Below are 266,014 nucleotides of genomic sequence, written 5' to 3' on the forward strand. Positions count from 1 at the left end.
TCTTAGATTTTACTTATTCTAAGTCGAGTTCGTAGCAATACTTACCATAAGAAAACGGGTTTAGAAAAAGATAAAAGCCATCTCATTTTATTTTTGGAAGTGGCTATTTTTCCACACTTAATGCCATGGTTACAATCAGGTGTTGCCAGAGTTAAGATTAAAGTTAGGAAGGGTTATAAAGGTAAGGAAGGTTTATTAAGGTAAGAGTTAAGTTAGGAATAAGACTAGGGTTTTGATCTTTGCCCAGAACTAAAAGAAATTTCCAAACTACAAGTTTTTGTTTTTAAATAGCAGCTTTAAACTTTTCTCAAATTAGTGCAGAATTTCTTATCTGGCAACACTATTGAGGCTATTATTGCACTATATAGTGTAAATATAGCCACAGCCTTTATTTTTTGTCATGAACGTATATGTTACATGTATAGCCTATTTGCCAATTACATGTATTTTTTGTCATTAATGTGACAAAAAGATAGCACTAGCTTCGAATTGATACCAGCCAGCACATTTGAGTCAACATTTGATACCATACCGCCCATTTCAGCCAAGGGTTTATCTTTTTACTACCCCAGATTGATGATGTTGTCCAGGCTTTTAGAAAGGTTTAATTTGATCATATATATATATATTATGGATATGATATATTGTAAGCTTGAAGCTAGTATGATCATGAAACCCTAAGTGACAAAATGTGTACCATATATATAATGTACTACTCCAAACTAAAAGAATTTAGAAATTGCAATGTTGTGTGCAGTATATCGTAGGATTGTTAAGCTTAAGTTTAATCATTAATTTTTCAATTTATTTAGCTAGCTGAAACCGGCTGTCATAATTTTATCGATCTGTATAATTTTGGGTTAATGGCAGAGTTATATAAAATAGCTTCCCAAAAGCTTACAGAGCGTTTGCATGAGTTGAAAACTGGTTACGAGGACTTTGTTTTGAACAATCCTCAAACTGTTGATCAGGTATGTTTATCAATGCTTTTAATACCGTAGCCTATATTTTTCTTTTAGGAAATGCGTAATCTTTCCTTTTTTGATTTTACTATGTATTGTCAAAGGTGGGCAGTAACTAGTTAAAAAAGTAACTAGTTACATAACTAGTTACTTTTTGAGTAACTGTAACTGTAACTTCGTTACTTTTTTGAAAAAGTAACGATAAGCAGTAACTAGCTACTATTTTAGCGTTTTTCAACAGTTACTAGTTACAGTTACTTGATTTCCCAAACAAAATTGGTCGTTTGTTTTTCAGTTTATGGCAGTTTTTTTGTAGTGGATAATAGACAAGATAATAGTTACAGTTACTTGATTTCCCAAACAAAATTGGTCGTTTGTTTTTCAGTTTATGGCAGTTTTTTTGTAGTGGTCAAATTATTTGTTTGGAAGAGATTATAGGCATTCGAGACAAGCAGCGAGGTTGTGTACAGAAAGGAGCTGTGTAAACTGCAACATAGAATTTTGCGGTGTACGATCGACAAAAAGAAGGTCGCGTAAACTGCGAGGTAAGATTTCGCAGTGTTCTATAAGGATTGATGTCTGTGACGCCACAATCCTTTGTTTGTTCCCCCTCTAAGCTGTCTGTTTTTAGAAATTTCAGGTTCTCCTTTTTTGTAAAGCGATTCTTTTTTTGTAGATTGTGGTTATATAGCTTTGAGCACAGGTAGACGAAATAGTCAGTACTCAGTAGACGAAAGTCGAAATGGATAAGTTTCTGTCTAAAGTATCCGAGACTGAAACAAACCCCACTGGTTATGCGACTAATATGCCAATCTCTGGATATTCTGCAATCAGAAGAGAAGGCATATATGGGTATACTGCTACCAACCTTGGGCATGACGCGGAAAAGACTACAAGAAATTCGAAACTGCAACAAGGTGGCTGTTTGGCTGCCATTACTTACCCGATTGTTGGAATCTTTGCAAAACAGATTTGGCCATGTCTTTGATGATAGCGACTGCCAGTTAGCTGCTGCGTTTCACCCACAATTCCGACTGTCTTGGCTTTACAAGGGTGAAGAAATTAAGACGGCTCTACATCTCAAAATTGTTAACTTATTACAGAACCATAGCAATTTCAACATTGACGATGCAACAAGTAACCGTGACACTGATGTTGACAGGAATGAAGCAGATGACTTTTTTGCTTCGTTATTTGAAAACACAAAAAAGAAAGCGAGTGCGGCAAAAATTTTAAATGAATTTCTCGAACGTAACCCAACAAAGGCGGTTACGTCTGATGCATTTCCCAATGACGCCATGAGGCGTTTGTTATTGCGATACAATACCCCTATCCCCTCCAGTGCTGCTGTTGAAAGACTGCTCTCCCTTGGAAAGGACATTTTAAAGCCAAAGCAAGCTGGACTTAGCAATCAACATTTTGAAATACTGATGTTTGTAAAAAGAAATTGATGTTGTGCCTCTTCGTTCATTTTAGATACGTTATACGTACCCGTATAAAAATATTGACACCCCCTACTGCTTATCACGGAATGTCCAGTGCAGTGCCGGTCTTTGGAGTGTGCAAACTGTGCGATAGCACAGGGTGGCCCGCAATTTAGGTGGCCCAGCCCAATTTAGGTGGATAGCCAGCAAATTAGGTGGCCCGCAATTTAGAAAATGCAGAAAACATAGGGACTCAGCTTTATTTCCGAAAAATGCCAAAGAAAACATGATCTTATCCTTTTGCTATGCCACCGGACAGCATCATTTTACAGTAATATTCATACCCAAATTTTTGTTGAACATGCTCTCCAATTGCACCAAATTCAAAGTAACTTTTCAAAATTTTCTGCGGGAGGCCCCCAGACCCTCTGCCGCTGGGGGTCACCTTCGGCAAACACGCCGTCAGCCTTCGCACGCCGGCCGTCAACCCCCTCTCTCCTTTCAAAATACCTAGCTACGCTACAGAATTGGATGATTTGGATAAGTGTCATTGGGGCCCGCAAAGCATATTCCGCACAGGGCTCAAAATACCCTAAGACCGGCACTGGTCCTGTGCATGTTATTTTTTCAATTATTTATTGTTTCAAATTTGGTAGGCGGGCGTTTTGGAGTTAGATTATGGAATCTTAGAAGCATTACCGTATAGTAGTCTATGTGGACAGCTAGAAGAGTGGTCGCTGTTTTGTAGTTAGGCAACAGCTACGAACAAAGTATCATTTTGCCCTTTATCATGTATTTTTCAACTTGTATTATACTTCATGCAAAGAAGAGTAGTTGTAGATCAGTACTCATATGCAACCATTTTCTTTGAAAAGTAACTGTAACTAGTAACTGTAACTAGTTACTTTTTAAAAAACGGTAACTGTAACTGAAACTAGTTACTTTTTGAGCGAAGTAACTGTAACTGTAACTCAGTTACTTTGAAAGTAACTAGTGCCCACCACTGTGTATTGTGTAATGTACCAATGTATTGTCGTGATATCTTGAGAAAAAAAATAAACCTTTGATTTTGAACATAGACTGGTCAATGTTTTTCAAAATAAAAGGTTCTAGGCTATCTAAATTACAACACCATTTTCATAAATTATTTAATCTTAATTGTGTTGTAATCTGGGTTTTTTTTCGGTCATTTATTGGTCACTGACCGATTTTTTAGCAAAATGTCCTAAAAATATATAGCCAATTCGGTCAAAATGTCCGAAAAAATATGTTGTTAATTGACTATATATGACCAAAAATGACCGAAATAAATAAAATTGATCGAATTTGTTCAAGTCATTTCGGACAAATGACCGAAAAGTCTCAGCGAAAAAAAAAAACCAGGACTTGTAATGTCTACATGTGTGTTGTTACCAAGGACAATCCATTATAAAAACGAGGTTAACACTGCACCATGCATAACTGATTTTGTGCAGTGGTTTCAGGTGCTTGGCCTAAACATACCAGATTATATGACAAGGCTATATAATAAATCATATATTTGCAGATTGAAAAGTCAGTACGAACAGGATCATTCCTTGTTGAAGCTTTGACAAGAGATTATGAAACTTCAATTTTTTTGACCGAGTTTGGTAATTATTTTACATCACACTTATCAACAATTTAACGATTCAACTTTATGATCATTATACCGTACAGTTTTATACTTTTACTATTGAAATCTATGGCAGTTAAGTTACAGTATCTGATCACAAGCATGCATAGATTTGCCATTATATTCCACCACTTTGCATAATATAACTGCATTAATAAGAAACTAGTCTAATGTTAGCCTTGTTAGGGTTGAAGCTGACAGCAGAAAATTAACAGAGATTTCCTTGTAAATAGATGGAAAGAAGATATATTATATCATCTTTTTTATTGAACTCAACATAATAGTGCTTTTTCTCAGTATTGCTTTTTCATTAATACTTTTGGAAGAACACAGAGCTGTTCAACTTTTCACTTTGTTTTAGAATTTCTTAAGCTTAGACCTTAAAAATTATTTTTCACCAGTTTGGCCAATTTATTTCATCTGTGATCGATAACGCATACATAATCTGCTCATTATGATTTTGTCATTGTAACCACATGTTGTATATATAATAGTATTTAGTAATGTTGAAACTGTTTTGTGTTTAGTGTCATGTGCCAATAACTTATTCGCTCTTGTAAACTCTCATCTCCTTCTAAAATCAAGAAAAGTTTTTTCTGAAAGACAAAATTCTCAATTAGTGGACAAGATAAAGCAATTTCTATCTGTAGTGGAGTTTTCACAGGTACACTTGAATATTAATGTGAATAATATAGCTTTGGGAGAGAAGTAATTTAAAATACCATAAACAGATGACTGTCAACCATTGTCATGTGAATATTCAACATTCAACTTACAACCAATGTGAATATTCTAGAACAATAATATAGTGTTGATTGGTTGTAGTAAATTAAACTTTCAGTTTCACCTTACTGTGAAAAATTGCTCTCACTTATTTAAGGGAACATGTGGCGCAGATTTACCAGAGTAAAAAGCAGAAACATGCGGGTTATTTTTTTGCTTCATTGAATGTAGTACTTGGCACTTGCGAGTTCAACTCGACCCCTGTCACTGTCACATCCATGGTGTGGTTTTTCAACTCTGGTGCAAACCTCTGCCGTGGTTTTTAAAATGTATTTCTATCCAAACAGGCTTTTGTTGAAATAGCAGCGAGAAAAATCGGAGGTCCCGGAGCGCGATGGGCAATCATACTCCTCATATGTCTTATCAAGGTATGTAAAGCCAGGGTGGTTCAAAAAAAGAAAAGTGATTTTGTTGAAAAGAAATGATATGAATCTAACACAGTGCCAGTCTTAAGCTAGGCTGTAAGTTTCAGTTGTGCAGAAACTATCAAGAGGGTGAGATGAATAAAGAAAAATGTTCTTTCAAAGAATAAGTTATAATTTTGTTGCAGGCTGTCCTTCGTTGCCTTTTAATTTTTGTGTTTCAAACCGGAGTGCAATCCCCTTCATCTGTCAGCCTGATCAGGACATCCGCTTTTATCCCCTCAAAAGAAAACTCTGAATCATCTGGTATGATACACTTGCTAGTAATGGCGCATGCTGTAATGCTATAAGTTTTGCTTTGAAAGGTCATATTATGGAGTTTGTCATTCAATTGCATAGCAGCGATTGTTTTCCATTTTGGCTAACTACCGATCATACACAGAGCAAGTATTTTTTTTGACGGTTGTGTACCAATATAAACACTATTTCAACGTGTACGATACTGGAAATTAACTGAAATTGAAATACTCGTATAGCATAGAGACAGTGAATGTCATTGTAAAGAATTTCAATTCTGTCGGTTGGTGTTTGATTTGTAAAGGGTTCAGATTTCCATCAACTAATCATGTTTCACCAAAGAATGATTTTTAAACATTTGATTTCTATTGATTTCAAGACCAAGAGCTACAAAATGTTTACATGGGAAAACGAACTGGTCATAAGATGAGGACTTTGAATAACTCCTCTTTAGCATCAATGTCGTCTCCATCTCCTGCTGGAAGATCTGGCAACGGACTCTTTTCTGAACTTCCTCCTACGCCTCTTACAGCAACAGAGAAATTCGGAGAATGTCTTCATGCCGTTCGACCTTTATTGCACGGTAGGTTGATTTCATTTCTAATGCTTTTGATTAATTACTTGAATCAAAAATTTGTGGTATTTGTACTTGTATCTGAACCCCATTACCACTTTATGCCCTAGCTAGTGCAATAATAGAATCAACTGTGATGAATTGAGCAATAAAGAAACAGAAAATGTAGATACAGTAGAATTCGCCTATAACGGCACCTCTAGGGGATTTGCAAAAACTGACGTTATAGCCGAATTGATGTTATAGACCAGTGTTCTTCAACGGGGGCGATTTTGGCCATTGCGGGGGCGATTTGTACAATTTTTGAAATTGGGGGGCGATATTACTGTGTAGGGGGGCGATTGGTAAGGCCGAGCGCAATTATCGATCAAGATCGTTCTGGATCCTTAAACTACTTTTTGGTTTGTTCGACTCAGGTTTGAGTCGTTTGTTGCAATGCAAATGCGTGTGTGCCTGCGCGATTTTGAGTGTGCTCTGATCAAGCACGTGGTAATTTCGTTCGACAATCGGTAGCTTGCAAGTCGGACGTTTATTTGTCGTAGGGTACTGCACTTCAAAAACTAACTGATTTGTGCAGAGCAGATTGAAGCCATGACCTGAAACGAAGAATATGTCAAGTTTGCTGCTTATAGCGTTAGCGGATGGCTTATTATATATTAGGGAGGGCCGTCGGAAACAAATCGCTTAGCAACTCAAGGTTCTTAGGAGGTTTGTCGAGTAAATGACGAAATCGAAAACCATTTTGAAATTGAACGCCATGAAGACGGTGCACAATACAGTCCAACTAATCAGTAAATCACCCTATTCCACCCTATTTCTGAACCCTTCGGCGGCCACGGCCGCCGTTAATTGCGAGGCCTCGTTTGAGGGGGCGATTTGAACCCGCACTTTCAACAAAGGGGCGATTTTGTAAAAAAGGTTGAAGACCACTGTTATAGACGAACTACCGCAAACTATTCCACAACTGTCTTTTGAGTAAAGAAAGAGTTGTATAATCCAATCAGGGTTACCGTGTAGCCTACCACCAAACTGACATAAGGAACGCAGAAAATACAGTAAACAAAGAAATTGTTTAAAAAAAATAACCTACAGCAAAAGGTACAGGAAATTTGCGCAATGCAACTCGTTACATACAGTAGTGGAGAAGTTCATTGTTTATTAGCAAAAAAGGCATTGATCTTGAGCTGTTTCGGTTTTGACACAGCTGTAGAGCTGCTTTTTACACGTGATAGTTTTTCACGCGGGAAAAAAGTTAATTCAGTTAATTAAAGTCCCTGCTGAGAACGACGTAGCAAAATAAAGGGAAGACATTTCGCAAGCAGCAGCGCTAACTGGATTGAAAGACTGACCGTTCGTGGTGAAGGTGATGGCTTAAAGTAACGTTATAAACGAACAAAAGACGTCTGGGGACCAATAAAGGGTGCTGTTACATGCGAATTGACGTTATAGGCGATGCTGTTGTAGCCAAACTACAATGTACGTAAAAGATAGGAACTCTGCCGGGACCGAGCGAAATGTGACGTAATAGGCGAATTGACGTTATAAACAAAGCCGTTATAGGCGAATTCTACTGTATTTATATATAGGGCCGTTGAGAAGATAATTTGCACCAATGAGATTCTCGCGCCCAAAATCAAGTCACTTTTAAGAAAAACGTATTTTATCAAAAGAATACGTGGCGGGTTTTCAAGTTCCCGGACCTCTTAGAAAGATTACGAGCCCCTAAAATCATCTCGGGTCTAAAGTTACCCCATGGACCTCCCTATCAACGCTACCGACATACAATTAGACCTAAATATAGATGTCGTTTTCGTGATCAAAGACAGTTGTTTCTGCATCGTTTTCTATCATTTTTTATGCATGTTTTCAGTGCTGAGTTGTGGTGCTTGCGGAACAACATCTTCCCTGCCATGGCTGAGTAGTCTTGTGATTGACAGTACCTCTCACGTTCTGCTTCATCGCGCACCAACGTCATCATCAGGCACGCAGCCTCAATATAACGTGAAGGAAAAGACGGAATTGCAACGACGTTACGTCAACATGCTTCTTTACGTAATGCGCTCCCCGGTGTACGACAAATACACGAAGTAAGTTTTGTGACACAATTCTAATGTTATACTGTTTACTTTTTTTTGGGAAATAAGCGAATTTAAAAACATTTTGTATTCAAAACATTTCTAAAGTTAAAAAATGACTCGTTGATGGATGCCCATTCACGAAAATTTCATTTTTCAGTCAACTTTTGAGAAATTAATTATCAATTATGTGCTGTATTGAGAATTTTCTTCTTTCGAAATCAATTTCCCATGGCCTAGCCTGCTTCCGGTAGATTCTAGAAGCGCTTTGAAGCATAACATGTCGCCAGTGACATGATGTGCTAGTTTTATAACTTATTATAAGTCACATTTTCACTCCTTTCCGAAAAGCGTCATACGATATTTGACTAGGCCTTGGTGTGTTTGAAAACATTCAAGGTAGCAGCCTGTAGTTGTGATCGTAACTGAAATATCCGTTCAGGGCGAAGGTGATGTCGGCTTTGACTTTCCTTGCTGAAAAGTTGCCACTTGGAAGGTTTGTGTTTGAACCACTGAAGAACTACATCCCGGAGTGGCAGCGCGTTTACTTCTACACGTGGGCAGATTGAAATGAGGAATGTTCAGCATTGTACAAAAACGAACGGGCCAGTCGTTGTACAACTGTTTTGCAAGAAGTCGCACGAACATATCAATTTCTTGTGCAACTCATCTGATTTATATATTTGATGTGTACCGTTTCCTTGGTATCACATTATATTGCCGGATCATGCGGACATTGTTTATGTCCATAATACTAAATTTCTGTCGTTCCAGTCATCAAATTTTTTGACCGCAATAAGTTTAAGTTAATGAGAATAGTAATTTTTTTGTATTATCTGAAGATATGCAGTTGTTACGTCGAATGTGTATCAGCAGCGGGTCTAAGAATAAATTATGGAGAGCACCGGAGTTTCAAATAACAACATTTTTAAGAAAAAATGACAGAGGAAAAGTTGAGCTTCAAAGATCAACCAGATTGGTAGGGGTCTGGGAAGCTTGCCCCCAATAATTTTTGCTTTGTTTAATGTTTTATTCTCTTTTTGTGGCCCTATAATTTTAGGTTTTGTTCAAAACACTTTGTATTTGCGCAAATTTATCAAATTAGGCTTAAGTAAATTTTTGTAAAAGTCACAACAGTGGATAGGCTACACAGGACCGCAAAAGACACGGTGAAACATGACTTCTAATTATCCATGACATAGCAATCATCAGATCACACTACGTGATCACTCATTTCCTACGGTTTCTGCATCTGGGCATTACAAAACGCTGCCACCAATTCATTTAGGCCCAGTCACGTTATAATTCCGTAATTATTATTTTGCAATCGTGCTAATTACTTTGTGAAAATAAACTTTTAATGTCTCAATTTTTGTTTGGTATCGTTTAATATAAAAGGTGGTTCTATGCTTCATTCCAAGCTTTGGGGGATGAGAAGTGTGAAAGGTCATCAGTTATCACGCTAAGCCTTTATAACTAACGTACGGTGGCCACTTTCAGCTGCTTTTGAATCACCATGAGATAAGCGACTTTTTTAACCAGTTTAAGCCAGGATTGAATGACTGAAAGGCAAGCGCATCATAATCCATCGTCGGTTTGTTCCCCACTAGTGGGGGTGGCCGATTTTTCTCGGAACCCAGAGATTCTTCGCACCCCTTGCCCATCTAAGGGCTGCTGGGGACTAGGGGCCATTTTTAGCTTTTGCTGCATTTAAATAATATTTTGGAGCATAGATTTTCCAGCCGCATCCGCGGCGCAATTATTTGTAGAGCAGCTGTTGTATGTCACCATTTAGTTTAGTGGTTAGTGTCTTCGCCTCATGTTCTGGTAAGTCTGGGTTCGATTCCTGGCTGGATCATACAAAAGTCAGGGCAATAATGTAATCGTATCAAAAATATGATAAACTGCAATTCCTACAAAATACTTGGTCGTTTTTTAGTCCATTTTATTAGGCACGGGCATAAACCCATCGTAGACTATTCATTGAATGAACGATGAAAGAAAAATCAAGTGTAAATTTTCACCTTTTATTCGCCAAGATTTTCAATGAAATGGCACAGTGTGCATGGAATCTGGCTGTATGTTATGTCAACGACAAAACACCACAAAATTCGTACAAGTAAAGTTTCGATAAGATTGTCAAAATTCAATTGACTAATAAACTGACACAGAGAAAAACATAATAGATCAATGAAATCACTATAGCAGCGATATTAAGAAACAAACAAGCTTCTCGATCATAAAACGTTCACTCGCGGCAAACTGACTATTTCAAGAAAGGTAAAAGTCAAGCCAATGGGGCGTACTCCGTCGCGACAATTTTTGTATCGTGCGAGAAGATATTTTTTGATAGCAATTCGCTGCCCGAAACTAACGAGATGATGCAACTGAAAATGACTGTCAATTTGAGATTGCAAAAATAATATACTTTTCAGAACCAGTAAGATAAAATATAAGAAAATCTAAAAGAACTCTGAATCAAAACGTCGGTCGTCTCTCAAAGGAGGATGATAGAGTGGCAACATCATTTCCGGCTGATGGATTGATTTCTCTTAGTCCCTGCAAGCAAAATGGATTAAATGCAGCAACAGTATGGAAGTAATGTATGAGGTGGTTGACTGAGACAGACGAAGATCAGCGCAAAATAATATAATTTAACAACTCTTCAGACATCATGGGAATTAATTCTTTTATATTCATCACACACCATTGAATCCAAGCAGTTTAACTGTTGAAGAGTTAGATTAAGTGGAATGAAAGGTAAAAAGTCCATCTATATGTCCACCTACAGGCATGATATGAAGTGCCGACACATGCTCTTGGAGCGGTGTCGAACCGGCGCGCTTTCGAGCGTCGGGGGTTCTCTTCACAACTGTGTAGCTGACAGACATGTAGCACAGTATGACGGTTTAATACAATTACGTTTGTGTCCTATTGCAGGCGATAAATTAATTTAATTGAATGAATCGAGAACGTATAACAAAGAAAGAAATGTGTCAAAATCTTTACCTCTTTGGGTAAGAAGCTGGGTATGCTGCGTCTGATCCTGCCACGACTGGGGAAGCTGAAAGAAAAACGTCAATTGGTGACAGGTACACGCGTGACAGGTATCGCCTTTACGCAAAGGGTGACCCAGGTCAGGCGATTTTTGGACTAAAAAATTCGTGCCGCACTAAACCTTGCAATCAAAATTATAACAAACATTTTTACCACTCTGCCTGCATCACTTGTGCATTCTGGGTGAAAACACTAAGACTCTCAACTTATTGTAAAGAAATGATGGACTGAAGTTATTAAAAACCAAAGAATCTCCGGTTTGGTAAACACGAAAATTACTGCTGAAGGCCTGTCAGTTATCCTCGAAAAGAAACAAGTGCTGTAGAAACATACCTGGATAGGAGTACTGTGGCAATATCATCCCTTTATGGATGTGGTGATGGGTGTGGTGGTGCCTTTGGGTTGGGGGTGAAGAGGGGCGATGTTCGATGGAAGGGGGAGGCCCGGTGATTGAGTTTCGACCCGGTTGCACAGATGTTGGTATTAAAGCTTTTGGATCGGGACTTCCATTAAGTTTATGAGCAGGAAGACCTGGCCCTGTGGATCAAATACAATATGTTGATCAGGAGGGAAAGATCATTTTTCCAAAATTCCTATATAGCGTGGTCCCTTCATTGCATTCGAGGTTCGGCAACTATATCATCACATAGAATTTTTCGTCTGTGTACAGCGCCAAGAAGCAGTGATGTACGCATTTTCAAAAAATATTGACGCCATCAGCGTAAACGCAAAACGTTCGAAAAACCATACGCCGTATGCGTCAACGTAACTTGTAAAAAAAGTTAGCAGCGTCAGCGCATACACTAGCGTAAACTCAATTTGTTTGCTAGGTACCAAACATTCACACGGTATAACCCACTCGAAACAAACAAGCTTTATTTTGAATTTCCACGAAGAAACACAAGCATCTGAAAGTGTTCATCTGACATTTTGCTGGGTTTTGGTTTCAATATGTCTTTGCCCATTGAAAACATTCTTTGAACTGCAGCGCTGGAAGGTATTGGCGTGTTGTAGCGAAAAAAGACATTAAAAAGTATGCGTTGACGCTATACGCTAAAAAACCACGAAAACTTTACGGCGTAGCCTCAAGCGGCAACTATCCAAAAAAAATGTGGCCGTTAGCGTATACAAAAAGTCTACGCCGCAAGTCTAAGGCGTATACGTAGTACGTACATCTCTGCCAAGAAGTATATGTTTTTAACTGCATGCATGGCGTTTTGCTATGCACACATTAGGCTACGTTGCCACCGTTGTCCTACCAAATCTCAACATATACGAGGGTCGAAGAGAACGATCTAAAAAAACACCTATCATTTTTATATTGATTCAAAAACACTAGATTTTGCTGTCAAGGATATATTTAAGATTCACAAAACACCTTTGTCGAAAGTTTTCAACAAAACAGCATTAAATCAACGTGAAATCACCTTCTCTCGGCCTTCTATCTTTCACGCCATATTGCACGGATGTGAGCTCACGAGGCTTGACTCCCAAGCGCCCTCTGCCGGCGTCCTCTCGCAGAGGCGATCTAAGGGCAAAGCAAACTGCAATTACTTTTTTCGTTCGTTGTTGCTTTTTTGTTCTGGATGTATGCGTTGCTACCAAACCTGCTTGGATTAAGATAAACAGCGCCTACTGTACCAAGAACATATTTTTAAAAAGTAGTATATTTGAAGGCAAAAACGGTTCAAGCGCTCAAGGTTCAATTAAAGTATGTACAACAGATCTCAAAATGCTGAAACGAAGCTCGTGTGAGCAAATCTGGCAAACAAAGCCGCTGCACCAACAATTCATTTTGAGAGAGATGAAAAATTTATAAACAGTTTCATTGCAATAAAAGGAAACAAAATAATGTAAATGAGGGCCTAGCCAGTAACAGACATATGAGAATAGTCATGAACAGGATAAAAAACATCAGCTGTTAATCCTACCTTGGTCTTGCCGCAGGTTGATCTTTGGCTGGAGGACTCTGATTCTCGTTGAGGAGTTGTGATGTTGGAGGCCACCTTGTTGGGGCTTGGAGCATTGGGGGTGCCCCTGTGGCGGTGTTGGACGGGTAAACGAACCCTGAAATCAACAAAGAATAGATCAAGAGACTTTAATTTTATGAGAAAAAATTCGATATTATATATAGTTTTGTTAACGTAAAATTAATGTAAAATCATAAAAAACGCGTAAGTGATGTGTTCTCACCTGGAGGAAATCCAGGCGAAACGGGGTAAGGCTGAGGATTCCTGAAGGCAGCGGATCGATTAGGATCATACGCTTGCTGATAGGCAGGGTGGTGGTATGGACTTGCAGCCGGGGATCGGTATGCGGATGGGAGATTGGTGGTTTCTTTAACCTGTAACAACAAAAATATTATCGTGGAGTCGAAGCCTTGAAAATCGCAGGTTTGCGACCGAGGAAACCCAAAGTATCTACGTAAAATTGTAAATGTTTGTGGTAGAAGCAAGAGTTCCATCAACAATGTTAAGCTTTATGAGCACCTTAAAATATGTGAATTAAATGTTTTTCCAAGGCCTCTAAGTGCTCAAAATGGAAGTATAACCGCCCTTCAGAGCATCAGCTTCATGCGTTATGATTTGGCTGCTCTGCTTGATGGAATGATTCAATGATTGAACTACTGATGAAAATAGTAGCGGAAGAAAACATAGTCCTTGCCTTTTCTGGGCTCTTTTCCATCCTTGCTGGAGGGGTAGAAGGCTTCCGCATGGGTAATCTTCCTTCATCTTTTGTTGACGCTCTGCCGCGATCTAGTGAATCTGATCTCGAGTGCAAAGAACCGCTAAGCGACGCTGAAGGGCTGGTTGTGATAACGGATTGACATCGTGCTGGCACGGTGGTGGAAGAATTTGGTTGAGGAAATTTGTATCTGGGATGCTGCGGATGGAGAACTCCTCCCAATTGAGATTTTTCTTTTGCGTTCTGAAACAAACACCACAACGTGTGATACGTCATCGACAAGCTGGTTGCAATTAGTTTTTTTTTTATTTAACTACTTGTGCGCACACAGCGTCTGATCTATGACTTGCCGCGCACCAACGAGACAACTTTCCAGCGAGATTTGATAGTTAAAATATTGAAGAAATGAGAAAAAATAAATAAAATAATGCAAGCAAAAATAAACAAAACATTTTTTTGTAAACTTTAACCTATTACATTTCTCATGGTGGTTGCTTGTATGATTAATAATTTTACAACAAAGAAATTCAAATGAGACTAAATCTAAATGGCCGACCATTCATTCTCAAACCCAAAAAAACTTTAAAATTTTAGACGGAATTTTGAACAAAGTGTTTTATCACCTGTGATTGGAATGGTGCCGGGGACCCGGTAGACGGACGTTTAGGATGCTGACGTGCCCATGGTTGAACTTTGTCCGGCTCACCAGGAGAATGAGAAACCGGTTTAGAGGAGCACTCCTGCTTAGGACCATCCTTGGAGGAAACTTCTTGCTTGCGTGTCTTCTTGTCTCCTAGCTGTTGTTGTTGCGCCAGAAGTTGCTGCTGTTGCAAATAGGAATACTTTTGGACATCTTGCATATACTGCTCGTACTGCTGCCTGCAAAGAAGGTAAGGAAAAGTATGTTTCAAACCACTTTTCACTGGCTGAAAAATTTGTTTTTTAAATATTGCAAAAGTAACTTACTTTAGGCGCGGATCTGTGAGCCATTGGGTGGCCACCACTCGATAAGTTGGATCCATCGGATCCATCGCATGGATGTAACCGACACCGCCCATTGGAAACATTGGGTGGGATCCTGCCGCGTACATCTGTTGAAACTGTGACATATATGCGGCCTGGGGGTGGCCTGCCGGTTGGGGTTCGCTCGGTGGGGGTTTAGCTTGCGTGATGGGGCTTGCACCTCTGACTTCAATCGTTGCTTCGTGAAGAGTCCGGTTCCGGTGAAGAGGAGTGCTTGCTCTATGTTGGGGTGCCGGCTCATCGTTTGCAGCTATGTTGCGTGTTTCATTAGGTTGAAGTTGCAAACGGGAATGTGCAGATTGATTTTGATGCTGGGGATCAAGAGGAGCAGGAGTGGAGTCCTTGCCACGAGAGGCCATATCCCTATAGACGTGTGCGATGGTATTTTCCACGCTGTTTTGGATCTTAGTCATGGCGTGTTCTTGCGGGGCTTTCCATGGGCTAGAATCAGGTAATTTAGACCGGGCTGCAGAGTTTCCTTCTTGTTCCTGTAAGGGCGCGGTTTCGGCGCGGGTTGATGGTGAAATTTGAGTTACAGAAGAACGAGGTTTGAGGTTGGATTGTTCTGATTGTTGGGGCCTTCCCGTGGGGGTGTTAGCTTGGATTTCTGCCAGTTTGTTGTTGTTGTTTCTATTGCTTGACGAAGCGTTGCAAGTTGCCGGCGATAGGGCACGACCGGCCCTAATTCGGTCTTGGGCTTGCGCTGAGACCGCGGTCTGGGGCTTATGTGGGTCGGGGTGTGGGTGGAAAGTCCCGGTCACAGTTACGTTGTTGGAAAAATGATTTGGGTTTGTAGCCGCTGACAACACAACGCCTGGTAGTTTTCGACTTCCAAAATGCTGAGGCGGTAAGCGAAGATCGTTTTCTGGTTTATGCCCAGCTGCGGCTGCGGCAGCGCTGCTGGTCAACAGCACCGAGGATTCGTTTGTTTTCAACGCAATGTTTTGCGGCTTATGTGAATTTTGCAAAGAAACCGCCATGTTGTTCAAAGCAGCAGCACCACTTATAGAATTTGTGGTTGGAGTGGATGGAACCGTAGAAAATTCCGTCGTTGCTGCATGTCGTGACTGAAACTGTGACTGAGAACCTTTATAGCTATCAGCACTTTCGTCGAAGCGAGCATCGGTCTCAGCAGCTGGAGGAGTTTCGGGCTTTTCGTCACATTTTTTCTTACGTTTCTGCTTCTTGTTAAACGTAGATAAACTACTCGCGGATGCCGCACCGGCGTAAGACAGTGACAAGCCGTGATTAGGATCGACTGGGATTGGAACAGTTTTTCCTTTGACTGTTTTAACACCTTGAAGATGTGAAATAGGAGTAGACAACGAAGAGGTGCAGTTTTCTTTGATGGGCTTGATAGTGGAGGAACTTAGTTGCATAGTCTCTTGAAAACGTTCACGGCTTTGAAAAGGAGACGTGATAGGAGCCTTCGGAATATATTCTTTGCTGGAAGAGACAAGTGGTGGAGGTTGGAGGGTTTTAGAGGATGGTGGAGGTTGGAGATTCACATGGCGCTCTGAACTTGTCTTCACCTCGGATGTCGCTGGCTGAAATATGGAGTTTGTGGGGATCCCTGTAGTGAGATCATTGACAGCGTTTCCTTGTACGGATGGTTGGTCGCCTAGAGATACGAGAGACAAAGTGGGATGAGGAGAATCCTGACTGTAGGGCGCTGTTAGACCCGGCAAGAACTGGTCATCTGGCCCTTGTAACTGCAGCAATGTCTCCACGGCTTGTGCACTCTCATTGTCAGCTGCACTCACTTCGCACAACACTGGATGGTGAATGCTCTGGGTGGCACGAACTGCAACAAAATAACATTACTAAATCACAACGCAATCTATCTTTATTTGCAGTATTATTTTCCCCTTTTGTTGGTGTCACCTTACATGGCTCATGTCATTCCTATCGTACTAAATTTTTATAAATAAAAGTGTTAGGAAATGAATAAACTGAAAACATACACTTACCGGTCGAAACAGACATTTCTGAATGAACCACAGAATGAGAAGTGGTGTCAATCGACTTCATCGGATGGCCAGAGTTGTTAGAAGTGAAGCCATATGAGACGGCCGCGCTGACACTTGAAGCAACAGTTTGTGCAAGTGCCGAAGAAAGTGAAGAAAATGAATGCATGTGTGAATTATGTACGTTTGACGTGGTTGGATTGGCGTTGTTTTTACGTTGCGTTGCGTTGACTAAACTAGAATTAATTTGTTCTGAAGACGAAGAAGTGTCTGATTGAGGAAGAGTTCCGGTCATTCCTTTGCTTATTGACTTTGAGACCTCTTCGTCTGTTGAAAGCAAAGATGCTGGTTCACAATGATGCTCTTTTGCAGATTCCTCTGCGGTGGATTCTTTCCCTCTCTTTTCGGGAGAAGGAGCAATTTCCGTTTCGGAGGATCGCTCCTCTTCCGGACACAAGTGATCTTGATCCGCGCTAATTTTTTCATCTCCTTTAAGATTCCCAGATTCACTTGTTGGATCGCTCTCACAGTGAGCGTGGGATTGGTGATATTTCAATCCGTTCTGGTTCCTGAAAAAAAAAATGTCTTCGATAAAAACATTTTCGAAATAAACGTAACACTGAATAGAGAATACCCAGTGGGGTTCACATTCTTCGCTTTTTACGTAGTGTAATAATAGCAAAGTGTGCCAGCAGACATGCTTCTTGCAATGATTAGTGCAAAAAATGTACAGCGACCGGCGAAGCTTATGAAAGCAAAGGCAAGTCTCAAATCTAATTACTCACTTGTAGCGTTTGTTGCACTTTGGATGAGGACATTCGATGAACACCGGTGAAGAGCAGGGCGACGAGCTACTGCCTGTAATTTCAAGTATTAATCCGGTTGTGGTTGAAATACTTTGAAAGGTTTGCTGGCAGCAGAAGAGTGATAAACAATGGAGAAATGCATGTTGATTAAATGTAAATTCATTAAAGTTAACGGTTCAGGCTTGCTGTTGGCAGAGATGCTTTGAAACTGGAACGACAAGAGATCTGCTTGCGACTAATCGCCTTAATGTTCAATTTTAACCGTTCAAACCATGATTTCGAGCACACTGACACACTTTTACTGACCTCCATTCGACCCGCTGCCACCACGCTCGCTTTGCAATGGCTGGAGCTGTTGCGTCATATCTTTAGCAACACGAGATGGCGCTAGACGGGCTCGCTTCGAGGAACGTGGAGTCGAAGAGCCGTCATTGTCGGTAGCCGTCTCAGACTCAGAATTCTGCCGACGTCAAAGTTTAATTTATTTATCCGATCAAGCAAGCAATAAATAAATATATATTAGGTTCTTTGTTTCACAGTTGGTACAATTTTTTCTGAATTTCGTTGGCGTCAACCAAGAGATAAAACGACTTTTTAATTATTTTTGCGTTAACAGCCTCTTAGTTTTTACTTCACTTAGCTTCTGAGCTAAGAGTAAGAAGACAGAAATTAGCATTTTTTCAGCTGGTCAAGTACGTCCTTTTTTACACTGATTCAACGCCTGCATGTGTTGAATTGATGTAAAAACAAAAACAAATTTTGTTAGCTAAGTTCCTGTGAATACCATCAACAAATGACAGCAGTAGCAACTGAATAATTGATCATGAAAATACCTGGGAATATTAGCCCAGCAGCCACCAAGCCAACATGTTCCTAGCGAAATCCACAGCGGCTTCACATTTAATTAGAACTAGTGTACTTTAAGCATTAGTTTTCACCACAAAAACAGTTTTAACCACAGATATCAATAAACAAATCTTAATTTTCAGAATCACGTTGAAAATAAACGGATCGCTCTGGGACTGATAATCTCATGTTGTCTATAAATAGACGACATGTTAGTATTAATAGCACGCACTGAATAATTTGCGAATATACAGACTGGTTTATTGCTAAATAACGTAATTATGCGTGACAAGTCCTTCACGAAGAAATGCAGTTGGGGCCAAAACGGTTTTAGTGCTTTGCTTCTTGAAAGTACAGACAGGCTTTTTGCTCCATAAATAATACAAAGGAAACAATGCTAATGCAGTGCAAAAATTTTACACATGTTAATCCGGTAGCCTCTGATCTCAAATAACGATAGTCAACATGAATAAGCTCGAAAACATTTGCAAAACCATTTCTCGTTTATAGCTGATAAAGTCCAGGCCAAAAAGCTATTTTATAATTTATTCTGCACCAGACCTTGTTTCTGCGCTTCGCAGCGGCGGACGGGCTCCCTTTGATATCATCCGCAACTGGCTGAGCACCCACTCTGCTTCTTCCTTTCCTTGTCGCATCCGCAACTCCTCCACCTCCTCGGGAACGTTTGGGTCTTCCGCTTTTTCCACGCAGTTCCATCTCCAGATCGTTGTCGGAAAATCTGCAGGAAAGCTTACTTATTACCAGCATGGCAAATTGGCAATTGTGTATTGCTCACTAAGCTATTCAAACATGTCCTATATTTGGCTCTGTGATGATGGCGGCATGGGAAATGCTTTTACAAAAGAAACCCGATTACTTCCGTGTTGTCAATTCTTGTTTGGAGTTGATATTTTATGCAATATCAAACAGCACTTAAGTGCCTGTGGTCTTGCTACCTGACAGCACGTCAACGGACTATTAAATTCAAGTGGCTGGACTGCCAAGTGGTTTAACCTAATAGCACTTAATGGATAGAAGATAAGGGTCTGCGTATAAATGCAAAGGCCAAATGCATTATTAGACGCATAATTGAACTTCTAGTCAAGCAAAGACGGTCATCTCCTCAGTCCTCACGAGCAACCCAGCTATTTGCAAGGTGATTATTCAAACTGTTTTCGGTTTGTTTTTACAGCCAACAATGAGAACCTCCATCTAGCAGCTGAAGTGTGTGACGCTAGCTATCAAAAGGTTGTAATTTGAAAATACGCAAAGTACATTGCAACCTTTTTTGTTGCTTCTCTCACAAGCGAGGGGGCAATAACTAAAAGGCGGCGGCCATTGAGCACTGTGCAGCCATTTTCCAATTGAATATAATGCCACTTCATGCCAAAACACCACGATAAAATTAGCAACACGAGTAGGTGTGCCGGTGTCGGTGATTAGTCACCGTTGATCAAACATTGTTTCGCCATAGGATTACGTCACGAGTTCGATCCAGTGTACCAATCTATTTGACGCAGCACTTCTCTTTAGACTTTTAGAAGGACAAGAAAAGAATATTGAACAATCGATGCATGATGTTTGTCATGTAGATCGGAAGAAACAAAGGGACAGAAACGCCCCAGACAGCAACTCAGTCGTTTTTTATATTGACTCAACGTCTGTAAATGTTGAATCAATGCAAAAAACTACTGAGCTGCTGTCTGGAGCACTCAATAAATGTTTAGTGACAGTAATTTACGTCATCAAAACGCTAAAAATGAAAGTTAAAATGGTGTGGTAAACCCATCGGTGTAATCCGATACGCTGCCAGCACAAAGAAAAAGGCTAGATACTTGTTGAAATAACTCTTTCATGGCACTTCAAGCGGCAAGTGAGGACGAAATTGTAAAGACCACCGAAAACAAAAACCTACAAGCCACACAGAGACTTTACTGAATAGTGTATCCAGATATGAGGCTTGGCAATGTACTGTATGTACACGCATGGTCTATTATTAAAATCGAAAACGTCAAATGTGTCCAAAAAGTGACACAATAGATAACGTTTGTATTGCTTATTAATTGTGGAAAGCAAGACCGAGAAGGAGAAAATGACAACAAATACAACTGGTTTAAAACGAAAAGATAGTGGAAATTTTAATGAAGTTTTTTGTCTCACCACCGAAGTTACAAAAATTCAGCACCAGAATATCCCGTAATCCTACGATTCATCAAAAATGGCTTTTTATTTCGAAATTTACCGTGACAAGTTTTTCCGAAAAAGAGACTATGAAAGGTTTTGTAAACTTACCTAGGCGGGGCCCAGTCATGCTTGGTCGCATCAAGCAGTGTTCCAACATACGTACGATTTCTCCAGGTGACGTTGACTACAAGCATACCTGTAGTAAAGAGAAATTTAGAGGTTACTCTTGCAGATACTAATAGCCATAACTGCGTAAGTTAACAACTAAGTTTATTGCTCAGATATATTCAAGTTTCCGAAAAAATCTGCAAGGGAAAGTTTGCAAAACTTCTAAAACTCTTCTGTGTTTGAAGATAAACAGGCCTATTTGTCTTAAAATTGTCTGCAAATTAGTGGTTGTTCAAGAATTAAATGGACGAGGCTGTTCACCAGGCTTTTAGTTCAATTGTTTGTACAAAAATTGTTTAAATTTAAAGGCAAATAGAAGTTGTGGACAACAGGACAAGTGCACGCAGCACTCTATAAATGTTTTTAACCTGATGAGGTTTTGCGCGTTGGATAATATTCACAAGAGAAAAATTAGTGTCAACAAAGAATGTTTTACAAAGATTAATGCTGACAAGTTTGGCTGACAGGACATTTATCGCTATATTAATCTGCAAAAAAGGCAGTGGTTCTCTCGAGCCTCGCTCATCAGTTCTCGCTCTTCATTGCTCTTAAATTCACAGCGCTGACGACAATGACTGCCTTCAAGACCACGTTGATCCCGTAGCGATCATGCTACAAAAATGCTGCGCAGTAACTTTCAGAAAAACGCTGAGAGTAGAACTTGATTTACCAATACCAACAAAAAAGAAACGTAAAAGCGGTGAATTATCCAGACAGAAAACCAGTTGTGTTTACATTGATTCAACGTGTTTACAGACAATGAATAAATGTAAAAAAACGTCACCGGACCTTGAACCAATGTAAAAACAACATACTGTCTGAGTAATTCATCGCTTTTTACGTTTCTTTTTCGTCCAAAGACCAGATACAAAGGCAATTGTGTGTGAAAAAGAACAACATTTCCAGTTTATTGGTTTAGGGAGTTCGGTTTTTAGTCCCTTCCTTCAAATTGACAAGGGCGAGATTTTGTTAATGTCGCGCTCACGTGACCCTTGACGTCAACCAAATTACGTGAAAGCTTAAGTAGCAAACTCAGAGATAATGAAAGGGGAATTTAGAACTCAACAAACTTTCAGCCCAAGCAAAATCGATCATTATCGCAGTTTACTTTTGGCTTACCCACTTGACAACACTTTACGGTCAACCTATCGCGGTAAAAGAATATGCGCTTGGCCACAGAGATTAAACAAAAAGCGAAAAAATAAAATTCTGCTGGCCATGACTACCATCCGTTTAGATTTTAGACCAACTTATCGTATTCATTTGACAATTTAAATTAAACCAATGGCAAAATTTCTCAAGTTACTTTCACAAATCGCTAGATCGGCAAAAAAATTCAAACTGGGTTACTCAGAAAGGTTGCTTTGTTTTGTTTAACTTGTAAGTGAATAGAAACAAAATGAAGTCAATCGATCACAAACGACAATTGTCACCACAAACAATATCGTTCGATGGTTTGAATTTAGAAACCCGGTATTATTGTCAGTGTTTGAACAACAAAAACTGAAGTCAGATTAGAAAGCCAGACAAAGAAAAAAGTTTGTCACAAAAAGAACTTATTAGTGGGAGGGTGGCTCTCAGAAAGTCGCAAATTCTAACGGCAACAACTGATTCAGTCGAGACAAGGCAACGCTGACATTTCCACTCGATTAAATCTGACATAATACGCTCGCACTTTCTAACGCATCGCTTATTTTTATAGTTAGACTTTTCTTTGCGTCAAAACAAAAGAGATAAAAGAAAATGTGCTCTGATTGCTTTTTTCTTGGCAGGCAAGTTCTGACTTAGGGCTGTAGTTGATATCTCTCTCAACCATCTTTTTCAATATTGTTTACAGATGGTGAACAATCAATTCAAAACTTCAGGTGTTTTAACAAATGGATTATTGGACTGTTAAATCTTTGCAAAACCCGTGAGGCACATTTCTTGTGAAATGCTGTGCTTTGAATTTTTCAAATGTAACTTTTTTAACTTTTACATAAAAATTGTTAAAGTTTTATGTAAAAGTAAAGAAAGTGACAATTTTTCTCAAATTCAGAACACAACATTTAACAAAATAAAAATTTGATCCAGAAATCTAACAAAAAATCTTTATACATTGGATAATGGCAATTAACCATATTCGCTTAAACTAATCTCTAAGACGAAGTTTTAACTTTTCTTTGGCCGAAACTGAAAGCTGGTAACTGTAACACATTTATTGAAATGTGATTGCTAGCTTACATTACCTGTGTCAGTTTCATGCCAGACAATTCCATCCAAGTGCACGCTTGTACCCGGTTCACACGGACCCAAGGCGTCCGGTTCGGTCATAACTCCGATGTCAGACGTACTTGTGACTGTCCCCACGGAACGATGTGAATTGACTATCGGTGGTCCTGTGCTTGCGCTGGATCTCGAAATATCGGTTCTGTAATTGCTGCTGGTGCTTGACCAAACAGACGCAGTTTCCGACGATGTCACCACGCTATTAGCATATTCCCCGTGCCCAGACGCGCTATATCTGGGCATCGACTGTGCAAATATACTGGAAGGAGCGAACACCGGTGGAGGAATTGGTATTGCGCCGCAATCCGATGAGCTATTTCCCACAGAAACCTCACCAGAATCTCCGATATCGATCACTGAGCGGGGTTTTGGCGACTGCGGCTTCCTCGAAGAAACACTTTTGTTGTTTTCGACAACATTATTGCTATTACGCTGCGGGACCGACCGCAAATTGCTTTCACTGTTGGATGAAGAGATTCTTGGACTAGTAGCGGACTTTCCACTCTGAAAAAGAAACAATAATTCATTCAGTTGATTGAATTAATAAGAGCACAAATAGCGGAGATAATTTGTGGTAATGCACCAACTGACCGAAAGGATACTGCGTGAGTTATTGCAGTCAAAAAAAAAGTTTCAACAACGAACATTTTCATTACAAACTTTTCAATTGCCTGAAGTAATACCGTATCCAGTGCATCTGTATACAGTCAATAGTTTATGATGACTTGTAGCAACGCTTGTAGCCAGTTTGTAGATGCGCAAAGTCACATCAGGCGACAGTGCACCATTGATAACATCTGATAACAAAGCTTCATCGGTTCACGGTGATTATGTTGTTTCACGACTAACAAAATCCGCCCCTTTTGTTTGCAAACGTTGAATCAACATGAAGACAAATTTTTGCTGACTGGGATTGAACCCGTTCTGGACTGCCAAGCAAACAAATGCACAAGTTTGAAATTCATTAATTCAAGCCTTGCAAGCGTTGAACCAATATGTAAAAGACTATTTTGTTTGCGGGGGGGTTTCCTGTAATAAAACCATAGAACATCCAGTCCAGTGCAACAAACACTTGTCTAATTCTTTCAGCTTACAAACAGTAAGATAACATGCTTCGAAAAAACAAGGTACGGTAATTTGAAGGAAGTCATCCGTGGCTCTTTATAGACGCTGAAATGTTTCAGGCATTTTTTGTACAACGTCGTTAGTACACGTTGAAGCAATGTAAAAATAAGCTGACTAAGATGTCACTAAACACTTTTGTGAGTGTGTAGCGAATATATTAGTTAAATTGATTCCTACTAGTCCCTTGGTAACGAAGTTAAAATAAGTTGTCTAGATTACAAACTTTGTAATTTCTTATACTCAAGTACCTTAATCGTATGTCAACAACGGGCATTCATACAGTAACCAAACAAGTATTTGATGTAAAGTAGGCCTTGCAATGAAAAACGCCCTAAGCAGAAACAAGCAAAGTATTACTGAAAGAAGGCGAGGCACTCAAAATCTGATGTTAGCAATTTGAACGATTGGCTTCTAGAGACAATTTTAGGGCTTACACATAACAAAGGAAATTGTCCACAGGACCAAACACCAAAGAAAGCATCAGAAAATGTCAAAGTATTTCTATAAATAGTTTTGCAAAAGCAATGAATAAGGTTTAAGCAATATTTCGCTGTAATGGACATTGGACAAGCACACAGTTTTTCAATAAGAAAACTTCATCCAAAGAACTGAATTTACAATGAAGATATGCACACAACCTGATCCAACAAAACAAAGCCAGAATACGGCTAATCATCGGCGTCTAGTTAAAGCAACTTAACTGTCATTAGCAACGAACCATTGAACTAGGCTCTGAAAACAAGACCATGATAAAATATTCATAGTTTACCAAGAATTGTCACACAAAAAGTCACCCATTTATTCAGCCGCGCTTAAATAAAGTGAAACCGTATGACTTCAACTTGAAGTCTATGCCAAGTTCAACTCATATAGCTATTAAGTAACGCAAACCAACGCATGCATTTTAAAGGTAAGTTACTTTTAAAATTATTGTGTCCCGTTACTTATGGCATAAAAAGTTGAAAACTAACCAAGTTTTAAGTGAGTACTAAGTAACAGCAATATCGCAACTGAAGCAAGGCATGATCGAAATCAAATTGTGACAGGGAAAATTATGTGATTCTTTCCGAGTTCACGTAGCTTTGCCCGGAAAGAAATGACTGATTCCAATCCATAGATATCTGAACAAGACAGCTTCAAACAAATGCTTGGATGGTTGGTCGAACAAGCCCAGCCTGTAAAAGTTATCACTTTACATTGTTTCAACGTTGCAATAGTCAATGTTTAAGTGCTTGCACAACGAGAAGGAATCCCTTGCGGGAAAGTTAATAAGGAAAGAAAGCACAATGATCTCACGTGGTGTGTTGGTTTGCTTGTGATCAAATAGGATCACATTATGTAAATATAGACGGCGCGACTCAACGGTTGGACGCTTTGTCGTTGAATGGAAACACAATTAAGTGGTGCACAAGCTGGCAAGCATAACGACGACTAAAAGGAGTGAAAATAAATAATTAAAAATGGATATTAATGAAAATTATTTGGCGTCTTTTAGTGCAATGAAAGACGGTCGTTAAAATGCTTTTGAAGAACGCCAATTACGGCATCTCAAACACATGAGATAAAGCAGTCAAGAAATTATAGTTTTTAAAGGAAGTCGATCATTGATTACGCTGCAAAGTTCGATGAAAATCTATCAAGTTAGACTACGTGATGGAACGAAATTGATTTGCAACACGCCTTAGTGACTTCACTCGACACCAACAAATTCAGAAAATGATTCACTAAAACTATCAGTACTTGCTTTGTCATTTTACGACGAAGGCATATTTATCAAGAAAAAAGCCTCGAGATAACGAGCTCAGTGACAAGACGAAGAATTTCAATTTATTGCCATTTTCAAAAGTCCGTAAAAACTAAGTGGTCAACCACGACAGGCAACAACCCGGACAGCACATCAGTTGTTTTTTACATTGATTCAACGTTTGCAGACGTTGAATCAATGTAAAGGACGACTGATTTGCTATCTGGTAAGCAATGAAAGCACCACACCAATCAAGGCTTTTAAAGTTACCACATTTGCTGTAAATACAGACAGCGAAGAAGAATGTTTAATTAACCAAGCAACAAGTGGAAAGAGGATGTACTCAGCTTTTCCGTTCGGTGATGATACAAAGCGTTAGTCTACTCTTCAGTCTGCAAAGTCAGCATTTATTTTCCGTGACATTGCTTTGAAGCAAGGTTAGAAGACGTTAAATTAACATGTTTACAGAACATCACGTGATGCAGTTAAGCCAACAAAAACCTTGATTTATTGCACAAGTTTAGGAGTGCGTAAACGATAATGTGATAGATGTGTCAATAGCTCACAATTTCTGGGGCTGGTTTGATTGAATTGACAAAGTAAGACGGACTTACCTTTTTAGCTTGAAGAATTTTAGGCTTGAAAACGAAGAAAATTTACAAGGCAAATTAAACACGCTCTTAAAACAAAAAGCCAAAATAGACAGCTTGAACAGTAAACATTTTCAAGCACTCCCCCTAACTCAACTTCATGTGTGCCACTAAATTCACCATTCCTCTCAATTCAAAAACTGTATCAATAACCAAACGCCTTTGCCGAAGAATGTGCAATCAACTCTTGCAGATTACCTCTTGTTGAAAGACTGCAACGATTCAGCAGCAAAAACCTGGCTGCAATAACTACTTTTATGGACATTGACTGAAAAACGATTCTTCCGTTGAAGCAAATGGCTTGAAGGCTATTTCAAACTGAGAATTAATCACATTTGGCAAACAGTTTTTTCGAATGTACAATTGCGTAAGACTCTTCACGCATAAGTTTTTGTTTTTAACACAAACCATGGTGGCTGCCAGATTGGTACTGGCGTGTCAATTAAAACGAGTCTAATATAATAATGGTATTTATAATACACAGTTGGTCACGATCTATCTACCCGACATCGCCAATGATAAAGTAAACCAAATGGGCGCTAATGACCGGCAAATCACACGGATTAAATTACGTGTTTCTCCACTGGTTTTAAATTTCCATAAGGCATTACAAAACAGGTTGTGTTTTCAAAACATGAATATTCCCAGCTTACAGAACCATCCTTTTTGTACGTCTTCTTCAAAGCAGTGTTGCAGAAAAATAACGACTCTCAACTATTCTCACCGTAGTTAAAAGGGTAGACAATGTAAATTAACAATTTTTAAGAAATAAATTTAACAACTCGGTTGAAGTGCGGCAACGCAATGACAGTTTAATGAACAATTCAAAACAAAGGATATGAACCATATTGCGACGAAGTCAAATTGTTTTGAAATGCCAAGCGGTACAAAATCACAGAGAAAAAAACTCACAAAAGCGTGTACTTGGTCCAATCAAATGCAATTTAATAAGGATGTTCCGAAATGAGTCCATTGAAAACGCATCTGCACAATTGATGAGGAAAATGAGTGGAGCCAGAGGCCATTGATGTTGACAAGAGCACTTAGAAAGCGGTGCGTATTCGCACATTCAGTCCTATTTTCACCCAGCGCAAAAACAAACCGCAAAAAAAAGTGGTGAGGCCGCCAGAGCAGACGGTTGTAAAGCGTAATTCAGACAGGAATTGCTCAGAAAGAGAATAAAAGAAACAGAAAAAGGAAACGCCTGATCTACTATCGCAATTTGACAAAGAATGACTACAAACAAAACATCCTTGGTGAAGAGAGAGCTGAGAGCAATTCCCCAAGGGCGCTCGAGTTGAAAATTGCGAGTTACTCTATTCATCAAACAGGTGGTATAAATAAATACGATTGTCACATGCGAGTACCAACTCACAGCCGAAATTTGTTTCAACATCAAACAGGATTGAACGGAGCATAAACAGCTAAAAACACACCAGAAAGCGCTTCCAAAATCGAAACTTTTTAGACAAAAATACGTGATACTGTATAATAATTAATGTGCCACACTTAAACCGAAGCGTCAGATATGACCTTATTTGAGTGAGCATAATATCAAACATAATGAAGACAGGAAAATCAAGCAACGATTAGAAGATCGCATGGGTACGCGTGAGAACATGTCACATCGTTCACAACCGCTTCATAAAAACATGATTAACCAAATATAGCAACAAGCCTGCAAACTTCTGATTGCAACAATTGTTCGTGCCAAAACATTTTACTAGTGTTCTAGTCATCCGGTGTATCTTATTCACGCATGGCACAAGTCCCATCACTCAACGTGAGAAACTTTCCATAACATATCCACCTAAAGAGGACACACGAAAGAAAGAACAACGTGTACTATTACAGGAAAACATCTTCAGACATCTCCACTTATAAGCAAAGTAAAGTCAAATTTTTTAGTCAGATACGATAGCAAATTTTAATAGTGAAATTGGTTACTAGAAATGCCAAATCGTGGTGTACTATAGTTTCATGCTACCCTAGATGAATGGTTCTTATAAAAGCTAGCTAGCTGTCAGTGTAACGACTTTGTGCACTGGTTAACAGGTATTCGGAAAAAATTAAAAATATCCCTGTAACGAAAATTTTAATATTTGCTTCAACCATGCTAAAAACCTTAAAGCTAAAAAAACATGAAACAAAAATTAAAACCTATCAGTACTTAAATATTCAAAACGCAAATAGAAAGAAATACTGTAATTAAAGTACCGTAATTCACGAAATAAAAAGTTGTACCCAACATCCGGTTTAAATGCCAACAAGATCAAGAAGGTTCTCGCGCGAGAAATGATATGTATTTTCTGATATTAATTTTAAAGATCAGCAAATCGTATCGGTATTTTTTGGTATGTTAAAAATAAATGTATTCATCACAACATACACACATCGGCTAAGCTGATGGCGATTGTGAGTAACAAGAAATTTGAAAATCTTTTCCTCAAAGCGCAGCATGTCTTTAATTGGACACACAAATACATGGTGCGAGTTAGGACAGGAAAGAATGAATTAGTTTGAATGTTCGTTGAGAAAAATTGGTAAACAGACAATGGCGTCATTCCGTTCCACTACCAGCACGATTTCAGTTGCAAGAGAATGAAAGAAAAAGTCTCGTGTGATAAGAAACGCGCCCTGAAAGCCAATCTTATCCTAGCTCAGGCGTTCTGTGGTTATTAAGTGGCAGCAGAATCAGCTAATCTCTTCCACATGAAGGTTGAGCAGCGGTGACATCACTTACGCAGCATGTCACGTGCAAGAGAAATGTAATTTGCTTTGAAAGCGCCATCCAATCACTTCTTTCAGCACATTTACCTGCCAAGATTAGACCAATCTATATTGGCAACGCAGATGGAATATTTAATCGATGATAACGATGAAGAAAAGCCAACGACTTCGTCATTAAAGCTTTGCGTATGGTGATCATACCAGTAAGAGCAATTGTGGTGAAGAAATATTTTCAATGCTGAAGATGTGCAAAACAACATGCACAAAAGCTTAAATGCGTTAAACAAGCATCGTCACTTCACCGGTTATGTGCACGTGATACATGAATATTGAATATTAGAAGTGGACATCACCAAAAAACAAAACCTAGAATACGGAAATATCCAACATTCCTTAGAAAACAAAACTTTGCAAACAAATCTAACGATAAACCAATTAAGAAATTCCCAGATGTAGGCTACCACACATGACATACCGCTATATTTTCAAGACATATTATGCGTTAGTTGTCGTCTTAAAAGATGTAAAATGATTGTTACAACGAGCAAAACCATTGTGCTGCGAGATCTTTGGTAAAATCGCTTACAAACGGCAATGAAAGTAAACGATTAACTCAGGATTTAAGTCGTCACAGATTAGGTCATTGATTTGTGATCATACCACGCGCCACTCTGTAGCTAGCGTCATCAACGACTTAACCAGGGGTCAAAGGCCAAAGTAAAGCATTGTGACGCGTCCAATGCCCACACTAAGTAATTTGTCGTATTAAATTACACATCGAATTGAGCAAAAATATTGAGGGAGGCCAGCAACTGTCGCCTTTTCATAAAAACGACGGACGGCGTTATAAAAAAATGCCTTTTTAATCTCTATCGAACGTGTTCAAGCTGTTGCTTTGAGCATGCATTGGCCCGCTAATGGATTGGTTGGACCTGGGAAAAACATTGGAGACTTGAGCAGGAAGCAAATAAAAGATAAATCTCTAACAGCACATTACACTTTGCAAGTACATTACCCAGCAGTGGATCGCTGTATCAGCAGATAACATCCCAAACGATGGATAACATTGCAAATGCTTAAAACCGAACTGACAAAAGCGTAGGCTACTGCGTGGGTGTGATATGGCTACGTTTTCCAAAACATGAATAAGATATCACAAACCAAAAAAGTAAGTCTTTCAATAGGCGCATAAAACGGACCGAAGGTTTGTGTTAAACCGCCGAGATGAAATAAGTGAACAAAAAAACAATCAAACTTCGTTTGCTTCAAATATACTCCACCACATCAAAGGTTGAAGTAATATGAAGTATTATTAAGAAAATGACCAATCTCCTCACCAGAGAAACTATTTGCGAACACAAAAGCTGCGTCAGAGGACGTATTTATCTTATGATTTACAGTACAAAGGCACGGTCAGTTTACAATGTGAGGATTATGTGGTAAGCCATTCTGAAGCAATTGGGTCTGAGTCTTTTTTCTACTTTTTACATTACGACATGTCATAGCGAAAGGTTAAATACATGTGGCGCAGCAATACCTCACCAAACAAGGAAAACGTCTTTGTTTTTGGCCTGATCACCGATTGATAACAATTGATGGCGAGAGTGATATTTATTTATCACAATGAGTCTGCCGATTAGTGTTGCTTAACCAAAACTTTTACAAGCAGTTTGAACCAGGTTGTTGTACGTAGCAATAACGTATGCCGTTTCACATTTTCCAATTCACAATCAGTATGCGCTCTGTGTTTGAACAATCTTGCCTCTCCTTGCTTTATCGAAGTCTATCCATAACCTCAGCAAATTGAGATAACAGCCAGTGCCGCTATCACAATTAAAGCGTTTATAGAGATGAAAACTAGCCAACGCGAAGCTAGTTCATCACATGTTTTCCAAGTCTAAACATTGAAGGTCACATATTTCAAAAGGTTTGTAAACCACAGAAGCAACAAGTACAGGCTAACTAGCAGAAGCAAATATTTGCACTGTCAATCGGTCAACTTTCAGCTGAAGAAGGATTTACTTATTTTTTACAATCAAGAAAACGGAAATTAGTCGGTGTGGCCTTCAATAGTTTCGACTTGGTAATCAATACACCTCACACACACATTGTCGTTTGAGTTACTTCCAATAATTCAATTATGGAAAATGGGAAATAGAAGTTGTTCTCCACAATAGTGAGCACCAAGCACTTGCGACCTTTGTGTGATAGCAAGCGAGTGATAAAGCTGAAATCTATGCTATCGAAAGTATCAAAGCAAAATCAATGTTATTTTGATTAAAAAATCCTGTCAAGTCATCGCTTTTTACATGAGTTTTTACAACAACGCATTTAATTTGAAAGCTGTGCATTATCGCAGCACACACAAAGCGCGCAAGCCTGGCTTACTGGATCGATCAATAAAACTACATAGCAGCGCCATTCGCCAGCATAATGAGCACTTCGTAAATGAAATGCTTTAAACCGGAATTACTGAGAAAAAATAAAGCGATAATAATGCGAGCGCAGTAACAGAGATGATATCTTCTACTTAGTTCGATGCCTGTGTGTTGAGTAAACACCGTAGAGAGGCAGACCTTTGCGCCAACGCTGAGTGTAAACACAAGCTTTGACCCTCTAAAACGCACTCATCTGGTTTTGCTTTGGCTGGATATTTGAGTTTTTTTAACAACAATTCGACGCTTTGTCAACGTTTCAAAGTAAATCTAATGTAATTTTATCTGTGAGGGCGCTATCGTCTGTGCGTCTGATAGCTTCCTTCTGAAGCATGTGGTGTATTGTGTTCTGATAATGTGGTGATGGCGTCACAGCGCAGGATAAAGCGCGATTTTTACACACACCAATCTTTCTCTTCGAGGCTATTCAAAGTCGATGATTTACTGATGATTCAACAGATCGTGAAGATGTAGCTAAAACTTCCAAGAAAATTTTCTACGCCATTTCCCGTCTATAATTTGCACAATTACAATCCCTGGTCAGCAATCTTTATTCCATAGAAATTTTTACTAATAGAAAAAAACTAACTGTTTAGACAGCGAGGTAAAACCAGATGAGACTCACTCGTTTTTGCAACCTGCACAGTTTTGAAGTTAAATAACCACAATTTTCTGTCTTGTGCATTTGACTTCAGCAAAAAAAATCAGTCATGCTTAAAGCTGCAGTTTTTCATTTAAGGATGCGCTTGTTTGAAGATGAGACCATACGTATACTTTTTTGTAAAATTCTAACGTTTTAAAAATGTTCAAAAGCTAAAAAAGAAAAGTTTCTTACCCCGTCCAATTTGGCTCTCTTCATACCCGCAGTATCATCCACGGCAACAGTAGAAGTTGGGTTACAACTGCTGCGGTCTCGTTTCCCTCCGTTACAATGTTGAATATTGTTGGCGGTTTTCTGATGCATGTTGTCTGCTAATTCTTTATTTTTAATGGCTATACCAGCGTTCGGAGGGAGAGAAGTTGTAGATTGGCCTTTTCTATGTTTTTTCCTACCGTGATTGCTTGCAACATCGCTACTTTCGCCCGCATGAGAGTCTTTGTCGCTATACGGTTGAATAACCTTAGCCTCGCCGTCAGGGGCACTCATGGCCAAAGTTGTAGGTGTACGACCATGCTCTGTTAATTGGCTTCTTTTTTGAAGTTGTGATTGCAAGTGAGAATTCCCAAAACTGTCCACTTTGGGAGAGTCACTTCGTCGAAAACCGGATTCTAGGTTGCTAGCAACACTGAGAGAAGTGGAAGAATTCGGCACGAGAGTTGACACAACGCTTGGTCTAGAATAGGTCAACATGTTTGAAGTAAAAGCGTTCGATTGATGATGATTGTTGTGCTTCGATTTTGATCTCGATTTTTCACCGGGGTTATCAGATTTCGAACTGCCGTGAGAAGAACTATTCTTCTCGTTATGCCTATGTTTTTTGTGGTGGCTTTTGGATTTTGACGACTTAACTCTCTTTCCGACTACCTCGTCAGAAGAACTGCTCTTTCGCTCTAAGCCAGACTTGGTGTCAAAGTTAGAAAACAGCTTGGTTGATGAGTTAGCGTTTGAAGACATATGTGAGGTGCCGTTGAAAGTGACTGTAGACGTTTTTGGCCCTGGCAAATGTGATAAACCACTAACGGCAGTTTTGTTTGATTTGCTCGACTTTTTAGATTTTGACTTAGTGCTTTTACTTGAATGAACTGATCCTTCGTTCTGCGTGTAAGACGGTCCACTTTTACCTCCACCACCAGATACTTTGCTTGCTGTACTGCTGTGACCGTATTTGTTGCCACAAGAACTGTTAGCGATAGCGCTATTATTGTTATTATTATTTCTGACTGGTGTATTTCTGCCATCATTGTGGTTCTGAGTCCCCATTGATTGTATCACCATATCTTTGTTCACCTTCTCAGTGTCGTTGTCATTCTCAAGATCTATTACTAATCGACCTAACTCATCAGTTGATTCTTCATCGCATGAAGTGGAATTGCGAGAAAGTTTTTCCAAGTCTGAGTCGTTTTTCATGTCCACAGTGTTGTGTGCAGCTGCTTTGTCTCTTGGCGAGTAAATCGATTGAGAAGTTGAATTCGTTGGCTGCTGTGTCGCAATAATGGAGTCAGTCGCCATAGTTTTCGTGTGCGGCCAAATTGACGGCTTAGCGCCGAGTAACTCCAGATTTGACAAGCTTTAATTAAGTTATCAACAGTTGGTTTGGTTATGTACTTCACAGTGAATTAACAGGACTCTGGAAAATAAAGAACTGCGGTTTACACTGCTATGCACTCCACACCTTTGTAAAACCGCAAAATACGATAAAATCAAGATTTTCTAAACCTTATCTTCGAAAACAGTCTTACAGACAACAGCGTTGGCCTGCAGGGCTTGAATAGCAAAATTTAATTTGTTTAACAAATTATCGAGAAATTCACACAAAGTTACAGCCTACCTACTTTAAAAAGTAATCAGCCCAACAATTAAAAATTCAACTTTCTAGCTACAAACTTATAACTGATCGTGGCACTCAATTTAACTCAAACAAACTTATACGTATGAAAATATTTTTTTTGTGTCATCTCCGACAATTCCATAACACCTGTGAGTTACAATTACGCAGTTTACAAAACAATCATCAAAACTAGACTTCGTCAAGATCAAAATTTAGAAGCGTCTGACAAAACAACAAAATAATCTGCAGAAAAAACTTCGGCTTTATGATTGAAAATACACCGACTTGTTGGCGCCCTTTTACCGCTAAGTTCTAACACGTCATTCGATCTTTAGCTTTTACGTGTGAAGTCGCGCTAAATCACTGCAAGTCACACAATCATGAATAAAGATTAATTTTGGTATATTCACACGAAGTACAAAACATTGGCAAATATTGAAGAAATAAAACAAATAACTTGTTGAAAATCTTAATACACCATACACAATCATTGTACTGCAAACCAAACAATGTACACAATGTACAGGCCCCAATTTGCTTTCTTTACATTTTTACTAAAAGTTGCAGCATGATATCTGTTTAAAAATAAGCAAGGCTTGTGAAACTCTTATTGCGTCAAGTACATTAAAAGAATTTACAATCAACTTACTGCAAGTCGACTAACTGAGCGGTGAAGTAAAAAGATCCATTGTGCATTAAACGCTTGCTCAAACAGCACAACCTTCAGAAATGACATACAAACACCTTACAAATAAACAGGACGTCTGAAAATAAGCGTTTTCCTCATATGACGGGGAAAACCAGACATCAAATACACAAACGAGAATTGCGTACATCATGGCCACTGTTAAGGTTTTGCGGGAAATACAACAGCTCCCAACGGCAGATTTGTTTCGACATCATCGATCTACAAAACAGTCATGGCTACATGCAAAATTCATAACATGGTTAAAACTTGCCCAAACTCTTTGCTATTTGTGTTTTTAAACAAGTGAAGCCTCTTGTTCCTTTGCAACAGTTTTTTGCGTACGTTTGAATAGAAATTCAAAAAACAAATCTGTTCTGTATGGCTCACAGTTATCAACAAATTCAAGCTAACTGCCTACAAAACACTCAACTTTACAATTATTTCAAGAAAATGAAATTGTCAATCTTTTCTGTGAGGTCTGTTTAACATTGCAGCTGAAAGAAACCTTTGCACGGTAGGCAAACTCAACTAGACTTTCAAGAGTTACTAAAAGAGTAGCTTAAAATCCCCTGTTTGAAATCGAATTAAAACTGAGAATTTTTTACTTTCTGCAACATATTCTTTTATTAAAAATAAAAGCAAATGACCTGTGCCCAAAACAAGACACATCCGCAAGCCTTCCGAAAAGCCACATTCGCTGTGCCAGCTAGCCATGCCAGAGCAAGACAGAGCTAAAATCGATCGCGGAATTCTCGTTTCATTTCTTTCTTTCTCTTTCCCATTGCTCTGTTTGATTCTCTTTGTAATCTTCAGAATCTTTTATGAGATTATGCCCTATTGATTCTGCTGGCGATTTTCTGCCCTGTAGCCTTTGGCCGCCAGTTCGTTTGCGTCGAGAAGATTACAAATTATAATCATTTTCTCGACCGAACACAGTAATTTTAGATCGTTTCATCCCAGAGCTTTTATTACACACGCTCGAAGAATTGTCGTTTCAAGAGCTGAAAACTATTGTGACGTCAAACGCGCTCGTATTCTTGAAGGACTGCTCAATCAGCTGCAGAACAAATAATACAAATTCTAAAGAGAATCTAACAAAAACACAACAGCGTCCAACTGTTCTTACACAGTAACGTGTGTGTAGCCTACATTGTAACCGGCACCGCAACAATCAACTGCGTGAACAATGGCAGGATGCATTAAAACATACTTTATGTACACCAAATTAGGTTGTTCTAAACGATTTTTCGTTTGGTGGGATGGACGCAAATTTGTTTTCCTTTAACGGGAAAACAAAGACAAAACAATATACCATGAAAAAAACAATATACCATAAAAAAAAATATTTCAAAATTTTGAAATAGTTTGTTTCGAACAGCCTTAGACCAAATAACTATATGTCAAAGTGTTTTTGCCGACCTGTGCTATGATTATTGTCTGCTGTGTCAACCGCAAGGCTATTTGGAAAGTCGGTGAGTGAAAGACACTTAATTAAAATCCACTAATAAAATGTAAAAAAAAAAACAGGTTACAATGGTATAGAAGCATGAACAGTTGAACACTATTAAAAAGCATGAATAAGAGCCAAGGTTTTCGTTTTCCGACATTGAGTGAACACAGTGAGTTGAGACGCCATGTACTGTAGCCTACAAGTGAGTGTACAAACTGTACACTGTACAGTGGGACAAGCCGTTTGCTTGAATGCTTGTGCTTCACGCTGTGTCGCAATTCAAGCTGCTGTACGTTTAAGCGTTGTAGCACTCGGCGGTAATCTAAAAAAAAGCGGTATGGTCTGCCGCTTCTACTATAAATAATTAACGTGTTCTTGCAGTTCTTTACCAAAGATTAAAAACCAGTGTCGAGGAGAGTAGTGGCGCGTAAATTATTTGTTTCTGGATTGAGGATTGGAACGCAACCAAAAATACTCTCAAACTGCCCGTCTCACTATATAATTCTTGTACCAAGTTAGTCTTTAGGCATGAATATCCTTAATTAATTAGCTTTCTGAACATCAACCATTGTGCGTAGGCTACGTGGAAACCAAACGCACAGTCGTTTTGATTAATTGATGGGAAAGAATGATTGGCTTTCTGTCAGCTATCCAATCTACAAAGACGAATAATTAATCAATATAAGTTATTACATCACATATTAAGAATATTCTGTTATCACTCAATCAACTTGTAAGTAAATAAAAAAAAAAAAATAGAAAATACACTGTTGCACAAAACCCTGTCATTTTCGTTACGGTCCTTTCAAAACAAAATAACTCCATATTACGTATTTCTAAAGCACTTTCTTTTTCGTCATCAACTCAAAACAAAAAAGCACACATAGTCAAAGCTTTTCTAATTATTCAGGCTCAGGAGTGTTTGATGTAAAAATATTCTCAAACATTTAATGCATTGCCAACTACATTCATGCTTGGTGGTTTGTCGAGATAAAAATCGCTTCGTACAGTCCCACTTTTGTCGTTAGCAATGTAGTCCACTGGTAGTATCGGAACTTTGATATGGACATCAAAACACAAAACCAAAAGAATAATACCAGTGAGAACAGAAACCTGTTTGATCAGTTGCTCATGCGAAAAAAGGAAAAAAATGTTGAAGATCTCACACCAAGCTAAAGGGCTGTAGCCAACTGTTGTTTTTTCACAAAGAGTTAAATGACTCGCAGAACGGACAATTGTTGGCCGGATATCAGCACTCACTTCGTTGAACGCAATACAATAGGCTCACAGCAGATTGTGATCACTCGGTTTACAAAAGTTCATATCAAATTTTGCAACTCAAAATTTTTATTGCGTTGACTGTTTCAGGCCCGTTGTGTTGTTCTAAACCCAAATTTACCAATTTAGTTGAAAAAGGAAAATTTACCGTAAGAATCAAATTAGCAAGAGGTAAAAAAAATTAAGCTGGTGTGTAGCTGCGCCTGCAACCATATGCTGCAACCCTCTAACCATGGATTGGCTACAGCTATCTACAAAAGTCAAATTGAGTTGAAAAGTAATAAATGTATTAACTGTGACCTCGTAACAACGATTTAAGAAACATTGCCAACAATGTTCTTATGTGGCTCCGGTACTGGGGTGACAAGCTATGAAAAGATTTTGGTCACAGAATTGGCACAAACGAAAACGGCCAATCTCTCAAACTTCTTGGTAAAGTGATGGAAACAGGTGAAACGGGAACATAATCATCATACTAAGATGGGTCAGGCCATGGTTAGGCATAGCCTATTATAGAACAGGGGTTCCTAACCTGGGGGCCATGGCCCCTAGTGAGCCATGAGCCTTTTTCAAGGGGGGCCATAGAAAAATTTGAAAAATAATTATTTTTTTAATTTATCATCACTAAGTCAACTCCAACACAATATAACAAAATAAATAAATTAAAATTTAATTAAAATACTAGTACATTTTGCCCAAATCTTTAATTAAAATGATGTTTCTTAATTTTTTCAAAAGGTTGAAAAAAATAGGACTGATTTTTCAAAAATAGCCATGATTTTTCAAAATTTTCAAAGGGGGCCAATGGTGTAAAAAAGGTTGGAAACCCCTGTTATAGAAGAACTAGTTGAATTAAATACTAGAGTTGAAATTGAATAAACTTGCTTTCAACCGTGGTATTTTTAGCTTTTTTCACAGTTATGACAGTTTGTTTTCATCGTTGATCAAATAATTTGTTACGCTATTCAATTAAAAATATGATTCAGTTCTTGAGATTAATTAATAGTTTTTGAGTTTAGACAGTTACAAGTCGATAAAAAGGGCCTTTGGCCAGGTAACCCAGATAATTGGGAAAAACAGAATTTTCGGGCTGAAAAACAAAGCACAATTGAAATTTGTTTTGGTGCACACCTCCCCTTTTAAAATCACCTCAAAGCTGTTGAATTGCTTTTTATTTGCTTTTATATGTTTCAGCGATTGTAATCTAGATCTTTGATAAGATGATCCAGGAATAAAAAATTCCTTTGGATTACGTCATGTAATTACATTACGTCACATCATGTAAATATTCACGAGCTCATCGAATAACTAAAAACAATTATTAACCAGTTTATGATTTTGATCGTAGTTTCCATAAACCAGCTAGCTACATGCTTTGTTTGAAGAATTTTTTTCTGATGACTGTTTGTTTGCTTTTGACTTTACTGCAAAAAGGAACAGTCATATTTATCTCACTCAACTTGCACGTTGGGAAATTTTCAGAACGCTTTTATGCCATCTGTAGCCCACACAAAATCGTCATTGAGCTAAGGCAGCAGATCGGGCACATTATTTTCGAAGAAACAGATGTCGAGACGGAATTGATATAAATTACTGCAAGAAAACTTTCCCGACCCTTTGACGAATCAAACGGTTGTTTGCAAATCGGTGATTGTTGTCACAAGTCTTTGTCTGTTTGGATTTGGGCTCAAGCAGCAGTTTTTAGTGAGATAATCTGAATTCAAAGCAAAAAATAAAAATGCTTGATTAGTGGTATTTGAAACCGACGATAAATGGGCTGTGAGCGATTGACTGTTTACTGTGATTGAATATCTTGAACGTTACTACACCCACTGCAGTAGGCCAACTATCCCATGTAGAAAATTGAAATAATCGCTTTTAAATCACCATTTTCAGCCTGTGGTAGCCCACTGCTGAGGGAACGCCTTCCCCTTTTCTTGCCAATCCAGTCAATTGTGTGTTTGTATGTAGGCTACCAGTTTGTTGTTCCACATTCTTTGTCAATCTCGCCTCTCCATCTCATTTTTGACTTGCCTCGTTTGCGTTTGTTTTCCTAGGGTGCCCAAGGTGTTAATTTGTTAGTCCATCTGTTGTTCTGATGTCTTGCTATATGACATGCCCACAACCATTCCATATCCCGTAATTTGTTTGATTTTAAATCCATTCAGAAGTTTTTTGTCTCGCCATGTTTAACCAACGTTTAACCCATTCAAGTTTCCCCGCCTTATGTATAACCTAACAGTGAGAAGGATGCATTGGTCGTAGATTTGTTTTTTGAGAGAAAAGGCAATTTTGACTGAAATATTGAGCTTACTCTGCCGAATTCGAAACGAAATCAAATTATGTGCTTATGTTTTGAAACAAATTAGGCTATTGCATGGTTTTTTGTTTAACAGTCCTAATCAATTTAATGGTTTCATAAATTTAGATAGCATATTTTTCTATTTTAACTCAGTCACCTTACGTTGAATCATAGTATGGCCATGCTTGAATGAACTTGATTTTATACCACAGATAAATTTTATCGACATATTCTTGCACTAAAAACATTTTTCCGTTTTCGTTTGCTTTTTGCTTTTGAAAATTTACAACAATACAACTTCAAAAGCCTGAAAAATATCCTATCCTCCAGGTCAGTTGACAGCTTCCATGCAGCCAAGGAGCTGTCATGTATGAAAACGCAATTCCAATCAGCCACTTAAAATCTGTTTGGCCTGTACCTTTGCATTTTTTTACAGTAGCTTATGTGAATATGATTGCCTGGCAGGATACTAACAAAAAAATTGTCTTTTATAACAACTTTATGATTTCATATCGCCAGAAAAAGTAATCGCAGCAATTTTGAGAAACGTCTAGCACTCTAGCTACACCCAGTACATTTAAACCTTCTTTTCAAATTGATTTGCTGTTTCGTAAAATCATCGGTTTAACTGTGGTACGATGTGGCGATATGAATTGTGTAATGTGTAGTAATATCAACAACTATCAACAGGGCCGTTGAGAGAATACTTTAGAAAGGCTACTGGCCCTTAAATTAATCTCGTGCCCGTGTCCAAAAGTACCTTGAAGTTGAACCCCCCTGCCAACGCTACTGACTCTCAAGCCAAAAAAGCAAAGAGCGAACGAAGTTAATCCAACGCTTTTGGGTTTACACTTTGCAAGTTAAGCTGAGTTGAAAAGCCAAATGAAAAGATTTTATCAGCAAGACCAATATTGATTGACCGTCCTAAACTAAAGCTTCGGCGTGTCACTCGTCTGACAAAGTCTGAAAATGCTGACGTACGGTACAAGCCTTGTTGTCGGAATCAAACCTTTAGTTTGCTCGTAAAATAGTGAATGATAATAATGATAGAGTTGCAGAAAGAAGGCGTTTTTTTGGTTATCAGCAGAAAGGCTGAGCAGGGAACACTCTTTCTTTTTAAACGTTTTTGCTCACTACTTTTCAATGCTCAAGATACAATCGCATTATTACGCCAAGTTGTTTTCAATTATTCCGAAACAATGTGATTAGCACCATTTTTAAGATAAATAAAACAGGAACTGAACCAAAACTTACCTGAATCAGTAAAAAAAAAAACAACACAAAATCAGTTCATGATGAGGCTTCCAAATACAAACGACATCGTTTGTTGTACGATGCAGATTGTTCAAATTTCAGGGCAGGTAATGGAATGCCATCAGGTCAGTGTAATTACGTTCAGTGATGCTATGCAATGCATTGCGTTTGGTGATTTACAAATGAAAATCAAGAGTGACATGGTTAGCAGTTTGTTCCTCCTCGCCGCATTTGTAGGCCGATGAAGGGGCTACTTGCGCATAGCTTACTAGAATGGAAGGGGCGAGCCAACAGTATCATGGCACACATTCGGCAAAGCTCAGCAAGTTGGATGTCAATGAGGTGGTCGTGGGCACTGCTACACTAGACTGATACGCTATCAGGACCGTTGAGAGGATACTTTGAGCCCGGTACCAATGAGATCCTCGGGCTTTAATCAAGACACGTCTACGAAATACGCAATGTGTCCAAAGAACACGAGGTGGTTTCTTCACGTCCACCGTTTACGGGCCTCTTGGGAAGGTTGCGTGCCTGTAATATCATCCGGAGTCCAAACGTACTTTCTGGACCCCTCTGCCAACGGTGCTGCGGTCAACTGAACCAAAGCCAGTGTAGCACTGCGCAATCTGAGTGGTGAGAGCACTGGTACGGCACTGGAAAGGGCGCCGGTTTGATACCCCTTAAGGCTTAAGAGCATGCGACTGTATCTTTGGCAGGATAATTAAAGGCATGCCTGAAGGTGGACACTAAGATTGCCTTCCCATCCACTTCCCGTCCACTGAAGGTGGACCCGAAGATTGCAACTACCGGGCGTAAACCCTGATACGATAAATAAAATAAAAACTGCACCTCGGTTTGTGCTTGCCAGACACCCTGCGAAGGCGAAGCAAGATGTTAGCGTAGATGCTGTAGTAGTGTAAATGGTGACGACGTCGGCGTGTAAGTGACTTATCAAGGATTACCTCGAAACAAAACACATAAATAAAAAAGCAACTACAGAAAGAAATACAACATTTTATATTGATCGAATGACTGTAGAAGATATCCTTGACTTGAAATCGATAAGGTTTACTGGTGTACTCAACGGCAACTAAAATCCCATCCCAAAGGATTATAAAAAGGCGATCAATTGCGAATTTAACTATTCCACTGGGTAAGACAGGAAAACACTAAGTTGTTTCCAAATCAATTCATTTGTGTCCTAACTCACATTGCGTTTCATCAAAGTAATTTACAACGGCTCAAAAAGTAAAAAATATGTTAAGACAATAGCCTATTCTATTGACTTTTCTTTTTGCTACTAGTCAAAGTTGAGTGTGTATAGGTGCCCCATTTTGTATTTTTTAGATGCTGCAAAATGTTACTTGATGGTACATTGCTTTCTACAATATCTTCTTTTGCTTGTGTCAAGTTGATAGCCTGCCAATCAAGATTTATCTTTTTGAGACGTGTAATTTGTTTTGTCTAAGTACTGCAGTTTATGTTGAAACACGCTCTATCTCAATTACGTCAATGGAAAGATCCAAACATTCTTTATGTAACTGCAATCACTATGCGTGCAGTGCGCTGGTTGCATAATCAATATGGTATTTGCTTAACTCAAGCTGCATAGCAAAGTGATGAAAGCCCTAGTACGGCACTCGAAAAGGCGCCGGTTCGACACCGCTCAAAAGCGTGCGGCTGCGACTCTGGGAGGGCACTTGAAAGCATACCTGGAGGAGGACACAAAAATTGCCTTCTCCTCCACTTTATCTAATAATAAATCTTCAACCACCAGGTGTGAGCAACAACATAAAAAACTGGAGCTGTTCCAAACAAAAAATATTTCGAAATTGGCGAAATTTCGTTTCGACTCGAAATTCGTTGATCCTGGCTTCTTTTTGTTTTGCTTTGGTGAAGTTTCTTAGTAAAATTCTTTAAAAAAAACGTTTGCTTCACTTTGACATCCAAGCAGTTGCGAGACAGAAGCAAAGACGAAAGGCAGGAAAATTTCACAATAAAAAAAGCTTCATAAAGTTCAATATGAGTGACGATACAGAGGGTTTTTCAAGGATTTTTCAATCAATATAGCTTAAAGGACGTTAATATATAATAAAACCAAATACATAGCATTGTTACAACTTACAACTTTGCAAAACAAATTAATCTTGATGTATTGGTTTAAGATTCTGTTGTCTTAACCTAAACATAAGTTTCATCGCATAAAAATTTGTTTTGTTTCATTTCGAACGACCGTTCAAATAATAAAAGTTAATTCTACTTCGGTTCTTTGAAAGAAAATTTGTTTCAAACAATCCGTGTATTTACTGTTAACTAAAGTTTTGGGCTAGTTGGGGTGAACAAAGTTAAATTGCTCTTTCAAAGGGAAGTTTGGCCCTCTTCCTCGATTGAGTTGCACCCTTGAGTTGCAATATCGATTTTCTTGACTTTCAACTTTTACAGCCCAATCATCGCTCAGACTCTAGTTTGTTATTTTTACAGAGAATTTTTTTGTTTTCTATATTGCAAAAGTGAAAGCAAACGTACTTTCCAGGTTGAAGTTATGACGTAAGCGACAGAAAGAACTTTTCTGTGTTTCTTGTTTCTGTGGTTTTTCCTGTTTGTGCTTTGCTGAAAGCAAATTGATTGATGAGCTTATCGCAAAAATCTATTGAAGTTTAACCATAGACAAACATTAAAGAAGGAAACGTTTCACGATGCACTGACAGAGACTTGGTGCATAGGCGTAGCCAGGGGGGGGGCGAAAGGGGCCATGGCCCCCCCCCCAAATTTTCAAAGTTTAGATTCCAAAGTTGAGCCCTTTGTTGAAAATATAATAAAATTTGTAGAAACATGTAACGTTTTCCAAAAGATCTGGCTATTAACACCCCCAAGGACTTGTTTTAGACACACAGAAAGACACCAATAAATTTTGCAAATCGTAAATCGCGCAAATTTACGCGATCTACGTTTCTTTTTACTAATTTGTTGAAGCAATTTCAGAAGGGCTTACTTCGTTGGGTTTTTGTGTAGGTGAGTTTTTGGTGTTCTCTAATTTTAGCCGCAGTTTTTGCCTGTTCGTGTGTAAGAGCTACCTTTAATAAGTTAATAGCTGTTTATCTGCTAATAAATTTCATACAAATATTACCTTAAAAGTGTTTCCAGAAAGCGCTATAATCCATTATTTGAGTGTAATTTTGCAAAAATTTTCCGGGGGAGCATGCTTCCGGACCCCCCTAGAATACGCGTGCCTTCGGCACGCGCTAACCATCCACCAGCTTTATTGCTTCCCTTGCTCAACCCACCAGAATACGCCACTACACATCAGGTGGCGATGGCTCAAATCAAACACTTTGTCGTTCTCTTCAATTCATTAAATACTTGGCCCCCCCCCCAAATTTTTTTCCTGGCTACGCCACTGACTTGGTGCACGTTATTTATCATATGCCCAAGCAACTAGCTTGGCGAAGAGATATAGTTTGCGTACTGACGCAAGAAATCAAATTAGGTAATCGTTTGGCAGCACATCATTATCATCTTCTACCCAAACTTTTCTGTTTTCATGGCCTCTTTTATGAATCCTTATCTTGTCAATCTAGAGTTTCCATATCTTCACATATCTATTTAAATAAGCTGAAGATGCTATTACTATAGCGAAATCGATTCTTAACTTAATACATTACACTAAGAGGTTAGATTGTTGTGCAAAATAACAAAATGTGCAAAATGCAAAATAACAGTACCATTTTCACTTGTGCAATCCATCTATCTTTGTATAGGTCTTATTTTCTTTCCCTTCCTCACTTTTAATTGTGGAACCATCATACCTATGGTTTGCAGTAAATATTTAGTAGAAACAAATAACTAGTTTAGAAGCGACTTGGTTTAAAATACCTTCCTGTAGTTGAAGTTAAATTTTAACCAAATTTATTACCAGACTGTACTTGAAATGCTTACCTCTTGAGAATGACAGCTATTCATTGTAGTTGACTGTTCATGTAAATACTCTCACGACAGAGTCACAAATATTAAACAACTGGTGGATAAGATATCACCAAATCGCTCAACAATGTTTGTTTACGCTTTTTTGCTCTTTTACGTAAATGAAATGCTAAATTATCGTACCAAAAATATTAAAAAAGTGATGCAAAGTTACTTATATTTGAAGCTAGGCACAATATTACAGTATAAAGCATATTTGCTTTTTGCTATTTACTTGTTAAAAAAAAACACCACACAGGTTTTATTGAAATACCCGGTGTTGAAACTAAATAAACTGGTAACGTTTTAATGCACTCTGGAAGTCACTGTTAGTTGGAATCTTAACCAACTTCCTAGATAAACCATTTCTCCTGGTTTGGCTATCACCGTTTCGCTTTCTTATGCAATAAAAACTCAGTTTGTTGCAGTTGCAGAGCCACTTACTTCCATGAGTCAAACCTACCCCATATAAAATTATATCAGTGATGAATACCCTATAAACGAAATGTTGGAACTTGGGATTGAACTAAATTTATAATACAATTTGGGTAGAGAGGTAACTCTTTGAAACCATAAACAGACATAACTAAGCAACAACACTACATTTAACATTATAAAAACAAAAAACAACAAGCAAACGTTTTCGGCTAGTCATATAGCCCTTTTCAAGCCTATGAGAAAAATACATTATTGAAAGAAATGCTAAAGAATCATATAGTATCACAGCAGAAATATGGTCAAATCTAAACATTTGAGAAACTGCCTCGCTCACACAAATGAGGCATTGATCATCAAATCTTTAAACCCAGGGCTCAACAGGCAATTATTTGCTTGCGGAGCTTCTTACCTTTTAACAGTTTTTTGATTAAATTATCACGTCTTGTGCTTTTCGCATTACTTTGTTTTGTGCCACTATCTCTTGTGCTTCTGTCTTTCTTGCGTAATCTGCCTGAGTACTTGTCTGAACAATCAATTATTTTTACCTCTGAAATACTTAACCCGTTGCGCTGTGTAATTTTCAGTTATCATTTTGTGTGAGCGAGGCAGTTTCTCAAATGTTTAGATTTGACCATATTTCTGCTGTGATACTATATGATTCTTTAGCATTTCTTTCAATAATGTATTTTTCTTATAGGCTTGAAAAGGGCTATATGACTAGCCGAAAACGTTCGCTTGTTGTTTTTTGTTTTTATAATGTTAAATGTAGTGTTGTTACTTAGTTATGTCTGTTTATGAACTAAATTTCACTTAGATAAAGTATTTTTTAAATTTGAATAGATTAATCGGAAACACGAAAATTGAGCATAGAAATAAAAAAATAATACTTTCTGAGTTCTAGATCGAGCTTTTTGTTTGTGTTTAAATGGCACAGTTGGCTTCTGTTGAACAAACTTGATTCTTGCAGTGTCCAATAAATCAACAAACCAAGCTTTTGGCAAAAGCATTTCAAATTTCCCCGTGGCTTTGAGCCTTTGCAAAACTGATGTGTTGCTTCCTTTTCACTTTGTGGTTATTCTGTTATGCTTCATTGGTTTCAATAACTTTTTCTATTGTTCTTGTTGCAAAACTTGTCTCCAAAGCGAACAGGTTCACCTTTCACCCATGTTTTTCCCACTCACAGGCGTTTTCCTGAAACACGCAGCGGATAAATAGTTTTACGCAAACAATCTACATTCCTGCACTGCGCCTAGCCTCAAGGTCATTTCTGAAAGGTAAAAAGTTTTTGAGAAGTAAATCTAGTTGTGAAAGCGTTGCCAGACTGGTTATTGTATGGCCAAATGTGACTAATTTGATCATTTCTAAAATAACCTGATCAACCGTTTCCGTACGAGCGTCGAGCTTTTCCGCTCACCATGCACCAATGGGGAACGGCTTCTTTTTCTACTTTTGAATATGGTGCTGAGAAACAGACCGCAGACCACATCATTGACGATTGCACCATCTTTAAGCCACCTAACGGAGTGGAAGGTCTGCGTGTCTTTGATGATGAAACAAAAGACTGGCTGCTCTCTAGTAGCCTTCCAGCTTAGTCTTGGAACATCGGTGCATCTGAGGTGGTAAAAGGATAGACCCTCGGCCCCAGGCTCACACGACGACAACGATATAAATTGACTAGCTATTTTTTTTACATTCAGCCATAAATTTGGTAAATTTTAATTTTCAGCAGAAGTATTTTAAACAAAGTTGAAATAACCTTCGCTTCATTATATATTAGAAAATGTAGTGGAACTAATTTAAAAAAAATACCCTATCTTTAAAATGATTTCATGTTTCTTCGAATGGAACATCTAAATTGCATGGCTTTAATATTTTTACTTAGTGGCCTACTAACTACATAACATAACTATGCTTGATCTTGAAAAGAAGTTTTTAGAAACAAATAATGAATACATATAGAATAGGTTACGCATTATAGGTCTATTCTATGTGGACAAAAACATAGATTTGCGAATTTGCTCATTCATTAAACAATATATTAATTTATTGGTCAAAAGCTATAAGAAAAACTATGCTATTACCAAACAGCAACTGCGTCTTTGGCAGAATACCGGTTGGGACATGGATGGCTGCCAATGTCAAGACGATGCAGAACTGACACAAGCCTACAATGTTGCCCTTGGGCATCAAATGGAAGCAAAATCATATATATTATTTTGTGTCGTGTCTGAAGCTCCATCAAATCCCAAGTGGCAAGCTTGTGGTTCTAGCGTAAGAGCGATGGAAATCTAATTACACGCTATTGTTGATATCAATTAAAAATTTATCGGTTTTAGTTCAATGCATTCTTTGCGTTGGCAACACATGGTTGACAAAAGCGAATCTTTTCAGTCACTCATAGGATCGACGTTTTAATCGAGCGACCGTGTCATCAAACTTGTAGGCTAGCAATATTGGGTATCTATGTCTGTCAGGGGCAGGGCAAACCCGAAAAACCATTTGGTTGTGAAAAAATACTTCACTTGACCGATTAAAAATAAACGTTTTTTAGTAATGTTGAGTAAATTTAAATAGTTTTTTCATTCAGTTATGTTCCAACTGTATAACTTTTATGAAATATTTGAAGAGGGAGAAAATGCCACTCTCTTGCCGATGTCAACGCATTTATCTTTCTATTTTTGCAACTTTAATTTTAGACCTATGACAGGCTTAGAAACAGAAATACGCTCCACAGATAAGATTATCAATTTTTTAAATGTAAGCCTACCATCAAGTAGCACAAATTCTGCCTTCTTAATTCCAAACAATATCGCCAATATGTTTTTGCCTGTTGGTGGACCGTAGAAGCGGCTGTGTGTATGTGTTTTGTATTCTCGGTGATGCATCCAGTGTGTGTATTTTTTGGTGTCTTTCTGAGATGTAGGCTAGCAAGTAGCAGCCATCGATGTAGCTAAAAAGTTAGGCTATGTAGTATGTATTTGATATAGCCTACTATTTTTTTCTCGGACTTTTGTCAAATGTACCGTACCATTACTTGAAGCTACATAATGAAATAAACTTGATTGATTGACCACAGGTAGCGTTTTTGTTTTCAAAGTGCTCTGCTTGCTGCTTCATGATGTTATTGTTTCTCAGACTGTTCGATTGATTGTTCCTGTTTTCACACAAATGATTCAAGAACGATGTAGTGCATTTACAGTAAATGACTGAAATGAAACTATGTTACTCAAGACTCACGAGGATGCTTGTTTGTAAATGTTGTTGACTTTTCGAACAATCATCGCGTTGGTTTAATAAGACTCGAAAATCGAATTATTTCAGTTTAAAAAACGTCATCAAACGGCAACTTTTACTCTAGTTATTTTACTATTTTTTCACGGTTAAAAAACACAGTGTTGGAAAGTTAATGATGGAATTGGAATGATGGAAGACTGTCTTCCATCCCACCATCCTAATCTTCCATCTCATTCCATTTTTGACATTTTCCATCTTCCATTGCAAATTATGCTTTCTATTCCATCCAATTCCTTGGTTATGTTGCATCTGCGATCGCAGTATACCGGATGTTGTCGCAATGGCCGCAAAATAAAACATTGTTACTGTATGTTTATGTTACAACATTATTTAGAAGCCGTTTCTCCATCTCCAATCCTCGTGGATGATTACAGCGAATCAACGACGAGAGCAGCAAGCAACTCAGAATCTTTGCGACGTCAATGTTTGGTGACATGTTTTGCTTGCAAACAAACTGCCATAATTGACTGGTCTACTTGATGAAGAGCAAGATTCTACAACTTTGAAAGAGTCGCGTCACTTATACAGCATACTTACCGGTTATGACAATGGTAAGGTTCGCATGGCGTCTTAAGTCAGCGTGTAATAAACTTAAATTAAGTTGTAATTTCTGGCTCGTCTGGGAGAAACATCAAAACAAACAAGACGTCTTCACTTAAACAAGACTCTTTTAGCTTGGCATTATTAGATTTTGATGTATCACCGACCAGGATCGTAGATTCTGTTTATCGATCAAGCGAACCAACGATCTCGGCCATGTTTTGAGCAGTTTGCCAAACTTCGTTTGAGGTTTTTGTAAACACTGCTCTATGGTGCATTAGCCACGGATTAGACTCGTTTTTGTTTAGACTTGACTCAAATCAGTGTATAGAATATAATCTTGCTGTGGTCGTTTGCAGCTGTTGCTTTATGTCTTTTTTGTTGATAGTGTTTGACTGTTTTTCTCTATTGTTTTGAAACAAAATATCCAGCAAAATAGACCAGAGTCCAGACGGACTGCAATGGGCTCCATACAGAAGTTATTACGCTATAATGGTCGCAGTAAACAAAGAAGAGTTTGGATAAACATCTCTCTAGGCGAGGTCAAATGTTAAACTTCTTCCATTGCTTTCTTTTTTTTTGGATCAAAACCATGCACTCAAGCCCATTTTAATTAGTTTTCATTCCCATCGCAAACTTCAAGTGATGTCCCTACTTAAAAGCAGCGGCCCTTGCTTGCTGTTTTGTAGCATTGTCTTTCATGTTGAAATGTTAATACATAAATATAAACAAAATTTTAACATGGTTGGCGATAAAAATAAATCAGCAATGAGCTCATCTTTCACGGGACCATGATGTAATATAGACGTTAATTTCTACTCACTGTCGGAGGTTTCGTTTTTGTTACAGAAAAAAAACTTTTGTTTTATAGAACACTAAGTTAGTTGTTGCGGACATGTTTGATTCTTCACTGACATACATTTTATGGGGGAAGTAAATTGATTTATTAATTCGAATCGTTATTGGGAGAGTAATATAGTAATACTTTATGATTTACTTATTTTTCCGTGATATTGATACTACTGTTTCGTCCAATACCCTGTTCTTTCAGAAAAAAAAAAAAACCTTGTTCAATGAACTGTCGCAGCAGTAACACCGATTTCAGCAAGCATGTAAAGACCTACAGTGCAAGAAGCCTGCCGCTGGCTACTTTGATTTAGGCCTAATCGACATAAACAAATCGCTGGGCGAATGAAAATGAAACCAATGGCTCGGCTAGTGCGTTGAAACGTTTAAAAATTTATTCGCGAACAAGAGCCACTCAAATTAATAATGTTTATTGAAGAAATCCAAAAAGACGACAAAATTACAGCGAGCACTGCATAAATCACTTGTAGATCGAAAAAAAGGAAACCATCACAGAAGCATAATTGAAAAAATTACAATGTAATCAGTAATTTGCTTAAAAGAATGCAGCTACGCGACAAAAACATATTTGCAATATCTATTCTTGGGTTTCGGACAGTTTCGGTGCAAATCAAAGATGAAGAAATCTACATTTCAAGTCGAGTTGGATATTCAATTTCCATCCTTGGAAGAAAATGGAAAAAAGGCCGAACTGTTAGACTTAGAATAATGATGGTGATCCAAACCGAAAGTGAACCTAACAAGTCCACAGTTTATCGCTTGCCAGAAATTTAAATAAAAACATTTCATCGACAACACCTATGTTTAAAATTGACATGTTAAAAGCAGAATGGAAGTTAGTAAGTCTTAACTTACATAAGTTAAATGTATGAGGTGAAATGTCCTATGATAACATTAGGGTGACTAAATATTCGAACAAAATTACAATGATATATCCCAATGAACATGAAACATTTCAATCAACCAAAACTAGGTCCGTAGTCGTCCAAAACATTAAAGTCAAATAAGTTTAAATTGTCTGCAACAGTAGATATTCGAACAAAATAACAATGATACACGCCAAAGAACATGAAACACCTTGCGCGCAGTTTATGTACAATAACAAGGACTGTTAATTAAGCACGAGGCTGTTCAAATATCACATGGTGTTTTTGATAGCGATTGTCAACCGTCGAATAGGTGGAAAAATGTCATACTAGATAGGCACAAGACAAAAGGGAGGGTGACAAAAAGCAAGAAAATGGGATCAAATGACATTTAAACAGCTCCGAAAATGTAATACAGCGAAAGTAGCTACGTATAGGCACTACATAAGCTTGCATCCACATGATCGCTTATAAATAATAACAAACATTGCAACGTAGTTGACGAGTTAAAAATCAAGCTAGCTTAGACTATGCTGGCTTGTTAGGCAGGGTCTTGTAGGGGTTCAGTATTTTGTTTGGGTCGAAAATATTTTTTATTATGTGCATCATATCCACGGCTTGCTTGCTCTTCGAGTAGCCAATGTATTGCTTCTTTTTGAAACTGCAAAAGAAAATAATGCAGTTGTCTCAGGGCATGCTCAGGGTTGTTCTTTTGGTGAAGTAAATCAAACGTTGTTTGAGTCACAAACAAGAGATTGGAAAAATTATTGCGAGAATACTTTTAAGGAGTGCAGTGAGAATTCTTTTCTTTCGTTCGCATTTTCTCACCAATACATTCTTCTTGATAGTTCGATCTTAACTATTTTCAAGATCATGTATTACAATTTTTAACACAATGATAAAGTTCAAGTCATACCCAAGTCCATGTTCAGCACTGACACTTCCATGGTGCCTGGATGTCCACTCGTACACGAACGGTTCGATGGCAGAATAAATCTCATCGTTAAATTCCTCGCAAGAAACGTTCAAGTGAAGATTTCCGTCGCCTGAGGTAGAATGGATGTTTGAAAATGAAAAAAGCTTAAAACTCAGCTATTTACTCACATAGCGCATACGATTTAAGAATGGACGATACAGCCATGATTTTTTTTAATAAACATTTTTCCAGTTGTTAAACAATAACCATAATGCACAGTTTACCAACCTAAATGACCGTAACCGATAACGCTTTTGCTTTTTCCTTTTAAGTGTTCTCTGGTGTCCTCTACCAGTTTGTACATGTCCTTTGTCGGCAACGTCATATCGTACTTGAAGTTATAACCGTCCACCAGCATCGCTTCAGCCAAGCGCTCTCTTAACGCCCAGATGGCCTAAAAGATTCCATGATCAGTTAGGTGCTTACAAATAGGAAAGGTTGAAGGTGCCCAGACAGCAATCAGTCGTGTTTTTACATTCTTGTCTGCAGACGTTGAACCAATGTAAAAAACGACTGATTTGATGTCTAAGCATAAAAATGTGGTTTACTTCCTTCAGAGAATGATACTGTGTTGTGGCAATGAGCAGTACGACATCAACATGCTACGCTTTTAACAAGCCTGCATTTTTTGAAGCAGCACCGAATTTTCAACGTACTTCGATCAATGCCATTTTTAGTGAAAATTGATTGAATCAATACAAAGAGCTGATTCATTGGCTGGATGTCCGTAAGCTATCCCAGCAGTATCAGCTGGACATACATTTTGATAGAGACTTGATTTTGTAGCTTTAATGAACAAAACTCCACAAAATTGGTAAAGCGTGTAATGCCAAAATCTCCACCTTCATTTTTGTGACATCCGTTGCTAAGGTCCCGTCTTTAGCCCAGCCCGCATCCATAATCTCTTCCAGAAAGGTGGTGAGTTTCTCCTCATCATGGAAAGCATTCGATCCTGAGAATTGGAAGAGATGAAAAGACGCGTTTAAGTCAACGTCACTTGCAGTGAAACTAACCCTACATCGCGTTGTAAAAACATGAGTATAAAAAGGAATACAAACTAAAGTATGATAAACTAGTATAAAGTCAATTAGTCGTTTATACTGTAAAAGACAAAAATCAGGAGACAACATTGTTGCTCGATTAAAGCATTAAGTTCCATTGTCTAAAGTTCTAGGGCATTCTTCTTCGTCGTATGAGCATTTGAAGCCCAGGTTCTATCTTTTTACCACCCCAGATTCATGATGTTCCCGGACTAGATTGAAATGCTACAAGAGAGCAAGTAGCGCCGGAAGATTGCGAATATGAATCATCGACAACTGACGCAATTACGACGCATCCCTTCAAAATTTTCAAACCCACAACCAACCTGAAGTTTCAATCAGCATATAAAACGCATGGTTGGAGATGGGATTGACAAGGTGGAAATGTTGTGTGACCAGCCTCATGCTTTCTGAGTCCATGAACTCAACGGCAGACAATATCTCGCCGAGACCTCTCCGAGCGGCTTGCAGGAGCAACAGCAGATCCTCGAAAGTATCGGCACCTGGTCGTGCGATAGAATCAGTTGGGTAGAAATTGAAACAAACGGGCCACTGCCCATTACTGCATCATAAAGTCAAGAAAGTATATTTTTCAGGAAGTGGAAGGATTAGGAGCAACTGCTTACCAAAACGGGAAAATAGGCTTAGGATACCATTACTATAAAATTGTTCTTATTTGTTCACTATGGCATGTTAAACTCAAAGTAGTTCGTCTGAAGGTGGGCAAACAGATGATAAATGTTGCTACTTTAATAATATAATATGCAGCTGACTGGATGACTAATAGTCTTTCGCTGCTTCTTGTCTGTTGTGGAATATAGATTATTATGGTGCTATTTTATTAGTATTGTTTACAATTGTACCGTATAGTATTCTCGTAACAGACAAAAGGTTTCTCTCTCTCTAAACACTCGTCAACAGCCTTGAAACTTGCTGAGAAGATTCGGCAACAAAATTCAGAGCGTGTTTAAAGCATGAAGTGTTTATGAATATGTTTAAAAATATTTCCGGTGAAAAGCAACACTGACGAGCCACTCTTCGGCAAACGACGCCATGAAAACTCACCTAAAAAGGCCAAATTGACGGAAGAGGGCTTCTGCGGACATAATATAGAAACAGCTGTCACAACTCCGAGTGTGCCCTCCGATCCAATCATGAGTTGCTTCATGTCGTAGCCGGTGTTGTCTTTGCGTAACTTGGATAAGCAGTCCAGGATAGTACCGTCCGCTAGCACCTGGAAAGTTGGGAATGAAAGCTCTGGAACTATCAGCAAATGATTGAATTTAGTTGAAGGGAAGGAACTTTGATCTTTGAAACAAAATGTATTATGTAAGTGCAATTTTGATGACAATATTTTTTTAAAAATTGGCACCGATAATTTGAAAATATCACTTATATGTGCTTTGGTATTGCGATCTACACACTTTGTATTACCGGTACTTGAAAGTTCAATACTCTAACGACTTGTATTTTAAAGTAATCTCCTCATAAAAGAGATTAAAATGACATTATTAATTTTAAGTTTAACTTTTAAGGACAACTCACAGCTTCTACGCCGAGCACAGTCCCACGAAGTGAGCCATACCGCAAAAAGCGGAGACCCCCAGCATTTGTGGACACATTTCCACCAAGATGGCAACTTCCTTTCGCCCCCAAGTCGAGCGGAACTATCAAACCGTGAGGTTCAAGATTTTCGTTCGCCTTTTCAAGCACGCACCCGGATTGGCACACCAGCACCCCTGCACAAACAGAATAGCAATTACGCTACTAAGCAAAGCAGAGAGTTAGATCGAAAGCTGTGTGACATGAATTAGTGGTGCGATACTGATGAGCCAAGTCTCATGGGCGAAACACGTGTCTACTGCTATCAATTCTTGCTACAATCGATTGCCGAGAAACATGCGCAGATTATTATGGTCATGGAAAGATAATTGTCAATCGTATAGTGTCTGATGGCATGCATACCGGAACACAAAAATTCTTAATATGCGGTTGTGGGAGCGACACCAATTGCATAGTTGAATGCGCTATCATTTTTTTATATCTTGCAAATGCTGCGCATTTTGATTATACTTTGTAATCACTTGGCTAACAGTTCAGCAGGCCATTGCCCTTCTCTATAGAGGCCAAAGGGCTGTAGGCATTTCTCTATAAAGCAGTGATTATTGTTCATAATTATGAGAGAAATTAGAGCTATAGTCAAAGGGGAGCTACTTTGCAATCCACGGCATGCCTTGCCAAAAACACATGCTCTTGAGCAATGTCCAACCGACAGAGGCACCTTATTGATTGTTGAACCAGGGCTCTCACCACTCGGCTATGCAGCCGACGATGGCTTGATAGTTGAGCAAAGAAGCAACCACGTTTAACACTAACAATTAATAAGAGATTAACAAAGACAAATAATTTCCACCTGATATTGGATCAATCGATAGTATGTCGCTCATTCTTTGTGTGGAGAGAATGATTTCGTCAAACACCGGAACACTTCCTCCGACCAATCCAGTGTTTCCACCCTAAAACATCAAAGTAGTTGACAGTTGTTGCAACAAACACTTTCAAGACAGCAAAATCGGTCATTTTTACGTTGATTTTTACGTCTGAAGACGTTGAATCAATGCAAAAATGATGGATTTTGCTGTCTAAATTATTATAACTTAAAAGTTAAAAAGCATGCTTTTGTGACACGGATAGCAATTCCACAATTAAATTTAATTTCAAATAGCTTAATGACAAATTTAAAAGCAGTCAATTAACTTTTTGTGCACTTAAATTTAGATATGAATTCACACTTGGTTTTACCAATGACATCAAAATCAAAATTATTTGACAACTAAAGTGCATTACTTGAGGACAAACTGCTAATTTCCGTTCATTGCAATGCTTCATTATACTTGATACTTCCTTGGTGGTCTTTGGCTTGAGTAACACCTAAAAAATGAAAATAATTAAACTTCTCATTCTTGTTTGCAGAAAACACAAGGCTATAAGCTACAGTACATGCTTCATTTGCAAGTTTAATTCTTATCCTATGAAAACCAAGCAAGCAACAGGATGACCTCTAGAATAAGTTATGGGTGCTATTGAGTTAATTGGGTGAGTGATCCACATAAAAACTATCAATCAACGCTTTGCCCACTCATCATTTTCTTGATTTGGAGCCTAATATGTTATCCTTGTAACACACTGTTGTTTGAATGTAATAAAGTTCATAAACATGGTGATGACAAAAAATTGAACATTGATACAACATAGCTCTACCTACATATATGATGGTTATGAGTTTGAAACTAACACTCACTGGATTTCAAGATTTCAATCTGTTAAAGCATTTGACAGTCTTCGACATTAGCACATTTTTACTTCGGCAAAAACGTTGCCGAGGCCAAACGGCAAAAGTTGAAATTGCCTCGGCAATTGCTGTGAACATTTATTACGGAAAGATTATACCAAAACATGTAAAACGAGAAGTGAAAAATATACTAGAGAAAAGTCTATCACGACCGCATTGTTTGATTGGTTGTGATGTAATAATACCAAAAGTAGCGATAAAGCGAGCAAAGCGATACGCACGCTGATACGGTAATTCATGTTAAATAACTCACGGGGGGGGGGAGTAAGTTAATTTTGGGTTGATTCAACGTTCGAGTCAGCACAAACCGATTTAATTTTCTCGTCAGGTCATTTTGCGTAACAAAAATGCCCCATAACAAATTTACGTTTGTTTTACATTAATTCGACATCTAGCGACGTTGAATTATAACGTTATTTGCTCAACCAGGTACTGGTAACAAATTAATTTCAATTCTCCCAGCTGGGCAAGTGTCTAAGCGCCGGCGAAGTAGAAAGTAACCCAAGTAAAACATTCAGCAATAGTACGATTGAAGCAACATCCTAGTCTGGTGTAGTCTAAGAAAATTATTTTTTTTTTGTAATTTTGTGGTCCTTACAAGCGCTCGTGTGGCTTCGGCATTTTTATTGCCGACGCTAATGTGCCATTCATGCATCTGCGTCGGCAATCACCTCGGCAATTGCCGATTGCCGACGCTAATTTTGAAGACTGTTTGCGTGGGTCAGAAATATAAATAAATATCTGAACGCAACCCACATTGGAACAAGAAAAAATAATTATAATATCTTCACATTTACAAAGTTATAGAGATAGTACTGGTCAATAATAATTAGTTTTTAAGCTACAGCAGGGAGGTTTGTAATAAACCATGTAACATACACTGCTTTGACCTTTTACAGTATTCATCCAATCAACATTATGCCCTTGCAAATCATCTGGATCAGTAAAGACATGTGACTCCCCAATCATATCGTTAAATGCTGATAGATCTGATGTTGATACTTTTGCATAGTCACCTCTGATGAAATATAAGGTTTGTTGAAATAGTGAAATGGTTAGTTAAAATAGTTAATTCAGTGATTCAATGGAGACCTGTTGATAGGAAATTGTGAGGTTGACTAATACACTTTTATATTTGATGTGGTTAAGCTTGAAATTTGAGTCAGTCCAAATCTAGCTTTTAAGGCAATACAGTACAATCAAAGTAGACCTAAGCACAATCACTGACATTAGACCAAAACATACGAAAACACTAAATTTGTTACTGAGAATACGAACAATTAAAGATGTCAGGAAACTCAAGTCAAGTCATGAATCTAATAGTTTAAGCTATACAATTCCAGGAAAACAATCATACCTTTGCACATTGTAAGTTGTGGCAGTAAAAGGAATTGTCACAAAATTTGCACAGGAAAACTTGCTTAAGCTCTTTCTGATGCTAGTAACAATTCTAACAGTCTTACATGCAAAGTGTGACATTTTGATAGGCTCAATACAGACTTGTTACAAGCAAAGAAAAAAAAATACAAGAAAGGTAATGTTGAAATTTATTAGTACAATTAGTGACAATGCAAACAGGTCAAAATCAAATATTGCTGTGAAATTCTGTAAACAGCACTAACATAACAAAACAGGGGTACATCAAATGATATATATATGCTATAAACAATAAATACCATACTATTAATACTACAAAAAGTGCTCAATGCCAAGCAGAGCAAATTACATCAAATACCATGATAGTTGTCGTACTCTCTAAAACAGGTCTCTACAACCAGTTTCACCCTAAAAGGGGGATCATCAGAAGGTTCTGAAAAATATGCAAAAACAATAAATCGATAATATATACCTGAAAAGATATTAAATAGGCGATTACAACCTTAAATTAATCTGTAAAAAAACATCAGAATTAAGAGCTACCTCCATCAGTTGCCAGGTTTAATTGAGGCTTTTGTGGTAACCGATGGAGGTAGCAATTTGTAATTTTGATGTTTTTTTGCAGATTAAATTAAGGTTATATATAATATTTAATATCTTTTCAGGTACGGTATTATCAATTTATTGCTTTTGCATATTTTTCAGGACCTTTTTATGATCTCCCATTAAGGGTGAAACAGGCTGTAGAAGTTTTAGAGAGTAGTAACTATATTTGATGTTATATATAACGTATTTTTAGTAGTGCAGTGGTCCTTCCATTTGGCTGACCACAAACTTTCTGCTTCATACGAACAATGACGAGTAGTGCATCAAAGACAGCATATTAGCTCAATGTTCTGATTACAAAATGAAAACTCTGGTTAGCAGCATATAGAATGTAATGGAAAAAGTTTTTTCTATCCTCATATTTTCTTCCATTCCATGATCATCCAAAAATTTTCGCTTGTCTTCACCTTTTGTGATTTTGCTTCTGCACAGTAGGCTATGCAAGAAACCCATGCACAATTGGACATGTTGCAGTTCTCAGCACTATTTTACAGTTTTCATCTCTTAGTTCTGCCACTTGTTATTGTGTTGGTTTCGGGTATTTTTTTATGGTACTTTTTTATTGCTTAATTTATGTTTTAGAGTATCAATAATGTTTTGTTTTTTAAAACCCACCTGCACACTACACAATCCCTGAGCACTTTGGGTTTTGATGAGCATCTGCATGATGTGGATTATCTTATTGTCTCCCAGACTTATCAAATGTTTTGCATAGATAGAGAGCATTTAAATGAATGAACTTCAAAGTAATTACAGCAAGTGCTGAGGTGGAAAAAAATAATCAACTTCTTGAACTCATTAGCAATAGCAACAACTGAGATAACAGTTGCGTTTGGTTTAAAAAAATACCCATTGATTACTGTATTATTTTTTACCGGCGTGTCGTTGCTGTTCTGTAAGCAGCCCTGCAACAAACTCAATCAATGCAGCAAAACATACGTACCGGTATTTGCACTTTAGTTTTTAGCAATACTGCAGGGATGCCAGCGACAAATTTCTAATAAACTTAGATTGTGTGCTAAAAAAAACCTAGATGAGGCAAAAAAACCCAGGTCCAGAAAATATGTAGTAGTGGTCACAGCGGTAAACCATAATCTCTTCGTGGGAAAATTGTAACATAAAGTTCCCGGATCCGTTCGTCTGTATGTAATGACCGAAAAAGAAACACTCCTTCGAAACGTCTATTCAAATTTGTATTTCTGTAAAATTAGCCACCTGGCTGTCGAAATTGGATGCAACGCCGTACACCACTAAAACTTGTCACTACAGAACAGATTACTTAGATAAAAGACGGAAAATTTGTCCAGCTAGCAAGCAATAAGCAAAACAGTTAAATTTGCGACTCACTTTCAAGCAACAATTTTACGAATGACAAAAATAATTTTTAATATCTCAAACTCACGTACGCAGTACTGTGATGTCATAACGAAAGACATTGTCACGCAATTCAAACCGGTGTTCAAAGGTAGTGATGCAATATTTCATCAGGTCTTACGACCGATGGTGCAATATTTGGACATTTTCTAGCAATTTCCATGACGTAAGATGCCAGCTAGGTTAAGTAGACCATAACGGTTTTATATGACGTTTGATTTGGTGAATAATTGTCGGGAACAAGTAGGCTAAAGCGGCTAAAAAAACCTGCGTGTGCTTTTAGCACCATTTTAAATCATTACACAGAAGCCTCAGAAAGCTGCAAATAGTAACACGTACCGGTATATATAATTATACAATATACATGCTTATCATTATGTTGGTATGGTAGTAGTTAATATATATGGAATATAACTATATACAAAAACAAGAGCTTGGTAGGCCTATAAGGGCTCGCAGCAAAGATTTTGGCTCAAAATTGCCTTCATGGTAAAGCGGCTGGCTAGCAAGGTTCAGTGTGTGTTTAACCAAAATTTCTAAAACTGACTAGATGTATGAGTGTATAGGCTAGCCATTAAGGTTAGTTTTGACTTTTGAACTAAAATTTTGCTGTGTGAATTGTAGACTGTGGCTGAGGAGAATCATCATGCCTGCTTACAGTTTGGTGTACAGCTGAATTGGTTCTTAGCAATAAACCCTGCTTAGCCTTTTTCATTTGAACATAACGTTGAAAAGAATAACTCAAACTCACAATAAATAAATGTTCAGTAACACAAATAGCTGTACTACTCCAATTTTTAGTCATCCACATTTTCATAAAGTTGGATCATTTCTTCAGCATCCTGTACCTCACTGACTGCAGTAGCTGATGCAAAAAACATTACGGTACCTTATCATTTTTGTGTTGCAGTGTGGACCACTTATCGAGGATCCCAGTGCCTTAATACCATGCAAGCTCTGTACAAAGTTAAAAACCAAAAAACCTAGATTTACCTAAATTTGAAAAAAAAAACTTAAAACCCAGATGTGGTCAAAAAAACCCAGATCTAGGTGGAAAAACCAAGCTCTGGCATCCTTGCAATACTGTATTTCTAACAAAAACTTAATTTAAATGTAGCGGTTGATCGGCAATTGGTCTATTTTAAGTTGCCAGGTTCCATAACCTATTGAGTTAGTTTTGATTGGACAAAATTTAAGGTTATGTTAATCCAAAATAGCCTTAGTTTTTGACAAAAAACTTGCAAAACCATTACCGAATGATGATAATTAACTAAATAAGAATGAAATAAAATAGTTGAGAATTTTTTTTCTGCCTCACCTTGATTTTGTTTGTTTAGTTTTGTTTTTGAGCTGGAGCTGGGTGTTCATCCAATTGAGCTAAATTTGAAGAACATCCGGTAACACTGCACAAGCTCTCTTTTGTATCCATCCAGATTTTTGTATGAAATTATCACATTAGAAAAATAAGTTATCTACAGTACATTAATTGTTTGAAAGTAATCTATAAAAGAAGCAAACGACGTTATAGCAATCTACAAAAGAAAACAGTAGAAAAATCACAAGGGAGTCATAAAAGGATGTCATAACGTCTTGTGGTTTTCCTTAGGAATTAGAAAAATATTGATAGTAATCCATCACCAGGAAAAAGCAACAATATATACAGGATAGCCTACTTGGCTATAGGAGCTGTTATTTTGAGTGAAACTACAAGTGATCTAGTAGTTCATGCTGATTAGTAGACTGTACAGTTTTGTTGTCTTCTGTCAAAAACAAAATACACCGTAGTTGGATCCATGATTCCATGTGCAAATTTGTGACCATCGGCGTAATTGCAGCCACTTCACAATTGAACAAAAAGTAACAATTTATTTATCAGTAATGTTGTCACAAATTGTATAGCCTAAGTTTTATCTTTTTACGCTAACTATGTGACTTGTTTTTTGGTTTTGAAATTACGTTTTATAAAAAATACAAAATAGCATCCTGAGTTTTAAGCAACATAAAAGTGAATATGTCAATGAGAAGTACTTTTATCGAGGTCTATGTGTTATCACACGTTTTTACAGGTTGTATCATTAGGCTTATTGCGCAGTATTATTCTGCCACAATGACAGTGGGTGTTTGGACGCATTTTGGAATTACAACAGCAATCACAAAATGCATGTGCAACAATACACCAAATTATTAGTACAAAAATAGGCAGAGGGTATTCTTACCATATATTGTACTTCCCTGTTTACTCAAGCAAGACGATGACCTCAACTATACACTCAGGCATGCTGTTGGATAGGCCCCATATCTTTCTGAGCAGCCATGGCGCCAAGTGCGACACGTAAAGCATACTTCAATAAATATATCAAGGTGGCAGCATTAACAAAATGACAAAACTGAAACCTTTAAATAATACTGTACATATGATAAAACTATTGTTTTGAAATAGGTTTTGGTAATTTTTGCAGTCACGAAACTTACTTGTTGACAGTAAAAATGGAGTGCATAAAGTCAGTCAGTTTTATAGACTTGGCTAGTAAAAAACATAAAATGAAATTTGACTCAGTGAGAAGCAAACAATTGTGCAGTAAAGATGACGTGCAAGTTTGTTTGGCAAACGTGGTCAACCCCTTTTGGCAAACGGAAATTTACCAAGAGGAATTCTCCAACTCCAGTAAAATTAAATTCTAACAACTAAACTTGATTATTCGAACTGTTACAGCTGAAAGCAGCAAAAACGCACTATTATTGGTAAAGTTCTTAAAAAAAGATGATCTTGGACAATGCTTGACGTTTGTCACATTAAGAACAGGGAAGCAGCTGACTCGATGACTGCTATATTCTTTCACGGCTTCCTGTCTGCTGTGGTATATATCTAGAACTGAGTACTATTATATTCATATTGTGTATAATTGTACCGTGCTATTTTTGCAACAGACAAAATAGAAGTTTTCTCTCACTCTGGTCGGTGTCAAACTTTAAAATCTGAGACTGAACAATGAAGTTACTACGAGCCACATACATTCATGCTAAAATTTGTCCAGTTTAGAGGTTATAAACGCAGCTTCTTTGTTGTTGAAAGAAGAGAAGGCGAGAAAAAATACATCATGCTTGAGTGAACGGGTGCATAAATAGCTTCTGATGCTTTATTCACAATATGTGGTAAAAATAGCCACTTTGATAAAAATATCTTTATATGATATTAATAAAAAAAAGAGTAACTGTATAAAAAAGTTAATGGACTAGGCTATATGCATTCTTATTTTATGTCACAAATTTATTTGGTTGGTTGATTTTAAATCTTTATTTTCAGACTGACAAAGCCCCTCAAAGGTTTTAGGGTGCTTATGATTGAGTCTTTGTGCATTGTTTTTGAAAAGTAAAAACATTGAAAAGTATTGAAAGTAATTTTGAAAAGTAAAGCATTGTTTTATAAAATGTACTTAGGCCTACTCCCATATTAACATAGCATTAGCATAGGCTAATTATTTTATTGTATGCAGTATAATATTATTAATACGGTACCATAATCTGTTACCTACTACAAATCTGGGTTTTTTTTTTGGTCATTTATCGGTCATTGACCGATTTTTTAGCAAAATGTTTGAAGAAAATACAGTATAGTCAATTCGGTCAAAATGTCCAAAAAAAATATATTTAATTGACTATACATGATCAAAAATGATCGAAATAAATAAAATTGACCGAATTTTTTCAATACATTTCGGACAAATGACCGAAAAGTCTCAGCAAAAAAAAAAACCAGCTACAAATGGGATATAAAGTTAAGCACTGTGTTTTATTTAAGTCATAACTGTAGTTACTATGTTTTTTGTTTTTTTTTTCAAATAAACTGACTTGATTGCCTGTTTGTTATTTTTTCTATCATTAAAAATGTTTGTTATTTAGAGTCTTTTATATACCGGTATTGCAAGAGTTCACTTTCTTCATTAGAAGCCAACATTTTTTGAAAATGTTTAGTTAAAAAAGCAATTTGCTACTGAATTTGCTTGTGTGGAACGTGGCATCAGGGCAATAAGTGATTGCAAATCTTCTAAACATTTGTAAAAGTGTGGATTAAATTAAATGCACAGTTTCACATTGATTTGACAAAAATGCTTTGTGATCATAGTTACTGGTACGGTAACCATAAACAAAATTAACTTGATGTCAGAAGAAAATTGGTGAAAGCTAATTCCTCTGAGCCTTAGTGATTGCTTTGACACGGTAATCAGAAAAAATCCACCGTGGTAAATGATCTTACTAAATAGTTCTCATTTTAATATATATATATATAATACTGTGGAAAATGTTTACTATCATTGGCATTTTATCCAAAGGGATATTTATTGGATGGATTTTCCTGGGAAATGTTTACTCAGGTGCATTTCTAATGAAAAATTTACCAGAGTATTTTTTTTGGGAAAATTTACCACGGCAAGTTTTTTCCAAGGAAATTTTCACTTTGAGATATTTACCTATATATATTCATTTGACATAGCCTTAAATGTGTGGAGGGTAATTTAAAAATCCAACACTGTATTATACTGTTTTGTGCTGGTCACTGGTCAGGGATAACAATAAATCTATTTTAATTTCTATGACAGGGTTTATGACCTCTTCAATTGTTGCTTACATAAAACACTTCTTAAAAATAATGTCTAAGAAGTTTCATCATGTATTTTTAACTGGTCTGCCTCAAGCTGGGAAAACAACTTTGATAAAAAAGATTATTGATAAGCTGAAAAAGTCTGGTGTTCCAATGCAGGGGTTTTATACTGAAGAGCTGCGTGATCACGGATCAAGAATTGGTTTTGATGTTGTCCTTTTGAGCGGAGCAAAAGCACATCTTGCTCGAATAGAATCACAATCTGATATGTTGCATACACACAAGAGATCTTTTAAAGTTGGCCGATATGTGGTAAAGTTGAATGAATTTGAAAAAAGTGCAATCCCTGAGCTTGAACGGACAGTGGGAATTGTTGTTATTGATGAAATTGGGAAAATGGAACTGTTTAGTTCAACATTTAAACAGCAAGTTCAAAAACTGTTAAATTGTGACAAAGTGACAATTTTGGGCACGATTCCGTGTAAAAAAGGAAATGGTATTCCTTTTGTTGAAAGTATAAGGAAACGTACAGATGTTAAGGTCTTTGAAGTGTCTATTCAAAATAGAGATAATCTTCTTCATGATATTCTTGAAGCAGTTAATAATTGTAATGCCATATTATCTCATAATGCAACATAAAGTTTATACATTACACTGGAACAGTTATTTAATAGTTTATTTGCAAGTAACGCTACAGACTTCGCCCATGGTAGATTTCTTTGTGGGGTTTTCTTCACCTGCCTTGCTCTTCTTTGCTATGAGCTGAACACATCAAGATGTGTTTCCCAAACAACCATCAGCACTCTTGATAATGCAACATGGCCAATATTCATAGCAAGTGTCTATACAAATCTTGAAAATATCAGCTAAAGCAATATTGTCTAATAAAACTATTGCTTGATTATATTGTGTTTTTATTTGTAAACTTTTTTTTATTTCCCTCAAATTTATCTTAAATTTTTGTGAAGGTGTTGTGACTGTGCCAATTTTCTTTCAACTTAATAACTTATTTTAGTCTCAAGCTCATTTTAATGTTTGCGTTATGTTACCTAACCTTTGTCTAGACCTTTGCTATGTTAACGACTAAAGTGTATTGTTTTTATTGTTATGGTCAGAAATAAAAATAGCTAAACTGAACTGCTGAAAATGTAGCATCTATGATTGAAAAAGTTTTATGTCCATGTAGTTGTAGATTTACTCTGCAACACTGTAAAGCTTATTTTCTTAAAAAATTGATGTACCGGGTGCTTGACAAATGCTATACTTTTGTAACTGTAGCTTATTCTCATGGTGATAAATTTTTACTTGTCATGAATATTAGAAAGTTATTACAAAAGGGTAACATGATTGTCGTGAATACAACATACGAACGGGTACAGTCAGTAGTGAATAATTGTGTAGTGCTGATCAGAGAAAATCATAACAAACGTTATGTACTCTTTCAACAATTACATTATCTCCACTTGTGGTAGATCAACATGTGCAATATTATCAACTGACAAAGCTGCATTAGTTATTTCGGTCACTTCAGCTCTGCTTAGAACATTAATATCGATTCAGGCTTTGAATGTTTTTGGCATAGTTTTTATGGGATAGATAGAGGTTTGGACAATACTTATGGTGTCTTTTAAACTTCTGTGTCAAAGGAGAACAATCAGTTAATGTTACATTAAGTTATTATCTGTCTACATGACTTAATTGTAGAATTAATTGCATTTCAGAGCTAGACTTTGACTTACAATTACATTACACTAGTGTTTTATCTTTGGTACCCATGAAATAGAAAACATGTCAACACTTAGCAATATGCTACGTCGGGGAGCTCCAACACTAGATGCAGATAGAGAAGCTTTTGAAAAAAATCAGGTAAATAAACTTACATTGTCTATATTTTTCTCAGTGTTTGTTGCATATTGCATGCTGCTTTGGCACTGTGACTGTTGAATATGAAGACACTTTCCTACTTTTGTCTGTGCTGCTGTCACTGTGACATCACTGATGTGATTTTATAACTTATATCTGGTGTTTTTACTGAGGAAAACAACTAAAACTAAAACAACAACTAACCTTAAAACCTCTTCGTCACCAATCACCATAGAATCTACCATATACTTTACCTTTAAATTTAATAGAAAAAAACCTCTGGTACTGGTAGTTGATTACTGGCATCTCAACACTGCTTTTGATTTACCAATTTGAATTTTCATTGAATGTTGTTTTTTATCTTATGACAGACTTGTAGTACCGTATCATTTTTTTTATCATTTTCTATAGCCCCATTTATAGTCTTGCTCTTGAAATGACCTACAGTTTATTGGCCTCACTTTATTTACTATGGCAACATTACTTCCCCTTCTGCACAGCTTGGGCTATAGTGCATGCTATGGAGACAGCATAGATGAGTAGGTGACACATTTCCTGTAGACTTCCTGCTGTAGCGTATCTTCAGGGTTACAAATTTTTTTCCAGTTTTGTTTCTCTTTTCAATGTTGTTCAATTATTGCAGAGCATCTGCTTTTTTTCACATAAATTTTTAAAATAATTTTATAAACAATGAACTCTTTTTTTCCAATCATGTAACATAAGGGAAATTCAATTCACTAAGAAAAAGATGGTTTAGTGATACTGAAGTTGGAAACACTTGTATCGCTTGTGCATTTTCAAGTGATGTGACTAACTCTGACTGTATTTTTTGGTTAATTGTGAACGTGTTTTGAAGCATATTTTAAAGGGTCGGTACATGTTGGTGTGTTGTTGTTGAAGCACAAGTTGGTGACTGCAAGATGCTGTTTAAGGGTTTTGTAGTTGTTAAAAATTCATTTTCAATTACCGGTATATTAAATTCATTTATTTTCGTTACGACACCTCAGCATGTCATTCCATATTTTTTTACTGTTGTTTTTGGTGGCAGGATATTGTTGACTTACAATAAACTAAATTGGTAGCCAAAGGTAGATGCAAAGCATCATGATACATCTAGGTATAAGTTGTGTTCGCTTATAAGCAAAGTGTTATAAATCTTGAGTCTTTGATGGTTTTAATGTATGTTTACAGCTGCAGCACAGTTTACGTCAGCAAACAGCTTGCTAGTTTGTTCAACAGCCAATTCGGTTAGTGTGTAGTATAGAAAGGGCAAGTTTCTGATTCTTTGTGTGAAAACGTTTCTGGCTCCATTTGGTTACATCAGCTAATGTAAGTTTTTTAAACAAAAGCCGCTACATTTTTAAAGCATCAAGTGCAGCTTGATTGTTGCATCAACTCTTTGAATGTATTCTAGGAAGTACCATAAATAAAGTTGATTGTAGTTAGTGACATTTGATCATCAAACATGAGGAAAGCTGCTTCTATGGATGAACTGCGTGAAAGAGGTGCTGTCAATACCTTGCAAGTTAGAAGTGAAGTTGTTGTAAGTTTGATATACCTGCATCTACTGTTTGAGATTTATGTTGTTCTGCACAAAAGTTAAGTTTGATTGATCAGCTACACCTGGTTTGACTAAAGCTAAAGTTTTTTTGCTTTATTTTGAAGCATTCTTCTGATAGTGTGGAAAGAAAAACTGGTTTTGTGTTTACTGTTTATCATCCTTCCTTCAAATAAGCTATTAAGTATCTCACTATGGTGTAATACAGTAGTAATATGCTTTCACTGTAGGGTGTACGCAGAACATCCCATATGCAACTTCTATGTTCCTGCAAATAAGAAGCCAGCAGCAACAAAATGTTAACATAGTTTTCGAGTTTGCACCCTTATGACAGCCTGGCTTTTGTCGAATTAGTTAAATTACATATTCTTACCCAATTCAAGCTTTCACATTACTAGTGACAAAAGTGATATCTTGAGTAATGATTTCCAACCTGAGGTTCACAAACCCCTGGCGGAAGGACCATAAGTTAAATGATTTCAGAAAAACTCTTAAAATTTAAGCACTGAAGTTTATATATACATTTTAGAGTAAATTTTGTAAATTTTGCTTGGAAACGTTTGGAAGTTTATGAAGTTCGCATAGTTAGTATTTCTTGGAAAAGAGTCTGTATGTCACAAAGGTTGAGAACCACTGGTGGAGTGGAGCGTTTGATAGAAATATCAAATGAATGAGAAAACTTTCTGTTTATGTGAATGAAAATAACTAAACAATGTGCACTGTATCCAGTTTTTTTATTACCAAAAACGTTTGGTTGTATTGTTGGTTAATTTAAATTAGAAAACTTGACAAAGAATCATAATCCTCATACTGCTCATAATCCAACACCAGCCTTAATATCTCTTGTGTGGCTTCTTTTCACTCAAAGCTTTATGTGACTAATTTACTGTTTCTTCATATTTCCGTTATCACTGCCTTTGTATTAGTTTGCTTATTCCCTTAGTCATGATTTCTTTTCCTGCTCCTGACCAAGATGTGGATTTTTAGTGTTTGATTAGTTTTGGAGTTCTTAAATTGCTTGCTTGTGCTTATTGCACAGAACTGTTGCATGCATTGCTTTGAGTCTTGTTTTAATTTTATTTGTCTGTTTTGCTCACAAAAATATGTTATTGGATAAGGATTAATACAAATTTGGATGAGTCTATTTCATCTTTTAAGCCTCAAATCTTTTTTGATAAAATTTTGTTTATATAATTGTTTTTTTAAATTAATATTAAAGAAAAGGGAAGCAGTTTCTTCCGACAGGAGTCAACCACACAGCAATGCTTGATAAAAACGACTCAGTTACATATTTTGTGATAAAAATAAATTTATAAATAGCTTCTCTTTGAATAAGCTTAACTGAAAATTATCTATCTAGCAAATTAAAATCGATTTATCTGTTATGCACTATTGCACTGACGTCTGACTCACGCAAATATAAATTTCTTTCGATTGGGTCGAATGATTTTAATATATGCAAATGCAATATAATATGTATTGTATTATACAAAATTTTAGAAGACTGTGGTGAAAGCTGTTTTATATTAGAACCGCATTATAAATAACAGTTTTTGTTTTGTTTCTATGTTTTGTTTCTAGACCACAAGCATTCAAAAAGCTATCAACTCAATAGAATGTGCTGCCAAGGAAAAACATGTTCGAAGTAAGTAAATAATTAATTGTCTTTGCACGTTAGGTATCTTGCCTTATTAAATCACGTGATTCAATTTTCAATTGGATTAGCCAGTAACCACTGTAAAAAAACAAGCTATTACATCACAGTTTCATTGTTGAATGTAATTCAGATGCAATTCTCGGCACATACCAAGACAAAGGAGCAAATATGTTCTGGTATGTTGCAAGAAGATTACCACTTTCATCACAATCCATAATCGCCTGGAAGTTTTGCCATGTTCTTCACAAACTTTTAAGAGATGGACATCCTAATGTAAGTATAGCTTGTCTGGTGCATGAAAAAGTGCACATTTTCATCAATTTAAACTGGATTCTACTTTCATAATCTGGCTACTTTTTGCAGTTGCGCTTAATCATGTCAATACTTTTTCAAAAACTATAAATGTGATGTTTTTTGTACCATATTTTGTTGAAAATGTGAGTAAGTCTTCTTTCGTTTGTGTCTTGTTTGATATACAGTATATGTGAATGTGATATGAATTTTTAATACTTCAGGTCTTAAAAGATTCTTTGAAATATCGACAACAGCTGAAAGATCTTGGAAGAAATTGGGTAAGTCACCTTCGCCTGTTACATATAAATTTTAGTGGATGAAGAGGAAAGTTGATTCAACGTTCAACGTACCAATTTTTCACAATTTCTGTCTGACACTGCTCAAACCTTCTAGCTGTAAAAATATCTTGTGCCACCAAGACCAGTGCATGTGTAATCAGTCATACTCATCTTACGGGTCAGCAGGTCTTGGGCGATGAGGCGAAAATCTCACTGCCCTTCCGTAGCATTTTGGCGTAATCCTGAAACACATCACCAACATAATAAAAGGATAGATCCTAAGACCTAAAGACTCGCACCACAACGACTAAGTTTAGCATTGTGTTCTCATTGAGACTAAATCCATATTTGAGTACCCTAGTACGGTACGCTTGTGTTTGGAAGTTTTTTACAACAACTGCCATCGTCGGTATATATTTAATGACAAAGCCTACTCCGTTTAGTATCTAAGTTCTAAATGTTGTAAATAAACGAAGTTAGTTTCTGCTTTCAGTATCTTGTGAGAGACGATACAGTTTTTGTTTAAAAAAAGCAACTTATAAACGATCTTGTTTACTCCTATTAATTTCTTGTGCACAGGGGCATACTCCTCATGGATACGGCCGCCTTATTGGTTCCTACTTAACATGCCTCACACAAAGAATGGATTTCCATAAAAAAGTAAGAGTACTATTGCTTTCATGCCATGAACGTATAAATAAATTGTAAGCAATAACCAAACATTGCCTGTTGAAACAAAGTGAGGGAAGGTGATCCTTACGAAAACGTCTTCCATTGCAAGAATTGTCCCAAATGGGGCACAGAAACGGATCTTTGAGAATCGTTGCTGCTAAATAATCTTAAAAGCAGTGGTGTTTCAACTGTTTCATCCATGGATTCTTTCATCATTAACAGAGGCCTTAATCCGAGTTTTAACAAGTTGTCGTCGTACTCAAATTCTCGGTTTCGTTTTGCTAAAAAATTCGTGAGATCTAACACACAAACCACAAATTGCACATACCGGGGTCCTTTTGACTTTCACGAATGTGTCATGTTAAAGGGTTGATTGTTGCTCGCTGTAGCACCATGAGTGTGCACTTTAGAATTCACTCAATTTCTTTTCATGAAATCGGTGTCGAGAGCCTTTGTTGTAAAAAAATGCCCTTGTTCAACTCTATCGCATCTTCACATTTTCCCTCAATTCCAAAGCGTCGCATACTCAATTTTGGTTTTTCCTGATGTATCATCACCAGTAAATATTAGTTTTATTGTGTTAATGATCGCAGAAGCCTGTGACCCATTTTTTATGTTCGCAATTTTTCATTCGCAGTGGATGTTGTCTTGAAGTATTTTTGTAACTTGTTCCTAAGTTTAACGATTCGCGTTTTCAGAAATTGTATTTGGCCTCCTTGTGACTCGCATGTAACTTTGTTTGTTCTTTCGACGATCAACAGAATAAAGTCACTGGTTGAGTTATTTGTTTAAACCTGTTCAATCACCACCTTGAATAATGACGTTCACGCCATATACAACCCAGCCAACAAAAGTTGTCATTTTTACATCGTTTCAACGTCTGGCGACGTTGAAACGATGTGAAAATGACAACTTTTGCCTGCTGCTTCAAGTTGGCAGTTTTTTGTTTCCTGAAACAGAGAAAACATGAAAAAATATGTAACCAACGCAACCTGACTTTTAACTTTACAGTATGAAGACTTCCCAGGAAACTTGTCTATTTCTGACGAGGTTCTGGACAAGATCGGTCATGATGACATCAATGCTTAGTGAGTATTGCGCTGAGCAAATGTTATCTCTTGTCATTCTGTGTTTGCCTATGTATGTGTTGGCCTGTATGTATGTGTTAAATGACAAACGTAAGTCACCAAATAAAAGATGGAACGCGTCAGCCACAACGAATACGTGTGAAACAAAATAATGATTACAGTGCTGAAAAATTGACTCTCTAGAGACGATTTCTTGCAATTTTTCATTTGATAAAGACCTTTATTACCCCTATCACAGCATAATGTAATGTTTGGGTATGCGTCTTTTATATTTCTATCAGGTTAGTGCTGTTCAGAAAATTTATAGCTTTTTTACGTTTGAACGACATCATGTAAGATTTAACTCCCTGTCGCCATGATATTGAACATAATGCGGCTTTGCCTATCTATATGTAAGTGGTTTTACGCGTCTGCCTATCGATGAGTATCACTTAAAGGTTTCAAATGGTGGTGAAAGTTGGAAATGTAAATCTCGAGTCACAGTGAAAACCTTCCACTCTTCTGTAATCTTTCTCAAACTAAAAATATGGTTCTCGTTCGATGTGGGTTTTCTTCACCGTTTCGCGCCAATATTTTATTCCAATAATGGTCGTTTTTGTTACTTCAACCACGTATCACGATGTTCTCATGTTCAGTTAACACAAGCCTGTACGCTTTTAGCCAAATGTTTGAAATGTACACAAACGTACAAAACTAAGAACTCTTACAGTGTGTTAACCCGGCCAGCTGATCAATGCAACAAAGGTCTAATTTGCCTGCTAGGAGAAGTGATGCGATAGTGCTTGGTTTCTCTAGCTTTGACTTGTTAGCGAATGAGAGTCAAGTGGAAATGAAATGCTTTTCAGATGGGCGGGGCGTATCGGCGAACGGCGTTATACAAACACAAGACTTTTCTGTTCGCATTCTCACCAAGCCCAGCACTAGCTTAAAATAGCAATCAGCAGCCGTGGTACGAGACGGTTCATTTCAAAAGCCTTGTTGTCCACGTTTTCACCCTTGGATTTTTCACCTACACAAAATATCACAATTACACGTAGAAAAATCACCTTTTTTATCGCCTGCTCAAGACACAAAGCCAAACATTTAAAGATTTAATTTCGTTGAAATTACTTTTACCTCTAACGTAGTGTTTGTCAACCAACAATACCAGGTGTTTTCCATTACTTGCTCATCATCACATGCTCTTTTTACGTTTCAGCTTCGAATTGTGCATCGACTTTTTGGATTGTATTGACGCATTAATGGATCTGCAGAAGAAAAGTACGACCTTGTGTGATTTGTGTTTTTTTCTTGGCTTATCGATTCTATCTTCGGTGTATGTTATTATGCCCGTTTTCATAACAAGATTATTATTACAAGACACATACTTTACTTGCAATGGGGTGTCACAGACCTGGTTCTTTGATTTTATCGTCATAACTAGATCCACGTCTGGTTGGAGAAAGTTTGTCACTGGCGTCCTTTCTAACGTCAGTCGGACCTGTCACCATTGAGCCACGTAGACGCTGAGCAACTAGATTAGCCATATTTTTGCATGCTATGATACGCACAATAGGCTAAATAAATTAATGTTGTATCTCTCAGTTTTCAGCACCTTGGACATGTCGAAGGCTGTTTCGCTGACCGGGCCTGGACAGTGCCGCCTGGCCCCTTGCATCCCTGTTATACTTGACTCTAGCCAACTATACGACTATACGGTCAAGATTCTTTTCCGGTTACATTCTTGTAAGTACCAGAACGGCTTTTTTCCCCCCAGCCTTTTAGTCAAGTTATGTGTTTTGCAATTCCAAGCGAAATCGGCAATTTTTAGTTTATCCTAAATTTTGCAAGCTATTTTACACGTTTAACCTATACATGCAATTATCCGATTGTCGTTTGGTCTGTGGTTTAAGAATCTTACGTAATAAAACGGTGTATGTGTTTGACCGGTATGCGATTAACCGATTTCGTATTTATTGGACACTGGCTCACCTGAGTATAGTGATTTTCCAATAAAAAGGCATGTCAAATGTAATTGTAGACAAACACCAGTTTTTTTATACTTTCGGCCAAATTTTTTTATACTTTCGGCCAAATGTGACGTCATTTTCACTATTCCAGGCCTGCCGGCGGAGACTTTAAGTGGTCATCGGCACCGTTTCCAGGATTGTTACTCGAAGCTGAAAAAATTCTACTACATTTGTAGCAACCTCCAGTATTTTAAAAGGCTCATCCAAGTACCGCTGATGCCTGATGTGAGTCTTGTTGCTTGGTTTGGGCACCACAGCATGAAACGTTATTATTGATATGAAATTACGTCGTGTTTGTGTGCAGAAACTTGTGAAAGATGTGTTGTTTAGTCTTTGGAGAAAATTTTCCTTTTTTTCTAACTTTCTGGCAATGTTCAAGTTTGTTATTTATTAGACAAAAACAATTTCACCCGGAATAATTTTTCCTCCAACGTGAATCTTTTCAGAAACCTCCGGACTTCCTCATCAAATCTGATGGTAGTCATGAGCTGGGTCCGGTCAGGGTGATGCCGGAGGAGCCAGCTGAACCGGATCGGTCTCCGTCCCCAGAGCCAGAGGTTAGATCTCAAGCAGAAAAACACTTTTGATACTTTTGACTTAGTTTAATAAAAAAATCAGAATCTACCGTAGATGGATGACGTGTTAACTTTTTTAAAAAAACAATTAAATCTTGTTACGAGGTTGCGTAATTTTAAGTTTTGAAACAGGGCAACTCTGGCCGCTGGATAGATGGTGAAGAGCGAATCTATGTTCTTTGCAGAGTGCCGTCAGTCAGCTGGTTGATACAAATTTTGATGAGATGTTTGGAGGAATGGATCAGCACTTTTCCTTCAATGGGACACCTGATCCTCCTCAGCCGGACCCAAGGGATGCCACGATTGAGATGCTGCAGGCAGAGATCGCAAGGTTGAAGGCGGAGATTGAGGTCATGCAAACAGAGGTATGTGGCATGTTTAAACCTGAGGTGTACGACACGCCTGACGATTACATTATCTGTATCCTAATTTTTTGTTGACAACTCCAAACCAGGATGAACCAGGACCTCCAGGTCCGGAAGCATCAGAAGTTGAGAGATTGCGAAGAAAGTCATATACGATTCTTCAGGATAATGTGATAGATATTAACCAACCGACTGCCACGGTTGGCGAAAGTACCGTTTTGCGAACGTGTTGTATTGACAGTGATGGTGATGAGATTTACCCTTGTCTCTTTTGACATAATCTTTTCATTGCTTTGCACTACGTGTTTGAAAACGTGACAGATTTGGTTATACTGTAGATTGTTTAGACAGGTATGCGATATCACCTATTCTACACTAGAGTATTGCTTCTTCGCTTTAAGCTCGTTTTGACCCACCTTCCCATCAACTGTTGCATTCTATTGAAATCAACTTTTATCAGCACTCTGACGAGGTCCGGAACCTTCTTGACAAGATCAATATCCTCCAGCGAGAGTTGGAAGAGTCCCGGATGATGGCAGGCGACGCATCCAAAGAGATCTCCAAGCTCAGGAAGCAAGTCATTGAAGCACAAGCGCAAGCTGAAGCCGCTGTGACAGCTCAAAGCCTCCTACACGGCGTTGAAAGTAAGAATGGCACTTTCATACTAGCATCCAGCAATATGCTTGATGGTTAAAGGTTTGAACTGTGTCAACCTTGTCACTGTCTTTGCAAGATGCAGTCGTTTGTTCAAGGACATGCACTTCAAAAATTTAATGGGATGGCTACTTTTTTGATAGAAAGAATCCGTTAAAGGTCCTTAAACGAAAAAGTCCATAATTTGCTCATGATTTCATCATTTGTCCTTTGCTCATGACTAGGGAATTGTGTTCCGAAAGCTCGTGAAAAACCGCTATCACCACAGCGAACCCGCAGCATTAGGCTGAAAAAGAACGTTCAATCTACACTTGTGAAATAACTAACGATCATGCTGCTACAAGCAAAACTTAATCTATTGTAGAGTTCATAATGTTTCAATAGTTTCATTAGATATTTAAGTTTTGGCCTGTCCACCACCCGGAGTAACAGATCAGAGCTTCCAGTTCAATAAGTCTGCGATGCCTGAAAGCGAGCCAGTTGCAAGCTTTTCAGCCAGAATACCAATTTCCAATACTGATGCTCAAGAACAATAAATATTATAATACTTTTTATAGAATTTTTTTTACAATCACTAATTAAGAAAACTTTGCAAATGCACGCGCACATTGTTGGGGTAGTGCGCATCAGAAAAATCGATCAATGCATAAACATTAGCCATTTTCAGAGCGAGCTCACGGAAACGAGGAAATGTACAAGAAGTTGAAGGAAAAGCACATGGGCCTGGTGAAAGATCACGCAGCTCTACTGAGAAAGGTTGGTAAATTATTAAAATTAATTTCTTGCCTTAGAAAAAAAAACTTGCTTGGAAGGGATTCGAGCTGGTGTCTTTCTGAGCCTCTAGCGCAACTGTAAGCTAACTAACAAAATCCGCCTATCTACGCTTTTATGCATTGTTTCAACGTTTGCAGCAGTTGAATCAATGTAACAGAATGGAGTTTTCTAACTCCAAATGTTTAACAGAATGCTGACACTATGCGGGTGGCAGAGACGCTTCATCAAACCGCAGATGACGGGGAGAATGAACGAAACAGACTTCGACTCGAGATCGAAGACTTACGGCGGCAATTGGAGGCTTCCTTAACGGCGGAAATGGAAAGAGATCGCCGATATCGTGAAGAGCAGGCGAGACTTTTAGGTGCGACTAATTGCTTATATTTTTTTTTTTTTACGTTAATTCTATGTATGCCGTCGTTGGATCTATCCAAAAAGAACTGCAAATTGCCCTTTGGACTTCGATAAATCTTGATTTTTGAAAATTTTGCAATGAAAAATATTTTGGACATTTTTGAAGCTTTTCATGCCAACTGAACTTTGAAATTTGAGACTCCAATATCTTGGACAGTGTTTTGACTGCAAGAAACAACACAACGCAAATTTCTACAGCCTAACTGCAGAAAAGTTAAAATATACCATCACTGAACCTAACAACAAATCTACATCAGTTTGCAAAGCTGCAGTAAGTACAATAATAGTAGGCTACATGTCTCATTGCACGCCAAAAGGTTTTTTATCGTGTTTGAAACTTTGCCCGGTGAAAATGATCTTAACACACGATCAAAACTTAAACGCACTAATCCCTGGTAAAAGTTTTTTTTCAACGTTTTAGTTTTATCCCTCGTCTTTCAGCTGTGGCCGCGGATGAAGCTTGTGGCATGATAGAGAAAGCCATCCAGTCGCTCGACGACGAAGTCAACAAGAGCAGAACGTGTAGCGCTGAAGCACTCATGCATATCGTGTCGATGACGTCAGACTCGCTTGCGAAACTGGACGACGAAGCCAAGCGTTTTAATCGCACCCAAGGTATGACTCAGCAAAAAAACAAACTTTAAGAGCTGCAGATTGTGAGTTTTGCTCGCAAGTATGAAGACATTGTTTTGTGCCGACTTCTCTACTCTACAGTTTCCTGCTTTTTTAAAAAAAAATTCTCTTGTAATTTTCGTTTCCAACAGAGATTGACGGTCTGATACAGTCACTGGCTTCCTTCGGCCACTTGATGGCAGAGACAATAGAAAACGGGGGCGCGACTTGCAACATGGCCCCTGATGATCAAGGGACAGGTGAGAGTACAGTTAACACAGCACATTTTTCAAACACAACAATATTGTGTCTTGAATTCAAAGATCCAACCGACATTGTATCTATTTTGTATGCGTAAGCTAACCCTCAAAAAGTAAGAAATAGTTGTCGCTTGCTTGGTTTGATGGTCCATGTCTCTGTTAATTCTTTTGGCCACGCAGCTGTGTTGCCAAGTAGTTAGATCGTCTACACGGCGCTTAAAAAGACTCAGGTTCGACGCCTATAGAAGGCACGCGCCTAGCTTGGGTGGACACGAGGAGTGATGGAGCCTTCGCTTTTTCGTTCACTTAGTCTGAAACTTGGGCGTACGCCCGGATGTGATGCAAAAACCATTGATAGTAGAAATTTTAGTTTTCTGTAAAAGCAATGAGCATGTCTGTGTCTGTATTGATCCTAAAATCCCCCTGCATTGTGTGTATTGCCCATTCCATTCAGTGCTTTGTCATTGCGTCTTCAACCATTCACAAACAGGGTGTTGTGGTTTTGTATTCCTACACTTACGTCGATTAAACGTTTTAAATGTTGAAATGACATTTAATTGAGCCTTGTCACCGTTTGCTAGTCTTAAGCCCAACAAAGCGGATGTTTCACGTTCATGACCTCGTCATGGGTGAGTGAGTCTCTTCAATTGCATTGTGACGTCATCGTCATCATCATTCTCCGCCAAGCATGCCTCGCTCATGTGAATCTCTCCGCGTTCATTAACAAGTTCGGCTTTGTTCGCCTGTAACGACAAAACCTTTCAAGTTATGACCAGACAACAAAGTCCGTCATTTTTACATTGAATCAATGTAAAAATGACGGATTTTGCTATCTGGGTAGACATGGGGCTAATCCGGGTTCAATGGCATAGAGTCCATAGACACGAGGAATATCTTCAAGACTTGATCAATTTGCTTGTGTTTGAACCTGGGCATCAAAAGCGTGTTGACAGGTTAATTGGTTTAATTGACAAAATGTTGACTTTCTGATCAGTCAAAACAAGCTACTGGTTGGTGCTCATACATAGCATGGTGCATGGACAATTGAACAATGTGTTTTTAAGCTGTCTTTGACTTGAAAAATAGTTTTATTAAAAATCGTTTTTTCGATTTGTTATAGGAAATATATGTTAAATTGTAAATTCTTCCTATTGCGTGATTTAACGTGTAATTATTTCATGAACATGATATCAAAACAATGCATAAAAAAATTGACTTTAAAAAATCTTCCATTGATTGACTTTCATAATTTATGCATTAATCCTATTACTACGCTGACTTAATTTTTGATGCGAATGGTTTCAAGCCCTGCTGCGAAATGAGGAGTGTTGGAATGTGGCGCCTATTACTTTACTTCCGTCAATAATCTTGAAGCTCTACAGAAGCAATAAGAATTGAGAATTTATTTTTGATTCATGGTGTTTTTTGGTCAGAGTGTCGGATGGTTGATTTTTAATTGAAAACCACAACGTGGAATATTTACGTGGATCATTTGAATACAATCGCTGCCAGCTTTGAACGTATCTTGGCTCGACCTGTTTGTTTGTTTGAAGATATCATGCAACATTTTTCATTGTCTGAAATGGTTACCTTTCAAATTGGACGGTCGATGTCTTGTCCCCGAATTCAACCACAACCAAATCTTTCTTCAACACATTTTTAACCTGCTGCCAACAAAGGCTAATCCTAGGCAGCAAATCTGTCCTTTTTTATCGATTCAACGTCTGCGGAATCAACCCAAAAATAGCTATTTTCTGACTTGCTTAACTTTTCCTTCAGATGATAATAATGTCTATCAGCAACTTGCAATGGCTGAAAGTATTTTGGTGTATCGGTGGCAGCTTCTTATTGCTAATGGTGAAGTGCGTAACTAACCTATGCTGTTGTCTCATAATTGTTTAACTTATTTCCTGTTGGCTGTGACTGCCAAACACGTCACCAAGCATGTGTTCCATTATGTTGAAAGTACAAGGTTCGAAATCGAACCCCTCGTTCATGGTTGTCGCCCCTGCTTAGTAATCACCACTGCTGGTGTCGCACTAACCCAGCTCAGCTGAAGATTCTCATAAGTTACTCAGACAGCAAAATCCGTCATTTTTACAGTCTGCGGACGTTGAATCAATGCAAAAGTGACGGATGTTGCATCCGGGTAATCGCTAAAAAAGATATGTGAACATTTGGTATGATATTTATTTAATTTTAACGTTTTTGATCGATTGATTTTTTGTGGGCAATTCTTGATAACCAATGATTGACAGTCAATACCTCACTGTTGCCTTAGCATTGGAAACTGCGTGCAGAAATTGTGGAAGAGATACGTTGACATTTCTCAACCAATTGAAGAGAAGTGATGACTCTGCAACTAGCGACGATACTAAACACAGATTGGAAGAGATTCTAGCCACAGCCAAGGTGTTGAAAATGTTTTGTTTTGACTTTATTGTAGTATTTGTAAACACCATGCAAACATTTTTCACTTAAGCAACGCGTAGTTCCATATTTCTCTCCTTTTCTAATTTGACCAAAAGTAACCTCTTTGGTCAGGATTTACTTCCGAAGATTTCCGATGTTCGAGGCGGTGACCTTCATGACCTCGTGGAGCAGGAGATGGCCTCAACCACACAGGCAGTAGAGCAAGCTGCCGAGCGCATCGAAGCCCTGTTGAACGAAGCCAGGCAAAGGGATAGCGGAGTGAACCTTGAAGTGAACGAAAGGTACAAAACGAAATACGTGATTACAAAACTGCTGCATTTTGCCAAAACGTCATTTCGTATGATTTTTTTTGTCCATAAATGACATTTTTCTTGATGACGATTATGACGTCAGTACGTTCTCACAGAATTCTGGATTCCTGCACTGAATTGATGAAAATGATCAGAATCCTCATCGTGTCTTCCAAAGAGCTTCAACGAGAGATCGTAGCCCAAGGCAGGGTAAGTCTCACAAGTTGTTCAATCTTTTCTTTCCTTAGCTGAGCTGTACTGAGGCACAGCCCACTGCAATGGCACACCTGTAAAAAAACAAATTAAATTTTATCGCTGTGCTTGTAACTTCTGCATTATCACATCATCGTTTGTTTGAAACTTATTAGAAAAGCACACAATGTGCGCATGTTTTCTTTCTATTTTAACAACAAATAATTTGAAGGAGTTGCTTTCTAAAGCCAATGAATTTTGATAACTTACAAGCTTTTTATCCTCCAGGGAGCTTCGTCGTCGAAAGAGTTTTACATGAAGAACTCTCGATGGACGGAAGGACTCATCTCGGCCGCCAAAGCTGTCGGATGGGGAGCTACGATGCTAACGTAAGTTTTGCTCTTGCAGCATTTTCTAGGCAACAAATCCGTCCTGTTTACATTGATTCAACGTCTGCAGACGTTGAGTCAATGTAAAAAAGGACGGATTTGCATCCCGGTTTGATTCAAATACCACGTTAATTTAAACTTGGTCGACTTGTTAATTTCATTTTAAAAAATAAAATCAAGAAGATTCATGATATGACGCAGTGCATCCATTTGTGTTCAGTGACTCAGCAGACTTGGTCGTGCAAGGAAATGGGAAGTTTGAAGAGCTTATGGTATGGTCTCATGAGATATCCGCCAGCACTGCTCAGCTAGTGGCAGCATCGAGGGTGAGTCCTGTATTCTTAATGAAGAAATTTGCTGCTATTAATTAAGAAAAAATCTGAACTTAATTTTCTGGCTGTTGCAGGTCAAGGCGTCGAAGGGAAGCGATAAGCTTAAAACGCTTCAAGGCGCATCGCGTAATGTGAATGGCGCCACCGCCAAAGTCGTGGCGTCCACGAATGCAGGGCGTCGGCAGCTAGAAGACGCCAGCGAGTCGATTGCCGATCTTGGCAACGCAATCACTTTGACTCAAATCAAGCGAAAGGAAATGGACTCGCAGGTATGTTAGCGTCTGCTTCCTAATATAGTCACTTCTGCCTCTATCACACAATGGCTTATATGAAGCAGTTGCATTTTCTCGTCTACTTTACCCTTGTATATGTTATAACCTGGGTTATTTTACATTTTCACAATTTTTCATTGTCAAAATACCTCGTGTCCAACACCATTTGGTTTTGACACAAATTTAATCCATCTTAACTTCCACGTCTTAACTGTTTATTCAAATTTTTCTCTTATCGAAAGCGTGATAGTCACTCACTTGATCCCAGTCATGATCTTGCAGGTGAAAGTGCTTGAACTGGAACAGGCCCTGCAGCAAGAACGTGTTAAGCTTGGCACGCTCAGAAAGAAACATTACGAGTTGGCTGGCGCGAAAGAAGATGATGACGACAATGAAAACATTCCTGTCGTAAGTTTGATATTAAGTTCTTTACTGGTTTTCCCAAGGTTTAGCTTTCAATGAAGCAGAAATGCTTAGGTATTTTTATCGCTTTTGTTTGTGTTGAATTTAAGCTTCACTTGACAAGTAATACTGTTCTAATCAACAATCAAACCACGAAGTTAATGATGCAGTGTTGCCCGTAGAATGGGTTTCTGGTTTTTCAAAACAGGCTTTTTCAAAGTTTATACAACTTGAATTAAATTCTCGTGTACTTTTTACGCAATGTAATGTTTTCTTTTCATCTTGATGAGGGCTATATGTGTAGCCGAAAACGTTCACTTTATTTTTGTTTTTTATAATGTTGTGGTGTTGCTCTGTTACGTCTGTTTATGGTTGAATTAAATTACTTCAAAACAACCTTGATCATATGAAGGCTCTTACTGGAAATAATAACATTCACTCAACATTCTGTTGTGTGAATTTCGAAAAGCATAATACCAACTGGAACTCAAGTGCAACCAATGCAAACTTTGTTGTTTAGTTTGTCGACGTCAGTCGCTCCGTATCCATTCATGCATGGCCACCATTTTCTATGACGTCGATTGAATATGTTTCAGAATGCAGATACCGGTGACGCAAGTACCAGCAAAGCAGAGAAGCCAGCCATCGCTCAGAAACCAACTGTGCCACCCAAGCCTCTCGCGGACAGTCTGTCGTAACTGCCTACGTGCTCACCGCTGAGTGGCTGGCTGGTTTGTGAAACTGTTGCATCCGGTTTGAACCGGACGGGGTTGCGAGCAATTCCAGTTACCTATTTTTTTTGCAGGATTTTACATTCAAAATGAAAAAAGGGGAATTTCATGAGATTAGAAAATACGTTTGGAAACATAATCACAAAAATTGCGAAAACTATCAAACAAAACCACCCTCGATCGCGACTGCAGTTTTTAGGTTCTTTTTTCTTGTCCTCGAATTGACTTTAATATTTTTATGACTCTGCTATATAAGTATATTGAGACATTTGATCTAGTATCCAGGGTTGCCAATATGCGTGTGCAATCATTGCCGTCATTTCATCGATCACACGGCAACCCTAATCACCGAAGATCTATATTACGTCGAGCAATTGTTTAACTTTATATGGTGACCTTGCATCATTTGCTTGCTGGGTCTGCGTTTCCGAAAAGTCATGTGACTTCACAATGGCTATGGAAATGTTTTTTGATATTATCTTGATGATATTACTGTAGTACAGGGGTCACCAACCTTTTTTGCATGCGGGCCACTTTGGCACTTAGGAGAACTGTGGCGGGCCGCACTAATAAAATTTTAGGTAGGTTGACTCTTATGCTAGAAAAAACGCATTGCGTACCCGGTATCCAGCGTTACATGTTGTTAATATTTATCTTAGAATACCGCAGCAAAAAAATTAGTCGAACAACGCTACTGCCAGGCCAAGGCCAAGCTCCTTTAACAACACTTTTGACTTCTTTAACAATGCCTAATAAACGAGGCCACTTGCTTTGCGCACTTATAGCGAGGCGAGCGGTTTCATCAGAATATTCATCGCCAAGCAAGAGTGATGTTGTCACTTCGCTTCACAAACGATATTTTGCCATTAACAATTTCAGTAAACAAGGAAATGTTTGACACATCGCAATACAGGCAACAATAGTGACCTGCAAACATATCAGCAAAAAATAGGCTCCAATATCAGGGAGAAAAAAACCAGGCACCATGAAACAAACGCTTGTGGAAATCACCGAAAAAACGTTTCTATCGTAACTCCTGAACAGTGCTCTCTCTAAAAAAGCAATGAGTTGGTTTTTCATCATTTTGTGAGAGTCTATAAAACCGTCTTTCGTTGATTATTAGACAAATGTCACTTGCGGTGCTTATTAGCATAGCAAGAATTGTTGATTAACAACATTTTGCAGTACTAAGCTAAATAGCTTCATAATACCAGAAAAAGTCTTTAAATTTGTATATAATATTTTTCCAATTTATTATAAATTGAGTTGGCACACCGACCTATTTTGCCAACAAAAACTTGCATAAAGGAACACTGCTCGTGAAACCCCATAACGGTGAAACGCACATTAGTGTTCACAGGACATTTACAAACTTAAAATAAGCACACCTATAGCTCACAGACATTTTCGAAATTCGAAAACAGACGTTTTAATCAACCACCGGGACAGTGTGGCTGGACATCGCATTGGAATAACTTTAAACGACCCCTACCTAAAACTACAATCTGATTGGTCGGTCGGTGGAATCGTATGCAAAGCGAAAATATGCTTTTCGGAAAGTATTTTTTGCCTTCATGCTGTTTAACTCCTCAAGAAAAGTATTTTTGGCTATACTTGTGCACTGATACTTTCCGCGGGCCGCACATAAAAGCGTGGCGGGCCGCATGCGGCCCGCGGGCCGCCATTTGGTGACCCCTGCTGTAGTACAATGTTGAAGGTGGTTTGGCGTTTCAATTTTTATTAATGTAAATTGTGCAATTGCACCCAAAAGTCTCACCGATGCTACACTGCCTTCACGAATTCATTAAATTTTTTCACATCCATAAGCGGACAGAAAAATACGTCATTTTTACATTGATTCAACGTCTGCAGACGTTGAATCGATGTAATCGGTGTAATCAGATGTAACCAGTTGTCACGCTTTGGTTTTGAACATTTGCTTTGCTAGCCACTGGATTTCATTTCTCTAATTCTCTTCACGCTTTTTTTCATCATTGTGTTTTGCGCTATATCGTTTGCGTCTCTAACGTCTTGAAATCGTGTTTTGTCATCTGCGATATCCACTCGGTTCGACGCCACAGAACAAACTGCCGCGGTGGGTTTCAAGCTTCTATTCTTACAATTGTGTTTTAGTTAAACAGCCTCATTCAATTTTTTGTATTTTTGTTATCATGGTTGTGTTGTAAGTCAGTCGATATCTCAGCCAGTGTCTCCCCAGACAACAAAAACCGTCATTTTACATTGATTCAACGTCTGCAGACGTTGGTAATGGAAATATGACGGATTTTGCTCTTTTGGTCAATGTGGGCTACTGTTGCCAACCAATTTTATGAGAAGTGAGCAATTTTATGAGGACACAAGAAATGAAGTTTTTTTTATCCTTTGTCGATCTAGTCGAAAGAGACAAGCTCAGTGGCAAAAAACTGTTTTTGAAATACATTTTTTAAAACGTCTGGAGGTGTTGGTTCAATGTAAAAAGGGACTGATTTGCTGGCTAGAAAAGGACAAATAATGACGTTTGGTCCGAAAGTCAATCAACATCAAAATGATATCTCAGCGATACTGCCTTGTCTTTGTGTAATGTGCCATAGTCTACCAAGGGTTAACAGCAACCTACATAACTGAAACTGGTATTTCCTTAAAATATGTAGTTACCCTCGTATTTCCGGACAGCAAATCAGTTGTTTTTCAGCTTGAATTAACGTCTTCAAACGTTTTGAAAAATGTCTGCGGACTGTAGACGTTGAATCAATGCAAAAATCAACTGATTTGCTGTCTGCGTTATGTGCCCCTTTCGTGACAGAATGTAAAGTCTCTGTTGATATGTTTGTTTTTAGCGCACTTTAATAGCGAATGTATACCACACTCATTTGTCAGTTCTCTTTAGTTTGTAGCCACAGATTTTTTCGAGTTGCAGGTCTAATTAATTTTTTTTTTGGAAATAATTGCAGTTAGTACAATTAGTACATTGATTCATTCTGCACTACTAATTTTATTTGCTGCACTTAAGTTAGAATTTGTTGAAACAAAAAGATTAAGCAGTGGCGTTCATTCAAAATTCCATGTTTTGAATTTAAATGTCGTATTGATATTCTAATTGAGTTTTTTTTTTTTGCGTTATAAGCTGGTCTGTTACCATCAGTAGCCTACTTATCATGCAGCTAATTGGGCGAAGTTACAAACCCCATAGAACCACCGCTTTATTTCGATACCTACCGTATTTTCAATGAGTGTTATGTTTTTCCTTGCAGCGGTTGTCGTTGGTGTCAAACACATGCTCATATACTTGAATATACACATCTATAGCACGATGATGGTTTGATTGTTTTGTTCTTTGAACTTGCCTACGCTGACGTTCACTCGATATTTCCAAGGGATGGTAGACGGAAAATTTGCAATTGCAGGAAGTATTTTTTTTAATAGTATTGTTTTGGGACTGAAGATAAAACTGCTTTTAAGAGCTTCATTCTGGTAGTTTCGCAAAGTGTTAAGGCTTTAAATTAAACCATTGACGCGGGTCCGGTCATCGATATTGGCCAAGTGAAGCTTGCGCTTGTTGAAGTGTTATTATTTGTGAGTTATTTCCTCCGCTAGGCGCCGCTAAATCGAAAGTGACTTAAGATGCGTTTGGTTTGAATTTTTATCTTTAGAGTGGCAAACCTTCTGACAGGTCATTCCTAGCAGTTTCCCATTACCTACTTGCAGAGACTTTGAACCTCTGACGCAGCCCCCATTATTAAGGTTGACAGAGAGAAGTTTCGATTGTTGTTTGAAAATTATTCCATCCATTGGGTGCCGCTGAATAGAGAGCAGTCCTGAAATGCGTTGATCAAGCTCACATTCCGAGAGTCGAGCCAGCTCTGCTTGTTTTTCTGATCTCTTTGTGTAGGCCGCCTATATGCGACTCCGGTTTATAAATGGCCTACTCCAGGCTCGGTGTTGCCAATTTTTTTAAAAGTTAATTTTACTTAAGAATTCAGTTGTGATCGAAATTGAAACGGCGACTTTCACTAAAACTGACATGAACAAACACTTGTAGTTTCTGGAAAAGTGTTGCAGTGCAAAACGGAGAAAAACAAACAATATTGGAAAAAAATAGCAAACAAAAATTTGATTATCCATCGTATTGTATCAAGTGGGGGACGGCCTTTTTAAGAACTCCGGACAAGCCAAAATCCCTTCGACTCCCCACAGCCCTGCTGCAAAGCCAGGCGCCGAACTAAATGAGCTATCGTTGAATTAAAATAATCATGCCAAATAACGACCAACAATACAAACTGCATGATATGATGTAAGCTAATTACATATCAAGATTTTGTAGCAGTATTTTCACCCCTTTATTTTAATAGCTGAAAAGTGAACAAACTAAAAAGGAGTGCACCCAGTCGGGCTTGTGAGAAGCAATTAACAAGACCTTGCGTGGTGTAAGCTATGGAATATTTCATGCACGTCTTAAACCATTATGGTTTTGCCACCTTTTCCTTTTGTTGGTTTTGTTACTGTATTTCTTTTTCACAATATCATTTCTTTTGCATTCTGACAAAGAAAAATAAATTGAATTGAATTAATAAAACCAAAAATCATTAGAGATGGGCTGTCGTACTAAAAATCACGGCTATGGAGTCGGACGAAAAATACACGACTCCGACTCGTCGGTTTATAACTGGACGACTCCTGTTTCAGTGTTGCCGGATTTTTCTGAAATTTTGTCGTTTTTCATTTTTTTAAAAATTTAATTTCATTAAATTTGTAATCGAATTTGAAACGGTGACTCTTACAAAACTAACAAGAAACAAAATTTAGATTTTTTGGCTTGAAGCGCAATACAGAGAATAAGAAACAATATTTTGAAAAAGTGTAGCCTATTGCAAACAAAATTTTTTTGTTTATCTTTTTTATCAAACCGGAGTCGATCGTTTCTTTTTCGACTCCGACTCTGGACACGCCAAAATCCCACCAATTCCGACTCTACAACCCTGCTAAATATGAATGATCCCTTAAATGGCCGTGTGACGGTTAACACGGCTCTGTAGGTACAGATAAACCACAATTAATTTAAACAATATTACGTCTAACCGGTAAAGACCTTGAGGTCAGTAATCTAAAAAAATAACATTAAATAAACATTAAGTAGATTATACTGAAACTTTAAGTCTTACATTTTGTAATCTAAGTAACAACAAAATAGCAGCTATAACAATCGCTACAACAACTGCACTCTTGAAAATAGGAGAAAAGAGAAATACAAATATTGGACACAACATTCATAAACAATAAAAAAAACTATTTTTTAAAGTCTAACTGACCAATGGCCTTCGCAAGTACCGAAGTACCTAGACCAGGGTTACTCAACTAATGTTAACAAAGGTCCATTTAGACAAGTTGAATATTTTTAGCGGTCCAGTGAATAATTTATTTCACACGCAACTACGAAGATTAAATTATCTGCACCAAACCACTTTTTTAGGTAAAATGTAACTCGACTTGGATTTTTGAGAAAGTGTTGGGAGTCTGGGGGTAGAAGCCCCCCAGCAACCAGGATAATCACATTAAAAATTGCTACCTCCCAGTAGAAATCTGTTTAAAGAAGCCCTAAAACATGGCAATGAGGTTATTCATCCAAAAGCTCAAGGTCCACCATCAACAGCCAGAAGGTCCGCATTCGGACCCCGCGGTCCGCCAGTTGAGTAGCCCTGACCTAGACTACGATTGTCGAATTTGTAAATTGCAGGTAGACCGACACAATAGCAGAGAGTTTGAGCAAAAAAGTTTTTCGAGAACAAATTTTTATCCGGGAAACTTTTTCTGTAATATAAAGCTGTTTGATTTCTAACCGACTTCTACTTGCTAAATTTTAAAAACGTTTCAAGTATGCTACTTTGCTACTCGATTTATAATGAAAGTAATAGAGGTGTTTAAAAGCTTAAGTCGCCAAACTTTTTATTTGCATCGTTTTAACATTGCGAGACTTTGCAACAATATGAAATACTGGTAACTTCATAGCAAAGGAGAGCTCAAAGACGAACTGACGAGAGAATAAATCGTAATTTTTTTATGCAAAAGAAAGCGGTAGATAAAAATGTTCTTGAGAAAATTTTGTGCTTGTTTTGAGCAAAATCTTCTCAGTTGTATCTGTCCACCTACTATTCACAAATTTGCCCACGGTTGACAAGTTATAAACAGTTCTCTAAACCGAACACGAATACAGCAACACAAAAGTAAATCTTTTTGTACTTGACTCATTTTTAGTTGTGGGCCTATAGCCTCAGTAGCCTATACGCTATCAAGTTAAAACATCCAACAAAACTACAAAAAGGGTTGCAACTTTAGTTTTTCTTTGTCATTTTTGCTTCCACCTGCTTCCATATTGATTCCAGGAGATATTAACTCTGCTTGAGTTTCCATTGTTTCTAACATTGTACTTCCGTAATCTTTTCCAAGTTGCTCTCCGATAAAACCTAAAAGCAATTTGCTTTCAACTTTTTGAACAAGAAACGGATCGGAGTTTCCGCACAGTCGAAACCTGGTGCCAGCAATCTTGTTGATCAAGAGTGGAAAGTCTGTATGAGACATGATCACCGTTTCTTCTAAAGTTACCATTGTATGTTCTGTACCATCGACTGTGGGTTTTAAAGCAAGAGTTAAAGTTTCTGCAATGTTTTCAAAACTTCGGTTTTGATCACTGCTGTTGAGAAAGAAAATCGGAGCAAGGCTTTGTTTCTCATGAAGATCATCCTCTAAAAACGTCATCAGGCCATCAAGGCTGATTCCATAGCAAAATCGGGAGTTTTTGTGCACTGCGGATACAGCTGTTGTTCCACCAAATCCGTGACCCATGATTCCAACTTGATTTATATTTAAAGAGTTTTCAAATAAGGACAGATCGATGTCGCAGTGCAGATCCAAGTCATTGAAAGAGGCTTTGTTGATATCTTTCAACAAATTCAGTAATATAATACAGTCGTCAATTCTAGCATCCAGTTGCATTTTGAACAAAGGATCTCCAATATCTTCATCAAATTTTACAAAATTGACCCATTTCTTTTTCGCACTCAATTTTGTGTCATCCGTCATATCATTTTCTAGGTAAAACGTAGCTGAAGCTGAGTGATCAGCATGTTCAAGAACTGCTACTATCATGCCGTACGATGCCAGGTCGGAGCATATTGCGCTGTGCATGAATCTATTCGATCCCCACGCGTGAGATACTATCAATACCGGAAAATCATTGTCTTTGTCGGGTTTTTGAAGTCGTCCGTTTTGCACCACAGGCATGAGAGCAAAATTTAATCGAAAGTTAAGTGCCCAAGTAAAATCGTTCATTGACTTTAAGTTTGCTAAGCTACGAACGTAAGCTTTCTCCGGTAACCATAATGGTAAAGCGCTCTTTTGTAGTTTATCGCAAGTCGGATAGAACAGTCTGGAAAGAATTCGGTCTCTGCCATATTTTGATATGAGATCAGTACATCCCACAGTGTGGGTTCCTGTCGGAGTAGGTAAGTGAATAATGCCTGCCATTGCCAGCTACTCCAACGCACTCTGTTGACAAAACGTAGACTATCGTAGGGTAGGTTACTTAATGACTAAAACAATATTCGTCTCTGTCTATGCTGTGTCATTGGAGTCTCATTTAAATGTCAAAATAGCTTGTTATTTTAATCCGAAAACAATTCTTCCAAAAAAAATCTTATCTATATTTTGTTATCTACATTGTTGGCCTAAAGCTATGTTTTACATCCTGGTCAGCAGCTTAAGGCAAAAAAGTTTTTCTCGAGGGATAAATATTTGGCCATGCATTTCTCAAAAGCTGAGAAAATGCAATAGACCTCCGCCTATTACAAAATTAAAACTTTGCCACTCAACTGAACAAGATAAACGATTAACCTTTTTTAATTTTAACACAGGTAGGCTATGAGGAAAAAAATGCCGTGTAGCCTAATCGTAGGCTATATTATATTATTAAGGAAAGTGGGGACACTAACAACAAATTTGGAATTTTCACTGCTGCATGAAAAGTATTTCAGACAAGAGTTTGTGCTTCTGGAGAGGCAAATTTACTGAAAGAAGTAGCCTAGCCAACAATGGGTTTAAATAGCTTAGGCCTATAGCCAGTGGCGTATTTAGAAAGTTTATTAGGGGAAGGCCAAGACATTGTGTCAGTCAGCCGTGTAGCGGCTGACTCGGCGGCTGGAGGCCAATGGGGGTCTGGGGGTAGTACACACGGGGTAGTCAACGGTAGTAAGCTACACAGAAAGCTCAAATTTGATGAAAATGGCTGTTAATTGGTTCAATGTTTTTCTACTTGGGTTAAAATTAGACTGGTTTCATCCTTTAAATAGGGTATACCAAAATGTCATATGATGTGTCAGAACGGGGGGAGGGGGTTAGCTCAAACCTTCAGATAAGGGGGGGGGTCCAAAATCAAGAGCGAATCCGCAGAAGTACTGTATGTTACTGTTCCAATCAATGAACCAACAAAAGATATCAAACACTTCAGAACATAAACAATAAGTTCGCCCTTCCGACCTCGAATACCTTTAGATTTAGACCATTCTCGGCGATTCGCAATGACAAACTTACAGTTTAATGACTGCATCATGCTAGAGTACAATATCCTTGTTTAAATACATCTGAGCTAGACCATACAAACGTGGCTCGGTCATGGTCGTGCGGTAATAATTTTTCAGGTACTTTAGTGAACTGAAGCATTGCTCATTGGAGGCAGTTGTAACTGGAAGCGTAGCAAAGATTCGAAGTAGCCTAATTTATGGATAATCGGATAAGTGCCGAGTTGTTCAGCCGCTTGACGCGCATCCACAAGAGTCGCAGGTCGTTTATTCACAGAAACTGCAAGCCAATTCGCTCTCCATCTTCGCAATTCAATAGTAGCTGCAAAGCAATTGCTTGGTTCAACATCCAGCATTTCATGGTAGAAGTCGAAAATCTCGTCGATCGCGCAGTCCTCATCGTCATGAATCAATGAAGGCAGAAATGTGCTGACTTTAAAAGCTAGCGAGCAGTGCTCATCGAATCTCTCGTGAATTTGTGCCAAGCAATTTTTAAGAAAAGGAAGAAAGACTGTTGAAAAATTACATTGCAAAAAGTATAGCCTACCCCCGCCCCCGGCGCTAGGATGAATCATCTGAACAATTATTGCCTAACAACTTTTTTTTTTGTTGCAAAATTTGTATTTTTGTTATTTTTTTTACCTGATCATTATGGGGAGGCCATCGCCCTTTATCCTCCCCCCTAAATACGCTACTGCCTATAGCCTACTAGATGTAGTAGCCTAGCCTACAGCTTACTACTTGTATGCTTACTAAGCAGCTTAGGCCACTAGCCTACTTTTATGACAAGTAGGCTTATTGTTTCTGTTTGATGTTCAGAAATAAAACACGAACTGAAATGAAGTAGGCTATAGTCTACTTTGAATTAAGCAATGTCTACATTTTTCTTGAAAAGTTATAGAGCAGGTCTAGGTAAATGCACGGAAATCATTATGTTGCCGGCTACGTCAGCTAGCAAGACGTTAATCTAGCTAAATGAAACTAATGACTAAAATAAAACGATTAGGGATCAGAGATGTTTTATTGGTAAAAGCTATGCATAGTTAGGCTAAGTAGTACCGACAAACTGATACTTGATTTTACCAGAAAACAAGCTACAAATAACAATAGGTTCCGAGTTGGTTATCAGAACAAAACATGCACACGCGTAGGGTAGCCTATATGTTACGGTAGTTTTGTTTTTTGTTTGTCGTATCCAGGCTTACACCTGGTAGTTGAAGATTTAGATTAAGTGGACGGGAAGGCAAGGAAGCCAATCTTCGTGTCCACCTTCAGGCATGCCTTTAAGTGTCTTGCCACAGACACATGCTCTTGAGCGGTGTTGAACCGGCGCCTTTTCGAGTGCCGTTCCAGGGTTCTCACCACTCGGCTATGCAGCCGACTAGTGATAGCTCTATCACTTATTTGCGCTATAAGCGCAAAAAAAATCGTTTCACGGGGGCTCCTCAATATAAAAGTGCCCCTGGCCACCAATCAGTTAAACTCGCCCCTGGGCTAAACTATAAAAAGATTGTGATGAATTGTCAATTTTAATCTACACGTTGAAAGTATGCAAACATGACTTCCTAAATCTCGAAAATGAATATTGCTTTTAATCTCGTGCCACATGGATATGACGAAACGTCAGTTTTTTACATTCAGACAACGTACGCTTTTCACCTAAGTAAAACAGCCATGAATATAAAATAGCTTTTTGTTTAGCAGTTTGAAGTTTAAATATTTTGAAGAAACATGATTTCAGCTTCAAAGTCGTGCTTATTTACAAGTAATATCATATCATTGCATATCATCACTTTACGGCAGATATAATATAATAATAATCATGAAATCAAATATAGTAATAACTATATTTGATTTAATTTGCTCTGCTTTGATTTTTTGCTTAGCATTGAGCACTTTTTTGTAGTATTGATAGTTTTCATTGTTTTAATAATAATCATGATATTCTTTTGCATTAGAAAATTAGCAGGGTTGTTTCGAAACTGCATTCGTCACGCCTGGTCAACGAATCTTTCACGCTTGGCTAAATCTGATGCAGAAATTTAATTTCATAAACTGAGTTACTGAGAGCTGAGAGTTGGACAAGGAAGACTTGAAAGGAAAGTCCATGCCATTGCCATGGCTCCTAGACAGCAAATCCGTTTTTTCCACATTAATTCAATATGTAAAAACGTTAAATCAAATTGAAAAGAGCTAACTTACTGGCTGAGCTACCATTTATAGGCTAATTTATGAACCTGAACAGTGGCAGGTCATTTGGGGTTGGTTTCCCTCTTTTAAATCATTTTTAATATTTAGTAGTGTCCTGGATTAGATATTCCTCTTTTCACTACTAGACGGGATGTAAAGTTGATATCTCTATCGTCTTTTTAGAAAAATAGTTTTAGGTTTTTCAAAGCAAAATTTAAGTTGCCAGGTGCATTTTGTCAGATACGGTATATATGATGGGTGCCAGATGTTTCATCCCTGAGATCTTTTGTCCCAATGTTTCGGTCCTACAAAACATCGGCTACTTTGGTGGAAAGTACGAGATTGAGAGTGGAAAAACACCGCCAAAAGATCTCAGGGACGAAACATCTGGCAAGCGTGCGAGATTGAGAGTGGCAAAACACCGCAACCGAAAAGAAGTTTTATTTGAAGTGGAACTTGCATTGGATGAAAATCGGCATGTAGGCCTAGCTGTAGCTGTACTTTAGACTGTAGCTAACCCGACCGCACGCCTCGACCGCGCAATGGTAGCGGCGCCCTTGTCACTTAATGACAAGATGAATTGCAGACCAGAAAGCTTACTCTCAACGAATCGCAGTCGAAATACTGTTCTAGCGATCACGACACCCCGGTCTTCAACTAGGTCATCTGCAGATGATTTGGCACCCTACCTCGACACCTTGGCCGCGACCGACCTGAGCGGCCTCTCTGCAGCTTCGCGAAAGAAAGACAATCGCTCGCTTCGGACCAGGCGCAAACAAATTGTCGCTTGTCAGGAAGGATTCCGACTTAAAGGTGTTCAGTCGTACGCCCGCGGACGGTAGCTTCGCGCCGCTGGCGGATCGGCCAAGCGCACGTGCTAAATGTCCGAATCTGCGGTTCCTCTCGTACTGAGCAGAGTTGCTGTCGCGGTGACCCTCGATCGGGAGACAAGCGTTTATCAGTAAGGTAAAACTAACTTGTCTCACGATGGTCTCAACCCAGCTTACGTTGCATATTGGTGGGTGAACAATCCAACGCTTAAGGGTCGAAACGTCGGGACGAAAGATCTCAAGGATAAAACATTTGGCAAACTAAGGCCGAAATGTCGGGACGAAAGATCTCAGAGACGAAACATCTGGCAAGCCTTACCCCTTACGACACCAGCTGCAGCTTTTGTTACATTGTGTGCTTTTTTACAGTGTTACTTCTGAGATGGTAAGCTGTGTTTTCATCTTAACTTTTAGCCTACTTTTTATGGTATATATGTAATACCATAGGCGCCGACTTTTATTTTTGCACGGGGTGGCGGATAGCACAATATGGCAACCTAAGAACTTTCAAACTGCATGTTTTTGTTTGATTTTTACTAAGCGTGTTTCGTAGATGCAATTGTCTTTTCATACCTGATTTGTAGCTCGATAATTTACAAAGCAACTTTAAAACAAAGCACAGGAGGTATATCGTGAATTTTATTGTTACGTTGCTGCTCTGACACTTAACATTTGGAAAAAGTATTTTTGCGAACAGCAGCTCTGTCAATCCAACTGTCAATCAACTGGTCAAGTTGTAACCGTGAAGCTTCAGCTTGATAAACATTTAAAATTAGGAAGTGGTTCAATCGCTGTTGCGTCATGGTAGATCGCAAGTAGGTTTTTATGCGCCTGAGTGCACTGAACGATCACTCCGCACAATGCAGACCACGTTTGGAAGCATTAATGAAATTGTTTCATTTCTTGCAAATAGATCAAGCAGTTGCGACATAGTTGCAAATCAGACAGAATGCTCTATCTTTGCATCTATCGTATTCTAGCCACGGGAATTCGCTCTCCCACAATTTTTGATAGCTTCTCCCTTCAACAGCGATTATCCTGCCCGTGCTCGGTTCTTCCACCTCCCTGATCGTGCTAACGCCTTTTGGCAGTGGCACACTTTCGTTTCGTTCAGGCATTGCCATTTGGTCACTTTCATGCTGGCTGAAATCCTGACTAGACGCAACAAAAAAATAAATCAATGGAGAGCTGCAATTTTGAATGCTTTTTTGGTGGCATCTTTAAGCTGAATAAAGCTGGAATGTCGGCGAAAACTTTTACTGGACGACTTTTCGTTATTTTTTCTATGATGTAACAAGCAACTCCTATGTCAGACCAATAAATTCCCGCCTCACAGTTTGTCACGCATCGACACGCAATATTACTGCATGAAGTAGATAACAAAGTAGAAATTAAAGCATAAAGTAGATGACGGTACACTCCAATTGAAATCGGAAAATAATTCAAAATGCAAAATCTTGAGTAATTGAAAAAGGTTGCTTTTATTATTGGGAATTGGCAGGGGGTGTAGCTTTCCTCGAATAGAATCATGTAAACGTGTAAATTTGCAGAACGTTAAAACTGCTAGCTTACTTTACTAAGTGCACTTTTTAAATAAAACTCAAAAAGTTTCAAAAATTGCATTTTTTTAATGAAATTTGAAAATGGATAATGGATATTCATTTATTTAGGGGGTGGAGCTATCAATCATCGAGATAAATTTATTTCCAAGTATTTTATAGCTGGCATAATTTATAGCGATATTATGAGCAGTTTAAAAGTTTTCAAAAAAGATTTTTGAGGGAGGCAATGGAAAGATCGTATTTTACTGATTAATAAATCCCACTGTAAACCTAACAAATGTAACAATGGCTTATGACAAGTAACAAATAAAACGATCGCAACAACAAGGAAAAAACTCGTAGCCACGTGTTGCGTAATCTTCACGTAGCTTACTTGATGTTACGCGAGTATCATGCTTGTGACAAAAACAATCATTTTCTTTGCAATACTGTATTGGTTCACCTCTTGCTTTACGTTGACTTGAAGCGAAAATCAACGATCAAAAAAGATTTAAACGTCCGTTCAAATTACATCTATTTGCAGTAAGTAATGTAACCTAAACGGGGTGGCTGCCACCCCGCCACAGCGGTTACGGGGTGGCGTGGCCACCCCGTATCCCCGTAAGTCGGCACCAGTGTGTAATACGTATCGTATTTGTCATGTCATGTTTGGTTTAATAATCTGAGCAACTGAATGCAAAGATTGTGAAAGTACACTTATTTTTTTACTTTAGTTGTCAAGATTCAAGACTAATAGCTTGACTTCATTGTAATGTGTAACCTATATATTTTAAGTGTCATCATCATCATAATCCATCGTCGGTTTGTTCCCCACTGGTGGGGGTGGCCGATTGTTTCCGCGCAGCAATTGTTTTAATCCCTTTTCTCCATTTCACCCTGTCCCTTGCATCTTCCTCCTTCAGTCCGACTTTTTTAAATTCATCCTTCACTTGTTGTTTCCACGTTCTTCTTGGACGACCGCGTTTCCTCTTCCCATCCACCTTTAGATCTAGTGCCTTTCTAAGAAAACTTCCTTCCTCCCTCCTTATCACATGTCCATACCATCTTACTCCATTTGCCCTTGCCAGTTGGTCTATGGTCTCTCTCATCTCTAGCATATCCAACAATTATTCAGTCCTTTTTTCCCTTCTCGTTTTCACCCCACACATTGCTCTCACCATTGACCTTTCCGTTCTTCTCAGGATTGCCAGTTCACTCTCTCTCAGTATCCATGTCTCGCTACCATATAGCATTGCAGGCCGCACACAGCTCCGATATACTTTCCCTTTCATCCTTAGTGAGAATTTTCTGCCATACAACATTTCCCCACATTCCCTGAACTTTGCCCAGCCCAATCTTGCCCTTGTTGTCACCGCTGCTTCACATCCACCACTTCCATTTATCCGATCACCCAGATAACAGAAGTCTGTCACTGTTTCGATGCCATGGCAGAACTCATCATCATGGCCTTCCACTTCATTCCTTCCTTTACTGCATTTCCCACAAACAAAACACTTCGCCAATCTTGTTGCGGCTCTCTTGACATTAGCACATCTTGCATGTACCCACTTTCCACATTCCTTGCATTGCATTGAATTTCTCATCACTCTCTTGCCACATATTCCACAGGGATCTACTTTGCTCTCAACAACTGTTCCTTCTACTCCACTCACCATCACTTTTGTTTTTTCAAGATTCACCTTCATACCCTTGGTTTCAAATGCTTCTTTCCATTTCTCAAACTTTCTCTCCAGTCCCTCCATACTATTACTTGTCAAGACCAGGTCGTCTGCATACAAAATTTCACTCAATAAGCCCTCCCTCACTCCTTCAGTTACAACGTCAACCACAATAGCAAATATCAGAGGTGACAAAACTGATCCTTGGTGTACACCAACCTTCACAAAAAACTCGTTTGAATAATTTGATCCAACTCTCACTTTTGTTCTTGCATCCTCATACATAGACATCACAGCTCTCACTAATACCTCCGGTATACCTCTTTTCCTCATTGCCCACTCCATCACTTTCCTTGGTACTCTGTCAAATGCCTTTTCTAAGTCCTGAAACACATATATAGTTTTCTCTGCTTCTCTCGGTATTCCTCCTGCATTCTTCTCAATATAAACAGAGCATCCACTGTACCTTTTCCTGGCATAAATCCAAACTGCATATCATTTAATTTCACCAATGTTCTCAACCTCTTTTCTAGTATTCGCTCCACAATTTTCATTCCATGCTCTAGTAGTTTTACACCTCTATATGCACTGCAACTTCTCACATCCCCTTTTCTCTTGAACAATGGAAAAAGAGTACTATGCTTCCACTCCTCCGGCATTCCCTCTCCATCTAATACCCTTTGGCTAAGTTGTAGCATTACTTCAATTCCCAACTCTCCACTTGCTTTTATCATCTCTACGCTCACTTCTGATGGACCGGCTGCTTTATGCAGTTTCATTTGCCCCATTGCCTCCACCACTTCATCACGAGTAACCTTTCCCACTGGACCCTCCACCAGATCAACCTCTGTCATATGATCCCATACATTCTCCTTATTCATAACATTTTCCATATGTTCCTTCCACACTTCTCCTCTGCTTTCCGGGTTGAAATGCAACTTCCCATCTCCACTCCTTATACATCTTCCCCCTACAATATCATTCCCATCCTTTTTCATTTGCTTTATGAGTCTGAATACTTTGTTTTGGCTTTCCCCCATTTTATTAAGTTCCTCCTCAGCACCATTCTTCATAGCTCTTGCAACAACCCTCTTTGCCTTCTTTTTCATACTCTTATACTTCTTTTTATTCTCTTCTGACCCATTTTTGCGCCACTGCTTGTATGCATCTCTTTTCTGTGAAATCGCATGCTTCACCTCTTCATCCCACCACCATGTGTCTCCACGATCCCTCCTCACTTTCTTTTTCCCACATACTTCATCACATGCTGCTAGGACACCTTTCTGAAATGAAGCCCACAAGTCCTGCGCACTCATGTTTACCAGCTCTTTTGCTCTTTTCACAAACTTAATTCTCGTTTCTTTTTCCTCCAGTTTCCACACATTTCTCACAAAAACTCGTTCTTTCTTCACAATTTTCTTCACTTTTTTCATATTTAAGTCTCCTACTACTAGTCTATGCTGCAACTCCCACGGAATTACTTTCACATTCTTCAAGTACTTTCTCTGTTCCTGCCCAACCACAATAAAATCAATTTCCGACTCATGTCCTCCTGAGCTGTAAGTCACCTTCCTTTTCTCTTTCTTTTTAAACCATGTGTTGGCAATACAAAGTTTCCTTTCATCACAAAATTCAAGGAGCATTCTTCCTTCCATGTTTCTCTCCCCAAAACCATACCCTCCATGAATGCCCTCGAACCCATTTGCTTGTTTTCCAACATGTCCATTAAAGTCTCCTAATCCAAACACCAACTCTTTTGAACTCCGTAAATCCCATTCCTCTGCCGAAACATCATAAAAACTTTCCTTTTCTAAGTAATCCCTACCACTTTGAGGTGCATATGCACAGATTAGCCTCACTACCTCCTCTTCAAAAGCAAGTACCATTGTCATCACTCTGTCACTCCTTCTTCTAACTTCTATTACTTTCTCACACAATTCCTCTTTTACCAAGAAACCAACACCACCGATTCCTGTGTTATTTCCTGACCACCATAACTTATATCTCCTCCCATTGACACCTAAAAACCGCGCTGACTGTCCCCTCCATCTTACTTCCTCTAGGCAACATATATCCACCCTTCTTTTTCTTAGTTCTTCACATATTTCAGTTCCTTTACCACACAAACTTCCCACATTCCAGCATCCGATTCTAACACCATAATCTTTTTTCAATGTTTTTTTGTTTTCTTGGAACCCAGAGATTCTTCGCACCCCTTGCCCATCTAAGGGCTGCTGGGGACTAGGGGCCATTTTTAGCTTTTGCTGCATTTAAATAATATTTTGGAGCAAAGATTTTCCAGCCGGATGCCCTTCCTGACGCTAACCACAGTTATTGGCGGTGGGCCTAGCCTTTACTTAAAAAAGTATTTCCTGCAAGGCAGCAGGATTTCTTTGTATGGCTTTTATTTACCTTCAGGTTTAACCTGTGATTTTAAATTAAAATTGAAATTAAATTATAATTTTATATTTCAAAGAAGTTTGGTATTGTAATGGTTTACATGTAGTCATGTACATAATTGTAAGCTTATAATTTATGTCATGAGTGAGAGGAACAGATGAGTCACAATAGAAATAAAAGAAAGCTATTCTGAATTGCCTTATGTTTTGTTCAATTTGGTACTTTTATAAGAGTAAGTACCGGTACAGTAATGAAAAATCTGAAGTCTCTTCAATCAAATATTCCATTGGTAATCATACACTTACTGTAAATTTGTGTTCACAATGACAATTATGACATGCTAGTGCTGATGTAGTTTAAGCCTTAACTGAATGTTGAACATTTACAATACTAATAATAATAGCTAGAAAGAAGTTTTGTAAATATTGCGATGTGTCAAAAGTGTTTGATCAAGTAAGGAAACAACAAGAATGGTGTCATCTGACAACATGTATCATGCATGGTTGAGCTATTTGCACATTACAAGTAGCCTACATAACTGCAAACAGGACACCACTATTTTGGCCTCAGTGCGAGAAATCGTACACTAGACTAAGCGCCTATAGAAGTAACTTAGTGTGGTGATTTTGCTACTTGTGGTAGGCAAGGAACTGCATTCGGGTACTTTCACCCACCTATATTGATTGTTAATTCTGAATTATAGAGGTTACGTATCCTGCCATTATAATCAACCAACAATATGAATAAAATTCAACATTTTTTTATTTAAATTGTCACTGTTGGTGAAGAAATGAATTGTTGAACTTTCCAGCGGCATGGTATCATGGCATCGTTTTGTGTCCACCATACAATGCAACTAAAATATGGAAACATCTTTCTGCTGGGTCATTCCATTATAATTCAACAAGTGAAGGCAACCCGCTTCTCTTGGAATTTTTTTGTTTTTAAATATGTTGATGTGCATGAAATTCTGAGTGCAACAAAAAAAAAAATATGAAAATTGATCAACCGGTTCACTAAATATGCCATTTTGAAATTTGTTGATCACTTCGTGGCGCTGATGAGTTCTCAAACATAAAATTGTCATTTGTTGCGCCCCCTGATGATAGAGAGGTGATCAAACATTCGATTTCACTATTTTTAAGGGTGAGAATTCCAAAAATGCAAGTGTTTTCTGTGTATTACTATCACAAAAAAAGTTATAGCAACTTCTATTGATTTTAGGTGATTCCAAAAAGATGCCCAAAAAGCCTTGTGGGAATCCACGTAGAGTAAAAAAAAATTTTTTGCAAGATAATCAAAGATGTCTTTTATTACAAAAAAGAAATAAATTAGAGGTGTTTTTTGTTATTTTTTCTAAATATCATTTCAAAGTAAAGTATGGTTTTTACAGAATTTGTCCATTTCCAAGCCTTACATTTGTTGCTCTTGTGTCATGTAATAATAGGCACACCAATGACATCATATTGGTTATTATTTCTTAACAATCAGCCTGTTAGTTGAGGTTCAAAAGGGCTGCTCTTTTAAACCTGACTGCTTCCCTATTGTGTTTTCTGTCTGAAAACACCCTGTGTAGGTTAGTTAGTGGGTGTTGTGAGTAGAAGGTATTGAGATGGAGGATTGCACTGTTGGAAAAAAAAAGTAGTAGTACTTGTCATTTGAAATGGTATAGCCGTAAAGACGGCTACAGAGCTTTGTCTGACCTTTCTGAAACTGAAACATTTGAAGTTAGTTCTATGGAGATCTGGGATTGAACTTGAAAAAGAGGAACTGCCAATGTCAACAATTTGCAATCATCATTTTGCTTACTTTCTGAAAAATATTCAAATCATTAAATATTGATTTGAAATGACAAGTACTACTACTTTTTTTTCCAACAGTGCAATCCTCCATCTCAATATCTTCTACTCACAACACCCATTAACTAACCTACACAGGGTGTTCTCAGACAGAAAACACAATAGGGAAGCAGTCAGGTTTAAAAGAGCAGCCCTTTTGAACCTCAACTAACAGGCTGATTGTTAAGAAATAATAACCATTATGATGTCATTGGTGTGCCTATTATTACATGACACAAGAGCAACAAATGTAAGGCTTGGAAATGGACAAATTCTGTGAAAACCATACTTTACTTTGAAATAATACTTAAAAAAAAAATAACAAAAAACACCTCTAATTTATTTCTTTTTTGTAATAAAAGACATCTTTGATTATCTTACAAAATTTTTTTTTTGCTCTATGTGGATTCCCACAAGGCTTTTTGGGCGTCTTTTTGCGATCACCTAAAACAGTGGTTCTTAACCTGGGCGCTACCGCCCCCTAGTGGGCGCTGTTAACTTTTAGAGGGGCGGAAATATTCAGGGGGCGTTATAGGGGGCGCTACATTCAGAAAGTGTAACGATATTTTCCTCACTGCAAATTTGCTTTAGTAGTTCTGCTGGGGGTAGGAGAATCCACCGAGGATGAGGAGCTATATACAGTATAGAGATTGTGTTTAACAAGGGAAGTAGTGATTCTCTCTCAGAGCATTCTATGTTGGCCTATACAGCACAATGCACAACACCATCCGACAAGCGTGGATGTCGGATGGTGTTGTGCATGGCCTTTGTTGTTGATAATGGGCATTGTTTCCCTTTCCTTGTAGTAAGTAAATGGCATTTTGTGGTCAGCTTTTGGCAGGGACAGCGGGCAGGCAGTGCAAGCAAACCATAAGGACTGGTCATAATAATAGTCAGTCAATAATGGTTATTAGTGTAACTCTTACTAACTACTAAAAAATCAGCAGAGATGTGCCTTAAGACTTTTAAGTTAAGAGCCTTAAGGCACATCTGTGCTGATTTTTTAGTATTAAAACTAACATCGGCTTAAACTAGTTTTTTCTTACTAACTAATAACTAATTACTACTGGCTGTAGGCTAGCCTTATAGTCTTGGAAGAAAATGTCATTAGTAGGCTACAGCCCTTATATTATGGTGGGCGCCAGACTATGGAAATCTCTGAAAAGGGGCGCTGGGGAAAAAAAGGTTAAGAACCACTGACCTAAAACAATAGAAGTTGCTATAACTTTTTTTGTGATAGTAATACACAGAAAACACTTGCATTTTTGGAATTCTCACCCTTAAAAATAGTGAAATCGAATGTTTGTTCACCTCTCTATCTTCAAGGGGCGCAACAAATGTCATTTTTATGTTTGAGAACTCCTCAGCGCCACCAAGTGATCAACAAATTTCAAAATGGCATATCTAGTGAACCGGTTGATCAATTTTCATAATTTTTTTGTTGCACTCAGAATTTCATGCACATCAACATATTTTATTTTATTTTCGGCTGCATAGCCGAGTGGTGAGAGCCTTGGAACGGCAATCGAAAGGGCGCCGGTTCGACACCGCTCAAGAGCATGCGGCTGTGTCTCTGGCAGGACACTTAAAGGCATGCCTGAAGGTGGACACGAAGATTGGCTTCCTTGCCTTCCCGTCCACTTAATCTAAATCTTCAACCACCGGGTGCAAGTCTGGATACGAAAAACAAAACAACATATTTAAAAACAAAAAAAAATTCCAAGAGGGGCGGGTTGACTTTTTGAAGAAAATCTGTTGAATTATAATGGAATGACTCTGCTGTGAGATACAAAGGCCAAAAAAACTGCAACAGACCATTGTCCATGCCTTGTTCCAACCAGCAAATCGAAATTAGCCTTTTTTTCATTGATTCAAGGTCTGATTTGCTGGTTGGCATCAGATATCTTGGTAACATTTCTTCATCAAACATTTGATTTATGTGAAGCTGGTGGAGTGAAATTCTGGTTTTATAAAAAAAAAAAAAACTTACGTTAAGACTTAAAGTTGGATCCCAGGAAGGAAATCACATTTGCTGGCCTGTATGTGATACGAATAGCTGTAATTTCTTGTAAACCACAAATTTGAAGTGCTCTACAATGCGATTGTGATTCCAGGGACTGTAACAAGTTGATTGAAAACGCACGGAGTTGTCTTGTCGGTGGGTAATTGTTTTCAACAAACTGAATTGTAAAACACTGCAACTGCAAAATGTATTATTGTATTTCTGCTGCTTCTATTGGATGTACGCATTGGAACAAAGTGTTGCATTGAGAATGCTAAATACGCTACTTCAAAAAGTGACCTGCAATCACTATCGCATTGTTCTTCTGCAGAGTTCGTCACTCACCTTTGGTTGTGCTGTGTGAATGATTGAAAATCTTTAAACACTTTTAAAATTGTAACTCTAGAGCAATTGACATATCAGAAACTTGCGAATATTTGCTGTATGTTTCTTTGTTAACGAATTTTGCTTTTTTGAAACTTGAAGTATTTAGCAATGTACAACTTGCGCAATTGCGACCTTCCAAAGGAACTTGAATTTTATCAGCTGCGATAACACAATCTATATACATGTATTTTCTGCTAGTTTTATTACACAGTACCATTTTCAAAGAGCTTATGACTTTTTGAAGAGTAATAATTTGAAAACGTTTAATTGCTACAATGATGTTACATAATAATCCAACGTCATTTGCTTTGTCAGAAATAGAGCCTGTAAGCATTTCGTGCTTTGATTGACGACATAAAACGCAGACCCTTTAAATGTGACGTCACATGCACATCCTATTGGAAATCAACTTCCCTGAATGAAAGGAGCGACAAATACTTCATTCATAGATGGAGTTCTACAGCCTGTAAGAATTAATAAGCACTTAATTCACCTACGCACTAGTAGCCTATGTGCAGTTGTGCACCAAATGAATGAAACATGATTTGTCGCTACTGCTTTATTCACAATTATCGGAAAAATATGTCAAATTTTTTTTTATCTTATTTTAATTTTTTTTTACTATTTCTTTTTAAAAAGCTTCTTCCAATTTTTGCAATTATAAAATCATTTTTTCTAAACTTTTGTAACGGCTTTTCTGAAGATAACAGTTACGTATGCTTTTAGAAACAGGCTTTTTTGGTTGGTATTGATCGTTTGCTCTTACAGAGCTTGCTTTTGTGGTTCCATAAGTTTAATTTTCCAAATAGATAAAACACTCCAATGGCAATTGAACCAGGATCATGTTAAGCGATTATCCGACTTCGACAAATGTGGTTTAGCTTGAAATAGATTTGACAACTTCAACGTGGTTGGCGAGATCTGTAGTCTGCTAGTAGCGCCGCAAGGGGATGCTAATGAGTTTGTTGACACACAGTCTACTGTAGTTGACATAAAAATTATTACTGTACCACTTTAAACAAGAACATCTTTCAAGCCATTGTGCGGTATATGGATAATGCGCCAACCTATTTTTCACGACTGTTTTTAGTCACCTGTATTCCTCACGTAAATCACTAAAAAAACTTTGAACTGACTTTGAAGCACACATTTTATTTTAAACTTCATTGATTTTCATAAAATTAATAAAGTATTGACATTTGCTGCTCGTGCATGCGCAGTTGCTTATGTGTCAAAGAGAGGATAACGAAGTTCGTCGCATTGACTCAGCGCATTGCCAATAACGTATGGTCGAGAGTTGTTTGCTTTCCAGGGTAAGCGTTGTTGTTTGTTGCGGGCTTATTATTAGCAGGTATATAAGTCAAGTGAAACCGAAGAAATTGCCGCAAAATGCTTATGCGATGTACACAACTTACTTTAGGTGTGTTATTATGTTGCACGTGATTTTTGTGACAGCTTGCCATTGTTTACAGTAAATGAAAAAAAGTTATACCAATGCAAGTGGATAGGTGATGTTATTCTTCAGGCATATATTCAGATAATAAAGTTGCTAACAGTTTTTACTGGTATGAAAAGACAGAGGTAGTATTTCTTGCAAGCAAAAGGTGTTTAGAGGTTACTTTAGTACAGGATACAATGTTTATCCGACAAGGTTGGTTAGTTTTGATTCTTTATCCTCGGACTTACAAAGGTTGATATGTTATTCCCACAGGTTTTCGTAAAACCGGTGGCGTGTTGCTTGTATCAGTTTCATCACAAGTGAAATTACATTTTACGAGATCGCGCAGCGTCGATGAAAGAAGAGGCAATAGCTAGAAATGTGAAAGCAATTCTATGGAATGATTAGTTTAATGTTTGTCTAATCTGCATCGTATTGTAGCTGCTAGTGAAATTTTAGCATGTTGGTTGACAATAAACATAAAATGCATGAATTGCTGTAGTTATCAGGGCGCTTTTGTCATAAATGGCCTTTGTTTCGTTTTATCATCAGTGTATTTTTGCTTCAAAGTTGCGTTTCTGTTATGTAAGTGTAAAAATCAAGTCGCCAACGAATGAGTGTTGTTACGGTGGTTTTAAGGCTTGCGCAATTCTCCAAAATCATACACAATTGATGCTAAATTTACTTTTTTCTGCATTGTGGTTTGGAAGTATTTGCTAATTGGGTCAATTCGCTTCTATTCCGACTCTGGAAATTTCATTTTGCTTTTTATTTCATTTTTTTTATTGCAAAGATTGTTGTTTTACGTCCATCTAACGTCTTTTTGCAGTTATTTGCACAAAAATGTTATTGTTTCCTTCGAGCAGTATTTGCGGTATTGCATTTAACACTGTTCGTTTTGCTTCGCTGCCCGATATAGGCTGTTTACCCAGAATAGTTTCTTTTCGGGTATTTATATCCAGACTTTTTACTAGCTCCTTTTAGTGTCTTAAATTCGACAATTGAGTACAATGCAGCGTTTTCTCCTGCTTGATGTTATTTTTTGGTTATTAACTAGTTTTCTATTCTTAGCAAGGCATCATCTTGGTAAGCTTTCTCTGTTTTACAAGAAAAATACTTTCCATTTCCCTTTTTCTTACAACTTCTTGTTTATATTGAGCGCATTCAATGCACAGCTGGCAAGTTTAACTGTTAATCATTTATCTTGACGACTAACTACTGTGTGATTTCTGCATAGTCCAAACAGTCTTATCTCACGCAGAAAAATCGGTCATTTATACATTGATTCAACGTCTGCAGAATGTAAAAATGACGGATTTTGCTGTGTTTTTTCTTTTCTAGCACTTTTGTGTGTTGTGAACTCACCTCCGGTGGAACAACGGTGCACTGTGCAGTGCCGTTGCCACAGCCCACATAATGTTAGTTTGTGCAGCTTTGGAAGACTGACAGTTCTTGTTTGATGTAAAGCACGGAAAGTTATGACACTAGTCACGTTTAATCTGTGCCATTTGATGATGGGTTGATGTAAGACTTGAAATAACGAAAACGCATACTCTCTGACAAAAATTCACTTCAGCAGTGTTCGATAAACCCATTCGTGTTGGTAGTTTGTTTCAAAAGAGTTAAACCCAATTTGACTTTTATTTCTTTAAACTTAACGGAATATGTGACGAATCAGTGTTGCCATTATCAGATATTGTTCTTTATCCGTTCAGCCGATTCCACCTCTCAGTCACTCCATGCATCCTCCTCCACAACTTTTGATTTTTCACAACCGCCTTCAACGAGAATTGATCACAACCGTACATAAATATAAACAACATTCGGTAAAATGAGTAAAATTAACGTCGAAAATTCTCATACTTTGTCACTGAAAAACTTCAGTTGATATCGAAGTTGAAGATAACCCTTGGTCGCAGCTTGCCGAACATATACTTTTTTTAAAATTCGTCCCGAAGTTAGGTTGCTCAAAGCTTTCTGCCAAATGCCATGACACACCAAGCTATGAACATGCGAATATAAAATTTATTCTAGTCACAAAGTAAAGAGTTGTTCCTCTCAACAAACCCTCACGTGACATTTCGTAACCGGAATATTTTTATTACACCATGCTCTTGTACATAAAACTCGTCATGCGTACGGGAAATGTGATGACATAATTTCTTGTTTGTCGTAACCAGACTTTTGCCATGTGCTTGAAAATTTACATGAAGTGAATGGCAAGACAAGGAAGCCAAGGTTAGTGTTCAACTTTGAAGAAATATTTAATGTCACGGAAGTGTTATTTGAAGGGAATATGATGATAGTGACCTTGCTGTGACGAATATTTTGGGCATGGCTTTGTTTATATATCCCCTTAAATACTTGTTTCTAGTTTATGTTTTGTTTAACTCAACGTTTAGTGTCAAAGATGGTCTTTGTGTGTGGAAATAAGATAGAATAGAGTTTTGTTACTGTGTACAATATACATGCGCTTACATCTACTAGGATGGCTTGTGCAGTTTTGCATTATTCATAAGGTTTTGCTCGATTTGACTCATTTTGTGGTGTCCATATGTTGTCGGCGTCATTTCACAGATAACGCGCTTCGTCTGCGTGCAGTATCCGTTGCCGTTTTGACTGTTCTCAACATGAAAGTTTACCATATTGCAGTCGATCAACGAATACAATGTTCTGTGCAGTTGAAGAATTTTAAGGCTTATTGGACTTTTTACGTTATTTGTGAAGAGCCTTGTGCAATTACGGTTATTTACACTATACAGCAATCCCATAACAGAAGAAGCTGACTTGAATTTGAATACATTTATTCGACCGAAGGTTTGGCCTGTTTTGTGATAAAGTTAACATCTGCTTGAAACGAAAATGTTTTCAATATTCTTTTTTGCGTCGACTTCAACCTTGTTGGACCGTTGTATGAAGCAGCTTGGCTTGTTACGTGATAAGTTTACAAGCAGGAATATTGAATCACACTATTCCATTGGGCTGAAACGGAAATAAATCGATTAAGAGATTGCGTTATCATGCAGACAGCTTCCCAGCTAGTAAAATCCGTCATTTCACACCAATTTAGCATCTGCACACGTTGAATCTATGTAAAGAGAACGCATTTTACCTGCTGGGATTCTGTTTACGAAACACCAAAGCAATCCAGTTGGTACACTTGTTGTTCATCTGTCGGCATCTCGTGGTTTTGCAACAGATTTAGAATTGAGCGATCTGAGCGACGTTTCAATCTGTTGCTATTTCAAATTGATTTGTTTACTTGCGTTTGGCATCTGAAAGCAAACTGGTACGAATACAAAGCTTTGATCGGCTGGGTGTGGCACCCGAAAGCATCATTTTATGTGAACCTACTTAATCTGGCCACCAATGGCTTCCAGTTTTCCTATTTTGTAGTGGCGAGGCCTAGATTCAAATTCTTTCATGAGCTTGAAAAGGGCAGATCACATTCATGAAGGCAGAGCAGTGAGACACGAGAACAGCTTGCATGTAGGGGAAACTGATAACTGGTTTTTACCAGATGACACCGGAAACTAATTGGTTGTGTGTGTCATTACACCTATACAAAATGTTTTCGACCCGTCGTCGTTTTGACGATCAGAAATACAAACGATACGTAAATATGGAACGCCAATGACTCGCTTTCTACTATTTATGATTGCGCTTGTCCGGTTAGAGTCAAGTACAGTATATTGTATGATATCTAGCTTAGATTAACTACAAGGTGTTGAATGAGAGTGGCCACAGAGAGGTTAGCGTTGTTGGTAGAATAAAACATGAATATTTTTTTTTTCTTTGTTGCAAGCATAGCAAAGGTGAAAAAAGTTAAACATTTTGCATTTCGTATTGCCAAAAATAGGTAATGATTTTATTTTTACCACAGTTAATAGGTGTGTGGTAGTGTTACGTCGCCAAACTAACTGTAAAAGCAAAGCGTATTTGTCGCCAAGGCGAGTATAGTGAATTTATATATTCGTCGAAGCACTCATCTGGATTTTACGAAATTATGTTCTGAAAACCAGGACTTCAACAAAAACTCAGCTCATAAAAGTCGGTTATTTTTTTTATTTTTTCAATGTTTACAGACGTTGAATTAATGTAGAAAAAGGAAAAAAAATTGCTTGCTGAAAGAAACCCAGATACGGACCAGTTCCTCAAATTCAGAAGCTAAAAATAGAGTCATTTAGTCCAGCAAGCTTTATAGTGCTTTCTGAATGGTTAAACCCTCCATGCAAGTGAAACTTTGTTGTATTTCAAAGATTCCGTTGCCATTAAATAATAATTATAAAATTCACGGCTAAACTTGTAACAAACAAGCAATTAATGTTTTAAGTTTATTCTTTCAACAGATGTATATAAATTTGGATTTTATTAGGGGAGCTAATAACAGTTACCAAAGCTTGTTAAAATGGCATAACCAATAACCATAAGTATTTTGAAACTCTGTGTGGAGTATCTCTGGTACAAATTGTGTTAAAGAATCAATATTGACCACAATATCATGGACCAACAATTCCAAACTTACATCTCTCACTGGAAAGAAATGTTTCCAGGTATAAACCCTCCAAATGTCGAATTCGACAGCGTGGAGGACATTGAAAAAAACTTATCTGCCTGTAAAAGCTTAATCAAAGATCTAGAAGAAAAGTTATGCCGAGAAAGATTTCATCTCACCTTTTTACAAGTGAGTTTGTGGATGAATGATGTAAAGCGTGTTATTTTGTGCTTCTTTCTGTTGACTAGGCTAGCTGCATCGTAGCTTATTACCACTGATCCAACAAACTGCACAATCTCGTACAATTTGAGTTCAATAAATGTTTATTTTTAATTGTCATGGAGACAAAACAAACTGTTTTGATGCAAAGACAACATGTTGTGTTGCTTGTTTTGGATTACGTCTGTTTCTGGGCTAGCAAACAAATGATGATCTGTAAATACGTAATAACAGCGGTTGCGTATTTATTCATGGAAAAAGTAGTTGTTTATTGTCTGGCGCAGTGACACCCAATTTTACATTTTTTCACACAGTAAAGTGACTTCATGTTGTCAGAGAATGCTGTTTGCTATGGACGTTTAAGTCATAGTGTCAGAATATCGAGCGCTTTTGTTTTCTAGTTCTGGGAAACGTGTTTAAATTTAAATGCCGCCTTTACCAGAAGTTAAACTGAAATCATTAGTTGATGTTGCTTTTATATAACAAATCTCCCTGACTTTTTTTGCAGACTTATTTAGATGCTAAAGAGAGAAGTCACCCTCAGGAATGTTTGGGTTTGAGCGACGGATTTGATTTAAGAGTCAAAACTGAGAAAGACTTTTATGACTCTTCATCTAGCGATGACGAGAATGTAAATTCTGATTTAGTAGAGAATACAGTGAAGTCACAGACTACAGATGGTGATATGAAGCCTATTCCAATCAAAAAGGTCAAAATGAGACAAAAGAACAATGAGAAAAACAGCAGCGGAAATCGTGTGTCCAGTGTTCTTGCCAACGTAAAAATCTTCGAATCGAAAGTTGACAGCAAAAATTTATCATCCGATTCTCCACCAGAGGACGCTATTTCCTCCGATCACCTTGCCAAGTCAAGTGCGAGGAATCGAAATTCCTATCTCGAGGTAAGTTGTGTGTTTAACTGCTTATTATATATAAGTAAACAATAACAAAAATGACTGCGTAAGCCAAAAATTCATATCTAGGCTTTTGTTTTTGTGGGTAACTTGCTAAAACAAAAATCAAGCTCAATATTCGCTGTGCGTGATAATAAGTAGAAAAAAAAGGCAAGATCTTGCGAAGATTAAATCGGGCAGCGACACTAAGATATACAATGTACATTTGTATGTATTGCTGGTGTGGCATGACCCATTAATGTTGTTCTTGAGCTTTGCTGTTTTAATCGTGAAAAAAATAGATATATCCTGTCATGTCATCACACATCACATCACAATCCATCGTCGGTTTGTTCCCCACTAGTGGGGGTGGCCGATCTAGTGGGGGTGGCCGATTTGTATGGTTATGTATGGTTGTATGGTTATGGTTGAAATACTGGTGTATGGTTAAAATACTGCGTATAGCTTGATTAAAACTTGTTGATTGGCATATTGTATCAAAGAGCAACAGTAAAGTCAAACGATTCTATAATAGATTGAGTTTTGCTTTTTATAAGTCTAGATATAAATGACCTGTTTTAGCCTGATACTGCGGGTTCGCTGTGGTAGTAGCGGTTTATCACTAGCTATCGAAACACAGTTCTCTGGTCATGTGCAAATGACGAGGAGATTTTGCGTGGACGTCACTATAATAGCATCTAGACTGGAAGCCAAACGCTGGGCTTTATCTTGCACGGTGATTGGCGGCTTTAACCCCAAATTTTAGAAATTTGAGCGCTTTTTAGTGCGTTTGGCAGCCGGGTCTGCTACTATTCGGTGAGTCCAATTCGGTGAGTTTCTAACCTCTAGCCCTAACCCCAAACCCCTAACCCTAAAACGGCAATGATAATTAGGCTACGGTACCCGATAATTTAAAAAAAAAATTGAAAAAATCCCCCGTTAAGGGATCGGACTCACCGAATCAGACTCACCGAATCGGACTCACCGAAACGGGCCATTTCGTTGGCAGGCTATTTGAATTTGGCATTTTGATATATTTTTGGCGTTTTTTAAGTTTTTTTCAGCATTGTACATAGTTTAAAAGACTCTTTTATCAACCCACGTCCACGGGATTTTGGTCAGTTCATGTCGTCTGCTTTTAATACTGATATACTTACTTGCATCTGCTATGCTGAGACCTTAAGACAAGAGCAAACAAATTCAATTCATTCATCAAACAAAACAAATTTATTAATATCGATAACAATACAATTAAATTGCCGAAAGGAAGCAGAGCGAAGTGTGAAAGCAGTGAAATTTAAATAAGAAAACTATATTGATAACACGACGGTGCATAAGCGCTGCCAACAAAACTACACGCAGCATAGAAAAACTAAAATGAGTCTAACATACACAAACTGAACTTATAGTTTGGCAGCCCATCAAAGATCAAAACTGTTTTCGTGTTCTATTATTACAATTATTAATTAATTAACGATCCAGTTACATTTTAACACTAATCAAAAGTTCACTTGTTAAACCATGAATCGCCAGTTTAGTTTTTTGCATTTTGAGTTCTTGTGGATCAGAAACAATATCCAGTTAAATAATATGGAATAAATTTATTGTGGTGGTTTGTAACGGTATGAAGCTAATTCAAATAAGAAACATTTTCAGCGACTAATATTGATATTTAGCGACTTTAGTCGACTTGTTTTGCACCACAAGAGCGCACCATGTTTTTGAAATGAATGGCGGGTCCCATTCAATATTTACAATATGTTGGGTTGTTATTACAAAAATTGTTGCGATCGCTAGCACGGAAAAGTCGACGAAGGAACTTCGATGAAGTCATGCTCAACCAGATAACCACATGCACTTTTATATTTTTCAGCAAAACGGCTTTGTTTTCTTTAGCAAGCTAGAGACAGCTTTTTCGTCATAGCGCTTTAAGGCTTGCTTTGACAACGTGCTTGTGTATGACTCATCTTTGTTTGTTCGTGTTGCATTGAAATATATGTTTGTTCAAAATCTGCTTTGAGTTTTGTTGATTTTGGAAAAAATCTTATGCTAATTTTGTCAACCAAAAACTTTTTGCTTGCCACACTAGAATTTTGTCTTTGGAAATAGAAAATGGAACGGACCATTTACAAAATTAAGGGTGAAATTTTGTTTGACAACCTCAGTTTCTCAGACCTTTCTCTGACGACGTCTCCTACTCATCTCACACTGCATTACTACGTTGGTCTGTGTCATCAGTTTGCGGGTATACAAAACGGAAGTCAGTGATTGTTTTCAATAGCTTATTATGTGGGACATTACTTGCTGTGATTGCAGTGCTGTCTAAAGTGCGATAGTTGTTAAAGCGTTGTCCCGATACGTTGCTGTTTGTTGAAAAGACATTCAATAAGCACCAAATTGTGATAACGTTTAGGTTTGGGAGTGCAACTCCGGTGCTGAAAAAGGACCTTCCGAGGAAAACGTCGATTCAAAAGTGAATGACCAACTTAATGAGGCTGTTTTGAAAATGGCGTCGAAAACAAAGCCACAACCCCCTCAAAGAAGTGTGCGAAAGGACTACGTAGAAGTTTGGACGTGTAATAGCGGCGAACATGTAAGTTATAATATTGAGTAGCCTCATCAGCTTACCTCAAAGTTCTTATTGTTTCACTTATAGTGTACAATGTACATGTACATTAAATCAGCTTTGTTTCTAACGTTTGGTCTGTAAGTACGGCTGATATCATCATGGATGTAGGGATTGTAGGTAATATCTACATATAATAATTGTCTTAGGAAGCGACAAATTACTGTCGTATAAAATTTGCATAAAAGTGCCAAGCTGTTGAATAAATATCGTCTCGTTGATAGCCAATCGATGGTTGCATTGCACGATAATTGCAGTTTGTCCTGGACTGGTGGACTTAGTTATTTTCCACTTAAAACAGGGCATAAAAACCAATTGAAAGTAGTGAAGACGATTTGAGGAGATTGCACTGTTTCTATTATGTACAACTCATGTGCTGGATTTTAAAAATTGTATGTAAACTACAAGAAAGGTTGGATTTTTGTGTCTGCCATTGATATGTAGCTTTTTGATTATGAATTTTCCGGGATTGTTTCTTGAAGATTTTTTTTGATCTAGTTGATTTTCTGCTTTAATAACAATTGTAACTTGGTCCTGGTACTGGTGGAAAACAACAAGTTTTAATGGAATTAGGGGTTGCTGTTTTGTTCAATCTATACTGAATTGTAAACCAAGTTGCTAGAAGTTAGAGTGGTGACTTTTAATTCTATGACTCCTGGGCGGTCACCTGTTTTGTGGTAGCATCTTATATTAAATAGATATTATTTTACCTAATATACCGTTTTACGATGCCAAGTAATGCCGTTATAACGTAATTTGTTTTACGGTTATGTGGGTGAATTATTTATCACTATTGCGTAGGTGAATGTTGGAGTGGTCGACGATGAACAAAATGACAGTTTCAATGTGCAGTTACCACAAGACTATGGTGGTGACATGGAAAACACGCAGGTGCTGGTTGTTTTTAGCCATTTTTGGCTTTCAGATCATCTTTTGTTTATGCTTGCAATAAATCCTTGCATCAGTGTCAGCAAGCGTTACCAGCTCACAAAGCTAACTATTTGCGTGATTGTAATAACTGCAACTTTTGCTCTTCGTGTCCTGCGAATTTGCTGCCTGAATTGTGCAGGTTGGGAAATGTTGATGTGACAATACGCTCACTGGTTTCATGTCGTGTGTTTATGGCGATTTTAAATTCATTTCTTTCCCTATCTCACACCAGGATTATGACGTTGAAGATATCGATATGAAAGACGGTTATGGAAAAAAGCATTACACGATAGCAGGCTCGGACGTCAAGCTACGAGATGGACCAGCACCTAGCCGAGGTACCTGGCCTGCTGTCGGGCCAACTTATCAGGTACAAAGCGCTTTTTGTACGTTTGTGTTGCGTCAGTCATAATGGTCTTGGTGTTGGAGTCTTCCAATTTTTCAAGTTGAAGTATTTGTTTGTGATACCAGTTTGGTGCTCTGTCATTGAATTGGTGTTTGGATAATTGCACTGCAAGTCTGAATATTCTCAGTGTTTGCTGGAAAAGTTTATTTCAGAAACAATGTCTCATTTTGTACCTCATTGTTCTGACGAAGTGTCTTTGTTTCTGTCATCGACTGGTGTATAGATTGCGTTCAATAGAGTTTGACAGTAGCAGTTTACTTCTACGTAATTCACATGGTAATAGACAGTTTGACTTAGTCTGGTCATATTTTTGTGATAATTATTGCCCAATTGTTTTGTCTTTAAATGGTAGCGCTCGCGTATTTTTCCCTTTTTCAGTTAGACGTGATGAGCACTTTACCAGTTGTAACAGTTTTTCAAAATTTGTTTGAATTCAAAGTGGTTACTACGAACCGTATAGACGTCTCTGTCGCTTTCAAAGAAACAAAATTTCATTTGTGTCATGAATCATTTGATCTGCGCACAACAGTGCAGCGCCCTCGATTAAAGTTGCATTTCATAGGTTTCAAATGAAGACTTTATTTTTAGAACATTGGATAGCCAGAGCACAGTTTGTTTTGCTTCCTGGTTGAAAGGTTGTGGGTGTGTCCGAGATTCTGAGTAGGTGTGCGATACTGCAATGACAACACTCGCTTCGAATTTCACTTTCTGCTGCGTAATTTTAGCAACACGTCACGCATCAACGATGTCAATTTTATGTCGTCAGAGAAGACTACCAGGTTAACGTTTTCAAAACATTAGCACAACGTTTTGCGTACGGCAACCAAAGAAATTTGTAGTTCTATTTTTGAAGCTTTGTACCTATTTGGCAGATCTAGCTGTTTGACTTCTAATTGGTGGGAAATTGTACAATAATGAACCGACGTACTACGTCACGTCTAAGTTTAGAAATCTTTAACTGATCGTAAGAAAACATGTGATTTCGTCACAGACACGTGTTGGTGAATAACTGCCTTGATAAAATTAGACAATCACTGCCCATTACTACAAGACTTTATGAGATCTCAGAATAAAATATCTTAAGAGGTCAGTTGCAAGCTGGTTGTTTTGCCCACTTTTGCCCATTCGTGAAAGGTGACAAAAAAGCTTCGCTTCCGACGTTTTTCACATTGTGTCAGTTTGCTTGCCAATGGCTGTTTCAGATTGAAGTATCTAAAAAAAAGCTGAAACGGCGATCTTATGTGAAACAATTGCACAGGTTGCGAAAGATTCTATTTAAAACCACTTACTGGCAGTTCAGTTACCAGAAGTGAAGTTATTTGTAACATGTGGACTTATATGCGAATTTGCACTTGAAACAGCGCTAACAATAAATGAAATGACTTGTAGTGATTGTGCCAAAGCACGAGGTAGCGAGTGCAAGATTCACCTGAAGTAAAGGATCGCTATGAATAATGCATGTAGAATGCAAAGACTGTAGAAGTTAGAACGAGTCTTTCAGACGACAAAAAGTAAATTAAAGTGACGAAGCATGCGTGCTACACTTTAAGATTATACAGTTAATGCAGGAATGAAAATGCTTATGGTTATGTTTTTCCGCTATTGTTAAGGCAAGCTTACATATTTACAGGAGATGAGTACAGTGGTTCTTCTATTTGGGTTGGCTGTTGGGTATATTTAAATGATACGTACCATATACGTACATATATCACTGTCTTGTACTGTGAATAACAGACTTTTTTTTATGAGATCGTGATTTTGTTATTGCTTTTATGTTTTACGTTAGAAGGTTTAGGAGTTCAGTAGCTCTAACAGTGTCAGCAGAGCATGATGGCTTTTAGCGGATATGATGCAGTTTAAAAAAATACCAATATTTGCTTCGCATCAAATTGTATTGACAGATGACAAATTGTTTCAGCGTGATGTGATGACGCAGCAACATTTTCTTTTGACACTATATCTTCGAAGTGGTTCACTGTACTATTAATGCTTAAATGTACGACACGTATAACCGAAAGTATTATACACAATGATAACAAGTTCTTCAAATGTTTTGACATTAGGTGCAACTGATTGCATAAATTGGAACATGACGTGTCGGTTATGTGGCAGTCCATCAGAACTAGGAATGTTTAAAAACGTTTTTTTATAATCGTTGTATTTTTGATCGTTTTTTACGCTTTGTTTGTTTTTTATCCGTTTTTTTTTTGTTATACTATTTCCAATCATTTTATACCTTTTTCAAAGAAATAACTGTTTCCATTTATCATAACAAAGAACTGCAAAAGAAAGTGTTGAATTATAGCAGCTAAATAACTTCTTATAAATTAGTTTTCTGTAATTTTGACTGAGTTTGTAAGTCAGAAGTATGGTCGCATGCTCAGCAAATGACACCGGCAAACCACCCAAATTTAAGTACTACCAATGATGAGCATGAGACTGTTCGGTCTCAGCGGTGACCATTTTAACAGTCAACCCCCTTTGATACTTGTCTTAATTTCTTTCATTTACTTTTCATGACCGAAAAAACAAACACGCCATCGACAAGGTGCGTATCTGTCGCTTTGACATTGTTATTTGTTATAACATCTGAGGAAGCTAAAGCGATGTGGAAACCCAGACAACAAATTAACGTATGCAGACGTTGAATTAATGTAAAAAACTGTTGATTTGCGGTCTGGGGAGGGAAATCTTAATTACTTTGCTTGGCACAGCGGAACAATGTTACGGCAAAGAAAATCGATACTCATTTGGATGATTACCGTACTCAAGAAATTTCATTGTGTTTGCGCGCGGCAACCGAAATTATTGGTCAATTATCATCAGTATACCACTCAAAAGTATAAAGCGCCTGAGGAAGACATGCGCGCGATTATAAAGCGAAAATATTTTTGTTCAATCAACATTACAAACCACTCATTGATTTAACCCAGTGCTTCTTAAACTTTTTTAGTTTTGTTCACCCCTAGCATCTATCTCCAGATTTCATTCACCCTTGTCTCATGATATGATAAAACTATCTCGTCTATATATAACAGCACCAAATGACTTAGGTTGTTTCGATTTTTGTTAAGATCAACTCAAGCTAAGTTTTACCATTGCAATCTACAATTTCTCGAGTCCAGAGATATAAAGCTAAAAAACACAGTCACCAAATTTTTGTACTTATACACTCAGTGCAAAACAACTTCACTATTACAATAAGCAAAAAACAACAGTTCAGTAGTCGATTTACTGCAGAAAATTGTTTACTAGTGACTAGGATGCTCCTGAATTTTCGCAAGTAGTTTTTCAAATTGCAGATGAATCAGTCCTTCTAATGCCACTCTCATCGATGAGTTCACACATTTCAGTGCATTTTTCTTTTTAGTTTTCAGTTAGTTTTTTGAAATTTATAAAAGAATCAAAGAATAAAAAATATTAAAATTTATAAAAAAAACAGTTACTTTTGATTAAAAAATGAAAAACTTAGAATGGATTTTGTTTTTGGAAATTCTCACCTGTTTACTGAACAGGTGGAACACCCTGAATATCCGCTTTGCTCGCAAGCTATCATCCATTTCTGACGGTTCACCCTTATTCACCCCTTTTGGTTGGTTTACCCCTGCAAAAATTTTATTCACCTTGGGGTGAACCATTCACCTGTTTAAGAAACACTGATTTAACCAGTCGATAGAGAATTGAAGATTCCTTACTGAGCTAAGTTGACTACTTTCGTTGGCTTGTTTCACAGTACCCTAGATCGACATGATTTTTACTTCGAAGAGTTGACCAGTGACAACTGCGATTTCATATGGCATCTTTGCTCATATTCTTTAAATACCACCGCCTAAATTTCGATGAAATGAGCCAAACAATTTTATGCTTAATCACGTAAAACTGGCAGTCTGATAACTTTGTTAAAAGTTCGTGTCCTTGGCACGGTAGTAAATTCTCTTCGGTCAACTCTATTTTAGTACCTACAAATTGGTTTGGTATGACGTCACCCTTTATTAGGCCTCGTATGATTAGAAATTATGAAATTTTTACTTTCGATTCAAGTGTGACGTCACAATAAAAACACGTGTTTATGACACATCACTTTTTTTCACTGTGCTTTTTATTTACAATTAATACATGCCTTTTTTGTGGAGGAAACTTTGTGAGTTTACGTTTCTAGCTTTCCAGTTATTCCATGTTGGACCATTGATCGTCAGTTACTACTGTATGTTTGTCCATTTTGGACTGTTGTTTGCACTATTTAGTCTTATATTTTTCAGGAAATAAAATATGTTTTATTTTTCATGTTAATTCAACGTCTGTAGACCCTGAAGCAATATAAAATGACCATTTTTGTTCACTGGATGTTTACGCTCTTTATCCTTCGTGAAACATCAAACTGACGCAAGTTAATGAGAATAACTACTTGATTGGAAAAAGCGATTGAATTGTAGCCTATCATTACCATATGACGCCCAAGCACAATTTCTGTGTTTAATGTGTAATTTGCTGTGACGTAACCATATACCAATAATGGCCGCTCCACTATAGACAGCCATTGTAGGTTCACTGTCAGGTGAATAGGTGAACTTTGTGAAGATATCTTTTGTATGATGCATGGTGACTTTTATGCACAGGCCATGCCAGAGTGCAGCTGAAGATTTGGCTGGAGGCCGATCTATTGGTAGCCAAAATCGCTAGTATAAGTTGATAGTTTGAGTAGCAGCTATTAAATATATTGGTAGCCTATTTGGTATTATATTTTGTGTGATTTTGAGCTACTTTTGTTACCATACAAGTAATGTACTATATTTTGGCACTTGTGCTGGAAACTCAAAAAGCGTCTGGCAACACTGATAATAGGGAAATATTTTAGTCATTTTTAAGCGTAAAATTTGGAGTTTTAAAGTGATTTCAGATTCAGTTATCACACTCGGGCAATTTGTCAAAATATCAATATCATTTCAAAGGAATATGAAGTAAATTTAGCTTAGAGTTTAAAATCGAAATTGCATCGGATTTCAGTTTGCACGTTGACACGGCCTGTGTATATATATCGCTTTGATGTCATGTCGCATTGTTTTAATGCTGTTGGTCGGTGTGCTTCAGTTGTTACACCTTGTGGCAGCCCAATTTCTGCGAGCTCAGTGAACCGTCAAGGCGGGAATTTTGTATAGCTTTTCTCAGCTAGCCAATAAATACTTTTGCAGAGTGTGAACCAATGCAAAAAAGACTGATGATAGAAAATATCAAAACAACTTGATCAGCGATCAAGTTTTAACCAATTTGACCGGGTTGTTGGTCGGGTGACCACTTCATGTTCTTCGTTTTTGTCACAGGTGCCAAGTCACAATACATTGTCCAGCATTGTAGCTTTCAAATGTATTAATTTCTTAACGTTTTAAGTTATTTGAAGATTCTAATTTATTGATTGAACTGCTTACTGAACTACCTAACTGCACGTTCTTGTAAACAATCTCTATTTATGTTGCCTTTCAATGGTAGTATGCGAGTGCCACTTATGCTCGTCAATGGAGTTGGAATTGCTGCAACAAAAATTTCAGTTAGTTGTGTTTTTAATCATTTCACAATTTGTTTACCTTGTTCGATAGATTGTGTTGCTTTGAAAACACTACAGGTACGGTGGATGATGTATTTTTTCGAACTATCCGGCGTGTGCTTGTTACTGCAAGACGCTGTGCGGCCAATTAATTCATCAGATTTCAGATTTTACCATGATTACAATGATGAGAAAAGGAAGAACTGAATTTATCTTGTACCAAGCTCATGTTACAATTGACTAAGTTATATTTTGCGCATAGAGATTTAATTTTGTAGCCAGCGTCGTACAACATATCCCTTATCATGTTCTGATGAATTGTCGGAATTGTTAATTTTTTCCACCACAAGTTTTCTATACTATCTATTTAAAGAAGCATTGTCACGTAAACAAACCAGCCAACACGACGTTCTTATCAGTATCTGAAACTTGCCTTGTTTCTACAGGAAGGCGAGCTTGTTGGGAACGGAGGGTACCCTACTGATGGGTCAAGCATTGAGCTTAGCGACCTTGACAATGGTCACTTGTCCGACTCACAGCCAAGCGAAAGCAGCAGAGAAGACAGCGTCGATGTCGACTCCCCAACCGACCGGTTCAACCCAACTGTAAGTTTGTCAGTTTTTTTTACAATAATTCAACGTTTGTATACGTTGATTCGATATAAAATGGACTGAAATGTGTATCCAGGCTTGTAGCTAGTAAGTTTAAGATTTAAATTAAGAAGCGAATGACAAGGCAAGGAAGCCAATCTTTATGTCCATACATGTATGTACTTGAGTAAGACACAGCCGCATGCTCACGAGCGGTATGGAACCGTAGCCCTTTTGAGTGTCATATTGGGCTCCACTGGGCAATGCAGCCGACAGGAGTAAGTAAAATACGTGTAATTGTGTATTTGCCTTGATATTTCATTGTCGTTTATTTTGAAATACAATGAAAGCTAAGTTTTTTTTCTTTGACTAAAGCAAAATGGCAAAAGCTATTTCAGCCACACTCATGAAAATGCTCAAAAGTTTTGAAGCGTAAAGAAAATTATTATATTAAAATTAATTGGCGCTTTTTCATATCTCAGCTTGTCGCGCTAGACTTGAGAGACACATCACCATTACACAGACTACGTCGGGCACAGACCACGAACGAACGAATGAGTGCTGCGTTTTCTGCCTTCCCTGAGTGGTCAGACCAGGAGCAAGGGATGATGGGTCGAACCTCCTTGCTCTCTATTCAGTCGTCAGATGATGGTGAGCAGCTGATTTTGCCCTACGCACAATCCTATTTCATAATTCACATTTTTTCTAGCCTTAAAGGCTAACCAGCGATATCACATATAAGAGATTTAGGCCCATGGTGGGCAAGCTTACTTAGCGGCCGTTCGTCACTTTTTATACAAACTAAACTAAGCAAATTGGGAACTTCAGTATTCGGTGTGGTTTTACCCGGCCTCTGATAGATATCAGGCTGGTAATAATATATTTGAACAGCCAACGCAGCAACATCTAATTGATTAAGCTTTCATGAAAACGCAATAACATTGAACGAAGCTTTCCACTGTTAAGATTTTACATAAACAATTGTTTTAGTGGAGCTGCCAGTAAAATTTAGAAAAAGTAAAAAAGTATTTACTCAGCACGAAATTTGTGCTTGTTTTTGTTTTCCAAGTAATTAGAGAAAATCGTGGAGAAGTTAGGCTTTGATCAGTCTGTTTGAACAGATCGCATAAGCGAAGGGGATGATCCACCGACCAGCGGCCCGTCCACCGCTCCCACCAAGCCAAGCTCCCCCACCCAAATCTTTGTTTTTTCCAGGTAAGCATTATGTCTCGTCACCCAAGCATAGCATTTCCTTTAACTCAGTCTATCAACAAATTAATCTAGATGGCACCGAAACCCCACGAACGGATTAAAAGAAAAACTAGCCTATTGAATGAAGACAGCACCATTGACATGATATTATTTCTTCGTGACTGCGGATTAATTAAAATTTATCAAAGCTTTTTGTTTTTATTTGCAATTGTAATATCTATAAAGTTCGCTTGTTATGATCGGACATCCAACTTTTATTGAGCATTAGGCTTCCCAGCGTGAGCGAAGCCATGTGTCGCATCAGCACAAAATAGCTTTGTCTATTTTCGTGTGTATCATTAGACTAGCAAATCTGCATAAACGCACAGTAGCACTGCGAAACTATTGTTGATAAATCAGTATGTGATAGTGCAACTTAAGAAGAACAGGTCTTCATGAAAGACGTCGTTTCAAGCGAATTGTGTTTGAAAAATGGCGAGTTATCTTTTTCAGTAGAACGCTGTGCGATTTTTCATTTTAGTCTGACGAAAGTAATGTAGATTTTTGCCCTGAAGTTACTGATGGTCGTAAGATTCTTTCGTTTCTCACTTGTTTTGAATTAAACCCAGCAACAGGCAGCTAACAAATGAAGTTATACGACAGGGCGAAGAGCACTGAAATGGATTTCCACTCAGACGACAGTTCGTTGTCTGAAAACAACAGAAAATCAACAAATTCAGTTACAGATGTTACAGATGGTCATGGACCTGAAGTGTTTCCCAGTGCACAGGTAAGAATGGCAAAAACAAGCCAGCAAAAATTGCTCTTTTTAACATCGTTATAACGTTGCTAGACGCTGAAACGATGTAAGAAAGATAGCTTTTGCTATTTTTGGAATTGCTGGGACTGATTTTAAAACCAGGCACTGGTCGCTCAGACAAGTAGCGTCTGAATGGCAACAGTGCACAAAATCTTTAATATTTAAAAAAAAGTTGGTGCTTTTTACGTTTTGCATTTTTTCGTTTAAAGACGCTGAATCAACGCGAACAAATGGTTATGCTAACCATCTTACTTTCGCCGGAAGGATGAGTCATATTTTAACTTTACGTATATTCATTGAGTAGTGGCATTCAGTTTTGAACAGTCTCTGTAATCTTGAGCAGTTAATCGCAGTCGTGGTAACGTTGAAAGCAAGGTTGTGGATTCGGAGGCATTTTGGCTTGTCCGGAGTTGAGTCCTTAAAAAAAACGTTGACTCTGACTTCGGCCTGATACAAAATGACAAACAGTAAAAGTTTACTTCTCAATGTAGATATTAACGACCTGTTTTAGCCCGATGCTGCGAGTTCGCTGTGGTAATAGCGAATTGCATTAGCTTTCGGAACACAGTTCCCTATTCATCTGCTATGACGAATAAAAGTTTGTTTGCAATTTTTTTTAAATATATTGTTTCTTGTTTTCCGCACTGCGCTTTTAAATTTTACCAGAAGAAAGTTCTAATTGTTTGTTCGTGTCAGTTTTTGTGAAAGTCGCCGTTTCAATTTCGATCGAAAATAAATTTAAAACAAAAAAAGAAAAAAAATCAAAAAATCTGGCAACACTGAAGCCAAATCGGCTTGTTATAAACAAAGGAGTAGGACTTGTATATTTCTCGCCCGACTCCACAGCCCTGGTTGAAAGTGCATCTTTTGCAAGGTGGGAAACGTGTGTGAATCTTATAAAAAAGCTTGCTTACTGACAACACAAACTCAAATTTGATTCTCAGTGTTGCCAGCAATTAATAAAAGAATACTTTAGAAGTTCTCTATCAAATGATGCCAGATTCTGACATGGACCTTGCCAGTAAATCTCATCATTTTTATGTTGCTAGAATTTGAATCGATGTGAAAAAAATTTTGGTCGTGAAAGAATGGTGCTTTCTCACGATACCGGTAATCTTAGTTTGTGTTGCTCAGAAAAGTTGTTCCGACAGTGGTTTTTCATGTGAACGTTATCACACATTCACGTAGGTCCTTTTAGCAAACGATACCACGTTTTCGTTTAACACCTCGGCATCTCTGGTGTTACAAAAAAGAAAATAAAAAAATACGAATGTTTTGGCTACATTATCTAGCCCTTATCAAGCATCTGACAAAGTTTTGTGCATTACATCCAGTGGCGTACCGTGACCACTTTGACAGGGTGTTCAGTGACGGCAAAGCAACAGCGGGGGGTCTGGGGGGCCTCCCCCAGAAAATTTTTAAAATTAACATTGAATTTGGTGCGTTCAAAGAGCATTTTCAGCACAAATTCTGAACATGAACAGAACTGACAAAAATAATGTTGTCGGAGTGGAGAAGAATACAAAATAGATATTTATTTGACAGCGCATTGAATGAAAGACTTAATAATATCAGACATTAAGTTGCATTTCTAAAGTCACATACTTCAGTTCGCTTTTTATTTCCGACCATCAAAACGAACAATATTACTTGCCATAACACAGCAGGAGTCTGAAAAAACGCGAAAGTTAAAGCGTGCTCGAGATGGAAATGATTTACTTCATGCAAGGATTAGGCACGGTCGCAACACCTTGAGAAAATGTGCAAGCGAATTAAAAACAAACAGGTAAAAGTTAAAACAATAGCAAAGCAACTCGATAATAAACAAGAAAAGAAAGTCGATTGCTATGTTGGTCGGCTGTACTTTTATCCGCCGTACTACATAGTAAAAACGAAAATGTTTAACACCTCGACTACAGAAGGAAAATTCATCTATAGCATAATTCGATTCTTCTTGTTTGTGCAATAAATTTTTGAATTACATCGTCGTAGAAAGCTTGCTTTTGCTTCAGTTCTAGCAAAAGTTGTTTCCAACGCTGATCACCTCAAACTCTAATCCAACAAGCTAAAACTTGCTATTGCCTGGGATTCCCCGAATGACGCGCCAAGGTGTGCAGATCAGCGAGTGCACAGCCTGGCTGACCTAAAACCATTGCTGTTTTCGCTGCCTTGTGACGTCATTTTTTTTAATTGTTTATTTTAAATAGCACTCGCCAAGCTGTCAGTGCACACCCAGCTTAAAGGTAATGACCGAAAAAAATTAAAGGCAATGACCTAAAACGTTGGAATATTAAAATTAGAAGGGGACGAGTTTTACAATTGAAAAGAAAGCAATCAGCATGCAGCAAGATGTTAGAATATCATGAAAGTAAAGAACATCGACAACTGATGGAAATATTCTTTTTTTCTGGATTTCTTGGGGTGTGCAGTGCACACCTTGAACACCCTGAATATACGCCACTGATTACATCTAGCCTAAATCATCATGGATACCGTGTGGTGTTGCTTGACTTTTGATATTAGAATAGATGCTTGACAAGGGCTAGATGTATACATATATATCTGAAAAGGTTTGCATTTTTTGTTATCATGATAAAGTCATGGTGTTGCTTGATTTCGCTTGCATGTGGATTAAAAACGCAACACCTACAAAAATTGTGATTAAGCAGATGCGACTTAAGGTATCAAATATGCTACTTTGCTTGTGAATAGTAATCGTCATAGAAATGACGTCTGCGGACGTTGCATCAATGTAAAAATGACGGATTTTGCTGTCTGGGATAAGTGCAGTGCATCCGATGCGAGGTAACCGTTAGCTGCGGCTGACTTCTTTTAAGCAGTATGACTATGGAGATAGCGGAAACGCTCTCCGTGATTGCTTTTAACGTTGTCTAAATGAAAACTAATGTTATTTATTCGACATTTCCATCGCTCAATGATTCAATAAAAAGCTCAGAGAATGTTAGTTAAACATGTTGTGAGGCGTATTTCCGAGAAGTAGAAGACTGTATGATGCATCTTATTGATCTGTCCAATGTAATGTCGGCTACTGCGTTAAGTTAATGTCATCGAGCAGCTTAGTAACGCCAAATCGGTGTAAACCTGATGTTTAGTTTCTTCAATAAAACGTATTTACATAAGCTGCCGTTGTTATGTACAAATTGCATCGGTATGCTGAAATAACGAGTTGTCCTTGTGCAGGCATGATGTTATTGTTGTGACGTAATTGCGAAAATTCCGTCCTCTACGTCTTGCTGACGACGCTTGTTCAAAAGCACTGAGGTTTTCGCACTTGTTAGTTGCTCACTCAATTGCGCATCTTTTCATCCACAAGTATTTCAAACCAGGATTCTCTGGTTCCAAGCCAGAGAAAGTTACCGTTTTTATACCGCCTTCATGTTTAGCAACAAAAGTTGCTTTGTACGTCGTTTCAATATCACTAAACGTTCAAACCATGTGAAAGCGGCCTTTTGCAAGCTGGCTTGAAAGCATGCTGTTCTAATACTTTCATGCTTAGAACGAAGCTGTATCAAACATGGTTGATTACCACAAAGTTCGAAGCATCGCTGAAGCGGAGAAGTTACGCATGAGGCAGTGGGTGCTGGGCTCTGTTCGTGACAACGAAGCAACCTACTTGGAATATCTTAACACTCTGGTATTGGTGAGTCCCGCTTTGGTGTCCTGACATATTGTACGTTGATGTACGTTATCTGGCATTGTACGTTGATTGGTCAAAATATCGTTGAAATGATAAGATTCCACTCGAACCTCATATTGTCTGTCAGTGATTTTCCAGCTACCAAATCAGCATTCAGCCATTTTCTTAGTGAAGTTGAGGCTGATACGCCGGCTAGGTTACAAGTTTGCCTCTGGTTGCTAAGAGAGGGTGCATTCGTGGCGGAAATTACCTGTTCGGTAATTGGTTTGCTTCAATAACTTAGTAGCCAGTTAAGTTGCGCCAAACCCATGTGCTGGGTGTTAAACTGGTTGTTAAGACCACTTTTAAATGTCAAGCCATTTTCCATCCTTTAAGTTATCCCCCTGAGCCAGAAAATTACGGATCTAAACTACAGACTCTTGGACCACATCTTGCCCTAATCATCGTTCATTCGTTATTCAGTACATGAAGCCACTGAAGGCGACCATTGCAACCTCCCAACCAGTCATGTCGAACCAAGACTTTGACACGCTCTTCCATAGAGTACCGGAGCTACACCAACTTCACACTGAGTTTTATGATAAGTTAAAGCCGAGGTTGGACGATTGGAGTGCAGACACCAACGTTGGAGATCTTTTCAAAGAATTGGTAAGATGTGTAGATATATTCATATTGCTGAAACGCCAAAATTCGATTTCACAATCTTTTTGCGCAGATGTGCAGTTAAGGAGAAAACTGCAGCATAGAAATACAAAAGAATCCGTTAAAATTGAATAGAATAATCTTGATTATCTCAGTTGATCTGGTGTTTCCAACAAACGTTGCCTTTTTGACATTGTTTCAACGTCGCCAGACGTTGAATTGAAACTATGTATTGTAACTGGAAACAGTTTCCTTAAAGTGATTGGCCAACGCTTGTAGACTTTCTAATTTGATATTTCTTTCCATCTAGGTGAGCAATTTGAACCTGTACGGCGACTACTTGCACAACTACAAACGCGCTCAGCACACAGTCGAGAAATGCGCCAAGGAAAACAAGCAGTTTGCCCAACTGATAGAGGTCAGTGTTGCCATGTCAGTATGTTACCTACAAGTATGCAACTGTTTTTTTCACTGGGCTAATCAAGTTTAAAACATGAAAATTCATGTTCGACTTTTTCTGAAAATGCAAATACATGTATCCGCTTTGTGATTGTTCCAGAAATATTATTTTTGTGTAAAATGCCGTTTGTTTAACTGCATTAAACTTGATTTAGAGCTTGAAAGTTCAATCTCGTGGAACAAAAGACTCAATGTCCATCAGCTTAGTTGGTGAGTTGTTGATACTTTGCTATGACATTAGAAACGAATCGTCTGTCTTCACAATGGTTTTTAATGCTATAACTTCAGTTTGTGCAGTGCAAGTATAGCACGAGCATTAAAGTGCAATTTGTATTTTTCCATGCTTGGAAAATCCAATATGAGAAGTATTTGAAAGTTTTAATTTAGCACTTTTTTACCGATGCCGTACAAGATGTTGTAGTAAAAGTTATGGATTGATTTACTAGTATGACGTTCACGTCTGCATTGCCGAGTGGTGAGAGCGATGGAACGACGTTCGAAAGGGCGCCGGTTCGACACCGCTCAAGAGCATGCAGCTGTGTCTTTGGTTCCGTCTTGAAGACACGCCTGAAGGTTGTCACAAAGATTGGCTTTCTTGCCTTCCCGTCCACTTAATCCAAATCTTCAATCACCTGGCGTAAGCTTGGATACGACAAACAAACTGTTTCCAAGACTAAAAATATACTTTTATGAAAGTAATTGAAACCAGCTCATTACTTTTTTTTGGAGTGTACATTGCGCTGCATTTTGGTTCGTAATCATAAAATTAATGCGTTGTGCTCCAAACAAAAGCACTTTTTTCATGGATTGGTCGTCTGAAGACGTCGAATCAATATGAAAAAAGACTTATCTTCCATTCACACAGAGGTTTGTGTGAATGAACTTACACTTGTGGCTAATGCAGAGGTCCTCTACAAGCCAGTTGAGAGGGTGATGAGAACAACACTGGTTCTACAGGACCTACTCAAGCAAACTCCCCACCGTCACCCTGATTATCAGATATTGAGACAGGTTTGCATTTCTTTTACTTAATTTTCTAGTTGAGGCGGAACCAGTGTGCTCTACTTTTTGAATTTGGTATATGATGTCAGCACTCGCTGCAAGCTTGTCATGTATACTTGCTACGTTACACTTGTCATTCCAACGCGCTTAAACTACTAATCTAGAACGTGGCTTATTAACTGTCATTGGGCCATCTGTCGACAGTGATGATGATGATAATATTATCATGCCTTTATGTGATTTTTGATTCTCCATCATTTTGATAATCTGGCGTCTGCTGTTCTTGCCTCATGCACAGTTCTGTCCTCCAGGCTCTCAAACAATCACAAAGCTTCCTGGAACGAATAAACTCTTCTTCATCATCTTCTTTCAAGCCTCGTCGCGGTCCATCGTCAGCAGCTGCTGCAGCAAGATCAGCTGATCGTGAACTGATCAAAGATGGATTTCTGGTAGAGGTCGGTTTTGCGAAAGTTGTTTACTGTAATGCTTTGTAAATTTCATATCACGTTTGAACTCATTGAAGTTGTTGACCTAAAGTAAATGTCGTCGTCTTGTCGATGAAAAGGCTTAAGTTTTCTGCTTCCATTACTGTCTAGCTGAAAGCAAAAAGCATGTGCAGAGTCAAAATCTTGACGTACTGTATATTTTGCTCATCAGTGGTCTTCAATAGTTTCTTTTATGACGCTGAAGTCCTTACATGGTAATTATCATCAACAACTGTGACAAAGCCAATTGGAACACGTCTTGGCAAGCACCTCGTAGAAGCAGCACCAAATTTTACAATTTTTTGTGTGATAAAATTTGAGTGTTCTGACTAGCCACTTGAAGAATTCATAACAAAAACCCCACGGATTCTAATTAATTCTTGTATCATTAAAATAGCCCAAGTCATCGTTGTTTGAATGATATCATGTAAACTTAATTACATTAGCAACAATAACAAATTTGCAATTAAATTCTTCGCACCAGATTCTCGAAACGAGAGAATGCAAGTGACGTCATATGACGTATGCCGTTGTCGACCTTGTCTCCAATTATTGTGTTTTACAATGTCATCTCCCATGGAAATGTCTCTGAACTGTGTCTTGGTTGCTTTTTAAATCAGCTCGCGAAATCTACCTGTTTACATTGATTCAACGTCTGCAGACGCTGCATCAATTAAAGAAAGACCAATTGTACCAGTTTGTTGACGATTTTATGCAGTTATATGTGCAATTGTTACATCACAGGTCGCCAGTGACGGGAGCAGGAAGTTACGACATTGCTTTCTCTTCAGTGATTTGTTGCTCTGCGCGAAACAGAAAAGTGCTGCTGGGTAAGATCAATTCATGATCCATAAGTTTTTAAACCGTTAAGTTCAATTTAGGCGTTGATTTATCACTCAACTGACAAGTTAAAACTGTGTAAAAATTCAAGTTTTGCTTACAGGGTAAAATAGACCACTTAGACAGCAAATTAGTCATTTTTTCACATTGATTTAACATCTGCAGACGATGAATGACAACAACTTGATGGATGTTCTTTACTTTTCAGGATGTTTCACTCGAAAGCTTCGTACGAATGCAAATGGTACATTCCTCTTGCAGATTTATCTTTTAAACCAAAAGAAGACTCGGAAGGTACGGCCGTGCAATTGACGAGTACTTGGCGTAATACTTTATAATTTCCAACGCTAAGATTGGTACGCACATGCGAAAATGATAATTCGGCACACAAACCAAACATCCATTGTCATTATAAAAAAGGAATATGCCAACATTGTTGGCACTACGTCTCCCCCATGACAACCTTTGGTTCCCCCCCTGTCAAGCGTAGAATTACGTAATCTCATCTTAGATGTGTTTTGACTGATCATGTTTTACATACAAGCTGAAAGTGAAACCAATTTTTGTACAAATACAGTGTTGTGGCTTGATTAGCTTTATTTATAATTTAACAAAATAGCTTCTCTGTCTAAATTATCACATAGTGATTGTATAAGAATGATCAAGAAAATTAGTATGTTGTAGATTAAGCATCATGTGACACTAATTATTCATTGGCATGTATGGTGGCGACTGAACATGGCTTAACATCTCAAGATGGTTTAGTTTTGCAATGTTTTCATATCCCGCTATCTTAGCAGTTAAATATTGATGGCGTTGGAGCGATGTAAAACGAAGGATTTCAGTTTGTTTAACCTGCTATTTTTTCACCTCTTCTGCTATGGTGCATACTGCATACCGCACTGGCAGTCTTGTTTGAAGAAACACAACAGTGAACAATTCCTTTTTATATTCTTTAACGTCTGCAGACGTTGAATCAATAGAAAAAAGAAAGGATATTGCAAGCCGGTAACAAACGTCATTCAACTAATCCTTCAATTTTACTTCAGCGATGCCAGAGGTTCCTAACACTAGTGACGACGAGTTGCGTGATATGAGCAACAAAGTGCAACAACTCAAGCGTGACATAGCTCGCGAGCAGAAGAAGAACGCCGCAAAGTCTTCGTCAGATGGCGCTCCAGTGAAAAGTAGGAGCGAAGAAAGGATGAGGAAGAAGTTGGCCGAGTTGGAAGCTAGAATCGTACTCGCCGCTCCCGATCTTCCTCTGAGGATCTACCACATGCAAGGAAAGGTAAGAACACCATTTTAATGACTTTGAACAACAATTTTTCTCACATTTTTGTCAGTTTTGGCAGAAGTCGTTCTAGTTTTGACCTGTTTGCATAATTCGTCAGTTCGCCTAATTCGTCACCCTTTTCTAATCCTCTTTGGGTGACAAATTCTACTGTATTGCGCTTTGTAAAGCATCATTGCACTCAGGGTTGGCCGTAAACAGACGAGCCCAGCAAAATTATTACCTTGAACACCATTCCTTCAATGTTGAGCGATGAGTAGGAGTGAACTTAAACGCCATTTTTATAAGGACTTTGATATGACCTGACAGAGTATCGAACCCAAGTCTGCCCATGCAGAGGCGAGCACTCTAACCACTGAGCTAACAAGTGCTCATAAGTTCACTTTTGTTGCTATTCTGTTCAGACTTTGGAATTGCCGGAGTGATCCCAGCTGGCAAAATGCGTCTGCAGACGTTGAAACAATAAAAATAGAACAGATTTTGCTGCTTGAAAAATTTTACTGCAATACGTATTTCTGTATTTTCCTTATTTTATACAAACTTAAGGAATTTATTGAGGGAGTCTTAAATCAGCGAAAATAAACATCATACCTTTACAAAGTTTACATGGTAAAATATGTTCCACATTAAATAAATTCTTTTGTTTTGATTCTGATTGATTCGACAGCAAGAGAGGGCAAAGGTAGGACAAAAGCAAGATTGCATGTCGTTACAGTGACAACTAACAATTAATAATTGTTGTCTGTAATTTCTTTCAAAAACAAATATTTTTACATCTGCTATACGTTGTACTTCCACATGAAAACATTGGACGTTTTCAACAGAGTTTGCTAAATTTAATTTTGGATTACTCTAACTCTGTTGTAGTTTTGTTGTTTTTCAACCAATCTAGACGTTGAATTAATGTAGTGATTACATAATTCGGTGATTACGATTTTGCTGTATATAATGCGTTAATTGGCGTTGTGGCATGCAGTTTGTTGTGCTAGTGTTGCCAGTTTCATCTCAATACAGATTTTTTGCTTAAATATTTTCTTTGGATTTGCTTCTGCAAAGTATGCAGCGGATATTATGTTGAGATGTAAAACGAATTTTTTCAAATAAGATGAGAACAACGCACGTTTTTCTTCTGAAAAGAGGCGTCTGTGATTTTACTTAAGGTAGCTTCAAGTAATTTATTTTTGCTCTTTTCTACCTAACTAAATCTTCAACAACATTCGGAACATCACGAAACTGATTGAACGCCAGTAGATGCAAGTTGCTTTCGTAATTTTCTTCCACAAACCTGTTTTCTCTAAATTCTACGCTAATTTGCTGTGCTGTGAAATGTGTAGACTAAGAGTTTTATTACCACTATTTGCTTTATTATCAAAGTGCATTATTCTAATGTTTCTTTTGCTATTAACTACAAAGAGTCGATACGATAATTACTAAATATCGTAGTTTTTATCAATTATTGGAGCATTTCTACACATGACTTCTCGTTTACAGAGCTACATGTTCCTTATGTCATCGGACTACGAAAGAATTGAATGGACGGAGGCCATCTTGAAGCAGCAGGAATCTTGTTTCAAGAGCTTTTCGCTTACCTCTGTTGAAATTAACCAATTGCTATCCGCTTGCTTCAAGCACAGAAAGGTAATGTGCAAGTGCGATACAAAGTAAAATTTTACGACCTCCAACTATCGGATGAAGTGACACGGCATTAAAATTTTCTTTGTATGTATCGTAGCAAAACCGAATATAATCGTTGAGGAGAGATTTTTTATAGTTTGACTATGAAACCTTGAAGAAAATTCAACTTTTTGAGTTTCACAATACTCCGACAGCAATCGGTCCTTGAAGCGATGTTAAAAGAACCGATTTCTGAGAAATAAACAACATTTACGTCATAGATGAACAACATCGGCTCGATGCTCATGAACGAAGATGAAGAATTGCTGTCTGGTTATCTCAACGTTACAATACATTGTGGACAAGGATTCCTGCGAGCTTGCAGTAAGTGAACATGTGAGAACATTCACACATGACAAACGTGGATCCAATTACTTTATCGACATTTAAAAGCAAAATTTAGTGTCTTGTTTGATTTTTATGCTCGTTTTCTTGCTGCTGTGAATCAATGTCCATTAGGGTGTTTCATTTTTTCACCATTTTTGAAATTCAAAATGCCTGGGGTCCCATCTGGTGGTATTTGGGGTAAAAACTTTACACCCCAAATTTTTTTTCAATTATGACGTCATATTGAGGTGGTCCACGAGGTTTGAAATTTTTGGGCCTCAAAATCTCGAAATTTGGCCGTATCTCCAGAACCACTCATCATGGATAGACAAAATTAGTGTCAAAGTGCGCAGAAGGGTCGGTTTCCTATACCTGATGTAGAGAATATTAAGGTCTATCTGCTTTAGAAAAATATTTATTTAAAAAAAATCTGATTTTCGGTCTATTTTCTCCTGATGAACAAAGATCAGGTGATCAAAATAAAGTTTTTCTGTATTTTTTCACTCTTGGCAGCTGCTATTGCGTAATAAAAGTCCTTGTTCGTTTTGCAAGAGATGAAACGGTGATAATTGAGGTATTAATTGAAGGAACGTTCAACTGGTCAGTTGATGTTAAGGTTCCAGCACTTGGCTTGTCTGGTCTCACTATCTGGTTAAGCAACACCCCATCTTGCATTGCTCCAGGACCCTTCTTGGCGCCGTCCACAAAAGAAATAACATGAGGAAGATATATTTCGTTTATGTGGAACATGCGTTCAAGGGTATGAATATCATGACCAACTTCATCATTAAAATAATTGACCAGTCGAGTATTGACTCCGGACTTTTTTCCTGTGTTGAGAGCAGTCGTATCAGCCATGACTGAATATACTTGAGATAGATGAACTTTGCAAGCCTCCTGGATGATAGTGTCAAAAATCAGTTCTGCAGTAACCGACACACTTTTGGGAAAAGATTTAACAGCAAGCACACTTTCGTGCTTCATGCGATTATCATCAACAAGTTGACCCAAGAAAACGTATCGATCTGTTTTATCGACAACGCGCCCAAAATAACATAACTGCATGGCAGAAGCTGAGTTGAGAAGGTTCTCACTTTTGATCAGAGACTTTTCTCTTGTTTTTTTCTTATTGGCGGTATACTGTCGAAGGTGATGCAGCTATTTGATCTTTTTCAAGAACCGACCTCATAAGATCTGACTGCTGGCGTACCGAAGTCGTCCTACGATCAGCAGGTACACAACTTCTATCATTTATTGTAAAAGAATGTACTTTCTTGTACATTTTCCCCCAACAGCTGGTTTCAGAGGCTCGTATTCCTTATCATCTTCCCAATTCATATCCCCATCAGATTCGCTTTCGTTACGGTGTAGATATCTAACTGCTTCATATCTTTTTCTCTGTTTCGAACATAGTAGTGCCGATGCTTAAGCAGATTGCATGCCGGAAGTGCTCGTTTGTCTTCACCGCTTGTTTCCCACCTCCTTTTATGATTTTCCCGTTCCGAAGCCTTTTCTACATGGTTGACATCTATGCCACCGATAAACATTTTTCAATCTTTTCTCTGATGGTTCAAGAAAGCAATTTCTTCTGGACTCAGTTTTCGAGTTCACAGCTGCAAGAGAGTTTCTTTGGAAAAACAACCGGATTTTCGGAGATCGAACACTTGCATGCACATAATATCGAACAAGTTCTGTTACCATTTTTGATTAACCTCATTACCTCTGCGTTTCATTTCCTTCTTTCTTGCTGTATTGTACTTCTCTATCACGTCTTTTAACTTCGCTTCAATCCTCTGTTTGCTAAGCACTGGAAGACCAGCTTTGTTCCATATGCCAACTGCATCTTTCAGCAGTTCATCTTTCGAATGGGGTATTTTCTTCAAAAACTTAGGATTAGTTTCGGCTAGTACTTTCTTCCTCAAGTAAAAATAGTGACTGACTATGTCTGAATTAAGGAGAAGCACATTTCTCTCCAATTCCTTGAAGTTTTGCATCGACTTACTAATACTTGACCTTTTGCCATAATGACACAGATAGATAAAAATCTAAAGCAGGTGAGCAGCATACCTCTTCCTCAACGGTTAGGCCTACATTATAATAGTAATACCTCAATTATCAACGTTTCATCTCTTGCAAAACGAACAAGGACTTTTATTACGCAATAGCAGCTGCCAAGAGTGAAAAAATACAGAAAAACTTTATCTTGATCACCTGATCTTTGTTCATCAGGAAAAAATAGACCGAAAATCAGATTTTTTTTAAATAACTTTTTTTCTGAAGTAGGTAGACCTTAATATTCTCTACATCAGGTATAGGAAACCGACCCTTCTGCGCACTTTGACACTAATTTTGTCGATCTATGACGAGTGGTTCTGGAGATACGGCCAAATTTTGAGATTTTGAGGCCCAAAAATTTCAAACCTCGTGGACCACCTCAATATGACGTCACAATTGAAAAAAATTGGGGTGTAAAGTTTTTACCCCAAATACCACCAGATGGGACCCCAGGCATTTTGAATTTCAAAAATGGTGAAAAAATGAAACACCCTAATGTCCACGTCGTGATGTTGAAATTTACAACCCTGTCTTCTTCCCACAGACCCTTATTGCACATTAGAAGTGGATTCGTACGGACAGTTTCAGACCAAAGCCAAGACCAGAGCATGCCATGACACCAAAGAGCCGGACTGGAATGAAGAGTTTGAGCTCGACCTGGACGGGGCCATGGCATTGCGGATACTCTGCTTTGACAGGGCTCGGGAGGCTTCAGCGGGGGCCTCGTACAATGACGACGTGTTGATAGCGAAAGGAAAAGTTGGAGTGAGTAGTCAAACACAATTTGTCATTCTATGCCAAATAGATAGACGGAGTAGCAGAAGAATAAAATGCTCACAACTTTCAATTCGCCGTTTGACATTTCGAAACAATGAGATGGCTTCTCTACAGGATGACTAATTAACACATTATACCATGCTAAGCACACTCGCGTATCACATTTAAAGATGTCGAACATCTTTGTGCAGCTGATTCAAGACTCGTTACGAGACAAAGGCGAGTGGATTGAGGAACTAGTTTCTATGAATGAAGTCACCATCAAAGTGTCGGTGAAGTTCACTGCCCGGGAGAGGAGCCTCCAGCGAGTTCTTTCCAAGAAATCAAATGGAGTTTTCGGCGTGAAGATTGCAACCGTAGCAAAGTAAGTAAAAAGAGTCCAGGAAAGAACGAAGCTGATCTTGTAATATTATGTGGCCATAACTATAACAAATGTCACATTTTAGGAGAGACAGCTCTGGGATACCGGGAATCGTTCGGAGATGCGTGGCTGAGGTGGAAAGAAGAGGGATGAACGAAGTGGGAATCTACCGGGTATCCGGTGTGGCATCCGAAGTACAAGCTCTGAAAGCATCTTTCGACACTGGTGGGTCATTGTGGAAACACAACTTGTATTTGTGCAAAATATTGTGCTCAATTGTCATGTTCACATTGATTTTGGTTTTTCTTCAGACCGAAAAGACGTCAACGTCCTTCTGGGGGAGGTTGACATCAACGCAGTGGCGGGGGTACTCAAGTTGTATTTCCGTGAACTACCCGAGCCCTTGTTCACCGATTCTAGATACAAGTAGGTTTTGTAACTCGTTATTTTTATTGTAATGGACGTTTAGGGACTGTTGAAATACAGTAGAACTCGGTTAATCCGGATTCGATTTGACCAGCGATTCCATCCGGATTAGGTGAAGATCCGGATTAACCGATGACGATTCCATCAAGCCTGACTTATTTGTACTTCCAGTTTCATCCGGATTAAGCGAAGATCGGGATTAACCGAATCCGGATTAACCAAGTTCTACTGTAGCATGTGAAATCATTTTATTGTATTTTGTTCACCCCCCGTTTGACGGCGCTGACACCCTCTAGCCATGGTATATTTGAACAGCCCTAAGACGAAGTGTAATTCAGAGATTGTTGACTTGGCGTAAGTCGTTTGTAACTGACAGAGGCAACGCATGCTGAGTTGACAGCTTGGCGATGATGACACTGCAGGCAGTACTGAAGAAAAATCTAGTTTTGAGCTGTTTGAGTTAAGAGTAAAATCTCCGGATTTAGCTTACAATCTGCGGATATCTAAATCAAGATGCTTTCCACAGCACTGAAAATGAACTGCAAAGTTGACTCTGTTGTAACATCAAATCAATGCAGTGTTTCATTACTTTTCGATCTTGTTTGTTGCAGCAATTTTGTCGCAGCTTCGTCGCTGAACGATCCTGAGACAAAGCAAAGGACGATTACTGGTTTGCTTTCCGACCTTCCCACTGCCAACTATAAGACCCTGCATTTCCTACGAACCCACTTGCTTCGGTCAGTCTCAGAGCATTAGAAATTTGATCATTTTACATTAATTCAATGTCAGTCTTATAAGCTGAAAAGTTTTTTTTTTTTTTTTTTAATACAGTTTATAGGGATTTCAATAAATATTGTTTTGGAACTTACACAGCCAAACAACTGTTACTCGCTTCTTGGGCATTAGTGTAGCCTAAGCCTGGGAAAGGCTGTCTTCGATACACCGGTCTTTTATCATTATGGTAATTGCAACCAGATCTTAACGTCTGTGAATTAAAACCTCATTGTTTCTTTAGAGTGGCAAACAATGTGCAAGTAAACAAGATGAGTTTACACAACCTAGCCACTGTGTTTGGACCGACCTTGCTTCGCCCTGCTGAAGATAAAAGCCAGCCAGGCAGTCAAGCGTTGATGCTCAATGCCTTGCGTCTCGATGTTCATTACCAGGTATGTTTGAAAACGGCCACTTTTCCATCATTTGCATGGCAATGATGTTGTTGTCGATTTCTTTTGCACATTGGTGGTTGTGGAAGTGGCTTGCTCTCACATTAACCACTGAGACTTATACTGATAGTCAGAAGAACGCTGCAGAATTGTATCTGTTTTAAGGCGGTTTGGAATAAGGTGTGAGTTTTTAATCCTTTACTTTTTTCACTGCAGATGGACGTGCTGTTGTATTGTCTTGAACTTCATGAAATGATTGATTATGAGACGCTTAAGAATCCATCCAGCAACAAAGAAAATAACAACAACATTCCGAAGCCTCATTCGCGTAGTTTTGATAACTTGTCAAGCAACCCCTCCAAAGATCTTGAACTCCCCACAAGTCCCCTCCCTCAGTCAAAGACTACCGAAGGCATAAAAACCAAAACAAAACCCGAAACTCCCGTACCCATCATTGTAGCCCCACCGTCGTCTCAACCCAGGTATCACCCTTATGAAGAAATTTATATCCCCCCATTAAATCCCAAACCGAAGTTTGTGAGGCCCCAAATGGGACGAAAGCCAGGTACAGAACCGAATGGTCGAACGGCACCAAAACCTAAGCCTGCCCCTCGTCGTCCTCAGAAACCCCAGCCAACTGTAACTGATTTATAACAATGAGACTTTGAATTGCTAAACTAAAAAACGAGCCTCATTGTCCGTTGGACACAAGACCTATTAGCTGAACCAGTTTCTCGCAGTTTTATTACTTACGTATGCAGTACGTCGCTTTGGTTGCTGGGCAACATGGCGAATCTTTTGTATAAACTTTTAACTGAGTTTTGAGTAACCAGTAAATATATGAATCACGCCGTTCCGTTTGTGGCTCATTATGGCAAGTACTATGACTTAGTTGTTTTTCTTTATTGCTTAATTTCCGTAAAGTGTTTCTAAATCGATTTTGGTCATTGTTACTTTTTATTACGTTTTATTAACATGAAATTACGTGAGAAGCTGATTATTTCTTTGTTATTTTCGTGTGCAGTTAGCTAGCAGTGGTGACCCAGACAGCAAATCCGTCGCTTTTTTTTACATTGATTCAACGTCTGCAGACGATTTGCTGTCTGGGGATGTTCCTGCATTGTTGATCATCTTGAGTCTTGACCAAGGCGCTGCTGTGCGGTCTAATGTCGAAACCTTGCCTTGCCAATCACTGTAACAATTGAACACATGAGCGATATCTATTTGTTACAATTTAACATGTAACCAGAGTGGCCCCATTTCCGTTCACTTGATATTAAACGGCAAACTGGTACATCATATTAAGTGCAGATCTTGGTGAAAGAAATATCGCTTCACCCAATGAGTTGGTTAAAATACTAGTTCGTGTAAATAACGTTCAAGGTACGCTGCCCTGGAAGTGCAGTAAGTTTCTATGTTCTTGAATATCGTTGTTGTATCAATTATAATGATTATATCAAGATCGTGTGGACGCTATTGGAGCGAAAAATAGCATAATTATCTAAAAACCTTGCGGTATTGATAATACAAAAATTTAGTAGAAATTTTCATCCACTCAAAAGTGTAGGGGCTCGCAGGCTTGGTGATTCTTTGAAGGAATGTAGAATTACAAAAAAAGATTGGGAACCACTGGTGGAAGGGTTCGAATGTTCTTCTGCTGACGGAGTGCAAAAACGACATGTTTCACGTTCCGAAATCCCATTAAGAATGCTTTCGACAAATTTCTGAGCGGCACTATTTACCTGCAGTGCTGCTCAACATAGATACGTTAACGCGATCATGTCGTGAAATTAAAAACTTTCTTGAAATGAAACATTGCATGCAATCTACTGGGCGAAAATGCTGTATGTTAGTTTTGAACATAAACAACGCAAGAGACCAATCACAGCGATTCACCTCACAAGGAAGAGTAGAAAATAAAATATATACGAAAACAAGATGCAGCCTGCGTTTCTAGCTAGTTACAACCGTAAAGAATAATATCTTTTCGACTGCAGCTACTGCAAACAATTAGCTCTGTTACAAAAAACAGTACCTGGTAAACATTTTAAAAGTGAAGCAACCTCCAGCTAGCAATATTGGCGTTTTTACGTAAACTCAGCCAGAAATGTCAACAGACTTGACTCAATGCAAAAAGGAACAGTTTGCTAGCTGGGTAACAGGAATTGTGCCAAGCAACAGTGAAGCTTAAAAACAAATATTGTCCGCATCATCATCGGGCATGTTTGAATATGTGAATAAGGCGTCGGCTACCGTGAGTCACCACAACCATCTATTGTCCATAGTTCTTATTTGGTTTTCAAAATTCTGGTTTGTCCATGTTGAAAGCTTTTAAAGATTAACACAACTTTTGCACCCAGATAAACGTTGGTGGAAAATTGAAGTATGATATCGCAGATAAAATGTGTTTACAACAATTAGTTGATGCTTCATTACCCCGACAGCAAAATCCGTCATTTTTACGATGTAAACATGATGGGTTTTGCTGTCTGAGTAGAAATGCAATAGAAACTGTAGGATAGAATTTTTACATTTTTCTCAGTTAAAAAATTGCTTCTTTCTACATTGATTCAACGTCGACAGACGCTTTCCTGGCATGTGATTATAGACAACAGCAAATACCGGAGCTTGCGTTCAAGTCATACTAAGAAATATAAAACGTGTTGTTGAAAAAAAATTACCCCAAATAAAGGAAAAGGCAAGAAGCTTGATTGCAAATAAAGATGCAACATGATCACATAAGAGAGGTTCCAAAAGAATAAAATGATTTTCAAAGGACTAAATTGGCCCCAGTAACTAAAAAATATAAAATTGCACTTTTGAAGACACGGTCTGCATTGCTGTAATTTATCGATGGTTTTATAGTGTGTCTTCGTTTTCAGCAGTCGGCTAAACCGCTCAAGAGCATGTGGCTGTGTGTTTGCTCTTTGGTAAGACACTTTAAAAACATGCCTGAAGGTGGTCACGAAGATTGGCTTCCTTGCCTTCCCGTCCACTTAATCCAAATCTTCAATCACCTGGCGTAAGCCTGGATAAGACAAACAAAACACTTTCAGAAGTAAAATGGAGAACTTGATGCTTGACGTCAAAATTGATACTGGTTCGACACTTAAGTAAACTAGACGTTGCATAACTTACATGTCCTATAACTAAGGTGTAGGAAATAGGGGGCGTGTTTTTTTAAACAAATGCCAAGACCAAGTTATGTCGCATCAGAACTTTCTGTTTGTTTGCGGAGCTCTGGCTATTGAAGGTGGATCACCACTCTCGATTTCGAACAACATCTATTCAGCCAAAAGTTCTCGCATTGAAGTTTCGCTTAGTGATGATTTGTTAGTTCTCGCTGAAGCGCCGTCAATCGAGAGATCTGAAAACTTGATTTTCCACCGATTGTCTTCTGTGGGATCACGCAGCAAGCCGAACAATTGCTCGAATGTTCCGAAATTACTTTCGAGTTCATTGTTCGACGTTATTATGTGCAGCGTGCCACACGCCGCGACTTTAGCGAGGCCGTGCGAATTTATGCGACCTCGATGACCGGCCGGAGTGTCATTAACGTTGAATATAATCTTATGGTGACGAACGAACGACGCTAGTTTTTCGGATACAAGCTGTGCGCCCTCAATGGCGTCGATTTGATAGTCTTGTTCACCCCGCTCTGTGTTGATGGGTATTTTGCTTCTAAATCTGCAGTCGGGCCAAAAGTGGTTGGCACTCCATGTTGTCCGTGGTGCAGGATTGTACGCAGTGTCGTGCAGAGAGTTCAATAACGGGTAAAACCAAACCACAAATTGTTGGGAGATTGTCTGATCAGTCTGAGCGATTGCGTTTGTTATTTGCTGGGAATACCCATCACTGTGTGGCGAAGAAGGCGAAATCTGAAACAATAGACTTCAATGGACGATTGCACGGATATCTTTGCAGAGAAAGTAACTCCACTTACATGGGGTGGTCAATTTGTAGCCTACATTGTAACAATGTTAGGATAAAAATTTTGTATAGCGAGTATAGACTTATCTAGGATAGGCTAAAGTATTACACTATAGTATGACTTGTAGGTTTCATACCACAAATCTGGAATGTAATCCAGCCAGCAAAATTTGCCTTCATATCATTTTTGATTTTCGTTTAAACACTGTTGACTGTTGATGGCTGGGGAAAAGTGAAAACATAACATATAAAATTAACATTTCTGTTTAAATTAATTATTGCGAATAGGCTAATTTGCTATAGTTATGATAACACTTTGTTATATTCGTACTCACGTTTGACAAAAGTAACTTCTTATGTATTAGTAACAATATACGACAATACAAACTTTTGGTTAGTGGGAAAAAAAGAACTCATACTGAAGATCTCTCCTGACTCGTTGAAGAACTTCCAACAGAAGATTGACAGGCAGTTGATAAAGGGCTACTGGGACTCATTGTTGCTGTGTGTTGCAATACAGCAGCAACTAGATTCGCTTTGTTGCAGGAAGGACTGACTTTTATTTTCTGCAAAGAATAAACATCTGTTTATAGCAAGTTTGATGCCAAGCAGTAAACTAACCTAAAAACGCTGTTCACCAGACGACTAATTTAAAACATGATACGTTGATACATATCTCGCGTTACTGTAAATACCATGGCATAATAATAAATGTCTTGACTCAAGGACATAGTAGAATTTTAGGTGCACATTGATGTACAGTTAACACAAGCAGCTTTTTTAATCCTTTAAATTTTTTAATTCTTATGCGCGCTGGTGTACCTATGCAGATAGTACTTTGTTAAGATACATTAATGACAATAAATATAAAAGGAGAAAATTAAAACGTAGCCAATCCTGGAGACCAGTTCAATGAACTCATTTTCTATTTTCAAACAAACGTATCTACTTCTTTAGAAACCACTTTGGTATAGTGTGTTTGTTGGAACAAATTTATTGTAGTTTTTTATATGTATATAAGTGCAAAAATATCAAGAAAAAAATAACGGAAAATTTAAGATTTGGAGAAAAATGAGTGAAGAATTAAGAACAAATACCTATGCTTAATTTGCAGTAAAACTATTACGGTAGTGTCTTTACAAAGTTTTACAACCTATTAAGGAAGAAGTTCATGTACATATGTTTGGAAACCAGTCGATTTTAGATGAAATAAGCACTATCACTAAGCAGTGGTTCTGTTGAATGATCAGTTTGGTCTTTGTTTGATCATATTGTCACATATCACTACTAGGCCATTATTTGTTGACAGAACTTTACACTAAACAGTAAGAACATTTCACCTAACTAAAAGGAGAATAAAAAGTGGATGCATTGAAAGATTTGCTGGGATTTTCATATCAGCAAATATGATAAGATTCTGTTGCACATGACATGTAGAGTGAACATGATAATTGTGCATTAGCTGGAACTTGCTGTATCAGTACCGTATTCAACATCTTACAGAAAATTACTTAACGAAAAAAGTAAAATGAGCAAAAGTTTAAAGAAATCAAGTTGCTAAAAACAGTATCATATAATAAACTTCATGGTTTTAAAAATTGTTAATTTATTCTTGGTTTGATAAAAAAGATTTATGTGTGACACCTTTCCAAAAAGAAGCTTTCCTACTAATGCATTTAAGATAAAAACTAAACATTACTGACCTCTTCATACAAGTAACGAAACACCATGTCTCTTTTTATCTTTTTTCGATATAGCAATTCTGAAACACTTTCAGAATAATCAAGAATAGCTGCAATAGCTTCTGAAAATAGTAATAGAAAAAGTGTAAGTATGAATTGAAATTATAGTTACTTGGTTGGGAAGACTCTTCATACAATTGAACAAAAACTCATTAATCATTGTGATAGCAATGCAGTGTCATGAATTAATGATAAAAAAACAATGTTTAGACCACCAAACTCCTGTTATCCATCCACATGATGTACAGCAAGCCTACAAAGTATCAAGCTTTTGAAGTCATATTTTACAGCAAAGTGCAAGAAATGAATGCATATTAAAAACAAAAAAATTTACACTTAATTTTGGAAGTTAGTTAACAATCGCCAGTTTAACGTAAGTTGTTAACTATATATAATATAACTAAGATGTTTACGTGCAGTATGTATATCAGTTGCAAGTAAAATTTAATATTTCACCTTGCCGACTTGTAACTTCAATAGTACTTCTTGTGATAGTATCTTTGAGGGCTTGCAGTTCTGCTGTGTCCAGCTTATCTAATATTTTTTTGCATTGTTGTTTTTCAACTTTAGTAAGCATTTCAATTCAATAAGCAAACATCAATGACTTAAATTTTAACAATGAAATAAAGTGGATGGTAACTACAGTAAAAAACAATCGTTTAAAAAATGGCAGTGGCTATTTGACCGGCTCCGGTCTTTGAATCTGAAACACTATTTGACCGGTCATGACGTCACTACATAAGCACTTTTTCTCTTTCAAAGCAAAAAACGATAAGCGCGTTAAGTTTTAAATTCAACACGTTTTCTTCAACTGAGTCCGTGGCGCATACGTAATGTCTCGGGCTGCCATTTTAGAGGGAATGAGTTCGATACTATCCGGAAGCGTTCTTTTTTTTTTTTTTTTAACTACAAAAGGATACAAACTGATATGAATGAATCAACAAGTGAATAAAAAAGTTTCAAAACGAATTAAAAAAGTTTTTTCTAGTCTTTATTTTTAACAAATTCCTTTCATTTCTTAGCACAATTTCTCTGAAAAAATCACACCTTCTAATAGGCTCAAAAATGAGAAAAACCAACTGAAAAAGGTGATCTGGTACTATGACACTTCCTCAAATGGGCGATCTACCTAATACAGAAAGCAATATCACTAAGAAAATAAATCAATAGCTTTTTTTCCTTGGTCTGAACCTTAAAACATTTGACCAGGCTAACACACACAATAGTATTTCAATAAGATAAATTTATGTTATGGAACCGGTTTTCTTCCATTAGGAATCGTCAGCATAACTGAGTCGAAATAAAAATAAGCCTACATCAAGAAATGTCAGCACAACTGAGTCGAAATAAGAATTAGCCTACAATATCAATAGATGTCAGCATAAATGGACCAAAAACAAACGAAAAATTACAAATTAATTAAATAAATAAAACTGTTCATGACCTCCAATCCTTCATTTCTTTATTTCTGCCTTTTCTTCTCTTCATAGTTTAAGCAAAACGCAACTATCGAATATTGTAATTTCAATTTGACTTAGCTTGAGCAAGTGTAATGGCAAACACTTGAAAATTCAAATAAAATTTACTAAGCAGAGGATTATAGAAATACTATGTTGGTGAAATCTAGAATAAATGCTTCTATTACATCATCATGCTAAACTTGCAATTGTGCAAAAATTTAAAGCAATCAATGCGGCAGAATAGGTGACAAGGTTAGGAAAAACTAGAAAAACCATATCTATGATCAAAAATGGGAAAAACCAACTGAAAAAGGTGATCTGGTACTATGACACTTCCTCAAATGGGCGATCTACCTAATACAGAAAGCAATATCACTAAGAAAATAAATCAATAGCTTTTTTTCCTTGGTCTGAACCTTAAAACATTTGACCAGGCTAACACACACAATAGTATTTCAATAAGATAAATTTATGTTATGGAACCGGTTTTCTTCCATTAGGAATCGTCAGCATAACTGAGTCGAAATAAAAATAAGCCTACATCAAGAAATGTCAGCACAACTGAGTCGAAATAAGAATTAGCCTACAATATCAATAGATGTCAGCATAAATGGACCAAAAACAAACGAAAAATTACAAATTAATTAAATAAATAAAACTGTTCATGACCTCCAATCCTTCATATTCATTTCTTTATTTCTGCCTTTTCTTCTCTTCATAGTTTAAGCAAAACGCAACTATCGAATATTGTAATTTCAAGTTGACTTAGCTTGAGCAAGTGTAATGGCAAACACTTGAAAATTCAAATAAAATTTACTAAGCAGAGGATTATAGAAATACTATGTCGGTGAAATCTAGAATAAATGCTTCTATTACATCATCATGCTAAACTTGCAATTGTGCAAAAATTTAAAGCAATCAATGCGGCAGAATAGGTGACAAGGTTAGGAAAAACTAGAAAAACCATATCTATGATCAAAAATGGGAAAAACCAACTGAAAAAGGTGATCTGGTACTATGACACTTCCTCAAATGGGCGATCTACCTAATACAGAAAGCAATATCACTAAGAAAATAAACCAATAGCTTTTTTTCCTTGGTCTGAACCTTAAAACATTTGACCAGGCTAACACACACAATAGTATTTCAATAAGATAAATTTATGTTATGGAACCGGTTTTCTTCCATTAGGAATCGTCAGCATAACTGAGTCGAAATAAAAATAAGCCTACATCAAGAAATGTCAGCACAACTGAGTCGAAATAAGAATTAGCCTACAATATCAATAGATGCCAGCATAAATGGACCAAAAACAAACGAAAAATTACAAATTAATTAAATAAATAAAACTGTTCATGACCTCCAATCCTTCATATTCATTTCTTTATTTCTGCCTTTTCTTCTCTTCATAGTTTAAGCAAAACGCAACTATCGAATATTGTAATTTCAAGTTGACTTAGCTTGAGCAAGTGTAATGGCAAACACTTGAAAATTCAAATAAAATTTACTAAGCAGAGGATTATAGAAATACTATGTCGGTGAAATCTAGAATAAATGCTTCTATTACATCATCATGCTAAACTTGCAATTGTGCAAAAATTTAAAGCAATCAATGCGGCAGAATAGGTGACAAGGTTAGGAAAAACTAGAAAAACCATATCTATGATCAAAAATGGGAAAAACCTACTGAAAAAGGTGATCTGGTACTATGACACTTCCTCAAATGGGCGATCTACCTAATACAGAAAGCAATATCACTAAGAAAATAAATCAATAGCTTTTTTTCCTTGGTCTGAACCTTAAAACATTTGACCAGGCTAACACACACAATAGTATTTCAATAAGATAAATTTATGTTATGGAACCGGTTTTCTTCCATTAGGAATCGTCAGCATAACTGAGTCGAAATAAAAATAAGCCTACATCAAGAAATGTCAGCACAACTGAGTCGAAATAAGAATTAGCCTACAATATCAATAGATGTCAGCATAAATGGACCAAAAACAAACGAAAAATTACAAATTAATTAAATAAATAAAACTGTTCATGACCTCCAATCCTTCATATTCATTTCTTTATTTCTGCCTTTTCTTCTCTTCATAGTTTAAGCAAAACGCAACTATCGACTATTCCATTTTTGATCATAGATATGGTTTTTCTAGTTTTTCCTAACCTTGTCACCTATTCTGCCGCATTGATTGCTTTAAATTTTTGCACAATTGCAAGTTTAGCATGATGATGTAATAGAAGCATTTATTCTAGATTTCACCGACATAGTATTTCTATAATCCTCTGCTTAGTAAATTTTATTTGAATTTTCAAGTGTTTGCCATTACACTTGCTCAAGCTAAGTCAACTTGAAATTACAATATTCGATAGTTGCGTTTTGCTTAAACTATATGTATAAAGAGAAGAAAAGGCAGAAATAAAGAAATGAATATGAAGGATTGGAGGTCATGAACAGTTTTATTTATTTAATTAATTTGTAATTTTTCGTTTGTTTTTGGTCCATTTATGCTGACATCTATTGATATTGTAGGCTAATTCTTATTTCGACTCAGTTGTGCTGACATTTCTTGATGTAGGCTTATTTTTATTTCGACTCAGTTATGCTGACGATTCCTAATGGAAGAAAACCGGTTCCATAACATAAATTTATCTTATTGAAATACTATTGTGTGTGTTAGCCTGGTCAAATGTTTTAAGGTTCAGACCAAGGAAAAAAAGCTATTGATTTATTTTCTTAGTGATATTGCTTTCTGTATTAGGTAGATCGCCCATTTGAGGAAGTGTCATAGTACCAGATCACCTTTTTCAGTTGGTTTTTCCCATTTTTGATCATAGATATGGTTTTTCTAGTTTTTCCTAACCTTGTCACCTATTCTGCCGCATTGATTGCTTTAAATTTTTGCACAATTGCAAGTTTAGCATGATGATGTAATAGAAGCATTTATTCTAGATTTCACCGACATAGTATTTCTATAATCCTCTGCTTAGTAAATTTTATTTGAATTTTCAAGTGTTTGCCATTACACTTGCTCAAGCTAAGTCAAATTGAAATTACAATATTCGATAGTTGCGTTTTGCTTAAACTATGAAGAGAAGAAAAGGCAGAAATAAAGAAATGAATATGAAGGATTGGAGGTCATGAACAGTTTTATTTATTTAATTAATTTGTAATTTTTCGTTTGTTTTTGGTCCATTTATGCTGACATTTATTGATATTGTAGGCTAATTCTTATTTCGACTCAGTTGTGCTGACATTTCTTGATGTAGGCTTATTTTTATTTCGACTCAGTTATGCTGACGATTCCTAATGGAAGAAAACCGGTTCCATAACATAAATTTATCTTATTGAAATACTATTGTGTGTGTTAGCCTGGTCAAATGTTTTAAGGTTCAGACCAAGGAAAAAAAGCTATTGATTTATTTTCTTCTAATAGGCTGTAAGATTACGTTTCGCTGAAGTCCGAAGTTAAAAATTAAATCCAGTCTCATTGTCGCACAACAATCAGTCAAGTTTCAAATCATCATCTCAACCAACCCTTCAAGACAACTTTCCACTTTCAAAAATTTAGTTAAAAAAAAAAAAAAGAACGCTTCTGGATAGAACCGAACTCATTCCCTCTAGAATGGCAGCCCGAGACGTTACGTATGCGCCACGGATTCAGTTGAAAAAATCGTGTTGAATTTAAAACTTAACGCGCTTATCGTCTTTTGCTTTGAAAGAGAAAAAGTGCTTATGTAGTGACGTCATGACCGGTCAAATAGTGTTTCAGATTCAAAGACCGGAGCCGGTCAAATAGCCACTGCCTTAAAAAATGGATTATAAAACTCATAACAATATAGTATACCTACATCATACATGTTTAAGAAGACTTAGTCTAGATTTGAGTAATTGTCTGAATAGTCAGATTACAAAACAGACTTAGGGATCTTACAACACAGTTGATGCCTTGTGACCAACAAGCCTTTATTTGCATTAATCCCACGACTCAATTAAGCGAGTGTAGCAGTTTGGGTGCTCTTGCACAAGACGCCCTGTTGGTCAACTGGACAAAATGATGACGTCAAAAAACGTCACACACATTGGAATATACTATTATGAAAGAGGAAGTGCGGGGTGGAAATGCAATGAAACACACCAGAAGGAAATTGTCTTCCATTTATTGATTTGTTGTTCAATTTAAACAAATATGCGATCGGTGAAAAGCACAAGCATAGATCTAACCAAAAAAGTTAATACCAAGTCCCACTATGCTACTAGCTCCATCTGGTGGCCACCTAAACTTGACCAAATTCAAACCATAACGAAAACATCATTTTAAATGATAAACAATCTAAATCAAATCCAATTAAAAGAACATGTTACTGTTTATTGAAGTGCTAACTTTCATTTTTATATCTTATTGAATATGCGCGCAATCGTTGTTCGAAGACAGCCCCCCAACGAAGCTTTTGCCCAATGCATTTCAATGGCGAATCGATCGTCTTTCAGTTCACGCCCTGCGTGTTCACGATAATTAATTGTCTCCCATTTATTCATTTCTTGCTCAATTTCAACAGATTTGCTATCGTTGAAAAGCACAAGTATAGATCTAACCAACTAAGTTAATATCAAGTCCCAAAAAACTACTAGCTTCATCTAGTGGCCACCTAAACTTGACCAAATTCAAACCATTATCAAAAGTTTATTTGCAATGATAAAAACATTTAACGACAACCAATTAAAAGAACATATTACTGTTTATTGAAGTGCTAACTTTCATTTTTATATCTTATTTAATACGCGAGCAATCGTTGTTCGAAGACAGCTCCCCAACGAAGCTTTTGCCCAATGCATTTCAATGGCGAATCGATCGTCTTTCAGTTCACGCCCTGCGTGTTCACGATAATTAATTGTCTCCCATTTATTCATTTCTTGCTCAATTTCAACAGATTTGCTATCGTTGAAAAGCACAAGCATAGATCTAACCAACTAAGTTAACACCAAGTCCCAAAATACTACTAGCTCTATCTGGTGGCCACCTAAACTTGACCAAATTCAAACCATTATCAGAAGTTTATTTGCAATGATAAAAACATTAAACGACAACCATTTAAAAGAATATGTTACTGTTTATTGAAGCGCTAAATTTTATTTTTATACCTCATTGAATATATGAGCAATCGTTGTTCGAAGACAGCCTCCCAACGAAGCTTTTGCACAATGCATTTCAATGACGAATCGATCGTCTTTTTGGATTCGCATTGCGTGTTCACGATAATTAATTGTCTCCCATTTATATTGAAAAAATGCTAAAGTCATAGAAAGGATTAAGATCAGGCACACAAATAGCCTAATTGGTGGTGTAATGGCTTGTCCGAATCAAGTAATGTAACAAACACTGATCAATAGGAAAGCGATGTGTGCTCTAGAGCGGTGTAGAACTTTGATCCTTTGTGAGGTCGTGGAAGAATTCTTGTCACTCGGCCCGCAGTCGACATCAACTGGAAAAGTTCGGTTGAGGAAGCAAGTGATGTCAGCTCCAAGTGCAGGAACCAGAAAATTGTTCCTATTTGGATGGAGAAACTTCTGCAAATAATAAAAAGAAACAACAACCAGCGATACAGTGGGTGCGGATACTTATGTTTTGTTCAATGCTTAGCCAAATAATTTTTTCACAACACACACACAACACATTTTTCACAACACACGGCTAAACCGAATAAACCTAGGCTTAAATATGGATCAAAGGTAAGTAACGAAACCGTAATGAAATGACTTGGGCTTGCATTCTCGTGTTCTTTCATAACCACATGAAGTCATTTTCCCAAAGGCATCCGTGTGTGTAAAAAAAATGATTCATAGGTCCAAACCTTAAACGTTGACACACAAAAATCATGTTACAAACGTAACTTTTATTAAGTTAAAAAAATAATTTTGTTTCATGCGACATTGCACTTTTGTTAGCGTTTTAATTGGAATTGATTTAGGTTTGGTGATGTTTTGGTGATGGTTTGAATTTGGTAAAGTTTAGGTGGCCACTAGATGGAGCTAGTAGTTTTTTGGGACTTGATATTAACTTAGTTGGTTAGATATATGATTGTGCTTTTCAACGATAGCAAATCTGTTGAAATTGAGCAAGAAATGAATAAATGGGAGACAATTAATTATCGTGAACACGCAGGGCGTGAACTGAAAGACGATCGATTCGCCATTGAAATGCATTGGGCAAAAGCTTCGTTGGGGGGGCTGTCTTCGAACAACGATTGCTCGCATATTCAATAAGATATAAAAATGAAAGTTAGCCCTTCAATAAACAGTAATATGTTCTTTTAATTGGTTGTCGTTAAATGTTTTTATCATTGCAAATAAACTTTTGATAATGGTTTGAATTTGGTCAAGTTTAGGTGGCCACTAGATGGAGCTAGTAGTATTTTGGGACTTGATATTAACTTAGTTGGTTAGATCTATACTTGTGCTTTTCAACGATAGCAAATCTGTTGAAATTGAGCAAGAAATGAATAAATGGGAGACAATTAATTATCGTGAACACGCAGGGTGTGAACTGAAAGACGATCGATTCGCCATTGAAATGCATTGGGAAAAAGCTTCGTTGGGGGGCTGTCTTCGAACAACGATTGCTCATATATTAAATAAGATATAAAAATGAAGGTTAGCCCTTCAATAAACAGTGACATGTTCTTTTAATTGGATTTGATTTAGATTGTTTATCATTTAAAATGAAGTTTTGGTGATGGTTTGCATTTGGTCAAGTTTAGGTGGCCACTAGATGGAGCTAGTAGTATTTTGGGACTTGATATTAACTTAGTTGGTTAGATCTATGATTGTGCTTTTCAACGGTAGCAAATCTGTTGAAATTGAGCAAGAAATGAATAAATGGGAGACAATTAATTATCGTGAACACGCAGGGCGTGAACTGAAAGACGATCGATTCGCCATTGAAATGCATTGGGAAAAAGCTTCGTTGGGGGGCTGTCTTCGAACAACGATTGCTCATATATTAAATAAGATATAAAAATGAAGGTTAGCTCTTCAATAAACAGTGACATGTTCTTTTAATTGGATTTGATTTAGATAGTTTATCATTTAAAATGAATTTTTGGTGATGGTTTGCATTTGGTCAAGTTTAGGTGGCCACTAGATGGAGCTAGTAGTTTTTTGGGACTTGATATTAACTTAGTTGGTTAGATCTATGCTTGTGCTTTTCAACGATAGCAAATCTGTTGAAATTGACGTCATCATTTTGTCCAGTTGACCAACAGGGCGTCTTGTGCAAGAGCACCGCAGTTTGAACATTGCAAAATCGCACTGCTAATGTAATAAACATTAAAACAAAGACATGAAAATTAGTACACTTATGGTAGGTACTTGCAGGTCTGTGTTGAATGTTGATCCAAGTTAAGCTTTCATTGACATATTTGACAACGTCCCAAAAAGAGATCACTTTTTCATCATGGGAATATGGGACTAAATGGGAGATTTAAAAGTTATAACTGCAAAATTCTTGTAAAGAGTGTTGCCAGCTAATAAAATTAAGGTTGTTGGAGACAAAGTTGAATATTGCATTTCTTACAAATATTTTGATTGAATCTTTATTCTCGGACTGGGAAAGCTTCTTTTAGAGCTTGATCTTGGCATTTTCTGGCACATGTAAAAGCTTTGAACTACTGGCGCAAGCCCGGTCATTGAGATTGATATTATCTGATTGTTGAAGTGGCGCTGAATGGAGAGGAGTTCCCGCGTTGCTCAATCGCACACCCCAAGAATCAAACCAGCTCCGGTTGATGTTCAAGCTTCTTCCTTTACAAAGTCACGCGCTAACTAACTGAGCTTTCGGAGTGGATTCTTGATGAGGGCTTTCAGATTCTTGATAAGGGCTAAGGTTAGGCCGAAATAATTCGGTACGCGATGACACAGCCAACCAATGAGAACATGTTTAACTGACTACCGTACAATTGTGTACCATCTAGCATTTAGCCAGAGATTTGATTCTATTCTAAAGTTTGTTTGGTAATAATAGAAAAAAATTATGATTTGGATAGGAATCGAACACATGTCATCGAAATAATTACCACTGCCTTAGCCCTTTACTACGCCAAGCTGTGGACGACAAAACGTTGACCTAATTTACTTTATATCAGAAATGTTTTCTCTGAGTTACCTGCAACTATTGATTGGTTGAAGCGCTGTTCCTGTAACTTTGGATTGGTCCAATGATTCATTTGTCTTACGAAACTTTTTATATTTAAGTGCCTACCGAATAATTCAACCAGAGATTCAACTGTCATAAGTATTTCCAACAGTATATTTCGCAAATTTTTTTTCAACTGGCAACGCTATTATTTTTGTCATGGTTTAAGAAAAGTTGCCCCTGATTGGTCAGTTTTCGACATAGGCAGTAGGCACAAAATAGGGAACCTTTTGTAAATATGCATGGCAGGTTTTGTGTTGTTTAGAGAGAGAAACCTTTTATTTTGTCTGTTACGGAAAATAGTATACGGTACAAATATATTCAACAACATACAGGAAGCAGCTAAAGACTATATTATTATTAGTCATCGAGTCAGCAGATCCCCGTGGTTTTAATGTGACAAATGTAAAACATCGGCATTACGTTGAAAACAACATAAGCTAAGTTTCGTAAAAATAAAAACAAAAAGTTGTTTACTGTTTAGCTTCGTTTTATTTTGAATTAAATTTACCACAATAATTGCCATTTCTAAGATTTCTATTTCAGGCTTCAATTTGTGCAAACGTTAAAACTTTGGGCCATTTTTATAATAATAATGGTGTTGCAAGCGCATTAATGCTTTTTCACATTCATGATAACTTACGTAGCAATATTAAATAAATAAATAAAAACGAAATAGAATATCAACAAGGAAGTCATAACTCATAAACAAGAGAAAAAACACCAAGAAAAACTGAGTCAATACTACAGTCGTGGCCAAAAGTTTAAGACCAAACCGCAAATTTCGAGAAAATCAGTTCTTCGTCCTATTTCTTGTCGTTTTCTCACTTATTCCTTGCTAACTGTATACAGGACAAAGTAATAAGCATTTACATTATTGCATCAAAATCTCAAATTTTTAATATTTGGTGTGTCCTCCTTTCCCTTTGATGACGGCCTTGATTCGTGTGGGCATACTTTCGACTAAATTTTTGCAAAATTTTTCAGGAATTTCACGAATCCAGACTAATTTGATTGCTTCAAGTAGGAAGGAATACTCGAGGGATGTTTTTCAGCAACATTATTCTTGAGAAAAGTCCAAAAGTTTTCGATATGGTTAAAATCTGGACTGTTCCCCGGCCACTGCAGAAGAGTATTTTTCTTAGCCCTAAAAACTCTATTACTGTCTTTAAACGATGGCATAGGGCTCCATCTTGCACCAAAATCGTACACTCGTGCATCGACATGTGCATTATTGTGTAGTTGTAGCTCCTCTTTCATTAAGTTCAAGTATTTCTGGCCGTTCATCGTGGTTCCTGGTTTTAGAAAAATGAGTTTGGCTGTATCTTTGGTCAAAATGGCTCCCCATATCATCACACCTGGTGGATGTTTCATCGTTTTCCGGGTATACTTTTCATCAAATTGTGTTCCTGAGGGTCGACGGACATTTATTTTTCTTGCACCAAACTGTTGGACACTTGATTCGTCTGAAAATTAAACTTTAGACCATTGGGCAGAAGTCTAGTTTTTATGCTGCAGTGCAAACAGGAGACCCTTCTTCTTCATCGCTGGTGTAAGCCTCGATTTTCTTGCTGGTTTTCGTGACTTCAGACCAAATTCTACAACTAAACGGCGGCTAACAGTCCTCCTGCTGACTGGAATACCGGCTTCATTCAAATCGGCTCTGATTTGTTTGGCTGAACATGTTGGAGACGTCACCACTTGCCTTTTCATGAAGATGTCAGATCTAGGAATTGTTTTTCAAGGACAACCATTGCGTTTTGCATCAGCTTTAGTTCCTGATTTCTTAAATTTCACAATTGCCTGATGCACAATAGCTTTTCTAAATTCAAGCTGCTCACCAATTTGATGTTCTGTGTAGCCTTCCCTGCTGAGAACAACAATTCGACATCACTGAACATCCGAAAGGGAGCACATTTTACCCATTTTGGGCAGATAAGTAATACAGAAAAGTGATCTCTACTGGCTAATGTTCAATTGATATTTGCTAAATAATGACCGATTACATCAGATGTCGACCCAGAATAAAGATGATGCAATTTAAACAGTATCTGATGTAGTATTATGGCGTAATACAAAAAACGTCATAAATCAACTCTGGTCTTAAAGTTTTGGCCACGACTGTACTTAGGCTCCTGTAGCATACATATATATCTTACGGTATAAAGGCACAGCATAACACTAAAAATCAAACAAAAAACACCTGGGGCTGGAGACACCATATAAGATAAAATATAACTGTCAGTAGAGTAGGTATACAATACATTATACGTACATAGTAGACTACATACCGTATATACTGTATATATGTACAAGTTACAAGATGTAGTGAATATCAACGTTAGTGGATGCAGCCAGTACTTGCAAAGTATGACTACCCAAGTGGGTCAAATTTAACTTCTCTATTTCTAAAGTGGTGATCCAGTCTTGCTTTGAAACTGTTCAAACTAGGTGCTGTGACAATTTTCTCGGGTAACTTATTCCATTCATTATTGATTTTTGAGTTTGTTTCAACTTTTAAACGATTGGGCGATTACTTTTTTGTGGCAAATGAGCTGGAAATATAAAAAATATCTGACAATGAGTGGCAACCTGAGTGTTGGGTCTGGTGTTCAACACTTCTGGTGTACAATCAGATCAGGGTTGCCAGATAGCCTTTTTTCGGGCCAATCCAGAAAGCTGGCCTTTTTAAATTACAGTTGGCCTAAAAAAATTGATGCAAATAAGGCCAGAAAATCTGGCCTTATTTGGCCCTTTTTATGGTTGCACATTTTGATCGGTTTAGAAGGTAGACTAGTATTTTAAGTAATTTGCAAATAAAGCATGACTTATCATCACTTGGAGTCTGACCTATATCCTTTTAATTACTGAGTATAGAGACATAGAGAGTAGAGTGGTCAGTAGTGAAATAATATGGCTTCAACAAAAATGACTGATGCTGAGCGACGTCAGCTAATTGACAAGCTGAACAAGGATACAGAAGACTTTATAGAGAAAATAAAAGAAAAAAACAAGGGTTACAAATACGAAGATGACAACTTTGATGAAATGCTGGCCACACATCCAGCATTTCTAAAAGAACAACCAACAGCTGAAGAAATTGAAAATAATCCTCTTTTGCAAGGATTGCAGCAAATTCAATATGACCCTGATGATGCACCATACGATAAAGCAATGGCATATAAAAATGATGGAAATTTTCAGTTTAAATGCAAAAAATATAAATTTGCTTGTGCAGCATACACAGAAGCTTTGAAAGCAAAATGTGATGATGTGGAAATGCTGACTGTTTTATATTCAAATCGATCTGCAGCAAATTTTTATTTGAAAAATTATCGCTCTGCTTTGTTGGATTCAAACGAGGCTGTCAAATTATCTCCACAAAGGATAAAATCTCTTTTACGTTGTGCGCAATGTTGTGAGGCTTTGAAACGATATGAAGATGCAATTGGTTGGTGCAAAGTTGTCCTGAGTTTAGAAGAAAATAATGTAACTGCCGAACAAGTCCTAAATAACTGTGTTAAAGACAAAAGGATTCAAGACAGAAATCAGCGTAAAATTGCTTTGTCTAAGGAAAAAGAACTAAAAAAGAAAAAAGCTATTTTGGAAGCTATTAAATCAAGAAAAGTAAATCTTGAACAAAAAGAGCAGTCGTACAGTTCGGATGAAGAAGATTTGGAATCAAGTCTTCAATTTTCAACTGAATTAAATCGTGTGCATCTTGATGAAAGTAACTGCCTAATATGGCCAGTGCTGCTTTTATACCCAGAGTATGAGACCACTGATTTAATTGAGAAATTTCATGAAAATGTTACTTTGTATGAAATCTTACAAGATGTTTTTAACGACCAAGCTGAGTGGGATGTGCAGAATTATTACAAAATTGACTTAATTAAAATATTTTATGAAAATACAAATGAAAAAATGTTATATGAAGTGTCATTAAATCATACATTAGGATATATACTATCGGACCGTAGTTTTATGGTCAAAGAAGCTATGCCAAACTTTTTTATACTTTCTACTGCATCTACATTTTATGAGACTTTTCGGTCTAAATGGAAGTGTGTTAATTTGCGACAGTAGCTCTGATATTGTTTGCAACTTTCAATCATTGCCTGTCTGTCAATGCTTTGTCGTGAACTTGTGAATATAAATATCAGTTCTAATTTAAGTAAATAACTAACAATGTTTTGGTGTGGTGGGCCATTGTTAAAGTCTAGCAGTTCCTACGATGATGGATTTGGTGTTTTAAATGCTCTTATGCATTGCTGGTCTGTTGCAAGATGTTGATGCTTTATAATATTTTAACCATACCACTATCATACTGTTTGAATTTCAAATTATGTTTGAATGGATGCGTTTTAGTACTGTAGAGCAGGGGTTCCCAACCTTTTTAACACCGTGGGGCGTGGCCCCCTTTGAAAATTTTGATAAATCAATGCCTCCCCCTATTTTTTTCAACCTTTTGAAAAAATTAAGAAACGTCATTTCAATTAAAAAACTTCTTTATACAGTAACCGGTAAAGATCATTTCATGAAGATTTGGGCAAAATGTACTAGTCTTTTTATTAAATTTTAATTTATTTCCTTTGTTATATATATACGGTAGTGTTGGAGTGGACTTAGAGATGATAAATTAAAAAAATTATTATTTTTCATTTTTTTCCATGGCCCCCTTGAAAAAGGCTCATGGCCCACTAGGGGGCCATGGCCCCCAGGTTGGAACACCTGCTGTAGAGTATACCATAGAAATGCTCATCTTAGCGTTTATAGTATTTTTTCTCATTTGATGCAATAATTTTAGGTTGTTCAAATAGGCTAAAATAACAGCAAAATGGATGAACTGTCCTGTCCAAGATGTCGAATGACAAAATATCGTAATCCCTCTTTGCGGCTGATGATAAACACTTGTGGGCATGCTCTGTGTGAAGCATGTGTTGAACTCATTTTTACCAGAGAGTCTGCACCCTGTCCGGACTGTGGAAGAACATTGAAAAGAAATGGTTTTAGAACACAGCTGTTTGAAGACACACGTAAGTGCTGTTGACACATTTTTTTTGTCCACATTGTTGTTCTGTATTCTTACGTTACTTCTAAGTTTGTTTCGTGTTCTGTCCCTCACTGTACAGTAATATTTTTATTTGTAGGGGTTGACAAAGAAGTTGACATTCGGAAAAGTGTGCTAAGGGTATATAACAAACAAGAAAGTGATTTCTTATCACTCAAAGATTACAATGACTATCTGGAAGAGGTAGAGGACATTATTTGGAGTCTTGAAACTGGAAGAAATGAAAAAGAAACAAGAGAAAAAATGGCAATATACAAGTGAGATTTATTTTATTTAAATGATGATGATTACTTGCCTGATCTCACACAGACCTTAGCGCATGGTCTTCCAAACTTCTCTGTCGTAGGACATACTTATGAAATCATTGATTTTCGCTGTAGGTTTTGGGGCCCATTGATTCAAACTGTTTAAATGTTTGGAAGAGTCTACATAACTTTGTCTTGCAGGCAAGAAAATGAGGCGCTGATTCGAAAAAATCAGGTTCGGATCAGTCAAGAAAGAAATTATTTCCAAGAGAAGCTAGCCCGAGAAGCGAGAGATCAAGTCGTCAGAGCTCAACTTTTAGCAACCATGGGTAAGGAAGCAGAAGTTGCTAGAAAGCGCGATCAAGAAGAATTACTGAACGACTTAACGAACAACACATCGATGTCGTCCGCTGAAGTGTTAGCAAAGCACAAGAGACAGAAACTTCACGATGAAAAGTCACGGACTTTATTGGACGATAAAATGCAACATGGTGCATTTTCATCTTCTTTGAGTCAAAATATTGTCGTTCAAGCATCTTCCAATCCTATTACAGAGCCATTGTTTGAGTATAAATCGTTTAAAATCGACATTAAAGGTCCTGAACTTCCCGATAATAACACTTTAATGGAATCCGGTTATTTGAGGCATGTCAAAGAAGCCACCTCAAGTGACCTTGGCGGAGGTTATAACAGCATGCTTGCATGCAATAGAGCTCTGAACGATGCTTTCGGCGGTTTGTTTGTAAGTCCTTCAAGTCAAGCTTCAGAAGTTGTTTGACAAAAGAATTTTATTTAGCTATTACTGTTTCACACCTACAAATTGAGTTTAAATACGGATCTAGCATGCAAAAATGCATACGGCTTTTCAGTAGCATGGCTAGTGAATTGTTCAAATATCGTATGGCTCTCTTGTATGTGTCAAAACGGCCTTTTAAGCCTGATAACAGCCGGCATATGGACAGGCGTAAAAAGGATGTCATGCAATAGGTGAACTTCCCTTTTGTCACGCTAGTGATGTTGATCAGGGCTGTGGAAGTGAACTCGAACCAAAAGTACCTTGCTCCAGAAACCATATTCCTTCAAATATCTGTCGAGTTGAACCATAATATCCTGCTGAACAAATGTTTCTGAAAATACTCCACATCCCTGGTAGCTTACATCTTGTCAGTTTGTGTTGGTTTACGACAAAGACAAGCACTTTCGTACTAAATTCAAGGTTTGTTTTGAAATTTGTTGTGATAGGGTTTTAGAATTCACAAATTGAAATGCAAAAGAATACCTTATACAAGTTCAATAATAAGAATAAAATTTCTTTGCCCTTCTCTTATTAATACGGTAGGCTATCCATTATATTACAGAACAGTTTCAAAAACGGTTTTGCCTTTGTTGTCCACAACAATAAACGTTACGCGTAACTTTGTTGTTCAGCTGAGTTGCCCAAAGCGTTGCCATCACTGGTTTTAAATTCATTTCTCTATGCGAAGTTGTTCATTTCTTGCGCACTCCTACGTCTATACGTCAGAAGCATGTGATTCTATATTGTGAGGTTGCTATGAACAGTTGAACACATCCTTTTACGTTGAATCTCGACGCGAATTTCTACTCCGCCTAAATCGTTAGCGCTCCGCACATGCGCATCAATCGTGAATACTACAAGATACGTGTCTTAAATGTGACAGACCAGACTTTTGCAGCTGATTGTCCTTTCAAATGCGCTGAACGGTTTTCATCAACCCACTGTAATACTAGTGTATTTGAAGGTTGCTCTTACTAAACAATGAAATGGCTACTCGAAACTTGCCCTGATGTCTAAGCCGTGTCACGGCTAATGTCTCAAGATCAAGAGTGGTAAAAAATCCTCGACCTTACACATAGGAAGTAAAAGATTCACGGTGTCCAAACTGATTTTGGTGAATGGTTTCAATTGAAAACTCGACATGAGCCAAAATATAATGAGTGGTCCCATTAAAACAGGAGCTGTAGCCTATTTCTTACATCGCTACACGATGAGGTGATGTAAAAAATACAAAGCGCTTTTGTTTTCTGGCATTTGTAGTTCCGTGTCACCCACTTTAAGCCGCTAATTTGTTTTTAGTTTTGGAGTTTTAGGCGAAAAAAGAAAGCATGGCTGCGGTCCAGTGAAGGGCTCACTGCAAATCAGGTGTTTCCTACCAGACAATTATAATTTATGTGAAAAGCTGGTACAGTAGTAAAATAGCAGCAATAAAAAGTCTCCGTGATGGTTGCTATTTTAAAGTCCAATTTACTGTATCTACCTCCTAGATCAGCAAAGTTCATTTAATTGAAATCACGAATAGGATTATTCTAAAAAGTTCAAAACCTGACACCAATAACGTACATTATCGCTGAATTAATAAATCTTTCAGTAGTTTTGACTCTTCACACAATAATTGGCCGCCTTGATAGCTCAGTTGGTTAGCGCGTGACTTCTGGAACGAAGAAGCTTCAAGATCAAGCCGCGCTGTTTCGACTCTCGGGGTGTGCACTTGAGCAAAGCTCGTTAAAGAACTGCTCTCTATTCAGCGGCATCTAATTGATGGAATAATTTTCCGGCAACAAGACTTCAACAATCGGAAACTTCACTCTGTCAACCTCAGTGACCGGGCCTGCGTCATTGATTCAAAGCCTCTACAAGAATGCGAAACTGCCAGGATTATTAGCTCTGCAAGAAGCTTTCCCAGTCCGAGGATAAAGATTCAATTAATTTGGTAGGCCGTTTGCTCTTTCCATACTCTACGTTTACTATTCACACAACGACTTAAAATTTCAACATTTTAACTTATGATTTAAAGTTTTTCAAAACGTTCACTCCGCAACTAAACTACAATACAAGCAAAAATGCTGCTACAGTAGGCTTAAGTATATGAGAGGGTATAAGTTATTATCACATTGATTAGATCGTAGGCCTAGGCATCGATTCGTAAGTTACAAAAGCTATTCGCTTATGAATGAAATCTTACAATGCTACACGTTTACGCACATAACACAAAATGCTGAGTTACGAACATTTTTCATTGTTTGATTAATAGTGATAATAATTGATGTGGCAAAAAGTTGACTAAAAATTGCTGAAATTGTGCGCTTGAGCAACGCACGTTAAGACTGCTCTCCATTCAGCGGCATCTAATGGATGGAATAATTCCCCGGCAACAAGACTTCAACAATCGAAAACTTCACTTTGTCAATCTCAGTGACCAGGCCTGCGTCAGTGATTCAAAGCCTCTATTGGTACGCAAAATTGCCAGAATTAAGCTCTCAAAAAAGCCTTCCCAGTCCGAGGATAAAGATTCAATCAATCAAATTGTGCCCAGTTGGATAATAAAGCTATTAGTTTAAAGAACTTTACAGCCTGTAGTTACTATGAAATAGGGGTAGTAGGCCTAGTCTGAGGAGAAAACTCGAGCATCATATATATTTCAAAAAAGTAGTTGAAATAATTCTTCAACGTGACGCATTAACAGAAGATAGTGAAAATTTAAACCGTACGAACCTGGTGAGGCTTGATGCAGAGGCAGTTGCAAACTATGGGTCAACTGTAGTGTAGACACCTCTGTTGATGTGCAAGATCATGACATGGGCAAGCAAAAGAAGAAATTTTATTCGTCAGATCAAAATCTAGTATAATACACAATAAAACTAAGAAATATGCTACATGGCATCGTGGCGAAGGTTGTTACAAAATAATATACCGGTAACATGGATAGAAGAGCACACAAAGAAATTAGTTACGAAACATAATTATTTACACAAATTATCACACATTTTTACACACACATACAATATTTACACCATATATTACACAAGAAATGTGATGTAAAACAAATTTATTTCACATAAAAAATCAGTTTTCGATAACAAGTGAAAAGAATACAGAAGCTTAAAGCTCGCTAACTCGAAAAAAACTGACGGAGACACAAGGCCGAAAGCACAAGTAAGGGCACGGGATATTTTTCCATTGCTAAATAACGATTTAGGATTTTCTAATGCTACAATGACACATAGTGCGGTGAATGAGAATATGCTAAACTAGCAGCTTACAGTACAAAGTTCAGATTATTTTTAAGACGTCTCATGCTAAATACATTCATAGGCTACAGTTTTTTATTGTTAAAATAACACGTGCAAACAGAAAAGCGAATGCAAATTGGATTGGTTGATACCCTAAGTCGATAACCACAAAACCACGGACAGGAAAGTTTTTTTTTTAGTTATTTCGTGTAACGCTTTTTGATAATAGCCTACTGTAATTAACTATTTTACTTTGCAAAACTTACGCGTGTGTGACTTTAGATACACTTCCACATGAAAATATTGATGCTTGTTAGTACTAAACACCAAACTGCGTAAGTCAGATGACTTGGGTCCTATTGTGATTTAAAGATTGTTAAGGTCAAACCACTACCTAGCATCGGAGAATTTTGAAAATTACATAATTTAATTAAACCAATGAAGAAGTTGAATGGTGCTGTAATTGGCCAAAGCAAGCAACTCTATTCGGCCATTGAACATTTGTTATTCAGTTTTATGTGGTCTTTTTTATGGTGACAACCCTAGTACGAAGTGATACCAACAAAAATGAGCATGAATTGAGAATTAACATTTGTGATTTTCCCCAGTCAGGAAATGTTTGCTAATTTCATGGCAAGCCGCTGCAAATGAATGAAATACAAAAAGGTAAGACATAAGGCAAAAAAACAAACGCATAAAGCAAACCATCAGAATTCACACAACTGTGTAAAGTTTGGGATAAATACGTGAACCAATGAGTAAGAAGTACCGCACGTTACTTTAATGCAAAATGAACGCAAAAGATAGAAAAAGTCGAAAGCAATAAGAATGGTGAAATTCGCTGCGTGCTGAAATAAGTGCTTATGCTACTGCATTTCAAAACTCCACGACGACGTATCTAAGTTTATACACGGTTGCGCAAACCAAATCAGCAAAACACCTAATATGTACAAGACCGAAAAAAAAAAAAAACAGTTTGTGCAACACAACTATTTTTCACAAATCTTATAGCTACAAAACGAGTGAAGGTACACCAAATAATCGTAAGATGAATGAAGTACAGCTGACGGAATTGCACGAACTGAGTTTTTATTACACTTAATATACGGCAGAAAATGAAATGACTTTCATTTAAACTTCCTAAAAACTCATAAAATGATTGTTCTTCATTTCGTATTGATAAACTCGTTGTATTAAAAACCTGTAACCATAGTAATCCTTTAACTTAGAGAATAATCGTTACGCATGAGTGCATGAACACTTGAACAGTGACCTTGCTTCAAAATTGAAGCTTGTCTAACGCTTGTCAAAACTACTGTATAATTACTGTTATGTATGATTGGGTAATGCGTATTCAATTGATCTGCATGGGTTGACCAACTTTTTAAGACTGATCCTTACCCCTAACTCGATTTCAAACACCAATACCGACCCTTATCTTGTGGCAATTTATGACATCACTGATCAACAAATTGTGCAGATTGACCAAAGGCGTGTTACATATAGTTGTAAACATGTTTTGTAAGCATGTAGCCTATATGAAATAAGGTATTGCTATTGCTAACTGTTATTGTCAAATTGTGGTTGTTTGATTATAACAGTTCGGTTCTTTCCAGATATCACTTGCAGGGTTTATTTAAATTTAATAGCAATACCGATACATTATTTTCAAACCGCTTCCTTTTTAGTTTCTTACTTTTAGACTAAAAAGATTGTTTTTTTTTGTCGGTTTCAACCAGATTTGAATCTTGCGATGCTGAAATCAGGATATGGACTTGAATTTTAAGTTGAAATCTGGAAGTGGATTTTTAATCCAAAATCAGTTCCCATACATCTCTCGTATAAGGTAACCAAGTAACAGAAATAAGATTAAAAACTCAGAAATGGTTTGATTTCATTGTGAACACCTCATATTAATCCTTTCGTTCTTACACAGGTAAAAAACGAGTTCCTGATATTTCTATTTGATAAAAACAATACTAAAGCAAAATGCTGCATTAATAACAACTAGTAGCCCTTGTAGACAACTCCATCGTGGAACAGCTTCAACAAACGTTGTTCTCTTTCAAAACAACAGAAAATGAGAATAAGGCCAACATAATTGCCTGGCATATTTTTCAAATGTACGAAAAATCTCAAATAAAAACTTTCCAGAAACAATCCTCCCCAAGGCGAAAATTTCTAAAAGAAATTGAATTCAAACTTTGGGACAGTTTAATACAAAGTTATAGAACAGTACTTCAAAATATCATTAATTTATAAGAAAAAACTGTATCAACACTCCCTTTAATTGCTAAGCAAAACGCTATGATGCGAGCTGTGGCCAATATTTTACAGAAATAATTCGTTTTGATGTCATCCCCATTCCTCAAAATACGTTTTCTGAAACCATTGCTGTAGGTAGATTACCACTAGATGTATGAAAAATAAACTGTATAACGGATTGAATGCAATTCTTATGTTAAAAATTTCACTTTTGGGAATATCTTCTATGAGAAATTTAATTTATTTAACACAAGTGATTTGACCAATAGTTTAAAATTTAATTTAGTTTTTCGAGGGAGATTTTTAGCAACAGCACTTTTTAATGAGAATTTATTTTACAACAGTTGGCTGTAAAATGAACTTCTTTCTTCATATACTGCAGATATGTTCAGAATAATTGTCACAATTACTAATTTCATATTACACGATATAAGCATGATTAAGAGATAGAAAACAAAACTATTAATACAATGCAACTGAAAAGTCTAGAAACCAACTTTTCAACAAAATCTTCAACAAGAAGGGGAACTTGATTTTCAATCATTTTCTTGGTTTACAAAACATACAGAAGAATGTGGGGAGTGATTGCCCATCATGTTAAGGTACAAGTAGAAAACAAGGAAGACCCAAGAAAACGTGGAAAAGGCAAGTTGAGGAGGCAAGCAACAAGGTGGACTTGACAAGAGAGGATGCATTAGACAGATCGATGTGAAGGCAGAATGTGAAGGCGATTGCGGCACTTGGAGGTAAATCCGGCCACCCTCGGTAACAGGGATATCACCGGCCAAAACTGGACTACTACAAGTGAATTTCCATGAAGAGATTGCACTGTGATAAGGCTAACCATGACAAGAGTTTTAGCGATCCCATCAATTCTTACTATCTACAAATACATGATATGTTAGTCTACTCTATGCAAATAGAAATAGTGAAGTAACGATGATCGTAATATCGCATGGCAAGGCCCCATGTATGTTTGATTCATGTAGTTTGACAATTTGTTTTTATAAGTATGGATGGTTATACTTTTAGCTTGCAAAACTCTCTATGCAAGAGAACGATTTTGTCGGAAGGTACTGGATAATTTTTTTAAACGATTGAAATTTAGTTAAACTTTTAAAAAGCGCGAGGTGTGTGGAAAATTGCCTTTTTAAGATGAACAATTGAACATAATGCCCATGTCTTCTAATTTAAAAAATCTCTTTCAATCGTCATTAGGCTTTAGCATATTCATGTAATTTAAGCACGTTTTCTCTGAGTGCTGAATTTTACGAAGCTGCATCGAATCATAAGGGACTTCTATCCTCTCCCAATGCCTTTGCATCTTGGCAACCGCAGTCGCTTTATTATCCCAAGGATAAAATACCAAGGGATGACCATGATTAATGACAGGTGAAATTCGAATATGGCTGCTGTTCAATTTCGATCTTAAAATGCCATAAACCATAACATCCTCAAGTGGAAAACCCATATAGTTAGTCACAGTTGAAACGTCATATATTTCTCTGATAACTTCATAAGTCAAAATGACCATGACACCACGACAAAAAGAAGGGTAACTGTCCGAGGGATAATGTGTTAAGGAAACACCAAATTTACCATTTCCCCGAATAACCCCAGCACGATGTTCATATTGAAATCCACAATATATGTAGTTTAACCCAGGCTCTTGTGTTGTTTGTTGTGTCTCTAAAAACTGAAGAGTATTAAAGACATCTATTACACAATCATCGTCTGCAAATATATAAAAAGAACTTTTGATTTTTGAAATGTTTTTTATCCAACGAAAGGCAGAAAGGGTTTTAAGAGATAGCAAAGAAAACGTGTCAGGGTGTGACGTTTGTAAAATATCTTGAAAACATTCATTTTCATACACTATTGCTTGGTTGTCAATGTCGCGCTTGGATAGACCAGTTACAAATATGATAGCTATCTTGTGTGCTCCAATCTTTGCAAACGATCCCCATGTTTTTCTTATAACTCTTCGTCTTCTAAAGTGGTTAGCTTTAGACTTCACAAAAAAAGCAAGAAATGCTTTTTTAGGATTCTGAAAACAAATATGTTTTTAGCATCAGTACTTTCTTGCTGAGAAGGCAGTGTGGCAGTATAACAATGTAAAACATTTAGATCATAGACATTTTTATTATATGTACAGATTCGGCTTTAGTGATAGATGACAAACGGACAATCAAACCACATTGGGCATCCAAATTTTGAAATGTTGAAAACCCGACATAAATGTTTCACTTTAAAAATGTGAAAAAAAGCTTATGGTCTTGTTGATTGTTGAAGTTTATCAATTGTAATAATGCAAACATAAGAAGCTTATTAACATACTCGTCTCTTTGCGAATTGGGTTGGCAATAAATTGTACTTTATAGGTAAGTTTGCTGATGAATTGTTTATCTTGTAAAATGCAGGAATTTCTGCTTCTGCGCCATCAACAGGTGGATATTCTTCGAAATAAATCTGATCAGCTATAGGGGTACTGAAAAACATTTTTCTGTAATTACACTAACATCTTAACTCATAAGTACAATAATATCACAATACAGTTGTTTGACACAAAAAATTTTTTTTACAAATTGTTCATTTCCCGACATTGCTGTCTTGCAAATCCAGCACATCAGTATGTTGACTACAGTCTTGCAGAGTCTCAAAGCTATTTGCATAATTACATACTAATTTTCACAGGATAAAAATGGCTTGTCAGTGAACATCAACAAAAAATCAAAAAAAAATATCAATTATATATATACTATATATATTCATTAGAGTATAAGATGCAGAATTTTTTACCAAAAGTCTACTCACAAATTCAGGGCGTGACTTGTAGCCTACACAAGTAATTTCAAAATTCTGTCTGAAAAGTAGCTAAGTTACATCTTTTTAAAATAGCCGCAATATGCAACGACGAGTAATGGATTGCACTGGCACACACAAAAAATCCCATTAACTAGACGCATGTTCACTTGCATACGTGCTGATCGTGATCCGCAGTCAGGAAAAAGACAACCGCAACATGTCCAGCATACCATTTGCAAGTACAAAAATTTGGTAACATCTCACAGACTTGAGTTGGGGTGTGACTTTCACTCAAATAAATATGGTACATAAAGATGATTTTAAAACGAAACATAATACAAAAACAAATGGGTCACCTTATTTGTGGAGTTTGTGGCTGTGTTGTGTTAGTCTTTTGCAGAGATGAGTATATTATTATCAACAACAAGCCACAGAAAAATACAGCAACGGCAAGAACTGCAAAAAGATTATGCTTGTAGCATTCCCAAACCCTTTTGCTATATTGCATCTGTAAAGAAGTAAAAGTAAATAACATGACACAGTTTGTTGCTCATGGAAAACATTTGCAAAAATGTAGCTTGGTAAAAAAATTTCTAAAAACTAAACACAAGAATTAACACCTGCTGAAAAGCTGCTTAGGTGTTAAGTTCCACTTCCTGTGCCACTATGCCAAATCCAGATAAGTGCTGTAATTTCTCACTTATAAAAGGCTTGTTGAATTAACAAATTATAGATCACTGCCAGTGCAACGTGGTCCAGGAGTTAGTACGGTTTGAAAGTTACTGTAACTTTCAGACCGCGTATGCTCGGTCTAAAAGTTACATACTTCCAAACCTGAAGTGACCAAATGCGAGTTGCCAGATGTGACGGTTGCAGCAGTTTCAACAAAAGTAAGGTGAAAGTTAAAACAAAACCTTGTGACAAATATCATTGCTATGTTAGTAAACTGCTTGTCTTAGCTGTAGTTGATAAACTGTGTGATATGCTACGTTTTTGCCACTGGCAACATGCAAAATATCACCTAGACTTTATAGTTGTGCTGATACTTATGAGACAGCATGGCAACACTTGTGTCAACAAAGAATTTTTCAATTTTATGAAAGTTAAAGACAGGGTTGCCAACCTTGCGGTTTTCACGCCTAATTGGGCTGGTTTTCGTCCTGAGTTGCGGGATTTTTTTGAAGGTTGCGGGTTGCGGTTTTTTGGGCTGGTTTGAGTAATGTGTCTCAAAACAACATGAGATTGCTAAAACTTGTTAAAAGGAGAGAATGTAGTCGAGATTCAAATGTACTGTAGTTAGGTTGTATAGAATGATGTAAGTTGCTGCTCTAGTGCTGTCATGTCAGCCATTAGATTGGCCTCATAAAGAAGGCAAGTTTATTTTGTGCTTGTGAAATGCATAAATTAATGTTTTATTATTTTTCTATTTTCATTAAGAAAGTTTACATAAAAGTTCAGTAGGCCTACAAAGCTTTACTCAACGCTGTTGTGTTCATAGCAAGGCATTGTTTACCATGGGAAAGTGGGCAAAATATGGCCATCTCTGAAATTATTAGATAAGTTTGATGTGAATATGTATGACCATAAACGTGTAGATAATGTGTAATTGGTCAAAATTGGACATAGCCTTTGTTTTTCATATCTTTATCCTGCATTGCGGGAAAGCGGACTTGAGCGCTATGCATCGGTGTACGCCTTCCGACGTACACCTGACCCACGCTGTGCCTCCCATAAAGTTATAGTTGAGGGGCAACAAAAATAGCTATTACAAGTGGTGTTTCAAAGATAAAATACTTTGCAAAGACATTTAGATTATTTAAACGGACTTAAAAAATGCCGAAAGCGAAAAACAGCCTGCGTTGCTCTTGTCCGCAAAACAGTGAGAAAATGACAGGTTTGTCATGGCTATGATTGTAACAATTCAGACTCTTAGAAATTTCCTCAAATAGCAACATATTTGGCCGAGTTCTAGTAGGCCGTGCCCACGCTCATCCCGAAATTTTGGGGGGGCTTGCGACTAGTGAAACCTGGATATTTTAGTTAAATACGCATTTTTGGATTAAATAGGGTATACAACGTACTGCTGCAATCAGAATTTTATGAGGAATAAACTGATGTTAAAATAACATTCACTTTCAAACGTTTAAAAAAATTTCTTTACACATGCCACAATTTTAGGTTATAAAGGTGCAACAACAATCACATTGAAAGTCGGCTATTCAAAGTTTGTTAGGCTAGATGAGCAACCAGCACTCCAGCAGTCAAGCATTATAGTTAAGATCACAGTTATCAATTCCTAAAGGAAAGTGAATAGCTGGGACACAGTTGAGCCTTAGCAGAATACAGTTATCAATTTCCTAAAGGAAAGTGAATAGCACTTCTTTGATGGGTCCTTTTTGTTGCTCTTAAAACGTTCAAGAAGAGTAGGCCTACAAGTGTCACTGGAGAGAATTGTTTTAATGATATTATACATCCAGATGTTATAAAAACTGTCATTTGCATCATGTCAGACACAACTTCTTTAAATACTGGACTGGAATAAAGAAAGGTATTTGTCCAAGATTGGCTTTGCATATAAACAAAGAGAATGGTCATGATGTGATAGTTCTTGAATGCATGTACCATGTGATTGAACTGTATTCAGACAAGGTTGTCACTTTTTATGATGGAAATACCAAGGTTCCTGACAAGTTAGAGAAAGACATTGTTAACAATTTGATTCCTACGATTACAAAAGACTACCTAACCCCTTCTAAAATCCAGAAACCATTGATTAAACCAACTGCGAAAGCACAACATGTTATAATTGTTAGAAAAGAATGTCTTGAATTTTTGATAGCTGGCATGCAACACAAAAGTAGCAAAGTTATGAGAGATGATCAAGCATGTTTATTGGCACTAACATGCTATAGTTTTATGGATGTCCCATCATGTCTAACAAAGTACTTGTTCAGAAAGCAAGAGCAACTTCATCAAGCAAGGTGGTTAACAAAAGCAAACGGGTACCTAAGGATGCTGATCATTAAACCCTTTGACATCACAAAATCACAACTAAATGCCATTGAATGTATCTGTCAATTCATATTGGATGTATGTTTTTCTCCATTTACGTCAGGCTGAGTGTAGTAGAGGGACCAGCTTTAACTTTGCTGAAGCGAGATTTGCTGCGAGCTTCATCAACCGACATTGTAAAACATATTATCATGCTTTTCGAAAAGTAAAGTGATGACTCCAGAAGCTGTTAAAAACATTGCGACAGCATCGGTTAATATAGAAAATCTACTTTAGAAAAACAACCAATCGTCTACCGTCTGCATTCTTTGACATCACCAGTAGGGTGGAGTGAAAAAAATAAAAATCACTAATTCAAAAAACGTCCCCTCTCAATAGTTGCCTTTGGTCCCAAAACTAATTTTAAAAGTGGTTTTGGGAAGTTGCCTCCAATACTCAGGTGACAACCTTGACGCAAAGGTCATGCGGGGGTCAAATCCCATAAAAATGCCATAACTATGTGAGCGGTGATGCTAGGGAGCTAATTTTGATGGCAAAAGAAGCAGAATGTGCACTTTCCTATCTGTCTCAAAAGAAGTTTTTTTTGAAATTTCGCTAGATATATGGTTATTTTCACAAAATGTAATTTTTAGGTCAAATATGAATAACACATAGCATTATGCACAGTTTAACATCACCATAACATAATCACTCCACAAGAAATCAGCATAATGAGTATGATCAGGGCTGCGATTTTTTCTTTCTTGTCGAACGACCAAAAATTCTACGCTTGTTTGTCGAATAGTAATATGACGTCACAAGAGTCAGATTATAAGCGTTTGGCCGCGAGTTACCGCACAAGTTGTGTGGTATCAGTCACTTACTTTAAGTTTTTAATCGCACGCTGGTTGAGTGATTCCATCTACGACGATGAGTGATTCCATTTAATGTTTGATCAAACGAAATTTTATGCGCTTCTTCATCGCGTGTCACACGGCGGTAGCCCAGAGCATCACGCAAGCTATTTTATGCGCTGACAATGCTCTTGTGAACTGTAAAAAGTTTGCTACCTTATAAATACTGGCTTAACTGTTACGCAAATGTTATTCTTTCATCGAATGCTTATTGTTTACCGGTGTCGTTGCGAATATAAATCATCGAGAAAGAAGATACAGTTAAAAAGTGGAATTTACCTGCTATAGATTATCAAACATAAGAAAAAGTTAGTGTGGTATTTTGCAAAATTAGTAAAGAATTTTATGACGGAAACAAATCGGAATTAGAAAAGCTACGGAGTCAAGTTAAAAAAGTATAATATAATACAAAATTAGATAAACGGTTCTTCGGCGAAAAAGAAAAATAATGCTTCTGATCATATGGCATTGCGCGTTCATGAACGGGCAGTTTTGCGTCTTCAAGTATTCCAGTGACGATGCGACAGCTTCATCCTCCCATACAGCGTCTTATGATTCCGATTCTGTCAGCTAGTTCTTTATCAAACAGACTCGTGTTTGCTCGCAGTATCTCAATTGTGCCGAAATTATGTTAGTGTAAACGTAAATCAAGGCAATCATCTCGCAGTGAGATATTAATTTGTTGCCGGTACCTGGTTGAACAATTAACGTTATTTTATGATAATTCAAAGTCGCTAGATGTCGAATTAATGTAAAACAAACGTAAATTTCTTCTTGGGCATTGTTACGCAGGCAGCAAAATTCGGTATTTTTGCATTGACTTCACGTCTGTAGACGTTGAATCAATGTAAAAATGATGATTTTTGCTGTCTGGGTACGTAATGTAACCCGCCAGGAAAATTGAATAGATTTGTGCTACCTCGAACGTTGAATCAACCCAAAATTAACTTACTTTTCCCCCTTAGTTATTTAACGTGATTTAACGTAACAGCGTGCGGTATCGCTACTTTTGGTATTATTACATCACTACAAATCAAACAGTGCGGTCGTGACTCGTGATAGACTACTCTAGTATATTTTTCGCTTTTCGATTCAACGTCTGCAGACGTTGAATCAATGTAAAAACGACTTGTTTTGCCAGCTGGGTTGTGTGCTTTTGTGAATGCAAATGCAAAATCGCCCATTACGTAATCACAAAAACCCTTTTAGTGGATGGAAGTCAAGTTGCAACCGTGTTTATCTGTCTACTATTCCTTATTCACATTGCAAAACATTTCTGCAAGCTTTGAACAACAAGTACATAAGTCAGACATAAATACAAACTTGCAAACACGTTGACAATTGAAGTAGCCTACTTCGGTTATTTTATCTATAAAAAGAAACCCGTTGTGTCGAATAGCACAAAACGTGTGTGGCGAAATGTTTGATGCCAGGCGTTGGAACTTCGATCAAAGCATTCTCCCGCAGTGTTCAAAATGGCGGCGCTGACGCCTCGGGAGTTTCTCGTGTGAAGCGTCACTTTTAGACCTTGCTTTGAAGTACCTGGCGCAAGAAAGTTTACGTAAGTCAGCACTCTTATGATTGCATCACGTGATCCCCCCCTCCCGATTGTTTCTTGACCTGACGACGTTTAGTCCTCTCTCAGTTTTTTTTCCTTTTTATTTTCCTTTTTTTTCGTTTTTTTTTTGTAAGGCACGGCGTTTGTCGAATAGTGATGGCGCGTGTCGAGTGACCTCGTCACCGAAAAAGGCACAAATCGCAGCCCTGAGTATGATATATCTCTAACCAATGAAACACACATTTGAGTGGTTTTAGAGCAAGCACAAGCACAGGATGGTAACAACAAACAAATATGAAATTGGGTTACATCAGTGGTTCTCAAACTTTTTTTTGTTGCGACGCCTCTGGAAAAGTTTTCTGGACTTGCGACGCACCAGCAAATAAAAGTAAATGAATAAACTTATGATTAAAGTTTTGTTTATTGATACGACAACAAAAGGCAATGCATGTTATTTAATGTGACATGTGGGCTTGTTTGTTTTCACAAAGTTCATTGAATCTTGGGAGAATTTTTGAAATTGCCATTCGCATTACTCTTTCGGTGTTTATTCGTGATCGATATTTGGTTTTTATCACCACCAAGGCAGAAAATTTTGCTTCACATAAATACAACGTAGCGAATGGGATAATAATTCGTAGTGCTTTGTTTCACCAAACCTGGATAATCGTCATTCATTGAATCCAAAAATTTGCCGGATTTCCTACTACGAAAGGATTGCGAGTCCATTCGTAGTTTGAAAAATTTTCCTGGAAGTATTTTGCAAATTTCGACTCGAGCTTGGACAAATGTAAATAAATAAATAAGCCTCTGCTTCGCAAATTTGAAGGGAAAAAATGCACTTGCAACCTCAACTCTTCACTGTTTTCAAAATGAAATTACACCAAGAAAAATGAATCAGAGCTTTTAATTTTTTTTTTGAAGGATAGACATCCGATACTACGTTAGGGTATCAGCAGTGGCAAATATTTAGTTGACTGCGGTGTAATCAGCTAAATGCATGGGACACATCTGTCCTAGCGGTCCTCAAAGGGTTAACCTAATTTTTATAATCTTAAACTGAGTTTAGCCAAGAAACGGAATTATTCTGCGACGCCCTTGGAAAAGTGAAACGACGCACCAGGGCGTCGCGACGCACAGTTTGAGAACTACTGGGTTACATAATATTGCAAAAGCCTAGACGACGACATTAAATGCCAGTTTTATGCAGGGGGAAATGGTATCGGCAGGAGGACCTAAGATTGAAATTGCTTTTTGGTAGGCTATTGAATTGCTTCATCAGTTTTCGTGACCGAATCTTTAGCCTGATTAGACCGTCACGTCTGTTGAAGCCAGCTACTGCTGATGAAGCTTCGGTTACAAGCTTTATGTGGCGCTCCACAGCTTGATTGTGGCATGCGTGGCGCATAATGAGCTTTTCTTCTCTGATTTTTTCGATGTTGCAGTTACTCAGGTGTCGAATTTCTGGTGGTTTGTTGGTTTGGTCAGAATTTAAGTGTTGTCATACTCATTACTCATTATGCTGATTTCTTGTGGAGTGATTATGTTATGGTGATGTTAAACTGTGCATAATGCTATGTGTTATTCATATTTGACCTGAAAATTACATTTTGTGAAAATAATCATATATCTAGTGAAATTTCGACAAAAACTTCTTTTGAGACAGATAGGAAAGTGCACATTCTGCTTCTTTTGCCATCAAAATTAGCTCCCTAGCATCACCGCTCACATAGTTATGGCATTTTTATGGGATTTGACCCCCGCATGACCTTTGCGTCAAGGTTGTCACCTGAGTATTGGAGGCAACTTCCCAAAACCACTTTTAAAATAAGTTTTGGGACCAAAGGCAACTATTGAGAGGGGACGTTTTTTGGATTAGTGATTTTTATTTTTTTCACTCCACCCTAATCACCAGTCAGTGCTCTCCTTGCCTTTCAGTTGGTTCACCAGGCGACAGGATGTCTTTCAAAAACAATCAAATGGCAACTGAAAGGTTGATAAGAAATTTGACCAGATGCATTCAAAACAGAAAGGTCAAAGACAGCGACGATAATAATAATCGACAGATGCTGAGATGAAAGCAACAGACAATAAAGTTAGAGCATATGTTCTCACTATGGCATCAGAAGCAAGTCATTAATACTGTGAAGACTGGACACACTTGATAAAACTTGTAGGGCTTGTAGGCTAACAATCACTCAAAATTTGTTTTTTGTGTCTAAGTGGTCTTTTATTTTATGTTGTTTACGAGGCATTCCATTATAATACAACAAATCAATGCAACCACTAGGTTGCAGAATAAGATGGTTCAAATATATGTTGTAGCCCAAGTCCATTAAAAATTTATTTTTCAAAATCAGGTAAACGGTTGCCAAGTTAGAGACTTGGACCATCACTAGGTGGTGCACTTCATCCGCATTACTAATTTTTGATTTTAGACGCTACACTCAAGGTAGAAAGATGGTTGTTCAAAGTGTCTATTCCACCATTTTTGAGGATGCAGAATCCAAAAATGGCATTGTTTTTGGTCTAAACAAAGTATTTTAGGAGGTATTGGACTTTTTTAAAAATTCGTTGTATTGATGGAAAGCCTCTAACCTATTCTGCAAAATAAGAAAAAAATCTACTTTTAATCACTTGCCTAAAAAATTTCAAAATCCTATAAATCTCATTTTTGTTTATTGCAGCTCATTCTACATTCAATTCTGACAAAAATGATATATATATAACATGACATATCTATCATTTATAATGTAGATTTCACAACAATTTAAAAATGTTGCTATTTGTAGGGATGGGCAATTCAGAATACCGAATCCAGAAGGATTCGGATCCTAAACTATCCGAATCCAAAACGGCAATAAAACCGGGTAATAAGATTCGGTTTTAAAGATATACATAAGTCTTGTGCGAGCTGTCAGCTGGAGACAGTGAACTGAAAAAAAGTGTGGTTTACTCACTTTTTTCTTTGCACTGACACCATCCGCAGTTCCACACTTTCAAAAACATTGTGCATGCGTTGTGCGCGCACGGCTCATGCAACTCTACGTCACTCGCTCGCACGAGCAACCAAAGAAACTAAGCGCGCAATTTTCTTCACGCTTTGTACACAATATGCACAATCGTGCAATGCTTTTTTTCAATCCACGTGCGTATGCGACTCTGCGATAGTTTGACTGATGGGCGTAACAACATTGAGCAGATGCCCTTGCTAAAGGAGTTGGCTCTGAAATAGTGTTGGGCGATATTGAAAAAAACAAAACGATACGATATTTGAAAAAATACTCGATATTTCGATACTTTTCGATATTTTTGTTCTAATTAAGAAAAGAGTTTCCCAGTCTTCGAAATTAATATCGGCAATTGCCGAGATGATTGCCGACGCAGATGCATAAATGGCGCATTAGCGTCAGCAATAAAAATACCGAGGCCACACGAGCGCTTGTAAGGTTAGGGTTATAAATTCCTCCCAGGCAGGCCCATAGCCAGCCGGAGGCCAGGGGGTCTTGCCCCCCCGAAAAAAATTTTGCCCCCCCCTGGCAAAATCCCAACATTCTCGAGCAACAGCTACAATTATAATGAATTAAGTTTTTGGCCCTCCCTAAAAAAAGTTCGCCCCCCCTTGCTCTGCGGTCTGGCTACGCCCTGCTCCTAGTCGTTATGCCACAGATTTGCTCTTTATAGTCAACACCCGATGGAGCTCTGCGAAAGAGGCGTGTGGGTGGGTATCAAAGCACGAAAGCCGCAAAACGTGGACACTTCATTGCGAACGGCAAAGACGGTGTAGATTTACAGCCAAGCGATGAGCCTCTTGATGTGTCCGATTCCAGTGATGACGCGACAACCTCATCCTCCGGTACAACATCTGATGATTCCGATTTTGACATCTAGTTCTTCATCAAACAGACTTTGTGTTGCTCGCAGTATCCCAATTGTGCCGAAATTATGTTAGTGCATACGTAAATCGAGGCAATCTTCTCGCAGGGAGCTATTAATTTGTTACCGGTACTTAGTTGAGCAATTCACGTTATTTTATGATAATTCAACGTCGCTAGATGTCCAATTAATGTAAAACAAACGTAAAATTCTTATTGGGCATTGTTGTTACGCAATACACCCGCCGGGAAAATTAAATCGATTTGTGCTGACTCTAACATTAAATCAACCCAAAATTAACGTACTTTTCCTCCCCATGAATTATTCAACGTGAATTACCGCAACAGCGTGCGTAATCGTGTTGTTCGCTTTATTGCTACTTTCACAGCAATTGCCGAAACGTTCACAGCAATTGCCGAGGCAATTTCAACTTTTGCCGTTTGGCCTCGGCAACATTTTTGTAGGGGTTTGCAGTTACGAGTTAGGGCTGTAATAGTTAAAATATCGAACGATATTGAAATAAATATCGATATTGAAAAGATATCGTATCGTATCGAAAATTCGATATATCGCCCAACACTACTCTGAAACACCTCAGCATCTTTCGAGCGATTCTTTTCGACTGCGGCTTGACGGAAACTAAGCTGCGCTCCCGTTCAGCGTTGCCAGATGGGGAAATAGAATATCAAATTAAAAAATTCTGGTGAAATTTAGAGGTCTTTCTTGCCAAGCTTTTTGACCTTGGAACCAGATAACTTTTTGGTGAAATCTGGTGAAATTTTTCCTACTCAATTTTTTTCAAGAAAGTTTTTTCAATTTTTTTAAACTTTTTAGCAAATAATCCCTGCTCGTATAGAAAACGTTTTGCAAGAGGTCTGCATATGGATGATGGCAGTGTCTTAAGTCTTAAAAACTCTTTGTATTTAAGCGAAATTGCTTTATTTAGGGTCAGGGCCGTAGCCAGACCGTAGAGCAAGGGGGGGGAATTTTTTTTAGGGGGGGCCGACAATTTTTTTTGGGCAAAATCATTATAATTGCTGTTGCTCGATGATGTTGCTATAGCTGTTGCTCGAGAATGTTGGGATTTTGCCAGGGGGGGAGGGGGGCGGAATTTTTTCCAGGCGGGGGGCGATGCCCCCCTGGCCCTCGGCTGGCTATGGGCTTGTTTAGGGTGTTTTTAATATCTGGTGAAATTTTAGTTACTTTTTGTTGCCAAGCGGCTTCCATCATCTGGCAACACTGCTCCCATTTGGCTGGAAGTCATTTAGAATGCCTTAATGTGTTGCATTGCAACAAACATTTACTTTGATTGTATAGCTTTTGTGTCTGAAATTTTTTACTTTTTGTGTTGCTGGATCCTGGAAGTTAATAGGATTCAGTATTCTGGATTCGATTCTGGATTCGGTTTAGTATTCCGGAATAATTCTAGAATATTGAATTATTCTGAATTGCCCATCCCTAGCTATTTGCGACCAAAAATGAACTTTTTGAGGTAAGCGTGGGACCCCTAAATATCAATATTTAAAAAAAAAAATTTTGGTGTGGTTTTGGAAGATTTCCCACCTTACAATCAAACTTCCAACATAGGTTGTAAAATTTGCAACACCCTACTGCTTATCTTCCCGCGTGTGAGGACTGAGGAGCAACTTCAAAGACAAAACACGTGGTAGCGACAAAGCGAATGCGAGGTTGAATGTTTATTCTCATTTCACGAGTTATCCAAGCGTCCGTTAGATTTTCTGTGACTTCAATCAAACATGAAATCGATTTTAGCAAACTTTATTGAGTTGAAACTACGACTTGCTTCAATAAGCATGGCATTGACTATTGATGTTGTGTATTTTGTGAAAATATATAGGCCACATCTCATACACTCATCTATATACATACATTCCTGCACTACCTATTCGATAAAACTCTAAAATAAAAAAAGAAGAGACAACACTTTGCCGTTGTTAACGCTATGAAGGTAAGTAATTAGCAAAACGAGGTTCATAAAACTGAAAGCGGGTTTCCACTCTGCTTGAGATCATGATTTTTTGCGTTTTATTTCGATGACTTCACTGTTTTGATCGTTATTATTCACTCATACAAAAAGGAAATAAATCAGCTTGTTTTCCAATTGTTCCAATTATGAGCTAATAATATCAAAACTTTTATGACTAGGCGTAAAACTAATCGTTTCAAGCAGCGGTTCTAATAAATTCGGTTTGCGACCTCAGTGTCAATATCAACAAGACAGTAAGCTTAATCAACTACTACTATAATTGAGTAAAATAGCGTTATGGTTATGACGTCATCACCTTTCTCGCCCCCCAAGGTTTTTTGAAAAGTTGGCGCCTATGCCTCAAACAATACAAAAATGCAAATTTATAATAATAATAATGGTGTTGCAAGCACAATACAGTCGAAATCGGTTAATTGCATATCGGTTAAACCGTTAAAGGCATAAATCGCTTTACTGCATAACATTGCATAATTCAAAACATTTTAATTCACTTGTGAAGAAAATTCAACGGGTAAGTAATCGCATAAGAGTTAATCGAATAAAAATTCTTGATTGATTTGTAGACTTGTATCACTTAACCACATCTTTCCTTAGAAGAAGTGTTTTCCTGAAGTTGCTCATAAAGACTATCTTTACCAATACACAAAAATCATAGCAAGATTTTCCACAATCCGCAGCGATTAAATACACGACGCCACACTAAAAACAGCAATTTCCCGTAAGGCTGAAGGCTATAAGATGTAAAAAATTTTACGAAATAAGTGGGGAATTGAAAAATGCACACGCTCAGAAACAGACTTTAAAAGAGAACAGACTGAACGACTATTGAAAGAGAAGGTAAAATTCACGATTGGAGAATATCATTTTTCTGACACCGGTTGAAAAAAAAAATTTGGTTAGAGACAGAATAAGTACTTTTCAATTTCCCGAATAAGAACTTGTAACTTGATTAATATTAAATAGATTAATATATAACAACCTTATGTTTATTATTAATCAAAGTTACAAGTTCTTATTTGAGAAATTTGTATCTCTAACCAATTTAGTTTATTGCGACGGGTTTCAAACAAGCCAAATTTTCGCAAAGAGACTAAACCGGATTCAAAGCATGCAAGTATTTTACATAAATTTATCGTAAAATGACCTTAACACTTGGTCAAAACACCTACCGTACCCAGGTTAAAAGAAGCCCAGCTCCAATCTGGTTGGAAAACCGCCAACCTTGCTACTCAGTACTCACTCAGCCGAATTGTCTACAGTGTTGCCAGAGAAGCTATATTGACTTACCTGTAGTTTAAATTTTTATCCCCAAACTGAGAAAAAAATTTATTTTGTCTGTTACGAGAATAGTACGATATAATTACAAAAAATACGAACAAAAAAGCCCCATTTCAAACTAGACTCCACAACACACACGGCGTTGGTTCGGCTTTCGGGGTGGGCGCTTGATCAACACATTACAGTAGGTTGGTTTTGAATCTTTATCCTCGGACTGAAAACGCCTTACGCAGGCCACGTTACTGAGATTTGCGTAGTGTAGTTTACACTTGTTGTTGTCCGTAAATTATTTTATTCACTAGATGTCATGGAAAGCAACCCTAACATAAACGATTGATTGAGAAAGAGCTCTTAAAATGCGTTGTTCAAGCGCACAGCCCGAACCAGAGCTGCTTAATCTTGAGTTTTTTTTTCGTCTCATCTCATCGGGGCGTGTTGTCACAGTACGATTTCCTGTGATTACCAAGAGTTTTCAGTTCTCTTTCGTACAAGCAATGAGGCCTAATAATTTTGTCACCATAACATAAATTATTAGGAATGCCATCGAATTTTAGGTAAAATTAGGCTTTTTAAGGTCAATAGACCTTTTGCATAACAAACCAACAGAGCGTGACGTTGGAGTCGTGAACGACCAGCCGCTATTTAGCCTACAATGCTGTGCGATAGGGTTAGTGGCGTAGTTTGCAGGCGAATAAACTGTTTAATGTTTGCTTGAGCTGTTGTTTTGTGGTCTTTACAGGCGTGTATCAGTGTTTCAGTATAATTTGCTAGAAAATAAAAGTCTTTTAAGTTAAAGACTGTAGGCTACAGAAGCGTAAACCTTCGACCAGTTCTTTGCTGCATTGGAAGCGATCTTGCCAGGCAAAGATAGGAAGAATTTCCTGAATTATACAGCTTCAAAAGGTAAGCATGCAAATCAAAATGTTGATGCAGAACTTAATGACGATGCTATTTTCAAAATGCTACAGGAGCACTGCATCTACATCAGTGGTTTTCAACCTTTTTGGTGGAAAGGAACCCAATGAAACATTCCAAAAGCTCATCTAACCCCTGTTCAATAATTTAATTGCCTTATGCAAAAAACATCGTTTGATTAACAAGAACTCCTTGAAGCGAAGAAAACATGTCGACGAAATTTGGCGGGAAAGCAGGAAGTTAAAGGTGATCTCACAAGAAAACAACGAAAATTCGGGATCGCACGAACGTGTTAAAGTGTAGCAAATTTATTAATAGTGGCACTCCTAATCAATATTTGATTATATTCAAACAATATGCATATAATAATAAAATAGACTCTCGGATTTGAATGTAAACTTGCGGAACCCCTAGACTTACTGGCGGAACCCTGGTTGAAAACCACTGATCTACATAGATTAGCGGTGGAAGATGAATTTTTGTTGGTGTTGATGAAGCTTCGCCTCGGTTTGTTTTATACAGACTTAAGCACAAGGTTTGGTACCGTATTAGTTCTGCTTCTGTAGCCGTAGGGTACACTGTAGGCTATTTTTCATTCATGAATGCATCTCATGTATTTAAGGTTGATTAGTTTGAACATAGCCTATACCCTCATTCAGGCCCGTAACTAGCTTGGAGCAGCAGGGGGGGCAAAAAGTATTCTAGAGGGGGCCCAACTTTTACCTTCCGTATCATGTACGAAAACGACGTTTGTACACAATGTGGGTATATTTACACAAGAATTACATTAATCGTAGGCCTAATACAACGTTTACATTAGACTAGTTTATCATAGAAACAGTCAGTGGCGTAGCCAGGAATTTTGAAAAGGGGTGGGGGTTTACGGCCGACGGGCAAAGACCGACGGCGTCTTCGCCAAAGGCGACACCCAGCAGCGGGGGGTCTGGGAGGCCTCCCCCAGAAAATTTTGAAAAATTACTTTGAATTTGGTGCATTCTGAAAGCATTTTCAACAAACATGTGGGTATAAATATTCCTGTAAAATGGTGCTGTCCAGTGGCATAGCAAAAGGATAAGATCATGTTTTCTAGGGCATTTTTCGGTAATAAAGCTAAGCCTCTATGTTTTCTTGTTGCTAATTCCTGGCTGAGATATTTGAATGTTTGGTATTGGCAAAACTCGCTCTTTTAATGCAGTTTTGTTTAAAATTAGGCAAACTTTGTTTTAGAGACAACATTCTACCACACCCTTAAACACACAATGTTTACAATTAAATAACACAAGAAAATTGAGTGTAAAACTGAAAAGTCAGCGAACAGAGCTAATTAACATAATTTTTTCCAGGGGGTGCCAACATTTTTGCAGGGGGGCTTCGCCCCCCCTAGTTACGGGCCTGCCCTCATTGTGATGTTATCAAACGCAGCCATGGAGGCAGACTTCAAGAAGGACTACCCAAGCACCATGATCGTCATCGACTGCACTGAAGTACGTCTCGAAACACTATCCTCACTTCCAGGCGCGGATTTATGGGGGGGCCCGGGCCCCCCCCGAAATTTTGTGAAAAATTGTAGAAATTGTATGTTTCCGCAGCAAATGGTTTGATATGCTTCTAAACAGCTGATATTAGTCCCTCGGCATCACAATTGATGAAAATAGTTGTTTTAATGTCTATTTTATAGCATATCGTATATGTCGTAGTATCATTGTTCATATCTGTTTAGCTTTTTCTTTCTTTTTAATGGATTTTCAAATTTTCTGGCCCCCCCCCCCGAAAAAAACTCTTAGATTCGCGCCTGCTCACTTCACCGTCAGTCGAAAACGTACTCGAACTATAAAAGTACTGACACGGCAAAGGCATTAGTGGGAGTATTATGTTTGTAGCCTATCTCAGTTGTTGGCTACACTGCTAATGTGAGTGACAAAGAAATATGTCAGAGGAGTGGATTTTTTCACCTTTTGCAGCAGACAACAGCTGCTAATGATTAATGAACTGCACTTCAATGATGCTGGCTGTTATGGCCGATAAAGTTTTTTTTTTTTTATAGAAAAAAACTTAGCCTACATGATAGGCCTATTGGTCTACATTTGAATATCCCACCGCTCCTAGATAGAAGGCCTCAAATGAGTGAAGACAAAGTGTTGAATACACGAAGTATTGCACGCCATCGCATTCATGTAGAGAGGGCCATTAAAAAATCGTCAATTTCACATCTTCGATAGGAAAATACCAGTGACTATGCTTGGTATCATCATTCAAGTGTGGTTGGTTTGTTGCATATGTTATGCAATTTTTAAAAACCTATTTTGTTTGAACAAACTGAAGGAAACTGAAGAAAACATGCCTCAGATTTATCCGCTTACGAAAACCAGACGAAAACTTTCAACACCATGAGTTTTAAGACCATGAACATTTTAATTTATTGACACAGAAAAGGCAATGCAGAATCAAAATAAAATGTTGCAAGACAAGGTACCATTAACGTGGTCCATAATACCCGGTCAAAATGCACACGCTTCACAACGGCCGTCCTAAATTGCCTTTCCTAGTCTGTTAGCCAACACTATGATTAAAACGAACAAGAACTGAAGTGTACCAATAACCTACAACAATTCATAAACACAAAAAATTTACTTTCACCTGCCAGCGACTTCACGCTTGCTTGCAACAACAAGAATCGCCTTCATAAACCGTAGTAAACAAGCGATTCTTCACCCTCAGACTCTGTATAACTCAAACGTCACGCTCTGGTGATTTTGAATGTGCAAAAGGTCTATTGGGTGTACGCGTAGGAACAAACGTTCGGCATTTCCGCAAGGCAGGCTACCGGAAAGAAAGCTTTATAACAACAACATTACATATCACTGCCTCTGACCAGTCACTAGCCTACAGTTAACAGCGAACGCGTTGCATGGCTATTTGCCACATAAATTTGATCAAAGAAATAAATCTTCTTTCAATAACCCTTCACTCATTTTTTTCAATAGCCCAACTTACAAGTCTGTTAGCCGTTTACATATGCAAAAATATTTCAGGGTTAGGGTTACTCGGACAACAGCGCAACAGTACCGTAGTATTAAAATAATATCAACCTCGATTGCCATGCTTGAGTCAATAGTTTCAAAGCCTCCACATAATCATGAAGAAAAGCTTTCCATTTCCAAAGCCCAACTAACTAAAACGTTGATTCTTATACCTTCAATAGAATGCGATATAAACTAAAGTTAATTCTTTTATTGTTGGGATTAAAGTGAAAGCAAATGGAACCATGTCTGGCTTATAAAACAGTCGTTGAAATATCACCAGAATATGACTTGAAACAACGAAACAATTCTTCAGAAAGCAAAAAAATTACACAAGCAATACATGTTGCAAGCAATACATCGTTCGGTGAAACTTGTAACAGCGTATAGCGGCAATGACGAGAAAAATCGAAAACAAAACAAGATATTTGGACGAATTGCAAGTAAGTATCCCAGACAGCAAAATCCGTCATTTTTATATTGATTCAACGTCTGCAGATGTTGAATCAATGCAAAAATGACGGATTTTGCCAGTGTAACCGTAAGTACCAGGACCGTATTCGCAGAATTACGTATGCAAAATTAATAGCATTTCATTTAAAAAAGGGCTGTAAGGTTTAATTAATAAAAAAACAACAGTCAAACTCTACCGATACCGTTGTAAAGTTACGTAGAACAAGAAAAATCGTTTTCAAGTGAAAAAGATTGATTAAAAACGATGCCACTGGCATCATAGCTGGTGTTGACCGTAAGAGTTCATGAACGGGTTCACTGCAGTGTTTACGTCAAAACCAAGGATTTGGGAATTGTGTGGGGAAACCACCTCTTCGGTGCTCAGCGCAGAATTTGACGGTTCTGAAAGAAAAGCATCGACATTTTTAATTTCAGCAAGCAAAATTAGTCGGTTTTACACTGATGTAACATATTTAAACAGTAATTTAATGTAAACAAATTTTGCTACATCAGTGAATAAGAGAAACATGCTTTAGAGTTAGAGTTATGGCCCATTGGAAAAAAATGTGCTTTGACACAGGGATAAGAAAACAAACTACAGTAATTTACGGAATTCTCCAAACGGAATTTATATTCCCGTGAAAAGTACAGATCATTCTTTTTAATGTCATTCATTACTACATGTGTGCTTCTCTCTGTTTTTGTTTTATTTTTTGCTTTTGTTTTTTTGGGTTTTGTGGCCGTGCTAACTACTGATATATAGCCTACTACATAATTTTTCATTCAGGCACGTTTTAAACCTTTCAAGGTTTTGCCACCTTTTCCCGTTCGTTAACGTGCTGGTAGGTTTATATCGATTTTTGTAGTTAGTATCTTTTTCGTCCCGGACGCGTTAGTGACGAAAAATAAAATGATTGATTGATTGATTGAACATAGCAAAAAATGTATTCGAAATAACGCAATTCCTATTTAACAAAACGATAAATTTCAAAAATAAAAACTATTTTTGGGAAAGTATGTCTGTTTACCATTCATTTCCCTCACAAAACCATGGGAATGGTGGACCGGCAGGAGTTGGGGATTCGCTGACGAACTTGGCGCAAGTTCAGGATAATTCGGCTGCAACAAGGATGCGAAATACTTGCGGTTTCTCCCCAAGCTCATTGGCGCCACCGGAGATGACGGCGACGTGATGTCCGGTGGGAGTGATTCCTCTATGAATTTCGACGCGCTGTGAAAGCAACTGCATGTTAACATCGCAATCATGTTTCGGATTTTCAATCCGAAAAGCTTTGCCACAATACGTTCTTGGCGCGTGAGCAGATAGTGCCACGTGTCGGGCTCATTTTGCAGCGCAATATAATTCATCAACGATGTTTTCTTTGTTACCAAACCTGACGAACTCATTCCAATCAAAATGTGATACGCCTAAGGCGAAAGTTTGTCTTAAATCACTCGTATTGATGTCTTGTTAAGCGCAAGACGTATTGAACACGAAATGGATCAATGTGTTGATAACAATTGTTTGTTATAGAAAAGACAACCCAGATAGTAATATCCTTTATTTTTGTCAATGTAAAAATGAAGGATTTTTCTGTCTGGGAATCTGTTTCAAGTTACGGGAATCTGCCTCACCCAGCAGATAGTCTGCTTTCATAGTGTGGCTGGTTAACAAGCGAAGGGGGCCTGTTGATGGAGGGGATTGTGTCTGCTGCAGTGAGAATGTCGTGTTGTGAGATGATGATGGCGTTGGAGGAAGACGAGGACAAGTGCGATACCTGAAGGGAAGATGCAAAAAATGACACGAAAAAGTCGTTCGACACAAAAATTGCATTGGAATTTTTTTTTAATGAAATCTGTCTCAACTCACCGCATCAATACCAGTTTCGTCCACTTCCCTCTGGCCAGTGAAAGCTTCCGTTATCAATGCATTCCCGGTCACCGGGTAAGCAAAGTCCTGGAAAGGAATGGACGCGACATGAGTCAGTAATAAACTGTATCGTTTTGGGACAAAAACTAGCTACAAAGCTAGCAACCAAGTACAAATTTATAAGCGACAGTTTACAAATATTCGAAAAAAAGGAGAGCTTCCAGATTTCCGTGCTCACTGCTCAGTCATAAGTTGATCATGTGGATGAGCAACCTCTACTTACCGACTTGCCAGAGCAGAGTTTCTTGTGAGCTTCCAGATTGTCCACACGGGCGAATGCCCTTTTGCAATCAGAGCATCTGAAAGGTTTCTCGCCTGCAAAAGCGAACGAGGTAAGTTGAGCGGAAAACTTCGAAGATTTCGCAGAACTACAAATCCAAGCATGACAATTAAAGTTGCGTGCAAGTGGATTAGACAAATCGGGAAATTGGTTGAAAAATCTCAACATTGATTGGATGAAACATTGAAGCAAAACCGAATCAAAAAAATATTTGATGATATAAATAGGAAGTTTTCTTGCACGTAACTATGTAGGAGTGTTCTTAAAGTCCAAAAAGCACAATTTTTCCCTTTTTTACATTGGTTCAACATCTGCAAACGTCGAATAAATATAAAGCATGGATTTTGCAAGCTGAGAAATATATTGACTGGGGTACCGGAGTGGACGCGCTCATGGCGTTTAAGATGGAAGCGATTGGTGAACTTTTTCCCGCACTCCGGACACGGATGCAAGCCGATGCCTGTGTGGATTTTCTGATGCAGACGAAGAGAGTGATTGTCTCGGAATTGCTTCCCGCATTCCTCGCAGTGGAAAGGACGCTGGTCTGCAAAAAAGGAAGATGATTTGATCCTGAGAGAGCTGGGTGACAAATTTGTGAAACAAAGGCTTAAATAGTGTGGTGCCATACTCTTGATGGAGCCTCATGCTTTGAGCTTTGAAGGTCCAAGTTGTTTGTTTTCACAAGTTTTCAGTTTCTAAGAATCGAGCTGTTCACAATGGATTATTTTCATTCATGTTGAAAGGAAAAGCTCTCTCGCTGGCAGACGCGCGCTTGCAAAGCGTCAATTAGTCAGACTTGTGCTCACAAGGAGACATCGGCTTATTACTACTCTAGAACGGATTGCGCCATCTAACGGTGTAAATTCAGAATCGATACTTCAGCACGATGGCAACAAAATACTCCGGTCATATAAACTATTATTGTGCAATGGACTGTAGCAGCGATTTTAGAGGATTTTCTCACTGATTTCATAAAGGCAAATAAAACAGCCATCGGTTTCGGAGGATATTTTAGCGCACAATTTTAAATTGGACATGTAACTTTTCAGTACATACTGTAGCTATTCCAAACTTTTCTATATTCTCCAAACATTTCCAAATGATGCAAGAAAAGAGACCCAATGAACAATCATTTTCTATTTGAATGAGAAAACTGACGAAGGTATTTTTACGGCGGCGAAGCTCCAAATAAGTTATATTGGCTATCAAACCTGTTTGATAGTATTTACTAATTTTATTCCTTGGTTTGAATCCTACAATGTACGTAGTAAAAGTAAAATTTAGTCGATAAAATTTATGATCTGCTAGTCTCCAAACACCGAAATGCCAGAACGGAGGTTTAGAAACATGAAAATTACTTTCTGATGTCATCACAATAGCTAAGTATTACATTAGGTCACCTGTATGAGTAAGCATGTGTTTTAGAAGCCTTCCTTTGAACGGAAAGGTTTTGCCACAAGTTTCACACGCATGGGGTTTCTCCTGCCCGTGTTTTGCTATGTGGGACTCCAACTTGTCCATAGTCTTAAATTCTGAAGTAAAAAAGCGTTATCGAGAAATGAAAACATAGGTTATCTGATCAGTCGCGGTGTTGCATTGTAAACTCACCTACCTCCCCCACCAGTAAATCAGCACTTTTTAATATTGATTTAATGTTAAAAAGGCTGGTTTCCTGGATTAGGATTTCTTAATAAACCACGAGAGAAGCTTCGCTTTGAGCGAAGTAGAATACGGCAGGAAAACAATGGTAGTAGTGGAACTTACTTTTTTGACAAAATCCACATGAAAGAGAAGCCACTGAATGGCTCTTTTGATGAGACGACAGCGTGCTCTTATCTTTGAAGCTTTTTCCACAAATCTCACAGAAATACGGTCGCTCGTCCGAGTGAGACAGTTGATGTCGCTGTTGTGATTAGAGCATTAAAACTAATCGTAAAGAATCGATAATGCTGTATATGACGTGCGTGCGGCGATCAATAGCAAACCAAACTGACACCACAAATTTAGGCTTCAATGTTGGACGAACGACGTGAAAGCATTTCATTGTGAAAATAATGAAAAGTTAGCTTTGAAAACTCTTCGAAAGTTTCCCGATTGCGTCCTTCAATGAACGTAATCAAACCAGGTGTTCAGTTTAATTGTCGGGCCAAGATCGAATTGCTACATGTTGACGGGGGTTGTGCCTGCTGTTCAACACCGTCTTGGCGCATCAGAAAAAAACTTTGTCAATTAGGAGACAACACAGTAGCACGATCAGGGCCGGATTTAGCTGAGGGGACCGGGGCACTTTTAGATTGGGGGCCCCCCTTGCAATTTTTTTTTCGCGCCTACGGCGCGAATAGCCACTTCTACGTCTACAGTAGCATTAATCCAGCACTGTACAGCATTTTGCAGAAACTTCAAAGGCTAAATGAAAAGAAAATAACACAAAAATCACATTTTTTCCACGTAGGGAGGCCCTTCAAAAGTCGGGGGGCCCGGGGCAACTGCCCCCTCTGCCCCCCCTAAATCCGGGCCTGAGCACGATGCAAACAAACTTGCAACAGTATAAGAAACGCTTAGAGCCACAGAACTATGAAATCAATATTAGTCCTGCAAACAAACTTACAACAGTATAAGAAACGCTTAGAGCCATAGAACTATGAAATCAATACTAGTCCTGCAAAATGTAAAGTGAATCAAGTATTTAACCGAGTTCGCTTAAAATAATGGCGTTAAGTTGAACAAGCCTACCTTAAGATGGTCTCTGTCCCTGAAGCTTTTCCCACAATCCTCGCATGTGAACGGTCGCTCTGACGTATGTGTGCGCTCGTGGCGCTTCAAGTGGTCGGATTTCAAGAAAAGTTTGCCGCAAGTGGTGCAGCAATGCTTCCTTTCACCTGTAAGAATGGTTTATACTTTCAATAAATGTACGGTTTCATAAAGATTGGTTGCTATAAGGGCGAAGTCGTGCAACATCGCTGAGCCATTCTATCTTTAAAGTTATGACTGTTTTAACCAGAGTTGAGAAAACCCGGTTTTTTTTAAAAAAGCCCAACCCGCATGTTTTTTTTTAAAAAAACCCGTTTTTTTTTTGGGTTTTATTTAAAAAAGATGCAAAAAAGGTAGATTCATGCTTATTTCACCTCAAATACTACTTTTTACTAATGAAGTGCCTCTCACTTACAGTACATGCTGGCATAACTCAATAAAATAATGCACTAGGGCTGTTTAACTATGAGGCCTTCTTGCATAAATGAGTTTTAGTGTAGTACAAAGTGGCATTACTTGATTTTTGTGTACAGAAATATCCACTGTGTTTTCAATTTATCCTTGGAAATTTCCTTCACAATCACATCCTTAAGTCCTAATTTGAAGTTTGTTTTAAGTACCTTGTAGTACTTAGGTTCATTTTTTCAAGTTTCTGATAAAAATTGAACAAATATGATGCTCTGGGTTTTTTATGGGTTTTTTTAAGTGTTTTTTTTTTAAAAACCCACCCGGGTTTTTTTGGGTCGGGTAAAATACCGACAACCCTGGTTTTAACTACTGCAAGAATATAGATAGGGATAACAAGCAAATAAATAGAGCTGCACAATAACACAAATTATCCTACTAAAAAACTTTTTCAAAAATGTAAAACATACCTGTGTGCGAGACCATGTGACGACGAAGATGGCTTTTGCTTTTGAAAACTTTACCGCAAACAGTGCAAGGGTGGGTCACTTTTTGTCTGGGCGCTCCCGGAACCTTAATGGGTTTGTTGTGTGTTTGCATGTGGATGTCGCGGTTATGGGCGCTCAAGAATGATCTCTTACAAAGATCGCAATAAAAAGACGGAACTTTGGGAGGTTCCACTGAAAAACAACCAAATTATAAAGGATTTTTTAGGTTAACAACGACAGTTGTGGCACTTTCTCTACAAGCAATGTCTTTATTAATCCACCTAGAGCAAAAAGATGCAGAAATACATTGAACGTATTGAATTGTAGGCGTACAGACACAAAATCTATTTTTTTACATTTACACAACGAATGAAGATATTAACTCAAAGTAAAAAAGACTGGTTTGCTGACTAACAAGTTATGTGGAGTGAAAAAGAGCTGGGGTTACAAAATTGTAAAGCGGCCAGTGATAAACTGTAATAAGATTACAACCAAAGTCACTTTTTACCTGATTTGAGTGCAACCTCCTTGTAGCAGTGAAATCTATCCATGTGTTCCTGTGCGAAAAGCAATGTGTAAAAAACACAAACAAATGAACAAAGGTGACATTTTTCTGGATAGCTCGCAGGAGAATTTGGGAATAAAAAGTCGTTGATTTTCAAACAACAAGCGAAATGACATTGTGCATCTGTCACGAAGCGCAGTTCGGTAATGCGCATGGGTTGCAGGGTGCAGCACAAGACACTAAAAGTGGAGATCACTGCCGGTGTAGATTTGGAATGTTTAGGACCCAATAAGTCAGTGAGCAAATGGGGCATTAGGAATGACTTGTCACATTAGCAAAAAATAGCATAAGCGCTCATAGGCTACGAAAGTAATTCAAGTTCCACTTTGACTCAAACAAAAAGCAAGGTTCCCAAAAGCCAAGCTGCAATACATTTTGTGTGTAATTCCGCTTAATGCAAACTATCCAACAAACAACAGACAGCATTCCACACAATGATCTCATTCGCTCTTGTCGTTTACTTTTACCTTCATCTTTGCATTAGTCGCTTCTGATTGGCCACATAGGTCGCATCTGTAGGCGGGTTTGTCGTCGTGGCATAGTAAGTGCAATTGATAGGCGAACACCTGAGCAAGCAACACAACATGTCGATGAGATGGTACGCGTTTGATTCTGAGCAAAAAAAAGCCTGTCCAACTCCAGCAAACTGTCTCGTTTCAGCTACCAAAATTCGTTCTTTTACATTGATTCAACATCTGCAGATGTTGAATCAATGTAAAAAGAACGTATTTTGCTGGCCCAGTACCTGTGAAAAGGTTGCGTTGCATGTTTCGCATACATGTGTTGAGGAATCGCTTGACTGGATCGAACTTGTTCTTCCTTTTGGTTGTGATGAAACGCTAGCCTGTTCTGAAATCTCATCTTCAGATATACTCTCTGCATATATACAAGCAATATAGTCCAAGTAACAACATCTTCTACTCGAAAATTGACTTATTGCATTAATTTCCAGGCAGCACAAATCAGCAGCTTTTTTACATTGCTTTAACGCTTGCAGAGGTTGCATCAATGTAAAAAAAAACTGGTTTGGTTTGCTGAGTTATTCGCTAAGTTAACCAAGCAGCGTATAATATTCTCTTTTGTAAGCGCTGTTAGATGTCAACCACCTTTTATTGAGTATCGTTACAGTTATAGTGCGGAGTCAGATTTATCTTACAATTTTCATTTTATGTGTATTGCAGATTTAAGTAATTCCTGATGAGGAAACACGTAAGTGTCGAAAACCTTTGAGCTGATTTTTTTTAGTTATGTTATATTTCTTTGTAATAAAACGTGTTAAACTCGCTTAAGTGATTTTGTTTTGTTTGTCTTTTAAGATTGCATGAACAGAAGAATAAATGAGCAGAGGACCATACCATTATTTGGGTTGAAAGGGAAAGCACCCTCATCAATCTCATCGAAGTAAGGTCGCTTTGAAGAAGTTTTTCCATCGGATTTGACTTCTCTGTTAAAATATTTCATACATACTGAGATATTAAAAGATAAACCTTTGTTAAAAGCTAAAACAAAAGATAGGCTGATGTCGACTGGGTGTTCCTTCAGCACCTGCAGACCGGCATAGCACTTTGCTGTAGAGGAAAAAGATGGTGACTACACCCTTGACGGTGCGACCTACTGTATCAGACAACCGGCTGTATGGTCTGGTAGCACTAAATGAAGCTTCCCAGGCATGGTGTGTCAGTGCCACTATGTGTCAGAAGTTTGAATACAATCCCTACCACAAAAAAAAAATTAGTTGCGATTGTAAATTGAATTTAATTGACTGTTACAGTTTTTAAAAGACTTTCTTTTCAAAAAGTTGTTGCCATTTCTTAAGTAATGTTTGTGAAAAAAACAAGCTTCACCTTTCTAGTCTTTTTGCTATTGGAAAAATTGGCATGGGCAGAGTTCGTTTGATTTCTGTACAATTATTTGCTATGTCTTCATCCAGAGGGATGACGTTCTCGTTGGTTTCAATATCTGATTGCGGAAAGACATCTTCACACTCCTCTGCACAGGCGACTTCAAACTCCTGATCAATGAAAACATTCTGTTGATTTAGGCGGCACCTGGACAGTGGACAGTTCAATTTGTTTATAGACTGGTTTGATATCTTGCTTCACAAAACAGAGAAACAAGATAACCTTTAATTTTTAGAACTACAATTCAAACTATTTTAAACAACCCAGTCTTCTCTGTGCAGTAGAACATGAAAAATAGAGCATGACCAAAAATAGAAACTTCTGTGAAACGAACTGATGAGTAATTGAGTGATTGAACTGATGAGTAATTGAACTGATGAGTAATCGGTGGTGCAAGCATGCAAAGTGCCAGAAGTTAATTGACTGGTAAAGGCAGCGGTCGATAGTCTTTGGCATGAATTGGTGGTGTGATAACAATGAGCCCTGCCAAATGGGCGAAGCAGCCGAAGTATGTGTCTATCGCTGTCATTTCTTACCAGAATCGGCTGCCGAAAAACATTACAGTGAAGTGACTGTTGCTAAAAAGGAACTTGCTGGTTAGATCATAACACAAATTTCATACGCTTAGCTACCTGACAAAGCTTCATCAGCTTCGGTAACTTCAGAATTTCTGCAGCACTTTGAAGATAGTTTAGGTTGTCTGAAGTAATGTCCGGATTTCCAGCATAAATAAAGTTGAGAACCGAATTGAACGTTAGGGTGTTCATTGCAGGAATCTGTCAAAAAAATATGCTGGACTGAAACGAATATAAACAATTAAACATACAAATGATCGCTGTTGAAGTGGTGATACATTATTTTCACAGAAATAGTTGTGATAAGTTACAACCCCTTTAACAGATTAACCTTTAATACAGATCTATTTACAAAGTATATAGTCAGACATATAATAAACTTATCACAACTCCATTACAGTGACAGTAAATTGCAAAAAATAAAATAGATTTATGCCTTAACATTTTTATCATCAATTCCACTAAAGTACTGACAAAAACAATCTCCTTGATAACTTTATGAAAAGTACTGTCATGAAGACAGCTTTCCATACATGATACAGACTGAGCCATAATCTAAACCGGAATTTAAAAAATATGTAACAATATTATCACAAAAATTCTGTAATATAATAAAGCTCTTATGTTTAATAAAACCATCATACATTTAATGACGTGGAATCGTTGTTTAAGCATTCCTCAAAGAAATCTGATGAAGCTGCCAAGACTGCTTTGTGTGCACCAAAATATCCGCTATCTGAAAGAGGCAAAAGTATTTTTAATTTATTGATACGTCTAAAAAACTACCAAAATACTTGTCAAACTACAGTAGACTAGGCAATTTCCAACAAAGCATGTCATGATACCTGAATCTCAACATTGTGAAGATTTTACTAAAGCATATCCTTTTAAGTTATGGTGTGATGTAACAATTTTTACTACAAGCTCCCTTTCAATGGTTTGAAGAAAATTATAAAGTGCTGTGAAAGCTCCAAATGTGTTTGAAAATTTTGTGTGTGTATTTTTGTAAAATTTTCAAGTTAATGTAAAATAAGCACTGTGTCCTTGTATTTTTAATGTCTTGATTTATTACAACTCAATTCGGTATGTCACCTTTTCTAGTCAGATGGCACATATTTAAAGTCATACGCGTGGAGTAGGTACTGCAGTACTGGCCTGGGGTGTAGGCACTGCAGGGGTGCAACGCACCCCCTGCTCTTATCCGTAATTTAATTCTTTTTTTTTAAATTTTATTTTCATTTCATTTTAATTTTATTATTCAAAATATATCTGTTTCAAATTCACACTAATGTAGTTCGTTTCCTACCCAGCATGCTACAACAACGCCTGAGGTTTAGGGTCCATTAATAACCGCACAGTGTTGTCATTCGAAAAATGCAACAATGTCGTTAAACTTTGTGAAGACGACACCTTACCAGTCAATCATGTTTCTGACTTGGCAATCCTTATACGATTGTACTTGACTTTACCATGCACGTCTTGCAAGGCCGAACGTTCGTTCAGCACACTCAGATGGATCAAGACGTATTTGAGGACAACAGTGACCCACACCAGGTTAAACCATGTGTGTGCGCTTAACGTACACAAAAAAAAAGTCAATTGTCTTGATCGAGAAAGCTGATTGCAGAATTTATTGCAAAAACATCAGTTGAAAAAGATTCGTTTTTTGGTTGAATTGTTGTATGTTAGTTTGTTTCGCTACTTTCAGTTCATTCGTTGGTTGTCATTTGATGTTTATGCGTGTGATATTCTGATATAACTGCAGTGCACCCCCGGTAATTTTTAAAACTCTAGGGCTAGGCCTATGTTTAAAGTTGTCAGGTTGACTAGTTGACACTAGGCTATGATAACATCTGATTTAATAATGCAGTGCTGATTGCTAAACAATAATTACCAAAGCACCATCATCTCTCATGATAGACTAAGGCATTTGGTGAAGGCAAAGAGAGGATATATTGAAAAATAAGAGTACATTTTGTTTATTTATGTACTTGTCTTTGTATTTTTCTTTATATGTGTAAATTTTTTCCTGCTTGGATGTACTGTTGTTTCAATATATACTTGCCTACACTTGGTTTGATCACCCTGTATAAATGCAAACCCATTTTAAACAGTTGTATGAAAGTTTAATACATATTCAAGCAAACATGATTGTTTTGTTCTAACTACAGTCCACTGACTACAGTATGCAGTTTTGTTAAAATTAGTCAAATAAATCAAGTTGCTTACCCACTGTAACAATAAGGTCACAAAATTTATTTTCTTTACGATAATCGTTCATCTTCAAAAGAACATCCATGACTGAATTGTTTCTAATCAAACTTTTAATAACGCAACAACAAGCAAGATTTGCCTGTAAAATAAACTTTGTAGGTATGATTGGAAATTGACAACCAATCTTTCAAGAGCTTATCTCCAATTTAATATCTTTACTAGTATGATATTAATATACAGTATAATGCCACACACAATATTCAACAATCAACAACCATAAACTAGGATCTATCTTAAATTCAAGTAACCAGTATATATGCCATGTTTGGTTATTGGCTTCCACAAGCAAACAATTCTACACTTGCGTTGGTACCTAAAACTTTTTCTTGTAACTGGCATAAAGACTCAACTACCTTTATACTAGATGCAGCATATGATACTTGGCTGACTAGCTAAGTGATTATGGTTGTACATTTTGTAGTTGTGCGTATTTGCGACCATCAATGTAATTGCGTCCACTTCACAAACAGTTTAGAATTAAAAATAATTTGGCAGTGGCTATTTGATCAGCTCCGGTGTTTTAATCTTAAACACTACTTGACCGGTCATGACGTTACTATATAGGCACTTTTTTTCTTTTTCTTTATGTAAGTTTTCTTTCTTTTTCTTTATGAAGAGAAGAAAAAGGTGCCTATACAAGTTCTAAATTCGACAACAATATTCAACTGTATCAGTGCCGCGTACGATACTTTTCGGGCTGGTGTTCTAGAGGGAATGAATTCGATACTACCCGGAAGCGTTCTTTTTTTTGGAAGTGGCTGCATTTACGGCGCTGTAAATACAGCCGTTCCATGCCTTTTTTTTGATCTTTATGTCGCTTTTACTGCGCATGCGTGCTGTTGCTGGAAAAAAAGTGCGTATATAACTTCTAAATTCAACTGTTTTTACCAAGTGAATCAGTGGCGCGTGCGATCTTTGTCTGGTTCATACTAGCAAGGATATGAGTTCAATTTCACCAAAAAGTAATTTTTTTTTAACTCAATTCTAACCCGAAGTGACTCAATCGTTAGGCTACGCATTTTTGTGGCCGTTCAGTTTAGTTTGTTTTTAGTTCTGACCATCACAACGAAAAAACAGTATATGACAAACATAACAGAGGTATAGAAAAGGGTAGAAGCGACAAAACGCGGACGTTATAGCGTGTATGATAGCAAAGCAGGACAATCAGTTTAAAATATGGCACGGTCGTAACACCTAAAAATTTTATAAGTTTAGAATTTTTTTTTACTCATTTTAATTGTTAAAGAAAAAAAACTCACTGGCCTTTTTTTCTCAGTTTTAAATTTAAAAAAAATTGTTAAGGTGTTACGACGACGCCACGGTTACGACCGTGCCATATTTCAAACTGATTGTCCTGCTTTGGTATCATGCACGCTATTAAACGTTTTAACATCTTATCTAACAAATAGAATGCACAGTACAAAAATTAATGGTAAGAATTCTAATTTCAATGTTGTTAAATGTGGTGTCCCACAGGGGTCAATCCTTGGTCCCTTGCTTTTTCTTCTTTATGTGAATGATCTTCCAAATGCATCTTCTTTTTCAACTACACTTTTTGCTGATGACTCAAACTTTCATATGTCAGATAAATGCCTGTCATCTCTCCAAAAAAATGTCAATAGAGAAATAGAAAAAATTGATGTGTGGATGAAATCCAATAAACTTTCATTAAATTATAGTAAAACTACTTATATGATCCTCTGCAACAAAAAAAGTGCAGCAGAAAATTTTAGTCTGTCCATCAGTGGCCGATCCATCGAAAGGAAGAAATGCATAAACTATCTAGGTGTAACTTTGGATGAGCGATTGACATGGGATAGTCATATTATTAATCTTAGAAAGCAGCTTGCAAAAGTCTGCGGCATAGCATTTAAGCTGAGATACATTGCCCCTTTAACAGTATTACGGGCTTTATATTATGCTTTGTTTCAATCCAAGATCCAATACTCGATTATAAATTGGGGAAGAGCAAACTCTACATTGCTTGCTCCACTACAAGTGTTACAAAACAAGTTCACTCAATCCTGCTTATTTTTGCCGAGGTCAACAAATACAACTGTTCTTTATCACCAATTTAATGTGCTCAGAATTGACGATATTATTAAATTAGAAACTGCAAAATTTATGTACAAATATGTGCACAAAATGCTGCCCCGGGCCTTTGCTGGCTGCTTTATTTTTGTAAATGAAATTCACCATCATAAAACCCGTCAGAACCAAAAAAATAATTTATATTTGCCTTCTACAACGTCAAACTCTGGTAAGAAGATGCTATGTTTTAATGGAGTGAAACTATGGAATCAAGTATAATACCAAAAGAAATAAAAGAAAAGTCTTACAATGTTTTTAAATTTAAATATAAATGTTTATTAAAGAATTTGTACAATGATCACTCCTGAAACGTATCATCCGCTTATTTCTCTACACAATGTTTTTTTTATGTTGCCCTGTGTTATTCCATTGTTAATGTATTGTTAATTCCATTGTTAATTTTTACAAATTAAAGTGCTAGTATTGTGCTATATATTATATACTGTATGTGTTAATGTTCTTAATTTTGGGTCTTTTGTTTAAATGTTTGGGTGGCAACTGACTTTGGTGACCTTTTGGTCTTTCGCTGCCATCCTTGTTGTGTGAATTATTTGTGTTTATTGTCTTTTTGCTTTTTGTGTCTTTCTTTTTCGCCAACAAAACAAAAAATAAACTGAACTGAACAAACCACCGCGTTTTGTCGCTTCTGCCTTTTTCTAAAAAGACATGGAATATAAAATTTTTAGGTGTTACGACCGTGCCATATTTTAAACTGATTGTCCTGCTTTGCTATCATACACGCTATAACGTCCGCGTTTTATCGCTTCTACCCTTTTCTATACCTCTGTTATGTTTGTCATTATTATACTGTTTTTTGTTGTGATGGTCAGAACTAAAAACAAACTAAACTGAACGGCCACAAAAATGCGTAGCCTAACGATTGAGTCACTTCGGGCTAGAATTGAGTTAAAAAAAATTACCTTTCGGTGGAATCGAACTCATATCCTTGCTAGTATGAACCAGACAAAAATCGCACGCGCCACTAATTCACTTGGCAAAAACAGTTGAATTTAGAAGTTATACGCACTTTTTTTTCCAACAACAGCGCGCATGCGCAGTAAAAGCGACGTAAAGATTAAAAAAAAGGCATGGAACGGCTGTATTTACGGCGCCGTAAATGCAGCCACTTCCTATTTTTTAGCCAGTGGCTATTTGAATGGCTCCTGGTCTTTTAATCTGAAACACTATTTGACCGGTCACGAAGTATTCTTTTTTCTTTCAAAGCAAAAGACGATCATCATCATGCCTGTTTAGTGCTTACAGTTTGGTGTACAACTACGGTAACTTGGTTCTTAGCAATATAGGCGGGTCAATATATGAAAAATATGGGGGTAACCCCAAAAAAATTTATACAAAAGGTTTTTTTGTTCTAAGTGTATGATTAGGTTGTACTATACCCCAGAAAAAAAGTCTACAAAAATCTGACCCCGGGAAAGTGGTCAATTTACATAATTTGAAAATGGTGACCCCCCCAAATTTTTCAATGTACACAAATTTTTTTTTAGTTCAATTAACACACTATAAATATATTAAACACATATAAACATGGTATCTATGCCAAATGAACATATCAGAAACCGTCTGTGATGTCATTATGATGTCATGGAAGACATAGGCGTCGATTTTTTAACATTTAAGAAAAAATCTGAGGGGGCAAGATGATAAAAAGTGTGAAATATGTACCCAAATTTGAACAGTTCCATAAAATTACACTGTCAAAGCACGGCGAGCTATAATAGAGGCCAGCGCATCGTGCACGCACGAGATCTGACTGACGGCCGATATGCTTTATGTAAAAAAACACGATTTTGTCACTTTCCTGGAACGTTATTAATAGTTAGGTGATGTTTCGTCAAAATTTATTAATTATTGTAATTAATATACAAACAATATCACATGGATATAACTTGATCATCATATGTTTTACTGTATTACAAATAGCATTTAGTAATAACAGCAGTTTTAGTAGTTTAGGTAAGCAAATGACAGTGGAATCGCTGCATAATGTTGATAGACCACAATTTCTACGAATCAGTTTTCTGCATTTCCCCTATTGACTTTAAACAGTACGTACTGTAATTCAAAAAATTCAAGTAGCCTACTGGATGCATAAAATATAAAACCATTAACAGTTTAAAAGCACAGAAAAACTTAAACATGGTAGAAATAAAGTACTGAGCATCATACATATCTGCAACTAATTTCCATGCAACATTAATAGCAATTTAAACAAAATCGTGCTGATCAATAGTTTTCAATTGAATCATGCCTTCACAGTATAATGCAGGTGAGCCGGACGTTGCTCAAACTATATCGTTCGTTAGATCGCGCTGCAAAAGATCTTATGTGTAGGCCTTCTAGACAGATATTACATCCAACTCTCCTATACAATCAGAAAATACAGTGAGATTAGAGCAGTAGAAACTAGTAAACAAAAATATGCCTGCTGGTAATTTTATCCAAGAATAGTTTTGAGTTTAGACAATAGACATATACACAAAACAATAAGCATGTAAGCAGTTCTGGCCACATCAAAATGAGTCAGTGTTCACCCTCTGAATCTGATATTGTATGATTATCTCTGAGTCATCAGTTGATGGAGGGAGAGGCACCTGGTGTTGGTTGATCAGGATCAGCGTTGGTCTCTGTAGTTCATACCATTGATAGTGCGATGTTCTTCTGCCATATAGTCACTTATAAATTGTGAAATTCTGTTTTCATATTCATCTGACAGACAGAGCTATACTTCAAAACTTTAAGCTCAACTCTTCAAATATCAACAGTCAATAAATTAATCAATGAAGCCAGTCTGCCTAGCCCTAGAGTGACTGCCTAAAATGCAAAAACAATAAAGTTAAACAAAATATATATAAAGCTGTAATTTTACAAAATGAACGAGTAGAAGAGAAAGTCAAATGAGTCACAATTATATTGTGATTTACTACAATAGAACTATAGAAGTGGTTAATTGTAGATGGTGAATGATTACTACTGATAAATGCAGCCATATAACGAAGTAGAAAATACTTACTAAATAAATACAGTAGAAATGTTGTTTAAAAACATTAAAAGTTGCATGGAAAGTGAAAGCTTACCTGGAAAAATATACAAATAAACTACCAGGCATTTTTATAACATCAGATCAGCTAAATAAAGATTCAAAGAAAGATTATGCCTTTAGCTATCAGCATGTATAGACTATATTCTACGAAAGTTTTAGCACTTTCAATGCACTTTCTTTTGAGCATCTGGGAGACTGTAACAGGGCATAGTTCTTTAAAAATACATTAGCCAATGTGCGACAATGAGACAATGTCATGAAAAAGCAATGTCGTTCAGATATGGATAGAAAGTTACAGGAAATAAATTTTCGACACATTTCGCCAACAACACTTGTAAAAAAGATGTAACAAAATACACACCACTGTACAACACTATCCTTAGGACGTGTCAGACCACCTCGATTTAATTTATCAACATATGAACCAAATCTTTCATAATAGAAGTATGTGTCTTCTGCAATAGCACATCCATTCTTCAACTCAACATATCCAGCAATATAAACCATTGCAATTAAAACCTCTTCTGAAACTTTCCCTTCCAAAGCACATAAGCTATCCAAAATTTCAAGCTCACTTTCTACAAGATCACGATTACAAGCGGCACAAGCATGACCTTCGGCAACATCAAACTTTAAATCTAATTGCAGTGAGAGCTTCGCATGTTGAATTCTTACCTTTTCCAAAACTGACTGAGCAGTAATGAAATAGGTACCTCCAGACCCTTGTCGAAGTTTACTGAAGCACTTTTCTAATGGGTCTGTTGTAAACCAGCCAAAGATTACAAAATCATTTCCACATGAAAGTAAATAATTTGCTAGATCTACAAAACCATGGCATATATGATACAAGAAGTTGGCAGTATCTGCCGTTAACTGACGAATTCTGACTGAGCCAGTTTTCTTCATTTTTTCTGCCATGCTTGCAACGTCTAGCAAAAACTGTAGCCTTGGGTCATCGGGTGACCGAATCACTGCCCTAGTTGGATCGTTAAATCTCACATCAGTACCAAGTCTTCTGACATTAAGAATGTTCCATAATTTAATGAAAATTTTAATAAAATTTGCTGTACCTGCAACAGGAAGATGTTTCAGTTTCGGATGAGTTTGTAAAGCGGCGACAGTTTCATCACAAAACACCTTCAGACAGGTTGACACCTTTTGCCTCTCAATTGGTTTTGGAGAAACAGCCACATTTGTTAACTTCGAAAGCTTCAGTAGATGATTTGTTTCCATTTCATGTAACCGCTTTAGATCACTCCACTTTGCAACCTGACGCTTACCATCAAATTCAAATTCCAGCTCGCCACACTTTTCAGTGAGCCAGTTATTTCGAATACATTTCATAACATGAACATAATCATACAGCAAAAATGTTCCTTCATCTTTGAGCCATGGTTTCCCCTTAACCGTGTTAAGTTTCCTAAAACATTTTTGGTTGGTTTGATGCCCATCTGCAATAATTGCTAAAATGTTTCCACCAGACTGATTGATACATTGCAAAATAGGTTCACTTTGACTGATTAAAAAATCTGATGTCAAATTACTCACTGGTAGAACTTTTGCCAGGAACTCCGGACCACCAAACAAGCACTTTACCATCATCCCCAAAACAGTTTTTGCTAAGCATTCTGGATGATCTGCAGCTTTGCCGAATAGTGTGCCACCATGGTATGTGATCATAGATTTAATATATACTTCATCCCACAACAAAACACAGTTACGTTGACGCGCAGGTAAACCATCTAAAACATTTTTTAAGAAAGCCAAATCAGTTATGTTATCCACTTTCGAAGTAATACGTTTCAGTGTACTAACACTCGGGAGCTTGTAATCTTCACGAAATCGGTTGTATAATGATCTTGACAATGCGAAATATTCAAATGCTCTAGTGACTGAATCTGGTGAATAAATAGCTTCCCCAACTTTCTCTTTTCCCATGGCACTCAGTTGCTCAAAAATGATTTGGGTTTTGTGGTTTTATTCTTTATGTTTTAAAAATCGAATAATTTCATGAAGAGTAGACCAACGATTGCAAGAAGTGACTCTGTTTGCTGAAAGTGCGTTAACTGTACATGAGGATCCACAGTGAAATGATTCATAGGTTAAATCACTTTTTATTTTGATTATGAAATGTGGTACACCTTGCGTCATTTTTTTTGACTGAATAATTTTACTTTCATCATCACTGTACACAAATAATTCTGAATCATGTAACTTCTTCTCAACCTCATTCAATGTAAGCATATCAGCCTTTTCAAACTCTGCGATCTCATCTGGCAAAACACTTCGAACACTGACAGAAGATTGTATTGTTTTTCTGCATTTGGGAGGAGGTGAGGACAAACAGCTTCTTGGAGTATTGGGAAAGACACTTGGGGGTTCACTGGGGCGCAGTTTTCCACGACAAGCAACCATCTTGCAATCATCTGGCCAATGTTTGCGACAAATCGCTGTGTGTTTCGTTACTACTAAATTTGAACGCAGTATCATGGCTATCCATTTCTTTTTGTCTTCCTCATCCTGTGGTAACTTATATATGGACACAACAATCCCAGTAGACTTATAATTTGAATTGCAGTTTGGTACGCAACACTTTAAAGGCATTTTTTAAAACAGAGGAATTATCTTTCATGCAAATTAATCAGATTAGTAAATCTAAATAATATCAAACCATGCATGTTAACCTCTTTCTACTGACATGCAGATCATGAATTCTCAAGATGTATGTATTGCAAAAATCAAAACATCTCGAGAAATAAATGAAAGCATAACAAATAAAGATCCTTCATCATGCATGTATTAAATGAAGATGCTACAAAACTAAACAGTTGTTGAAACTGGGCAGTCAATCTATTAAAAATTGTTGTACTACCAGTATAGCCTATTGAAAGTTACTATTTAAGTTAGTTAAGATTTGTTAGAACTCTATACAGTAAGTACGGTAATCCACACAAATTAATAACATTACATTCTACAAAGATTAGCTTTGGTACTGGTATTTAAGAAAATAAATGTAATATCAGTGAAATACTTTTTTGTGAATATTGATATGTTATCTATAAGAAAATGGTGAGTGGACAGAAGACATGTTGCTGGCAAGCAAAAAAATACGGTACATGAAGATTTGTAATATAAAGAATAAAGTACAGGTAAACATTTAGTATCAACATTCAAAATTGACTGAAGCTGTTAAACTAACTTACCAGTAGTGAGTAACATTGCATACAACTGAACATATAAATGGAGATTTATTAAATAGGCCTACTCTATTTGCTAACTTTAATAAACCTGGAAGAAATACAATTTTCTGCCTACTTTACCCACAACATGCTACAAGGAAACTGGGCAGAACTTATTATTAAAGAAAACATAGATTGGTAATGGCAGTTTGTTGTGAATTTTCTGTGTAACCAATGACTTCATGAACAGATAAAAGCTCCTTGAAACAAAAACATTGTAGCTTATACCTAATTTTGTTAAACTAAGCTGCATAACTGTAACTGCTTCAGCTTTTCATAAAGTTTGTAACTAAACTTCTACTTTCTGGCAAAGATGCATAGTTAGTGAACAAGTTAAGGAAAATATAAAAAATAAGTTCAGTAAAACTAGAACCTTAGCATAAAGTATAGACTATAGATGAAACATCTTCCTCACAACTGATTAAGTTAAGAATAGGCCGTCAGTCACGTTTGAAGTACGCGCGATGACCTGGCCTCTACTAGAGGGCGCCATGTGTCAAAGCTACAAAAAAGAACAGAAAAGCAGGGTGGCTGCCCCCCAAACAATTTCTACTGGGGGGAGCGCCCCCCTGCCTCCAGGGAATCGACGCCTATGATGGAAGAGTATATGCACTAAACGTCAGAGAATGTCAGACATGAAGTACCATTTTTCAAGTTATGATTGTTACATACTAGTAGTCATAGGCGCCGACTCCGGGGGGCGGCGCCCCCCCGTGAATTTAGCTCGGGGTGGCTGCCCCCCCGCAAATTATTTAAAAAAAATCCTAAAGCAAATGTTTGTAAGTTTAAATTTGCGTTAGTTTGACCTTCATTGCGGATCGATCTCAATTAAAACATCTACTTGTTGCAACAAGAGCGCTGCTCCTAAGATAACAAAAGAAACAGAAGTACGGTAGCTGATAAACGCCAGCATGGTCAGCGCTTCCACTTTTGTGGTAATTACCACAATTGCGGAATTTTCATCATGCTTGTGGTAAAAATGTGGTAATGAAAAATTTGTGGTAATTTTGTGGTAATATGGAAATTTTGTGTGGAAATGTTGCCAAAATGTGGAAATTGTAAATTTTGAAAATTTGACATAAAATACTATCAATAAATAAGAGCATTTAAACTGTTGTCTTCCGAAATCGAACAGATATGCAAAAAACTACTTATAATAGCATGCGACTAGCATGTTCCGCTGTTTTCGGTTTGATTTTGGAATGCATCCTGAATTTTGACTCTGACCGTAGGGTGACCATATTCATAGTCAAGATGTCTTTCAGATTCTAGCTGCGGTGTCAAGTACCGGTACAGTACTTTGCTTACTTATTTCGGACGTTTTAATAGCTGTTAATAACCGGTAGGCTACTGTTAATAAACTGAGTAGTTGTTTTAGACCTTATTTCACACTATATAGTGTAAATAGAGCCAAATAATAGCGTTGCCAGATAAGGAATTCTGTCATAATTTGAGAAAAGTTTAAAGCTGTTGAAAACAAAAACTTGCATTTTGGAATTTTTTTTTAGTTCTGAGTAAAGATCAAAACCCTAACCTTATTCCTAAGTCTAATCATTACCTTAACCCTTCCTAACTTTAATCCTAACTCTGGCAATACCTGATTGTGACCATGGCAACAAGTGGGTAAAAATAGCCACTTTGTTAATGTAAAAGTAAGTCGAAATACGGTTAAAATCGGGAAGAAAATCACAGCAAAAATGTGGTAATCTGAGGACAAATGTGGTAATACAAGTGGTAATCTAGCTTTGTAAAAGTGGAAGCACTGAGCATGGTGCCGTTGAAGCATAGCAACAATGATTGAAAAACGTTTTTCTTGATTTCTTCCACTTTGTGTTTTCTTGGGAGTGTCAATAACGAGGTGCAATTTGCTCAGTTTAGTATCTACCCGTATTAAGAGCTAAAGTTCAAAGTGACTAGGATATAATTCGAAGTAGCCTACAGGCCTCGAAATTCGTTTTTGTTGACGGCGGACAAACGTGTCCGGTCTGAGCAGCTATCTCGGCGGACAAATCAAGTCTCACGGCGGACACACCAGTTTTAGCCGTCGATCGTCATGCTTAATCACTTTATCTTGATAATCATTCTTCGCCATTTCAGAACTATAACTACGGTTTTAGAAAGCTTTTTAAAAAATCAGTAAAGTCACTCTGAAAGGCTTTCAGACCAACGACTTGCGCTTGAAGAGTCAAAGCGCCGTGTAGCTGGTCAATACGCCGCATAACTGATTAACTTCCCCTGAACGAGGTCGTGTGGCTTATTGCGTCACAATACTCTGGGCAGGAGTCGGAAAATTTCTACACCAACGCTACTATTTTCTGCTGTGCAAAGTTTCACAGGCTTTTCTTTAAGTTTATTTTTGCGTGTCATGTGAGCAAAAGTGAATTTTCCTTGGGTCTTTTCTTTCTTACTGTAATACCAAAACTTAACAAATTTTGTTGCATCTTGCTGTAATAGCCTACTCGTATAATCTAATTTAGTAACCAACCTTGCCGTATCATTATTACTCGGAGATCAAAGCCAGACAATGTGACGTAAAACTTGACCTAAATTGCGCGTGATTAACTGATTAGTGTAGAAGTACCGGTACTCCTATCGATTCTTAGCGAAGAATTCACCTTTGTTACGCTGATTCAATGTCATCAATCGTTGAAGCAATGTAAAAATCGAAAGTTTCCCTCCTTGAATGGAAGCTAAGGGATGCAGCATTCACATTTTCTAGATGCGCGCTAGAATGCGCTGGAAAATATATTATTGCAACAATTGTTCGTGCTATGCAATGACGATTTATATCGCTAGTTCCTGTGTTATTTCTCGGCGGACAAATATGACCGATCTAGATGGTACTTCCCGCGGACATCACATGCTGTGACGGCGGACATGTCCGCCGTGAATTTCGAGGCCTGAGCCTACATTATGAAGCTTGGCAATATACAATGGCAGATAGACGCAAACAAACATCAATGCTGACAAACAAACATCAGCATTTTGAATGTAAGCAATCAGTCGGCTAGAAAGTTTGCCCCCCCGGCAATTTTCAAAACCCGGCGCCTATGCTAGTAGTCATCACAATTATCATTGGTACTGTCTGTGTCGTCTTGATCCAATGAAAGGACATTGTTTGGGTTTTCACAGGACACAAGTTGGCATTGTCCACAAGGGTCAGGTCTGATGGACATTCTCGAAACTGTTTATGGGGACAATGCAGTAAAGCATATGATGGGTGGCAAAGCTGTGCAGAGAGCTTTGCGGGGCCACCTCTTGATAGAAAAATGCTTGAATGGATGCTGGTCTCTGAAATGATGGATAGTGATCCCGAGTTAGCTGGTTCAGTGAAGTCGTGTGAGGACATGTACACCTTGTTGATAGAAGGAAAGACCACATTGGAAACAGTAGCTACTTTGGAGACAAATGCTAAACTTCAGCAAGCACTTGACAAGAAGAAACTTGGCTTGTTTGATAAATCCAGGACAAGTAAGCTTTGGATTTCTTACATAGAACATGGTCAAATGTACACGAATGCTGCTGATGGCAGATCGAATTGGTTCCTAGGATAGACATCTTAGTGCTGTTGCCGAGTGCTTACCAATATTTGCTGCTGCAGGGCACCACAACTACTTGAAATCAGCATACTTGTACTTGCAAAACATGCAAAACCTCAAAATGAAGGACCCTGCTGTCTTCAAGAAATTTCAGGATGGATTACATGTCATCAGGTGAACCGACAAAGTCTGGGCTGGCCTTGGTTCGGACCTTGTAATTGAACAGACATTGATGAGATCGCTAAAGACAACCGGTGGCTTGACAAGGGGTAGTGGAATGAGCGAGGAGCAGCAAGCCTTGTGGGTGTTATCCTCACCAGCTTGTTCAGAGTACAATCATGCGATGGAGGACTTCAACAAGCGTAGCATTTACAACGAGTGCACAGCATAAGGAAATGAGTGGGGCAAGGATGAAGAGAGATCAGGCCGACCTCGCGAAAATCAAAGAAAAGCTCCAATCATTCAGTCCATTTTGTGCGGATACAACGCTGAGGAACATCATCACTGGAGTGATTGCGAAAGATAGCGTAAATGTTGATGACTATCGAACAGTCGAGAGGAAAATCTTAAAAAAAATGGAAGGTCAGCCAGTTTTTACATATCATATGCAAGTAAACGGAAGGACAAAGTGAAAACTTTACGTGATTCATGTTGCATCAAAGTTTCCCAAGATAGATCCATCGATCCCACCCTACTTTTTCAGAGACTTTTGGTCATATCGAATGCAGATGACTTTTCTCTATAGTCCAGTCGCTGAACTGAAAAAAATGGTCAAACCCGGAAAAAAATAATACCAAGCTGAAAGTTTGTCAGGAGGTTCGATTGGTGATGTGGAACCACCAAAAAAAAAGCCCCATGAATCCCCCTTGGGAATAGCGAGTTTTGGCCATTTTTCCATAATGGCCGCAGCCCCCATAAGCCAAAAATTCGAAATCGTCTAAAATTGATGTTTTATACCTCATTCGAAAGATAATTTCATACTGAATCACTTTTACAAAAGAACTATGGTCAAAAAATGCACACATTTGAAGTTATTAGCCATTAAATGCGGACTATAAGGCAGAATCCACCATTAGGCTTTAGCCTGGTGCTTTCCGCGCTAGATATAAAGTCAAGTGAACAGCACATAGATATGGGTGACTCCAGACGCAAGCGCGACTATGATGATTATGTAATGTTTAGAGATTGGCTTGAACAACGCAATCCATTTACTTTTTCTGATGAGCATCTACATTCCTTGACATCCGGCTGGGTTTTTATATCTGGAGAAGATTTGGTTAATTGTGAGAGATCAGAGGAGATAGGAGCAATCATTCAAAAAACATTGGATGGTCAAAATTTAGCAACTGCAACTATTCAACACAAAACCTGCATTAAACCACTTGAGGTACTTGGAATTTTTGTAAAGATAGACAAGGAACACATAAATGTCATTCCAATCATTCATTTTACAAGACTGGCCGCTATTGCAGAACGTGAAGACGATGTTGAGAAGTAGCCTACTTTTCATTCGAAATGATACCATATCCTCCTTCACTGTTGAAGGATGGACTTATGAGGAAAGCTGATAAAGCTGCTTTGAGAACAGCACTGATGAATGATACAGAAGCTGTTGGTAATTGGACCAGATTGTATGTTGTTGATGGAGGTGCCCTACTTCACAGAGTCAGATGGTTGAAAGACTCAACATTCGCTGAATTGGCTCAACTCTATGTATCTTATGTTAGAAGACACTATGGTTCTGCTCATGTTATGTTTGATGGATATAAATACGCTTCTACTGTACAAAGTCATATGAACATATTTGACAAACTGCTAGTAAAAAGTGTCCAAATATTGAAGTGGCGTCTATCAATTCTGTACCAGCTACACAAGATTGTTTTCTTTGGAATGAACACAACAAAGCTCTATTTATTGATCTGATTTCTGAGAGTTTGAAGAAAGATGGACAGCAAGTAACTACGGTAACTGTGATGATGATGCTGACACTGAAATTGTAGAAACAGCAATCAATCTTTCTGCAAGCAGACGAAATCCTATTGTTGTTGTAGCCGACGACACAGACATCATTGTTATGTTACTTTATCATTGGAAGGGAGATTTTCAAGATGTTGTATTTTTCCAAGAAAGGGCTCAGATGGGAGGGTCTGCTACTATTCGGTGAGTCCGATTCGGTGAGTCCGATTCGGTGAGAGCCTTTTTCGGTGAGAGCCTTTTTTGGTGAGAGCCCTATTCGGTGAGTTTTTTGAATTTTTTTTTGAAAATTATTGGGTACCGTAGCCTAATTAAAACCCTTAACCCCAAACCCCCTAACCCCCAAAAAACCCTAAACCCCCAAAAAAACCCAAACAAAAGTAAGCTTTCTCAAGCTTGTGAAAAAATCTGATGAACTGAAAGATTTATCCATAAAAATGAGTGATGTTTGGGAAGACCAAGCTCAAATTGCAATGTTAGCAGAACCAACCTTTGTAGCAATGTATGGTGGAAAGAAATTTGAAACCTTAACGAATCTCAGGTTAGTTTTAATAGTATTGGCTCAGTCAGTTATTGTATAGTGTATACATATGTATTTCTCACTGAAGATCACTTTATATTACCCTAGTAGCCTACAGAAAATTAAAGAACCACATAACAAATCAGCATTTTAGCACGAATCTCAAAGACATTGCATTTGTGAATAAGGGTGCAACATTTTAACTAATTAACGCAAAAGAGACACAATTTAAGATAATTTCCTTGATCTTTTAAACATCCCTGTAATAAGTTATTATTTCATATACCTTCCATTACTATTTTACTTTGAACATAGTGATAGAAAGTATATGGAGATGGCAACCCAGGGTGTGTTGGAACCAGAAAAATGCCACCAACAAGCAGAGCAGCTCATTACCATGCTCTTCGTGCACATCATCAAGTAACCATATGGAAATTTTTAAGCAATAGGGAAATAGAGTCAAAGGAAGAGGAGTGGGGCTGGAAACTTCAAGACAACAATTATTCTCCAATAATGACGGACAATAAAGTTTCTCCAGAGTGTCTCCTGCAGGTTATAAGATGCAAATGCCAATCAACGAAGAATCAGTGTGGTACAAAGAGATGTTCATGTAAGAAGCATTGCCTCAGTTGTGTAGCAGCATGCAGTGGTTGTCATGGTGAAGGATGTGAAAATAAAGAGGTAAATAGTTCTTCAGTTCAATGTTTTCTAATTTCTTGGACAATCAAGCATTTAGTCAATTAAGATGAAAATAAGTGTATAACGCCATAATTCATTACAACAGAAGCAAGTCATGTGACCATCATTTTAGTTGTTTGGAGTGACTTCAACTATTTATAGGCTATGTCAGGTGACATGCAGTCAGATCAGATATTTCATAAAGATCAATGTTATTAATTTTAGATACTCGAAGTTTTCGAATCAAGTGATAATGATAACGACGATGATGATAGACGGAATATCTTTGATTTATTCTAATATAAAATATGGAACATTTTTCATATTTTTTTTACATAATTTCTACAGTTTTACTATTTACCGGTCAACATTTTTCAGTGTGGTGTATTTTAATGTCAAAAATATGTTAATATTGGTTTGGGAGTAATTCAGGATAAAATATTCCAAAAATTATAGATTCAGCAATTTTCTACACCTACAATTGGTTTAAATTTTCCACTTTTATGGAGACTTTTTGTTTATATATTAAGTTTTCCTAAATCAGTTTGAGGAGTAACTTCGGATGGTAAATTGTACACTTTTTCGTAAGCTCTAGTTTAACCATGGAGTAATTCATTGCTTGTCACTGGATTCTGCCTTATAGTCCGCATTTAATGGCTAATAACTTCAAATATGTGTATTTTTGACCATAGTTCTTTTGTGAAAGTGATTCAGTATGAAATTATCTTTCGAATGAGGTATAAAACATCAATTTTAGACGATTTCGAATTTTTGGCTTATGGGGGCTACGGCCATTATGGAAAAATGGCCAAAAATCACTATTCCCAAGGGCGAATCATGGGGCTTTTTTTTTGGTGACTACACATCACCAATCGAACCTCCTGACAAAATTTCAGCTTGGTATTATTTTTTTCCGGGTCAAATCATTCAACGACTGGACTAGCTAGAGGAGGTTCTAGAATACGAACTGAGCCCATTCCCACCTGCCCTGTTTGAGACAAGCAACATTATGAGGAAGCCAGAGAAAACACAGCTTGCTAAAGCAATCGATGAGTACGCAAGCAGCCTATCTGATGAGGCTGTTACCAACGAAGTACCAGACCGAGAAGTATGTCCTTGATGGTGGTTCCCTCATGCATCGCGTACAATGAACGAAGGGAAGCACATACGGCGCCATTGCGGATGGCTATGTCGACTTCACCCTACGCAATTACGGGATGGCGACAGTCGTTTTCGATGGTTATCGTGATCAACCATCAGTGAAGGACTGCACCCACCAACGCCGTCAGCAGAAAAATCATCCAAAAGTGAGCTTCACTCCAGCAACAGTCTTCACTGGAAACAAGGAGGAATTCCTGTCACAGGGCTGCAATAAGCAAGGGCTGATCAACATGATAAGCAACAAACTGCGAGAGAAAGGCTCCACAGTTATAAACGCTGAAGGAGATCCCGACTATGATATTGTTCAGGCAGCTATTGCAGCTTCTGAATACCACACTACAACCCTGGTTGGAGAAGACACAGATCTCTCGATCCTTCTCCTCTATCATATGGACAGTCGGAAGAAGACAATGTATTTTCGTTTGGACAAGAGGTCAAAAGATCAGAGGGTGTACAATATTAATACCCTAAAGGAATGTCTCGGACAACAGCTATGTTCTCAGTTACTCTTCATCCATGCGTTTACAGGATGCGATACCACCTCACGAATCTTCGGAATAGGGAAGAGAACACTCTTTCAGAAAGCCACCAAAGACGACAAAGAGCTAGAATCCTTGGCACTTGCATTTACACAACCTGGCCAGAGGGTGGATGCTATTGAAGAGTATGGCAAACAGTTAATGGTTCTACTCTATGCTGGAAAGCAAAGCGATTCGCTGGCATCTTTGCGACATTCTGTGTTGAAAAAGAAAGTAGTTTCAGTGTCATCCTTCGTTGCGCCAGCCCGACTCCCACCAACTGCATCTTCTACAATATTTCATTTCCTGCGTGCTGATCGATCGATCTGATCTGTTTGATTTGATCTAATCTGATTGATCTGAATCGATCTGATCTGATCGATTGCACGATCGCTTGCACAACACGGCGATGTACATGTAGGAGGTACGGATTTCCGTGTACCTCTGCTTGTGGACAATGCCAACTTGTGTCCTGTGAAAACCCAAACAATGTCCTTCCATTGGATCAAGACGACACAGACAGTACCGATGATAATTGTGACGACTACTAGTATGTAACAATCATAACTTGAAAAATGGTACTTCATCTCTGACATTCTCTGACGTTTAGTGCATATACTCTTCCATCATAGGCGTCGATTCCCTGGAGGCAGGGGGGCGCGCTCCCCAGTAGAAATTGTTTGGGGGGCAGCCACCCTGCTTTTCTGTTCTTTTTTGTAGCTTTGACAGTGTAATTTTATAGAACTGTTCAAATTTGGGTACATATTTCACACTTTTTATCATCTTGCCCCCTCAGATTTTTCTTAAATGTTAAAAAATCGACGCCTATGTCTTCCATGACATCATAATGACATCACAGACGGTTTCTGATATGTTCATTTGGTGCATAGATACCATGTTTATATGTGTTTAATACATTTATAGTGTGTTAATTGAACTAAAAAAAATTTTGTGTACATTGAAAAATTTGGGGGGTCACCATTTTCAAATTATGTAAATTGACCACTTTCCCGGGGTCAGATTTTTGTAGACTTTTTTTCTGGGGTATAGTACAACCTAATCATACACTTAGAACAAAAAAACCTTTTGTATAAATTTTTTTGGGGTCAAACCTTATATTGACCCGCCTAATACAGCCTGCTTAGCCTTTTTCATTTGAACATAATGTTGAAAAGAATAACTCAAATTCACAATAAATAAATGTTCAGGAACACAAATAGTTGTACGTACTACTTTAATTTTTAGTCATCCATATTTTCATAAAGTTGGATCATTTCTTCAGCACCGTGTACCTCACTGACTGCAGTAGCTGATGCAAAAAACATTACCGGTACCTTATCATTTTTGTGTTGCAGTGTGGACCATTTATCGAGGATCCCAGTGTCTAGAATGCCACCGATGTCGTCCCCTGGACATGTCGTCCCCCCGATGTCGTCCCCTGCCGATGTCGTCCCACGTCGATGTCGTCCCTGTTGCCAGATGTTCAACTTTTTTGTCCTCCTTTTAAATGTAGGTAAAAATTATGGATGTTCGAAACGAACTTATTCAAATCGAAACGAAATTTTTCTACTTTTTTCTTTTGTTGGTTTTGTTCCTGTACTCTATTGTTAAATTTATTATTACTGTTTTACTCGTTACAATATTGTTCAACTCATCATGACTTATACAAAGAAAAATTGAATTGAAAACAAAAAAAATCTTTCTTGCCCTGTTCTGACTCCTCATGAATTTCGCATTGATCTTTCGTCCAAAAAACATGGATTTCATGTTCCTGCAATCAACACAGTGGCGTAGCTAAGGGGGGGGGGGGCAGACCGCCCCGGGCGGCATGTCTGGGGGTAGAATTTTCAGACTACGATTTTTGATTTTGATTATAATCTGATAAAAAAACGCATTTCATTTTCGCATACTTTTTCTTGAAGGGGTGGCAAAATCTGAATCCGCCCCGGGCGACACATTCCCAAGCTACGCCACTGAATCAACACTCAATTTCTTTTCATGAACATTTATTTTGACATCGCTATCGTAGCCCACTGCAAATTGGTTGGTTGGTTTTAAATCTTTATCCTCGGACTGACAAAGCCTTGATTGGTTATTCCTGGTAGTTACGCGTACTTGCAGTGGCTCTTGACGCAGGGCCGGTCACCGAGATCGGCAGAGTGAAGTTTTCCGATTGTTGAAGTGTTGTTGCCGAGAAATTATTCCATTCACTAGGTGCCGCTGAATGGAGAGCAGTCCTGAAATGCGTTGCTCAAGCGCACATCCCGAGCGTCGAGCTTGCGCCGCGTGATCTTGAGCCGCGTGATCTTGAGCCGACGCATAACCACTGAGCTAACCGGGCGGACAATAAATAAACGCAATAAAGGGCGAAAATAAACATATCTAACCTACGACAAAAAACACAGAAACAGCTAAAAAAAACATTAATTATGACATGCAACAAGTGTGGTTCTACGTTATCTGGTAATGTAGGCTAGATTAGAGATGTGCTTAACTGTTAGGCTACTTTTAAATAAGTAGGCCTACTTTGAAAATCTGAACTTCTACTTTGAAAGCTAAAACCATGAAAGCAGAAAAAAGCTAAGCTAGAGTAAACCTGATCAGTTAACATGTGACTAAAAAAACAATTGTGTAAACCAGGGTGGTCCAAGACTGCGAACATGAAGGGCCACATTAGGGTCTGTGAAAAACTCCACGGGCCGCATAGTGAGAAATGATAACGCGTTGCTGAAAGTAGAAACGTTGTTAAATAAAAACTTAACTAGGTTGCGATTTTGAAATTCTTTTTTATAGATTTCGCTCTGTTTTAGCTATATTCTTACTGTTAGCAGGCTATGAATATTAATAAATCTTTAGACCACCCTGGGCTGTAGGCCTAAACGATATAATTTTAATTTAGTTTGTCTAAAAAAAAAGGTCAAAAGTTGAAGGCGATTAGGTTAACTAGCAATTTTTTTAACTGTTACTTTTCATTTGCTTATCAATTTACTTTTCAATTTGCTATCTGTTAATATGAGTTAAGGAAATTACCTGTTACTTTTTAACGTTATGTTACTTTTCGCACATCTGTAATGGAGACTTATAGTGACGTATGCAGGATTGCCTCAAGGGTGGGAGCCTTTCGAATCGAATTAAAGAAACGCCCAATTGCTAATAATAGGCCTAACCAGTTAGTTAGACTACATTGTAAAAGATTTGCCTACACAGGCTACTCAGTTTACATTGACGATAATTTTTTTAGTTTGCTGATCAGCTTGGTCACATTAGATAGGCTACATTTTTTATTGAAAACAAACAATATGATAGCCTATAGCCTAACTTAACTCTTTTGATGTCGCATAGCTGTAATGTTTTAATTAGACGACGTAGTTGAATTACTTAACCCAATGAACTGCGAGTACAATAGGCTTATTGATTGTATTTTCGGTTGTGTGGCCTGAGTAGGATCGATATAATTTGACAATTTTTTTAAGAATAGCCTAATGCCACTTCATAGTTTAGCTTTACAGAAAATACTGTTTGTGCACGCTCAGGAAAATAGCCTAAGTAGGCTTGACTGGGCTATTTTATGTCTTGATCATCATTCAAGGCATTACTTTTTTGCATTGGCCAATTGCATGATAACGAATCCAAGCAAAGAACATAGCGCTTCTGCTTAACAATAATGTTAAAACAAAGGTGCCACGTTACTGCACTGCATTGATGGTTCGCATTTGTTTTCTATATAGTCTATAGGCTACTGCTTTCTATATAGTCCGCCTTGTTCGCAAGCCAACATAGGACTAGCCTACTTAGAAAAAAAAGCTAATTGTTGTAAGCGGACCGGTATTAGCTTAAAATTTATGCTACAGGCTAGGTCAAGATAAGCACATAATGACTGCAAACTAACTTTAGAATTTGCTCTTTTCTTCATTTCTGTTATGGTAATTTTCCATTGATAACGTATTTTCAGACACACAATTAAACGGAAGTGAACAGAATTACGAGCCACATTTTTACGACTTCGTTCCCCTAGGCCGTAGCACTGCAGTGGCGTAGCCTACCTAGAGTATGGCAGGCATGGCTCGAGCCATGGGCGCAAAAATCGGTTGGTAAAAATAAAAATTGTGACTTAGGCTATACTTTCTTCAAAATCTAATTTGCGCCCAACAAAGATCAAAAAGGGTCACTCTTTTACTGTAGTCATTGTTAAACAATGGACGTTGGAAAAGCAACATTGTGCCTCTCCTGGCTCACTTTGTGTTCAGTCAGTAACAATTGGAATCAATCAATCAACCAACGGTTTAATTGTCAGTAACAGGAACATAGTAGGCTACAGTACATGTTTGAAATATGCAAGTAATATACACAATGCAAAAGTTACACACGTTCCCATACCGACAGGGAGACAACGAGACGACCTAGTCATTTGCCACCCTACGGAAATGACGATTTTGCCATTTAAAAATTGGAAGTTTAGTAAAGTCGCTAAGCAGCGATTAGTTGAAGCTTAGAAGTAGCTCCAGAACTTACTTATTCATTTTTATAAGAATTTATAAATCTAATCTGTTGTATGACTTCAATTTGGCCTGACCAGACCACTCAGTCTGTTCTAGGAAAAAATTAGCATTGAAGTATTATTGAGCCTATAAGCATCATTATGTGAAATTTTGAGACCAAGAATTATGCTAGGTATGATTTCTTTTACGTGCTGCGCTGACGCTGCCTAGCACTAAGTGACTAAGCAGTCTGAAGTTTTGAGGTTCATTGCCAACTTCACAAGCTGTGCTTTATAAATATACGGTAGGCTACCGTACTTTTACCTAACTTCCTCAAGTTGTCAAACGGATAAAATGAACGCAATTCGTAGTAGCCTACACACCAATGTTGGGATTTTCGCTATCAGTTTCTTCAATCTCTAGTTAGCATAGTAGGCTATAATTAACCCAACGGTTACAAAACCCGCCGACATGCCAACAAATGTCGGCGACAAATTAAATTAATTAATATTAGTTTTTGAAAAAATCTGCCGGACTTGGGACGTTTTATTTTTATCCAGAGTTATCAGACAAAAATACCCCTATCTACAGGTCGGTCACTGCCGGTTGCATCAACACAGTGCTCTATTGAGATGAATTTTAAGTTGGCTAGGCCTACGTAAAGGACTACGAAAACATTTTGCGTATGCCTAGGCTATATATTGTAATTATCGACCAAGGATTTTTTAAAATTTAACTTTTACTTGCTTTTTTAGACCCTGAAACAAACCAATAGGCTACAAAGAAAAAGAAAAGTAGGGCTGAAGGGCGAAAGAGACGAAACTTGCAAACAGCAGAAGCTGAAAAGTCAAGCAGACAAACTTATGTCCGTTTTGTCCAATAATTTACTTGGTAGTAGGCTACAGTAGGCTATAGCCTACACACACAGCGTCAGATGAAAAAGTAATAAGCCGCGTTGGTTAGTTTTTATGTTAGAAATAACTTGGAAAGGCGCAATAGCGCAGCATTCTATCAAATTGATTAGCTCTGCAGAGAACAAAATTTGCATGACGAAACAATCTCACGGGACTGCCTTTGAACATTATAAAACGGCAATAATACATTGATTTATTTTCTTCACGATTTGTTCATAAAAGACTTGTATGCAATATTTAACTTAAATTGTTAAAAAGGGCGCACATTTAAACTTTGCCATGGGCGCCATTTTGCATAGATCCGCCACTCGTAGCAGTGAGCTACCGTGTCCGTAGGTTATATTATTTTAAAGAAATAATAATAAATAAACAAACTGTTCACTCGGTTGTGCAAAACTGTGCACTCGTCAGCAACAAAATAATTAACCCTGGCTAGCGGACATTTGAAAAAAAAATTAGCCTAGAAATTAATTTTTATTTTTGAAATTAAAATAATTTGTTTGTTCATCTGAACAAAAAAAATGTTTGTTCATCAACTAATCCCACCAGTTGTACCAAACTGAAAGAATAACGTAGCCTACCAAACTGAAAGAATAACGTGAGCATTGACGCTCGAGCTGAAATGCAACAGCCCGGCGCATTTTGAAGTCTGTTCGGCAGCATGATTCATGATCACTCACCGGAGACGACATGGGCATTGACGCTCGAGCTGAAATCCAACAGCGCGCCGCATATGAAGCTTTTTTTTGGCGGCTTAAATTATTGCGCGTCTCGATGTATGAGGGTACGACATCGGGGGTACGACATCGGCAGGGGACGACATCGTCGCCACCCCAGTGCCTTAATACCGTGCAAGCTCTGTACAAAGTTAAAAACCTAGATTTACGGTACCTAAATTTGAAAAAAAAAAAACTTAAAACCCAGATGTGGTCAAAAAACCCCAGATCTAGGTGGAAAAACCAAGCTCTGGCATCCTTGCTTGTGAGTGTCAACTGTCACGTCTGTCAAGATGAAAAGCTCAACAATTAAAAAATCCCTTAGGGATGCCATACTCCCAACAGATGTCTCAAAATCCAAGGGATTTTTTCTCCATCCTATTATTATTATGAAGACTGCTAATCCACATCAATATTGGAACTGGCAAATGCAATCCACAGCACTTTTCATTGGGCTGTCATTTATTACTACAATCACTTTACTACATGTGTGCTTCTCTTTGTATTTGTTGTGTGTTTTTTTTGGTTTTATGGCCGTGCTAACTACAGACATATAACCTACCACATTATTTACTATTCAGGCACGTTTTAAACCTTTCAAGGTTTTTCCACCTTTTTCTGTTCATTTAACGTGGTGGTAAGTTTATATCGACTATTGTAGTTAGTACTTAGTTAGTAGTATCTTTTTCATCATGGACCTGTTAGCTGTTAATGACGTAAAATAAAATGAATGCATGAAATTTTTACGTGTGGCAACATTGGTCACAAACCACAGTCTCAGAGTTGCCAGAACAAAATTTTCATGATCATCATTAGTTCTTTTCTCGTATTGAGTGTTGCATACAAATCGCCATTGTTCCAAACCAAATTTAAAAAATGACAAGTCAAGTCAATTTATTTTGTTTTAACAGTGCCATATATTAACAAACAATCAGAGTAAAATGTAATTGTTAAAACAATGCATTGTACAACTGTTGGTTAGATTATGGCGCAATCAGGATGGTAGCGAATGACAAATGCAACTCAAAAAATGACAAATCAGGAGAAAAAGTTCCAAATTATATTTTTAAGCTAGCTAATCAATACAAAATGCTTCATAATTAGATAATGTTGTTGGATGCTTGTTTTTATACAAAGATATCCTAACATGCAGCCAGAGATGTTGTTCCCGACAATTTTCACCAAATCAAACGTCATATAAAAACCGTTCAAGTCTACTGAATATTACGTCATGGAAATTCCTAAAGCATGTGCCAAAATTGCACCATCGTTCATAAGACCTGTTTGGACCTGTTTGGGCCTGTTTAAACAGGAAATATTACATCAGCTTAAACACCTGTTGGAATGACTTCATAATTGTCTTTCATTTATTGCGTCACAGTTACTTTCTACGTGAATTTGAGATATTGATATCTATTCTGGTCATTCGTAAAATGATTGTTTGAAAGTTGGCCGCACCTTTAACTGTTGGCTTAGTGCTTGCTAGCTGGACAAAAGTTCCGTCTTTTATCCAAGTAATCTGTTGTGTAGTGACAGTTTAAGTGGTGTACGCGTTGCACCCCCTCGTTTTTGGTAGCCGTGGGCTAATTTTTACAGAAATACACTGTTTGAAAAGAAGTTCAAGTGTGTGTTTCTTCGGTCATTATATGCAGACGAAAGGATCCGGGAACTTTAAGTTACAATTTTCCCACGAAGAAATTATGGTTTACCACTGTGACCATAAAAAATAAAAGACGATTTTGTTAGCTGGTAGGCCAAGAAGCACTTAGAAGCATAAAAAATAAAAGACGAAGTTTGTAGTTGGTAGGCTAAGAAGCACTTAGAAGCAAAGAAATAATAAAAGAAGATCTTATTGGTTGGTAGTCTAAAGAAGCAAAGAAAATTAAAGACATTTCTTCTCGGTAGGCAACTGAAGAACTTTAAGCTAAAAAGTAAAGACATTTCTTCTCAGTTTGGTACAGAAGAAAAATAACTTTGACATTTATTGGCAAGAAAGAAGATTAAAGGCAATCCATCTGTGCTTGAAGATTCAAGTGGAAGAATCCAAGCAAGTTTTGTGGACGTTTGGACTTCACATACTCGTACAGCTACGGTATCGTGCATTTAAATTCTTTTTTATATTTTTTACGGTCTTTGCAGTTAAGTTTTTTATAACTACTGTAATTTTGTGTGTTTGTGTAACTTAATTTTTTAATTGTTAAATTTAGCCCTAACATTTAATATGTCTACACTCGGTGGTGACAGGGACTCGACCGCCGTCGACTCGACTGAGTTTAAGCCTAATGATGTTCTTTGCGGTCGGGCAGGCCATTCTGGGGAGGGACCCATTAACGATGAGGCTAAGTCAGTTCGAGAGGCCCGGCATCTTAGACGGGATATTTTGACTCAAATTGGGAAACTTTCTGTGGCCCTAGGTTCTTTGAGTGATAAGCAGGAACTGTTAATTTTTAGATCTAAGTTATCTACTTTAGAAGAGGAATTACGGCATTTCCATGCTCTCTTGAGTAAAATTTTTAACTCTGCAATCTTGGCAGAACTTCGTGATAGAGTAGATCCCGAATTTAACTCGTTAAAAAATAACTTCGAACAAAAAGAAAGTGAGTTCTCAGATAGGTTGGATGCTGACATACATCCTGAGGATAGCGCCTCAAATGTAAGCACTAGGATGTCTGAGAGCTCGTCACGGATAGTTGCACAAATTAACCTACAGTTAAGACGAGAGGAGCTCCAGATCCAAGCTGAGGCCGAAGCAAGAGCTGCTGAGGCCATCGCAAGAGCTGAAGCCATACGAGCTGAGGCTGCCGCACGAGCAGAGGCTGCCGCAAGAGCTGAGGCCATACGAGCTGAGGCCGCCGCGAGAGCCGAAGCTAGAGCTGCTGAGTTCGCACTCAAAGACGCTCAGTTGAGGGCCGAACAACGTAAAGAGGTAGTTTTAGCTGAATATCGTTCTGAGTTGGGCTCCCGGCGTAGCTCTAGGAAGGGCTCTTCTAGGCATTCCAGAAGTGAACATCAATCACAGTTTAATTTACCTAACCTTTTCCACACGCCTGTTCAATCCGTAAGTGGACCTGTACAATCCACATGTTTTCCAGCTGTTTCAAGAGGTCTCGGGGCCGCGGCTAAGGATCTTCCGAAGGCTGTAGAGCCAAGGTCTGCAAATTACAACCGAACTCCTCCCCCAGAGCGTACAGGTCACGGGGCCGCCATTAGCAGTAATGCTTTGCCCCCTTCACAGTTTTCAGCGCCGCTAGTTTTTGATCGCCCAGCTACACGTAATTTGGGTGGTTGTGAGAGGCGTATCGTGTCTCCTGATTTTAACGTATGTGAGGATCGTGATCGGGCTGTGCATGTGACTGAGCCCACTCAGCCCATTAAGGGATATAGCTTGTCTTCTCCCGCTAAATCGAGTTCTCAACAGCAGGATTGCTTTTTTGAATACCAAAATAGTAGGACGTTCTTCGATAAGGCGGCCTTGATTGGTTACGATGGTAATAATATGCCATTTGTCTTCTTTAAAAATCGTGTTATGGCCTTGATGGCAGCTTCGCCCTTTAAGGGAACTCGTTTGACTTTGTTGCAAGCAGCTTGTGTTAGAACAGCTGCACAAACGATTGCTAATTTGGTTTCCGACACTCCTGGCTTGTCAGAGGAAGACAGGATAGAAATGTCGTTAGCTCGCTTGTCCCAACGTTTTGGAGTTCGTGGAGGTCTTTTCGCAGAACCAGAAATTAGAAAGTATCGCTATGGTAGCAAATTGACTTCTATCTCTTCCAGTGATTTGAAAGAGTTTAAAGATGAATTGTCGCAGTGTTTGCTTTACGCGAAAGCTTATGGTCAGCGTGATAAATTAGAAGGACGTTTTGTTTTGGATTTGGCTAAGCGACTCCCGTTTGACGCTAAGCAGCGTTATCTTGACTTTTTAGGTGATCAGTATGGTAGCACTGAGGAACCTACTTTTCAGAGTTTGTTTGATTTTGTAGTACGGGAGGCAACGCGCAAGTCGACTGATTTTAGCATTATGCTAATGGGCGATTCTGGTGAGTCGCAGCATTTTAAAAAGTTTGGCAAAGGAAAATTGCCTTCATGTCCGGTTAGGCAGACGTCGGTAAAACCCCATGATAATGTGATTTCAGGGAGTTCGCAGTACTCGACTGCTGTTGGCGCACCGCGCGGCGGTGTGGCCAGACGTAGTGACATACCGGCATGTTTTTGTTGTTCGTCACGTGGTCAAGTTGAATATCATTTTTTGTCTAATTGTAAAGAATTTTTGCGCTTGACACCTAAAGATCGGAGAGATGTCATTGTGAAAGCTGGCAAATGCTTGAATTGTTTGCGCCAGCATATGGTTAGAGACTGTAATCATGCAAATAACTGTCGTAAGTGTGGACCTACCAATGATAGGAAACACTATTTTCTTCTGCATGATTTTTATGTGACGTCACGTGATTCTCTGGATTCGGTCGGTAAAGATGATGCTGGTGCCAGAGTTCCTGTGCGTAATGTTAAGATTGGAAATGTTAAAGCAGCCTTTAACCGCATTACTGCTGCTCGTGTTTTGAATCCAATGACTGGCAAATCGAAGTTGGTGTATTGTCAGCATGATCCTGGTTCGCAGTTGACCTTTGTTTCGAGTGACTTGGTGTGCGAACTTGGCCTTAAACCGTATGATAAAGCGTCGTTTAAAATGGATACTCTGGCTGGTCAGAAACCTACTTGTGCTGACCTTGTTAAACTCAACATCCAGTCGTTAGAGACTGATGAACTGTTTTGTGATATAACCTCGGTGGTTAACCCAGCTTGGGCTGACGATGTTAAAACTTTACCCCATAAACAAGATTTAAGTGGTTTCCGTCATTTCCATGACGTGAATATGTTTCATTTGAATGATTGTAGTACTGTAGATGTACTGATTGGCAATGACAACGCTTATTTGATGTGGACAAAAGAAGAACGTGTTGGTGAAAATCGCAGTGAACCGCATGCTTTACTCACTCCTCTCGGTTGGTTGGCTTGTGGTGGTAAGTCACCCTTAGTTGAAAGCGTTGCTAAAGTGTGCAGAGTGCAGACGTCTTCAGAGTCGGATGTCATCTCTGGCTTTCAGCGTAAAATTCAGTCTCGTGATATGGAAATAGCAGACCTGAATAAAGTCATTCAGGATTTGACTTTGCAAAATGAAACCTGTGAATTGTCTCGCAATGATATTTTGGCTAGAGAACTTGTCGAACCGAATATTGAGTTGAAAGATGGTCGATTTGAGATACCTGTTCCGTTGAAGGAAGATATTGATCTACCTAACAATTTTGTGTTGGCGTCAGATAGAGCTGCTGCTTTAAGAAAGAAAGCTTTAAAACAACCTGAACTTCGTGATTTCCTTACTGACACCATGAAAGATCTTAAATCTAATGGCTATATTGAGCGCGCGGGTGAAGCAGGAAATGTCAAGGGATTTGAATGGTATTTACCATACTTTGTGACGTCACAATTAAAAAAACGCATTGTTTACGATGGCAAGTCTGAATTTCGAGGAACTTGTGTTAATGATGTAATGTTTTCGGGTCCTGACTTGTTAAACCCTCTTGTAGATGTCTTGGCAAGATTTCGGCTTGGCAGATTTGGTTTCGTGGCCGATATGACCAAGTACTTTTTTCACATTTTGGACTCTTCAATTCGTAAGCCCAATTTCATTGAATTGCTTACGTACTCCAGCAGTGCCGTTCGGATCGTGAACGAACGCCCTTTGGTACCTTTGAGTGACGATCCTAGGGATTTTACTGTCATCACCCCTGCCTCACTTTTGACCCCATACTTAGACCCATACTGTGCTGTTGGGCAACCACATGATCGTGACCAATTAAGAAGGGATTATCGGTTCAATTTGTCACTTTCTCAGCAGTTTTGGAATAAATGGATCGATTTTTACTTGCCAGGTCTTCAGGGCCGGAAAAAATGGCTAAAAATGGCCGAGAATTTGGAGCCTGGTCAACTTGTAGTGGTAGGTTCTCTCCAAGACATTGGTAAACGTGGGAAGTATCAACTTGGGAGGGTGCATGAGGTAGTTCCACAAATTAGGAAAGGGAAGCCTGTGGTTCGTAGAGCCAAAGTTGCCGTCTGCAACTATGATGAGAGTACGGGGAAAGTGAAAGTAGACTACGTGTTGAGGGATATTTCGTGCCTCGCCCCCGTAAAGAACACCTAAGTGTTAGGGTTTGAGCCTGGTTTTGTCTGCGGTGGCCGACCCTTGTCTGAGCCCGGAACAGTCGGTTATTATCGCAACTATTGTATATAGCGTCATTTTAGCGTGTACCTATGGTACCAATTTCATGTATCGTCGTGTTTATTCTTATTGCTGTTCATTCTTTGCATGCCCTTTGTATTTGCGTATTAACTTAAACGTGAGTGATTCAAACAATTTGTGTATCATGTGTTTTTATTCATTGGCTCACAATTGTCGTCATTTCTTTTTAGTTATGCCATGTCAGACTGTCATAACTAGGGGCCGCTATGTTCCCGACAATTTTCACCAAATCAAACGTCATATAAAAACCGTTCAAGTCTACTGAATATTACGTCATGGAAATTCCTAAAGCATGTGCCAAAATTGCACCATCGTTCATAAGACCTGTTTGGACCTGTTTGGGCCTGTTTAAACAGGAAATATTACATCAGCTTAAACACCTGTTGGAATGACTTCATAATTGTCTTTCATTTATTGCGTCACAGTTACTTTCTACGTGAATTTGAGATATTGATATCTATTCTGGTCATTCGTAAAATGATTGTTTGAAAGTTGGCCGCACCTTTAACTGTTGGCTTAGTGCTTGCTAGCTGGACAAAAGTTCCGTCTTTTATCCAAGTAATCTGTTGTGTAGTGACAGTTTAAGTGGTGTACGCGTTGCACCCCCTCGTTTTTGGTAGCCGTGGGCTAATTTTTACAGAAATACACTGTTTGAAAAGAAGTTCAAGTGTGTGTTTCTTCGGTCATTATATGCAGACGAAAGGATCCGGGAACTTTAAGTTACAATTTTCCCACGAAGAAATTATGGTTTACCACTGTGACCAGATGTACGTATACGCAGTGCTGTATTCGTAAAAAAAAGCACAGGGTATAGGCTACTGTCAGATTTGCTAAAATGACAAATAATACTCAACCGCAAAATACTAGTCTAATCTTTATTCTACCACAACATAAATTATCAACATCACATTTGGACGAGAGGTAGTCTACAAAACTATTTATTTTCTATGAATGCATTCTAAACAGCCTGTCGAGAGGAATCTAGGCCTACATCTTTATCCTCTATAAATTTGGTATCTATAGTAGCCTAGGTACCCTTAGCTGATCGGTGGTTTAGCAGCCAGGATCTTACATATTTTTTAGCGGTAAATTGAGCCACAGGTGGTCCATTGCAATTACTATAATCATCAAACAGCTCACATTATCAGAGAGAGAGAGAGAGAGAGAAACCTTTTATTTCGTCTGTTGCGACAATAGTACGGTACAATTATAAACAATACGAATAAAATAGTACCATAGCTATCTAAATACCACAACAGACAGGAAGAAGCGAAAGACTATATCAGTCATCGAGTCAGCTGCTTCCCAGTTCTTAATGTGACAAATGTCAAGCATCGGCAAATTACGTTGAAACAAGATAGGCTGATGTTGAGTAATATTAATGAAAGAAAAAAAAAATCATGTGCTGCTGCGATCCTTAAGTGAAGTCCTGTGGTTTTATTCAAATATAAACTTTATTCCGGGTGATTAAAAATAGGAAAAACTTTTGAAATCAATAAACTCTTGTAGCAAGGGCGTTTAAACTTCAGTGCAACCAAGAAAAGTTCAAGCCAATAAATAGTTCAAGGCTACGAGTAAAAACATTTTCAGTAACAGTATTACAATACAAAAATAATCACAATTTAAAAAAAAGGAATAAGCAAAGATGCTCTTAAACGTGTGATAGCCTAATATAATTGTTCATTAAACTGAAACCACGTTCACATTCTGCTGTAAAACAAGGTAAAGTTGAAATAGCTGTCAAGAGAGGCTTCAGAGTAGGTGTGGGCGGTATAATGCTCTTAATGAATTGATTCGCGTTAATTGGCACCATTTTAGAATTCTGTAGCCTAGTTGCCTACCTAGTTGCCAAGAATCAGTAAGGATAGCATAGGCCAGGGCTACTCAACTGGCGGACCGCGGTCCGAATCCGGACTTTCTGGGTGTTGATGGTGGACCCTGAGCATTTGGAAGAATAACCTCATTGCCACGTTTCAGGGCTTCATTAAACAGATTTCTACTGGTCTGGGAGGAAGCAATTTTTACTGTGATTATCTTAATTGCTGGAGGCTTCGACTCCCAGACTCCCCAACACTTTCTCAGACATCCAATTCGAGTTACATTTTACCTAAAAAAGTTGTTTGGTACAGATAGTTTAACTTTCGTGGCTGCGTGTGAAGTAGGCTACCGTACCACTTATTCACCGGACCGCTAAAAATATTCAATTAGTCAAACTGGACCTTTGTTAAAGATTAGTTGAGTAACCCTGGCATAGGCACTCTCTTTGGAAAACCAGACAAGCCCGAATTTAGGGTGGGCAACATGGGTGGTGGGTGGGCAACAACCAGAGATGGGCAAGATCACCAGTATTGGTGATCTTGAAGATCAAGATCAAGATCACCAAGAATAGGTGATCTTGAAGATCAAGATCAAGATCACCAAAACTATGTGATCTTGAAGATCAAGATCAAGATCGTGATCTTGAAGATCAAGATCACTTTCAAGATCACTTTTTGTGTACTTGAAAAAAAATGAAGTTTTTGATCAATGATGTTGCAAAAAATAATAACTATGAGCAATCTGGGTAAAGGTATATAGTTGGTATTGCTAACTTTTACTTTTAACTACTCGATCGCTGGCCTAAGAACTGTAATAAGTTAGTGACTGTTGCTATTATAGGCCTATCAATTGTTGACGTAGTTTGCGTAGAATCGCAACGTCACCCCCAAGGCCGAGGTTAATTACAGTAGTTCTGAAAAGTCGTAAAATTTGCAATTAGATTTATACTTTTTATTTATAATAAATAAATAAAAATAAACTTTGAACCGCATCATTTTTTACCAAATTTTTGTCTGGTTCATGTGGGAGTTTTTATTCGTGTTACTAAGTAGTTTTAACTTTCACTGCATTATGTAAATGTTTATTGCACCATTTACCCACTGGTCACAGCGGTAAACCATAATCTCTTCGTGGGAAAATTGTAACATAAGATTCCCAAATCCGTTCGTCTGCATGTAATGACCGAAAAATAAACACTCTTTTGAAACGTCTATTCAAAAGTGTATTCCTGTAAAATTAGCCCGCGGCTATCGAAAATGGGACGCAACACCGTACGCCTCTAAAACTGTCACTACAGAACAGATTACTTGGATAAAAGACGGAAAATTTGTCAAGCTAGCAAGCACCAAGCAAACAGTTAAACTTGCGACTGACTTCCAACAAACAATTTTACGAATGACTAGAATAATTTGCGATATCTCAAATGCACGTAGACAGTAACTGTGACGCAATAATGAAAGACAATTATGAAGTCATTCAAACAGGTGTTCAAGCGGCTAATGCAATATTTCATCAGGTCTTACGACCGATGGTGCAATATTTGGACATTTTCTAGCAATTTCCATGACGTAAGATGCCAGCTAGGTTAAGTAGACCATAACGGTTTTTATATGACGTTTGATTTGGTGAACAAAATTGTCGGGAACACCCACCTGGCAACTTTGATACTGTTGTCTGCTATTATAAAAGTTCAGAGGTTTGCGGTCCGACAAACCGCTCTATACTCAGACCCTAAACAAGTCTTGGTCTGGTTGATTTGCTGCAATAAACCACTTTACATGACCAAAGTCGGCTAGAATCCAGATTTTTTATCACCGCCATTCTAGACTTTTAAAACATCTAAAATTGGGTCAATAAAAGCAAACATTTCTTCAAAATTCACATTAAATCATTTTTTATTATACGTCAACATAAAGTACACGGAAGTTGACTTCTTTATTATGACCAACACAGAAAACTTTTTCAATTTTGAAATGGCAACACTAACCAGATTAGATGGAGACTTTAAATCGTCTTTTGTTGGGCACATATCATATTAACAGTGGCTTAATGTTAGTAGTTGCCACTACCTACTTTGTGCAGTACGAGTTCTAAAAAAATGCCTCTATGTAGGAAGTAAAATTCAATTTTAAAGTGATCTTGATCTTATTGTTCTTCAAGATCAAGATCACACGAAAAAAAGTGATCTTAGATCAAGATCAAGATCACCAAAAAAAAGTGATCTTGAAGATCAAGATCAAGATCACGATCTTGATCTTCAAGATCACTTGTGATCTTCAAAATCAAGATCACGCCCATCTCTGGCAACAACATAGGGTGGCCTACGTGGAAAACATGTGATTTTGTGCTATTTCTTTTCTTTCAGCCTTCGAAGTTTCTGCAAAATGCTGTGCAGTGCTGGATTAATGCTACTGCAAACGTAGAGGTGGTTTTTCGCGCCGTTGCCGCAAAAAAATTTTTGTACGGGGCACCCCGATCTAAAAGTGCCCCGGGTCCCCCATCAGCTAAATCCGGCCCTGAAACCAGAGAGTAGGCCTATACTATAGCTGCTCGAAAAAGCAGAGAGTATACCGCGTGTACCGCCGTATACCCTCGAATACAGCACTGCGTATACGCCGCAAATTCTACGCCGTAGACTTGCGGCGTAGACTTTTTGTTTACGCTAACGGCCACATTTTTTTTGGATAGTTGTCGCTTGAGGCTACGCCGTAAAGTTTTCGCGTTTTTTAGCGCATAGCGTCAACGCATACTTTTTAGTGTCTTTTTTTCGCTACAACTCGCCAATACCTTCCAGCGCTGCAGTTGAAAGAATGTTTTCAATGGGCAAGGACATATTCAAACCAAAACGCAGCAAAATGTCAGATGAACACTTTCAGATGCTTGTGTTTCTTCGTGGAAATTCAAAATAAAACTTGTTTGTTTCGAGTGGTTTATACCGTGTGAATGTTTGGAACCAAGCAAACAAAATGAGTTTACGCTAGTGTATGCGTTAACTCTGACGCCGCCAACTTTTTTTACAAGTTACGTTGACGCATACGGCGTATGGTTTTTCGAACGTTTGCGTTTACGCTGACAGCGTCAATATTTTTGTATGCGCGTACATCACTGCATGTAGCCTATGTAGAAGGAGCAATCCACCTGACATAATACATAAAGGTGAGCATCGTAGGCCTGCATTCGATGCTCACTACAAAATTAAGCATCGAGATTTGCTAACCATATCAATTTTTCCTCTAGAGGAAAAGCGGGACCTGTGAACAGGGGTGACCTGCGAACCAACCCTCGTAATTTTTTTTATACAACTATTTAGTGCCAAATGTGGATATTGTTGGCTTTGACACGCTTCGTTAGGTTTTCCTAGGAAGTTACGTCATTTTTTGAGCTGATTTGTGGACAGGAGACCTCATTGCTGATTTTGACATAATTTTGTAAATTTTTGAGGTCGTACAACATGTTTTCTAGTTTTTTAACTTGAGTGATGTCTTGGCTTTCAGTGATAAGTGGTTAATGTACGATAAATTAGTATTGCTTTTAGCTATGTTGAGTGAGACTAAAAGTTAAGGTTTTAGGCTGGGAGCAAAAAAATTACCGGTCACGTGGTGCGTGACCTGTGAACCTCCCTGTTGGAGCGACCTGCAAACCACCTTGCTCTGGGTCAACAACACGATCCAAAGAAATTAATAGATACCTGTTGACTTCTCTGTGTACAATTTTGAATAAACAAGTTTGTGGTGATGAAATACAGTCATGTTTGTCCAATTTGGTGATTGCGAATTAAACTTGGTGCACGGACTATTTTGTGCTGATAGTAAGATTATCTGTGAGACCAGAGAGATCAATCAGAGAGATTTTCCGATGAGCGCATATATTCAGTGTTTCCCATTTGACATTTCTTGTAGTAGCATGACAACAGCACAACATAAAACTGTTAAATAAATGGAAAATCGAAAATACTGCATGTTTTTTTCAAGCGGCTTAGAGGACCCTCCACATATGGTCGTAGGACCCTCACTTGCGGGTCGTGTGAACCACTTTGGAGGACGCTACATTTTTCGCTCTAGGGACTTCCGCTTCTACCTGAACATGCTTAAAATCCATGAAAGTATGGAGACTGTAGGTAGGAAGATATACGTAAACTTTGAGACGAATCTTAGACACAAAACAAAAAATGTATGAAATTTTGTAAAAATCGGCTCGTAGGTCCCGCCCTTCCCCTACAATAGCCATGAAGACTTTCCAATCAACAACTGTTTCTCGGCAATCAAGCGCACCAAAAATTGAGAGCGAAAGACACATGTTTCGCCAATAAAACTGGGCTTATCAGTATCACACGACTAATTTATGCCACGGAGTCCTCGACCCAGGACCGGATTTAGCTGATGGGGGGGCCCGGGGCACATGGGGGCCCCAGTGTAAAAAACACACCTTTAATTCTACAGTAGCATTAATCCAGCACTGCACAGCATTTTGCAGAAACTTCAAAGGCTGAAAGAAAGAAATTAACACAAAATTAAATTTTGTCCTCGTAGGGGGGCCCTTCAAAAGTCGGAAGGCCCGGGGCACCTGCACCTTCTTCCCCCCTAAATCCGGGCCTGCCTCGACCACTGCTATAGCCTAGGCTACCTTTAATAAGTCTAGCCTTATAATCAAAAAACGTGTAGCCTATATCGCTGTCAAGTCTTGCTAAACTCGACTGTCGAGAGATGTTTGATGGTTTGATAGTTAGACCGATGTAGCGATCCAGGTTCCAGAAGTTAATGCAGTCTAAAAGTGACCAAATTTGCCAAATAGTTCAGTTCAGTTTCAGTTCGAGCTTCTGTAGAAGAAATTATAGCGACACCCAACAAAGTAGGCTAAGTTATGTGTTTTCTCACGGCATTTTATTTATTGCACATTTGAAGAAAACATTCATCACAACACAAATAGCACAAGAAATTTATTTTTAAGAACTTAGCTGATGAATAGTATAGTGTACAGTAGCTCAGTAGCGTATGGAGTTTACTCGATGCATTGATAAACCCACAATCAGTTTGGATAATAGCCCATAGGCTATATGTAGATACAGTGGGATCTTCCAATAACAATGCAGCCCAGAATGGCGCGTTTTTTTAGCCGTTGGTGTCATACAATGTGTAGCACAGAAAGTTTGTTCTCTTAACACTTTTTCGCAATCTAGATGAGGTAGGCTAGACATGTAATGTAGGTTAAGACAACCTACTTGGTAGCCTAACTTAGCCTATATCAAGAAAATGTATGTAAAACACATTTTATACAAATGATTTTAACTCTAAAAATAATAAACTAGACAAGTTGATGGCTAGACATAATACAAAAACGGACACAAATGAAGTCATGCAATTTTAAACGATTCATTTCAGAATAACTTACAGTTCGTTTTATGTTGTTTAACTTGTCAGTGAGAAAAATCTCACACAACCTAAGATGAATTAAAATTAGGCAAATCTAAACTTTTAAAAATAGAACAACAGTTTCAATCGTTTAAACATAATTTCAATTTCTAAGACATTATCAAATTTGAAAGATTGTCACATTCAAATACGGTAACTTTTCAAATTTGCTTTTGTGGGTAAGCCTGTAACAGAAGTGCAAGTATAATTATATCTGTAAAATTTACAGAAGTTTATAAAATTTTAAAAATTGTGATCACTGTTGGAGGTTTAGTCTGGTGAGCTGTTGGATTATTGGCTAGATAGAAGAGTTATTTGTCGCTGCTGCAACTTCGCTTGTGAATATTGTTTCAACTTCTGTCTGGTTTACAACACTCACCATAGTGTTATTGAACACATCTCTGGTTGGTGTCATACTGGTTGTAGTCTTGGGATCGGTGACATTAATTTCCAAAATATTTGATGTTCCCATATAATAGCCAATCACAACACCAATCGCCAAACTAAGCATAGCGACAGTAATAAATTGGAGCAATACGCAGCAGCAAGATGTCTCCGGTTTGTGCGGTGGGTTGCCAGTCTTTAAGGTTCCTCTGAACTCCATGGGAGATATATCGTAGCTGATGATGTCGGCGTCGTCTTCATCGAGTATCGTGAATCCTTTTCTACCTGTTTGATCGTACGATCGCGAAAAGTCGGAGAAGCTGAAACAATTAACAAGTGTAGCTTACTGCGCAACGAAAAGTTCAACAGTTTGACTGATTGACACCAGCACGGGTTGTTTGTAGGCTACATTTCAACAATGATATTCATCCTCTACTGCAACTCTAAAAGAAGTACTTCTCAGAGCTGTGAAGTCCGAGTTGTGGAGTCGGAGGGATTTTAGATGAATGTCAGTGACGTAGCAAGAAAAAAAATTTGGAGAGAGACAAAATCAACTGCTGTGGAGAAAACCTCATTCAACATCAATTGCAATGATATTAAAATGTTACAATAGTATTACAATATATATTTTTTTTGGGGGGGGGGGGGGGGGCAGGATAAAATTTTGGGGTGATTGCCCCCAAGCCCCCCCCCCCCCGTGGGTACGTCCCTGATGCATGTTATGATTTTTGTATTGTTTTCAATAATGTTATTTAATAATGTTATTCAATTCCACGATTTGTTTATACTAATCTGTTTGTGGAGTTATTTATTTTGTTTATACGGTATGTGTATCAGGACTACAGTTACCCTTAGAATACCTACCTTACTTTGCAAGCTTACGCCTGCATGAGACGGTCAAGGTAGTTAAAGTTAGAACAATTAAACTTGATTTGATAAATTAGTTACCTATTGGCATCATTCTGATCTTTTATGTCTTTCAACGTCGATCCTAAAAAAAAACCTGCATGATAACTAAATTTAGCCGAATTCTTTTCATCGCGTGCACCTTAATACTAGCCTATAACTTAATTAATATAACTTATAGTGGAGGCTACAACTGACTATGAAGCAATGAGATCAAGCAAAAATTATAATTTCCCAGACAGCCACTTTGTCTGGTCCAGATCTGGTCAGATCCGTACCCGACCTGGTAAAGATCTGCATCAGATGAAGTGGCTGTCTAAGTTACTTCTCGGCATACATATTTTTACTAGCGTTAAAACTATTTCTTCTACCAAAAGTACCTGGATAACTTTCTCTGGTAGTGCCAACCATATCATGCGAAGTTATGGAATCCCCATCACCACTTTTCCTAAATACAGAGAAAGTGTTCAATAAGATTGCCGTGCATTGATACTGCCTTAAAGCGTTTTTCTCTTGCACTGCACATGTCATTCAAGAAAATCCGCTTCTGTTTTTAATTTGCTCGACTATTCAAGAAGAAATTGATTTGCACCCTATTTGGGGTTTTCTTTGCTTTCATTCTATTGCTTTTTGCAGCTGCAACTTTTCCCTAGTGAGGGCTTGAGATTCATTTTGGTATAGCCTACAATTGTTTTAATAAAAACTCTCAACGCAATTAAGTTAACAAGCCTTGGTTTATTAACCTTTCTGGTTAATGAAATTATCTCGTCGCCATCATATAGGCTAGTTTACTTTTATTTTGTCGAGGACCTTATGGACTAACTTATGGTAGGACCTTAATGGTAGGATAGTAGGACCTTATGGTAGGACCTTATGGACTAACTTATTGGGTTTTATGGTAGTGTATATTATATCTAGAACAAAATTTATTAAAAGTAATTTTCCATATGTATCGATCCGTAAGCTACGATCTTTATCCCTCACGTAGTCTTATACATTCACAAAGCATAAACTACCGTTATTCCACCAAAATTGATAGCATTGAAAATTTTTTGAATTTTGCTTGTTTACCTGTGTTCTGTTGCAGCAAGGTTCTTTTCTTTCTCATAATCTTGTGAACGAGTTGACCATAAACTTGCCGATGTTTTAGAACCACGCTGTTGTGGTGCTGTCAACTTGCGATTAAAGTCCTGTATCACCAACAAGCAAATAAAAAAGTTTAATGAAGCAGAACCTACCTTCAGCTTAATTTTTCATTACAAATTTCCAACCACCTTTTAACTTAGGCCGACTTGTTGTAGTTTTGTTTTTCATGACCTAGATGTAGAAAATGTTTATCGTTGTTATTTTGATGAGGACACTGCAATGTATCGAAAACATTCGATTTTAATTCTTGAAGTATTTTTTGTGAGTTATAAAAGTAAATAGTCTATGGGTTTGACAGTGTTTTGGCTTGGTATAATTTTGGTACAAAAAAGTAAACATTTTATAAAAAGTTGAATTAAATTTTATTTCAAATACTTTACCCCCTTATTAGGATAAGCAGCCTGCGTGACAGGTCTGGAATAGAATTGTAATATTTTCTCAAATGTAACCTCTTTTAAAAAATTGCCCTTCTTAGTGAGTAGGCTAGTACAAAAGTGACTAAAGCTAAGTGAGGCTTTTATTCAGTTAAGGTTTTTTTCAGTTACGTTCATCTTAAAAGGTAAATCTTATAACAGCCTACTTGCGCTTCTCTGTCTAAAGCATCTTCAAAGTTTTGATCAATCTCCATATCCCACTCCAACAACTCTTCATTGTTTCCGTAACTCATTTTGCAATTAAAATTTAAAACTTAATATAGTTTAAATACGGTAGTTATATGTAAAAAAGAAATTTCAAAAATATCAAATTAACAAAACACAAATCAGAAATTCATCCAATTGCGAATGAATTCGTTGCTTTGTAGGCCACAACGCAAGTCAATATGTTATAAGCTTCGTCTGAGGTAGGCTACTGCAAGATTTTTTTAAAACAAAAAATATTACGAAACAAAAAAGTAAGTTTGAAAAACACTGGTAAATCATAGGCTTTCTGTCAACTGAAATATCACTACATTTTAGTTATTTTGGAATTATACTACTGTAGCCTGTAAACGCTGATTTTTTTTTCCGAAAGATTAACTAAAGGTTTTTTAGCATTCACCCTGTTACAAACCAGTAACTGAGAGGACCACAGGAGATTGTTGCTTTGTTGACTGGATTGGCCACTTATTTCCTGCATTCTATTCTTGAGTCAATAACTGTGAAGCACACAGGTGGATTAATCATTAACTTTTAAACGTTGAAGGGTAAAGTAGGACTTACCTTGTAGACTAGTTACTTTGTCATAACACGCAAACCCCTAGATTGCACATAAGCAATCATATGTGACGAAACTGGGATTGGTAAACAATCAATTTACGTTTTTGGATAACAAATCAGGTCATAAATTTCCAATTTCTAACGTAGGACAATGGAACAATACATCGTAAAAACCGCGACATTCACATCCATTACCTTTAGACCGACAATGCTAGCAAATAGCCATCATAAACTTTTCAAAGTTAACACTCTGTTCTACGTCGTCAATTCTTTTTGGCTATCAAATATGGATATATACAATACATATCAATACATAGTAACATAGTGGCCCTGTGTGTTAGATTTTATCAGTAGTGTATTGTCTGATATGACAAACTGTTTTTATTTAGTTTAATTGCTAGCCGCCCAAATATAGGCTAACTAAGTCCGCTCCGATAACTCTACATTGTATTAAAGGAAATCGGGCGCTTGCTCCGTTGGTCAAGCGCCCGACTTTATGAACGAAGAAGCGTCAGCATCTAGCGGAGCGCTAGTTTGACTCAGGTTGTGCGCTTGTGCAACGCGTTGCGAAGACAGCTCTCGATTCAGAGGCACCTATAAGTGGATGGATTGATTCAAAGACAACGCTTCAACAATAAGCGGAAACTTCACTCTGTCTAACTCTGTAGCTGGGCGCGTCAATGATTTTAAGTCTCTACAAGTAGGCTATGCAAAACTTTCAGGATTCAGCTCTCGAAGAAACTTTTTAGTCCAAGAATAAAAATTACTCCAATCAATCAAACCTTAAAATATAAAGCATCTCACAAGGTCTGGAAGACCGAAATACATTTTAAGAAATGATACTGGATATCGCTTGTGATTCGTAATCTAGAGTATTTAATTTTCAGTAGCTTTCAAAGTACGCTACTGTAAGAGTACTCAATCCGAAAGCACAGCCTGCGTCATTGTTAAGCTCACAAAATTGAAAAACTTTTATAGAGCAACCGCAAAATGGAGAAATGCTTGCTGAATGATAGGAAACACTTAGGCCTAATTCGGAATGTTTTTTAAGGTCCATTCAGAAAACGCTGAATCCATCGTATTCCACAGACTCCTCCAAGGATGAGCTTTTTTGCTCGCAAGTTAATTTTTTAACAAAATTTTAATTTTTGTAAACAAAAAGGAATTCGTAATCGATTTTCCACTCCTTTCAACTTATTAAAATCATCTCTGTCATCATCAAAAAATCATCAACTTTTAAATTGAAAATCCCGTATTTCTGGAAATCTTTAATTTCGTGATTAGTTTTTATTGTGTAACAATAACCTATCTAGAAGAGGCTGTTCAAATATCATATGACCATGACATGACATCTTTGGAAAATAATGTCAAAACTGTCAAATGACATTAAATCTACTGTACAGTAGGTTGGGCATAAACGCCATAATAAGGTAAACAAAGCAAAGCATCAAAATACAGTTAAAGTAGCCTACCGTATTATATTTAATTAATAAATTTCATGTATTTACAAATAAATTAAATAATTAAATGTTTTCGGCTTATCCATGGACTTCTAAATAGTAGCATCTGGATTGGAAACTCAGTGGGCAACATGAGGCCAAACAGTTGGTACAACAGTTGGCCAACAGTGGGCCAACAGGGTTAGTTACTTGGCTGTTGGCCCACTGTTGGCCAACTGTTGTACCAACTGTTTGGCCTCATGTTGCCCACTGAGTTTCCAGTCCAGATGCTACTATTTAGAAGTCCATGGCTTATCCTAAGCCCTTATTACGAATATTCAATTCAATTCAATTTTTTTTTTGTCGGAAAACAACAGCAATGAAACTTTATAACTACCCATGAATTTCATCTTCTGTAATGTAGCTACAACTAACAAAGTTATTCACTTAGTTGTTCATTCAGCCGACAGCGCTCTGTTGTACGCTATTGTTTGTTTTCTTCAAAAACAAGTCAATTTTATTTGAATTAAAGTAAATTTCGGTCTTATTTAACTGCATTGTTTTTTTTAGATATTTGACGATGTTTGTTTTAACTTTACTTTAATGTCGGCAGCAGTGGCCGAGTGGTTAGCGCGTTCGGCTTGCAGTCGAGAGCCTGCATGTTCAACTCCAGTCTCCAGCCACCCGCACTTGCTGTTGTTTCTCTGGGCAAGAAACTTTACGATAATTGCCTCTACCCAGTGATCGATTTCGAGTAATGGGTAGTACCAAATTTAAGTCTTAAGTAGAGTAGACAACCGGAAACAGTCATTGCCGTAGGCTGCAGCGTGGGTCAGGTGTACTTCGGAAGGCGCACACCGATGCATAGCGCTCAAGTCCGCTTTCCCGCAATGCAGGTTAAATATCTGAAAAAAAACAAACAAAACAAAAAACAAAACTGTATAATTTGTTATGATAAAAAAACGTTTTTTAAAGTGGCGTTGATGTCAGTATGAATATTTTGTGTCAAATACAGTAGTTTGTGCTTTTCTGACTGCCAGGTGAAGTTGTTCTCGTAATGTTTCTATTGGAAGGAACTCAATCCACAACAACCTTCTACCGCCATAGCCCCAACATCGGTTGTAGCAGGGTTGTAATCGTCATAGCAAATTTTCAAAACTTGTCTGCTTTGTGCCATCAGTCTATTCAGTGTAGTCAGCAGTACATACTTCCGGTTATTGCATAGCTTGCTGGTATTAGGCTAAGTAGAAGCCCGTTTACTTGCAGGTGCACTGACGTATAAGGACTTTTGAAGAATTGGGTAATTCGTTCTTTCTGAGAACAATAATTCAACAATCTGCTCACAAGGAGTGATATTTTCAAGCCAACAATAAGCTATCTTTATGAATCTTGACAATAGAGTTTACAAAGTTGTAGATTGTTAAAGTTAATTTCAATTTAGATTTCGCTTGACGAAAGATTATAAAATAAACATATAGACTGAAGTTATTTTGGAAGTTACAGTAGCCTACATATACGATCAGACAAAAACTATCATAATGGAGAAAACACATCAAAAGTCGGTGCTGATTACAGGTAATGTGGTGTAATTGGTGCTTTTAAAATGTATAGATAGGCCTAACAGCTTAGTACCGTATGGAGAGTTCTTTGATTTGCAAACATACGTGGACTAATTCATGTAGCCAATTTGTTTAATCAATGTAGCTGAAGAAGTAACTTGCTTGATTATGATGAAATTTGTCAAACCTAAAACTCACAAATCAATAAATTATAGAGCTGTTTGAAAAATCGTTTTTATTTGTTGAAACGACACTACATTTTACTTTACGAAAACTAATTTAAATAAAACACAGTTCTTTAATTACAGTAACAACGAAATCCATACGAAAGAATTGACTAACTTTGATGCTGTTAAACACACTTAGCTTCATAACTACTGTATCTTATTTTTGAAGAACATAAGCAAGGAACTCTACTTCATTGGGTAATACCAATCATGTATTTTTGTGACCATTGCGATGACACTGCGATCACAGAGAAGCAGACAGTTGGCGATTGAGTCGATGTTGAGTAGACAGTTGCATATTATAGGCCTATCTGTGTTGAAAGCTTTGACAAACTTACACAATTTAAAACATGAAAGAACGCAAATGTAGGACAAATAGGTTTACTACTGTATGTTTATGTAACAAAAACCTTCATTGGTGTCTGTACGATTACTGCAGGTTGTGATGTTCCAAATTCATACGGATATGAGCTTGCCCTCTGCCTGGACAAACAAGGCTACACTGTATTTGCTGGTTGTGCTGACTGTAACTGCATTGGTGCAAGATCAATGGCTTCCAGAGGTTCTCCTAGTCTTGCCATTCTTCAAATGGATGTAACTAAGCAAGAGGAAATTGACGATTGCAAGGAGATGATAGAAGATTTAGTTGGCGACGAAGGTTTATAAATTAAAGCAATTAGTCTGTATATTATGCGCTATTTTTTCTTAAATATGACCATGCATGCCTTTAGTTTAGGGAGCGCATTAATATTATCTGACGTTTACAATAATTATTTTACTCCGTATGTTTAACACTTCTGTTGGGCTATATGTGTGTGCAGTTGTGCATCCTGTATGACAGGTTATATATTTTGCGGTTGCCCCTCATTTTGAATAAAACTTAATGGCGAAGTTTTGAGTTTGTGTTAGCCCAACGTGAAACACGCTTAATCCTATTATATACAGGAATATGGGCTGTTGTCAACTGTGCTGAAGCATACGCTGTAGCAGAAGTGGATTGGTGCGCCGTTGAAGATTTCGATCAAATAATGCAAGTCAATTTTTTGGGTGCAGTGAAAGTCACCAAAGCTTTATTGCCACTGCTACGTCGTGCCAAAGGAAGAATCGTTAACCTCAGCAGTGTATCCGGTACGTCATGGAGTGCTGCTAGTGTTTGTACATTAATCAGTTCCGTGAACGTTTGTTGATCATCATCGGCCTGAATTTAGTGTTCCCATAGGCTACTTTCAAAGCGAAAACATTATACACGTTTGGAACACAGCTAATCCATTTAAATAGCCTAAATCTCAATTTTGCAAATGCCCCATTGAAAAGTCAGTTAGGTCATTGTCAATCAATAGCCCATTCGTGTATCAAGATTGTATTCATTAAGATCTTATCAGTCCTTTTTACATTTACTTTAATACAGTTGTTGTTGATGTAAACACCATGTTGGCTTTTCATAGTCTGTTATCAATTCTAATGTAAGGATTTTTTCGTTTGTTCAGTTTTGAAACAAAACGTAGGCCTATTGTTATTTTAGCGAGAAATTGTTATTGTAGCCTAAGTCTTTTTTGTGGTGGAATAAATTAGCCTGCATTTCATTGAGTTTTTAGAACACACACAACATTAAAGCAGAAACATAACAAAACAGAGAAATTTAAGCATTCCTTATAAGCTTAAGGTGCACGTCTTTCAATATACATATTCACCAATATTTAGTGCCAAGAGTTCTCAACCAGGGTTAAATTTACTCCTAGGAGTTGAATATATCGAAGAAGATAGACGACATAATCAATGTCCAAAATTTTATCTGACCAAATCTGATGTGGTTAAATAACAGCATGCTGCAGGCTGTGAGTAAAATAGTCCTACAATCGTAGAATGAATAGAAGATGGTTTTTATTGAATAGATAAGTTTACAGAAATGCCACTGCAACGTATATTAAGTAAGCCTATGTTCTTCACTCGAATCAGCTTATAAATGCCGTATAACATTAAACGAATGTTACAAAATAGCAACCAGAAAATAATTTTTTCTTGTAGGTTATGTATCTCGAGCTGGCCAAGCCGCATTTGCTGCAAGTAAATTTGCTTTGGAAGCTTTTAGTGATTCATTGCGACAGGAGATGATGAAATGGGGAGTGTTTGTTACTATCGTACAACCAGCTTTCCTTCCAAGTAAGTTTTAATGTGATCAAAGGGACTCATATTTTCTTAATCACAGCCGAATCACAATCTTTTTCTACCAAACCTCGATTTTAGTTTTGATGCTTTAAATTGTAGGCGGCGTTTCCTCCACCTACTTGCGGGCGCACACTGCACCAGCAGTGTAGCCAATGGGTGATTGTGAGTTCAATGGTTTTATTTCTAAACTATTATCGTGACTGATCAAGGCTGTATTAACTGCCACATACCATGCGACCATGGGTCCACGACTGTTTAGGGGCCCACTCACTTAAATTTGTTTAATGTTTTTTGGCTAATTGAAAGGAAAAATAAGATGTAGGTATGCAGTAGCTTTGATCACGTAAGGCGTACTTATCGCTATCGAAGCCTCCGGTCGGGGTTTAACGCTGTTTAAGAGCCCACCAATATTTAGTTGGTCCAATGTTTTTGTTCTATTTGAAAGTAAAAATGGGACACTACCGCTACAAAAGCTCAACAATTTATAGCATAGGCTGCATCAAGGAGGTTGTGTATTGTCGATCGTCATGTGGAATAACTGCTTAATCAACAAAATAATTAAGTGTTTTGTTTTGTTTGTTTATCTTTATCCTGCATTGCGGGAAAGCGGACTTGAGCGCTATGCATCGGTGTACGCCTTCCGACATACACCTGACCCACGCTGCAGCCGACAGCAATGTCTGATTTTCCGGTTGTCTACTCTACTTATGACTTAAATTTGGTACTACCCATTACTCGAAATCGATCACTGGGTAGAGGCAATTATCGTAAAGTTTCTTGCCCAGAGAAACAACAGCAAGTGCGGGTGGCTGGAGTCGAACATGCAGGCTCTCGACTGCGAGCCCAACGCGCTAACCACTCGGCCACTGCTGCCGACACGTCTATGCTATTTAGCTAAAGTTTATGAAAGAAGATATAGTCTAGTACTATAGCCAACCCTTTCGCTTTTTTGAAAAATATCTTTTATCGGTTAATAGAATAGCACTTTTTCGTCCAACAGTAAATGCTCGTGAAACGGCGAAGATGTTCGATATTGGCAGCTAGTAGCTTTGATAAGGTTTGTCCAGGGCAGGGGCGTAGTCAGGGAGACAATGGAGGCAGTTGCTACCCACGAAATATTTTAAATAAAAATTTTACACTCCGTTACAACACAATTTGGCATTTGACAAGGTTTTATTACTGATTTAGATTTAAAGTATTCTCAGAGTGCCCAACATTTTCTGGGAAAGGCCTCCTAGACCCCCCCAAAGACTCGTGGCCGCGCTCACTTACATCTGCACAAATACTTACTTGGCTCTTCACCAAAAAAATTTGTGCTTGCTACTTCCCTGAACCAGTCCCAGGGTATACAGGTTACTTTTTCATCAGAGTTGATTTTATTAATTTAAAAACTTTTTAGGAGGAAGGGGGTCTTGCAACCTAGCTGTGCCCCAAAATCTAGATTAGTATCCTGTATAGCAGGGGTGCCCAAACTTTTGTATCTACCGGCCACATTTCGCCATTTGAGAGTTTTGGCGGCCATATTAAATTTTTTACTGATTTTGTCCTTGAAACTTGGCCTAAACTTTAAGGTGGTATATTGATTGTAGGTAGTGTAACCAATCACGAAACGTTTTTAGTTATAGGCCTACAGGCAACCCCGCTTAATTGACCCATGATTAATCGGACCGCCTTTCACTGGTCCGGAATCTAAATCGATTTTTCTGTAGGCCTACAATTTTCCTTGCTTAATCGGACTACCATCCTACCAAAATAGGGTTATGGTTAAAGTCTTATGCTTTTTAGTTTTTGTACATGTGTTTAGCGAGATTACATATCAAGAGTTGATGTTGGAGGTAGTGCTGAAGCCAGGAAGATCGCTCCTTTTCAACATTCTGCTATGTTCTCGCAGAGCTGTTAGTGGCAAGGTTGCCAGATGCTTTTTATATTTTCAGTCTAATTGTAATTAAAAAGTAGCCCGAACTATTTACAAGCTGAAACAAGTCCAAAAGTAACTTCGAATTTGAAAGTTTGCGCAAACGAAAGTCAATAATGAAATTTCCATCTAGAAGGGTGTTTAGTTTTGGAGATTTGGTTTGAAATAAAACCAAACGAAATCAATTACCTCACAACCCGCCACTGCCCAAATTTTCCAGACTGGCAACATTTTTAAATTTAGTTTGTGTTTAGTTTACTTTATCTTGTGCGGATCAAGCAACACAGATAAACACGAGGCAGAAGTTTAAACTGCCCTAGACGGAGGAATGATAGCAAAACGAAGACGTTATAACATGCAAAAATAGTAAAATTTGTTCTCTCCATTTAGTCGGACCATCCACTTCATCGGTCCACCTGCTCGATCGGACCAGTTTGGCTTTGTCTCGATGTGGTCCGATCCGATTAAGCCAGGGGTTCTTAACCTTTTTTGTCTCGTTTACCCCTTGTCAAATGAAAAAAGTAGAATTTACCCCCACCGTTTTGGTGGCCCCTTGTGATGTCATCGTGTCCAGTCAATCATGCGAAGAAATGCAAAACATCCTTTTTTGTCTGGATTTACCTTGGCAAATATCAAAAACAAGCTGTTTATTTGCCGAAGACACAATTGTTCTTGACGAGGTTCTGTGAAAAAAAATGTCTACTCAAATGTCCTAAATAACTATGATAAAAGCACACAAGAATGTTTAAGTTTTTTTTTTTGCTGCTAAAATGAAACGCTGTTGAAATGAAACTGGTACTTGGTACTTGAGTGGAGATTTTTTGGTGGTCTTTTAGCAGTCTCCTCGTCATATGACACACAACAGATTATTGCATATTTTGTATTTTTTTCATGTTTGTGTTTGTGACAAATAAATAAACTGATCAAATGATTGAGATAAAAGAAAAAGACGAAAACTTAGGTTACATTAAGCATAAATTTGAATCAAAATCGAGTGCAACACTACCAGTTTTTAATAACTGAAAAAATGAAGTTTGCTTTAATTCATGCTTCAGTAAATTTACCCCCTCGGTAGGTGAAATTTACTTCCAGGGGTACATTTACCCCCGGTTAAGAACCCCTGGATTAAGCTGACCGTATGTGCATCTCCAACAGCCCAATAAGTTGTTTTATGATCATGATCATTACGTAATAGAACGATTACAAACCAAACTTGAATCACGTAGGCTGGTCTGCGTTATTTTGGCTTGTTAGTCTTGCAGACTAAAAATACCTTTTCACTGTATTAGGCTATAATTTTTGAGATTTATGCTGCTTTAACTACAAAAGATTAATGCTGCTTAGGCCTATCTGTCTATGGTTTAACTACAAAAATTCAAAAAAGTCCGAAAAATCTATCCACAACAACCAAGTTAAAGTTTTTTTCATCGTTTGATATAACTTTTATCATTATCTATAATAGGCTATAGGCAGAGATGGGCGTGATCTTGATCTTGAAGATCACGAGTGATCTTGAAGATCAAGATCGTGATCTTGATCTTGATCTTGAAGATCACTTTTTTTTGGTGATCTTGATCTAAGATCACTTTTTTTTGTGTGATCTTGATCTTGAAGAATAATAAGATCAAGATCACTTTAAAATTGAAGTTTACTTAGTAGATAGAGGCATTTTTTTAGAACTCGTACTGTAAAAAGTAGTTAGTAGCAACATGGCCACCTGGAGATGCGGCCTGATTTGTCACATTTGGCAGATTTTGATTACAGCTACTGCTAGTGCTTAACTGACATTTTTTGAGATGTTTTTACTTTTTGCGGTTTCCTAATGACATAAAACTTTTTTGTTGCCTTGGGGAAGCAGTAGCAAATGAGAAAAAGTAAGTTGAAAAACGCAAAATCAGACTGTTATTGAAAATTAACAGTCTGACTAAAATCTTTGAAATCAAATTTTCTTTGTTTTTCAACAAGTGAGAATGTTAAAACCTATTATGTCGTCTGGAGAAAAGAATAAAGAAAGCGTAAAAATCTAATTTTTAGAAAAATTTATTTAAACGTTCGCCCAAAGTTAGAAAAACCTGGAAATTTCTGCAAAATGTGACAAATCAGGCCATATCTTTAGGTGGCCATTGTAGCAACTACTAAAAGCCACTGTTAATATGATATATGTCCAACAAACGACGATTTAAAGTCTCCATCTAATCTGGTCAGTGTTGCCATTTCAAAATTGAAAAAGATTCTGTGTTGGTCATAATAAAGAAGTCAACTTCCGTGTACTTTATGTTGACGTATAAGAATATTAAAGAAATATTTGCTTTCTTTGACCCAATTTTAGATGTTTCAAAAGTCTAGAATGGCGGTCTTAAAAAATCTGGACTCTAGCCGACTTTGGTCTTGTAAAGTGGTTTATTGCAGCAAATCAACAAGACTTGTTTAGGGTCTGAGTATGGAACGGTTTGTCTGAGCGCAAACCTCTGAACTTTTTTGATAGCAGACAACAGTATCAAGGTTGCCAGATGGGTAAATGGTGCAATAAACATTGACATATTACAGTGAAAGTTAAAACTACATAGTAACACGAATAAAAACTCTCACATGAACCAGACAAAAATTTGGTAAAAAATGATGCAGTTCAAAGTTTATTTTTATTTATTTATTATAAATAAAAAGTATAAAACTAATGGCAAATTTTGCGACTTTTTCAGAATTACTGTAATTAACCTCGGCCTTGGGTGTGACGTTGCGATTCTACGCAAACTACGTCAACAGTTGATAGGCCTAATAGCAACAGTCACTAACTTATCACAATTCTTAGGCCAGCGATCGAGTAATTAAAAGTAAAAGTTAGCAATACCAACTATATACCTTTACCCAGGTTGCTCATAGTAACTATTTTTTTGCAACATCATTGATCAAAAACTTCATTTTTTTTTCAAGTACAAAAAAAGTGATCTTGAAAGTGATCTTGATCTTCAAGATCACGATCTTGATCTTGATCTTCAAGATCACATAGTTTGGTGATCTTGATCTTGATCTTCAAGATCACCTATTCCTGGTGATATTGATCTTGATCTTCAAGATCACCAATACTGGTGATCTTGCCCATCTCTGGCTATAGGTTATGAGCCCAAGACAGGGGCCCCAAATATTGTTCTCGCTTGCCGCACTTTGGGCAAGCTCACCATAAATTGTTTAAAACAGTGTTTGACTTTATATCAAATGTATTTTTAGTGAGTGAAACTGTACTTTCGGACCCTGCTACCTCCGAACGTTTAAAAAACGTTCCACGAGCAACAAAAGACGTCTACGGTGATGACTATTTCATTAACTTCATTCGTTCTTCATCAACTTCTCCTCCCGAAGAAACACTCAATGAGTCCACGTCAACGTCCTCCAAGACGGAAGACAATGCAAACATTGTTAAACGTCAACGTAAAATTGCAGACAGTGCGATCAAAACCAAAAGTGATGCAGGCAAAATTTCTTCAAAGCAAAGCGAAACTCTTGTGGATTCAGCCTCTTCCACACTAAAATCACAAAGTGCACCAAACTGGAGCTTAAAAAATCGTGTTTTGCATGCGTTAGTGGAGGCTACAACAACATCATCACCCAGTACCCGCTATTTTGTTGGCACATTTCAAGACAGAATGCTGAAGTCTTTATCTCCTTTAATACCTGCTGTATTTTTGGACGCATATTTTACATCTGGAGACATAGCAAAAGTTGTGCCAAAGCATATAAAAGAAAAATGGGAATAATAGGGCTATGACAGGGCCTATGATTAGCATAACCTATATTTACTGTGAATTTTTATTTGTTTCTCTCGTGTTACGCTAAGTATTATATCAATTATCTTCATCCAAAGTGAATATTTTTGACAGGCTTGTTACGTTTCCAATATTAATTCGTTTGTTTTGAACATCAACCAAAAAAGTGAGTGCAAGCCAACTTATTTTTGTTTACAATTTTGGCTAAGGAAAGATCATGTTGCAACACTGTTAACCAATCTTACTACGGTAAGTTTTTGGCTCAGAAATATTTTTGCTTGGATGCTATTAACATACTTATTAGGCATACAGTAGTAGGCTACCGGTAGTCCAACAATGTTTAGTAGGTTGGTGTCACTCGATGAAGTGTAGTTTAATTAAAATGTATTTTATGTACAGGCTACGTCTCTATCTCTGCTTTTTGTTGATTAAAGTTGAACATTTATACAAGAGTAGACCATTGCCAATGGACAATTATTAGTCTATCCTATTCAAGCTAAGCTGCCGTTGCTGTGACAAATCAAGAATAATCTTTCAACTAACGAAGCACCATCTCGACGACTTTACAAAAGCCAAGTCTTATCGGGAATAAAAATGTCAATAAACACGCACATTGATGCAGGCCCGTAGCCAGGGGGGGTTCTCGGGGTTCCCGGGAACCCTCCCTTGAGCCGAAAAGGTCCACATTTTGGAGAAGGTGTAGTGTACATTAGGGTGCCACAGGCGCCCTCATGTGGCCGAAATCACCTGAACTTTTTTTCTGGTGTGACATTTCACATATTAAGGCACTTTGCAAAGTTTGATTGAGATTGGACAAAAATTGGATGTGCAGATTGAAAACGAAAGTCTAAACTGAAATACAGTAAAATTAGGGGATTTCCCTAGTTTGAACATCAGTTTTTTTGCTATTTCTCATCTTTTTCTCCACATTGAAACAAGGTAAATTCAAGAATTAGGTTAGGAGACCAGTGCCAGTATGTCAAGATCTCAATTGAGGTCAAGCATGACAGCTCCGCGCCTGTTACATTGATTCACCATCTTGCAACATTGAATCAACATAGCTGGCTTGACCTCACCCAGGGTCTTGGAATAAAGGCTTCCGATATTACTATCAGGTATTGGAGGCTCAAAACTGCTTGGTGTTCCTTATTTGCCTGCACAAACATCCGATCCAAACGGAAAGCAAATAGCCAATGCAAGCATGGAATTGTTAAACAATTGGAACTGTACTGCATGTCTTGCTGCAATGGTGTTTGACACCACAAGTAGCAATACGGGCCACAAAACTGCGGCCTGTATCCAGTGCTGTATTCGTAAAAAAAGCACAAGGTATACTGTCAGATTTTCCAAAATGATAAATAATACACAACTTACAAAATAGTCTTTATTCTACCATAACATGAATTATCAACATCAAAATTATACGAGTACGGAATTAAGTTCATGGTACACCCAGGTACCATTGGTCCTCAAATGGTTAAGTAGTTAGTTAGTAGTTGTCAAGAATCAGTAAGGATAGCATAAGCATTCTCTTTGGAAAACCAGAGGGTATACCATAATTGCTCGAAAAAGCAGAAAGTATACTGCGTATACCGCCGTATACCCTCAAATACAGCACTGCCTGTATCCAAATACAAGATCATCTTGGAAAAGGCCTACTTTGGGCAGCATGCAGGCATCATATTGGGGAGATAATACTGACGCATGTTTGGGAAGAACTCAAAATAGAAAGCAGCAGTAGACCCAACATTTCCATATTTCAACGCTTTAAAAGCAATTTTCAAACTCTTTCTGATAGCGCATCAGGTTGTTTTCATACATCAAAATCGCACGAGGAAATTGATCTGCTTGCCAGCAAGCGCGAAGAATTGTCTGAGCTGATAAATCAGATGAAGCTTCATCCAGAATCATCCAAATTTTTAAGAAGCGACTAATTAGAACTTTTGAATTTGTATCAATTGTGCTTAAACATTGAGCCACCTACCAGTAAGGATATGTCTCTCCAAAGACCTGGTGCATTACACAGAGCCAGGTGGATGAGCAAACTTATATATTCACTGAAAATTGTGCTCTTACAAGACGAAATTCATAAATTGCCCCAAAAAAATGCCATCATGAAAGCATCTCAACTCGAAAAGTTAAAGAGGTTTCTACAATTTACAGTTTATTTCTATGTATCATGGTGGTTTACATATGTTGAGGCGAAAAAGAAAGTTGATGCTTTCAGAGTCGTTAATGATGCCGCTGAGCGAGGCGTCAAGTTGGCCCATGACTTCTTGTCAACTTCAAACCTTGAAGAACGCTACCAAAACATTCTCCAAGTAGTCGAAAATGCGAGGAAGGTATTACCTAATCAACGTACTCGACAACTACAGTCTGAGGGCACATGGTTTTTAACCATGTAATTGTCAAAGTACTGACTGTATAACTCCATAAAGTGTTGTCAGCTTACACAACGTTGCAATCAGCATTATTTGCAGCCTGTCATAGCATACCAGTAGCCTATTATGCTGCATTTTACTTTGTAATTAGATACTAGATAGTTGTGTGTTATTAATTGCCATTTTACCTTACCATTTCACTATTATTGCAAGCGTTAAAATAAATGTAGGCCTCCATAAATTTTACGCTATTGTGGTTTTGTTGTTAAGTAGTGGATGTCTGGACTCTAAGCATTGTGCTTTGTGTTTATCTTTCTGTGTTACGTTTTTACTGACTATGTTTAGTGTGTAAAGATCCAAATTCTTGTTTTTGAGTCCAAGTTCCGTACAAACATAGCTGAGTTTTGATCTTCAAAGACCAAAAAGTTTTCAATAAACAAAAACGATTAGTTAATGAATGTAGCCTACTTTTGTTTCTTCAAATGCTGTAGTAATTTCATCTCAATAGGCATTTTCTTTACATGGATCCTTTTTTATAATGCATAAAACCTCATATTTTTAAGCATTTTTCATAAATTGTTAAACATATACAATTGACACATGGTCTGTACGATTGTAAATTAGTAAGTAAGTTCACCAGAAAGTGTTCGAAGTTCAAATACTCCGTAACTGAGAAGAAATGTCTGAGTTTTGATGATCTAGAGAGGGTTTTACTATTGAAATTGTGAAAATTTACCTTTAACAACTTGGTCACAGCGGTAAACCATAATCTCTTCGTGGGAAAATTTTAACATAAAGTTCCCGAATCCGTTCGTCTGTATATAATGACCGAAGAAACACACACTTGAACTTCTTTTCAAACAGTGTATTTCTGTAAAATTAGCCCGCGGCTATCGAAATGACTGGTGCAACGCCTTACACCTCAAAACTGTCACTACGATACAGATTACTTGGATAAAAGACGGAGAATTTGTCCAGTTAGCAAGCACCAAATAAACCAGTTAAATGTGCGACCGACTTCCAACAAACAACTTCGAGAATGAATCAGAAAGATTTGTGATAACTCAAAGGCGACGCAACATTTCATGTTTAAACCGGTTTCAACAGGATTGACACGAGTCTTACGGACGATGGTGCAATTTTGGCTCATGTTTTAGGAATTTCCATGACGTAATATTCAGTAGACCCGAACGGTTTCTACATGACGTTTGACCAGGCGAACAACCGTCTGTAACATAGCGGCCCCTAGTTATGACAGTCTGACATGGCATAACTAAAAAAGAATTGACGACAATTGTGAGCCAATGAATAACAACACATGATACACAAATTGTTTGAATCACTCACGTTTAAGTTAATACGCAATACAAAGGGCATGCAAAGAATGAACAGCAATAAGAATAAACACGACGATACATGAAATTGGTACCATAGGTAGTAGGTACACGCAAAAAATGACGCTATCTACAATGGTTGCGATAATAACCGACTGTTCTGGGCTCAGACAAGTGTCGGCCACCGCAGACAAAACCAGGCTCAAACCCTAACACTTAGGTGTTCTTTACAGGGGCGAGGCACGAAATATCCCTCAACACACAGTCTACTTTCACTTTCCCCGTACTCTCATCATAGTTGCAGACGGCAACTTTAGCTCTACGAACCACAGGCTTCCCTTTCCTAATTTGTGGAACTACCTCATGCACCCTCCCAAGTTGATACTTCCCACGTTTACCAATGTCCTGGAGAGAACCTACCACTACAAGTTGACCAGGCTCCAAATTCTCGGCCATTTTTAGCCATTTTTTCCGGCCCTGAAGACCTGGCAAGTAAAAATCGATCCATTTACTCCAAAACTGCTGAGAAAGTGACAAATTGAACCGATAATCCCTTCTTAATTGGTCACGATCATGTGGTTTCCCAACAGCACAGTATGGGTCTAAGTATGGGGTCAAAAGTGAGGCAGGGGTGATGACAGTAAAATCCCTAGGGTCGTCACTCAAAGGTACCAAAAGGCGTTCGTTCACGATCCGAACGGCACTGCCTGTGTACGTAAGCAGTTCAATAAAATTGGGCTTACGACTTGAAGAGTCCAAAATGTGAAAAAATGCAATTTTAAATTGTTTAACCATTGCCTCCCAGGCGCCACCTTGCGCCGGAGCATACGGAGGTATAAATTCCCAGTTTATCTCTCTCTGTCTCAGGGCGTTGTGAAATTCAGCTGTTCCTATCAACTCGGGTAACTTCTTAGATGCTGCCTGAAAGGTACTTCCATTGTCGGAATAGATAGCATTAACCTGCCCACGTAAATCTGTAAACCTTGTAAAGGCAAGTAAAAAATCACTCAGCGACAATGACGTAACCAGCTCAACATGAATAGCGCGAGATGCCATACATGTGAACAAGAGTCCCCAAGCTTTTTTGTGACTTCTACCTTCAACGAAAGTTAAAGGTCCAAGATAGTCTAAGCCGCAATCAAAAAAGGGTTTCCTATGCGCAGTTGTGCGAGACAAAGGTAAATCAGACATGAGCTGCCTTATAGGCCGTGCTTTCTCAATCGCACATACACCACAGTCATTAAGATACCTCTTCACGGAGGCATTACCATTAGCGATCCAAAACTTCTGTCGCGTAGACAACAAAGTGTGCTGTACTCCACAGTGCGCATTTCCATTATGATGCGACAGTACAACAAGCCTTGTGAAGGGGTGCTTCGAAGGCAAAACAATCGGATGCTTTGCTTCAAGAGAGATCTCGGGAGAATTACTTAAGCGCCCTTCAATGCGGATTACACCAGCGTCATCTACACAAGGTCTGTACTTTTTAAGTGAACGTAATTCTTTCAACCGTTCCTTCTCACGTTGCGAAGCGCCAACACTACCTCGCTTTATCACTTCCTCAAGGGCATCCGGCGATCGTTTGGTCATTAAATGTACCACATCACCATACACGCTCTTCTGAACAAACTTCACAGCCAACTCTGAAGCACTGTTAAGATAAGATGCGTCCAGTTTTGGCTTCACAAAGCTACGCTTTCTCGTTTTACAGCACAAAAATTCAACAAAAGCAACCAAATAAGCGATTCTCTTTTTCATAACATACAAAGAAGGTGCGGCCTCGATCAATCTGTGAAGACCACCCTGTCCAACGTCAAGCGACTCCTCTTCGTCACGAAGATATAGGCTATGGACAGGTACTGGAGTGGCATTTTCTACAGATGGAATTTCCTCACACTGGTAGAGAAGACTAGAACCATTTAACCACAACTCTCGAAATTCTTTCTTTGTAATAAGATTTGGCCTTGTGCCAACATCAGCTGGGTTCATATCGGTAGGGCAAAAACGCCAATCCTGGGCTCCAGACAACAATAAAATATGCTCAACTCGACGCGTAATAAACTTATTCAAACGTAAATCAGGGTTTTTAACCCACTGCAACACAGTACGAGAATCACACCAAAAATACTTAAAGCAGTCGGGCATCTTCAATGCCTCGTAGGCCTGCTTCACGAGTCTTGCTGTATTCAAAGCGGCAACAAGCTCTTTCCTAGCTATCGGCCAAGAAAACTGATTTTTTACAACAATGGTAGATTTACCCAGAACGAAAGACACACTCGGAACTCCGTTAACCAGTCTACGTAAGTAAACAACAGAAGAGAAAGCTTGATTCGAAGCATCACTAAACCCATGCAATTGATATGAAACAATATCATCCGGACTGCACACACCAGAGTTTGCAAAATACCATCTCGGTAACGAAAAATCCTTAAGCAGGTCCAAAGAGCGAAGCCACGACTCCCACTCTTTAACAAAGCTATCAGGGACCTCGGTGTCCCAATCAAACTTGTCTATCGCCAATTGCTGAAGTATAAGGCGTGCTTTTAGAAAAAATGGCGCTCCAAAGCCTAGCGGATCAAAATTTTGTCCAAGCTGACTGAGCATACTTCGGCGCGTGTGTTTAGCTAAGGGCTTTAAGGAACATGCGATACGCATCTCGTCAGACTCGGTTTGCCACACACAACCCAATGTCTTCGCTGATGGCAAAGTCATATTTTCAGTCTGAAAGTCAATGTCACGAATCAAAGGTGAAAGCATCTCATTATCCAAATTTGACAAGACAGTCATAGCCTCCTTGTTAGCACTCCACTTACCAAGTTTAAACCCACGGCTATCAAACAAAGCAATTGATTCATGAGTGATTTGCTGAGCTTCCTCTAAGCTATCAGCCGAAAATATAAAATCATCCATGTACATATTATTTGCAATATTGCAGAGAGTCAATTCACCAGCACTGCTGGGATTCTGCTCGATCATTTTCTTTATAGCCAAGCAAGCGATATACGGGCTACTCTTTATTCCCCAAGGGTGTACACAAAAACAAAATGGTACCATCCTACCATTTTCAAGGTCATCATCTTCAAACCACAATATACGAAACAAATCCCTTTGCGACTCAGGTAACTTTATTTGAAAGAAGCATTTAGTCACATCAGCCATGAGACCAAATTTACCAAGCCGAAATCTAGCCAAGACATCTACCAGAGGGTTTAACAAGTCAGGACCCGAAAACATTACATCATTAACACAAGTTCCTCGGAATTCAGACTTGCCATCGTAAACAATGCGCTTTTTTAATTGTGACGTAACAAAGTACGGTAAATACCATTCAAATCCCTTGACATTTCCTGCTTCACCAGTACGCTCAATATAGCCATTTGATTTAAGATCTTTCATGGTGTCAGTAAGGAAATCACGAAGTTCAGGTTGTTTTAAAGCTTTCTTTCTTAAAGCAGCAGCTCTATCTGACGCCAACACAAAATTGTTAGGTAGATCAATATCTTCCTTCAACGGAACAGGTATCTCAAATCGACCATCTTTCAACTCAATATTCGGTTCAACAAGTTCTCTAGCCAACTTATCATTGCGAGACAATTCACAGGTTTCATTTTGCAACGTCAAATCCTGAATGACTTTATTCAGGTCTGCTATTTCCATATCACGAGACTCAATTTTACGCTGAAAGCCAGAGATGACATCCGACTCTGAAGACGTCTGCACTCTGCACACTTTAGCAACGCTTTCCTCTAAGGGTGACTTACCACCACAAGCCAACCAACCGAGAGGAGTGAGTAAAGCATGCGGTTCACTACGATTTTCACCAACACGTTCTTCTTTTGCCCACATCAAATAAGCGTTGTCGTTGCCAATCAGTACATCTACAGTACTACAATCATTCAAATGAAACATATTCACGTCATGAAAATGACGGAAACCATTTAAATCTTGTTTATGCGGTAAAGTTTTAACATCATCAGCCCAAGCTGGGTTAACCACCGAAGTTATATCACAAAACAGTTCATCTGTCTCTAACGACTGGATGTTGAGTTTAACAAGGTCAGCACAAGTAGCTTTCTGACCAGCCAGGGTATCCATTTTAAACGACGCTTTATCGTACGGTTTAAGATCAAGTTCACACACCAAGTCACTCGCAACAAACGTCAACTGCGAACCAGGATCATGCTGACAATACACCAACTTCGATTTGCCAGTCATTGGATTCAAAACACGAGCAGCAGTAACGCGGTTAAAGGCTGCTTTAACATTTCCAATCTTAACATTACGCACAGGAACTCTGGCACGAGCATCATCTTTCCCAACAGAATCCAGAGAATCATGTGACGTCACATAAAAATCATGCAGAAGAAAATAGTGTTTCCTATCGTTGTTAGGCCCACACTTACGACAGTTATTTGCATGAACGCAATCCCTAACCATATGCTGGCGCAAACAATTCAAGCATTTGCCAGCTTTCACAATGACATCTCTCCGATCTTTAGGTGTCAAGCGCAAAAATTCTTTACAATTAGACAAAAAATGATATTCAACTTGACCACGTGACGAACAACAAATGCATGCCGGTAGGTTTTTACGTCTGGCTTCACCACCGCGCGGTGCGCCAACAACAGTCGAGTACTGCGAACTCCCTGACATCACATCATCATGGGGTTTTACGGACGTCTGCCTAACCGGACATGAAGGCAATTTTCCTTTGCCAAACTTTTTAAATTGCTGCGACTCACCAGAATCGCCCATTAGCATAATGCTAAAATCAGTCGACTTACGCGTTTCCTCTCGCACAACAAAATCGAACAAACTCTGAAAAGTAGGCTCATTAGTGCCACCATACTGATCACCTAAAAAGTCAAGATAACGCTGCTTAGCGTCAAACGGGAGTCGCTTAGCCAAATCCAAAACAAAACGTCCTTCCAATTTGTCACGCTGACCATAAGCTTGCGCGTAAAGCAAACACTGCGATAATTCATCTTTAAACTCTTTCAGATCACTGGAAGAGGTCGAAGTCAATTTGCTACCATAGCGATACTTTCTAATTTCCGGTTCTGCAAAAAGACCTCCACGAACCCCAAAACGCTGGGACAAGCGAGCTAACGACATTTCTATCCTGTCTTCCTCTGACATGCCAGGGGTGTCAGAAACCAAATTAGCAATCGTTTGCGCAGCTGTTCTAACACAAGCTGCTTGTAACAAAGTCAAACAAGTCCCCTTAAAGGGCGAAGCTGCCATTAAGGCCGTAACACGATTTTTAAAGAAGATAAATGGCATATTATTACCATCGTAACCAATCAAGGCCGCCTTATCGAAAAACGTCCTACTATTTTGGTATTCAAAAAAGCAATCCTGCTGTTGAGAACTCGATTTAGCGGGAGAAGACAAGCTATATCCCTTAAGGGGCTGAGTGGGCTCAGTCACATGCACAGCCCGACCACGATCCTCACACACGTTAAAATCAGGAGACGCAATACGCCTCTCACAACCACCCAAATTACGTGTAGCTGGGCGATCAAACCCTAGCGGCGCAGAAAACTGTGAAGGGGGCAAAGCATTACTACTAATGGCGGCCCCGTGACCTGTACGCTCTGGGGGAGGAGTTCGGTTGTAATTCGCAGACCTTGGCTCTACAGCATTCGGAAGACCCTTAGCCGCGGCCCCGAGACCTCCTGAAACAGCTGGAAAACGTGTGGATTGCCCTGGTCCACTCACAGGTTGAACGGGCGTTTGGAAAAGGTTATGTAAATTAAACTGCGATTGATGTTCATTTCTGGAATGCCTAGAAGAGCTCTTCTTAGAGCTACGCCGAGAGCCCACCTCTGATCGATATTCAGCTAAAACTACCTCTTTACGTTGTTCAGCCCTCAACTGAGCGTCTTTGAGTGCGAACTCAGCAGCTCTCGCTTCGGCTCTCGCGGCGGCCTCAGCTGCTCTCGCTTCGGCCTCAGCTCTCGCGGCAGCCTCAGCTCGAATGGCCTCAGCTCTCGCTTCGGCCTCAGCTTGTATCTGGAGCTCCTCTCGTCTTAGCTGCAGGTTAATTTGTGCCACTATCCGAGACGAAGTCATAGACATCCTAGTGCTTACATTTGAGGCGCTATCCTCAGGATGTATGTCAGCATCCAACATATCTGAGAACTCACTTTCTTTTTGTTCAAAGTTATTTTTTAACGAGTTAAATTCGGGGTCTACCCTATCACGAAGTTCTGCCAAGATCGCAGAGTTAAAGATTTTAGTCAAAAGAGCATGGAAATGCCGTAATTCCTCTTCTAAAGTAGATAACTTAGATCTAAAAATTAACAGTTCCTGCTTATCACTCAAAGAACCTAGGGCTACAGAAAGTTTCCCAATTTGAGTCAAAATATCCCGTCTAAGATGCCGGGCCTCTCGAACTGACTTAGCCTCATCGTTAATGGGTCCCTCCCCAGAATGGCCTGCCCGACCGCAAAGAACATCATCAGGCTTAAACTCAGTCGAGTCTACGGCGGTCGAATCCTTGTCGCCACCGAGTGTAGACATATTAAATGTTGGGGCTAAATTTAACAATTAAAAAAATTAAGTTACACAAACACACAAAATTATTAGGCTACAGTAGTTATAAAAAACTTAACTGCAAAGACAGTAAAAATACAAAAAAGAATTTAAATGCACGATACCGTAGCTGTACGAGTATGAAGTCCTAAAGTCCACAAAACTTGCTTGGATTCTTCCACTTGAATCTACAAGCACAGATGGATTGTCTTTTAATCTTCTTTCTTGCCAATGATTGTCAAAGTTATTTTTCTTCAGTACCAAACTGAGAAGAAATGTCTTTACTTTTCTTTGCTTCTGTAAGAGTGTAGACTACCAACCAACAAATCTTCTTTTATTATTTCTTGTACTTCTAATTAGTTCTTCTGCACTAGCTGACCACAAACACGTCGTTTATTTTTATGCCTTCAAGTGCTTCTTGGCCTACCAGCTAACAAATTCGTTTTTTATTTTTTCTTGCTTTAATTTCTTCTTGACCTACCAACTGACAAGAACTCGTCTTTTATTTTTTTATGGTCACAGCGGTAAACCATAATCTCTTCGTGGGAAAATTTTAACATAAAGTTCCCGAATCCGTTCGTCTGTATATAATGACCGAAGAAACACACACTTGAACTTCTTTTCAAACAGTGTATTTCTGTAAAATTAGCCCGCGGCTATCGAAATGACTGGTGCAACGCCTTACACCTCAAAACTGTCACTACGATACAGATTACTTGGATAAAAGACGGAGAATTTGTCCAGTTAGCAAGCACCAAATATACCAGTTAAATGTGCGACCGACTTCCAACAAACAACTTCGAGAATGAATCAGAAAGATTTGTGATAACTCAAAGGCGACGCAACATTTCATGTTTAAACCGGTTTCAACAGGATTGACACGAGTCTTACGGACGATGGTGCAATTTTGGCTCATGTTTTAGGAATTTCCATGACGTAATATTCAGTAGACCCGAACGGTTTCTACATGACGTTTGACCAGGCGAACAACCGTCTGTAACACAACTTTAAACCTAATCTGCACGTCCAAATTTTATCAAAACTTATTGAAATTTCTCACACATGCTTTTTTTACTAAGTGTCACGTATAAAAAAAAGTTCAGGTGTATCGGACGCAATTTTAATTTTTGAGGGGCGCCTGTGGCACCCTAGTGTACATATGATCACAGGATCAGCTACCTATGATCAGCTGAAACCTTCCAGATAGTTCTGAATAAACATGTTAATATATTGTTGCTTGTTTAGAACAGGGGTCCGCAAATACTTGTTGGCACGACCCAAAAGACAATCTTTCGAAATCTTCGCGGCCCAAAGGTTTCAGAAGCATATAATTTTGCGCAAAATCTTTTGCAATTTAATATCAATTTCAATACGGTCGTCCCCGCTTATTAAGCCCACATCGGGACCGGACAATTTTGGGCTTATTGAGCGGGGGGAGATTTTCTACCACTCCTATACTTTCAATAATTCAGAAATGGACCAAATTGGGCTTAATAAGCGAGTGGACCTACTAACTGTGGTCGTCGTCATGTAAGCCTCTGGGACCGAGGATCTACCCTTTTACCACCCCAGATTCACGATGTTCCAGGACTACACTGGAAGGCTGCTATAGAGAGCAGCCAGTCTTTGGTTTAATCATCCAAGACGCGCAGACCTTCCACTCCGTTCTACAGTCATTGATGATGTGGTCTGCGGTCTGTTCCTCAGCACCACATTCACAGGAGGAGGAAGAGGCCATTCACCATTGGTGCATGGTTGAGCGGAAAAGCCCGACGCCCGTACGAAGACTGTTGAGGCGCACCCATGCCTGTCTTTGTAGTGTCAGGCCTATGGAGCATGTGTCGGCGTAGGAAATGAACGAATGGAGTCTGGTAATAGGCTACTTGACTTCCGTTCAGAATTCAATAGATGGTCTGCCTAAGTAGCCGCAGAGATGTTTTGTTCATCAGCTTCGTTGATCAGAAGTTGAGCGGCTGGCACGAATGGGTGTCTTGATTTCAGTCGACGGGGTGCGCGTTTGGAGAGATCTTGTGATAGAGAAGATGATTAGGCTCCGGTGCCCGTCGACTGAGAGACAGACTCGCTTCTTCACGACAAAGATCAGCGGGTTGGATGCCAGCGAGAATGGGCAGATTGTCCAATGGTGTGGGACGCAGGCATCCGGTCACTGTGCGCAAGGCGATGTTTATGGCAGTGAGCACTGCGGCACCAAACAGGTGCACAGTAGCCTATACTCTGCTAAAGAGTAGACAAGGGAAAAGGCTGAAAAGTGTCAGCCCTCGCACCCCAGCTGGAGCCTGCCAGGCACTTGAGTAGCCCAGTGCGGGATGTCAGTTTCTTGCGCAGTGACACTAAATTGTGGTGGTATGTGAGCGATCTGTCTAGTGTCACCCTAAGATAATTTGGTTCCGGGCAGAAGGACAGAGGTTTTCCATTGTTCTGAACATGTAGCTCACGATCAGCTTCCCGATGTTTTATGTGGAAAGACGAAACTCAGTTCGTCAAAGAGTATATGATTGTATTTATTTTTGACATACAAGTTATATTTATAGTAAGTTTAAACCCTTTTACGACCCACTGTGGATAGTCTCGCGATCCAAATTTGGGTCGCGACCCATTATTTGCGGATCCTTGGTTTAGAAGCTCGCATATCGTAGACAATTTAGGCTAAAAGCGAAAAGCAGAAATTGTTGTATTGCAAAATGTGCAGTAGTTTACATGACCTTAAAAGGGCATCCGTCCCCTCTGCCCCCCGCTTCCGGCGTCCCTGTAGATGTGCTATTGTTAATGTGAAAATTGTTCGTAGCCTATTTATTTATTTTGTTTTTGTAATGTTGACAATTTGAAGTTTGTTTTGTTTGTTGGTCTACATATTATGTACTGCCACTTCTTATGTTTTGATTGCTTGCTTGGGGACAGGCAAAGAAGAAAGTGTTATCAAAGGTCCATATTTTTGGATTTGGGAACCCCCCTTTGAAAATGTCTGGCTACGGGCCTGTTGATGAACACTTGGGTTGCTTATTAAATTATTATTAAGCCAATCTAACAACAAAGAAAAAAGAGTTAATCTTATTAGTTAGATTTTGCAAATTAGTTTGATTGGCTGATGACATTCTTGAAAGGATAACTAACCATTGTAGCCAATCAACTGTCCAGGTCAAAACGACACAACGCTCAGTTTGAAAGCCGTAGGCCTATAGGCCTATGCGCAGATGGCGGGTCCAGGATAGACGATTGGGGCGATCGCCTCCCAAAACACAGAAAAGTAACTTTATTCCAGGTGTATTTGCAAGGTCGGTAAATGTAGACAAATGCATGATACATAGGCTAGCACAGTTGCAGATGGTGTGATTTGTGGTACCTTTTTTCTTGCCGCACTCACAGATCGCGGATGGTGTCATCATCCACTTGTGCGTGTTGGAGGGAAACAATTTGACGCAAGTGTGCAAGTGATTGAGCCGTACCCAGGCCTTTCCTGGAAAAGGCATTTCGGTTGGGTGGCGGCCAATGTCGAAGATGAAGCTTTGAAAGATTGTGGAGCTTTGAGTTTACAATGTCGCAAGACAGGTTGTCTGCACTAAGAAGGCTATTTTGTGTACGGTATTAAAAGTGATAAACTGAGGCAAATACATTATGATGAAAGTTTGGATGATTTTGCTACGAGGATAGCTAAAAAAAAACTATTTTGTCAATCTAAGTATTATTGTTTATAATAGTTTAGTTGTGTTTTAAACCAGACTATTAGTGAGAGAGTAGGCTACTGTAGGTCATGGTAGCAAGTAGGCTAGGTCTAGGGGTATATATGCTATAGTTATTACAGTATCAGATTGTTATTAGCATTTGTCATAACTTACAGGTAATCATAGAACATTTGAAAGTTCAAATTTTCTTTAAAGAACACGACTTTAAGTTTAACAAGCTACAATTATTCTAACTTTACACCTACTTCACAGAATGTTTACGTAGGCTAATAACAAAATTTGACTATCTTCAATTGGTTAATTTTACCTCTTGTTTGCATATTTCTCCATCACTAATAATTCACTATGATATCAGCGGTTGTTTGCGTTACTCGTCCCTATGACTGTTGGTGAAGAGGTCGGGGGCCTAAAATTAGAAATAGCCTTGAGCCGCTCTTTCTCTTTAAATCCAGCCATGACCGTATGTCATCAAGCTTAATAAAGTAGCTAGAGAAACAAGTTGGTAATAAATTATTTTCATATTCAAACATGAACTGTGCATATAACTAGTTTATAATCTTATGCATATAATCACAAAATTAGTTTTAGTGTAGGCTATTTGATCGACAGTTTATTGGTTCTCATCCATACATGAATCTTTTTTATTCAATATTTGCATGAGGCAGGAGCGATGATTAGAGTGGAAATGCCTGCGTCCGCAGGCCGGCCACGTCATTGAAAACAAGGTGAAATAACGTAAAAACAACGGCAACACAATTATAATTCCAGAAAGGCAATCTAGCACAGACATCTTATTATAACTAGACTGCGCTTCTCGTATTTCGATTGAAGAAATTGAAAAAAGGCGGCGGCCATTGTTAGTGTCTCAAACTCGCGTGAAAGCTGCGCTGTTAATGTTAACGATAACATTTCTGAGCTGGTTGCGCTTCTGCAGAAAACTAACTTGTTAACTATAATTTAGAACTTTGGTGTAATAGAGGTTTTATTCATCTATGAAATGAATAAAAGCATGTGTTAAATTGCACAGAATTATACATACAGTCTATAATATAAAGCAAAAACACTGCGATGCGAGAGCACGTATACGATACACTGAATGCATCATTTCCAGCAGTTCAGCAGAACTCTTACCGTATTCAATTTGGCGTTACAGCTGAGCTGATGATTAGCTTATTGTAAAAATAGCAACAAACAGTTTATTACATCAAACCTAAGCGAATGATACGCTATATTATAGCGGCTATAACGTAGGCCTATAGCTCAAGAAAATCAAAACAAATTAAATATTCACCAATACTGATGTGATGTCGAAAGGAAGTGGTTTATTGGTGTTTGAAAAGCACTGTTTTGTTAAGCGTTTTACGAACCAATTTGCCTTGTATTTGCTTGCAGGTTTCCTTACCAATGTGGTAAAACCTAATTTTTAAATAACATTTGGACACAGTTTTGACTAGCGTAAAAATGTGATTATCGGTAACGGTGCATTCAAACACATGATCCGTGAGATTAGTAAATATCTTGGAATGATTTATATTTCCAAGCACAGCTACCGCAATAGCTTCCACAATGCCTGGACGAAGAGGTAATCTCCCAGCTGTGGTAGTTAGTAACCGTTTAATGCATAATTCAGTTTCCTCACAAATATATACAACACTGAAAGAAGGTTTAAAAAGTCCACTTCTATCTTTAAACGATAAGAAGCTGGGTTGAACAGGTAAAGTGTGTGAACTCAGTTCAAAGCGGCACCTTGCACATAACGTTATCTTTGCGCACATTTTGGCAGCATAACCAGCAATGTACGAAATTGCAGCTTTTTTGTAAACTGACAAAACGGAAATGTTTGGAATGTCAGCATAATCATGATCCATTTGAGCGGGTGTCCTCTTCTGCAGATCGTACTTTTTCACCAAAGATGTTGTGGTTAAAGACAGTTCTCCCTGGTCTGTATTGCATGTGTCAGTCAAGCAATACAGAATGTCAGTATCCTCTTGACTGACACAGTTTCCTTTTCCACCTTTAATATGACTTCTCACTAGGAGTCGCTTGAAAGCAGCAGTGAATTGCTGGCACGTTGGGTTGTTGTTGCAACCACCTGCTGATCGAACTGCACCAAAAAAAAGTTCCAAGTGGTCCTGGCTGAACTTATAAGTCAATAGATATTTTAAGGGTAGCTCGTTGTCCCCAACCAAATCTGCAAAAAGACCTTTCACTGCTTCAATACAAATTAGGAAACCTAAGAAACCTGTTTTTCGACGAGAATTGCACAACGGAGTACCGTCTGCACGTTTCAATTGCAGGATGTAATTGTAACACTTATTAAAAAATGGAATCCAGATGTTTTTGTTTCCTTTGCGCAAAGGCGATTTAAAACCTTTTGCTATAGGATTGCGGGAGTTCAGCATGTCAAATAGAGTATCAAAAATGCGAATAAACTTTACGGTAGCTTCACTTCCTTGAAATTGCTTCAGACGTAAATTTTCTGTGCAGTATTGCAAAGCATCGGCAACGCTACTGCTTAGCACTTGTGATGCTAAGTTTACCTTCATTTTTTGTTGCCAATATTGTATATGTGTTTTCGTGAGCTTGTTTGCGAGTCTCAAACCCTCTTCTTCTTGAAGTCTCTGCAGATCTACAATGTATTGCCACTTAATCTTGTGACCTTCACCATCTAGTAGCATTTTCCAGTCTGCAAATGTATTTCGGACCAACTTTAACATGTGACAAACATCAAGCATAGTGTAAATATTTTGCTGAGGACAACAAGGGTGTGTAAACGAAACTTTCAGTTTAGTGAGATCTAAAGATGCACCCAGTTCTGAAAACATAGTTAAGTGGTAATGAGGTCCATCACAAGTAACAGAAACGACTTTAGCACCAGCAGCATGAAGTCTTTCAATGCAGATTTTTACTACATTAGCGCGCTCAACCGCGTTAAGACCATTTACAAAGAAATACGCACAGGGTACTTTCCAGCAATCATTTATGGCAACAGCCATGAGGACTAAAACATCAGTTGCATGTGGCAGAGAGTCATCATCAGTGATGCCATTTCCCATATCAACGAAACCTCTGAATCTTTTCCCATCCCAGGCAACATGCTTTTTAATAGCCATTTCATCTAGTACCAATGAACATATAACGGACCTGTGGTTTTCGTGTGCATGTTTTACTTTTTCACTAATTGCATCAAATGCAGGTTTTACAAATCCAGGTTCAGCAGCGACTTTGCCATACCATTTCCTGATTTGGGACTGGTGCGGTAATACTAAATTGAATGTTTGCCTCACATATTCATATGCCTTAGCAGAATAAAATTGTAATGTTAAGGCAAACGATCGCAATTCACTGGAGTACTTGAAACCTTTTCCAGTTTTCCCTGAAAACATTCCCTTCACAATATCACGAGATACTCCGGAAAGAGAATGATGCAATGCATCCGTACAACGTAAAGAAATCATGTTTTTGTCTCGAAGCAATGATGTAAGTTCTTTTAAAGATGAAACTTTAACTTGCAGTCGTTTAGTCTTTTGATTTGATACTTTCAATTTCTTCTGAAGCTCATTGCATCTCTCGTTTGCTTCGTTGGTTAATTTTTTTAGTTTCCGTGGTGAGTCCTGTATGAAGTATCTGTGATCATGCTGGACAACCTCATAGGCATTAGGAAGATCTTCTCCAGTATCGCGGACCATTAAAGGTAATATAATCTTCCTCCGTTTCGAAGGCGAAGGTCTTGTTTTGGTCACCTACAAAAGACATATTTTAGCTTGCCTAAACTGCAGGGTAATCATGTCTCAACAATACAATATTTAACTCTCAAGAAAAAAAAGCAACAACAAAGCAGACATAAAAGCTATTGGAAACAGCAAATAGCGGTAGGCTACCGTACTGGGAACTCCACAGCATGTGCAGCTTAAAGCAAAGTAGCTTGCATTGATTTTAAAGTTGTATAAGCATAACGTTTATTAAAACCAAGTCTCATTTTTCAAAAAAAGTTTTAAAGTTGCATCGTTTTAATTTTATAAGCATAAAATTTACAAGCATACCAATCGTAATTTTTTATGAAAATATTATCATGTCTAAGCATCCCAGCTTTCAAATCACATTATTTCAAGTGAACAAGGATTCCGTGACCGGTTCGCTCTTCTTAGAGCACATCAGACAGACTCAGGTTTCGAACCCAGACCTCCTGGTGTCTACAGCCAGACAAGTCTGATATTTTAACTACTCGGCCCCCCAATGTTCCATGTCTCAATGGTGGCAGATTAGGATTATGTCTGCTTGAACCCCTCTACTCGACAGAGCTTATGCGATCTCATAGTAGCCTATATACCCAATTAAAATTTACAATATGTCACTCTACAAATAATTTTATTTATTTGGAGTTATGTTTATGCGTCTTGCATAGCCTACAAGTCGCAATGCACATAGGCCTAAGCGTCTGTCTTCATTAAGCAGATACAAAATACAAGGTAGGCTATAGGCTATTTGAAAACTGGAACTAAATTCAAAAATAGCCTATCATTGGCCAACAGTGCGCATAATCATAATAATAATAGTCGTGTTTTTATTTAAGCCCATTGCGGCAGTTAACTTTTCGT

At 37.9% G+C, this 266,014-nt stretch overlaps 14 protein-coding genes across 18 annotated transcripts; 7 read left to right on the forward strand and 7 right to left on the reverse strand.

Moving 5' to 3' along the window:
• The first annotated feature begins 817 nt into the window (after nucleotides 1-817).
• Nucleotides 818-9,494, forward strand: LOC145785705 (peroxisomal membrane protein PEX16-like). Its single transcript, XM_082597400.1, has 8 exons — nucleotides 818-971; nucleotides 3,933-4,017; nucleotides 4,568-4,704; nucleotides 5,111-5,191; nucleotides 5,374-5,491; nucleotides 5,862-6,065; nucleotides 7,927-8,143; nucleotides 8,574-9,494. The coding sequence occupies exons 1-8, from the start codon at nucleotides 864-866 to the stop codon at nucleotides 8,698-8,700; spliced, it is 1,077 nt and encodes a 358-aa protein (XP_082453526.1). The 5' UTR covers nucleotides 818-863; the 3' UTR covers nucleotides 8,701-9,494.
• A 570-nt stretch (nucleotides 9,495-10,064) lies between these two features.
• LOC145785218 (uncharacterized) lies at nucleotides 10,065-33,989 on the reverse strand. The gene is made up of 16 exons (XM_082596905.1): nucleotides 32,655-33,989; nucleotides 23,096-23,639; nucleotides 20,808-20,895; nucleotides 19,077-19,254; nucleotides 17,976-18,129; nucleotides 17,649-17,721; nucleotides 16,867-17,432; nucleotides 14,840-16,700; nucleotides 14,497-14,752; nucleotides 13,853-14,116; nucleotides 13,382-13,532; nucleotides 13,120-13,255; nucleotides 12,616-12,716; nucleotides 11,522-11,725; nucleotides 11,141-11,195; nucleotides 10,065-10,690 (listed from the first exon to the last, which is right to left on the reverse strand). The coding sequence occupies exons 1-16, from the start codon at nucleotides 33,987-33,989 to the stop codon at nucleotides 10,684-10,686; spliced, it is 5,973 nt and encodes a 1,990-aa protein (XP_082453031.1). The 3' UTR covers nucleotides 10,065-10,683.
• A 16,790-nt stretch (nucleotides 33,990-50,779) lies between these two features.
• LOC145785407 (D-2-hydroxyglutarate dehydrogenase, mitochondrial-like) lies at nucleotides 50,780-61,423 on the reverse strand. Of its 3 annotated transcripts, none has more exons than XM_082597065.1 (11): nucleotides 61,289-61,423; nucleotides 57,493-57,631; nucleotides 56,109-56,192; nucleotides 55,675-55,777; nucleotides 54,807-55,000; nucleotides 54,327-54,495; nucleotides 53,588-53,764; nucleotides 53,064-53,173; nucleotides 52,450-52,615; nucleotides 52,162-52,291; nucleotides 50,780-51,906 (listed from the first exon to the last, which is right to left on the reverse strand). In XM_082597065.1, exons 1-11 carry the CDS (start codon nucleotides 61,336-61,338, stop codon nucleotides 51,774-51,776), a joined length of 1,455 nt encoding a protein of 484 aa, XP_082453191.1. In that variant the 5' UTR covers nucleotides 61,339-61,423; the 3' UTR covers nucleotides 50,780-51,773. The 3 variants fall into 3 exon arrangements, with proteins under 3 accessions (XP_082453191.1, XP_082453190.1, XP_082453192.1); XM_082597064.1 differs by lacking the exon at nucleotides 61,289-61,423 and adding an exon at nucleotides 57,971-58,110; XM_082597066.1 differs by lacking the exon at nucleotides 61,289-61,423 and having other exon boundaries at nucleotides 57,504-57,636.
• A 3,159-nt stretch (nucleotides 61,424-64,582) lies between these two features.
• LOC145785692 (cancer-related nucleoside-triphosphatase homolog) lies at nucleotides 64,583-66,286 on the forward strand. The gene has a single exon (XM_082597385.1). The coding sequence runs from the start codon at nucleotides 64,619-64,621 to the stop codon at nucleotides 65,207-65,209; it is 591 nt and encodes a 196-aa protein (XP_082453511.1). The 5' UTR covers nucleotides 64,583-64,618; the 3' UTR covers nucleotides 65,210-66,286.
• A 69-nt stretch (nucleotides 66,287-66,355) lies between these two features.
• On the forward strand, nucleotides 66,356-85,988 carry LOC145785433 (huntingtin-interacting protein 1-like). Its single transcript, XM_082597091.1, has 25 exons — nucleotides 66,356-66,436; nucleotides 69,573-69,636; nucleotides 69,779-69,921; nucleotides 70,164-70,220; nucleotides 70,800-70,880; nucleotides 71,904-71,980; nucleotides 73,179-73,240; nucleotides 73,565-73,705; nucleotides 74,081-74,214; nucleotides 74,436-74,546; nucleotides 74,750-74,929; nucleotides 75,390-75,573; nucleotides 76,251-76,339; nucleotides 76,547-76,721; nucleotides 77,213-77,386; nucleotides 77,536-77,643; nucleotides 78,225-78,272; nucleotides 79,925-80,055; nucleotides 80,188-80,357; nucleotides 80,483-80,576; nucleotides 80,847-80,947; nucleotides 81,168-81,273; nucleotides 81,354-81,548; nucleotides 81,834-81,959; nucleotides 82,550-85,988. The coding sequence occupies exons 1-25, from the start codon at nucleotides 66,359-66,361 to the stop codon at nucleotides 82,649-82,651; spliced, it is 2,931 nt and encodes a 976-aa protein (XP_082453217.1). The 5' UTR covers nucleotides 66,356-66,358; the 3' UTR covers nucleotides 82,652-85,988.
• Nucleotides 85,989-88,990: 3,002 nt separating this feature from the next.
• LOC145785219 (platelet-activating factor acetylhydrolase 2, cytoplasmic-like) lies at nucleotides 88,991-90,202 on the reverse strand. The gene has a single exon (XM_082596906.1). It carries the CDS (start codon nucleotides 90,200-90,202, stop codon nucleotides 88,991-88,993), a length of 1,212 nt encoding a protein of 403 aa, XP_082453032.1.
• A 19,715-nt stretch (nucleotides 90,203-109,917) lies between these two features.
• On the forward strand, nucleotides 109,918-139,424 carry LOC145785117 (active breakpoint cluster region-related protein-like). 2 transcript variants are annotated; one of them, XM_082596818.1, is made up of 27 exons: nucleotides 109,918-110,240; nucleotides 110,779-111,171; nucleotides 113,576-113,755; nucleotides 114,590-114,679; nucleotides 114,951-115,088; nucleotides 121,110-121,268; nucleotides 121,736-121,904; nucleotides 122,375-122,468; nucleotides 123,108-123,234; nucleotides 126,782-126,925; nucleotides 127,385-127,570; nucleotides 127,875-127,982; nucleotides 128,179-128,233; nucleotides 128,928-129,034; nucleotides 129,337-129,480; nucleotides 130,255-130,340; nucleotides 130,559-130,644; nucleotides 131,400-131,641; nucleotides 133,136-133,282; nucleotides 133,540-133,642; nucleotides 136,245-136,465; nucleotides 136,669-136,841; nucleotides 136,924-137,063; nucleotides 137,150-137,264; nucleotides 137,876-138,001; nucleotides 138,280-138,430; nucleotides 138,644-139,424. In XM_082596818.1, the coding sequence occupies exons 1-27, from the start codon at nucleotides 110,058-110,060 to the stop codon at nucleotides 139,079-139,081; spliced, it is 4,305 nt and encodes a 1,434-aa protein (XP_082452944.1). In that variant the 5' UTR covers nucleotides 109,918-110,057; the 3' UTR covers nucleotides 139,082-139,424. The 2 variants fall into 2 exon arrangements, with proteins under 2 accessions (XP_082452944.1, XP_082452945.1); XM_082596819.1 differs by lacking the exons at nucleotides 109,918-110,240; nucleotides 110,779-111,171; nucleotides 113,576-113,755; nucleotides 114,590-114,679; nucleotides 114,951-115,088 and adding an exon at nucleotides 120,541-120,666.
• Nucleotides 139,425-139,879: 455 nt separating this feature from the next.
• Nucleotides 139,880-144,723, reverse strand: LOC145785118 (uncharacterized protein C3orf38 homolog). The gene is made up of 4 exons (XM_082596820.1): nucleotides 144,556-144,723; nucleotides 144,061-144,161; nucleotides 142,777-142,923; nucleotides 139,880-142,305 (listed from the first exon to the last, which is right to left on the reverse strand). Exons 1-4 carry the CDS (start codon nucleotides 144,674-144,676, stop codon nucleotides 141,712-141,714), a joined length of 963 nt encoding a protein of 320 aa, XP_082452946.1. The 5' UTR covers nucleotides 144,677-144,723; the 3' UTR covers nucleotides 139,880-141,711.
• Nucleotides 144,724-156,644: 11,921 nt separating this feature from the next.
• Nucleotides 156,645-158,564, forward strand: LOC145785571 (hsp70/Hsp90 co-chaperone CNS1 homolog). Its single transcript, XM_082597231.1, has one exon. The coding sequence runs from the start codon at nucleotides 156,671-156,673 to the stop codon at nucleotides 157,841-157,843; it is 1,173 nt and encodes a 390-aa protein (XP_082453357.1). The 5' UTR covers nucleotides 156,645-156,670; the 3' UTR covers nucleotides 157,844-158,564.
• Nucleotides 158,565-158,568: 4 nt separating this feature from the next.
• LOC145785572 (CDK-activating kinase assembly factor MAT1-like) lies at nucleotides 158,569-161,297 on the forward strand. Its single transcript, XM_082597233.1, has 3 exons — nucleotides 158,569-158,793; nucleotides 158,908-159,085; nucleotides 159,275-161,297. The coding sequence occupies exons 1-3, from the start codon at nucleotides 158,595-158,597 to the stop codon at nucleotides 159,849-159,851; spliced, it is 954 nt and encodes a 317-aa protein (XP_082453359.1). The 5' UTR covers nucleotides 158,569-158,594; the 3' UTR covers nucleotides 159,852-161,297.
• Nucleotides 161,298-166,571: 5,274 nt separating this feature from the next.
• LOC145785220 (beta-1,3-galactosyltransferase 5-like) lies at nucleotides 166,572-169,103 on the reverse strand. The gene is made up of 4 exons (XM_082596907.1): nucleotides 168,999-169,103; nucleotides 168,529-168,680; nucleotides 167,705-167,855; nucleotides 166,572-167,414 (listed from the first exon to the last, which is right to left on the reverse strand). Exons 1-4 carry the CDS (start codon nucleotides 169,101-169,103, stop codon nucleotides 166,572-166,574), a joined length of 1,251 nt encoding a protein of 416 aa, XP_082453033.1.
• Nucleotides 169,104-184,113: 15,010 nt separating this feature from the next.
• On the reverse strand, nucleotides 184,114-214,563 carry LOC145785438 (uncharacterized). Of its 2 annotated transcripts, XM_082597095.1 has the most exons (19): nucleotides 214,470-214,563; nucleotides 196,310-196,433; nucleotides 194,725-194,816; nucleotides 194,138-194,281; nucleotides 193,449-193,615; nucleotides 192,960-193,048; nucleotides 192,350-192,480; nucleotides 192,072-192,170; nucleotides 191,548-191,596; nucleotides 191,022-191,231; nucleotides 190,129-190,274; nucleotides 189,160-189,298; nucleotides 188,796-188,927; nucleotides 187,772-187,939; nucleotides 187,339-187,430; nucleotides 187,056-187,142; nucleotides 186,821-186,963; nucleotides 186,214-186,416; nucleotides 184,114-185,587 (listed from the first exon to the last, which is right to left on the reverse strand). In XM_082597095.1, the coding sequence occupies exons 2-19, from the start codon at nucleotides 196,377-196,379 to the stop codon at nucleotides 185,463-185,465; spliced, it is 2,286 nt and encodes a 761-aa protein (XP_082453221.1). In that variant the 5' UTR covers nucleotides 196,380-196,433; nucleotides 214,470-214,563; the 3' UTR covers nucleotides 184,114-185,462. The 2 variants fall into 2 exon arrangements, 1 of the variants encoding a protein (XP_082453221.1); XR_014291167.1 differs by lacking the exon at nucleotides 186,821-186,963 and having other exon boundaries at nucleotides 185,448-185,587.
• Nucleotides 214,564-232,228: 17,665 nt separating this feature from the next.
• On the reverse strand, nucleotides 232,229-236,051 carry LOC145785714 (uncharacterized). The gene is made up of 5 exons (XM_082597408.1): nucleotides 235,781-236,051; nucleotides 235,126-235,244; nucleotides 234,435-234,502; nucleotides 234,097-234,139; nucleotides 232,229-233,468 (listed from the first exon to the last, which is right to left on the reverse strand). Exons 1-5 carry the CDS (start codon nucleotides 235,865-235,867, stop codon nucleotides 233,063-233,065), a joined length of 723 nt encoding a protein of 240 aa, XP_082453534.1. The 5' UTR covers nucleotides 235,868-236,051; the 3' UTR covers nucleotides 232,229-233,062.
• A 3,036-nt stretch (nucleotides 236,052-239,087) lies between these two features.
• On the forward strand, nucleotides 239,088-248,081 carry LOC145785707 (short-chain dehydrogenase/reductase family 9C member 7-like). Its single transcript, XM_082597402.1, has 5 exons — nucleotides 239,088-239,410; nucleotides 240,061-240,279; nucleotides 240,567-240,749; nucleotides 241,647-241,781; nucleotides 246,928-248,081. The coding sequence occupies exons 1-5, from the start codon at nucleotides 239,374-239,376 to the stop codon at nucleotides 247,452-247,454; spliced, it is 1,101 nt and encodes a 366-aa protein (XP_082453528.1). The 5' UTR covers nucleotides 239,088-239,373; the 3' UTR covers nucleotides 247,455-248,081.
• Nucleotides 248,082-266,014: the final 17,933 nt, after the last annotated feature.

The sequence above is a fragment of the Aplidium turbinatum genome, chromosome 16 (genome assembly GCF_918807975.1).
Source record: "Aplidium turbinatum chromosome 16, kaAplTurb1.1, whole genome shotgun sequence".
Classification (NCBI taxonomy): Eukaryota; Metazoa; Chordata; class Ascidiacea; order Aplousobranchia; family Polyclinidae; genus Aplidium; species Aplidium turbinatum.

Coding starts and splice junctions, on each gene's coding strand:
- LOC145785705 (XM_082597400.1), top strand. CDS start 864: ATGGCAGAGTTATATAAAATAGCTTCCCAAAAGCTTACAGAGCGTTTG. Junction 4,018..4,567: donor AATTTTTTTGACCGAGTTTG/GTAATTATTTTA, acceptor TTTTGTGTTTAG/TGTCATGTGCCAATAACTTA. Junction 5,492..5,861: donor AGAAAACTCTGAATCATCTG/GTATGATACACT, acceptor ATTGATTTCAAG/ACCAAGAGCTACAAAATGTT.
- LOC145785218 (XM_082596905.1), bottom strand. CDS start 33,989: ATGGCGACTGACTCCATTATTGCGACACAGCAGCCAACGAATTCAACT. Junction 16,701..16,866: donor AGAAATGTCTGTTTCGACCG/GTAAGTGTATGT, acceptor ATTTTGTTGCAG/TTCGTGCCACCCAGAGCATT. Junction 11,196..11,521: donor GCCACAGTACTCCTATCCAG/GTATGTTTCTAC, acceptor TTTTTCTTTCAG/CTTCCCCAGTCGTGGCAGGA.
- LOC145785407 (XM_082597064.1), bottom strand. CDS start 58,092: ATGTCACACTTTGCATGTAAGACTGTTAGAATTGTTACTAGCATCAGA. Junction 53,765..54,326: donor CGTCAATTTGGCCTTTTTAG/GTGAGTTTTCAT, acceptor TCGCACGACCAG/GTGCCGATACTTTCGAGGAT. Junction 51,907..52,161: donor AGTGCTGAACATGGACTTGG/GTATGACTTGAA, acceptor TTTCTTTTGCAG/TTTCAAAAAGAAGCAATACA.
- LOC145785692 (XM_082597385.1), top strand. CDS start 64,619: ATGTCTAAGAAGTTTCATCATGTATTTTTAACTGGTCTGCCTCAAGCT.
- LOC145785433 (XM_082597091.1), top strand. CDS start 66,359: ATGTCAACACTTAGCAATATGCTACGTCGGGGAGCTCCAACACTAGAT. Junction 74,215..74,435: donor AAGTACCGCTGATGCCTGAT/GTGAGTCTTGTT, acceptor GAATCTTTTCAG/AAACCTCCGGACTTCCTCAT. Junction 78,273..79,924: donor CGTTCATGACCTCGTCATGG/GTGAGTGAGTCT, acceptor CTGTTGCCTTAG/CATTGGAAACTGCGTGCAGA.
- LOC145785219 (XM_082596906.1), bottom strand. CDS start 90,202: ATGGCAGGCATTATTCACTTACCTACTCCGACAGGAACCCACACTGTG.
- LOC145785117 (XM_082596818.1), top strand. CDS start 110,058: ATGGACCAACAATTCCAAACTTACATCTCTCACTGGAAAGAAATGTTT. Junction 127,571..127,874: donor GAGATCTTTTCAAAGAATTG/GTAAGATGTGTA, acceptor CTTTCCATCTAG/GTGAGCAATTTGAACCTGTA. Junction 136,466..136,668: donor TAGCGAAAGGAAAAGTTGGA/GTGAGTAGTCAA, acceptor ATCTTTGTGCAG/CTGATTCAAGACTCGTTACG.
- LOC145785118 (XM_082596820.1), bottom strand. CDS start 144,676: ATGCTTACTAAAGTTGAAAAACAACAATGCAAAAAAATATTAGATAAG. Junction 144,162..144,555: donor TGAAGTTACAAGTCGGCAAG/GTGAAATATTAA, acceptor TACTATTTTCAG/AAGCTATTGCAGCTATTCTT. Junction 142,306..142,776: donor CGAGTCAGGAGAGATCTTCA/GTATGAGTTCTT, acceptor CTATTGTTTCAG/ATTTCGCCTTCTTCGCCACA.
- LOC145785571 (XM_082597231.1), top strand. CDS start 156,671: ATGGCTTCAACAAAAATGACTGATGCTGAGCGACGTCAGCTAATTGAC.
- LOC145785572 (XM_082597233.1), top strand. CDS start 158,595: ATGGATGAACTGTCCTGTCCAAGATGTCGAATGACAAAATATCGTAAT. Junction 158,794..158,907: donor ACAGCTGTTTGAAGACACAC/GTAAGTGCTGTT, acceptor TTTTATTTGTAG/GGGTTGACAAAGAAGTTGAC. Junction 159,086..159,274: donor GAAAAAATGGCAATATACAA/GTGAGATTTATT, acceptor TTTGTCTTGCAG/GCAAGAAAATGAGGCGCTGA.
- LOC145785220 (XM_082596907.1), bottom strand. CDS start 169,103: ATGATATTTGTCACAAGGTTTTGTTTTAACTTTCACCTTACTTTTGTT. Junction 168,681..168,998: donor TGGTCACTTCAGGTTTGGAA/GTATGTAACTTT, acceptor ACTTCTTTACAG/ATGCAATATAGCAAAAGGGT. Junction 167,415..167,704: donor CCCAATTCGCAAAGAGACGA/GTATGTTAATAA, acceptor ATTTGTTTTCAG/AATCCTAAAAAAGCATTTCT.
- LOC145785438 (XM_082597095.1), bottom strand. CDS start 196,379: ATGGATGTTCTTTTGAAGATGAACGATTATCGTAAAGAAAATAAATTT. Junction 193,049..193,448: donor ATAGCAAAAAGACTAGAAAG/GTGAAGCTTGTT, acceptor ATATTTTAACAG/AGAAGTCAAATCCGATGGAA. Junction 190,275..191,021: donor TCACATGGTCTCGCACACAG/GTATGTTTTACA, acceptor CCATTCTTACAG/GTGAAAGGAAGCATTGCTGC.
- LOC145785714 (XM_082597408.1), bottom strand. CDS start 235,867: ATGAGTTACGGAAACAATGAAGAGTTGTTGGAGTGGGATATGGAGATT. Junction 235,245..235,780: donor CTTTAGACAGAGAAGCGCAA/GTAGGCTGTTAT, acceptor TTGGTGATACAG/GACTTTAATCGCAAGTTGAC. Junction 234,503..235,125: donor CTTGCTGCAACAGAACACAG/GTAAACAAGCAA, acceptor CTCTGTATTTAG/GAAAAGTGGTGATGGGGATT.
- LOC145785707 (XM_082597402.1), top strand. CDS start 239,374: ATGGAGAAAACACATCAAAAGTCGGTGCTGATTACAG. Junction 240,750..241,646: donor TAACCTCAGCAGTGTATCCG/GTACGTCATGGA, acceptor TTTTTCTTGTAG/GTTATGTATCTCGAGCTGGC. Junction 241,782..246,927: donor ACAACCAGCTTTCCTTCCAA/GTAAGTTTTAAT, acceptor ATGTATTTTTAG/TGAGTGAAACTGTACTTTCG.